General features: G+C 44.1%; 1 protein-coding gene and 1 long non-coding RNA gene across 2 annotated transcripts; one reads left to right on the forward strand and one right to left on the reverse strand.

Moving 5' to 3' along the window:
* Positions 1–39,584: 39,584 nt before the first annotated feature.
* Positions 39,585–234,863, reverse strand: CFAP20DC (CFAP20 domain containing). Its single transcript, XM_048487317.1, has 15 exons — positions 234,798–234,863; positions 233,907–233,996; positions 230,183–230,276; positions 221,043–221,115; positions 191,114–191,228; positions 178,261–178,417; positions 167,490–167,630; positions 150,373–150,512; positions 148,341–148,521; positions 147,930–148,045; positions 119,619–120,017; positions 106,373–106,576; positions 92,201–92,262; positions 54,491–54,582; positions 39,585–41,276 (listed from the first exon to the last, which is right to left on the reverse strand). The coding sequence occupies exons 1-15, from the start codon at positions 234,861–234,863 to the stop codon at positions 41,170–41,172; spliced, it is 2,037 nt and encodes a 678-aa protein (XP_048343274.1). The 3' UTR covers positions 39,585–41,169.
* On the forward strand, positions 185,740–190,641 carry LOC125430259. The gene is made up of 3 exons (XR_007244118.1): positions 185,740–185,750; positions 189,623–189,629; positions 190,518–190,641. It is a non-coding gene; the product is annotated as an uncharacterized LOC125430259 (long non-coding RNA).
* Positions 234,864–288,358: the final 53,495 nt, after the last annotated feature.

Consider the following 288,358-nt stretch of genomic DNA (forward strand, 5'->3'; position numbering starts at 1 on the left):
CCACTCTTAATTTCTACACCATGCCAGCTCTCTGTGCTTCCCTACATTTATTAATGCACTGTTAATTTGGATGGGGCACAGATATCATGCGATATCTATTTGTTTTGGTTCAAACAGGGCTGTCTATAGGATGAGCATAGGGCTAAAGGGTTTTAAGTGGAGATATGTTCTAGAAAGGGTGTCTTTCATTTAAAGGGAAGGAACCTCTCACAGAACTTGAAGGAAAGAGGGGTGGCAAGTCAGGACAGATTATCATACAGGTTGTTCAACTGAGTTTTGGAAGCAGTAAATACACCTAAACTGAGGAGCAACTCAAAACCAGGGGTATAGTTGTTCAATTGTAGGGAAAAGATGTGGGAGACCTGGATTCAAATCTTCACTCAGCCCTGAAGCTCAAGGGGTTACCTTAGGCCTGCTGGACTCTCTCTGTTTCTCTTAAGAAAGTCATTATGAGATAAAATGGAAGAGGGGAAACCCAGAGAAGGAGCGGTGGCTTACTGGTGGAGTATCTGCTTACAAGGATCAGGAAAAGGGTGGTGAAAAAGATCCTCACCTGACATTCTGGAGAGCAACTGCCATTTGGTGTATACAATTAGACAATACTGATCTTGATAAAGCAAGAGTCTAACTCAGTGTTTCCCAACCTTTTTGAGGTCAGGGTACCCTTGACCTCACTCTTCATATCTCACGGTACCCCTGCTGCCACCCTCCACCTTCCCCTCCCAGGGTGAAGGGAAGCACTGGGGGTGGTGGTGGCTGCTGACCTTGTGGCAGGCCCTGCCCCATGGGCCAGCTCCATGTCCTTGCTGGCGCTGGTGGGAGACACCACAAAAATGAGGGGTGGTGGTGGTAGTGTTGCCGCAGTACCCCTGGGACATGCTCACGGCACCCCTGGGACATACCACAGTACCCTGGTTGAAAATGGCTGGTCTAACTTAATGTAAGCCAGCTTCACATGTTCACATGTGGGTTCTTGAGCTCCACAGAGGAAGGGTGAGACAGATATATGACAGAGAGAGAGAGACAAAGAGATCATATACGACTCACTTTCAGACCTGCATTTCAGCAAAAAAAGGTCAACAGACACCATTATTCAAGTTCTACTTCTCAGAACTGTCATAAAAATAATGCAGCTTTGCAAGTCTAATTTTTAAAAGCAACAACCCCCTTCCACAATATCTCTCTGAATACAAAACACCTACAAGTAGAACAGCATCTTTTAAATCAATTAAAAAATATTCAGATGAGCTCTGAACAATTCAGCTGAAGCTCCATAGCACCTTGCTACAAATATGACTTCTGTCTGGCACAGACCACTTATGAAGGGATGCCAGAACTTAACAGAACCTCTTCTGCCTTGAGATTCCTTGGAGATCCATGTTAAGATAGTGACATTTCATCCTTTTCGCCACCCACACAAATCCTTCTTATTGTTTGCGCCTCTGTTTAGCATGTGATGTTACTTTGAGTGCAAGAACCCATATGTTTACAACTGAGATCCAGGAAAGAAAGAAACAAGGTAAGTAATTTGTGAAGGGGAAACTGCTTCAGCTGGGATCCTTCATCAGTGATGTTGCCAGGATCCTTTTTTGTAAAATGTTGTTGCGTTCTGAAAGGGGTTTCTTGCCCTACTCTCCCAAAAGAGCACATGAACGTCTCCATCCTGCTTTTAAAATGTTTTGCACCTCCCATATTTAAATAACTGATCAATCCATTGGAGGGGAAAAGTGAGATAATTTTTTCTTTTTCTGCACCTTCCCCAAATCAGTCTTAAAAGCTAGAACTCCCATTCCACACAGTAACTATTTCTTCCCGAAGTTGTTTGTGAATGAGAAATACATTCTCTTAAAGGGATAATGTCATTTCAGACTGGGGTTACTATTCCAGGGTTCTACTGTTTCTTGTCCTTTTAGCCATGACTTGCTTCTGTTTCTTAGAGATGAACAAAGAAGACTCTAAATTTCTTCAAGAAAGAACCAAGTTGATTGGACTTGTCGCCAATACACAATGTCCAGTGTTCTATTTACAGTACCACACTGACTCTCTGGGCCTTTCCCCACTCTCTTTGATCCCCTATGCAGCTGCTCTCGGCATCCCTGAGGCGCCGAATGGTGTCCCCCCGCGATCTGCGTGGGGTCCTCAAAAGGAAGAAGAGCGCCAGGGATGCTGCACACTGAGAGGGCGTGACAGCAAGCAAGTGCCAGGGGACCCTGCACTACTCTCCTCAAGTAGCGCGGGGTTTAAGGTAAGTGGGGAAAGGCCCTCTAATGCTATGCTTCTCTTTTGACATTGTTTATAACATGAATACTATGAAGCCCAACCGTTACAGAGATGCAAATCCATATTTATGACTAAAGAAGTATGCAAAGGGTTACCAGTCATGGAGGACACCCATGTCTAAGCTTAGCAGGTGTGGTATAATAATCAAAATAGCCATTTGTACTCTTAGAATATGCTGTAATGATGATTAGCTACTCAGATCTTATCGATTCCAACAACAGTGATTTGATCAGATGCTTCATTTGGCTATCGGACTCAATGGGACTGAAAGGTGTTTGTCTCTGGACTGTACCCCCCCTCCCCCCCCGTGTTTTTTGCGAGATTGAAAATTTAAGAAGAAACTCTATTAGGGAACAACTTCCTTTACTTGTCTATCTATTAAACTATGTTCCATTACTATTTTGTTGGTATCTGCTCTGAATTTATCACCAGAGGAAATCAGCCCAGACCAGAGTTGCAAGTAATCCTTATTAAGATGGAGGATTCTGATGCTCGGCTGCGATGCAGAGTAAATTACTTTGCGGAGTGTACTTGGCAAGCATTAAACTCTAGCGCTATCACAGCATTATCTGAGGTTACATAACACAGCCATTTGTAGGAGATTTATGGAGTAACAGGTAGAATTTTATACTTCAGTGAGTCCGAGGTTGAATTTTGACATTTCCTCCACTTGTTTAGACAAGTTCATTATAGCCAAGGCTTGGGTTTACAGATAAATAGGCTAAGAGATGCCATATTATCAAAACAGGAAAATAAAGCTGTACTTTAAACCCTGTTCAAAGGAACCATTCCTATTAATCTGGAAATCCTTAAACAATCTGCTTCACCTTACATTACCATTTTATCTTGCCTTTCCTCCAGGTAAGAAATGTGCATGGTTTTTCCTTCTCTGTTATATTAACCTTGCAGCAATCTTTTTATGGTGAGAGGAAGGGGCTGGTCCAAAGTGGCCCATGAGCTCCATAATCACATGGGGGCTTGAACCCCAGTCTTTCCAGATGTTAATTTCATTTAGTATTTTATCCAGCAGCATAATTACGCGTTGTACCCTGCCACAGAGCTTTGAAATAGGGTAGATCAGAGATACGATCATCCACGGGCATCAGAAGAAGAGAAGAAGAAGAGTTTGGATTTATATCCCCCCTTTCTCTCCTGCAGGAGACTCAAAGGGGCTTACAATCTCCTTGCCCTTCCCCCCTCACAACAAACACCCTGTAAGGTGGGTGGGGCTGAGAGAGCTCAGAAGAGCTGTGGCTAGCCCAAGGTCACCCAGCTGGTGTGTGTGGGAGTGTACAGGATAATCTGAATTCCCCAGATAAGCCTCCGCAGCTCAGGCGGCAGAGCGGGGAAATCAAACCCGGTTCCTCCAGATTAGATACATGAGCTCTTAACCTCCTACGCCACTGCTGCTCCTCTTGAATGGGTGAAAGACAGGTAAGACTGAGAAGTTGCCAAGGAAGTAACATACTTATTAAAGAAGCAGGAGACAGTACTGTTCCCAAGAATGGGATGGAAAGTAATATGTCTGTGATAAAAGCATAGACTCCTTTTCTTTTTGCAGAAATCCTCCCCCCTCCCCCACAAGTGGTATTATTATTTTCAGATGTTGACTCTTCCCTTCTTATAAATGAGCTCAGGGTGGCATGCATTGGGTTACTTCGTTTTATCATTACAAGACGCTTATGAAATAGATTGAGGAATAATAGCTTGTCCCAATCCTCAGAATATTTATGACTGAGCAGGTATTTGGGTTTCCCATTCCAAAATCAACATTCTAAACTAAGATCTCACATACTGGCTTTTCCACCGTACTGTACATGTCCGCCAGGAAGTCCATGTAATAACCATATAAATCATTGGTAAATACTGGAGGCACTTCAGGGCTAACAACTTCTTTCTCAACTCTCTTGAGTTCCTGCAACTGTGCTGACATGGAATTATAAAAACAAGAACTGTCATGATGGAAATAATAGTGGAACTCGCAATCCTGAGAGTAGACCATGGGACATGACCATTGTGTATTTAAAAGGATCATCTCAGCTCTTTTTCACTGAACTACAATGGCTACTCTCAGTTGTACTTAGCTCCTCCCCCAGTTACGGGTCATAAACAGAGGTGGGATCCAACCAGTTCTCACCACTTCTCTAGAAGTGGTTACTAATTTTTTCTGAGTGCCAAGAAGGGGTTACTAAAGCAACCTCCCTGCCCAAATGGTGGCGCCACTGTTTGAATCCCACCACCATCGGAACCTGTTATTAAAATTTTTGGATCCTACCACTGGTCATAAACCTCCAATGTGCTCATGAATATTTTCTACTAATAGGAGGAAGTAATTTTTGTGGATTCCTTTGCCTGCGTCAGACCTCTGATTCCCCCCCTTTAGTGCTTCTCCCAGAGGTCCCTGGTTTCCTAGGTGCAGCATTTTGGGAATTTTTTGTGGCAGGATGGTAGATAAGTAAGTCCTACCATCTGACAGCAATCCCATCTTTCGGTGTAGATTTATTGTGGGATTCATATGCATGTATAGTTTAGCTCTGGAAGGAGATTTGATACAGAATTTTCTCATCTAAGTAAAAATCTGATTTTTCCTATGAAATTTTGAAAATGGCTATGGAAACAGTGAAGAGAAGCCCCTCGATTTGATTCCCCCACGGTTTGAAAACTAAAACAGTTCTTAGGCTTTTTGTCTTGAATTTAGACCCACTGGGAACAATGTCTTTTTTGTAACCTGTCTGAAAATGTCTTTGACATGTCACTTTGTTTACAAGGGAGGCTCTGGGGAATCACGAAAGGGTTTTGAACTTCGAAGCTTTTAATCGGTACACACGAGAACCAAAGCATGGATTAGGGGTATGAAAATTTATATTGATGAAGAAAAAGCTGGAGGGGGAATCAATACAGGTTGATAAAACATACCATTGCTATCTCTTACTAGGATAAATGGCAAATCTGCAACATGCTTTTGTCATTCTATTGAGGGGTATAATTCACACAAAGGCATCTGGGCCTTTACAACTTCACTACAGGGTCTAAAGCAAGGTTATTTATGTGGCTGAGTCTCCCTATTATCAGAAGTTAGAGCAGCTACCTGCCCCCTGTGATTCAGGATCAGTTTAACGTCAGGGGCAACCTTTATCATTATGCACCAGGATTCTGAGACATCTTTCGCACCTCTCATTTTAGAAAGTCAGGTGTTGTATCAGCTGTGCAAGAATCCCTGAATGGAAATTTGCCAACTTGTATGTTGGATCATCTCTACACAATGATATACTGCACCTACTTCTTTAGATCTTTACTTCTAGGGTCATCAACTCTGGTCTGAGAAATGTTTGACATTGTCACAAAGAGAAAACAGGTAAGCTTCAAAATTAGGCAGTTATTTACAGAGCGATGAGATAGAGATCCTCACCTTTTCAACTTACTGAGGCAGGCTAACCATATTCTAACCAGGCTTGTCAGATTTCCCACCCCTTCTTCAGGGACTTCTTCAGCAGCTATAGATGGTAGTGAGTAGTGATTTAAAAGCAATATTGTTCAGCCCTGTAACTGTCTCAGAAGACAAAAGGAGTCTGTTATTTTAAACTTTTGGCAAACTCCTTCTCAAGGCGTACAAAATAATACAGATTCAGATTCAGACAACATAATTAAAATGTATTAACTGAGAAGATGGGACTAGGAGATAACTTGGATGAAAGAAAAATAAAGCAGGAGCAATATATACACAAGAGCTTAGATATTCAGATTTTGATTTTAGGCACAGGTACTGGCACAGGCTTATTTAATTTCAGTTGCAGTAGCTTAGATGGTATGTTGATGGTACAGTTACTTAAGATGGTAAAGGTTTAAGAATTATTAGACAGGGTTGTATCATAGGCTGGTACTTTACACAGTACCTTCACAAACAGTCTTCCCTCAGTCAGAAATCCTAAACTTAAGCATAGATCACTCTCTTGAGAAAAATAAAGCAAAACCCAATACTAACTGGTCCCACAAATTCTTCTTCTTTTCCTAGAGGATCTATTTATATGTCCCCCTCTGGAAAGACTCTTGTCCTCCACCTCAGCTTTGGCCCTCCAATAAATCACCAGTTCTCTAATCTGGATATAATATTGCTTGCAGCTCAGGCTGACACCAGTATAAACAGTCCAAGTCACATACACTGACTTCAGTACTCCTCAGAGAAGATATGTTTAGCTCAGTGAAAAGTAGTTAGCTGTTCACACTTAGGAGTCCAAATCCAAAAACTCCTTAAACTTTCCTTGTCAGAGTTATCCTCCTCCCTCTCTGTGTCATCAAGTTGCTAAACCAATCAGAGTTTAGGATCTGTGCATCCAATCAGGTTGCTTTCCCTATTCCTAGGCATTTATTCCCCACTCTGAATGTAAACAACCTGGCCTTCAGACAGACCTGCACTTTTTAAACTTTTCAATTTCTGTACAGTCCACCCTGATGTTCATAGCCTGAGAACACCTACCCTTTTTTGACCTCCTCAAATACAAAGGAAAGATGTAAAAGCAGTCTTCCTGTTATGCATCATTTATGCAAAGATAAGCAAAGCATTCGCCAAACATTGCCCTTCCCCCCCAAAAAGGAGGGGGACCATTGGCAAGGAAATATAATTTAAGATGTAAGAAGCTAATATTGTGGGGAATAAATTCAGTCATTACTTTCCCCCTACTAAGGGGTCGCATGAAGGCACAGGGACCAAAGACTGGCATAAAAGCTAGACACTGCTCTGCACAAGATGGATACCTCACAGAAGGTTTGGGGATCTGTTTTGTGTGTCAACCCTGGGCAGGAAGGTGGTTGATCATTGAATTTTTCCTCTGGCCCTAAGGAGTGCCTGGGTGGACAATGGAGATAGCTTATCCCCATTGTGCCACCCAAAGGTGATTTAATCAGCACTCTGAGCAGATCATTATTTACCTTATCTGCACCAGTCCCAGCAATCAATCAGTATTCAAGAGAATAGCCCAGGCATTCTCTTGGGACCTTATGGACTCAAAAGCCTCTCCAATCGTTTTGTTCAAAACCCTAGAAAAGCAATCAATTCCTTGTCTCTGTCTTTCCTGCCAGCTGACCTCATACGGCATCAGGATCCATTTGGGGGGAAAATATTGGTTCTTTGGCCATTCATAGGCTCATTCCGCACACGCAGAATAATGCACTTTCAAACTGCTTTCAGTGCTCTTTGAAGCTGTGCGGAATAGCAAAATCCACTTGCAAACAGTTGTGGAAGTGGTTTGAAAATGCATTATTTTGCATGTGCGGAAGGGGCCATAGTGTGTGTGTGCACGCGCTCTGGATCTGTGCATGCCCTCCCACTTGCATGTAGACTTTTCCCTTGGCTCCTGGTAATACTGGTCATTTTCCTCTTCAGTGCTGCTTTCCCCGGGCAGCCTTCAAAACTTGCAACTATCACCCATCCCTGAAATCCTATCCACTTTTCTCCCTTTTCTCTTGGCAAATTCGTGTATGCTTCGTGTGCATATGTTATTTGATTAAAATAGATTTCTTGTTTCACTATTTTTTTATTCTTTCACGACACTATATTTTAATTATACGCCGCCTGCTCATTTGAGAGTTTTCACCCAGAGCTATCCTGGCACACGTCGGTTATCGGTCCCCGTTACCCCCTCAGTTACTCATTGTCTCCAACTAATCCCCCCAGCCAAAGTGGGGATTTCCTATTTAGGGTAGCAACAGGGGGATGTTCACGGTGGCCAAGATGACCCCCTGTCCATACATCATCAGCTGTATCCTGACAATATTGATTGAGTTAACTACTGCAGGTGAGTGATGAGATGTCCATTATATTTGATAAAATCGAGCCAAGTTGCCTTCAAATAATAGGAAAATAGTTCTCCAAAGCAGACACCATATCCGCTACCTTGATAGAAATTAATGAACACTGTGGCTTATTAACTCGAATCTTAGGATCTTTGGTGGCTTACTGTCGATAATAATGTGGGTAATGAAAATCATTAGTAATATAATTTTCCTGTTCTGTTTCCTCCGATAACTCAGCCACCTTGTCAGCATCTTTGGGCAATAGAACATCTCCTACTCTATTATTTCAGTTGATTTATGAATATTAGCTTCATCTTTTTTTGATCACTTTCTAGACTATTTGCTTGGATTCTTTTGCCTCTTCCGTTTGAGACTTTTGGAAAAGATGGATAAAAAGTCAACCAGCTGTTTATCTGGATCTAGCCATGTAGTCGTCTGTTCACTGATGAGCAGGGTTCTTCCAGACATTTAAAAATTATGACCAGTGGAGCTCCATATTTGAGAAAACTGTGCTTTGGGATGCTATAGATTGTGCAATGCACATGTCATACCTCATTTGATTGTGGCGATCAAAGGTGAGCTGATCACCGGGTCACTTTGGTATGGCATTGAATAGCTGCTGACCATGATTGCCTTGGGTTTTCATAGAACTGCACAGGTGCAAAAACACTGTTGACCCAGATACACAGCCATTAACACCACTGATGATTACTTGGATAATCACTGACTAGTAGCTTTTTTTTAAAAAAAATACTGCATTTATTTATGACTACATGAATTGTGATTAACTATTTAACTGTTGTATGCTAAGCAGAGCAGTGGCGTGGCAAGGATAGGGTGTAGGAACTCACATGAGTAAAAAACGAATGCGCCATACTGTACTGTAAAGAAGGGATAGCTCATGCTGCCTGCCAAATAGCCACAAATGGGTCCAAGAAAAGATGAACAGTCCGTCAAAAACAAACAAGCTGGTGACTGGGGTGTTGTATGGTTTCCGGGCTGTATGGCTGTGTTCTAGTATGTTCTAGCCATACAGCCCGGAAACCACACAACACCCCAGTGATTCTGGCCGTGAAAGCCTTCGACAATAAGCTTGTGACTGATTAACACTGGTGTGTATTTGAGATTCCATATCTGTTGTCAAAAGTCCCCCCTATGTGGGGATAGGTACTGCACATCTTAGAATCTTAGGCCCCTTCCGCACACGCAAAATAATGCGTTTTCAAACCACTTTCACAACTGTTTGCAAGTGGATTTTGCTATTCCGCACAGCTTCAAAGAGCACTGAAAGCAGTTTGAAAGTGCGTTATTCTGCATGTGCGGAATGAGCCATAGATTTGGAAGAGACTCCAGGGCCATCCAGTCCAACCCCTGCCATGCAGGAACGCACAATCAAAGCACTCTTGACCGATGGTCATTGAGCCTCTCTTTAAAACCTCCAAAGATGAGATCTTTAAAGGGATCTTTAAAAGTGAGGAAGGAGAAGGAAGATGAAGATATAAAGGGAGTAAGGATGTAGTTAATGGGTTATCTACTGAGGTCAATCCATTTGTGCAGAGATATAAAATGTGTGGATCCAATGATTCCCTTATACCAACTTGGATCCAGTCACTTCCTATCATTAATTTGTCCCTCAAAGACAAAAGCCTTTCTCTGCCAGACCTCTTGTATCAGCAGATTTTTTTTCATACACTGCAGTCTTCACATCCTGGAAAGTGGAGAAAAAGCAAATGGAAGATGAATGTGAAGATGGATTGCAACCTCAACATGGCATACATTTGTTTACCAAGCCACTGTTACTCGATCCCCAGAAAAACCTTTTCATGTTCTCTTACCCATACATTCTGGGCAATGTTAAGCACATATAAGAAGGTGCCAGTTTTATGTTATATCGTTTTGTACTGAGTTATGGACAGTGTTGAGAGCAAGATAACCATTCTGATGTCTATCGAGATAACTTTACTTGAAGCAAGACACAAAGCTATTAATTACTTTGCTCAGCCTATTCTTTTCCTGTATCTCACATCTTGGTTTCAGTAATATTATCTCAAAAGATGTCTGAATGACATTTCTTTTTATCCTCAGCACAATTTAGAAGTCACTATAAAGGGATGAAATGTATACTTTGTATATCCGCTTAGATATCCTTACTAAGAACCAGGGAATAGAAAGCTGGCACTTCGTCATAGTGAGAACCGATCCTTTATTTTGTCCTGAATTGACCCAGCAACAGTGTTTTGCACCTGCTAATAAAGGGACGTCCCAAATACCTGGTTGATCCCTAATGGTACCATGATCATTCTGTCCTGCTTTCTCTTGCCTGGCTCCCCAGATCCTTGATATCCCCCAACCTTTTCATGCTTTTTCTTTCTTCCCTTTGACTAATCGATATAATTAATCCAATTTGTTTTGTTTGTGACTAGTCTTTCATTATTTATACTACCAGTCAGTTATTGATACCAGTAATTTTATCAAGCGAACAAACAAATGGGCACGCCAAGAGCGGAAGAAGGTCAGCTAACTATGCCTTGACTCCAGGCAAAGAAATGAGTCAATTAACTAGGACTTATATATTTTTTTCAAGATGGTGCTGATCAGAGGTCATTTCTTTTGCCATTATGAAATTGGGAGGCTGATATCTTGGTGCCCTTTTCAGTGACCACACTCACCCCCCGAATCACCACCTTTATGTACAACCACAAAGATCACCTATGAAAAGTATGAGAGCTTGTAAATATTTTATTCTTTTGTGACTACTAAATATCACCAGGTTTGCTACGAGGTTATAACTTTGCACTTGAAATCGGTGCATGACACCGGAGTGCATGACAAAAGGTCATGAAGTTCAAGTTTTGCTCACCGGTAGGAAATTGGCTAAACTGATCTATGTTTCCAAGTTTCTTTTCCAATTACAAGGTGGGGGAGTAGTTTTGGAGAGTCATTGATGTGTAGAGGAAATGGCATAGCAGACTAGATAGCTCTGAAGCCTGATTCCAAAGAGCAGACAAAGTGCTTTTTTACTTTTCAGACTAGAGGAAGGCTTCCAGTATTGGCAGTAGCATGGTAGGATTCAGGTCAATAGCAACACACTCATTCTTGATCGTGATTAGCCAGTCCATTGGTGGTTGAAACGTCTGTCAGATTGTAGCTGACTAATGGTGACCCTGTACAGAAGACAAACAGACGTGGTTGGGCACTGCCTGCCTTTGTGTAGCAATCCGGGAATTCTGAGGTGATCTGCTGTTCAAGGCCTAACCAGGGTTGACCTTGTTTAGCTTCCAAGTTCTGGTCAGAAAAGGTCAACCTGAGCCATCCAGGTCAAGGCAGACAGTTCTTTACACTGCAGACGTTTGTTAAAGTAGAACCATGTTTTCTTCAGTTACTTCTCCCCTCTTTCTTATTAGCTCTTAGCAGTCTAATTTCCTTTCTGACAGGAACATCAGCCTGAATGGATGTTTCCTTCAAAATACCCACTGGAGCCTCCAGCTAATTTAGAGACCAACATCCTGCACCTATAATAAAGCGTTATTTGCTTCTGTTGTCCTTTGCACTGATCCACGCGGCGTTTTAGTCGCCTACTCTCTCACTTCTGGTCTTTTAAATCTCTGAGCAGTCTACAGTGTATAGAATCTTGCGCCATCTGAAAATTTTGCTATTCTGCTATGCGGCCCAGGTAAGTGAAGCAATTCAAAGCTTGGCACAAATCCTTGGGCAAACTGCTGGTTTAATTCCTCAGTTTTGAGAATTAATCTGGGATCAATAACCTATGTAACCTATGTAACTGGGATCAATAACCTATGTAAACCAGGATAGTCCTGGGGGGAAATTCTCAAATGAGCATACAAGAGCTGACTAAGAGAAAAGGGAGGAAGAGTCAGACCCTGGGTCTAGCAAAATCAGTATTGTCTAGTATGGTTGGAAACAGGTCCTAGGGTCTCAGAACTTGGTGATCTTCCACTTTGCCAAGTTCCTAATCCTTTCAACTTGAAATCTTGGAGACCAAACCTGAGGCATTCTGTATGCAAAGCAGATGGTTTGTCACTGAGCCATAGCCCCAGTCATAAATTGGCCCCTTGGGCACAACCAGTACTGGATCAGATCAAGGTCTGTGAGAAAATGATGGAATAGTTCCAGTCTTCACTTTGGTTGGGGAATCAGCTTGAAACAACTTTGAAATGGAGAGCTATTAAAATCTTGTAATGCAGTCTCTAAGCCTGGTTTTAGAGCTAAGCGAGGTCATGTAAGGAGACGTCTGCAATGTAACAAATCGTTATCACTATAAAATGTAAGGGAATGCCTCTATGTTGTAAAATAATCACTACATTCCCAATTATGGATCCATCTTGTCCCTCAAGCCAAGTAGCTTGGCTGGGCTTCCCTACCTGGGGTTGACTTTGTCAGGTAACTCCCTGTTGTCCGTGCCCATCCAGAGGCTAGACTTACCATCTGCCTGCTCGGGGCAGGCATGCTCCTGCCTCTGCTCTCCATTGGTTGCACTCAAACAGAAAAGCTGTGGAAGAGAAAAAGATGTGTGTGTGTGTGTGTGTGTGTGTGTGTTGGGAGGAGACAATGGTTGGGAGGAGACAATGGTGTGGGCATCACTTCTAGTGTCTTCTAAGTAGGCAGTCTTCACTTTGGTTGGGATATCAGCTGGAAAGGGGAGGGGAGTAACTGGAATCAATAACCTATGTAAACCAGGATAGTCCTGGGGGGAAATTCTCAAATGAGCATACAAGAGAAAAGGGAGGAAGTTGGAGAGGATTTGAGGAATAAGTGATAGTTACCAGTCTTGAATGGATGTCCAGGGAAAGCAGCGCTGAAGAGGAAAATGACCAGCATTTCCAGGAGCAAAGAGCCATATGGAAGTGGGGATGTACACAAGGATCCAGAATAAACACACACTATAAATGGCCAAAGGACCAAGATTTATACACCAAAATGGATCCTGAGGCAGTATGAGGTAAGTTGGCAAGAAAGCCAGAGAGAAGGGATTGATTGCTTTTTCCATGTTCCAACAAAAAGTCAGTAGAGGCTTGATGAGTTGTCAGAACCTGGATTCTTCTCCTAATTACTGATTGATTGCTGATATGGGTACAGATGAGGTAAGGTAATGGTTTTTTCAGTGGGCTGATTGAATCATCTTAGGGTGATCCAATGGTGTTTTGCTGTCCCATATGTCCAACAAGGCACATCTTAGGGCCAGGGGAAAAGTTCAGCTGCCAACCCCTTCCTGCCCAGACTTGACACACAAGATAATCTCAAAACTCTCTGAAAGGCATCCATTTTTAGGGAATCAGTGACTTACTTTTATGCCAGCATTTGGTCCCTGTGCCATAGTGCCATTCCTTAGGGGAAGAGAGGGTCTGACTGCTTACAATTGATCATCACCCAGAAGGGAAGTCACGGTGTCTACGATGAGCTAGGATTTCTCTCAATCTCCGTGGACTTTACCATAAGCAATGGAGGAATTTGGGGAGTGTTTGGGGGAGGGGGTACTGTGACATCACTTCCAGGTGATCTCCTAGAAGTGATGTCACTGTATCTTTGATGTTCCCCCTCTCCAAGCCTGCTCCCAAAAGCTCTTGAGATTTCCAAATTCAGGTATTGCAACTCTGCTGGAGGACCATTGCCAACCCATGTACCCCCTAGCTATTTTTTTTCTTTTAATGGCTACTGCTGTCTCATTCAGGTAGGTAGCCATGTTGGTCTGAAGCAGCAGGGAAAACTTGGAAGTCTGGTGGCACCTTTAAGACCACTTAGGTTTTATTCTAAGTATCAGCTTTCATGGGCATTCATGAATTTTCATCCGAAGGAGTGTGCAGGCCCATGAAGGCTTACACCAAGAATAAAACTTTGCTTGTCTTAGAGGTGCCATTAGTCTCTGAGTGATCAAAAAGGAGCAAGTAGAAGCATCAGCTGTTGCTGTTCATCCCCCTCTGGCTCAGGTAGCAAAAGAATGAGGCGGAGGCATGGGCTTGTTAATGAAGAGAGTCCTCGTGAGGGCATCTAGCCCAAGGGCTTTGTCAAGCCAGTATTGGATGTCTCCCCCAAGTAGTAATGTCTAACCTATTGCCTGATCCCCCAGGTTGATGCTGGGCCTCCTAAAGCATGATCTTGCCATTAAAATGAAGGGATTTATGCACTGGAAAGTTCATTCCAAATGGTTTCCCAGCTGTAATGGCCTGAGGCAGTGGGGTTCTAAGTGTGGAACTGAGCCCAGGAGATTTGGTGTTTACATTACAAAGCTTCCTTGATGTATGTTCGCATACCACATTGTGTCCCAATTAAGCTGAATGCAATAGTGGAAACATTTTCATACTGTTAAAGTTAACGGCCCGTTGCTTAAGTAGAAGAAGCACGTTTATGGCTCATTTTATCATTTTATTTCCTTTTCAGAACTGTAGTGAAGGAGCCTCCAAAGCTGTGCTCACAATGCCTCAAAATTAAATCTTTGAAAGGGGGATTGTGGAACAGAAGGTCAGGAGGGCCCTCCAGCAATTCTAAAACTGTGGCACCCCATGGCAGAGGTAGGGGGCAGGGCTCAAGGACTCCTCAGAGGGCTCAATAGAAAATTCCAAGTTATTTCTTTTTCCTCACTTCACCTGCAGTTCCTCAGAGGCAGACATGGATGTATATGGCCCAAGCTACCAGCCTAGGCAAAGTCTCATGATGGGACTCTGCAGATCACAGAGTTCAGGACACCAATGGATAATAATTCCAGATGGGTAGTCAAGTTAGTCCACGGCAGCAAAATCAAACAGAAGCCCAGTCGATCCTAAAAGACTAACAATGTTTATTCCAGTGTAAAATTGTGTGAATCAGAGGTCAGTTCCCCAGATGCGTGAAGTGTATCCAGCACACTTATTTATTCTTCAAGTTAAAATAAGCAGAAAATCTGATGTTTAGTGAAATTTGTTCTGCCCATCTTTAGAATTTAGGCGAGGCCCTCATCCATTTTGAACAGACCGATTTTTCTTTTAATTGGTCGTTGTTTCAAACTGGCCTCTGTTTGTGAGGCCTCCCAGCTTCCACAATATAAGATGGTTAAGGTTAGAATGTTTCTTCTTTGAGTTTAGAGATATGTAAATCTAGCTGGAAGTCCTTCCTTCCTTCCTTCCTTCATGTTTGTTTGTTTGTTTGTTTGTTTGTTTCTTTCTTTCTCTTTCTTTTCTCTTGGGATCTCTTGTTTAATTGCTTATAAATGATTGTATTATGAATTGTATGATAATGAACTACCAATAAACTTTAAATCATTTTGAAAAAATAAGAAAAAAAAATAAACTTCTAGACACAATTCCTTGTTTGTTTCCAAAATGCAACTCTCAGGCTGAGTTCCTGCTTCTTCTCTTTGTCTTACTTCATGACAACAGTGTAGCCAGAACATTAAACATTCTCCCTGTCAAGTAGTGTAACTTCTCTGAAATTAAAATTTCTCATGTTCTCTTTACCCAGCTTCAGCTCATTTCTTTGTGGACAAACAGAAAGCTCATCTCAGCCATCAGGTTCTGTTTTGCCAGAACTAACCCATTTGGTTTGTCATGGCTTATATTTGTCCATTGGACTATCTTCTTTGAGTTTTGTCTAATCCCTAAAACAATTAAGTACTGCCCTGTGACCACATGCATTGGATTTGAATCCCAGTGGTTAATTCTGTATTGTGTGAAGAAGGCCTTCATTTGTTTTTCTGTCCCGATTTCTGTCAACTTCATTCAAAAAAAATAATACACAAGCAGGCTACTGCAGTGACAGCGTTAAGGAGCTTAAAAAATACAAAAAAACCCCTAGTACCGGGAATAAATGCATTTATATAGATAGCTAATTGGTTTTGTACTGGCCAAAGGCCCTAGCAAATAAAATAGTACAAATGTACAGAGATTGCATTTTGAAAGCAAACAGCATAGCAGCGCAGAAATGGGATTGTGATTGATGAAGCATCAACAGGAAATTAGCTACATACAATCTACTGTCCAGTGTATGTGTTGCATTTGTTTTCTTCACTTTCTCTCGTTCATCCCCTGCAATTCTTCCTAAACTGTTCAGTATATTCTTCTCTGGATGGCTTCTACCTGTTCATATTTACCACAATATGCTATTTTGGCATACCTTCCTTGGTAAACTCTGTTCCATACTTCATCCCCTGGGCAGGTTTTGCTAACATTTCTTAGTGCGGATTTCTAGCATTGTCCTTCTTCAGACTTTAGCTTCCTCCCCAGTTCCTAGAGGTTAATGGTGCCATCTTAAGCATTTGTAGACTTTTAAACTCATGGGCTAAATCCATAGGCTTAGAATCATATCATTATTGTTAGGACTGTAGTGTACATTGCAGACTTGTAGCCAATACATCTTTAGTGTTCCTACGCTTTGAACATGGATCAAGTATATAGTCAGGGGCCATTCCAGGTTTTGGCAGCTGTGAGCAGAGTGCCCAGGTCTCCTCATCTGCCTGCCACCATGTACCGTCACTCACTTGCACCTTCCTTCCTGCTCAACTACCCATCCATATGATCCCTATCTGCATGTGTTGCCCCTGGGGCCTGGCAGCTGCTCCACCTCAGAATCCTTGGTGTATCTTGGGGTGGGGAGGCTGCAGGGAGGTCATCTGACCCAGGTGCCATTCACCTGAGTCACTTTGGGGGTAAATTTTGGTCACCTGTCTCACTTCTGAGTCCTCCCTCTCCCTTTGCAGGCCAGGAAGGCCTGCCTGCCCCAGCCCGGCATTGCCGCCACCGTCTTTGCCCACACACCTTCCCAAGCTGCACAGCCTTTTGGGCTGCTGCTGACACTGCTGGCCGGCCTCCAGTCTCCCTCAGTCTTGAAGGCACCTTGCCAGGGGCTGGACATGCTGCGCACAGGTGAGGCAGTGAATTGAGTTGCCACTGTAGGGCTTGAGGCAGGTGGGGGAGGGGGGAAGGCATGGCCCCTGTGTGTAGGTGGCTGCAGGTGGCTTCTTCCCCCTGTGTGTAGGATCACTGCCTGCCTGCAGGTGGCTTCTTCCCCCTTCCTCTGCCTCTCCCTGGCTGGTCACCATGCTCCAAACCGGGCCATGAGCTGCTCCTCGCTTACCACTGCCAAGTGAGTCCCTTATTTCTCTCACTCTGCCCCCATCTCAGCTCTTCTGGGCCCTAGGAGCCTTGGGGATGGGCCAGGCAGAGGATGTCAGCAGTGTTAATGGCTGTGCTGTGTTCCTTTGAAAAAAGCTCCTCTTCTGTGACCCCTAATTTAATAATTTAACAACTGATTCTGGTGGTGGGATTCAAATAATAGGTTGTCTACAAGCACCATTTTAACAACCGGTTCTGCCGAAGTGGTGTGAACCTGCTGAATCCCACCACCGCTTACTCCTGACCCCACCCTCCAGAAGCCTACCTGACCCTCTGTATTCCCCCCCCCCCCACAAGGTCCGGGGTTATCTAAACCAGGGGGGCTCAATTTGAGAGCTTGCCGCCAGGTACCATTTTCTGTAGAAACACGGAATATGTTTCTACGCTCAAGATATGTTGAAGCTGAACATGCTAAAGTATACAGCTTGCCACTAAAGAGACTGTAGGCAGTAAAGTATGTTGTTTATAATTTTCCTCTCTTCAAGGGGCTGTGCTATTCATCCATTCTACCTTCACAAAATCTTATGAGGTAGTTTAGGTTTGAACCCAGGTCTCTGACACTATAATCACTACACCACCTTGAATTTTTGATCGCTTATCTAAAGATCATCATGTTTCTCTTAAATCTGTTTCAGAAGAACAAACATTCTGTCTCCTAAATCTCTGGCTACTGTCTCAAGCTAATCTACCTCAGAGGAAAAACAGAGGAGGGGGTGTACAACACATGGCAATCTGAGGTTGTTACAGGAAGAGCAGGATTAGAGTGTGATAGGTAGACAGGCAGGTAGACAAAGAAGATATGATAGATAGACCTTTGGACTGATCCAGCAGGGCTCTTTTTAGATGCACCTTTCATCATTACTATGAAAAAGTAGAATATACATTAAAATATTACCAGATAATTTTAATGGCCAAGAAGTATTTTTCACTCAATGAGAAATTACATTTTGGATGTAATTATGGTCACTAGCAGAAGTGATTATCATTAGTGTAGATGGCTTTTAAAGAAGAAGAAGAGTTTGGATTTATACCCCCCTTTCTCTCCTATAGGAGATTCAAAGGGGCTTACAAACTCCTTTCCCTTCCCCCCTCACAACAAACACCCTGTGAGGTAGGTGATGCTGAGAGAGCTCAGAAGAACTGTGATTAGCCCAAGGTCATCCAGTTGGCGTGTGTGGGAGTGCCCAGGCTAATCTGAATTCCCCAGATAAGCCTCCACAGCTCAGGTGGCAGAGCAGGGAATCAAACCCAGTTCCTCCAGATTAGAGTACACCTGCTCTTAACCACTATGCCACTGCTGCTCCTAAAGGGGATATTATAGATTTCTGGAGGAGAGGTCTATCAATAGGTACTCACCATGCGAAGCAAAGGGAACCTCCATTTACAGAGGCAAATCTCTGAATGCATCAGGTGAATTCAGCAACAACAGGTGAAGGACTTGACTTCTTTGGCCTGCATGTAGCCCTCCATCTAGGACAAATGGCTGGCCACTGTGAGAAACAGGATGCTGGACTAGAGGGACTTGTGGTCTGATCCAGCAGGGCTCCTCATACATTCCTGTGGTGCTTAGTTTAGGGCAGTGATGGAGAACCTTTTTGAGACTGAGTGCCCAAACTGCAACCCAAAAACAACTTATTTATTGCAAAGTGCCAACCCAGCAATTTAACCTGAATACTGAGGTTTTAGTTTAGAAAAAATGGTTGGCTCCAAGGCATGCGTTACTCAGGAGTAAGCTTGGTGGTAGTCGGTGGCTTTGCTTTGAAGCAACCATGCATCTCTTCCAATGGGTGAATCACGATCCTAGGAGGGTTTACTCAGAAGCAAGCCCCATTGCCAGCAACCGACCTTACTTCCAGGTAAAAGGATCGCGCTTTTGTTCTTTGCATGAAAATCAGTGGGGTTTAACAGTGCTTAACAGGGTTACCTACACTGCTTCCCCAAACTCAGTCTTAGGTTTACTGCTAATAATCGAGCCCAGCGACCCAGGCCAGCCTAGATGGGGGTGGGGACTCTGTTTGCGTGTGCCCACAGAGAGGGCTCTGAGTGCCGCCTCTGGCACTCATGCCATAGGTTCACCACCACTGTTTTAGGGAATGTTTCTTTCCTCTATTGCCTCTGCTCTTCCCCCCTTTATTTATAAAAATACATGCATACTTCTATTCTTCTTGCTAATTGCTTTCTGCCCACATTCTGACAATGGTCTTTTTGTGTGTCACCTCAGTGAAATCCACATGTGACCAAGGCTAAGTGCCTTTAGTTGCTATGAATGTTGCAGGGCATTTTCTCCTCCATTCAAGGGTCACAGGCTATCATGTAAATCTTTCATTCATGCTTTATGGACCATACTGCTTCAGTATAAATATTTAGTACCCATTGGTCTTGTGTGGGCACTGAGCCATCTGCTACAAATCTTTCTATAAAAATTTCATAAGTCTGTTATTTCTAAATTAGAAAAAAAGAAAACAGCAATTTCTTCTGAGGCAGGACTTAGCTGTTTTGATTTTATGTTTTTTAAAATGTATATGCCACTTTTCTGCCTCACTAGACAGTAAAGCCAGCTGATAATATATAAAACAGAAACAATATAACAATCACGATTAAAACTATACCTTGTTAAAACAACAGCACCATCCAGAACAATCAATACTGTATTTCTCTGTTAACATGCATTCTGCTTAAATGTCTTACAATATTTTTTAAAAAACAATAAAACAGAGAGACAAACAAAAGCATCAAAAAACAAACCAGGTTATCCTCTTTTTCTCTTCCTCTTCTGGCAGATTCTTCTCTCCACTCTTGGCTAACAGCCAAGGGGAAAGAGCTCTTTGCCTCAGACACCTTGGCATGGCTGGTACCTGGAATGGTGGGAGTGGGAAATTAGCAAGAGCAGACTCTTGGCTTAGCAAAATGTTGAGCAAGCTCGAGATTTTTGTTGCCTACATATACCAAGGTCAGCTTTTGCAAGAAATTCTGCAGGAGAGCAAAATAAAGTTTAATAATATTATTAAGGGATAATGGAGTACACAAGCACACAATAATGAAAGCAGCAGAACACATACACAGTCCTGGGGTATAAGCAGGGTTGAGGGGATAGGTTTGGAATAGATGAAGGAGTAAGGGTTCTAGTCACTTGATCTTGGAGCAGAAAGGTCTGATGATCAGAGCTGAGTGACCCACACTTAGCTTTGGTAGAAGAATGATCAATGCACTGGGGACAATATCAATCAACAGAGAGGTGTTCAGAGATATTGGACACTGGTCTACTCATAGGGAAAAAGGGACCCTCAGGGTTATGCAGAGTGGCACTTAATCTCCCAGGACAAAGGGGAGTGTTGTCTTTCCAGAGAAAGACAATCAACAGACATCAGCTTTAAGATTAGCTTGTGCACTCCAACACATGCCAGCTGGGTGGCCTTGGGCTAGTCACATTTCTTCTGAGCTCTACCTCACCTACCTCAGAGGGTGTTTGTTGTGAGGGGGGAAGGGAAAGGCTTTTGTAAGCCTCTTTGAGTCTCCTTACAGGAGAGAAAGGGGGGTATAAATCCAACTTCTTTTTATAGTCTACTTTTCTCTATGGAAAGGAATCTCAAAATTCCCTCCTCCCGCACCACCACAACAGACACCTTGTGAGGTATGTGGAACTCAGAGAGTTCTGAATGAACTGTGACTAGCCCAAGGTCACCCAGCAGGCTTCATGTGTAGGAGTGGGGAAACAATTCAGTTCACCAGACAACAGTCAGCTGCTGGTATGAAACAGTGGGGAATCAAACCCACTTCTCCAGATTAGAGTCCACCACTACACCATGGTGGCTCTCTTACTTTAAAGGCCAAAGTAGCCCTGGAAAGGGCCTTGCTTCCACTCTCTGTTTTTTCTGACAGAAACCAAGGCTTGAAGGCTGACAACAGTCTCCATGTGAAGGAGTGAGGAATCAAACCCAGCTCTCTAGATTAGTCTTTATAGAGTCAATCCATTTCATGGACTGGATCTCATGTTGGGTCTTCCTCTTTTCCTGCTGCTTTCATGCTTTCTTAACTTTATTGTCTTTCCCAAAGATTCTTGTCTTCTCATAATGTGACCAAAGTAAGACAGCCTCAGCCCCCAACCTTGGGCACTTCTAAACCCAGCAGCTCTGATTTGTCTCCTTTGCTCCATGTGTGTATTCTTCCTGTTTTACTGAAGCCCCTACCTTCACCTTTGTGCCCTCTCCCCACCCACCACCCAGCAAAACCCTGCATCAGTGAACACAGACTAATGCAGTGCTCACTGAGATACATAGGTCTTCTTGTCTCCAAGCTCTTGTCTCCTCCCTGTTTGCTCACCATCCCCTCTGCTCCCTGATAGCACAAGCAGGACATAGAATGGTGGATGAGCATCCAACAGTGTGGCTTCATTTTTCAAGGCCTGCTTCAGCTCTTCTTGTGGAACTTTCAGAGCTTCCTGAAGCAGAGACTGAAAGCTAGTTTATTATTACAGGGGATGCCCTGGAACCAGCAGAAAGGAGCAGCAGTGGACAAGGCAACTGGACCAGGAAGAGCAGAGTGACTCTGGTATTCATTTTGGAGGGTCTCTGGAACCAGCGGCAATTTCTTTCTTTTCTTTTTTTAAAAATAAATTAATTAATTAATAAGGACATTTCTTGAGGGATAGTAGGTACAGATAGCTCCAAGGGGCACTGACTAAAAGTTTAATATCTAAATATCTAAACAAAAGCAGATATGAAGGCAGGAAGCCAGCAGGGGGATGGGGGCTTTCCAGTGTTTTGTGCTGAGTGTCACATGTATGACTATCTGCCACTAGGCCAGAAGTCGTGGGTGTGCCCTCGCTGCAATGAGCTCCTGGCACTCAAGGAACGTGTCCATTCTCTTGAAGCCAAGGTGGCAGACCTGGAGAAGCTGAGAGAGGCAGAGAGGGCAACAAACAAGGCTTTCAGGGACCTAGCAGCCGGGTCCCACTCCTAAGGTGACATCTCTTCCAGATGTCATGGAGAATGAGAGTCTAGGTGACAGAGGGGTGCCAGTCTGAGGTGGGGGAAGATGTTCCCACTTAGATGGGACCCCTTCCTTAGCTTCAGTGGTCAGACCATCACTCTCGCACTGAGGGATTGCCTTGGGGAGGTGGGAAGCTCCTTGGCCAGTGGGTGATTTGATCACCAGGAATATAGAGAGTTGGGTTTGTGACAGGCGTGATGACCGCATGGTGACTTGCCTACCTGGTCATGAGGTTCGCGGATGTCACGCTACGTCTAGATAGGCTGTTAAGACAGTGCTGGGGTGGAGTCAGCAGTTGTGGTCCACATTAGCACCAATGACATTGGGAAATGTAGAAGGAGGGTTCTGGAAGCTAAATTTAGGCTGCTAGGGAAAAGGTTAAAAAATCCAGGACCCCCCAAGATTGTGGCATTCTCTCTGAAATGCACACCTGTTCCACGCACTTGAAGTGAGCTAGGCAGCCGGAGTTACAGGAATATAATGTGTGGATGAGAAGGTGGTGTAAGGCAGAGGGTTTCAAGATTTGTGTGGAACTGGGGAACCTTTTGGGATAAGGCAGGCCTGGCGCTACAAAAGGGCCGGGCTTCATCTTAACCAAAAGAGGAACCAAGGCTGCTAATCCCAACATTAAAAAGGTGGTAGAACGAAAAAAGCTTTTAAAGCTGAGTCCCTAGGGGAAAGCAGAGCAGGAGCTGAGGTGACTTGAGTTCGGAATACCACAGAGTCCATGGGGATGCAGACAGAGAAGGAGGGTTTTTAAATCAACCACATACAAGTAGGGAACATAGCAATGTGATAAGTGATGAGTGTCTACAAAAGGCTAGAGGACAAAACACATAAATCCCAGGTTAGGGACAGAGACAGAGTATACAGATGTCTCTATGCTAATAGTAGAAGCATTAGAGCCTAAAATGGGGGAGCTGGAGTACAGAGTTTTGAAGGAGGGACATTGATATAGTGGGCATCACAGAGACATGTAGTTGGAATGAGGAGAACCAGTGGGATGCTATTATCCCAGGTTACAGAGCTCTACAGGAAAGAATGCAGGACCCAGGGCGTATTGGGGGTGGGGTGGCCCTCTACATTCAAAGAGAGCATAGTGTCACATAAAATAGACAATGATACGGGGAGCTGATTCCTCTACAGAAGCACTGTGGATATCAATACCAGGGGTGAAACATAGTTTAACATTAGGAATATGTATAAGTCCCCCTGGCCAAAGTGCACAAGAGGATTCTGAGATGGAAAAAAGAAATTAGAGAGGCCAGCAAAAGCAAAAATGTACATTTAGTAATGAGCGATGTTAACTATGCCATATAAACTGGAAAAATGCGTAATTTCCGGGTCATGGTAAGGAGAGAACATTCCCTGGATATGCTAAATGACTGTGGCTTAGAGCAGATGGTTGTAGAACCAACCAGGGGAGATGTGATCCTAGATCTAATTCTATGTGGGACCCAGGACCACAGATGTGGGGGAAGTCAGTGTTGTTGAGCCGATAGGGATTAAGCGACCACAATGCTGTCAGATTCAGATATCTCTACATGCAGACAAGTGACAACTACTAATGCGTTGTTTGCCTTCAGAAAGGGAAATTTCTCAAAAGATGAGAGGGATAGTGCACAGAGGGAGCTGAAAGGGAAAATCAAGAGAGTAAAAAAAATGTCCAAGATGCTTGGAGGTTATTTAAAAACACAGTCTTAAAAGCTCAGCTGGAATGTGTTCCACAGGTTAGAAAAGGCAGCACGCAGTCAAAAAGAAAGCCACCATGGTTAACAAGGGGCGTTGAAGAAATTATTAGGAAAAAAAAAAGATGTCTTTTAGAAAATGGAAGTCCAAATTGGCTTGTTGAGAATACCAGAGAAAACACAAATGGTGTAAGAGAAGCAAGTTAGCTGTAGGGGGAGGCAAAAAAGGATTATGAGGAACGCATGGCTGTGAACATCAAAACCAGCAACAAACAGTTCTTCAAATTTTTTTATCAAAAGCAGGAAAACCAGCAAAGGGAAGTGAGTAGGCCCGTTAGATGACAAAGGAACAAAGGGTGTGCTAAAAGATGACAGGGAGATTGCAGAAAAACTGAATGAATTCTTTGCATCTGTCTTCACCCAAGAGGAGGTGAGGAAAATTCCTGCACCTGAACCAAGCTTCTTAGGAGGCGAATCCGAGGAACTAACAGAAGATAGTGAGTAGACAAGGAAGAAGTTCACAGCAGCCATTGTTAAACTATAATGCTGCAAATCCCCTGGCCTAGATTGCATTCATCCAAGAGTTCTTAAAGAGCTCAAACATGAAATTGCAAATGTTCTCACTTTAATATGAAACTTATCCTTGAAATCAGGCTCCATCCCACAAAGACTGGAAGATGGCCAATGTCACACACCAATCTTTAAGAAAGGATCTAGAGGGGACCAGGGGAAATTACAGACCCAGTCAGTTTGACATCTGTTCCTATGAGTAAATTAGTAGAATCTGTCATTAAAGATAAAATTATTAAACATGTAGAAAAGCAAGACCTGCTGAGAAAGAGTCAAACATGGCTTTTTTGCAGAGGCAAATCCTGTCTTACAAACTTACTAGAGTTCTTTGAGGGATGTAAATAGGCATGTGGATAAGAGGGAACCAGTGGACATTGTCTACTTGGATTTCCAAAAGGCTTTGTAATAAAGTTCCTCACTAGAGAGACTATTGAGAAAGGCACAGCAATGAAGGAATAAGAGGGGAAGTCCTCCTATGGATTAAAAACTGGTTGAGAAACAGGAAACAAAGGGAGTGGGTGTAAATGGGAAATTCTCACAATGGAGATGTGTGGGGAGTGGTGGCTTCCCCCAAGGATCCCGTGTGGGACCAATTCTTTCTAACCTATTCTTAAATGACCTGGAAGTAGGGGTGGGTAAGCATTAATTTGTGGCCAAGTTTGCAGATGATACCAAATTATGTAGGGTGGTGAGAACACAAAGGATTGCGAGGAGCTCCAAGCGGGCCTTGATAAATTAGGTGAGTGGGCTAAGAAATGGCAAATGCAGTTCAATGTAGCAAAATTTAAAGTGATGCACATAGGGGCAAAAAATCCAAACTTCACATACACGCTACAGGGGTCAGTGCTATCAGTCACTGAACCAGGAAAGGGATTTGGGCGTCTTAGTTGATAGTTCCATGGGAATGTCAACTCAATGTATGGCAGTTGTAAAAAAAGGCAAACTCTATGCTGGGGATAATTAGGAAAGGAATTGATAATAAAACTGCAAAGATTGTCATGCCCTTATATAAAGCCGTGAATGCGTGCCATACTTTGGAGTACTGTGTTCAGTTCTGAGGTCACCCACATCTCAAAAAGGATATTGAAAGAGATTGAAAAAGTGCAGAGAAGGGCAACCTTGAGGATGATTGAGGGGACTGGAGCACCTTCCTTATGAGGAGAGGCTGCAGCGTTTGGGACTTTTTAGTTTGGAGAGGAGACGTCTGAGGGGGGACATGATTGAAGTCTATAAAATTATGCATGGGGTAGAAAATGTTGACAGAGAGAAATTTTTCTCTCTTTCTCACAATACTAAAACCAGGGGGCATTCATTAAAAATGCTGGGGGGAAGAATTAGAACTAATAAAAGGAAACACTTCTTCACTCAACGTGTGATTGGTGTTTGGAATATGCTGCCACAGGAGGTGGTGATGGCCACTAACCTGGATAGCTTTAAAAGGGGCTTGGACAGATTTATGGAGGAGAAGTCGATTTATGGCTATAATCTTGATCCTCTTTGATCTGAGATTGCAAATGCCTTAACAGACCAGGTGCTTTCGGGAGCAACAGCCGCATGAAGGCCATTGCTTTCACATCCCACTGCATGTGGGCACAAAAAAAAGGCACCACAGGTGGGCCACTGCGAGTAGCAGAGAGCTGGACTAGATGGACTCTGGTCTGATCCAGCTGGCTTGTTCTTATGTTCTTATGTTCTTAACAGGCTCCATGTGGAGGAGTGAGGAATCAAACCCAGTTCTCTAGATTAGTCTTTATAGAGTCAATCTGTTTAATGGACTGGATCTCATGTTGGGTCTTCCTCTTTTCCTGCTGCTTTCACACTTTTTTAACTTTATTGTCTTTCCCAAAGATTCTTGTCTTCTCACAATGTGACCAAAGTAAGACAGCCTCAGCCCCCAACCTTGGGCACTTCTAAACCCAGCAGCTCTGATTTGTCTCCTTTGCTCCATGTGTAGTATTCTTCCCTGTTTTGCACTGAAGCCCCTACCTTCCTGCACTGCTTTGTGCCCTCTCCCCACCACCACCCATGCAAAACCCACCATCCAGTGAACACAGACTAATGCAGTGCTCACTGAGATACATAGGTCTTCTTGTCTCCAAGCTTTTGTCTCCTCCTTGTTTGCTCACCATCCCCTCTGCTCCCTGATAGCACAAGCAGGACATAGAATGGTGGATGAGCATCCAACAGTGTGGCTTCATTTTTCAAGGCCTGCTTCAGCTCTTCTTGTGGAACTTTCAGAGATTCCTGAAGCAGAGACTGAAAGCTAGTTTATTATTACAGGGGATGCCAATGCTCCTTCCCTGTGTTAATATAGCCAACTGCAAAAAAGATCATTTTTTTTAGCATTTAAACCATAATTTGCTGTAGCTCAGGGAACACAATGGCCCCTCCCATCTCCCCGAATTAGCACTGTGGAGGATTAGTTTGTGTTTTATATGGAAGTAGGACAGAAGCCCACACAACAGGCACTGGTGGCCGCATCGTATCACTTTCAGCTCCGCGGGGAAAAAAAGTCTCCCCAGGCTCCAAGCCTTGATTACTCGCTGCCAGTATAAATGCACAAAACGCGTTGCTTTTTCCTCCCTTTTCTTGTCTTTCACATCAGGTGGTATAACTGTAGCCATGAATAAATGACCCGTAGTAAGGATTGTGCCTCTAATGCCATGGAAGCAGATTGCTTAATAAATATGCCGGGTTTGTAAAAGCCACTTTTGCTGTTTCAAAAAGAGACAGGGTTTTTTTGTTTTGTTTTTTTTGCTCTCTCTTGTTCAGGCTAACCACAACATGCGAACCTCCTTGTTTGCTGGTGTTTGCATGGGCAGAACAGTTAAGAGTTGCAAAGGGAATTGGCCCATTTTTGTACTATTTTCCAGGAGGCAGAGTCCTTTCAAGATGATTTGACAATGACTATTATGCCTGGGGTATGTTTACAGTATGGACGCAATTTTAGATTAGCCATGAGTGGAAGTATTTCTTGCTGCACCATTTACCAGGTCAGGACCAAATACGATTCCCTCTGGTTAAAATAAGGAGTCTTCATTTCCACTGTTCCCCCCACCCCCATAATTATTATGGGTAATGGCTAAGAGCAGTGGACTGAAATCTGAAAAACCAGGTTTGGTTCCCCACTCCTCCACTTGAAGAAGAAGAAGAAGAAGAAGAAGAAGAAGAAGAAGAAGAAGAAGAAGAAGAAGAAGAAGAAGAAGAAGAAGAAGAAGAAGAAGAAGAAGAAGAAGAAGAAGAGAAGAAGAGAAGAGAAGAGAAGAAAAGAAGAAGAGAAGAAGAAGAAGAAGAAGAGAAGAAGAGAAGAGAAGAGAAGAAAAGAAGAAGAGAAGAAGAAGAAGAAGAAGAAGAAGAAGAAGAAGAAGAAGAAGAAGAAGAGGAGTTTGGATTTAGATCCCCCCTTTCTCTCCTGCAGGAGACTCAAAGGGACTTACAATCTCCTTGCCCTTCCCCCCTCACAACAAACACCCTGTGAGGTGGGTGGGGCTGAGAGAGCTCTGAGAAGCTGTGACTAGCCCAAGGTCACCCAGCTGGCGTGTGTGGGAGTGTACAGGATAATCTGAATTCCCCAGATAAGCCTCCACAGCTCAGGCGGCAGAGCTGGGAATCAAACCCAGTTCCTCCAGATTAGATACATGAGCTCTTAACCTCCTACGCCACTGCTGCGCCACTGCACTGAGTTGCGGCTTCTTACCTGGAGAACTGAATTTGTTTCCCCACTCCTCCACATGAAGTCTGCTGGGTGACCTTTGCTTAGTCACCATTTTCTCAGAACTCCCTCAGCCCCACCTACATCATAAGGTGTCTGTTTTGGGGAGAGGAAGGGAAGGAGTTTGTAAGATGCTTTGAGACTCCTTACGGTTGAGAAAAGCGGGGTATAAATCCAACTCTTCATCTTCTTCTTCTTAATTCAATTTACATACTGCCCTTGCCTTCACGGGCTCAACCCAAACTGTGGCCAAAGACAGGAGATGAGCGCAATGCAGCCTGTATAATGACACAGCTTGCTTCTCAGCTTGTTGCTGGAAGCAGGGGTACAAACATACACAGCTGATTTACACCAAGGCATATCTTTTTTGTCTCATGCAGGGAAAGGTCTGCTCCTTTAAATCTTCAAAGAACTTCTCCCAGTGCCGTCATGTGCAAAAAAGATGCTCTGCCACTGAACCACAGCTGGATATCTGCCGTGCCATTTTTCCAGTTTATGTTCCATCTGGATGCGGCCGTAAACGCAATGGATTCATCCTTTCCTTGAATGCCTCCAGAGAAGATCCTTCTACAGAGTGTTTCAAGGATTTAGGGGGTTAAAAATGATAAGGGTATTGGCTGTTGGGGGTTCTTCAGGTTGTGGCCTGGTAAATTTAGCTCCTAAAGTTTTGCTCACACCCATGGTTGGCATCTTAGGAGGCAAGTCACAGTAATATGCAGGTGAAACGTCAACCAGCAGACCACGGCCACGCAACCTGGAAAACCAACAACAGCCAGTTGATTCCAGCTGCGAAAGGCTTCAATGATATAATAAGGGTGTGGAGAAAGGCTTAGTGTCTAACAATCCGTTGACGTCTGTGGAACCTGCAGATTGCATGATGGGAGAAATTTTTAAAAGAATGAACATTCCGCCAGCAGCAGTTAAGGCAGTTGGGGCAGTTAAGCTAAGCCCTCAGACTGAGCAGGTGGAAAAAGAGAAGTCTCTCTATATACCTGCTTGTATTTAGTTCAGTGGGGGTTGTTCACTGTTTAGTCAGAACTTGAATGTGAAACAAATTAACTGAAACTAAAAGAGTCATTTCATTTGATGCATATTGTAAACAACATAAGCTTCACATACAGCATTTTGATTTTTATTGTTTCTTGAGGAATATTTTTTACCTCACAATAAATGGAATTTTTTTAAAGATGGCTCCTGGAGTTGCTTTACATTAACCAAGATCCAAGAATCGGCAGCGCGGTAGCTTGAGAGTTCCTCTTGCTCTACAAAGAGTATTATTAAAATTGAGATTATAGGATCTGATGGCAGCTGAAGCTCCCTTTCTCTTAAACTCTTCTTTGATTAGAAAAAAACCCCAGATTTTTTGGGGGGGGTGCTCAGAGGGGGTTCACGCCATGTTCAAGCCTTTTGCTACATTGGATATGTTTAGACCTGTTAGAAAGCCGGAAGCAGGGAGCCCAAAACACCTCCACTCCTGCTATTCACACAGATAATAAGCGGGTTAAACTGGCAACGAGACACCACAGGCACCTTAGCACTTTCACTAGCTGGGTTATTGAGATGTAAAAAGCGTCAGTACCGTGGGGGGTACTGATTGGAAATAGCTTTTTTAGCACTACCGAAAAGGTGACTCTGGAAGATGCTGCTTCTGTGAAATACTGGGGGAGAGTGGAAATTAGCAGCAGGCCCTGTTGCCGAAAGAAAAGCCCTTACAGTTTAAACACATAAAGTCCTGTTGATATTTTCTTCAAAAAAGACAACGCACACCTGTGATTCAATAAGCCAGCAAAAGGAAAGGTGTTCTCTTTTTTTTTGGTTCTGTGAGGCCTCTGGTGTCTTTCTGGAACTGTGAAAACCTCAGTTCAGCAGAAGCTTGTAAACATTACGGCCGGCAACAGTTATATACTAAAGGTTCAGAAAAGAATCATAGAATCATAGAGGTGTAGGGGGTCATCTAGTCCAACCCCCTGCTCAATGCAGAAGCATCCCTGAGAAGTGTTTGTCCAGCCGCTGCTTGAATACTGCTTGTGTGTGTGTGTGTGTGTGTGTGTGTAGCTCATCATTTCCCTAGGTAGCTGATTACACTGTTGAACAACTCTCACTCCCCTCCCCTTAATATCCAGACTGCCTGTAATATAACCCCATAATATAACCCAATTATTGCAAGTCTGCTGCCAATAGGACCAGCTCTCTGCCCCCTCTAAGCAACAGCTATTCGTATACTTAGACCAATCATGTTCCTCCTCAGCTTCCTCTTCTCCAGATTTAGCATTCCCAGGTCTCTCAGCCTTTCTTCATAGGACTTGGTCTCCAGGCTCCTGATTAACTTTGTCACTCTCTTCTGCACCTGCTCCATTCTCTTTATATTCTTTTTGAAGTAAGGCTTCCAGAACTGCACACAGTACTCCAGGTACGGGTTGACCAATGCAGTGTACAGTGCGAATATGACACCTGGATGTTATTTTGTTGCTTAGTCCAGTCAGAAGGCTCACACCATCAAGACTGAATTCAGCATGAATAAAAACAATACGTTATGGAAATAGTGAGCCCAAAACATAATGGGCAAGTTTGAATAACCATACCGATGAAGTGGATTGGTCAGAACAAATCGGACGTTTACCAGGGGATCCATCTCTGACGTTATATGGACTTGTGAAACATGTGCTTTGAAAGTACATTCTCACACATGCCATTGCTGTTCTGATGTTATAGGGACTTCGGAAACATGCGCTTTGAATGTGGATTCTCACCCATGCTATTGTTGCTTGTATGTGCCTTTATGTGAAATACATGATTGTTATCATATATACCAGTGATGGCGAACCTTTTCGAGACCAAGTGCCCAAATTGCAACCCAAACCCCACTTATTTATCGCAAAGTGCCAACCCGGCAATTTAACCTGAATGCTGAGGTTTTAGTTTAGAAAAAACTGGTTGGCTCCCTCTTCCTCCGCCCCACCTGCTCAAGCAGGGGCCAGCCTGCTGTAGCCTCCAGCAAGTCTCACATGCACCGCTCTGTGCCTCTTTAGCATCCTCTGTGACCCCCCCCCCCCTCGGGCAGCAGCCACTCGGAGCACAGGCACCAGGCCATCCAAGTCCTCCCTGCTCACCGCAGTGCTTGCACATCATGTTCAGTGGTCCAGGGCAGCCTAGATGTGTGTGTGGGGTGTGTGTGTGTGTGTGTGTGATTTTCTGCCCCCCCACATGATGAACTCTGTGTGTGCGTGCCCACAGAGAGGGCTCCAAGTGCCACCTCTGGCACCCGTGCCATAGGTTCGCCATCACTGGTATATGCATTACAATTCATTAAACAAGCATGCTTTGGATTTATAAGCATCATACTTTGCAGCTGAGATATAGGAGGGTCTTCTGTGATTGTGTTTAGCTGATTCCACTACATGCGTGGTTCTTGCCAAACAATCCATGTAAACAGCTCTAAAAGTCTTGAGACCAGCCCCGAAACCAGCAATCAACAAAAGCCCGAGGAAATTAAATAAAGCTTTAATCTACTCCTGAACAGCTAAATAATTTGGTTTAACTAAAAAGTGTCAGTTTATTTGTTGTGAATTATAATTATTCTAAGATAGTTGCTCTAGATGTGCTGTTATCGCTAGAGATCCTTCACTGGAGATTTCATCCGCAGCATTTTATTGAAATTCATTAAGTCTTTGTTCCTAACTCCACCTCTCATTGAGTTTGAATGCTTTGATAAGTGCTGTACACGGAGAAATTGCTTTGTTCAAAATGAGAAAGGAGTTTAGGTGCTGATTGTTGGGCATTGCCTTCTTTCCAGAATTAAGGGGCTTTGGAAATAATTTAATGTTCAGAGAGGCAAATCACCCCCCACCGCTCTTCATCTGACAAACATGAGCTCTTGCATTTGAATCTGAAGATTCCCAGTCGTCACTAAACATTAAAATATTTTGTGACTTTCTCAATTTCAGTCAGAGGGCCATGCTGGTAGGGTTTGCAGATTTTCACAGCCACTGGCGAAACTCCCAGTATCACAAGAGTGTATCCTTCTCCATTAGAGGATGTTGAGAAATTTTCATGTGATACATGTGACACAATCCTCTTAACTCCTGAAATCAGTGAGTGAAGAGATAAACCAAGAAATGAGAACAAATTAGACAAGAGGAACAGCGCAATCCTAAGGAGAGTTATTCTGGTCTAAGCCCATTCATTTCAAAGGGCCTAGATTGGAGTAACTCTCCTTAGGAGTGTCCTGAAAGCCTATTTTATGTTGAAGTTTTTTAAACAGAAGACCTATACATGAATTTAAAGAAATATGGGAATCCTATGTGTATATTATTATTCTCTTTTCCATATTCTTTCCCACCCCCTAATCCCTGCTGTTATGTTATGTTTTATTAAAAAAATAATTTTTTTTTTTAAAAAAGAGGCAATGAAAAGATAGCTACCAATGCATTTTGCTAGTTCTGGAAAATGTACAGCTCAATGTGTTCATCACCAGAAGAGTGAAAACTAGGTTTTCCGGCCCTCTGCTTGTTTCTAATGCCTTAGCATTGTCTAAGGTGGTACCTTTTTCTTAAATTATCCTCCCAGAACACCACTGCAAGTAGTGTGTATGAACCTGTTTGGACAGCAAACTCTAGAATCGACCAACAGGTGATTCTAATTTACAAAAGCATCTTATGTGAATCAGCACTGCAGACAACTGGCTCTCTGACAGACCCGTGAATGGCAAAACTTTGGGCAATCTTTGGTGGATCACGCGTGCTTCAGTGAGCAAGTATGACTCTGGCTCCTTCCGCACATGCAGAATAATGCACTTTCAATCCACTTTCCCGATTGTTTGCAAGTGGATTTTGCTATTCTGCGCAGTAAAATCCAGCTGCAAAGTGCATTGAAAGTGGATTGAAAGTGCATTATTCTGCATGTGCAGAGGAGACCTCTTTCACACAAGACATCTGTGCAAATGAAGAAAGAGGAGTGACTGAGGAATTTCATTGGCTGCAAATATATAAAATAACTCACCAAGGAACTGAGTTGTTCATTCTCGGGGTGGGGGTGGGGGGTTTCCCCTGTTACATGAATTTGGTAAAAAAAGAGGAAAAAGATTCTGCACACATACAAGTTTTTACAAAACATGCTACATGGAACAGACTCCTGAGACTCTCTGATTTTATTAAAAAGCAATTTCCTAGTACCCTGTGAACTGAAAGAACCCCAATGTTCATCAGGTGCAAGTTCAGCATGTATACTGTCCATATGGCCTCTAATCATATCCTCCCCACTTCTCTACAATTTTACTATTTCTGATTTAATTATTTGTCTACCTCTGTGTTTGAAGCTCTTGGCCCAAAAGACAAAACCTTGCTCAGGTGGAAAGCCACTTATAAGTGGCAGACGAAATATGCCTAGGCCAGTGACCCCAGAGGACAGGGTCAGAATTCAACATGACCTGGGCTGATTAGAGAGCTGGGCCAAAACCAACAAAATGGATTTCAACAGAGATAAATGTAAGATACTACATTTAGGCAGAAGAAATGAAATGCACAGATATAGGATGGGGGACACCTGGCTTGACAACAGTACATGCGGAAGGGATCTGGGAGTCTTGGTAGACCACAAACTGAACATGAGTCAGCAGCGTGATATGACAGCCAAGAAAGCCAATGCAATTCTGGGATGAATCAATAAGAGTATAGTGTTGAGATCGAGGGAAGTAATTGTACCACTCTACTCCGCATTGGGCATACCTCACCTGAAATACTGTGTCCAGTTCTGGACACTGCAGTTCAAGAAGGATTTTGACAGGTCCAGAGGAGGGCGACCAAAATGGGAAAAGGTCTGGCTTCCATACGCGATGAGGACTGCCTTAGGGAGCTAAGAATGTTTAGACTGGAGAAGAGAAGGTTAAGGGGTGACATGATAGCCATGTTTAAACATTTGAAAGGATATCATGTTGAAGACGGAACAAGCCTGTTTTCTGTTGCTCCAGAGAACAAGACAAGGAGTAATGGATTCAAGGTAAAGGGGAAAAAAAGATTCCATCTAAACATTAGGAAGAACTTCCTGACAGTAAGGGCTGTTAGACAGTGGAATATACTGCCTCAGAGTGTGGTGGAGTCTTCTTCTTTGGAAGTTTTTAAACAGGCTGAATGGCCATTTGTCAGAAGTACTTTGGATTATGTGTTCCTGCACGGCAGGGATTGGACTTGATGGCCCTTGTGGTCTCTTCCAACTCTATGATTCAGTGGTACTCTCTTGTGGGTTGTGGAGATTCACATTTCACAATGACTATCAACCAAAAGAGTCACATCCCTAATTTGAGGTTTGTTTCTCAAGGGGTGGGGCTTGCAGCATTTTAAAGATTTCTCCAGAGGCAGCTGTTTCAAGGTGGGAATCCATTATCAACCACAGTCCCCACCTCACAAAGGACTACTTTTCTTGAAACTTATGGTAGGTACCGCATTGGGGGATGATGCTTAGAAGAGCCACAGGTAGCATGTGGAAGAGCCATGTTTGGCTCCTGAGCTGCTATCACCAGCCTGAACTGATTTGATCTTTAATTGTTGTGGTTGACTAGGAATGCCTACGGATAAAGGTAGTTCCCAGTGCAAGCACTGCGTCATTACTAACCCATGGGGTGATGCATATCACAATGTTTTCTAGGCAGCCTATATTAACAGGGTGGTTTGCCGTTGCCAGATGGTTGTTCATTTTACTGATCTCAGAAGGATGGAAGGCTGAGTCAACCTTGAGCGGGCTATCTGAAAACGTCTTGAGCTGAGCTTTGACTCAGTACTTCAGCTTCCTGCTCTTTCAATCAGTGGCATCTCCTATGGCCATGGTGGTGAACCTTTGGCACTCCAGATGTTATGGACTACAATTCCCATCAGCCCCTGCCAGCATGGTCAATTGGCAGGGGCTGATGGGAATTGTAGTCCATAACATCTGGAGTGCCAAAGGTTCGCCACCACTGTCCTATGGTAATCTTCCCCCCAAAGAAATCTAATTGGCCTAATCTCAGTCATAAATAATGGCTCTGGGAGCGGCAGAAACGCAGTTATTGCCATCAAGTGACAACTTCAATAATCACCTGAATTAACCTGCTTAGCCACTCTTCTTTGGGGAAACTGTCTCTTGCACAACAAACATACATTAAGCTTGCATCAGGAGACCTGACGTTTGGAGAGGTTTACAGATGACAATCTTTTGAGGACCATGCCTTGAGGTAAACAGATTTACGCATGATTTCAAGAAGAGTGGAACAGGCAGTTGGGGACGACTGAAGGATTGTTTCAATTAGGCAAGCCACCTGCATCAGGCAGGGAAGGAAAGCAGACAAATGCACAGCTCTGCAATAGGACTGAATCGAGATCCTTCTGCGTAGGGGATGGGAAAGAAGCAAAGCTGTTAGGATGCCTGTGGGCTGAAGGGAGATTTGCCAAGTTGTGCAGTTGGAAATGACTGGAGGAGCCCATCACTCCTGACATACAAAGGATATGCAAAATAAACCCAACGCCTTGATTGATGACCTTCTGTCAAGATCTGCTGACTTCAGGCAGCACTTTCCTGAGCGCGTTCTAATTCCTGCTGCTCTGCAGCACATCCGCGGTGCATTAATGAGGCCTTATGAAAATGGATTGCATTTCAAAACTCCAGTGTGATTACGGGCCTGGCTTTCTATAAGCTCAGCTGAGGTCTTTTCACAGTTCCATTGTGGTGAACAGAATACTAATAGTGCTTAATATTTATGTAGCACCATTCCTCAAGTCGCTGGCAGCTAAGTAGACCTCCTAGAAAGCTATTTTGAGCCAGGTGGTTAAAGGTGGGGACCCAAGACTTTGACTTCTATATTTCAAGAGTAGCCTACTGCCAGGTGTTGGTCTACATATACCACTCCTGCATTGCGTCCGGGTTGACAATTGTGGAGCAAGATAGGCTGGATTTGGCTCAGAGGCCTTCATTTGCTAACCCTTATTTATTTATTCAGAGAATGTTTATGCTGCCTCTCCTAGGAAACCAGCTTAAGTTAGCTTGTTATATAAACCTACCCATCAAGGACGCAGTTTGTGCTATATGTCAGTAATGTTTATAAGACTACACACAATATTTTCTGCAGTATATTACAGAAGACAGATTGATGGTAGATTGAACACACAAAGCAGCCTTCCATCAAGTCAGACCATGGGTCTATTGTGTTCAGTACTGTCTAGTCACACTGGGACTCTCATAGAGCTCTTTCACACTAAAGGTAAAGTTTCCCCTTCAGTTGTGTTCGACCCTGGGGTACCACTGCAAGCAGTGATTTCATAGGCAAGCCGTTTTTGGGGGGTAGTTTGCCATTGCTTTCCCCGGCTATTCTTTACCCCCCCTAGCTGTGTGCTAGGTACTCATTTACCAATCAAGGAATGGATGGCTGAGCTGACCATGAGCCAGCTGCCAGGATATCTGACCCACAGGGGGCTCAAACTCCTGACCGTGTGAGTGGCAGTGCAAGCACTTAACCACTACGCCACACGACTCCTTTCACACTAACTGCTGCTTTTATCTAGTGATGCTGGGGATTGAACCTGGGACCTTCTGTATGCAAAGTGGATGCTCGACCACTCAACTATAGCCCCCTCACAAAAGATTGTGGCTTGCCTGTTGCCACCAGGGGAATTCATGCCTGGCACCTGAACGGTGAGCTCTGTCCACATTCTTAACCTCTCCTGAATGAGTAACACCCACACACCCACCCCGGTTATTTCCTCCTTTCTAGGATCAAAATTGTATAAATAGCATCCCCTCCCCCCCCCCCCCACTGGCAATTGCTAGCCAGAAGATTGCAACTCGCCGGTCCAGGGGTGAAGCTGCACATTTCTCGAGTACTTGCTCTTTTCCGCACAAAACGCTGACACTGATACATTGGCTAGAGAAAAGAATCAATATCCCGCTTCACCTTGGTAATGCTTTACACTTCGAGGTTCACTGAGTGATGATGATGAAGAGGAATGTTGACAAGGGACGGCAGGCTGCTTGGTGGGGCCTTGTTTGCTTTCCCTTGGGAGAGCAGCAGTACAGAGGAGAGGGGGGGAAACTTGGTCGGGGTGGACTCAGAAGTGCCGAGGTATGACACGAGATCCCAGGCTTTTAACCCTCTCCTCCAGAACTGTATCTTGGCGCCTTAACATGGTTGGGAAATCTGGTTCTTTGCTCTGATAAGATCCAGAGATGGCAGGCAGGTAAGGGGATATTTAAAAAACACCAAGTTGGGGGCCTTAGAGGAATTGCAAGGAGGGACATAATTTGGAAATCCCACAACATCCTGCAGAATCTTCCCCTCCAGGATTTTCTAAATTTAAAAGTGGCAGTTTACCGCTCCTCATTCATTGATCTGACACTCAACTGCTGTGGAGTACCCATGGGCCCAGAGTATATTCTAATCAGGCTGGGGTTTTTTTTGCGGGGGCGGTGGTGGTGGTGGCGTTTCCCTCTTTTCCTAATTAACAAAACTATTTTTGTGCATAATTTGGAAGCTCCCTGAGAATGTAAAGACTTTGATCTCATGTGGATATATTCGTGTTATTTACACTATTGTCAGCATCTTCAGTGATAATAAGGATTCTATATTAAATCAGGGATTGAGTTATAACTCTGCTGTGGACAGAGTTATAGCCTTTTGAAGAAGATCACGTTTTGAAGGATGCTATCGATCACAACCTACCCACTTTTCCATTTGCCCTATTTTCACTCATTACAGTTGTGTCATGTGGATTTTTGTCCATACAGACCACGTGATCCTTAGCTTACTATCTTTGGGATTCAGTTGGGGCCCCCCCTCTTCCTCTTGTACTTTTTGGAATGCTGGTAGGATCCAAGCCTATTGGATCTGTGGTCAGGAGACAGATTTGGGACCACATCCATGGAGACACCTTTGAAGACCATTGTTCAGACCACAATTCTTGGGCCAGAAACATGCTCACTGGCTCCAAGGAACTGGGGCGCAAGATATATGTCAACCTACAGGACCTTTGATCTGATGCAATGGGGTCTTCTGAGGATCTCCTTGTTGCATGGAGCACAGCAAGAGGAAGATGAATGCCAATCTTAATTCGAGGGCTTTAATATGAAGAGGGCTTGCTTGACATCGTGCTTGACATGACAACAGTCTTCTCCCTCCCAAATGAAGTACGCATGGCTTCAGAAAATGCCTTTTCTGAAGGCTCAGTCACTTGAATCTGGATACAACAACTCAACCTTGAGAAGGTGTACCTGGCTCTGACCTGACAAAAAACCCGCAAACACCCACAACCTGATTTCATCAGCAAACTGGCTAGATCACCCTGCACCCTTTCCTCCCAAATGTTAATTTTATCTTAAACTTCCTGTCCAGCTATTAAAGGCCATCAACCTTTTGGAGTTTCTTTAATATTCCAAGCTCATCCAGATTTTGAATGCCCTTGGTCTTAATTTCATCAGCACAGCCCAAACCTCATCGAGTTGGTGCTCACAGGTTATAATCTAATCAAGACTTTCCCTGCAGTACTGTCTGTTCATGGGAACAGAATTTTGTTTTGTTTCAGCAAACTGCCCCTCCTATCATAGCTAGGAGGTTAATTTCCCCTATAATTAGACCCTCAGGACCCCGAGAAATCGCTCTTGGATCTCTCTCTTTGTGCCTGATGTCATTTCCTATGAGCAATGCTAGTCACTTTCTCTCACTTCCTTGGACCTCTTTTGGACTGGTAAATATCACCCTTCCCTCAACACCCTCTCCTATTCCTGCTACTGATCCTCTCTCTATATATCCTAGGCTCCCCAAACTCTGCATATGCTGCAACGTGCATGTATGCTTTTATTATTTTAAATCCCTTAATAAAATTGTAACCCCTTCTCTTTCAATTCTGGTTTTTGAACGGATTTCTTTGGGGATTTCCTCTGTATAAATTGGTGTAGATCTCATTACTCGCCTCTCACATTGCAGGTCTGTTCCCAGCTAATTCCCCCAACTGAGCGGGAACAGACCAGACTAATTCTGGTAACAACCTGAACATGCTGAGAGGACCCTCAAAAGACTAGTTGGGCAGGAAGGTCTGGAGGCGCAGTTTGCATGTGAAATGAATTTTCTGTGCAGCAACTGTCTGTGCCCACACAATGCCAGATCAACTCGCAGATCATCTGCTCATTGTCAATCTCAATGTATGCTTAGTACCTAACAATGTGTTTTGGATTGAATTTCAAATGAATCATATTTGTTATTTCTTGAAGCTATTATTAAAAAGTGTAAAACATCGTCTGGAGCAAAACGCTGCAATTTTTCAAAAGCCTGATTAGTTAAAAACAAAGCCATTAAAGAAAAACTGAGCAACTTTCATTGAGATAAAAGGAATAGTTTACCTTCTCTCCCCCCCCCCCCCAGTATAATACCCCACCCTCCCTGGCTGGTGTCATCTCAATGATACATCTGAATATTTCTATAAATCGTTCTCCTCCGCCTGTAATCCAACATACAACCAAGGTGTGTCTTTTTTTTCAGGTAAGAAATTCCTATCAAAATTCTAAAATCCTTCCGTTTTGAAAACCACCTCTTGGAATCACCAAACATTTATGAACATCAGAGCTTGTGGTAACCACTTTAGTATCATACGCTGTTTTACAAACGAAATAGTTAATCTGAAAAACCCTCATCGTTAATGGCATTCTAACTCCTTCTAGGTATTCATACATAGGGACTTCATTACCATTCCGTCTTTTCTGTCTCCAAAATACATTATTGACAACTCCAGGTATATCTGCATACGATTTTTTGTCAATTCTCTTCTCTTCCCTTTTTATTGTCTGTGACCTTGTGTTCTCTGTGAGAAAGCTTGTCAGGTGACACATTTGCATTTCTGCTTTCAAGAAGTGTCCTCAAAGTGGAGGAAGTAGGCCGAGCAAAATCTGAAGTCTATTGTCACAAACCACCAGTTCCCAGGATGTTTGTGCACGCAAAGGCCATGTCAGAATCCCTCCTGTCATTTTTCATATGCCACACGCTAACTGAGCCATGGAGCACAGTGACCAGACACAGCTGGTGTGACATCCTGTAAGTGACACTGTCACCGAGTTTGACGCTTTGTCAAATGAGATCTCCTGTTCGGCAACAGCATCCACACTTGCTGTGTTTGGGAAACTGGCAGCAAGGTAAGACTGTATTTGTTGTGACAGATGCAGTCTGTTCAAATACTGTAGCCAAAAGAAGCTTTGAGTGCAAAGGTTCCACTTGTGGAAAATAGAGCATGTTTAATGTCAGCTCAACTGAGTATAGAAAGGCTCTCGGAATTTGAAAATGGCCAAACTCAGACCTGAACCTTACCCTCTTTAGTCACTAGTCAAGTTACCTTCCATATTCCAAGCCTCAAATTGCCCACAAGTTTGAAGTCATCTTTGACTCCTCCATATTTTTCCTCTAACATCCAAGTAACTGCCAAATTTTTCCTTGGCAGATTCTCTAAGATTTGATTCTTCTTCCTTCTGCCACCTGTTAAAATCCTTGCCATACTCCAGTTCCTTCTAGCAATCTCCTGGCTGCATTTTCCCTTTCTCATATGAGGCTGAGGTATGCTGAGGATTATGAGGTTTTTATTTTTAAAAAACGTGCCCTACCGTTTGAGAACTCAAAAAAAGAAAGAAAAGGAAATATCCAATAACAAAGGGACAATAGACAGTTCAAGAACTTTCCTTCGAATATCAGATAGCATCTTCTGAAGCACAAAGGTGCAAGGTGTCTACGTAAATGATCCAAGATGAAAGGAAAAAAAACAGTGAAAAGATTATGATACCATCATTTAGAAATGAACCTTACAAGACGTTTCAGCATTTTATATGAAGTCAGCTGGCCAACCAAAGCTTCTGAAGCAATTCAATTAAAATAGCACAAAATCTATGAAAAGATGTTTTGTATTATTTACAAACATTTTGTTTTGTCTACAGCTAGCAAACAATATAAAGTTTTGGACTATGGGACAGAAAAGAAGATGTGACTAAGGCCTGCAAGTTGGAACAGGCCTAATCCGGAGTTAATGTTCCACAGCCTGGGCCATGGCTATGCCAGTTCATAATATTTCCCCGTTTCGGGATCGAAATAGTAGTTTAGGCATGGGTCATACAAGAGAGTCAGAACTTCATCTTCCTCAGCCACGTCGTCTTCGCCTATGAGGAAATGAAGTGTCAATTAGTTTCCATTTGTATTTGACAGAGTAGATGAGGAGATTAATTTATTTTTAAAGACAAGACCTTCAAGTTGCACTTTCATTTGTTAGCCTGTCAGAATATCCATTTCAGGACAGAGGGAAATAAAAGTTTATGGATTCATACAGGTTAACTCACAATAATCTCACAGTTTGCTGATAAATCATGCTTCTGGAGCCCTTCGAAAGGGTACCTTGTGGTATTAAACCTAAATTCTATTTAAGCTAGGGTTGCTGACCTCCAAGTGGAGTTCTGGAATTACAATCAGTTCCATACTATGTATACTGGTTCCCTTGGGGGGAAAAGGCAGGTCTGTAGGTTGGACTCTATGGTATCACAGCTCTGCTGAGCTCCTCACCAAACTCTGCTGCCCTCAATTGACAGGATTTTCCCATGGTGGAGTGGCAACACTAATCTAGCCTAGTGTCCCGTCTCCAAAGGTGGCCAGGAGATGTTTCCGGGAAGCCCACAAGCAGGGCAGCCCTTCCCTGGCAGCAGCCCTTCCCTGGTTTTGTCTCTCATCTTCAGAGGTACATAGCATCTACACCTGAAGATCTAATTCTTAGCCATTGTAGCTAAGAGGTAATGTCATCACTTCATAAGTCAAAAATACACAGCTTATAATGTCTACCAACTTTATTATTGCTGAAGAACCAGTACGATAAAACAAATCAATCTTTGTTATAATCACAGATCAGTCATGATTGACACCCAGAGAGTTATCACCCAGAGCCAGTGTGGTGTAGTGGTTCAGTGGTGGACTCCGATCTGAAGGACTGGGTTTGATTTCCCATTCCTTCCCATGGGTGGTGGACTCTTATTTTGTGAACTGGATTTGCTTCCCCACTCCTACCCGTGAACCCTGCTGGGTGACCTTGAGCTAGTCACCGTTCTCTCAGAACTTTCTCAGCCCCACCTACCGCACAAGATGTGTTTTGTGAAAGGGATGGAGTTTGTAAGCCACTTTGAGACTCCTTACAAGACAGAAAAGGGGGTATAAATCCAAAGTCGTCATCTTCATCTACATGTGAGATATAATGGCTAGAGGGTTGGCCTAGGACCGTGGTGGCAAACCGTTGGCACTCCAGATGTTATGGACTACAATTCCCATCAGCCCCTGCCAGCATGGCCAATTGGCTGATGGGAATTGTAGTCCATAACATCTGGAGTGCCAAAGGTTCGCCACCACTGGCCTAGGATTTGAGACACCTGAGTTCAATGCCCCACCCCTCCATGAAACTTGCTGGGTGACCTTGGGCTGATTTATCCTAACCTACCTCTCAGGATTGTTATCAGGGTAAATGATGGGATGGGAGAACAAGCTGTACTGTCCTAAGCTCCAAGGAAGAAGAACAGGGCGAAAATGTACAATTTCCTATGGGCAAGACCTTGGTAATAATCTCATTACCAAAGGTCTGCCTAACATCATCATCACCATCACATTAATTTTGTGTGTGCACATTCAACATATTTACATACACAGAAACTCCAACAGTAGATTGTAATGAAGCTGCAAAAGTTGTATCTGGATCACGTCAGTAGCATTAATGGTCACACGACTGCTCTCTGGCTACTTAAAAGGCACCAGTTTGAACAGCTAAGCATGGTGTCAAGGCAGTAGGGTGTTGCTGGTGCCATTTGTCAATGGCAGAACAGTTTTAGCTCTCCTGTTGTACGGCAGTGCTGAGAGAATGTTTACTCACAACAATCTGATCCTTAATTAATCCCTTTTTGAAAACAATGTGATGATCAATATGCCTAGCAGTTCTCTAGTCTAAGCATATCAACTACGTTTCTGCTTTTGTAGCAAAGGTTCTTCATGTTATAATGCTTATGTAATTTCTAGCATTTTTAAATCGTTCCCTAACTTGAATGCTCGGGGTGGTTTAACAACAGCCAACTGTATAAACATAAATTCTCCAAAACAAGGCCCTGTAACTATTCTGATAGGTTTCCTTCCAGATCCCACAAACTTGGGCCCTTTCCACACATGCACGGAAACAAGCCTCCACCGGCATAATTTATGCTGGTGGAGGCTTGGGGACGCTAGCGTGCGAACGGCCCCTGTTCCCCCCCCCCAGCCAGAGAGGCAGCTCCGCACAGAGCCGCCTCTCGGTCAGCCCCCTCCACTGATCTTCATGTTTAGCATTGCTCTGGAGGGCTGCAGGGACCCGTCCATGCTGCCCTCCAATTTCCAGGGGTTGGAGGGCAGTGTGGGTGGGTCTCTGTAGCCCTCCAGAGCAATGTTGGACATGACGGCCAGTGGAGGCGACGGAGAAAGCGGCGTCTTCCCAGCGGTGCAGTTCACACTGCGCCAATGGAAAGACGCCACTTTGCATAAACCTCGCTCGTTGAGCAAGGTTAAAAGCGGCAGCTTCACGCCGCTCCTGTGTGAACAGAGCCCAGGGATGGTGTTTTTGCCGTCCCTGGGCCGCTGTATATCGCCTGTGCGGAAAAGGCCTAAGATACCTATAAGTTGCCCAAATTTTGATTAGAAAACAACAGAAAAATATAATATGGAATTTGCTAACAAAACAAAACAACTACACAAACTGGTTGTGGGTTAATATTGGAGGCAACATAATGTTCTGTGAAATCACCAAATTACAAAATGTTCAGGAAATGTTAATTGAAAATTACTTCTACATATGCAATTATTTTCCTGTCTTTCTTTTTTTCCTTGACACCACAGTGGTAACTGCTGGAAAACATTAGCATACTTTAACAGACCAATTATGAAGCCAACTTAATCCAAACAGATTAAGGGGGAGTTGGCATATTTATTCATTTACATGTATACCCTGTCCATCCTGGGTCAAGACCGGACTCCAGGTGGCTTACAGTCAAATTAAACACACATCGACTGGGCAATGGCAGAAAACCCTTACACATGCAAGGCTCCCTGATCAGCTCTTTAGATCCACACCCATATTCCTATTGCAATAGCGAATGCATACATGAGCTCTGCTGTATTTGTTTACATGTTGCTCCAAAGAGAACACAAGGGCCATATCGGCAGAGGTCTTATGATACCTGTCTGACCCTGCATGCACAGTTGGAATTCTGACACAGGATGGTGGGCGCAACCACAAAATGGCAGCCATGAGAAGCGGGCCAACCCTGAAATATCAGGGAATAGATAACGCATAACTCTAACAGTAACTCTTCAACATTTCAGGCAGAAGCTCTGTTTAATAGGGTGCCTTTTAAACTCTATTGCTTAAGAATATTTTCTTGCATATGCTTTCAGTTGCACTGAGAAAACCCCTGTGCTGTGGCAGCTGCTAACAAGCAACTTAAAAAAATGTGAATCGTCAATGAAATCTCCAACGACCAAAGTGAAAAGCCCTGCTTGGCCTTACCCATTTCTAAAAACACTGAGTTGGCACCAGGAAAGGTGCTGGTGGGCACTATGGCACCCATGAGCATCTTGTTGGGGGCACACGTCAAAAAGTAATGTAGAGAACATTTTTGCAGCAGCATTGATAACTAGAATTCAGTGGTGGGGCTACCAGGGGACGGGGACGGGGGGGAGGTGTGCCATGCACCGGGCGCACGGCTTTGGATCACATGAGGGGCAGAAAATTCCCCACTCCCCCCTGTAAACAGAGATCCTAAGATAAAGGTTCTGTTCCTCAACCACTGGGCTGCCAATAACAGCCAACAAGGCAGCATCAAGAAGCAGGGCATGAAGAGTTCTTACCTTGCTATTTACTTCAGCACCTGATTTTCAGAAGGGCATTGGAGAATTCACTTACGTACCATGGCACAGAAACACTGATCAGATCCATCCTCCGTTGAAATTCTAAAACCATCTACTCTACTCTAAAAACCATTTAATTAGTGGCCAAAGAGAACTTGTGCCAAATAATTCCTCTACTAAGTGTTGATGCTCATTTGCTTGTACAGTTGCATATTTGAATCTGCAGTGGCAGCAGGCCCATAAAATGGAGATCCACTGAGTCAAATGGTGACCCATCAAGCCAAGGGCTAAATGAATTTGCTCCTTGCTTGATTATGACTACAGCAGTACAAAAATACAGGTGCTAGCACCACATTAAATAGTTGGAGAGTTCCATTTAGTTTGAAGGCTAACGAGTTCCACACACTTGATCTATAAGATTGCCTGTACTACTGAGGAATGAGAATCCATGCAAATGTTCTGCAGCAAACTGAATCAAAATGATTATGAAAACAGCTGATTGATACATTAACTACCCTCCTTGCATCAATTAAAGATGCAGGGAGAGGAGACACACTTGATGATGGCACAGCACTCCACATCTTGTGATGCATTAATCTACTGTTAATCTTACATACAACCAATGAGTTGGAAGGGCCATCTAGCCCAACCTGTGGCCCAGTACTGGAAGCCAAAGCTACAGCATCCCTGACAGGTTGCTGTCTAGTCTTCTGTTTGAAGCCTCTAGGGTGGATGGACCATTCTTCACCAACTACAGTGTAAAACAAGCCATCTAATGAAGCAGAAAACCTTCTATTTCTTCAAGAGATGGAAAATGTCCAGTTACAGCTGGTCCCTTGGTGTTTTATACTAGCAAGATAACTAAGCTCTATGACCTTGGTGGCAAACCTTTGGCACTCCAAATGTTATGGACTACAATTCCCATCAGACCCTGCCAGCATGGTCAATTGGTCATGATGGCAGGGGCTGATGGGGATTGTAGTCCATCACATCTGAAGTGCCAAAGGTTCGCCACCACTGCTCTATGACATGGGGAATCACAGCTCTAGTGGAAAACAGAGAACAGTAATAAGTGGAGATGGTTAATTGTAATGTGGACACTAAAAGCTGTTGAACACTCTGGCAGAACCCCCAACTTGGTTAGCTGCTGCTGTTGTAGGAAGGTCCAGGGGATTGGGGAGCCTCTTGAAACATAACTCATAAATACAGGAATGAAGATAGCATGATTTGTTTGTATTCTCTCTTGTTCGTGTTCAACTATCTTGTATGTTTTCTCATCTGATGTTTTGTAATTCATGACCAGGTTCCTTACTGGCCAGGTTCCTTCCTCCACGCCCTTGGCCGAAGAAGAGAGGAGCCCTCAAGTAGATGCCATCTGTTTGCTTTGGCTGCAGACACGTTTGTGAACTATTCTAAAAAAAGAAACCTAGCTCTTAGGCCCCTTCCGCACATGCAGAATAATGCACTTTCAATCCACTTTCACAACTGTTTGCAAGTGGATTTTGCTATTCTGCACAGTAAAAAAGTGCACTGGAAGTGGATTGAAAGTGCATTATTCTGCATGTGCGGAAGGGGCCCTCTGTTTAACAGTATGCAACTACCTGCATATTGGTAATCAACTGCCCTTCTTCTCTGGGACTTGTAATGGTCCCAAGGCACACATAGACAAGGGATTGAGGAGCAGTTGGCGAGAAATCTGAACCTCTTTTAGCAACGTTCAGCATTTTCTTTAGCCCATCTCATTAAAAAAAATTGCAAAGCTATGAGTCTGTTTCCCAAGAAATCCTTTTTTAAGACCTAAAAGTAAGGTATATGATGGATAATAACCTGATAGCAAATAATAATTCACAGTTGAATGCAGCCTGTACTCCACATTTCATCTTAAGTGTTTACCTCTTTCTTAGAGTGACAGTACAAAGTAACTACTCTGTATGCTTTGCTGACTCAAAGTAATGGCCTGTTATGCCAACAGAAGCAGCTTCACAATGTTAAGGATCTATTTACCGTTTGGGAGCACGCAAGAAGATTCATGCGATGCTCAGCGGAAGGTACAGGTTGCGCACAAATACTCCTGATCTCGCAGTCTAGTGCGACTTTTTCTTACAGGAGGGAATTTCATGCTTTGCTCCCCAGCTTTTAAAAAAAACATTTGGAACAATGCAATAATCAAGGTGGCAATGGCTGTATTGGTGAATGATGCATTTGATCTTAAAGTTCAAAAACTGAATGGCTGGAGTCTGTTCTTGGGAAGGAGAGGCCAACGAAAGAGGGAGGAGCTTCAGATGATTGGCATCTGCACTGCTCATGCTGAGGGCTCCACTTGAATTCTACCCAAAGGATTTCCATGAAGGCTTTTGAGGGGCTAGAGCAGCAAAAACATGGACTCAGGAATGAGCATTTTCAGTTCAGGCACCGGGCCCGCAGTGGAATAGCTGGCATCAATGGAGGAGAATGCGTAAAGAATACCAATCCTCCTGCCACCCCTTTTTATACCATAAAAACAGTAGAACAATCCCCCCTGCCCAAACCTTGTTCTAAAAGTTCAATGGACAGATCAGGAATCTATGATGGGGGCCATCTTGGACACAGTCGCAGTGTAAAGATCTAGTGAAATCAGTCTGTACTGCAGATGTCTGTGTTCTTTCATTTTTGCTTGGTCTGATGTATGTTTTAAATAAAAACCAAACAGGAGAAAAACAAAAAAAGATGTATTGTCGAAGGGTTTCATGGCCGGATTCAGCTGGTTCTGGTGGGTTTCCCGGGCTGTGTGGCCGTGGTCTGGTGGATCTTGTTCCTTCCTTACTGGCCAGGTAACAGACTTCCCTCTGTGATACACCTTTGAAGATGCCAGCCACAGATGCAGGCGAAATGTTAGGAACAAGCTCCACCAGAACACAGCCACACAGCCCGGGAAACCCACCAGAACCAAAAGAAATATGTTTTCTGAAGTGTTACCTATTCAGACAGAAAGGGGTGGCTGAATGTTTAACAATCCCTCCCTCAATAAACAAAACTCCATGTGTACAGAAAACGAGACTACTACCATGAAGGGTTCAAACTGGTCTTCTCCCTAATATGCTGTTGAGATGAATGTAGAGGATATTTTTGTTTTGTTTTGTGGGGAACATAAAACATGTTGCCCCTCTTACCTACAGGTTGAAATGGCACCAGCTGGGAGTGTTTTACCACTGGATTCTGCTGAATGAATAAGCATGGCCCTGGACTCATTGGGGGCCTTTGGCCATTCATTACCTTTCAGATTCACTTCAACCTCAGTCACAGGGAAACAAAGACTGGTTGCAGGGCAGGTGCATGAATGAAATCTGTACAAAATTCTGCACTTCTTTAAAAAGTGCTATACATGGAGAAAGATTAGTGGGTGAGTTGATTCTGGAAGGTCACTGTGACTCAGTGACTTTTGTATTTTTCAAAACAGCTTTAAGGTCCTCTGGAAGCAAGGGCTACATGGGATTTTGCAAACATATCTGAGTTATCGGCTTGTACTTTGTTACTTAGCTTATGCTTGGCCCTTTGTCATATAATCTGTGCTTAATGACAGCGGTTTGAGTTTCTGGACGTTAATCTGCTTAGCCAACCTGAACTCAGTTTTGTAAGCTGGATATTTTAAAAATAAAAGCATGACGGACATTTTGGAACAATGGTTCACAACGCGCAAACCTGTTTAGGGAAGCATTTTCTACTTATCTGTCCTTGCTGGGCAACTTGGGCTGAATTCATGTTTATTATTGCAACTCTGACCAGGAAAACAGAATGACACCAGAATATCATAGGAAAATAAGGTTTTGCTATGAGTTTTCTAACCTCCACCAGCAAATCTAACTTTGAAAGGGTCTGCTCGGTCAGTATTATAGCTATAATTCTAAGCAATGAGACTGGAAATTGGGCTTTTCAGGGTAGAGGCACCAAATCTGTACTTTTCAAGGTAGAGGCATCAAACGTTTAGTGGAGCTGCAGGTGCCCCTCCTTACAAGAATCCCTGAGTTTGGTGAAGATTGGGTCTAATTTTGTGGGTCTTCAAATTTTCCCCCATTGGTTCCAATGGAGGATAGATGGGGACACCCTTTTGGACCTCCTGACCCAATTGGACCACCTGATGCAATCTTCGTCAAACTTGGTGATTCTTGTAAGGAGAGTTGCCTGCCACTATGCTGAAAATCTGGTGGCTCTACCTCAAAAAACTGCCCTCCCCCAAGACCCTACAATGATTTCCGATAAGGGTTAAAAGACCTCCAAAAATTTGGATAGTTGGAAAAAGTCCCCCAACCTCCCTCCTCCTCCCCACCAGGGATTCAGCTTTTTTTTAAAAAAAAATTCTGGGGATTTTCAGGTTTACTATGTCCAAATTTAAAAAATACTGACCAAATTGGTACATACCCTTAGTGTGAGGCCCACCATTAGATCACATCACATTTCAGCACAAAAGGTAACTGAGACTAGACTGCCTCTGGAACTGGAAGTTCTAAATGGAGCAACCAGAGGCAGAGTGTACATCTGAATGACACATGCCCAGAAAGAAGGGGGGTGGCCATTAGCTTCAAACCCAACTGGCTAGGGCCAAGAAGCATTTGATAGATCAACAGAATTCTGGGCTCAATTCAAGGCACGTCTTCCAAAAAGAAGGAAATAGAACAAGGACGGCAATCTTGATGAAGAGGGGATTTTTAAAAAAGAAAGTCATAACCAGTGTTGTCTGCCTGGGCCATCCCTGCAAACCCACAGGTCCAATGGTTAAGTAAAAATATATTCTTGTGAAACAAACGCTCGAGAAACAGGGGGCTGTAAAACGGAGGGGAAAAGCACCTTTACATGCATTTGCTATGAGTTATACCTGAAATAAAGGATATGATAGAGATCTTTTATTAGGATGAACAACAAAATTGATTTCTCATTGTTTTAGGGTATCATTAGAGATGCATATAAAACTTGACAAGGGTATTCTGCACCAGCAGTAAATAACCACAGGTTTTCTGGGCTGATAACTTGATTTTGTTATCTTCGAGCTTTTGTGTGTCAGTGATTTAGGAGGCAGCACTCCCCCATGGCTGACAGCTGCTTTTTGTATTGTCGTTTCCACTCGGTCTGTAATCCACAGAACAAGGATGCCGGAGATCTTCGGCTGACAGTGCCACAAGGCATGAACCTACAGGATGCTACACTGAGGAGTAAACAACACTTGGGGATAACCACACCTCAATCCCACGGCTGATACAACAGGAGCAGCCAGCCACGTTCAGTAGTGAAATGAGATTAGAAGGAATGCTTTTTTAAAAAAACACACACTTAGAAACAATTTATCTCTAGGGAATGTACAACCTAGCTTAAAATTCCAGGTTACGATCTAAGGAACTGCCCGAACAGTTTCAATTGATAAAGAGGGCTTCTGTTTTTAAAGCAGAAACCTCCCAGGTCGGATCCCAGACTGCTTTAGGGACTGAGTAGCATTTGACAATGCAGTCCACTGGGGAAGGGGGCAGGGAGAAGGGAAGCAAAAGTGTTGGGGAAGTGGCATGACCTTAGTGCTGGTGTCACTGCCAGTCCATGCTGGGTGTGTGGCACTTCCACTGTTGTGGGGCCACTTCCGCTGATGCCAGGGAGCCGTGTGGCTCCGCATCACCTGGACGCCATTGCAGCCGCTGTGCCAGCACTTTTCCACCACAGGAACCTGTGCTGGTGCCAATGGTGGCGTTCCCAGAGAGGGAGATGGCTTTAGTTGGCTTTCATTCTGGGAATGCTCCCTATAGATGACACCAACATACTAGCTAAAAGTGTGGTGCAATCCATCAGGCTGCATAGCAGAATTTCAGGGTAGCTGGGGCTATTTCCCTATTTTCTCACCAGGAACCTCTTTGGAGGTGGTGGGGCAGCGCCATCCTCAGTCACTACAAAACTACTCCCTGTTGTGGAATGGGCTGCCTGGAGTATAGCAGCAGTTGTCATGGCATGGAGGCTGCAACGTTCATAGGAGCAAAGTCAGCAATCTCACTGAGTATGTTGCACGCAGGCTTCGGTAGTTTGCTTGAACAGGCTTGTGGATCAGGGTGGCCATAGGTGGAACATTTACATTAAAGTAAAACACTGGCTTGGTTCCACCGGAGCACTTCTGCAGACCGAAGGATTTCTGAATGTTAAGTGTGACTTCCTTGCCTCTACCTGACGCCCAAGCCGTCCCCTAAAGTGCTGCAAATTTTGACCATGAAGCATGACTTTCACAGTCCTGTGCAGAGTTAATGTAAACGTGTCGTGATCAATAGACTGAGACTCTGCCTCGTATTGAACAGCCCCTCTTCTTGGGCAAACAGAAGCACTCCTATTTTTCATTAATATTTCCAGCCATGCTTTACACCCAACTGCCTTACTGGCAACAGTCACATAAAAGTGGCTATGAGTTTCTCGATATATTTATGCGTTGCTTGTTCCCTCGTTTCACACTAGATGCTCCGTACTGTAAAAATTCTACAGTGAAACATCCCTCTTAAAAAACCCCACTATGTATAATTATCCCATTCAAGTATTTCAACTTAGTCTGAAGTGCTTTATTATTCTCAAGGCAGGTGCTTTAAATAAGAGTTCTGCAGGTCACACTCAGTACTTTCCAAAGTCCAACACTTCACTTGTTTGCTTCGCAGGAATTGTAGCAGGGCGACATCAGCTGCTGGGATTTCTATATTAAGAATTTTCTCAGGTCTCTGAAATATATATCCAATGTGGCTCTCCACTTGAAGATTACGATCCCATTCTCTTTGGAGTGTTTAGGGCCCTTAACATAAAGTATGGCCGTATTCTTCAAAGCAAGGTCCTGCCTTGACAGCCGGATTCTATTCCGCTGTCATATGCAATTACAAATTTACACGCCCATGAAACGATTCCCAATTTGAGGGGCATTGTCTGCACCGAACAACAAATCACTGCGATGGCTTCATTACGGAGGGTAGCCAAAGTACAAAGCTTGAGATATATGAGATAACATTCTGAATCACCTGCACACGGAGGAAAAAGGTAAGAGCCTATTATAATCCAGACACACAGCAGAAAGCAAGACCAGGGAGCTGGGAGAAAGTGGACTAGGAGAGTTTATCTGAATGCAGCTGGCTCATGCCTATACTCCTAACATGATTGCTTTATAAACTAAAGGATTTTTTCTCACAAAATCAGCAATCTGGTCCTTCAGGTACCTTGATATAACTTAGGCTCTAGTGCAAGCTGGTCACCATTTTATTATTTGGTCGGTTTAAGCTAAAACACCATTTGGGGGCATTTATAAAGAAACACCATGACATTTATTGGAAGTATGTAGGTGGGCTGTTGGCAGGGGTTTGTCGGTACGGGCTTGAAAGCATCGCAAGCTTTAAAAAAAGCATCTGTCAATTTTAGGCTGGATAGATGTCCTGGCATCTATAATCTCAGAGAACTGGATGGAAGCTTCCTATTCAGAGGCATTATATCCTTGAATATCTGGGAACAAATCCCAGAGCCATCCTGTTTCCTTTATGCCTTGCTGTGAGTGTCTGGAGGCATGTGGCTTGTCAAAACAGCTTGATGAAATGGGTCAGGGGTCTGCAACCTGCGGCTCTCCAGATGTTCATGGACTACAAATTCCATCAGCCCCTGCCAATTGCCCATGCTGGCAGGGGCTGATGGAATTTGTAGTCCATGAACATCTGGAGAGCCGCAGGTTGCAGACCCCTGAAACAGATGGACCAATGGTCTGATTCAGGAAGGGAATGCTGATATTAGGGCTTTGGCTTGCCACTCTGCCTCTGTAATTTACATCTCTCTTGTGCAGGGTGTTGCACATACCACCTTGTCAGCACAGCTGTCTTGCCCTGAGTTACTGTACCAGACCAACATCTGGGTGCTGTGTGGTTTCCGGGCTGTATGGCCGTGTTCTAGCAGCATTCTCTCCTGACGTTTCGCCTGCATCTGTGGCTGGCATCTTCAGAGAACAAATCTCTGAAGATGCCAGCCACAGCAACCTATCGGAAGAAGCATCTGCTAAGGCTGACCCTTAACGAGCTGTCCAATACTAACACCTGTGACCCGTGAAAGCCTTCGACAATACACAGACCAACATCGTTGACATTGCTGCAGCATAACGCACAAGAGTGCTCTTGTTCAATCGTGTCCACTGCTGGCCTATCAGATCATACAGTCAGACTGCTGGGCTATGCTTGGACACATGCAAATGTTTCCCTCTCCCCTGTGAAGAACTGGTTCTGTTGGGGCTATTGGAACTACTGGTTGATTCTCCAGGCGTAGCTAAAATCAGTCAGCTTTGACAGAGTACTGCCAGTGAGGTACCAAATGGTAGAGTACACAGCTGGCAATCCTGTGAGCATGGGGGCAGAGGTGCAGTTGCCTTGGAAAACATTTCCTGTTCTGAAACCATAGAGGTTTCTGAAATTCCTAGAAAGTCATAATAGTTCTGTTCTGACTTCCATGTGCTATACTCACCATTTTCCCTTTGTTGCTCCATGGAACAAAGGTGGGAGACAGCAAGCATCACTTGGAGGTTTGCCGCCATTACCAGGTGAATGGAAATTTGACCAAGAGGTCACATTCTTGCTGGGCCAACGGAACATAACTAGTCATGGCATGACTTTGGCACTCTGGGGATTAATTTGAGCCAGAGACCACTAGGGCTTGGCCCATGTTTGCTCTGATGTTGAACCTATATTCTTGTGAGTGGAAACATCAGACATGTCAGTTGTCATTTTTGGGTCACAAAGGGAGTAGTTCTGTAGAGGTTAGATGAGATATGGGAGACCCAGGTTTGAAGTTGCTATGGAAGCTTGCTGGATGACCTTGGGCCAGCCATATCCAATATCACAACGTTGTTGTTATGAGGATAAAACAGAAAAGAGAAGAATGATGTAAGCCTCTTTGGGTCACCATGGGAGAGAAAGGTGGGGTATAAATGAAGTAAATGCGCACATCAATAAACCTACTTCATCAATAGAACACCCGCTGTTGTGAGGGGATGTTTCACAACCCCAAAAGTTATAGAAACAGGAGCAGCAACAATGACAAGAAAGAGAGGTGAGTGGTGGGGAGGGAAAGCCCAAACATGGCTGGGGGAGGGGGATGCCCAAGAACAATATGGGAGTGAGGGCAGGACAAAAGATACATGGTGGGAAAATCAGGTGGGCGAGAAAGCAGGAAAGGGGGGGGGAGTGAGTCTGTAGAAGGAGAGACAGAAATTGAGAGAAAGAGGACAGGGCTGAGAGTGCCTGTCCTCTCTGCATACTTGTGGTTTCCCCTCTTGTGATGTCACAATAAAGGAATGGCCAAAGGAGTACCTATCCCTTGACTGGGAATAAGCAGGCCATCCACAACGTGCACAAGAAATCAATAGGTGCAGGCTTTCATAGAGCCCCTTTCATTTTCTTTAAAACATTTGTATCCCACTGTTCCACCCAGGAAGGCCTGTGCTTTCCACACATGCTGTTCTTACCTTGAGGGGTCAAATTAGCGGCCACTTCAGCATGTCCCTCCAGCTGTTGACTTGGAGGAATGATAGGAGGGCTGAACACATTTAGCCAGTCCCTTAGGGGGGAAAAAAGGACACAATTTAAGCAATCAAAGTTCTGAAAAAAAATGGCTTTTTGAAACAGAAAATGCAGTTCTGTCTCATAGGTGGCGGTTAAACATCCAACAACAACCTCTTTCTCACTTTCTTCCCAGGTCTAAATTTGCCAGGGGAGGAACAAGACGGACTAACAAAAATGAGTGGGACAGTGAGAGAGAGGCACAGAGAGGGAACAGATATCAGAGAAAACCAGATGGATATGGAGAAGCATTCTTGCAAAATGGCTTCAGTGGTCTCCAAGAACTCTATGGCTCATTCCGCAGATGCAGAATAATGCACTTTCAAACTGCTTTCAGTGCTCTTTGAAGCTGTGCGGAATAGCAAAATCCACTTGCAAACAGTTGTGAAAGTGGTTTGAAAACGCATTATTTTGCGTGTGCGGAAGGGGCCTATAATAGATCACTTTCTGTCTGCTTCACTTTCATGATTGGTCAAGGACAGCCCTTTTTGTAAGCACTGCTCTTTATCCAATGGGACTAGGAACCACAAATCTTGCCAAGTGAGGCACTTCGCCATCAGAGGGACCTGTCAGACACAAATCCTTGAGTATTTTATTTATTTATTATTACATTTGTATCCCGCCCCACTCGACCAAGTTGGGCTCAGGGCAGCACTTAAACATTTTAAAAACTGATAAATGACCATCATTAAAACTCAAGAATATAAAAATATTAGCCTATTAAAAACCTGCCCAGCCCAACTTGTTCAGCATTTAGAAGGATGACAGAAGGCAAGACACACAAGTACATGTCTACAGATGATTTCTGGATCATGCCAATCCAATGCACAACCTCTTCAAAGGGAGTTGCAATGTGACATTTTCACAACTTTGTTTATATCCTAACAGTGAAACAACAGAGAGGGAGGAATGGAATTCAGGGTGTATCGGTGGATATCAAGTAGAGAAGCTCTTTGAATAGGCTAAGAAACTCTAATGGTTCTGGTGGGTTTTCCGGGCTGTGCAGCCGTAGTCTCGTGGATTTTGTTCCTAACGTATCGCTTGCATCTGTGGAAAGAAACTCTAAATTTCTAAACCCCAGAAAAAGCCTAGATTTGACGTTTTAGAGTAGACAGTGCCTTATAGTGCAATCCTAAACAGGTTCAGTTGGAAGTAAGTCCAGAGGCGTAGCTACCAGGGTGCAGTGTTTTTGGGCTAGCAGTTTAGTGTTTTTTCAGTTTTGGACCTGCAGGGGGTGCAGTTTTTGGGCTAGCAGCACCAGAATTTTAGGGACTTTTTGGGAGACTCTCCTGATGATATCCACACAAGTTAGGTAAGGTTTGGTTCAGGGAGTCCAAAGTTATGGGGTGCCCCATCCCCCTTTGTTTCCAATGGGAGATAATAGGAGATGGGGGCTACACCTTTTGAGGGTCCCATGCTTTGGCCCCTGAACAAGCTTCTAAGCACTGGGTGGTATCATAAGGAGAGTCTCCTGAAGATACCCTGAAATGTTGATACAGTTAGCATAACAATTACACCCACTTGGCAGGCTTTCTAAGCTCCCCAGGTCTCCTTTTAAATCCACCCCTTGGCATGGATTTAAAGGGAGAATCTGAGTCTAAGTTAAACATTGAGAATGTGATGCTGTTTCAGGTGGGGATAATCCACCCCCCAAAGTAGCATCACTTTCAATATTGTTTAGTAATAGAGTAGATTCTCCTTTAAGCTCCAAGTGGACTTTGATAAATTAGGTGAGTGGGCTAAGAAATGGCAAATGCAGTTCAATGTAGCAAAATGCAAAGCGATGCACATAGGGCAAAAAATCCAAACTTCACATACAGCATACAGGGGTCAGTCCTATCAGTCACAGCAGACCAGGGAAAGAGATTTGAAGTCTTAGTTGATAGTTCCATGGGAATGTGAACTCAATGCATGGCAGCTGTGAAAAAGGCAGAAAGCTCTATGCTACAGGGGATAATTAGGAAGGAGTTGATAATAAAACTGCAAGGATTGTCATGCCCATATATAAAAGCCGTGAGATCGCGGTAGCCCGCGCCGGAGTACTGTGTTCAGTTCTGGGTAGCCACATCTCAAAAAGGATATCGAAGAGATAGAAAAAGTGCAGAGAAGGGCAACCAGGATGATTGAAGGATTGGAGCACCTTCCTTATGAGGAGAGGCTGCGGCGTTTGGGACTCTTTAGTTTGGAGAGGAGACGTCTGAGGGGGGGATATGATTGAAGTCTATACTAAAAGTTATGCATGAATTTAGAAAATGTTGACAGAGAATTTTCTCTCTCTTTCTCCCTACAATACTAGAGCCGATTCTCATTGAAAATGCTGGGGAAAAGAATTAGGACTAATAAAGGAAACACTTCTTCCGCGCCAACATGTGATTGGTGTTTGGAATATGTACTGCCACAGGAGGTGGTGATGGCCACTAACCTGGATAGCTTTAAAAAGGGCTTGGACAGATTTATGGAGGAGAAGTCGATCTATGGCTACCAATCTTGATCCTCCTTGATCTGAGATTGCAAATGCTTTAATAGACCAGGTGCTCAGGAGCAGCAGCAGCAGAAGGCCATTGCTTTCACATCCTGCATAGTGAGATCCCAAAGGCACCTGGTGGGCCACTGCGAGTAGCAGAGAGCTGGACTAGATGGACTCTGGTCTGATCCAGCAGGCTAGTTCTTATGTTCTTAAGGTGAATTTAAAAGGAGAATCTGGGCTCCCTAGTTTAAACACCACTGAAAGTGATGCAGTTTGGGGGTGGATTCCAGCATCACAGCGGCAGCCCATGCGGGCTCCCCCCGCAAACCTCAGATTTTGCACCGGGCTCCATTTCCCCTAGCTATGCCTCTGAGTAAGTCCCATGCCATTCAGTGGGTTTGATATCTGGGAACATACCTGTTACCATACCACATTTTAAAAGCAGTCTGCTCTAAGCCAATTTCCCCACTATATTGAGAGACTGAGTCTCCACCTTGGGTAACATACCCTTAGGATTGAAGCCTGAATGTTGAAGTTTTTCTTTGCAGCAATGAGGGCTAGAAACTCATGTTAAAAATACAATCAGACTAGTCTCTGGAAAGCAAAGTCCAATTCACCAGAGAAACATGGTGCACTAGCATCCCTGCCTGGGGGATTCAGTAAAACAGTCTTACAAGAAAAACACACATTTTAAAGCAATGTCTGGCCCAGTCCATCTGGAAATGCAATTCTGAGAAAATGCTTCTTTGACAAAACGCTCACCTCTGAAAATAATTTAATACTGACACTGCTGCAATACAGTCTGGTGGCAAGACTATTTAGAGCTGATCCTGCAAAATTTAGGGGCCAGAGGGTTTCAGAATTTAATCATGGAACATCAGTTATGAACCAGGTCCCTTAGTAATAATAATACATATATATATTTAAAATCATGAATAGTCCTTGTAAGTCGATTCCTGTTGTTAGCATGAAAAAGTGACAGGAACCCTTCCTCTCCCTGCCTCCCCCCAAATCTAACCTCCCTTCTAGAGAACAGGGGGTAAGAAAGGCTAGAGCAGGCAATTCTTATTTCAGAAAAACGAAGGAAGTAAGAAAAAGGTCTTATTTTCTGCAGGGGTCCATTTGAAGCGACATCGTCTCTGGTGAAATACTTTTGGGTTTTGTGGTAGTTCCAAAAGACATAAAAACCTTTCTGTCTCAATATGATAGCTTCAAACCGTCTCCAGCTAAAAAGTGTGAACGAAAGAAGAGCACATTCCTTCCTTCCTTCCTTCCTTCCTTCCTTCCTTCCTTCCTTTTTCTTTCTTTCTTTCTTTTCTTCTTTTCCTTCCTTCCTTCCTTCCTTCCTTCCTTCCTTCCTTCCTTCCTTCCTTCCTTCCAGGATAGGATAAAACAACAACCAGACTAACGATAGCAACAATAAAAGGTTATTAGGTGATCAACAGGAGTGCACAGTGGTTGATAAAGCTGTTGCCAAAAACTTTGCCACGTCTGCAGTTCTTTTAGTGCAGCAGTCATTCAAAAGCAGACGTAGCTTGTCTTGGTCAGAAGAGGCAAGACAGAAGAGCACACGCATGAGTTCACATGTCCCCTGGTATAGCAAAACAGGCAATTAAAATTGTTGATACAGTCCCTGGATTTTTCAATAAAATGTCTCATCACTTCTGTCTCAGACAGGCATAGATGCCAAAAGATTTAACACTTGCTACACCTTTACTGACAGTCACCTGCCTGGTTTTTTTTTAAAACACCTTATTTGTTCATCCACACTTCTCTAGTGGTCAGGCAGCCCAATCCTAAAACCTGTGACCCCAGCATATCATTGATGCCCACAGGATGCCGGAGTAGCAAGTTCAGATGCACCCTAGTTTAGGGAAAATATATATTCAGAAAGAGTCAGCCCAAGAAACTGAGAGCACAGCAACTGTATTGGACACCATACTGATACTACCAGCACCCACCAATCACAGACAAGTATGCAGACAATGCCATGTCAATTGCAAATGGACTATCACACTTTTCTCCCGACATAACCCCTGCAAATATAATCAGACAAATCAGCAACAAAAAGAAAACTTAGTATGACTCCTTCCTGCCCTCCTTGAACTACCTCATAGACTGGTCATTTCCCCTGGAAATTAAATACAGTCATTGGCTAACACACAGTGGTGGGATCCAAACATTTTAGTAACAGGTTCCCATGGTGGTGGGATTCAAACTGTGCCGTAGCGCCAATGGGGCTGGGCGGGGCATTCCTGGGTGAGGGGCATTCCTGCAAGAGGCGGGGGCTGTGGCAAGGAGGCGGCAGCAGCAGCTGGTGCAGTCGCTTGAGGCAGGGAAATGAATGCCTTGAAGCGCCAGGCTGCCATGCCCGGTGCACCTCCTGCTAGACTGCTTCCAAGTTCCTGCGTACAGCTACTGCTGAGGAGGAGGGCGCATTAACTTAAGGGCACAAAAATCACGTGGCAAAATCACCAATTAGTAACCCCCTCTCGGCACACACAATTAATTAGTAACCTACTCTTGGGAACCTGTGAGAACCTGCTGGATCCCATCTCTGGCTAACAGTGTGATTCTAAGCAAAGTTACACCCGTCTAAGCAAAAAGATTTAGAAGGGCATAACTCTGTTTAGGACTGTACTGAAAGTCATCTAAAAGCCGGTACTTGCTGGTTTATTTACTTCTTACCATCTTCTCTTTCTTCTCTTTTGTGTACTCTATTGTGGACAATTAAAAACTGTACATGCATTAAGTAAATACATATACTTTATTTAGACACACTGTGTAACAGACTTCTCTCTGTGATACACCTCTGAAGATGCCAGCCACAGATGCAGGCGAAACGTCAGGAACAGGATCTACCAGACCATGGCCACAAAGCCCGGAAAACCCACCACAACCAACACTTTATTGAATTTCCTTCTCAGAATGAACTTATGTGATGTGAACTTATGCAGAGGAGCCATTGCCAGAGATTGTGGAGTATCACTATTCTCCTTTATGGGGGATTCTCTGGTGAGTTTTTAAAAACTTTTTGCACTTTACTGGATTCCGCACTTTACTGGAATCGAAACTTTGTTAGACTTCCCCATGCTTTCTTGAGGGAAAAGCTTTTGGAGAGGGTGAGGGATGCTGTCAGCTGCTTTGATTGGTAGGTTCGGACCAGATGATTTCCCTCTCCCACAGAGCTCCTGGAGGCAAAATGTCGATGCCTTTGTTGTAATAATTTGTTGTTATAGAACCATTCAAAAATAATATTTGATGGGACTGGCATCCATATTCAACCTGTCCTCCCAGGGACTCCCTTCAGCTGAGTGTCAAGTGTCCAAACAGTATATGAAATTCAACTCTGCTCGCTCCACTTCTTCAGTCTCCTCAATTCCCCATTCCACATCTGCTAGACCGCTCAAGACTCTAGCACAGGGGTAGGGAACCTGTGGCTCTCCAGATGTTCAGGAACTACAATTCCCATCAGCCCCTACCAGCATGGCCAATTGGCCATGCTGGTAGGGCCAAGAAGCTTTGATGAGAAATATGGTCTGAGCCTCTGGAAAACTCCTGGAGATTCTACTCTAGCATGTTCCTCCTTAATAATCTGTTTTCTAAACTGAAAAGTCCCAGATTCTTCAACCTTTCCTCAACAGGAAATGTGCTCCAGTCCCTTAATCATCTTCATTGCCCTCTTCTGGTCTTTTCTCAGCTGAGCAATATCATTTTTGAGACACTGTGACCAAAACTGCACACGCTGTTCCAAAAGGTCTCTCTCACTTTCCCCACAAATGAGATTGCCCATAAATTGTTCATAAGCTGGGATCCATAACCAGTTCGTAGCAATCCACAATTTAACTTGCAAATACATACAGGCGGTTAACTTATATGACATTTTCAACTGTTCACACCTTTCAGGTTGGAAAAGACTTTGGTTTAAGTGGACATCTAAGGTGTCCTTACAGGAAGACATTAGAAGGGACAACGGTGTGACTCAAAGTAAAGAAGTTCCATATGTCCACCACCCTGATATCCTTTACAGGGACTGAAAGATAGGGCAATTCCGCACATGAGTAAAATAGGTTCGATCCAGTTCCCTGAGAAGGGTACTGACCTAGGTCGAAGCCATTTTTGTTCCCCACTGCAACCAGCTTGATCCCAGCTCGGAGGGCGGAATCATCCTGTGCCTCTTTGCCACTCCGTTCCGATTGGCTACTGTTCTATGGCCATGTTCCGTCTATTCCCACACACGTTATAAAAAAAAACTGCCACAGGAATGGAGGGACGAAGGTGGCGTTTTTTGATTGGCCAGCTGTACGCATGCCCGAAACACTCAGCTGTGATTGGCTGAATGGGGGACTCCTGGCACCAGAGATTCCGCACTTTACTGGAATCGGCGAGCTGAGGTTTGGCGTGGTCCCCTGACAAAGTACTACTTCCCAACTGAAGTCGGAAATTTGCCCGTTACGAGGCGAAGCTGAGTACAAAACCACGTCGATCCCAGTGGTTTGTCGCGGGAAGCACTTGATTGGTCAGTACAGCTTCGAACCTTAGGGTTGATAACGCAAGTGCGGAATCGACCATAGAGAACTTATTCTGATGCTGGTGAATATATGTTGTTTCCAGATAAGATCAGTTCCCCACAGAAAATCTTGGCAGGAACTGAGGAATGTTGTGACAGATAAAACCTGCCTTTGGCTTTCCCTCTCTCTGTTGGCTCTTCTGCTGCTGGTACACATGATGCTCCTTCCATATCATCTGCTGCTGGTGTGTACACACAATCTGGGGTGAATCGAGGGACAAACACCTGCTCATTCTCAGCCAAGACAAAGGGAAAACAAACCTTCTAATTTTCTGCCTCGTCAAACAGAACTGACGATGCAGAAATCCCGCACAGTTCCATGGTGGATTTGGGGAGAGATGTTTATTGAATTTTTCATCATTTCAATGTGAACTAAAATAAATCCGAACATGCTCTTTTCTCCGTTACTATACCCAAACCCACAGTAAAAACGGAAAATTAACTGTGAAGATCAGAATTTGATGTTTAGATGCCAATGTAATTTATGCCTCAAAATAATAAATAACGTACAGACCAACAGTTTGAAAAGACACTGCAGGATGATTGGTACCCTATAACTAGAAATAATGTAAGGAAGTAAAAATGAGTTTTTAAAGTCTACTGGAAGCTATGTATATGTGCTGGATTCTACATTTTGTGCCTTGGCTGTGGGCTTTCTGAATTTAAGCCTACTTTGATTACTGTTAACTGTAGGCCTCCAATCCCAATTGGTTGACCTACTGGCTACATTCATATGATGGAAGTCCCTTATTCTGAGGCACTGTTTGAAGGAATGGAGTTCCAACACAATTGGGTGGCAGTACCTGTCCTATAGGAGCCGTGTGGCGTAGTGGTTAAGTGCTTGCACTGCCACTCACACGGTCAGGAGTTCGAGCCCCCTGTGGGTCAGATATCCTGGCAGCTGGCTCATGGTCAACTCAGCCATCTATCCATTCCTTGGTCAGTAAATGAGTACCTAGCACACAGCTAGGGGGTAAAGAATAGCTGGGGAAAGCAATGGCAAACTACCCCACAAAAACGGCTTGCCTATGAAAACACTGCTTGCAGTGGTACCCCAGGGTCGGACACGACTGAAGGGGAAACTTTACCTTTTTACCTGCATTAAAAACAGTACAGCACACTAAAACAATCCAAAGGGTGAGGATGTAAAACAGAAACAAAAATATATAACTTTTGTTAAAGGCCTGGGACAAAAAGAGAAACATCTTCAATTGACACCTGAAGGACAAAAAAGTAGGTGCCAGGTGAAAAAACACAAGGACAAAGTTCCACAAATGGTTTAAAATTAATTTTTTTTTAAAAAAAGATTAAACAGATTTTTAAAAATTTAAAACCTATCTGTCTTTGAAGCAAGAAGGTTGGAAACCAGAAACAAGCAGCCCAGTTTCTGGATGCTTCGCTTCTGATGGCCTAAAATTCTATCAAGTTTTTAAAGGGCTGGCTCATACACTTGACATTTGAGAGAAAGAAATGCTAAACAATAGTGTGGTAGAATAAATGAAATGTATCATCAAGCATAGTCTGGCATCTAACCATATTTGTGGAAAAGAAATCCCATCATCTCACTTACAAATACATAAAAATATGTCCCAAGATAAGGTCATTCAACAGATGACAGTTTTGTGATACAATCTTCAGTGATGTACCTGCTACATACCCCTGCTTTAAAGGCTTACAGCAGAACTCCCCAGGAATTTCTCCTGAGTGAAACCCCACTGAAACTAACCAAATAAGCAAAACTAAACCAATCGCACGCAAAACGCATCTTCAGACCCACAACTCCCACCTGATAGGCTTTCAAAAGCAGCCCCTCTCTCCAAAACAGGTCAACAAAAACCGCTTTAGTGCTGAGATCCTGTCTGCCGGTTTTCAGCAAAGATTTGCAGGCAACGGGCAAACCTTTTAAAAAGCCGGTTTGCAATGGAAACACTGACAGATGCTGTTTTCTAGTAGCCAAGGCAAGCGTTAGGCACGGTTAGGCATGCTGCCTCTTAGGTTGCAACAGCTTTGCAGCAACTGCTTTGGGGAGTGAGATAGCGGAAAGGATAGGTGCACATATCTTTTGAAAATGTCTGATCTTTTTTTTCCAGAATCACTCCCCCCTGCCCCTCCCCATGGAAAACAAAGAACTCAGCGAGGTGGTACCTAAGATGTCAAATTGCAGCACGAGGTGGAGCGCAACCGATCTTATTTAATTCCTTGGCCTGCATCAAATGTGACGAAATTCTGATGTGGAAAGAGCATTTTCACATACGAATCTGTGTACAGCCTGCGTGAGCAGTCACAGCCTAGGAGACTCTACAGGTGGGTTGCATTGGACCATTGGAAATACTTTGCGTGGGTAGACATCTTTAAACAGGAGATAAAACTATCTCCTCGAAGCAGCAAGGGGAAAAGAATAATCAAGGATTTTGCTTAATTAGACATACTCTCATTAGGTTATCAGAGCCTCGAGCTGAATCAATACAATCAACATGCAAGGAGCTATCTATGGGTTTCCTGATAACAAAACTTAAATTCAGTGTCTTTTTGACATTGGGACTGACTTTGCCTAAAGAGCAGTAGGAGCAGTTTAACGCTGAGTCAATGTTAGGAGCACCAAAGGATACTTGTGCTGTTAGACAACCTCAAGTGCGGAGGGTGGGGTGGGGTGACCACAACGATGACACAGGGCTCAAACCAACGGGTTCTTCTTACAAGGTCATCAATATATGTGCATGTCAGACAGACTCATCATGTTGCTGGAAGATTCCAGGATCCAAAAGCCTCACCAGTAGAGTCCACTGGTACTGCTTCACTTAGGGCTATCTATTATCAAAATACAGTTTCAAACAAATGTTCGAAAACATATCTTTTAAGTGGGTGGGCAAGGTCCAGCCCCCTGTCTTGGTTTCAATGGGCAAGGGCCAACTTTCCATTCTCTCATTCCAATGATTTTTCATTGTCTTTTCTTAGGCTACCTGCTTCTTCTAGCCCTTCCCCCAGTGACCATGATCTTGCCTCTGTCTATTGGCTCATATTGGTCATTTCCCCACTTACCATCTGCTGCGCGCTACTCTCGCCAAGTAGCGCAGGGTCCCGCGGCACTCCCCACTACAGGGGCGGCGACAACGCAGCCGCCCCGACGCTGCCGCTTTCGCGCCCCCTCAGCGCGCATCATTCCTGGTGCTTCTCAAAACGAGCAGCACTTTACCCGGTGGTAAAACTTCGGGAGTGCGCCAGAAATGACGTGCGCTGAGAATAGCGCGCAGCAAAGGGTGGTCGATGGTAAGTGGGGAAATGACCAATGACACATTTACCAAAGCCCTTGTTCTTTTCACCCACCTTTTCTAGATTCATCCACACTTCCTGGCTGCATTTTTCTATTCCTTGGTTCCTGTTTCCTTCCCAGCCTGTTCCGTCATCATTCTGAGGCTCTTTTAATTTATTTTATGAAAATATTTTGCCCTTTTTGGTATAAAATAAACTTAAAGTAGTTTATATTTACCTTACAATGGTCTTCTACCTTATGCTTGTCTGTGATCGAAATAAAGATTGACTAAGGTCCTTTCCCACTTACCTTAAGCCCTGCGCTACTCTCCTCAAGTAGCGCGGGGTCCCCAGGCACTCCCCATGACAGGGGCAGCAACAGCGCAGCCGCCCCGACACTGCTGCTGTTGCGCCCCCTCAGCACGCGGCATCCCTGGCGCTGGAGAAAACGGCGCCTTTTGATGTCGTGGGGATGCCCAGGTGCGCGCCAGGGATGTCGCGCGCTGAGAGCAGTGCGTGGCATAGGGGGGATCATGGAGAGTGGGGAAACGCCCTAAGTTTACTACACAATAATATACAGTTACACTCAGTGGTGAGATTCAGCAGGTTTGCACCACTTCGGCAAAACCAGTTGTGAAAATGGTGCTTGTTAAACAACCAGTTGGTAAATGATTTGAATCCCACCACCGGAGCCGGTTGTTAATTTATTTGAATCTCACCACTGGTTACAATACGAAATTAAAATGTTGAGTCACATATCATGTAAACATTGCCCATTGCCTATGACTGTCACTCTCCCTTGTTTTAGATCCTGTTCCCTTTCTTTCTCTGCCCTTAGTAAGCTATAGTCCATTTTTAGAGGGTTTCTGGTCAACATGAAAAATGGCATGGATAGAGAAAGGACAAGACAATTGACAGTTCATGTCGTAAAAGATGATCAAACCTTTACATTCAACAGATGTTTGGTATTTGCCCCTCACAACAGTTTCAAAAGAGAAACTTTTTTTAAAAAAGTATTAAGTAACAGGATATAGCTTTTACAAACAGCCCAACGACAGACAGACTTATGGACATGGGAGATCAGGTACAAAGTGATAGCAGTCCATAGTCACCGGAACATTAATTGATTCTGGAGCAACTCATCATACAAGGTTAATATACATAATAGAATCTGTAGTGTCAAGTTCAACATTTATATGCAGCTGTTAAGACATGATAAAGAACTATGAAGCTGCGCACCTGCTTGTATATTCTAATTGCAGTACATTAACATTGATCAACTTGCTACCATATATAAATCAATACAAGGTGACCTCACTGTTATAAAAACACAGTTTCAAAAGGCGCTTTGGAGCATATGAAAAATGAAACATTTAAAGTTGTCTCTTTTTAAAAACAAAACAAAAACCCAGCAACCTTCTTTTGATTTGCTGACAGCCTTCATAAGTTGTAATATGTTTACAGAACTGTGTCACCTTCTTCTTTGCAAGCACTGGAAATGTTAAATCAGTTTACTTAGGGTGTAAGCCCGTGGTGGCGAACCTTTGGCACTCCAGATGTTATGGACTACAATTCCCATCATCCCCTGCCAGCATGGCCAATTGGCAGGGGCTGATGGGAATTGTAGTCCATAACATCTGGAGTGCTAAAGGTTCGCCACCACTGGTGTAAGCCATATCCCATTGGATTTAGTGGAAATTTGATTGATCTCAAAAATCTGTCTGTCTGTCTGTCTGTCTGTCTGTCTGTCTGTCTGTCTGTCTGTCTGACCTCTTTTTGTGATCCTGGGCAGGTGCTGCCAGACAGCGTAGGCATAATTGACCAATAGTCTGACTCAGTATAAGGCAGCTTCATGTGTAGGGATGCTGGGAATTTCTCCACAAATGCATCCGAAAATCACACTTGCCATGTTTGAAGGTCTGATCAGATCTGGCGTGATCACCAAAACTATGAGGTTCATGCCAAATAGGCTTGCATTAGGTTTCTGCAAAACTTTGCATAGGCAGAAAGGCAGCCGATTCCAACTGATCAGTAGGACTTAACACACGATGTTTATTTATGGCCAATTTATATGATTTGTGAATGATTTATGGTCTATTTAAACAATTGCCCACTGAGTGGAGCAGTTACACAGCAAGGACAGGAGGGTTGGTATAACTCAATTGGGCTGTGTGAGAATGTGTATGTGTGTGTGTGTGTGTGTGAAAAAAAGCCACATGAACTGGATGGTTAAGAAGGGATCCTTGAATCAGCCTGCCGAATAGCCCAAACAGGTTCCTGTTTGATGCCGGTGAACAGCATGTGCACTGAACTGGTTGGTTGTTCACATGGCCCTATTTGTGTGTTCACGTATTCAGTTCAAAGGAAGGTACGAATATCACAAGCACATTCTTTTTGTGTGCGCTGAGCGTACACCACCATTGAAGCAGGTTGTGCAAGAACTTCGTAAATAAACTAGCTTAGGAATGTGGCATTAGTAAGTGCGTAAACAAACATATTGGAAACTATATCAGCCATTCTCAACCAGGGTTTCCTGGTACCCTGGGGTGCTGTGAGCATGTCCCAGGGGTACCGCAGCAACACTACGGCCCCCCTCATTTTTGTGGTGTCTCCCACCGGCGCCAGCAAGGACATGGAGCTGGCCCATGGGGCAGGGCCTGCCACAAGGTCAGCAGCCACCCCCCACTCAGTGCTACCCTTCACCCTGGGAGGGGAAGGTGGGGTGTGTGGCAAGCAGGGGCAATGGGAGGGGAAGGTGGAGGGTGGCGGCAGGGGTACCGTGAGATATGAAGAGTGAGGTCAAGGGTACCCTGACCTCAAAAAGGATGGGAAACACTGCTCTATATCCTAAGCCGCAGTTTAGCCCTGTTGAGTTTTTTCTAGAAACTGGCAGCAGTGTGTGCGGGGGAACCTTGAGTGTAATCTCTGGAAAAAAATAAAAGAAATCAACTTAAGAGGATGATACTGGCCCACAAGTTGGGAAAACAAACTCCTTTTATAGTAAATCTCGGCAACATATTGACATGCTCATTCCAAGTCTCTCCCCGTAGTCATAAGGGATAGGAACTTTCTTTAAAAAAATAATACTGAAATGTTCTCTGAATGAATTATCAAGTTTAGTTTTCTTCTATAATATTCTCTTAATGTCAAATAGGACATAAAACTAAAACAAACTGAATAGTGCTTATAATAAGTCCCTAATTCAGGTGGCCAGATAATTGCGCTCAGCCCCAGGTCAAAACAAACGGAAAGGAACTCTGTAATGGATAATAAATAGTCAACTCGGAAATTGAAAATGATAAAAATGCACTGCCCGCCTGCATGAAAATCAGCACATTCGCACAAACAAAATCCAGGAAAGAGGGACAGCGGGACAACTTTAATATATTTCTCAGAGTTTTAAAACGCAGTAGAAGTTTGCACTTTTTATTGTTTAAAAAGGCACAAAAATTATTTTAAGGTCAAAACAGGCAATGGGTTGATGATTTAAAAATGTAAGGCGAGAGCGACGTTATATTACTCTTCTAGAGTGTTATTGTAGTGTTAAAATATCATTAAATCAGCACAAACCAACACTTATCATTTCCTGCACATTTTTCACAGTAAGCCGCGTTCTGACTATGAGTAATCTGTTAATCTGTTCTTTGCCTCACAATCCGTCAAAGTGACAGATTCATTCCATCCCTAATACATAATATCTTCATTTACAGTATATGCGCCTTACTGGAAACTTTTCTCTTTTTGCTAGTACAGAGATTTAGAAAATCACAAGCAAATACACACGGTGTCACAGTCTCTTTCCCGTGCCTCTTTCCATGCCACTTCGGAAAGTCCAGCCAACTAAATTTCAAGTGCTCTTAATCTAAACAAAGACTTCCTTCCGACGTTGAGGATATTTAATTGCTTGAAACCACAATCATCCACCCACTTAGCTCTTAAATCCTTTTGATTTCAGAAGGGCTGCTCTGTAGTTTTGAAGGACTTTGATGAATACAATATGAATGACTAAAGAGGCCGCACAATATTCTGTATAGACAAATTAAGGTTGGGCATGTAGAACATCCTTGGTTGTAATCGAAGAATGATAAACACAGAGCGATTAACCGCATATGCCAAACAGCCACCCCAGACGAAACTTTCATATTAGCCAACATCAGCGCATAACTCAATTGGAGACAAAGGCTTTAATCATTTTAATTGGCAGATTAGTCAAATAGATCCTCTGTTGATTAATCGGTAGGAAGCCATTTTGTAGGGCTGCAAGCAAAGGAAGGACTTCTTGAAATTTTCAGGTTCTTTTTTTATTTTGGCATGTTAAAAATGCTGTGGTTGTAAGGGCTGCTAGGCATGAGGAATTTCCCAATCTTATGAAAGTACTCTCCTTCCAGGGGCTGGGGGTGGGCGGGCATGATGATCCATACTGTGGCCTTTAGTGCTCAGTGGTCACCCCCCCCCCACCAAGGAACCCATTGCTACTTGTAAACAGCAAAGTGAAATGCGAGTTGCAGATCACTAATGTCAGTGATGCAATCCTACACATGATTACATCCATCTAAATCCACTGACATCCATGGCTTTAAAAGGGTGCAACTTGCCTTAGGTGTGCACTACAAATTAAGCACTGTGGATATTTGGAGAACTCTGCGCTCTGGGTTATTTGGTGCCTATACTTCAGGCAACAGGAGTGTACATTGCAATAAAAAAATGGAAGGGCTATTTCACAAGCTTGTAGCCAATAAGTTCTGCCTGTGGCCATGCTGGCAGGGGCTTGATGGGAATTGTAGTCCATGAACATCTAGAGTGCCATAGGTTCGCCACCACGGGCCTATGGTGATGTAATGCCATCAGTGCGGTATGGACATATGAAATTATCTTGTACTGGGTCGGACAACTATCCTGTCTTACTCCATATTATAGACTCTGACTAGTTGTGCCTCTTCCAGCAGAGAATGCTCTTTCCCAACATTTGGTTCCTGAGATTCTCCAAGTGGAGATCCTAGAGATTGAATTGGAAATTTTTCTCTATGCAAACCAGAGTCCCCCAAGCATAAGTTGCCCTATCTTTCCTGCATGCTGGAGTTGCTCTTGATTTTCTTGGGCACTGATCCACAAGCATTGGAATCAGTTTGGAAAGGATTCTTCCACAAGTCTGCCCTCCCTGTGTATTCACTGTCCTCTGAAACGTGTCTTAAATAATGAGGATTTCCAAGAGGGAGCTGTGGTCATTGGTGCTATCAGTGGCATCATAGTACCCCACTCTTTTAAAAACAGCCCTAAAATATCAATATAATGCTGTAGTATTGTCATGTTAGTTTTGGCAGGTTCTCCAAATACCCAGCTTTCATAGAAAACAGAAGTAAGTCTCTAGCTCCTTTCTCGTGGAGATCTGTCTTTTTCCTTATATCTCCATGAAGGAAGAAGTTAGAGACCTACTCCTTCTTTTAAAATAACAGCTGGGAATTCACAGAACCTGTTTAAACTATCATTACAACACTACAGCATTATGTTGGTATTTTAGGCCCTTTAAAAATTTGAAATCACTGTCTTGGGAGTGAGGGATAGGGAGTAGTTTAATGATGATGTCAGTTTAATCATTGACAAGTGGTCTAGAGGAGGGTGCAACAATCCTTAGGATTACACAGTCCTCAGGATAACACAGGCAGTGTAGCGTATTTTCCAAGGGCTGAATCCTATTTTAATGAGTTATTAAAAACAGACATTTATCCCTTTTCACTGTGCCCCTGTAGAGGCATGGCAATCAGAATTTGCAGAGAGACAGACAGAGAACGAATGCACATATTTCTATGTGGCTATGCAAGAAAGAATTCATTCTCTGCATGAATGCAAAATTCTCATTGTGTTGCGCTCAGTAGTTACTAAGGGCATACCTACACTACTGGTTCAGAGGACAATTCTGTAGGGTGGGGTGGGATGGAACGAAGGCCTAACAGCTACAGCATCCTCAGTATGCTGCAATTCCTTGGGAAGGGGGTAGGGGAGTAGTAAAAAGTTCTACAAGTGCATCCTAGATCTTCAGTGAGAAATGCACAAGTGACTCTTTAGCACTGGCTAGAAGAAAAAAGAACCCGCTTGTCTCCTAGAGCCCTTTCTGTCACAACACACCACGTTCATTGGGCAGGCTTTGCATTGTGGCCTATAAATGTAACGTTCCCCAGTCTCTGCTTTATAACAACTGTACCGCAGCAGTGGTTTAGCGGCGTTATAAATGGCGCCAAAGGAGGAAAAAGCAGCCCAATGTTTTATTACCTAATTTAACTACAACACAAACCTCTCCCGTCCTGTCATTTTTTTCCCCCTGCTAACTTTGATTCATGTGTTTGTCAGCCTATTAGCTGTATAAAAATTGCATTAAGGGACTTACACAAGGGAAAAGCAGATCCTCGGCAGGATCCCTGCATATTCTCGTTTCATCTCAGTCAAACAGGCGATAATGAAGCATATCCGTTACGAGCTGTCAGGGTTTGGATTTGCTCGTCTGCTGCTTGGAATGCCCGGGCATTTAACAAAGTGTCAATTAGCTGTTTTTCTTCTCTCTTTTGTTTGAATATATATATATATGAAAAGCCAAAAAACCCCCGAACGCGAGCAAACCATTCATTTTGGGAATTACGTTTTAATGCTTCAGCGATTCATAAAACACCTGAAGCTGACTCCTAATAACCAGCCATCTCGTGCTTAATAACACATGCTTTTTCTCGGCGCGACTCACACCCCAAAGCCTTCTGCTGCCTTGTGACTGTAGATTGCCACCCCTTCGTTCTTAATGGATGACCACACAACGAGGGGCTTTAGAAAACAAAAATCAATGGGCAACGGCGTCAATAGAACAATATCTGAAATGTTAGCATAATCAGATCAGCAGTAGGCTGCACAGATGAGAACACCGCTTGAGAAAGAGTTGCATCTTCAGTACAGCAATGGTCATTTTTTAAACCAGCCACGGAAGAAATTGAGGAATCGTTTTAATTATGCAGCAAATATACTATTTTGATAACAATGCATCACACAAAGAAGCTTACTGGAATTATGCTATGATAGACGAGCATTTTTCAAACTGTATTCCAGGGAATACTTAGTGAGAATATCAGTAAAGTACAACAAAATTTACATAGGTAAAGATTTGGTACACAACTTTCACATGGGAAGACTTTACAGGGGAAGACAGGCAATTTCAGGGTGACCTGACTATCACTATAGAGCTCATCACTAAATTATGCAAAATAAGCTTCTAATAACTTCTGGGTTCTCTAGTACGCTGTCTAGCACCACCTACAGGAAGGGGTCCACTGGGATAAGGTTTTCTTTCTCAAGAAATTCATCTCTGTAATTCTCTGTACACTCTCTCTATATATATACATAGTACACTATAAACACACAAACACACACAATATCCATCCATCCATCCATCCATCCATCCATCCATCCATCCATCCATCCATCCATCCATCCATCCATCCATCCATCCATCCATCCATCCATCCATCCATCCATCCATCCATCCATCCATCCATCCATCCATCCATCCATCCATCCATCCATCCACCCATCCACCCATCCACCCACCCACACAAACGCATACACACATACACATACATACATACATACATACACGCACTACATACACACACACTCTGTCTGTCTGTCTGTCTGTCTGTCTGTGACAATGATGTTTTTTGGAGATCTGCTCAGAGGCGGAGCAAAGGGGAAATGCATCTGGGGCGTGCGCCCCCTGTGCCCCTGCCGTGGCGCTGTCTGCCCCCACCCCAGAACGCAGTGCCACACCCTCTCCTCAGCCAGGCCACGCCCCCTCCGCTGCTTCACCTGGGGTGTTGCACCCCACCCGGCCCCATTGGCGCTATGCCACTGGATCTGCTGCTAGTTCCTTTCTCAGCGTGTAATTGCCCTTTTCATATATATTTTCCAGCTCAATTTTCTTTCGTTTTAAAACATGGCTTGAGAAACTTGTAGTTGCTAGCCAAGAGTCCAGTGGCTGATAATGTTAAAGAAAGCAGGGGAAACCATGTCATCTTGGGAAGGGCTGACCTTTATGGGGATGAACTGGAGTTGATTAAGACAGCTCTGCCGGGCAAACCCCACTACTCCCAGATCAATATGTTTTCACATCCTGTGGGGAGAATAACAAATCCCTCTGATGTAACACCTGAATTTTGGCTGATGCATTCCACTGATCTCCAGTAGCCAGAGCTTCAGAACCCATATTAACTGGGACCTTCAACACACAGGAGGGGAATACTGAAAATGAACTGTTCTTTCTCTGTTAGTTTATATGCCAACTAAAACATATTATCTCTGTGCCAAAGAAAATGTACTACCATTTGCCAGATAACTAGTTTTCCAAGTCAGGCTGAAATCCTTCTCTATTTTGTTTTCTTTCTTAGAATCTGCACCTTTCTGTGGCACATATACTTTATGGAGAGGTTGATAGTGGAATAAAGCTGTACTGTTAATGCACGAAGAGGCTGCCTCAATTCATACCTGTGACCCCTGCAGTGCCCACGTTACCGATCAGCCCTCATTACTGATGGCGCACGGATCAAAATAGCGAGAGGGGTGAGTTTCCAAGAGGTGGTGCTGGCTACCAAAGGGTAGACTTCCTCAATTTTTGAAGAGAGTTGGGGATCAAGGTGGGATCTTCACAGGGAAGGCTGAATTCCCCCAGGATGAAATAAATCTTCCTCCTCCCCCACCTCTGGGCAGGGTTGCGCCTCACTCACGTGTTTGCTGGCAGGTCACGCAAGCCAGAAAAGAGGGTAACCTGACAGATGCCAGGATGGGAAACATTACAAGGAATTTGGGTGCTGTGTGGTTTCCGGGCTGTATGGCCGTGTTCTAGCAGCATTTTCTCCTGACGTTTCGCCTGCATCTCTGGCTGGCAAGATGCCAGCCAGAGATGCGAAGCGGCATCGGCGAGAATGCTATCGCTACAACCGAAGCTGGCAAGCCACACAGCTATCAAGTGATTCCGGCCGTGAAAGCCTTCGACATTACAAGGAATGCCACAGTGCACATGCAAAGGCTGCCAAATATTCCACGAAATGGAATCTTTGTACATTAGCTCTTCCCTCCCCCCCCCGTTTTGTACCAAATCATGTTGAATTTGAACAACAGTAAGTACAAATTCAAAATGTTTTCATAAGTGAGGCTAAAGTGTCTTTTTGTCTGACTCCTTTGAACCTGGGAATCAATAATATGGCACTCAACACAGGAAATATTCATTTTAAAAAATCAGGCTGGCTTTGTAATTCAAATGACCTGAATGGTGAATAGGAAAAATCCTCAGTAATCAGCCGGTGACTGATGTGTATGTGTGTGAGTGGGGGAGGGAACAAAATCACAGTATTTGTGCTGCTTCCCCCAGGAAGTATTGTTTCCCACACTGGAATGTGATAAGCAAAAGGCATGAAAATGTTAACATCTGAAAATACACAAATGTTGGAGACAGAGAGAAAAATGTGGAAACTTCTTCAAATGTCCCTTGAAGCAGCATCTTAGGGTGTCAAAAAGCTGCAAGTTGCAGCTGACAAAAGCTGAACAAACCACCTAACGTTGGAGAGAACCACGACAAAGAGAGAGAACCACACAAAGTTCTTGCATTCCGGTTAGGTTCACCAGGAACACTTTCAATTAGATGTGTGCTGTGAGCTCTGTGATTGGAGCTCAATTTGTAGCCATGCTCTGCAAGCGGAGAGCCGCAGTTACAAGGAGTCCATAAAGAGAAGCAACCTAGCCAGCGGGTTAAGTATCTGTACAAGGTCCACGTAAGTCTTAATCTTTACGTATAATATAATATAGTTTAAGTGAAGGGCTGTGCTCTCTAGAAGGCAAGGGTGGGGTAAGAATCCTATGGCAATTTACCCGTATATACTCGTGTATGAATTGACTTTTTTAATATAGAAAAAAACCCCTTCGGCTTACATTCGGGTCTTATGCTCAAGTATATACAGTATTTATATACAACTGTATGTGCTATAGCTGAAGATCTGTTTGTGTAACCCAGGGTCCATTAGGGGGAGCTAAAGAGTTCAGATTTTCCATATAAGGAAGAAAAGGCTCCATTTCCTCACAATTGTTAAGAGGCCTTTAGCTGCATCAACAGTGCCATAGGACACAGCTAGAGAGAACTGTAAAGGACTGAGACCCTGCTAGTCTGTTTTGCATAGCAGGACAGAACTATTATATGTTGATTATTGTTTCTGTATTGGTTTGCCATATTTCATTGTTATACTGCACACTATTGTTTATGAAACAGAAAACAGATTTAAAATTTCTTTTCTTGTAAGTCTGGTGAATGTTAAGGGTCACAAGATGGAATCACACTATCAAAGATTTGAACTCCTTTTCCATTTCTGATAATATCCCTCTTAAAATCTAAGTTGAGTTACATTTGGACATACAGATGTTGATGAGGAATCCAGTTTTGAAGGATTTTAACTCTTGTGTTTTAACTTGGTTGCTGATTGAGCTAGGGTTTTTGTACTTCTAAAGTGATTGTTGATACTATATTGTTTTTGTTGACCTTTTTCACTTACAGAGCTAGTTTACTGTTTTTCTTTGAAATAAATATTCAAAAAACATTTAACCTACTGATGCCTCAATTAATGTAATTTTATTGGTATCTATTTTTATTTTTGAAATTTATCAGAAGCTGCTGCATTTCCCACCCTAGGCTTATACTCAAGTCAACAAGTTTTCCAAGTTTTTTGTGGTAAAATTAGGTGCCTCGGCTTATATTCGGGTCATCTTATACTCGAGTATATACAGTACATCTTATTAGCATTGTTGTGGTTATTAAGGCAATACAGGAACGTCTAAGCAAAGCTGTGTTTTAAGGGTTGTAAAGGGCAGTAAATCAATAGGTTATTAGAGGTAATCAGGGCAGAGTGGATCCCTGTGCCCTGCAGGTATGTTCTCCACCCACCCATCTGTAATTAACATCCATTGTTCAGGTCAGTGAATAGGTGACTCACACTTACTTAGACTTAGTTCCGCCTGTGCAACTGGGCACATTGGGCAACAAGCATTCTCCAATGATTTCGGTTGGCTGCGATGAGTTCAACTTCACCTCATGAGATGTGAGCCTTGTTTAGGTCTTCTTTGAAGGTTTGGCACCTTGTCTTCTGTGGTCTACCTTGCCTTCGCTTTCCTCCAGATGGTACCCATCACATTGCGGTCTTCAGGTGATAGTGACCTGGTAGACGTAGGATGTGCCCAGCAAGATGCAACTGTCACTCTGTCACAATGTCCTGCAGCCTCCGTATACCACTTCTGCACAAAATTTTCTTGTTGTAATGTGGTCACGGTAAGTGACTCCTCCTGTGAAGGCACCACTGCTGGAACTACGATCAGCTTTTGGGCTATTCTTGCAGTGGTCTTCCATGTTTCACTGACTCACACACTCTGCTTTAATAAGTATGCCCTGCCACGGTGATTGGCTAAAGCAGAAGGCTGCCTGCTGGATAAAAGGCATGGATGTGTGCTCAGTGCAAGGAGCTCCTCACCTCCAAGAAGCGAGTTCATTTCCTTGAGATCACCTGGAGGAGCTGAAGTTATCAATGACTTGGATGATGAAATAGAGGGCATACTAATCAAATTTGCAGACGACACCAAATTAGGAGGGGTAGCTAATACCCCACAGGACAGAGGCAGAATTCAAAATGACCTGGACAGATTAGAGAGCTGGGCCAAAACAAACAAAATGAATTTCAACAAGAGATGAATGTAAGATACTACACTTAGGCAGTAAAAATGAAATGGACAGATATAGGATGGGTGACACCTGGCTTCACAACACTACATGCGAAAGGGATCTGGGAGTCCTAGTAGACCATAAACATGAGTCAGCAGTGTGATGCGGTAGCCAAGAAAGCCAATGTGATTTTGGGCTGTATCAATTGGAGTATAGTGTCAAGATCAAGGGATGTAATTATACCTCTCTATTCAGCACTATTACCTCTATTCCAGGTAATACTGCATACAGTTCTGGGCACCGCAATTCAAGAAGGTTTTTGACAAGCTGGAATCAGTCCAGAGGAGGGCAACAAAAATGGTAAAAGGTCTGGAGTCCATGCCCTATGAAGAGAGGCTTAGGAAGCTTGGATGTTTAGTCTGGAGAAGCGTAGCTAAGGGGGGGACTTGATAGCTATGTTTAACTATTTGAAAGGATGCAAAATCGAAGAGGGAGAAAGCTTGTTTTCTGCTGCCGGACGTGGAGTAATGGATTCAAGGTGCAGGAAAAGAGATTCCACCTAAACATTAGGAAGAACTTCCTGACTGTCAGGGCTGTTCAACAGTGGAATTCACTGCCTCAGAAAGTTGTGGAGTCTCCTTCTTTGGAGGTTTCTAAACAGAGGCTGGATGAACATATGTTGGGAGTACTTTGATTTTGTGTTCCTGCATTGCAGGGGGTTGGACTTGATGGCCTTTCTGGTCTCTTTCAACTCCATGATTCTGTCTGACAGGCAAAGAGAGTGGTGGGCAAGGGATGCAAGAGTCATATCACCGGCCCTGCCAGTCACAGATGATGGAGCCCTTGATGAAGGAAGTCATCTCTCTGGGTAATGGGATGTGAAATCTTAGAAGGGACCCTTTCCTTGGTGGATGAACAGATATCCTCCCGTACTGAGAATACGCATCTGAAGGGAGGGGGGGCTTCTTGTAATGGGAGATTCAATCTTTAGAAATGTAGGTAGCTCAGTTTGTGGCGGGCACCGCATGGCGTGAAGGTTGCAGACATTACCCATCATGGGGTAGAAAATGTTGACACAGAGACATTTTTCTCTCTTTCTCACAATACTAGAACCAGGGGGCATACATTGAAAATGCTGGGGGGAAGAATTAGGACTAATAAAAGGAAACACTTCTTCACGCAACGTGTGATTGGTGTTTGGAATATGCTGCCACAGGAGGTGGTGATGGCCACTAACCTGGATGGCTTTAAGAGGGGCTTGGACAGATTTATGGAGGAGAAGTCGATTTATGGCTACCAATCTTGATCCTCTTTGATCTGAGATTGCAAATGCCTTAACAGTCCAGGTGCTCGGGAGCAACAGCCGCAAAGGCCATTGCTTTCACCTCCTGCATGTGAGCTCCCAAAGGCACCTGGTGGGCCACTGTGAGTAGCAGAGAGCTGGACTAGATGAACTCTGGTCTGATCCAGCTGGCTTGTTCTTATGTTCTTATCATTTAGACAGCTCGATAGTACTGGGGAAGAGCCAGTGGTCATTGTGAAATATAATTCCCAGGGTCCTTGGAGGAAGAAGTTATTGTTAAAGAAGTCTTAAGACTGTAGTGTGGACATGCTTTGTGGATGTGCAATCTCTCACTTCAGTTAATGCTGAACAGGGTTTTTAGTTCATGCTTAGTGTTTATAAATATATAATATTACTGAACAATGGGCTGAATTTCATGGCCATTTTGCACATGATCTTCAGGCAAACCCATTTGTCATCAATCCTCCCAGACCTTCCTTCTCTAGCAAAGCTTGTCCTTCCTCACAACATACCTGTGAGAGAACTGTGACTCACATACACCTTGAGAACCACTATTCTAAGGCATCATCTTTCCCCCCTCGTCATACAAATTACTTAGGTAATGAAGTCTCCAAAGCCTTAAACAGTTTGATCCACTATCTTCTTTATTCTCCTATTCCCTTTGATGCATTAGCTGGGCTGACAAATATGGTGGAATAGAACTAATTCAGATTAACGACCATGAAGGCCCACTGCAAATTACTGGATTCTGTGAATTAGCGAACAAGCCCCATATAAAAAGCAAAGTACATTCTGTGATACATCATCACTGCTCGCTTATTTTGGCATTTGCAGGATAGTTCTATGATACTTCATAATGTCGCACGGTCTGTTGTGTATGATTAATGAAGTTATATGACCTCACTCATCTAATGAATCACAAAAATTAATATGCCTTTTTTTGGTACAGTTGAATTCAATTTTTTTAAATGTGCATTTTCAACCTTGAGCTATTTTTTTTGCTATTAAATCTTCACAGCAAAGATTTAATTCTTCGCCACATTTTTGTGTGGCTGATTTCTAATTTCGGTACGCTGATCGGATCTGAGGCACTACAAATAGAGACCTATATAAGATAGGTAGGCATAATAACACTTAGTTTTAAAGCACGATATTTTAGTGGGCCTTAGTTTGGAGGTTTCTCACAGTAACAAAGTGAGTGTTCACAAGGGACAGGTTCCTTTGGTCTTCTGGACATGACAGAAATCAGTACTTGAAAAGAGAGACGGTCCATGTAACATTTAACAGAATGCAGGACAGACATGGTGTCAGGGAGGATCAAGGCTGAACCTTGGAAGGGCAGGCATCTGCTACAAATTTCAGACAGTGTGATGAGTGTAAATCAGAACACAGTGGTCCCTTCTGTACAGGCAACACAAACAGGTTAAATGGACCAGTGTTGCCTGATTCGTCGTTTGCACGGTGGGCGCAGGGGCCATCCGGGGTTGCTGGGATCTCAGCGACAAGATGCGGGATGTTTCGCACAGGAAATGCATCTGAGAATCCTGCCACAAACGGACCAGCATAAAATAGCGACCGCCTAGAGCACAGGTGTCAAACTCGCAGCCCTCCAGATGTCATGGACTACAGTTCCTTGCCAGCATTATGCTGGCAGGGAATGATGGGAACTGTAGTCCATAACATCTGGAGGGCCACGAGTTTGACACCTATGGCCTAGAGAATCCGCTCTAATGGTGGCTGCCTACAGAATCCACCATAATGATGAATGGAAGAGCGGTGGAAATAGAATGCTTCCTGCTTGCCGTAGTCCACACAGGCAAGAAAGAAGCATGTGAAACCTGGGTTAAAGGATAAAAGTTGCCAATTTAGCGGCTTTCATTTAGCCTGGGTTCGGCAACATAAAACAAGTCAGAAACATTGGGGGGGGGGGGAACTTCTGTGGGAACTTATCCCCCATAATGCTTTTTCACACCCTTTAACCTGTTATATTTTGTCTACGTGGAATTACCATATAACAAGGATAGGATAGGATAGGATAGGATAGGATATTTAATTTATATACCGCCCTCCCCCGGAGGGCTCAGGGCGGTGTACAACATAGTAGGAATAACAATAACATGATAATACAAAGCCATAAGGCTACATATAATGACAATATCAATTTCAGTGGATCCACAAATTAACAATTCAAGATCAAAATAATGCTATCGGGTTAACAGCTCAGAGCAAGTTTGCTATCCAACTAACTATCCTAGAGTTCCAGCTAACCTATCAGAACATCCTGTGGGACCCTGAAATCAAGGTAAACATTGCTATTGGCATTCCCACAATTCAGTAAGCTCCTCACTCGGTCAAAGAAGAAAACAAGGTTGGTTTTGGAAGTGGAAGGGTGGCTAACCTATGGTGCTCCAGATGTTAATGGACTACAATTCCCATCGGCCCCTGCCAGAATGGCCAATTGACCATGCTGGCAGGGGCTGATGGGGATTGAAGTCCATTAACATCTGGAGAGCCATAGGTTGGCCACCCCTGCCATATAAGGTTTTCAACCCTTTTCCCCATTCCTGGAAGTGCTGGAAATGCTTTGCCCTGAGCTCGAATGACCACTCTTGATATTTATATAGCAGGCACTCTGATACCAATGTTTTTACAGTGTAATCCTATGCAGAGTTATTCCCATTGATTCTTCTATTAGATTAAAAACACAGGCAGAAGCACATGGCCCCAGAGTGGTCAGCCACCAAACCCCACAGTTGCTCTCCCACCAAATGGTATTCAGCTCCATGTTGCTTCTAAACATGGGAGTTTCATTTAGACATCATGGCTAACTGCTGTTGATAGACTTACTTTTCATGGATTTTTCTAATCCTATTTTTAACCATTAGCAAAACTAGAAGAAGAATAAGAGTTTGGATTTATATCCCCCCCTTTCTCTCCTGTAGGAGACTCAAAGGGGCTTACAATCTTTTTGCCCTTCCCCCCTCACAACAAACACCCTGTGAGGTAGGTGGGGCTGAGAGCGCGCCGAAAAGCCGTGAGTAGCCCAAGGTCACCCAGCTGGCACATGTTGGAGTGCACAGGAAAATCTGAATTCCCCAGATAAGCCTCCACAGCTCAAGCGGCAGAGCAGGGAATCAAGCTCGGTTCCCCCAGATTAGAATGTACCTGCTCTTAACCACTACGCCACTGCTGCTCCTAGCGACCATTATTACACTAGTTAGCAATTAATGATGCAATGGGTGAAGATAAATCTCCTTGAGCTTGCCTAGATTCCATCCTGGAAATGCATCCACTATGGATTGTGTGTACTGCAAATTATGTTGTCAGCAGGTGTAGGGCTGGTGGATGCCACCATCACTGACCATGATGGGATCAGGTGTCAAAGCAGACTTAAGAAGAAAGTCATCCATCCCTTGAACTGACACCCAGAAGATTTTCTGCTTGCTTGATGTATACTGGCTTGTTTAGTACGTTTACACCCTGCCTTACGTCCATGGAACACAAAGCAGCAAAATTGTACTCAGCAAGGTCTAGTCAACACCTGTAAGGAAACCATCTGGGAGAATTGTGTTTGCTGCCTTGAGTACCAATGAAAAAAAGGAGAAGTATATATAAAAACAGTGGTGGTTTGAGAGACTCTTCACTATGGTTCAATTAAAACAAGCCCATGTTCAGGTAGGGTGCACTATTCTTAACTGAAGACAGAAAAAGAAAGAGCCATAGACATGCTTATCCTGACAAGCCCTAGGGGAATTTGGACATCCTTGTTAACTATAAAGGGGTCAAAAAGCCAGGACTAGATTTATGTACCTTGTAGGACTTGATTTTACCCAACTGGCACATAAGTGATCAATTCTTCTACCAGGGAAACAATTAAAATCATTGTTTTTGTAATGGTTATTGATGCTGGTTGCCAGAAGCTTCTACTCAAGATTTCATAATTGAATTATACTTTAGCACAAAAGGAAGTGGTGGGATCCAAAAATTTTAGTAACAGGTTCCCATGGTGGTGGGATTCAAACTGTGGAGTAGCGCTAATGGGGCTGGGCGGGGCATTCCGGGGGTGGGGCATTCCTGGGCAGGGCTGTGGCAAGGACACAGCCGCTACACTGGTCCTTGGGCGGGAAACGAATGCACGCAGGCGCAGGCTGCCACACACGCCGGTGTACCTCCTGCTAGACTGCTTCAAGTTCTGCGCGCTACTGCTGAGAGGAGGGGCGTAACTAAGGCAAAAATCACGTGGCAAAATCACCAATTAGTAAGCCCCTCTCGGCACACACAAATAGTTAGTAACCTACTCTCGGGAACCTGTGAGAACCTGCTGGATCCCACCTCTGGAAGGCAAGATTGTACACTGGAAATCCCCCCTGGTTCTTTCCCAACCATAACCAGTCTCTTTTCTCCCAGCAGCCTGAATCTAAGCCTAGTCTTCTGGGTGGGTTGGTATGTCACCTCTCCATTAGCTTATCTGTGAGGAGGAGGTGGGAAAATAATATGAGGGCAATGTAAGATTGTAAATGCAAGGCTGGACTGATTTACTGTACTGTGGGCAAAGCAAGGATTCTTCAAGATCAGAATATGTCTATTAACTAATTCATATCATCTGTTCACAAGACAATGGACCCAGCCAAATCTTGACATCAGTACATTTAGCAACATTGCTGGAAACAGCATTATCGGTTTTCAAAGAAGCTAAGAGAAGCAGGTTTGGAATAACACACAGAAAAGCATTTCTTCATAACCACATTTTGCATTTCAGTCAAATTCCATCCCATCATGCCTAAAATTGTTAATATGCAGGCCTGCTCATCAAGGGTTTTGTGATCCGCAGTTTTATGTACTCTGTCCCTACAATGCACTGACAGAGGTGGGGCTACCAGGAAGCGGGGGGTGCACCACATGCGGGGCGCAAAATCCCCCCTCTCCCTTCCCCCCTCCCCCACCTCTGGAACTACAGTTCCCAGGAGATCTCAGGCCGTTTTTAGCCTGAACTGTAAATAAGCCTTTTTTTCAGCCTGAAAAAGTTCTAGGAAAAGGAAAGGAATCAAGGTAAGTGTGGGAAGGGGGAGGGCGCTGGGGCGTTGTGGGGGGGCGGGCGGCGGAAAATATAGACTGTGCACTGGGCGCAGTTTGGCCCAGCTACGCCTCTGCACTGACAGGACCCTGTTCTTTTCAAATCAGTAAGGTATGTCTTTATTATTCCTACTTTCCCTCAGAAGAAATGTAAGCAAGCAAATAAATGGGGCTATAGAAAGACAGGCAAATTAGAATTTGGATGAAAATATCCAGCAATATAAACCTGTATTAGCAATTTATTTACTAACTTTATACTCCACTTTTGTGTTCCTATCTGTCAGGTCTTACCAAGAGGCTTACAATCACTACCACATCAGAGTCCCAGCGCAAGTCATAAGCAAGCTGATAGCACACCCAGAAGGGACAAAATATCAGAGTGAACCTTATTTTCTTGTGTGCCTTAAACCATGCAACACTTTTGATATTCTTCCAGTGATCAAAAAGCCGGTTGCTTATGTCGGGATAAAATATAAAGGACGAAAAGGGAAGAGCTGAGCAGATGAAAATAAACTCGGAAAGGTTTTATTTATTTTTATTTATGATGATGACCGTCCTCCTGTCGAGCACATAAACAAGAGGGCAGCTATTCACTGTGTACCTGTGCAGGATGGTTTCATTCAGCATTGGGGGGAAAGTTCCTTGGCTGTGTTGCCTGCAATTCCTCAGCAGGAGGCTGAGCGTCACCTCTTTTCTGTTGACATGATCTTTTGTCAAGGTCTTTGAAATCAACTTAAAATTTTCATTTTGGTTGGGAATTCAGGAGGCCCTTTGACACTGATCAGCAAAGCAGAACTGCAAAGCTAATGGAGCCTGAATAGACGAAGGCCACTATCTCAGGCTCATTCCGCACATGCAGAATAATGCACTTTCAAACTGCTTTCAGTGCTCTTTGAAGCTGTGCGGAATAGCAAAATCCACTTGCAAACAGTTGTGAAAGTGGTTTGAAAATGCATTATTTTGCGTGTGTGGAAGGGGCCTCAAACTATGACACAGAGATAACAGCCCTTGCCAACAGAAAGAATTTGAGCTGCGGTGACAGCTGGATGCTCATCGAATACCTTCCATTCCCATTTAGGTACATCATCAGATAGATTGCCTCCTTTTTAGTTCTGCTGGGTTTGAGTGCATTGCTTGTATCTCCCTGAACTGATTATGCACCTTGTCCTGAGGCTGAGGCCAGATCAAAACATTTATCAACTTTCTGAAGACTACAGTTCAAATGATGGCATTTCCCTCTACTCTTTAGTGGATCTCAGAAGTCCTTCGGCTGGTAGTTTCTTCTTTTGTGCGTGTGGGGGTGTGTCCCATCAAGTCACAGCTGATTTACACTGACCCTGTAAGGTTTTCAACACTAGAGAACATTTGGAGGTGATTTGCCATTGCCTGCCTCCACATGGGCTGAGAGAGTTCTGAAAGAACTGACTGGGCCAAGGTCACCCAGCACGCTTCATGTGGAAGAGTGAACCAGTTCTTCAGATTACAGTCTACTACTCTTTACCACTCAATCATGCTGGCTCTTAATAATCAAGTGTTTCTGCATATGAGTGTATACAGATTTATAGGCTCGGTTTGATTAGAAATGTGATAATTTACTTCACATGGGAAATTAGTGAAGTAAAATGATTATCCTTTGATAGAAAGCCCAAAAATGAAATATTAATGTATCACCTGAACTTCTTTTATGTAGTTACTTTGAAAAAAAAACCACACACACAGCTATTTGATTTTTGGATCTTTGAATTTCAGGTGGTGACTTAGGAAGCACCTGGAATGACACTGACTCAATTTTAGGACATCTGGAGAGAAGGAGGCAGAGCCAAGGTTTATAAAAATGCTTTCCTAAATAGAAAGTGACAGCACATTACTTTGTTTTCATAAACATTTTCTGAAAATGCTGAGTTTACTTCTCTTCTCAAATGCTTAACTAACCATGTTTTCAAAACTGCAAGAAAAAGCACTGGGCCAAACATCCACAATAGTGGGAATAGTTCTTTACCTGCAACCATGTGTCATCCATTTTCTCAGAGAAGAATGTTGATCCCTTAAATGGAACATCCTCCATCCTCTGTTGTGCATTAAGCCATAGTGTTGTTGCCCACAGCCATGCATGGGTACCCAATACTGTTGACACAGCCATGGCTTTGGAAGATGTATCCACAGCATTTATTTGTTGTTTTGATAATCTTATGGCTTCTAATTGTAGTAGCTTTGGAAGGAATTTTTTTGGCCCTGACATCTGGGCCAATTGTCATGTTAGACTCGCCATTCCTCCCTTTTGGAGGGGGAGGGAATTTTTAGAATTGGAACGTTGGACGCCACTGCTCCTCCCTTTTGAGGGAGAGGTGGGAGTTATAGTAGTAGACTGTTGAACGCCATTTATTTTATTGTCCCTTATTATATTTATTAGATATGTTTTATGGTTTCGCTGCTTTTAAATGTTTTAATTGATTATGTTGTTCTTTTGTGTTGTACACTGCCTGGAGCCCTTCGGGGATGGGGCGGTATAAAAATCAAAAAAATAAATAAAATAAATAAATAAATAATTTTTTTGTCCTCATGGAACAAATCTAAACAACGGTTCATTCCCACCCCCCACACACAAGGAATAACTGCTAACTGGCCACAATAGCCTGATAATTAAAAATCTGCAGGTTGAGTGCAGAAGAATAAATCTTCCTCCCCAAGGTGTCCAACTTTCTCCTTCCCACTAGTGCAGCATGATAACTCTGCATGATAACTCTCCATTGGCCTCGGATCCAGGGATAGCTTCTTTGATCATGGACTCCATGTAAGAGGCTGCTGATGGTGCAGCACCTGTTGATGAAGCTGAAAGTCTCTATGGGTGAGGTGGGGAGGTAGAGGTTGGATCGGTCCTTGGAACTGATCTAACCAGCTTCCTATTTTTGTAAGTATGCTGGAGATATAAAATAAGGATAAGGCTGCCAAGGCATAGAGGGGAACCTTGGAGCGGACAAGACAAAGGAGAGGTGTCTGGTCAGCACTGCCTCAGGTTCGGTGGTTGGTCTGGATTCAGTAGTTAGACTGGATCCTGGTCCACTTCTTCAGAGAACAGATGGGGTAGAGATGGGGACTGAATGGATGGCGTCCTTGGATGTGGAAGAGGTGAATCCTACAATTCAGGTAGTGGTTCCAGGTCCAGAACTGAATGAGATCAGTGATGCTTTGGATTGGACTTGAGTCATGATTTGGACTTCGTGTGTGTCTGAAGACAAAAGAGTTTTCTCCTAGAAGGCAGCTTTTAATTTAGGTGCCCTGTTCGACGAACCTTCTGTGTAAACTGTTGACAAGCTTTACACACTGTGACATTGTGCCCTTCTCCCAAGCAAAGTAAATAGAGGCGATGAGCATTAAGTTTGAGTTACTTTAGCTTCACACTGGGAGCTTTTCTTAAAGACACCTTTCCGGGTCATTTTATAGAGTCAGAACTGGTCATCTGCCTCAGGGTGGGAGGGGGACTAAGCCATTCAGGAACAAATGAGGTGGCTGATAAGAAAAACACAGTTCTTACAAGTTGGTTGACCAGCTCTAAAATTCACTGCCATTACCGAGTAGAATAAGAAGCAGCTCTGAAAAAAAAATACGTTGAATGAAGACCAACCGATGCTAGGGTGAACTTGCTCGATCAGCAGTGAAGAAGAAACTTTCTTAGACCACATGGTTATTGGGTTGGGATAGTGGTTGCACTGGCTCCAGGGGAGGGTTGAGCTTGCCCTAGTAGAATTTTAAAGTAGGACAAAATCTCACCACAGTAGATCTGCTCATGCATTTTCCTAATGTGGTACTAAATAAAAGCGGAACTGAAAAAAAAAGGGACTGAATAAGATGAATAAAAAGTAAACAGAACACAAAATCATAATAATGTTTAGTTTTCCCTCTGCTATTTAATCTCATGTGTATTCAAGAACAGGATTGTGAACTGTTCTCAAAACCCCCTACTGAAATCTGAAATGGTTTCCCATCCTTACGCTATTTATCTAAACAAACCTTTTTTTTTTTTGGTATGTTTCACTACAATTAGATTACTGTAATATACCCTGCTGATCCATACAAACCATAATCATTTTCAAATATAATCTTACCTTGTCCTCTACATGAAGTTTTGTTTATAGGATTTATTTCCCAAATGTTCAATCTCTTCCATACTGGAAGAAATCTGGTAAATAGATGTGAGAGACACAAATGTGAAGAACAAATATTTCCTCTCACATTCTCTTGAACACCAACATCTATCCAAGAGCAGCAGCTCAGCACTCTATTTTAAAGAGACTAACAATGAGGAACAAGTCTTTTCAGGCTATATATTATTTCTTTACTGTATACATCTCCTCCAGTTTTTATATCATGATGTAATCTGACCTCATAATTGTGTCAACCTCTATATTTACAGCCCAGTAACACCATTCTAGCCGTTCACAAGGGCCACTGAATTTATGGTGGCGGTAGCATGTCAGGTACTTTACAGTCTGTCAGTGTATCTCAGAAATAAAAAAAACCCAATACTATAAAGTAGGATGGAAGACAATGTTTGCATTTTTAGATTCTCTCCCTTCATTTTTTTAGGATAAACATACATATCATCCTTCAATTTAGTTATAAGTGGAGTGTTTTGGAGTATTACCATTTTAGTTCAGTGACTTCAAGGGGAATAAATGAACTTCTCCCTACAAGCTGGGTTGAAGATTGTGCCCTATATTGTGGAATAAATAGAACAGGTTTGATGTAATGGATAAAGGGCCTGGGAGATACAGATTTAGATTTCCCCCACTCTCTATTCCCTACAGGGATACTATTGCTCTTTAGCCGTCTTGGAGCCCTCTTTGGGTCGAAAGAAGAAATATACATTTTGTAAGTAAAAGAAATAAAATAAAAATAAATGTAAGGATCAGTTTTCCTTCTGCAAAATGGAGATGGTTAACCAGTGTCAGCAAGCGTGAAGAGTATTCAGAACTGGCCAAAGGATGAACGAGGGCTGAGAGCTCCTTCTCCTTCTATCCCTGCAAGAATTCTATCAAAGGCCCCTTCCGCACATGCAAAATAATGCATTTTCAAACCATTTTCACAACTGTTTGCAAGTGGATTTTGCTATTCTGCACAGCTTCAAAGAGCACTGAAAGCAGTTTGAAAGTGCATTATTCTGCATGTGCGGAATGAGCCAAAGTCAGCTGCTGTCTTGTGGAAGAGATCTGTTCTGGATTGCAGACCCGACTTCCTTGTTTTAAGGTCAGACAACAGCCCTCTTTCAAAATCGGCACAATGTATGTTGTGAGCTATAAAGGGAATAAATGACTTGCCATAGCTACCATTATATAGGAATTGCAGAACTACCTAAGCCTTTACCCGGTTTAGGTACCACCACTTCCAGCTGCCAAGACTGGCCATTTTTCCAGAGCAGGAATAAGAAACAGAATTAATATCTACAAACAATGTAAGTCAGCGGTTCTCAACCTGTGGGTCGCGACCCCCTTGGGGGTCGACCTTTCACAGGGGTCGACTAAGACCACCAGAAAACACATATTTCTGATGGTCTTAGGAACCGAGACACAAATAATTTTATGGTTGGGGGTCACCGCAACACGAAGAACTGTATTAAAGGGTCGTGGCATTAGGAAGGTTGAGAACCACTGATGTAAGTGGATCTGGGCTCTACTAATTATTCCCACATCCCTGCACCTATTTAGCCTTATACATAACTCTAAGCACAACAATTTTCATTTTTTCAAATTATATACTACAATTGCTCTCCTATGCCTTGGGTAAACACATGCAAAATTATCCTCTATGCTCTAAAATCCAGCAGATTTGAGCAGAGCTGGATCAGTGGATGGGATCAATTTCAGGCCTTATCAGTGAGATAAAAGATATTGTCTGAAACTAACATCAGTAAATGCCAGGGAATGAGTGATCTCTCCTACAAGATAAAAGTCGATGGAACATATCTCAAAAGGCCATCAAAAGACAAGCAAGAGCAAGAGAGTTACTTGAAAAAATATGGTTGACACACTGAAAAAGGTAATTAAGGAGCACATGACCAACTCTACCAAAAGATGGATCTGGGCCAATATTAACATTCCCAAAATAATCAATAGGAATGCATGTGCTTATTTGTGGCCTAATATCTCACACTGCCTTTTAAGGTTTATAACAAAAAGAATGCCCACACAAAGAAAGCCCAGGGATAGAGCACAGGCCTTGCCCTCAGAAGGTCCCAGGTTCTACTCCCAGCATCTCCAGTTAAAAGGACTAGTTTGCGGATGACTCAAGAGGCACTGCCAGATAAAGTAGATATGGATAATGGCGAACCTTTGGCACTCCAGATGTTATGGACTACAATTCCCATCAGCCCCTGCCAGCATGGCCAATTGGTCATGCTGGCAGGGAGACCTGATAAAGTCTGAGTCCTCTGGAGATATAAAATTCTGCGAGATAGACCAATGGCCTCATTCACAATAAAGCATGCTTCATGTGACTCAAAGAGCATGTCACCAGCCTCTAAGTTCCGGAATTCAGCTATTATACCAACGAGGACACATCACCAGGGAGGACAGAGAGGAGGAAAGGACATTTTCATAAACGATATTAGCTCCTCTATTACAGTCCCACTATCTAGAATGAAAATGTTATTTAAAAATATCTTTCTCCCATTTTCTATCTCTGATTTCACACAACGTTCACGCAAACAGAGAGTGGTGCCAATATTTATTTCGTGTCATACTTATCTTGCAGAGGGCCATGCCTTTCCCTGGGACTCTGCTTATGTTTCATGTCTTCTGCATCTGTTGTAGTCTGATTTGTGACATCCACACCAGCATATTCTGCTACGGAAGGCTGTTTTCCACGACCACCTGAACACTCGTCCCCATGTTCTTTTCCCGCCGGACATCCTTATGTTTTCCCTCAGGACATCCTTATATAAGGATGTTCCCTCGGGATATCCTTTTCCCTCAGGACATGCTTATATAAATTAAATATCAAATCAAAAATCAAATTAAAACATGTTCACTGTGGGAAGACAGCCTTGCACTTCCTGTCTGGCGTGTGCCCTGGCAACAGGGTAGAAGTGCTGTTCCCACGTACATCGCAGTAGGCTGTGTGTGTAGAAACCTTCTGTGTTCTGTTCTGAGTGGAGATGCTCCTTCCTTCCCAACACAATCACAAACTGTCAAAATGCTTCCTTGATACGTTTTCTCTAGGCCCGGTGCTTTTCAAACTGTTACAGGGAAGTCGGAGGTTTCTTCAAAACCTCTCTGAGTCCTATAATGAGAAGATCAGTAAGAGGGGACAAACTTGCCTGGAAGACAGTTGGTTCCCTATTACTGATTTGTCTCAATCATGGGCAGTTACAGGAGTCTGGGTTATGTTTGAGGTATACTCTCAGTTCAGACAGGCAATAAGCGGGTCCAGTACTGTGCACGAACTGACTGGGTCTCTAGAACATCCTCCAGGTTTTGTGAAAACACTGCTCCCTGTGGCAATGTCCCTTGAAGTAAAAAAAACTTGAAAATGCTGCTTTAGACTAAATACAGTGGAACCTCGGTTTTCGTTGGTAATCCGTCCGAAAAGAATTGATGAAAACCAAAACCGATGAAAACCGAGGCAAATTTTTCCATAGGAATCAATGTAAATCCAATTAATCCGTTCTAGGCACTCCCCAAAACATACCAAAACACATTTTTGGTGAATAAACATAGCGTTTAATGCTGAAAACAGTAACAAACAATAACACTAGGATCAGCTTCAGAGCCAGTGGACCAATGTTGCACCAGAAAGCTGTCCAAAGAGGTCTGTTTCTGACGCCTCTTTAAGATTTGTCTGAAATGGGGCAAGACATTGTCATTAAACAAGTTGCAGACACGGCCTGCAACAGCTTTGTCCGGGTGATTTTTCTCCACAAACCCCTTGCACCTTACTGCAAATCGATGAAAACCGAGGCAAACTGATGAAAACCGAGACAAATTTCTCACTGAAAAAATTGATGAAAACCAAAACCGATGAAAACCGAAGGCAATGAAAACCGAGGTTCCACTGTCTACATACTGTACACTCAAGTTAGCTGAATGTTCTCTTGAGAATTTTTGGGAGGTAGGCTTGAGGTGGAACTTTTCAAGAAAGCTCTCTTTCCCCTTTGAGTTTCTTTTCTGCCGGTCTGTGATCGTGGTGCCAGTTGTGATCATGCTCCCTGCAACGGCTTGGCATCTCATTTTTGTCCCAAAGTGAGGCCAGGAAGCATTGCCCACATTCGCATTTTCCAGGTATAGCATAACCATGAAGCTAAATTAGTGAGGCCAGCGCTTCTTGCTTTTACACAAGCATCGTGAGGGAATGGGAAAGGCGGAAAATATAAGCACCAATGGGAAATGGGACCGACGCTTTGTCCTTGTTTGTAGGGTCTCCCTGAAGAACTGATGAGGAGCTCCATCTTTTCTGGACTGTGTGGCCGTGGTCTGGTGGATCTTGTTCCTAACGTTTCGCCCGCATCTGTGGCTGGCATCTTCAGAGGTGTATCACAGAGGGAAGTCTGTTACACACTGTGTAACAGTGCCAGCCACAGATGCAGGCGAAATGTTAGGAACAAGATCCACCAGACCACGGCCACACAGCCCAGAAAACCCACCACAACCAGTTGAATCCGACTGTGAAAGCCTTCAACAATAGAGCTCCATCTTTGCACAGGAGGGTTGGAAAGGGTGGTGGGGGCGATGGAGATTTCAGCTTAAGCTTTAGTGTCAGATTTTAACTGTATGACTAACTTTACAGACATTTACATGATTGTCGAAGGCTTTCACGGCCGGAATCACTTGGGTGCTGTGTGGTTTCCGGGCTGTATGGCCGTGTTCTAGCAGCATTCTCTCCTGACGTTTCGCCTGCATCTGACTCCTCTGAAGATGCCAGCCACAGATGCAGGCGAAACGTTAGGAGAGAATGCTGCTAGAACACGGCCATACAGCCCGGAAACCACACAGCACCAAAATTTACATGATTCTTGCAGGTGTAAACTACACATACACACTCCATCTTCATGTGCATGCATGCTTACAGCTGCAAAACTGTATGCAGTCAGAGTGGGGCTGAACGGCATTTCTTTCTCAGACTCAACAGCTCAAAATACGATTTCAGAGTCAACCGGAGAAAAAGTCACATTTATCGGTCTGATAGGAAGACTGTTCTAAGAACATCCTCATTGCCAGGTCTTCAAACAGCTTACCGTGGGTTGGAGTGAGAGAGGGGATTCATCTCTTTCTGATAGTGACACCCTTGATTGACTGGCTGCGGAAGACAAGAGCGGTTGGAGAAAGTTATTTTGCCAAACTTCTTTCATTTGCGTCAAAATCTGAATCAAAGCATTATTTTTATCTACATGCAGAGGTGGGATCCAGCAGGTTCTCACAGGTTCCCGAGAGTAGGTTACTAATTATTTGTGTGTGCCGAGAGGGGGTTACTAATTGGTGATTTTGCCACGTGATTTTGGCCTTAGTTACGCCCCTCCTCTCAGCAGTAGCACACAGAACTTGAAGCAGTCTAGCAGGAGGTGCACTGGCATGCGTGGCAGCCTGCGCCTACATGCATTCGTTTCCCGCCCAAGGACCGGCGCAGTGGCTGCGTCCTTGCCACAGCCCCGCCCAGGAATGCCCCGCCCCCGGAATGCCCAGGCCGTGCCCCCGGAATGCCCAGGCCATGCCCCCGTCATGCCCTGCCCAGCCCCATTGGCGCTATGCCACAGTTTGAATCCCACCACCATGGGAACCTGTTACTAAAATTTTTGGATCCCACCACTGTCTACATGGTGTCATCAAGATTTGTCTAAGCAAATACGGTCAACCCTTGTAGTCTGAATTTCCGGCAGGGGAGAATTCAACTGTGCAAGACTGATCAGAGCTGCCTCCTCAAAGGCAGCATGTTGTTTTCCTTTGAATGTCAGGAAAATAATACCAATTTGGCCTGACAGATGAGGGCAAAGGTTTAACTACAATCATTTATGGAAAGAAGCACCAGTGATAATTTTTTTGCATTTTTTTTCTCAGCTTCCATTACACATATGACAACTGACAAGGCTTTTTCTTTCCCTATGGAGTTCACTGAGGTTGGAATACTATATAAACAACTCGGAAGATTTACTGATTGGTTTTAAAGATACGAACCAGCAGTAAAGATCTCCAGGTAAACAAAGTATAAACCTGGCCGAGGCACAAAAATTTAAACTGGTTATGACTTCAGAGAGTGTTAGATGTTTCTACAATGCTTTTAGGCCCAAACAGGCTTCTGCGGACCAGCCATTAGGTTGGATACTCTCACACACACAGGATTCCACCCACACCAGCCTGCCCTTTCCCCAGTCAGTCTAAATTGCACAAGATCTGCTCATCAGCCAAAACAGGCCTAACAATCGAGGACTCTCATCTTCTCCCAGAGATAGAGCTAAACCATTGTGCCATGCTGCCGGGAAGAGCCACCTTTCACTCTCTCTGCTCTCTCCTCTAGAGTTCCCTCCAACATCTCATCCCTCTTCTTGACGGTGATTGGATGCTGAAGCGGCCCTCCTATGGGCTTACCTGAGTGGCTGATTTTCCCACCCCCAACATGGATCTTCAATAGATCTTCCAGTGGCTTTCCAAAATGGGAAGGAGGGCTTAGATGGGAAGGAGGACTTAGATCAGCACTGGTGTGTGTGTGTGTGTGTGTGTGTGTGTGTGTGTGTGTGTGTGTGTGTGTGCGCGTGGAGGGCTTAATCCTTTGTCATTTGCCAAAAACCAGCTGGCCCTTGTTTGCTGCTTTTTTTCGGGGGGGGGGGGGGGGGGGGGAGATAGTACACACATACTTGCACCATATGAGCCTAGGAAAATGTAGCAGGGGCTACTGTTAATTCCCTCCGCCAGACTCAGGACTCTGTACCAAACTTAAAGGCCCCCTACCCTGTTAAAAAAAACTGCAGAAGATTCATGCATAGATCTCTCAATGTCAATCTAGTTTGGCACCTCACACATTTAAACCCCGTGCAGATTCCAGTGTCTTCAGCAGTGGACCAAATGCACAGAAATGTGGCATAAAATTGATTTGGAATACAATGGTCTAATTCCTTTTCAAAAGAAATATTCACCATTTTTTAAAATAAAATGCCCCCCCCCCCCCACAGAATAAGAAAGTGGGCAATTTTTTAATTTTAGGACAATTTATATGTCACCTGAAAGAAATTACTGCAGTCTGACATCGAGACAAGAGTAATGTACAGTTCTCAAAGCAATTGTATTCTTTTTGGACTGACAGTCTGGAGCTGCTGCTAAACAATTTATATTTCAAATATTTCTCCCTGACAGCCTAGTTATTAAGCTTCCATTCTTAGTAAACTATCATTGGCCATAAAATACAGTTTTTAGTGCATCACTTTTAATGCTTGCGTGTGGGCATCTGTTCACACATTTGCCTGCATTTTTAGCTATATAGGATTCTGGATTTTTGAAAATCAAAGGAGAGTTTTTTCCTCACTTCCAACACAATGAAAGGTACAAATAACACAGACATGTCATAATCATCATACCTCAGACCAAAGATTCCAAACCTAAAAGTGGACTCAAAATCCCAAGTCCAAAGGAACAAATTCAATGGGGAAAAATGCCGCTTCCATGCAATAATGAGAGTATTTTTTTTTTTTACTCAAGCATCTAGGAAACAAAACCGACCACGAAAATAAATACAAGCACATAAACTGCCTTGTGGTGGTGCTGTTGTCACAAATTAGACGAAGGAACAAAGAAGTTACGTAAAATTAGCCAATATTTAGGAGGGGGAAAGCATTGCTTTTTGAGGAGGAGATGCCCATAATCTATACGGAAAAAAAATCAGCAGAGATTTGATGAGAAAGTAACACTGGGAAGAAATATGATTAGTTTGAAAGATAAAAGATTTTTATCTCCCACACAAGAGAAGAACACACAAAATACGGTTTTCTATGAACCGTCACGGCAAGGGAAACTTTAATCCCCCCCACCCCATTTTTTTGTGTTTAATTTTTTAAACACAAGAATGAGGACAAGGATACTTATTCAGAAGCAGAAATGATGCTGGGACATGTCTTAACTGTGCTTGTCAACATAATTGTTACACAAGATACCATTCCAGTAGCCAGGAAGTTGTAAGTGGTAAAACAATTCTGAAAGTCAAGTGGCAAAACGAGTAAACAATGGACCTTTACGTGTAGCAATTTTGGCAGCTCGGCAAATAGCAGAAAAATCTGCAGTGCATCCATTCTAGAGGGAAAAATGTTTTGTATTTTACATGTAATGGGAGGCCTTCAGGTGCCTTCTGTTAGATGAAGATGAGGACTCTGAATTCTTAGATTGTTTCTTGGCTTGTAGTGTCAAGAAAATTAGAAAGTATGACACTGTGGCCATTTCTGCATGGGCCAACAACAGAGCCTCAGGGACGGTAAAAACACCATCCCTGCAGCGCTGTTCACATGGCTGCTCTCAGTGGCCCACCAGGTGCCTTTGGGAGCTCCCATGCTTTCACATCCTGCATGTGAGCTCCCAAAGGCACCTGGTGGGCCACTGCGAGTAGAAGAGAGCTGGACTAGATGGATTCTGGTCTGATCCAGCTGGCTTGTTCTTATGTTCTTATGCTGCTGCTGCAGCTCAGCAACACCATGCTCCCCCCCCCCCCACAAATGGCAGGAAAACACTACTTTCTTGACTTGCTCAATGAGTGAGTCTTTTGGAAAGCGGCGTCTTCCCGCTGGAGCCGTGTGAAGCACGCTGGTGTGAGGGCGCCGCTTTTAGGCACTGCCGGTTTGCTTTGTTTACCTACCTTTTCTCCCTGTGAAGCTCTGGAGGGCAGGAGGGACACACCCATGCTGCCCTTTGACCCAGGTTGGAGGGCAGCATGGGTATGTCCCTTCCTCCGTCCAGAGCTTCGCAGGGAGAAAAGGTAGGTAAACAAAACAAACCAGAGGCAGCTCCATGTGGAGCTGCCCCGAGGCGGCTTCAGGACCACCCACATGGAACCATGCAAGCGGTCCCGAGGCTCCACCAGCATAAATTATGCCAGTGGCCAGCCACTTCTTCAGCCCATGTAGAAATGGCCTGTGATAAATTTACTGCATTTTCAAGTCTTATGATTTTTGGGGGTGGGGGGGGCAGCTGCCAGCCTATATAGTTGAACAGGTGTGGTCTACTGATTTTGAACATCAGGAATTAGGAAAATGAAGCCTCATAATCGCTTACAAGTAACAGGCAAGAAAGAGCTTGTACGCTTTCACAGGAATCATTTTCCCAACATTTATAAAAAGGGCTCCTACTTTGGTTGCAAGCTTTCCCTGCCTTGATCCAGTGAAGAAGAAGAAGAGGAGGAGGAGGAGGAGGAGGAAAAGGAGGAGGAATTTGGATTAATATCGCCCCTTTCTCTCCTTTAAGAAGACTCAAAGGGGCTTACAATCTCCTTTCCCTTCCCCCCTCACAACAAACACCCTGTGGGGTAGGTGGAGCTGAAAGAGCTATAAAGAACTGTGACTAGCCCAAGGTCACCCACCTGGCATGTGTTGGAGTGCACAAGCTAATCTGGTTCACCAGACATGCCTCCACAGCTCAGGCAGCAGAGCGAGGAATCAAACCTGGTTCTCCAGATTAGAGTCCACCTGCTCTTAACCACTACACCACACTGGGTCTCTAAGAAGTTTTATATATGCAAACAAACTTCCGCGCACATATTTACCAGTCTCAAAGCACTACATTTCCATCCTGTTCCCTTCATTATCCTTTATCTTTCCAAAGCCGATTAATCATTTTTTTTTAAAAAAGCTTGTAATGTGGCTGCAAGTTAAATTCTTTTTTTTTTTGGTGAACTGACTAGTGCAACTGAATCATCTTTTGCAAAAGTGTGGGCCGGCGAGATGGCAGATGACAGGGTATAATTCCACCTACCCACGTTGTAGCCTTTGTTCTCCCTATTTTTTCCCTGCCTTGTCCACTCCTTTGCAAACAATTAAACTATTGTGTGCCAAAGATCTGCTCGGCACACATGCAGAGCAGCAAGAACAGAGGGAGCGGGAAAGAGAATTCGCAGGAAAAGAACCTTATGTTCTTTTCCTCTCTTGCTTCAGCCCAGCAACGGGACTCTGGCAGCTACACCACAGTTACCGCCTCTCACCTGAGGGCTGTCTTGACTGCCATCTTTCCCTTCCTTGCCTTCAGAACTGCAAGCACCGATCACCTTAAACATGGTGGGAAAAGACCACGGCTCAGGGGCAGAGCATCTCTTTTGCACATTCAGGGGCCCAAGTCCAAGCTCCGGCATCTTCAGCTAAAAGGATCAGGTGGTCGGTGATCTCTCCCCTGAGACATTGGAGAACTGCCAATAGCCAAAGTAGACTAGGGGCAGGAGACCCTTGGCATATGTGCTCTGTAGCAGCACACGAGACCATTTCACTGGGTGCCCATGGCCAGACCTCTGCCAAGCACTGGCAGCACTGCTAAGCCAGCAGTACAGGAAAAAGCAACTGGGGAGACCTATGCCTCCTATCACTGCCTAGACCTGTACAGCCACTAACTGAGTCCAAGGCAGACCACTTTGAGGCAGTCGGCTTTCTCCAGTTATATCTCCTCTTCAGTGGCGGAGCCACAAGGGGATGGGGGGTACGCCGTGCACCAGGCGCATGCCCCCAGGCCCCGCCCCTTTCCCCCTGCCCTCCCGCGGCGCCCCTCCTTCCCACACTTACCTTAGTTCCTTTCCTTTTTCAGAACTTTTTCAGGCTGCAAAAGGCCTGTTCGGAGTAAAAACGGCCTGAGAAACTACAGTTCCCAGGAGACCTTGGGGGTCACAAGGTCTCCTGGGAAGTATAGTTCCCATCAGGTCTTCTGCATCATTTATTATTATCCAGATACTACAGATAGGGGGAGAGGCTGTGGCTTGGTAGTAGAATATCTCCTTGGCCTGCAGAAGGTCTCAGGTACAATCCCTGCCATCGCTGGCTAAAAGGAACAGGTGATGTGAAAGTCCTCCATTAGAAATCAGGGAGAGCAGCTGCCAGTCTGAGTAGGCAAGGCGGGGGGGGGCTCATGTGAATGGTGATCTAGTTCAGTGCAAGGCAGTTTTGTGTGTTCGTGTGAATTTAGGGCCTTCTGCATGCAAAGCAGGTGATCTGCCACTAAGCCATGGACAGGCTGACCAGACGTCCCGCTTTTGGCGGGACAGTCCTGCCTTCAAACAATTTGTCCCGCGTCCCGCGGGTTATTGCAATTGTCCCGAGTTTTGGGAGGCTGCTGCACTGCATTCCGGGGCGCAAGGCAGTGCGGCAGCCTCCCGCGCTCCTGCGGCTGCGTGCGCATGTGACCACCTACCCCACGTCCCGGTTCACAAAGGTGACCATCTGGTCACCTTAGCCATGGACCCTACCCTTAGAAATGTTAGCTGCCAAAAGGCCCTGCAATGAAAGAAAGGCAGCATACACATATGCTAAACAAACACACAAATAAGCAAAACAAAAGCTGAATGAACTACTGCATTTTATGATCCTAAAACGACTCAGGCGAACAAAGGCCGAGGCGCTTATCTGGTGATGAAATAAAAGTCTCCCTCACTGTCCAGAGTCTCTTTCAGTGGCTTTCTACTTCGTGTTTAGCCTTTGGCCACAAAAAGAAAACAGGTGTCAAACTCGCGGCCCTACAGATGTTATGGACTACAGTTCCCATCATCCCCTGCCAGCATGCTGGCAGGGGATGATGGGAACTGCAGTCCATAACATCTGGAGGGCCACATCTGTAGTCTATAACATTTGGAGGACCATGAGTTTGACATGTAATGGATTTGAAGCTGAGATTTCAGTTAAATATCTTTTCACCAGTTCTGTGAATAAAGTCGGGGGGAACTTGTGAGTTAGCACTCTGTAAAGACTGGTCCTCCACTGGCATTTATACTGGCTTCTCAGGAAAAGACAACAACAGTGGAGTCAAGATCCTGGAGGAACCTTTTTCATTATTTCCACTGAACAAAAAGCTGAAGCACGTTGGGAAGGACAGCTTAAGGAAGCTTGCCTCTCAGCTTTGCTTTCTGCAGTGGCTTCGTGAACAAGCAAAGAATGTCAATTGCTGGCGATGTCAACCTGACATCGCATAAAACTTTCTTTCCTTCCTTCTTCCTAAACTAAAGTAAAGCAACTTTCTAAACTAAAATAAAACAACTTTGAAGGCCCAGCATCTAGGTCACAGGGCATAAAGGCGATCAGCCCACTGAATGATTACTTGGCTTTTACATGGCTGATTAGTTCGGCAAAATGTTTTCAAATAAATTTGATGTTGGGTTAAGCATTTGACGGGAACCAACTCCTAATTAAAATGACTTCCATACAGGTCTAGAGAGAGGGGACTACTAAATACTCATGAATAGTAATGGGTGAACTCCCCTTGGCTCAGTTCAATTTATATTGTTCTGATCCTTCCTTATAAGTACAGAAGAGAATCCCAAGTATTCTCCAGCATTCACAATGGAAAAGTGCTAATAGTGAGAGCCAATGTGGCGTAGTGGAGCAGCAGCCTCTTAACATGGAGAACCAGGTTGTTTCCTTGCTCCTACACATGAAGCCAGCTGGGTGAACTGGGGCTAGTCACAGTTTTGTCAGAACCTTCTGAGCCCCATCTACCTCACAAGAAGTCTGTTGTGAAAAGAGGAAGGGAAAGAGTTTGTGAGCCCCATTGAGAGTCCTTATGGTTGAGAAAAGCGGGGTATAAAATCCAAACTCTTCTCCCAATACTCATATCCCTCGCCTCCCTGTCATCCTTCGCCTTTGTTCTAAAATATTCATGGCAGCAAATTTTCCTCAGTCTTCCTCTCTCCCACAAAGTGCCAACAGTAGCATAACCGCAGAGACCTAAGGTCAGGGAGATCCTTAGTCCAGGGATGCAAGGACTATGTCCGTGGTGGTGAACCTTTGGCATCCCAGAAGTTATGGACTACAATTCCCATCAGCCCTTTCCAGCATGGCCCTTTCCAGCAATGTCCATAACATCTGGAGTGCCAAAGGTTCACTACCACTGGACTATGTGGACCAGCAGCAGAAACTGGGCTTTTGAGGGCAATATGTGGACAAGCAACAAGGTTAGGATGAATACCCATACATTGCCAGTGTCTCCATGGTCATGGCAGTAAGGAGAAATTAGCTAATGGCTGATTGGGCCATTAGTGAGCCATTAATTTCATCAAGGCAAGTAGGGGGACAGATCCTTTTAACATCAGGCAAAATATCTGTGGTCTATCTTGGGTTCCTAACAGATGCATCGACACTCTCCGAAGTCAAGGCTACTACAGCTGCCTATGCTATAATAAGTAATAATCATTAAAGAAATTGTCTAGAATTTGAAAGGATCACCTAGCCAGCACTTAACTGTGAAGTGCCTTGGGTATTCCTTCATCTCACATAAAGGTCAGGTTCAAGTGTCTCTGTCCCTGCTTTGCTGCCATAAGACTGTCAGTGAACACACTTTCAGGAGAGTAGCCATGCTGGTCTGTGGGAGAAGAACTAGATATCTGACAAAGGGAGCTTTGTTCCTTGAAAGCTTATATCCTGAACATCTTGTTGGTCTGTAAAGTGCTATTGGGTATTGACCTTTAAGGCCTTAAGTGGGTATTGACCTTTAAGGCCTTACGCGGCCTGGGACCCTCGTACCTTCCGGACCACATTACCCCATATGTCCCTACTCGGCCTCTGCGTTCAGCAGAGGCCAATTTGCTGGTGGTTCCTGGCCCCTCAATGATGCGGCTGGCCTCCACTTGGACCAGGGCCTTTTCAGCCTTGGCCCCTGCCTGGTGGAACACTCTTCCTCCAGGTGTCCGGGCCCTGCGGGATCTTGGTGAATTCCGCAGGGCCTGTAAGACTGAGTTGTTCCACCGGACTTTTGGAGTGTCCAGTCGCTGACTGAGGTGCCCCTTCCATTCCTCCCGTTTCGGAGTCCCCTTTGCCATCTAGGGGACCCACTTTTTGTTCTGTTTCCCCCTTCTTGGCAGGGTTTAATTGGGGTTATTGCTGATGCCATTTTTATTGAATCTACTGTGTTTTAATGGGGTTTTGTCTGTATATACTATATGTAGAAATTGTGTTGTGTACCGCCCAGAGCCCTTCAAGAGTAGGGCGGTATAAAAAACCCATAAACAAACAAACAAACAAACAAACACTGGACTCTAATTTAGTGAATATAATGAAAGACTGTCGGCTTCTATAACGACTCTTGAAAAAGTTTGGTCATATCCCATCATTCAAAGGTTAACATTTTGTGTTTTTGCACATTCATTCCTCTTTGGTGAACGCTGACCTTTCCTTAAAACTGCACTTGAGACACCTTCCTTTCTCTAGATTAGGCAGCATAACAAAAACCAATCTCATACCAAAGGGCTGTCATTCAAGTGAGTTGGTGACATCAGAATGACTTGCAAAGCCTGAGGACACATTGGCGGTTTGGGAAGAAAACATGTCACAAAGTACTTCTAGAGAGAGAGCTACCAGGTCGGGAACTATAGGGTTGGGGGAAAGAGCTTGCTCCCTCTATCAGTATCCCATTCATGCTTTCAAATCCACATTGTCTTACCTGCCTGGATCAGTAGAACTTTACCTCTAATGAGAATCATCTTAAGATCACTGTCTGTATAGTGCCTAACGTATTACTTGGATGGAGGCTTGACAGTTGAAGGCTGGGGTAAAGCTCAGGCTGAAAAAAAAAAGGCCTATTCGCAGTTCAGGCTTAAAAACGGCCTGATGGGAACTATACTTCCCAGGAGACCTTGTGAGCCCCAAGGTCTCCTGGGAACTGTAGTTCCTCAGGCTGTTTTTAGCCTGTACTGTGAATAGACCTTTTTTTCAGCCTGAAAAAGTTCTAGGAAAAGGAAAGGAACTAAGGGAAATGTGGGAAGGGGTGTGCGAGGGCGCTGCAAGGGGGTGCCTTGGGAGGGCGGGGGGGGGGGCGATTTTCCATGCCTCCCAGGTGCTCCTGGTGCACAGCGCACCTCCACCCCCTCGTAGCTCAGCCACTGGGTTCTACCATCACGAGCCAAAGCTTGTAATTGATGAGATTCCACCAAGCTTTTTCACTATGATGCTGTTACCCAAAGTGGCCTGGTCTGTTCTTTTAAGGGTTGGGGAATTAGATAGATACAGCCCAACGATACGAGAGGCAGAGAAGAAAACTCCACCAAAGTATACAGAGGTCCACTGTCTTAGAAACCCACTCAAAATCAGAACTAAGGCAAAAGGTACAATTTCATTAAAGGATCAAAAATAATAAAAATAGTGCACTGTGCTTTGTAATGCATTGTGCTTTGATAGGTTTCAACATTTTTTTGGCTGTTGCTGTTGTATGTATTTGTGTGTGTTTTTTATGTGAGAAAATAGAAAGTATTATAAAAGAATTACAAGATCAAAAGACAAGACAAAAATTAAATAAATGAAAAACAAATAAATAATGAAAAACAAAATTTAACAATAATAATTATAATAGTCTCACTGGCCATTAAGGAGCTGCATTCTCCCCCCACCTATCCCGGTAAGCTGACAAAGCATTGCCTCCTTCCCAGCTTTCATAGGGACCCACAAACAAATGTCAGGTAAGCCTGGAGCCCCTCAACTTTCCTTCACATGCTTTTATCTTTAATTCTTTGTGAGCTGTTCTGTGGACTGCATCTTATAAGGAACAGAACCTCAGCTCCCTGCCGAGCCAGAATAGCTGGAGGTGGTTTTTCACAGAACAATCCTGAGCAAAGTTACACATTTCGAAATCTGTTGGAGCAACATGATCTGAGTGGAATCTCTTTACATCTGGTTTGTGTCTATTCATGTGTAATATTCCTTGCAGGATTGGTCTTTTCATTAACAGACTTTTTGTTAGATATAGATAAAATGCTTTAAAAAAAAGCTCACTCAAGAAAACAAAAGAAATCCCTAAGGATGGCCTAAACATTTTAATGTTCCTATATAAAAACAAAAGACTAAAATACCTTCTTGCTCCTCTCTACTAAGAACAAAGGCTTTCCTGTAAGGCTCCCCTTCTCAAAAATGTGGCCCCTTCTGTACACACAAAATAATGCATTTTCAAACCACTTTCACAACTGTTTGCAAGTGGATTTTGCCATTCCGCACAGCTTCAAAGAGCACTGAAAGCAGTTTGAAAGTGATTTATTCTGCATGTGCGGAATGAGCCTAAGGCCCTTTCCGCACATGCAGAATAATGCGTTTTCAAACCACTTTCACAACTGTTTGCAAGTGGATTTTGCTATTCCGCACAGCTTCAAAGAGCATTGAAAGCAGTTTGAAAGTGCGTTATTCTGCATGTGCGGAAGGAGCCTAAGTTGCTTGACTTGACCTTTTTACATTTCAAAGAGCCCATTGGACTCAGTGGATGGATACTGCTCATGCTCATAACACTCCTCCCCAATCATCTCTGTGGCCCACACTCTGTTTCCCCTCCCCAGCTGGTATTGGTGGACATGCAGTGAGGCATTCCACTTCTCCACATAGCACTGAAGATGCTTTTTCTTTCAGGAAAATATTGGAATGTAGGAAATTTGATATACACGTTCATGGAATTGCTTGTACATTTGAAATTCAGATATGAACTTGAACCTCATTACCCATTTTCAAAGCAGGAAGGAAAATGCAAAAAATATAATGCAACCAACGCAACATTCCCTTGCAGAATAAGAAATAAGAATTAAAGTTGCTTTGGAGGTCAGGATGACATTTTGCATTTGATGTATGAATTGCCCTTGTTTGCAAGGGGGCACAAGAAAGATGTGTTCTGATGTAGTATCGGTCTTGAACACCGAGATATCAACCCTCAGCCCGGACATCACTGTATGCTACACATATGAACCACAAACTTTTTTCTACTGCTCCAGTCTTTTGGGGAAAGGGGAATGTAAAACACAGTATAATGCGGGATATACAGCTTCAAGACTGAATTAATTTTTGCAATGTGCTTTCACAAGGGAATTATCTATTTGAAGACCACCTTGATCTTACACCTGTTTTCATGAGGAGAGGAATGAAAAAAAAGATACAAGAAAGACTGTAAAACACAATCAGCACATTAATTATTGTACAAGTTCATCAATTTTATTAGTTCATGTTTATCAGAGCTCCACATTGCAGAACCATGTTTTTCTGGTCAATGTAATGTAGAGATGTGATGCCCATTTTCCTAAAAGACTACTTTTTATTGATTGATTGAAGACACTTTAGCTCTCTTTTCTCCTAAACAGGACTCAACACAAGTTAGAAAGATTACTAATGGAATAAAACAAAGCAAGCAATTAAAATCTAATGTGGAGATGCTAAGGTGACAAGGTGCATGCATGTATGGAGGGGTAACAGATACTGCAATAAATACGCACTGACAAGAACACATGTTTGGATTAGTCCCATACATTTAACTAGGGTTTAACTCAGTGTCATTACAAAAATGGCTTTGCACGTTATCTAGGATATATATTGCCAAACCTACGTTAAAGTGCACCTCCTACTGTCTGCACCATCACAATCTTTGTGTGAGCCAGCAAGGAAGGCCTTGGGCATCCCAATCCAGAGCACTTGGTGACTGGGGTTGGCGCCACTATGCCACCACCTCCAAAGGGCTATCAGCAGTGCGGGGAGGCAAAATAAAAAAAAATCCCCTCCCCACAGCCAAAAAGCCCTCCATTGTACTCAATGAACTCATGCCACTCAAAAGGGTGGCATAAATCCATGGCCCGGGGCCGCTGCATATCCACAGGCAATGGTGAGGCAGAAGATGACTGAGGTTGGATGAACCCCAGCCATGCCTCCCAAATGCACCTACTATGCCGGCAAGGGTGCAGGAGTGTTGACGCAATGGTCTGTACTGGGTCCAGGCATCTTAGTGGGCTTCAGTGGCCACTGGCCAGCAGATGTACCCAGTGGTGGGATCCAAAAATTTTAGTAACAGGTTCCCATGGTGGTGGGATTCAAACTGTGGCGTAGCGCCAATGGGGTGGGGCGGGGCACGACGGGGGAGTGACCAGGCATTCTGGGGGTGGGGCATTCCTGGGTGGGGCTGTGGCAAGGACGCAGCCGCTGCGCCGGTCCTTGGGCGGGAAACCAATGCATGTAGGCGCAGGCTGCCACGCATGCCGGTGCACCTCCTGCTAGACTGCTTCAAGTTCTGTGTGCTACTGCTGAGAGGAGGGGCGTAACTAAGGCCAAAATCACGTGGCAAAATCACCAATTAGTAACCCCCTCTCGGCACACACAAATAATTAGTAACCTACTCTCGGGAACCTGTGAGAACCTGCTGGATCCCACCTCTGGATGTACCGCTCTGCAGGCTAAGTGCCCCAGGGAGAGCCTTTCTGCCAGCATTGGGTCACTTCACCTCCCGATGGCGATCCCCCCCCACCCCCACCCCCAGATTTGGCCATAAGACAACCAGCTATGAATGCCTTTCACTCAGTCAGTATACAGAGGGAGGCATAGTCCATGGCTGCCCAATTACAGAACTCCCTCTCCTCGCAGATTCACCAAGTCAAGCATCAGTACCGTCCCATCTTCTTCAGACTCGATTAAATCAAAGGAGAGTGGGGGGGAAAAGCGGGGTCCACATATTTCAGTAAATGATGGGTGTGGTTGCTTTTAAACTTTTTTATTACCACGTGACCATCATACTACTATGTCAGCGAACACAAGCAGAATACAACCTGCTGGGATTTCTAATTTTATTTATTTATTTATTTATTGACTGATTGATTGTGTGAGTGGCAATGCGTGAACTTAGCAACCTTTTCGGCAGTTAGAAATGAATGGTGACGAGAAGGAATCCCGAACTGCATGACTGGATTATATTCCCCGCAGGAGAGTCGTCAAGCACGCTCGGAGTCCTCCTGATGCCCCAAAATGCCCCTGTTTGAAACTGTATTCATTATGGGCTGGACCACCTGACCCATCTGGGACTGACCACGTTTGGAAATTATTTGCAAGGGGAGTCCTGAATGGACACCAACTACAAACAAAACGTTGTAGCAAAGTTAGTATTTGCACCTCTCTGGCCCTGTAGTGTGTATAAACATTGAGATTAAAAATATGGCAGACTATGCAAAACTTTAAATGAGGTATCGCCGAAGGCTTTCACGGCCGGAACCACTGGGGTGCTGTGTGGTTTCCGGGCTGTGTGGCCCGTGTTCTAGCAGCATTCTCTCCTGACGTTTCGCCTGCATCTGGATCAGATCCTCTGAAGACGCCAGCCACAGATGCAGGCGAAACGCCAGGAGAGAATGCTGCTAGAACACGGGCCACACAGCCCGGAAACCACACAGCACCCCACTTTAAATGAGGGTTGGGACATCTCGGAATTCCACTGGGAAACTATTTCAACAACATGCAAGTTACATGCCAGCTTACCGCTGGGAGACACGAGTTCCAAGTTGTTGTGTCGTCGCTGCTGGCGCTGATGCTGATATTGCAATTGTCAATTTGAGATGCGCTCAGCCCGTGTGAAGGTCCGCTATTTTCCAGCTCTTCGTTCTGTTGCCTCTTCATACTTGCCAACATCTGCAGTTCAGAAGCACTCAGGCTGTCCGGCTGGTAGTTCCTCCAGTTGTATTCCTATGAATAATATTGAAATGAAAACATGGGACTGGAACAAGATGGGATAGTAAGGAAATGTACGACTGCAACAGATCCCCAGAGCGATACATAAGAAGACTAATGTAGAAAACGAGCCCTCATGTTTCTTACAGGGCAAGGGGAATAAATACACTCTCCTGCTTCAACCATGGATAGGAGTTACTTCTATACATTTTCAGAACAGAAGCGGAATGTATGGTAGCTTCTATAATGGGCACTTGGTTAATTTGCTCTGTGTTCTGTCATTTTTTTAAAATCCCTTCAGTAAACTTCCAATATTCTGTACAAAAGAAGAAGAGACATTCAAACTCACTCTCAGAATTATGTCCCTTATTGGAAAAGAGTGCTACCACATGGAGTACCCATGGCCTAGTACAGTGTTTCCCAACCTTTTCGAGGTCAGGGTACCCTTGACCTCGCTCTTCATATCTCACGGTACCCCTGCCGCCACCCTCCACCTTCCCCTCCCATTGCCCCTGCCTGCCACACCCCCCACCTTCCCCTTCCAGGGTGAAGGGTAGCACTGGGGGTGGTGGTGGCTGCTGACCTTGTGGCAGGCCCTGCCCCATGGGCCAGCTCCATGTCCTTGTTGGCGCCGGTGGGAGACACCACAAAAAGGAGGGGTGGTGGTGGTAGTGTTGCCGCGGTACCCCTGGGACATGCTCACGGCACCTCAGGGTACCACGGAACCCTGGTTGAGAATGGCTGGCCTAGTATATAGTACATGAAGCAAGACTGGGAAAGACCTCTGACAGAGCCATAAGAAAATCAGATCCAAACACTAAGTACAATCCTAAACAGGGTTAGAAGCTTCTGATATCAATTGTCTTGGAAAGATGCAACTGTTCAGGATTGCATTGACAGAAAAGAATACTGCACTATGTGGACCACTGGTCTCATTCAGTAGGGCAGCTTTGTACGTTTACATACAAAACAGGGGTGGGGGAACCCTTACCCTTTTATTTCCCTCCTGTTAGTCTTGGACCAACGATCAATAAGCGTGCTCTGGATACAGGATCAGTCGTTTTATTGGGTTGGCATCAAGAACTCAGCTTCAGAAAGCCAGTTCTAATTATTCTGGCTTTTATAGTTGTTCTGCGCCCGGGGCGTGGTCCCCGCTGGGACTCCTGTTGCCAACCCACCTTCCCCTGACCGGATGCTAGAACTCCTCCTCCGCGCTCCCTTCCTCCTCCCGTAGTCAGCCCAACAGGGCTCAGCTGGTCTCGCTCGCCCGGTTCACCCCTTCTCCGGCTGCTGTGGCGACGGGACTCCTCGGCGCCTTGTTCCTCTGTTGAAGGAACAACGCGTCTTTCCCCGCAGCTGGAGCCCTCGCCCGTCACGCCGGCCGAGGGGAGAGCGGGACGCCGGTTGGGTCTGTGGCATCCAGCGTTGCTGGGGCACTGCCCGTCGGCCGCGGGCTGGGGAGCAAGACCGGGGAGGGGGTCAGGGCTACCCCCACTCCCGGACAATAGTCATATTTATTCCCCTTTGACTCCCCTAGATTCCCCCCTCCCATCTTCCCATAGAATGTGAGAAAACGAGGTGTGAAAGGCTTTGTTTTTGAAGACAAGTATCCCAAGGCCAGAACAGCGATAGTCTCCTCCTGCGCCCGCGGCCTCTACTCCTCCCAACCGGAGTACAGAACAAACGCCCATTAACATATGACAGGAACACAGAAGGGTAAATAGAAGGTCAGCACTTGCACCCCCACCCCATCGGAACTGATTTCCTTAGCCCAGGTGTGCACCTTGACGCCTCTTTGTCTGAGGGCAGGAGGGGCAGGTGACACCCCTGACACTTCCAATACAATGTAAAACAAGGTAACAGCTTGGATCCTGACTAGTTTTCCATGGGCGTAAGGGAGAGCAACTTTCACTGATCCATTCCCTCCTGTGGGAGACTTCTGATCCCTGAGGATCAGCATTTCGGGGAGAGGCATTTTGGGCTGCTTTGGAAGACGGCTACTGGTGAAAACTGCTCCCGTCCACCTGTGTAAATCTAGGCAGGATCCTACCCAGCATTCCCTGAACAAGTCCTTTTCTTGGCCCTGCCCTGCCATAAACATATAGAATTGATAAATTAAATAAGTTTGGTTATATCACAGATTTTATAAGCATTCGTTGGAGGAATAATTGAGTGTGCAATGTGCTGTCAAGTAGCAGCCAACTTATAGTGACATCTGGTGAAGTTCTCAAGGCAAATGATCGAACCGAGGTAGTTTGCCATTGGCTTCCTCTGCAGAATCTTCCCTGGGAGTCTCCCAAGTACAAAACTTTCATAGCTTCCGAGATCTGATGAGACTAGGCTATACCATGCTGCCTTCCCTCCAGCAGCGGGGCTACCAGGGGGCAGGATGTGTGTGCCACACACTGGGCCCACAGCTTTGGGTCACGTGGGGGCAGAAAATTCCTCCTTCCCTCGTGGCACCCCCCACACTTGCTTTAGCAAACAGAGCAGGCTGGAGAACAGGCCTACTTGTTCCCTTCCAGGATGCAAACGACCTGGTGGGAACTACATTTCCCAGGAGACCCTGGGAAATGTAGTTCCCACCAGGTCGTTTGCAGCCTGGAAGGGAACACAGGCAGGTCTGTTCTCCAGTCTGCTTGGTTTTCTAAAACAAGTGTGTGTGTGGGGGGCACGGGGGGGGGGGAAGCCATAGTGTGCACTGGGCACACTCTGGCCCAGCTACGCCTATGCTTCCCTCCCAAAGGAAAGATTATTCTTCAAACAATTGCCATCTTGGCGATGCTTTAGAGACTTAGGATTCAGTGTTCAAAAATATATGGATACCTTTTTTTTTTTTTTGGAGATGATCAGGTCATCCAGAAACGTCATAATCATATTTATTATTTCACTGACTTGTACCCATTTTTTCAATGTTTAAACTACCGCACAGGAAAGTAATTTCCCAGCATTGCTGTAACCTCTTCAACATTATCAATCTAATTTAACCCTAATTTAAACCATTGTTAATGGTGTCTAATGAAAATGAAACATTAGACCGAAATCACTTCTGTACACGCTTATGTAAGGAGAGAATTCGCGAGAGCTTGCCCAGCGCACTCCGTTCCATATTTCTTCTCTGACAGTAATTCCCAAATCTACTTAAGCTTTCAATACGTTTTAGTCAAAAACATCAAGGCACATAAAGAGAGAAACTGACATATCAAAAAGGAAGTTACCCCTCCAGTTTATTACAAAGGCCACAAATAAAACACATGCCAGAACAGAAGCTAAAAACAAACTAACCTTCAACCATGTTATGAGACATTTATTTATTTATTTATTTATATTTTAGATTTATAGGCCGCCTCTTCCCCGAAGGGCTCGATGAAAGATGAACATTGATGAAAGAGAACAGAATGTCAGAAACTTAATGTCTACTTTACATTCTGTAAAGAAGCTCAGGGACCGGTTTCAGTTGGGTAGCCATGTTAGTCTGAAGTTGTATTAAAAAAACTGTGTTCAGTAGCCCTTTGAAGACCAACAAAACTTTCCAGGACATAAGCTTGCGTGAGTCAAAGTTCACTTCATCATAGGCTTCCTGCATAATTCATGCAAATGTATATAAAATTAACCTGTACACTCCCACAAACGCCAGCTGGGTGACCTTGGGCTAGTCACAGCTTCTCGGAGCTCTCTCAGCCCCACCTACCTCACAGGGTGTTTGTTGTGAGGGGGGAAGGGCAAGGAGATTGTAAGCCCCTTTGAGTCTCCTACAGGAGAGAAAGGGGGGATATAAATCCAAACTCCTCCTCCTCCTCCTCCTCCTCCTCCTTCTTCTAAAATAGCTCAACCATCCCCCTTTTTGGCCAGCGGACTCCCACTCCAAGACCGTTACACGGTCTATCTCTTCCATGGGGGTGAACTCTTTGGGAAGTCCCTAGAGAAGATTTTGGTGGAGGGCAACAATGAAACCAAATCCATGCCCAAATCCTTATCCCGCTCTGATAGGCGATCTTCAGGCCCCATAGTTTCCGATGCTCTTTCCATATGTTGCAGCATTTTTGCCAAGACAACAAGACAGGAGGAGGGCATCAGCCCAGACAGCAGTTCCATGGAGAACAGAACATGGAGAAATTCTCCTCCAAGTCTGATCAACCTGACCATGACAACAAGAAAGGAAAAGCATGACTCAGTTCCTATGGGCGGGGCATCTAGCATCCTTTAGGCAACCTAAGTTACTCCTGATGTTACAACACCCTTGTAATGTTTGTTCCTGTTATCTTCTTCTTCCTGTTGACTCTTGTTCTAAATTTCGCCCTTCATGTTACTTGCATGGTTTCTCAGTTAACATCTCTTAGCAGTTGTGTGTTCAGATAAGCATTAGTTAGAAGCTTTCAGAGAATGTTGAACCGAGGAGCCAAGGGGTGTTCCCACCAAACAGGAAGAGGAAAGAAAGTATTTCCTGTCTGCCCAGTTGGGTGATGGGAATCACCCACAAGATGTCTTCCTGTCACTCTGAGGAAAAGGGCCTCTCACAGGTGATTAACCAAAGGTTTTTTTCCCCACCCAGAACATCATGGCAATTGTTATTTCCTGGCAGCTCAATCTTGAAAAAGACTTTTAAAATAAACTTCCTGCCCCCTCACCTGTTTGAACAACAACCCCTCAATCAATGAGCTGTGGTTTATGCCAGGGTTATTTTTATAATCTTTATGACTCGGATTTCAGTAGTACTTATAATATTCTAGACCTGAAATAGTACCTGTAATATTCCACACAGTCAGAAAGACAAAATATTCAAGCCTCCCTTTGTGTACCCTTGAAAAACATGCGTTTAATTTTGAGGAGATTGGTTATGTAATTTTTGTTTTTTTGTGGGTGTATAAATAGTTCCTCATTTTTTACTGATGTGTACTTGACAGCACAAATAAGTCAAGTCCATTTACACAACTTGACTGCCAATTATGTACATTCTTTCCATACAAGTCCCCGTTCTGCCTTTGGCTCAACCAAGCTCACCATCCCACACTTGTGTTGGACCATTGCAGTCTTTGATTCATACATGTTTACAACTGATAATTAATGTTCCTTTAGACTGTGAAAGGCGCAGGAGGAAAGAATGAGGGGGGAGGCACAGATGAACATAGAAATTAAATTTTCATGTTCCATAAGAGTTCAGAAGTTTCGCTCCTACTGTGAGCCTCTTTGATCGTAAAGAGCAATGTGCACTCAAGACTTTAATCATAATATTGAAATTTAAACAATGGTGGGAATACAATCCTCAGTAAAGGGGGGAAATGAATGCCTGCAGAAAAGTTGGTCAAGGTTGAGTCTAGCGTGATTTGAAGTGGCCAAGAATAGAACATAATGTTGGTTTGCAAGAATAAGAAGAGGAATCAGTCGTTTCTAACACATCTGCATCTTGGTGGATCGTTCAGCTGCGCTATAGACTTTTGGACACTTTTCTAAATATCACATAGGCCATGCCTTTATACTGAATTGGTTTCAGAATGTTTGTTCTATGACCTTGATCTGAAAGAAATCAGACTGCTTTTTCTTAAAACACAGCAACGAATTTGATCCGCTTAAAGTTCAATTTTGTTCTTCGCCGCAATCATATCGTTTTGCATATTTTGTGCATTCAACGCTTCTGCGTAATGAAGCAGATGTCAAAGCAACTAATTCCTCCCAAAATTTGGAGTTGCAACAGTCAATTTATTCAGCCTGTGAGATTAGCTACATTCTTACTGGTCAAGTTTATTAGCCCCCACCCGTTATCCAATCCCAAATAATCTACAGGTGCCCCTCCCATTAGAAAATGAGAAGTCACAGCGCCAGGAACAACCTCTCATTTTCGGATGGGAGGGCTGCCTGCCAGCTTAAAACAACTAGTTTCTGCTTCCTACAGCAAATTTGCCTGAGAATGCTTCGGCAGGTAAAAATCTATAACAAAACGTATTTTCTCTGGTTTCTGCATCATCACTTCTGAGACAATCATTCTTGTTTGGCGAGATTCAGTGCCCACAAAAAGGTGCAAAATGAGCAACCCCATAGAGGGAGCAGCAAGGAGCAACCCTATTTCTACGAACCAAAGCAGAGATCCCAAAAGAGAGTCCAATGTAAATCAGCCTCAATCAAATGCAGCGGCTTGTCTTCTCACGGGGGTCTCAGTCAGAGATCACATCACCCCCGTGTTGTGCCGCCTGCATTGGCTCCCAGTGGAATTCCGGATCGTCTTCAAGGTGCTGGTTCTGACCTTTAAGGCCCTTTACGGCCTGGGGCCCTCATACCTACGAGACCGTCTCACCCCTTACGTCCCAAGTCGTGCCCTCCGCTCTGCAGAGGCGAATTTACTGGTGGTCCCCGGCCCCTCCATGATGCGGCTGGCCTCCACATGGGCCAGGGCGTTTACTGCCCTGGCCCCTGCCTGGTGGAACGCCCTTCCTCCAGCAGTTAGGGCCCTGTGGGACCTTGAAGAGTTCCGCAGGGCCTGCAAAACGGTGCTGTTCCACCGGGCTTTTGAGGGAGCCGGCCACTGAGCCCGCCCCTCGTGTTGTCCTGCACACTGGCTATCTATTGGACCATCTGCCAATCCCCTCCCTTCCCAGGGTTTGATCACTGGGGTTGGGTGCCAGACGTCTTCTATTATTAATCAAATTATTTATTGAAGGCTACTACTGCTGCCGTAGTTTTATAGTTTTAAGGCTTTGTATTTTAACTGGGGTTATTCGATTTGTTTATTGTATTGTTGTTTGTTGTGCACCGCCCTGAGCCCTTTGGGGGTAGAGCGGTTTACCAAATCGAATAAATAAATAAATAAATGCTTCAAATTACTTCAAAGCAAGGGAACCCAGTGGGGGGGGGGCGCTTTGGGGGAGGCTTGGAAGTGGGGCCTTGCCCCTGAGCTCCACTTTTATAAGCACGTAGCTGGAGGCGGGCAACTGCTCTCCCCAGGCTCTGGGGAGACCAGCAACCGAGCTGCAAGGAGCCCAGTGGGGGTGGGGGCAGGGCTTGGGGAGACTTGGGGACAGGGCCCAGCCCCTGAGCTTTGCCCGCTGCCTCCGTACTTTAAAAGCATGTAGCTGGAGGCCGGCAACTGCTCTCTCCAGGATCTGGAGAGAGCAGCAGCCGAGCCACAGGAAGCCGGGGGCAGGCACCTGGAGACCGAACTGTCTGCGGGCGCCATTTTCCCTCTGTACGCCTCTGGTGACATGCCTCTGAAGATGCCTGTCAAAGATGTGGGGAAAATGTTTGGAGTAAAAACTACCAGTCCATGGCCACACAGTCTGGAAAACCCACAACAGCCGGTTTGCATTTAATCTTTCTCCTAGAAAAGTGCAATTGCTTTTAGAAAGGTGTAGTCAACAGTACAGATGAAAGCTGGCAATCAGGCTGCAGTCAAAGAGCAACCGCAACTCTAATGTGTTCATACATGAAAAGAAGATGAATGTTTTTTATCTAGATTCCCCTTGGGCTCTGAGCTGCAATCGGACGCAGCCTTCAGAATCAGGGTGGACTGGCTCTTAGAACGAGTGTAACAATTCTGGGCATATCACTCAACTACCTGCTGCTCAGCCATTCTTTCTTGCATTGAAATGCAAGGTGGTCGATGGTTTATAACCGTAGGCCTTTAGTGATTTCCATACAGAGATCTCCAAAAGTGTAATTCCAATTGAAGATCACTTTTATTTTCAAAGGGATTTTTGATGTAAAAACTAATTCTGCATGGCTCCAAAGGTTTTTCTAAATGCAACACTTCAATTGGCAATTAAAAGCTTATCTTGTCTTTTTGTATATCCTCTCCTTATGATAAGAAGCATTTTTATTAAGCTCTTTAACATGCGCTGGATTGACAAAACCTGTTACAAAAGATTTTTCCCCCCCAGTTTAGAGATGCACGTAATGACATTTGCATTCTCTTAGGTTCAAATGATTTATTCACAATTGTTTGAATTTAGTTATATGTGTGGAAAAGTTTAATTACCAGCTATCTTCTTGCTTGCAATATTACCCAGAGGGATGCACTTCTTTCTTAATTAAAAATATTTGAACTTAATAATAGAGAACTCTATTAAAACATGAATAAAACATTGCAAGTGTGCATGTCCTCAAAGTTTACTAAAGAGTTAGCAAATCAATTTCATTAAGAGTTGCTTGAGTATTTTACCAGTCATGTACATGGAACAATTAGCAGGGACTTCTTCACTCAAAATTCCTCCTCCAAAAGTCCTCTGACAATGAAACCCTCTGTGATAGGTAGTACCTGCAGTTCTTAGAAAGGAAGAAGTAGGAGGAAGGGGTTCTAGCAGCCTTGCGAACAGCAGTTTGCCTTGTCTCCAAATGAAAAAAAAGAGGGATGTTTTTACAGATTTTGTTTTCTTTTAAATTTTGATTTATTTCTTGCTGCTATTTAATGCTGCCGTTTTTACTGTTAAGGTGACTTTATATGGGTTTTGCTTTTCCCTTGGAACAAAAAGACAACACAAACAATACATTAAATATATCAGCAGTGCCATCCTTAGCCGAGTCACACCACCTATGTTTTTTCGTGAAGTAACATCCCCCTTTTAACTATCCTTTAATATTTCATATACATCTACAAGTACAACATAACCTTGAGACTTTTTCAAGTACCTTCTCCTTGAGTATTTTTAATTTAAATCTGTACAGAAATTGACACTGCATCTTGTCTTCTGGTTCTGGAACACGATGCAGCATGTAGGTTTGAGCACAACTAGTCCTGTGAATTAAATACCTTAGGAATTTCCTTGTTGCTCTACAGGCACATGGGACTTGTGAGAAGGGGGTCATGATGGATCAAGGACAGTATTGGCAATCACAATGCAGAATATTCCTTTGGGATACCATCCGTAAGAGATGATGGATCAGGAAATCACAAGGTAACCAAATTGTATGGTCCACACACAGAGGTGGGATCCAGCAGGTTCTCACAGGTTCCTGAGAGTAGGCTACTAATTATTTGTGTGTGCCGAGAAGGGATTACTAATTGGTGATTTTGCCATGTGATGTTTGCCTTAGTTACGCCCCTCCTCTCATCAATAGCGCGCAGAACTTGAAGCAGTCTAGCAGGAGGTGCACCGGTATGCATGGCAGCCTGCGCCTGCATGCATTTGTTTCCCACCCAAGGACTGGCGCAGCGGCTGCGTCCTTGCCACAGCCCCGCCCAGGAATGCTCCACCCCTGGAATGTCCGGCCACGCCCCATTGTGCCCCGCCCAGCCCCACTGGTGCTACGCCACAGTTTAAATCCCACCACCATGGGAACCTGTTACTAAAATTTTTGGATCCCACCACTGTCCACACAGCAAAACAACAACTGCCCCCAAAGCATCATAACAACATGACAGCTCAAAATGGCTACCCCTAGACTATTATCTATTCTATTCTACCCCCAAACTAGTCTCTATTCTAAGACTGTACACATTTTCTCCATATAGCAAACTCTTTAATGTACACTATAAAGAAAAAAAAATCTTAACTGTTAAGTATGGTTCAAGAGAGTCGCCTCATTTGCGGTGGACTAATCTGTTCTTAAATAATGAACTGTTGCTTTAATGAGAACGTAGCAGGGGTCGGGGAAGAGAAAAATCATGCAAGGGAGAACAGACATTTTGATGGTCATGAGTAAAGACCCCAAAATAGCCTGGGGATTTGGGACATGACACTGCCTTACTGTTAGCCTTCAATCATACCATTTGTTATTTTTCTGGATGGCTGCAACGACTCTCTGAAGTGTAGAGACTAATGATCTAAAGGTTTCGCCTAGAGACTACCATTGAAAGCCTGTCAATTTTCTTTCTCTGGCATTTCGGTGCTTCAAATTGAACCTGCCTTTGGTACTATACAGACTTCAAAAGTGTGTCTGCGGGATTATAATGAAACTTGCCCTCTTTCAGCTTGGATGTCTGAGTCACCACCATTCAGAACGAAGCTACAAATTCATAACACAGTTTTCAAAGAAATCCCTTCTAATGGGAATTCCATTAAATGGAAAAGTACAGCTAATTAAAAGGAAAAAAACTTAAGAGCAGCGATGCACTGTGCATGCCAGCACAACGCCCTCTGTACATGCTCGCTACAAGATGAAGCCCATTGTAGGCAAACTAGCAGGAGGACTGACATGAATGTAGGTTACTATTTTTTTTTAAAAAAAATCTGTCCTTTTTTCTCTCCTCTCCTTATCATATAGCATGTGAAAAAGAAAACACCCTTGTAAGCTGATAGACATTTTCCATCAAGTATGATGGGCGGTTGAGTGTGTTGTCCACTCTTCATAATATTCCAAAAATGAATACAGTGGAACCTCGGTTTTTGTTGGTAATCCGTCCGAAAAGAATCAATGAAAGCTGAAACCGATGAAAACCGAGGCAAGCTTTTCCATAGGAATCAATGTAAATCCAATTAATCCGTTCTAGGTACTCCAAAAAACATACCAAAAACACATTTTTGGTGAATAAACGTAATGTTTAATGCTGAAAACAGTAACAAACAATAACACTAGGACCAGCTTCAGAGCCAGTGGACCAATGTCGCACCAGAAAGCTGTCCAAAGAGGTCTGTTTCTGACGCCTCTTTAAGATTTGTCTGAAATGGGGCAAGACATTTGTCATTAAACAAGTTGCAGACACGGCCTGCAACAGCTTTGTCCGGGTGATTTTTCTCCACAAACCCCCTGTACCTTACTGCAAATCGATGAAAACCGAGGCAAATCGATGAAAACCGAGACAATTTTTTCGCTGAAAAAATCGATGAAAACTGAAACCGATGAAAACCGAGGGCAATGAAAACCAAGGTTCCACTGCATTCCGAAAATGAATAAATACAAACCATATTTAGCACTGCTGGCCACATAAGAAAAACCACCACGAGTAAGAACCTGTACTAATATTCATATATTCATCCTAAGCATGCACTGGATCAGAAGATCGTCTGGTCTAAACCTGCTGAAGCTCATCTCATATACATGGTCATACTAATTCCCAACCCACGCCCCAAACTGCATTACCGAAAGGTCACAGCAAAGCAAACAGAAGTGATTGGCTCAGGCAAGTGAACCAAGTCATGGACTGAAGAAGCCAGCAAATATCCTAACTAAACTACTAAGCTATTTAATGTGAAGGGGGGGAAAAAAACTCCTTCATGACCGAGGCTTGGCTCCTTAGCAGAGTGAATGGAGTCACACTAGGGGAAGGAAACTTCACTGCTTTTCCCCTCTCTCTGCAGCCTTCTTTACCTGTTGAAATTATGTTCCTGCAGGTGAGTGAGATTTATGGAGGAGAAGTCGATCTCTGGCTACCAATCTTGATCCTCTTTGATCTGAGATTGCAAATGCCTTAACAGACCAGGTGATCGGGAGCAACAGCCGCAGAAGGCCATTGCTTTCATATCCTGCATGTGAGCTCCCAAAGGCACCTGGTGGGCCACTGCGAGTAGCAGAGAGCTGGACTAGATGGACTCTGGTCTGATCCAGCTGGCATGTTCTTATGTTCTTATGAGTGGACACCCCATGAATAGTGTGGAGGTCATACAGGAGTCTGCAGTGGGCAGAGGAAGACTGGCAGAAATTTTTCTTCCCTACGCATTGCCAACAGAAATGCTGTTTAGTCGGCGGAACTACTGTTACACTAACACAGTTCAGGACAGGAAGAGGAGGAAAAGAAGAAGAGTTGGTTTTTATACCCCACTTTTCTCTCCTGTAAGGAGTCTTAAAGCGACCAGCAATTGACTTCCCCTACCCCACACTTTGTGAGGTAGGCAGAGTTGAGAGAGTTTGAAGAAAACTGTGAGCAGGGAAAACAAACCCAGTTCACTACACAACTGTCGGCTGCTCATGTGGGGAATCAAACTCGGTCCTCCAGATTAGGGTCTGCCACTCTTAATCACTATACCAAGCTGGACACAAGACCACAAATCAGATTGTAAGTATGAATGAAAAACCATTCACCCATAATACCCTTCTAAGTAACTATCCCCTTCTAATTGTCAGACCTTGGGTCCGAAAAAAAGACTTTAGATTTGTTCTAAAGTCTTTATTTCAATACGAAAGGACAACATGAAGCAAAGACGAATCTGAGGATTCCCACTCAAACCTTTTGCCTATATTTCACACAGTTCCCCTCCCTCCATAGCCAAATGGCTCCCATGTTTCTCAGTACAAAGCACTACAAGCCTGGGAACAGTTCACACTCCCTTCCAGATTAGATCAGGTCTTCCGGGATGCCAAGGCCATCTTGGGAAGGTGGGAGAGAGCACTGGACATCTGCAGTGTGCAAAGCAATAATAAACCATCCCCCTTTGTAATGTCTGCCCCCCAACAACTGACAGGTTCAGGCCTGACATAGTAGGCTACAACTCTGGTCAGGATGACGCTATAAGCCTCTTACAGCCTCCTGTTAATTTTCAACCTATTTATTTGCCAAGTGTTATTTATTAGCACTGCCCACATTCTTCTTCCATTGTCTCACTTTGACAGATGTCAAACTACAATCGGACACACTAAGCTTATTCAGCATTTTAAATGTTTTTATTGTGAATTGATTCTATATGTGCTTTGTATAATTTTATGTTGTGCACCGCCCTGAGCCCTTTGGGGGAGGGTGGTCTAGAAAGGGAAAATATAAAATAAATAAATAAACAACACCATTTGGATTATCTCAAACGTTCTAAATTTGCATCAGCCCTTGACAAATCTTGAAGTATGGGCTGACAAACTACAACACTTGAAAAACATACTTTCAAAAAATATTGTCTCTGTAATTTGAACCTTTGGCATTTTTTGTTTTAATAGCTTCAAACTCACTTCGGCAACTTTAACAACTCATTAATTTAAATTTAATTCCACCCCAGCCGTATGGGATTTACAATGCCTTTGGGACAACATACAGATTACACAGCTACCTGTTCTTGAACTACTGATGATCCCATCTTCTGTGGACCAGCCTTCCCTTTGTTTGATTGGCCATTACCCATCCTGTGGTCATACAGGCATACACAACCTGCTGTTTCTCAAACAAGATAATTTGATTAATATTCCATACACCCTGCCAAACACTTACGTGACTTTGCATTTCCCGATTTGAATTGTCACTTGGGATCTCTTTGAGGGACTTTCTACTTATGGAAGTTCTTAAAGGATAGCTTGAAATACCCGCATCATCAGATGTTCCTTTGAAGGGTTTAGATATGCTTCTACTTGGGCACAAGCAGAAAGCAGGGGAAAAACTTCTTTGACCATTATCTGCCTTTTCAGTCATCGCCACCACATTTTCTGGCTTTGGTGGTGAGTCTTTGTCACTGCTGTGCATGAAATACCCTTTATTTTTCCAATGTTCGGGGCTCACTGATGTCATTTTCAGTGGAATTTCTTTCGTAATGACTGGTTCTGATGACCTTGATATGAAGTGTCTTGTCTGAAGATCTGAAGCTTCTTGCACACCTTCACTGTAGCTATCATCCTACAAATTAGAGAAAGAATACAAAACAAAAGGTTACCTAATGGACCAACTCCCATCAAGGACGTAGGTAAGGGGGGGTTCCTCTGATTCAAACCCCCCATTCATGCCCGAAGCTCCGCCCCCGTTTGTGGGTTTTTAAAACATTTTTAGTGTTTTTTTTGTTTTTGGCCTGCAGGGGGCGCATTGTTTAGGCTAGCAGCACCAAACTTTCAGGGATTGTTTGGGGGACTCTTCTGATGACACTACCCAGGTTTGGTGAGGTTTGGTTCAGGGGGTCCAAAGTTATGGACTCCCAAAGGGGGTGCCCCCATCCTCCATTGTTTCCAATGGGAGCTAATAGAAGATGGGGGCAACATCTTTGAGGGTCCATAACCTTGGACACCCTGAACCAAACTTCACCAAACCTGGGAGGTATCATCAGGAGAGTCTCTTACTGATCCCACCCAGGTTTTGTTAAGTTTGGTCCATGGGGTCCAAAGCTATGAACTCCCAAATGGGGTGCCCCCTTCCTGCATTGTTTCCAATGGGAGCTAATAGAAGATGGGGGCTACACCTTTGAGGGTTCATGACTTTGGACCCCCTTAGCCAAACTTCACCAAACCTGGGAGGTATCATCCGGAGAGTCTCTTAATGATACCACCCATGTGTTGTGAAGTTTGGCTAAGGGGGTCCAAAGTTATGAACCCTGCTTTTATAAGTGCTAGGCCGGGGGTGGGGCTTGGGGAGGCGTGGCCATGCCCTAGGGGCGGGTGGGGGTGTGGCCCCGCCCCCAACCCCCCTAAAAATCTATACCTATGTCCCTGACTCCCACCCACCAGCACCGTGAGTTCTTCAGACTCCTTGGAAATGCTTAATGCAGGTTCACGTGTCTTTAAATTTTGTGTGCCTGATAGCAAACGTTCAAAGATTTTGAACATTTTCCTATCTGATAAGAGACACAGAGTTAATGGGCATCAAATGTGCCTGGTATCAAGGAGCGCATGTCACAGCAAGGACTGATTTACAATTTCATTTATTCTGGGACATAAACTCATTTCAGTGGCACTGAGTTTGGGATGAAAGATTTCCCCTGAATATGAAGCATTCTAAAAGAGAAGGACAGTGTCTTTTGGCAATTAGGAACTAATAATTAATTAGCAGGTAAGTCGCAAGAACAAAAGCACCGCAGCAACGAAGTTTATCCGTTTCCTGAGGCAATTTGATATTTCAGACTCCCAGGCAAGGATGGCATCACTTATCTTTATTTTTAATCTGAAAAGCAAACATCTGGGAACCAAAGGGGAAGTGATAACATTATTTATTGAAAGTTCTCTGTTGCTGTACATTTACATGGCACTTTACGAACAGATTAGCTGTAAATATAGATACATGAGGAGAAAAAAAATAAACATTACAGCTGGAAAATATATTGAGACGTTTTGAGTTGTATGGTTGTCTTTTGATCTCCTTTGATCATAAACAAATAAAAAAAATGTGACTGGAAAATGTTCCATTTCACACAACTCTTTCAGTAAAAGGTTGTGTCCCATCAGTTTTCCAGCCTCTCTATGGTTTAGCACAGTGATCTCTGCCATGGAACCAACTGATGTGTTTTGAAGTTGCTTGTTGAATAATTGGCCTCTGCATGGACAGGAAAAAAATAGCAGCTCTGGAGACTCCCTGCCAGACACACACACATTTTACACTGTTACACCAAGGCTTAAAGTGGGCCTACCACAGCTATGCCAGCACAGTCAAAAGGTCTGTGAGTAACTCCTGTTTCCAAAGCTCTGAGTAATATAGACTTAGTCACATATTTTGTTAGAGGAAAGTTACATCATCACTGTTGCTACCTGGTGCAGCTTGGATTTTTTTTCTCAAGCGTTGACACAATGTAGAGGATCCAGTCCATATGTGTCTCATATGTGACCTTACATCTTGGGACAAGCACAATTAAGGAAGAGGCCAGAGTTTGGACATTAGTAGTGGTGGGATTCGGCCTATTCGCACCATTTTGGTAGAATTAGTAGCTAATCCCACCACTGAGTCCAACCACCAGTTGTAATCCCACCGCTGAGTCCTACCACCGGAAGTTCGGAACCGGTTGTTAAATTATTTGAATTCCACCACTGGACATTAGTGTTTATTTACTGGCTAAGGCCCTTTCCGCACCGCAACAGTGCAGGGGTGCGTTCGCATGGACGGTCCCGGGAGGGCGGCGTGCGGCATCGCAGCCTTCGCACAGGCTGCGCCGTCGCTGAAAACCTACCTTGTCTCCTGCTTCCAGCTCATTGCAGAAGCCAGGGGACACGCCCCCGCACCCTGGAGCGACGGGTCTGGAATCGCAGGCCAGGGGGATGTGTCCCCTGGCCTCTGCGACAAGCTGGAAGCCAGGAGACAAGGTAGGCGTTCAGGAAGGGGGGGGGGGAAATGGAGCGGTTGGAAGCCGCTATTTCCAAAATACCTCGCTCCCTCGGAAACAACGGCTTTGCGCCGCTCAGGGGTTGTGAGGCCGCCGCCGCATGCGAACCCCTCCCCAGGGACGCTGTTTTTAGCGTCCCTGGGACGCTATATTCCGCCCGTGCGGAAACAGCCTTCGTCTGGTCTTTTTCCCTTGTTCTTTTAATATTATAGGACAGTTCTGCATTGCCATGGATGAGAGCCATAAGTTCTAAATTACAAACGATGGTCTTGCCCAACAGCTGGTTCTATCAATGGGCCATGATCATGCTGGGACTAGGTCATTCCTTCATGCACACTTGATGTGGAGTGTCAAAAAAATTTAAGCATGACAACTAAGTTATTCCACATTGCAAGTATAAAGCATCAGGTAATTCTGATGGCTTACATTGTACAAAGGAGCCTTTGGTAAAGTGCTTTTTCAAAAGCCTTTTGCAAGTCAAGTATATGAAGTCTACTGGATCACCTTTATCCACATACTTGTTAGCTGCCCAGGTGTCCCCAAAGGTGGGGTGAATAAGTAAAATTTGCTACCTATATTTAATATTGAAGATACAAAACTAACTGTGCTTTCTAGATATAACAAGGCTTAAGGAGTAAATATTTCATATGCAATCTTATTTCATTTTCATCACTGCATGAGTAAAGATAAACTTTCAGGAAATTATAAAATCGTAAGAACAGGACTGGTTCCAATCATTTTGGGAGCTAAAGCAGAAAATGCAAACAGAATCTCTCACACAAATTCTTAGCATTTGTCATCCTTGAATAGCCCCAAACTGCCATTTAAAGCAGCCACCTCACTATTTCAATAATGCACTTTCAAACTGCTTTCAGTGCTCTTTGAAGCTGTGCGGAATAGCAAAATCCACTTGCAAACAGTTGTGAAAGTGGTTTGAAAACGCATTATTTTGCGTGTGCGGAAGGGGCCTGGGGGATGATGCAGAACTTTAGCAAATGTTTAGAGTTAACATTTACTTACTAGAGTTCTTTGAGGGTGTAAACAGACATGTGGATAAGGGGGAACCAGTGGACATTGTCTACTTGGATTTCCAAAAGGCTTTTGACAAAGTTCCTCACCAGAGACTGTTGAGAAAACTGAGCAATGAAGGAATAAGAGGGGAAGTCCTCCTATGGATTAAAAACTGGTTGAGGAACAGGAAACAAAGGGTGGGTATAAATGGGAAGTTCTCACAATGGAGAGATGTAAGGAGTGGTGTCCCCGAAGGATCCGTTTTGGGACCAGTGCTCTTTAACTTATTCATAAATGACCTGGAAGTAGGGGTGGGTAGTGTGGTGGCTAAGTTTGCAGATGATACCAAATTATGTAGGGTGGTAAGAACCACAAAGGATTTCATGGAAGAGCTCCAAGTGGACCTTGATAAATTAGGTGAGTGGGCTAAGAAATGGCAATGCAGTTCAATGTAGCTAAATGTAAAGTGATGCACATAGGGGCAAAAAATCCAAACTTCACATACACGCTACAGGGGTCAGTGCTATCAGTCACAGACCAGGAAAGGGATTTGGGCGTCTTAGTTGATAGTTCCATGGGAATGTCAACTCAATGCATGGCAGCTGTGAAAAAGGCAAACTCTATGCTGGGAATCATTAGGAAAGGAGTTGATAATAAAACTGCAAGGATTGTCATGCCCTTATATAAAGCAGTGGTGCGACCGCACTTGGAGTACTGTGTTCAGTTCTGGTCGCCACATCTCAAAAAGGATATCGAAGAGATAGAAAAAGTGCAGAGAAGGGCAACGAGGATGATTGAGGGATTGGAGCACCTTCCTTATGAGGAGAGGCTGCAGCGTTTGGGACTCTTTAGTTTGGAGAGGAGGCGGCTAAGGGGGGATATGATTGAAGTCTATAGAATTATGCATGGGGTAGAAAATGTTGACAGAGAGAAATTTTTCTCTCTTCTCACAATACTAGAACCAGGGGGCATTCATTGAAAATGCTGGGGGGAAGAATTAGGACTAATAAAAGGAAACACTTCTTCACGCAACGTGTGATTGGTGTTTGGAATATGCTGCCACAGGAGGTGGTGATGGCCACTAACCTGGATAGCTTTAAAAAGGGCTTGGACAGATTTATGGAGGAGAAGTTAATTTATGGCTACCAATCTTGATCCTCCTTGATCTCAGATTGCAAATGCCTTAGCAGACCAGGTGCTCAGGAGCAGCAGCAGCAGCAGCAGGCCATTGCTTTCACATCCTGCATGTGAGCTCCCAAAGGCACCTGGTGGGCCACTGCGAGTAGCAGAATGCTGGACTAGATGGACTCTGGTCTGATCCAGCAGGCTAGTTCTTATGTTCTTATGTTCTTAACCCCCTTCCTTGAAAACAATGGAAAAGTGTGCAGTCCTGAGTTACTTGTTAAAGGCAATATTTTCAAAATAGTAAAAACATTTAACAGAACTACTAAACAGTTGTAATCATCAATGTTGCGGTGAACAAAAAGGGCACTCATTTATTTAGATTAATAAATAAATAACCTAATAATTCTCAGACTCTGGCACATACGTAGTGTGAGCAGTGGTGGGATTCAGCCGGTTCGCACCACTTCGGCAGAACCGGTTGTTAAAATGGTGCTCGTAAACAACCAGTTGTTAAATTATTTGAATCCCACCACTGAGTGTGAGGGATTTCCACAACTGGCAAGGGGAGAAACCTCAGTGCATGCTGAGAATGTACCAGTTGTATTATCTGGCCTTTAAAATGCCACATAGATCTTAACATTATATCAGAGGACAGAGAAGAATACATATTACTGAGGAGGGAAAGCTTAGAAATTTAGTATTTTATTGATTTAAAAAGTTCATTTCAAACACACACCCCCCTCCATCTTTCCATACTAGAATTTAAAAACCTCTGACTCTGTCCCTCTCTACGTGACCTTCCATGACGCATTCATCATGGAAAATAGCGTTTCTTCATTCCTCTCAGTAATTATTTCATTCAGTTCCACATCCGTATTATCCGTCGACACACAACTTTGACTTACTGCACAGCTTCAAATGGTATGTTGTGAATTAATACTAATATAATTAGACCAATATACATTGGCAGATTGCTAAAAATATTTTAACACCACATTGAAACCGACCTCTACCCTACATCTTCGCGCTGCACAGTAACGCATATTTCAATTTCTACATAACTTTGGTGTTTCAATTTTCCCCCCCCCAACTACTCAATCATGCAACAGGGCCAAGAACTTCAATATAATATGTCTGATTAACTGTAGCATGGCATATGTACACTGAAGAGACTGATTTCCCCAAGGAGACGGCTCCTCTATTGCTGTACCACATTCCTTGAAAGAGCATGCAGATGGATATTTGGACAATAATTTGCGAGTACAGAAAACGGATGGCTCTTGCCGAGTTGTAATTTTAAAAAGATCATTCTTGAGAGGTAGCTATCTTGGAGCAGATGGGACTTAGCCCTTTTGTATCCAGATCTTTAATGTTGAGATGCCAGAGTTAACCTGCTTTGTAAAGAGAATGTGGCCTTATTCATTTCAATGTGAATGAGAAGAGGGCATGGATAACTCTCTAGACTAGGCAGCCCCATGAGCTTAAGTCCTAGAGATTTTAATTACATTTATGCAGCAACTACAGCCGAGCAGTGCAGTGAAAATGCAGACAGTATCAAACAAATAGCTCTACTATCAAAAGGGCCATATCTGGCTCCTTTGAATTTGAGGATGGGGAACAAGTCAGCCAAAAAAAGTTGTCCTGATTGCTCAAAACTGGCAAGCGAAGCCTCAACTAAAGTTTTTATACAGATCAAACTGTATCACCCAATCCTCTCTGACTTCCTGACTTAAAGAGGAGTTGTTGTCTCCCTTTACCTCTGGCCACAGTTGGGCGACAATGCTGAATCACCACTCCCTTTCTCACCCAAATGTCCTTAAGGTCACCAATTCAAGATCTCCCGCAGGACTGAGTCCTAATAAAAACAAACATTGGAGATGGGTTGTCACTGCCACTAAGGGCGTTTCCCCACGCACCCTGATCCCCCAGGCGCGCGCCTGGGCGTCCCCACAACCCCACGCTTTGCGCGGGGGTCATCAAAAGGTGGTGTTAAGAAGAGCGCCTGGGATGCCGCGCGCTGAGGGGGCGCGACAGCGGCAGCGTCGGGGCGGCTGCGCTGTTGCCGCCCCTGTCGTGGGGAGTGCCGGGGGACCCCGCACTACTCTCCTCAAGTAGCGCGGGGCTTAAGGTAAGTGGGTCAAGGCCCTAACTCACTAATGGGACAGAATAATCCATTACACTGTTTGGTCCCAGAAGCAACTTGTCCTTGGTGCTAGACGAGAAGTTTACATTCATGCTACTCTAATGATGAGCTACCATTATAGGCACACGGATCACTGTGGCATTGTGTGAAGTTGTTGCAGAAAACAGCAAGTTAAAACCAGAAGGGGCTCAGATCTGAACAAAAGGAAATCATTTGGCCCTGAATGGAGAAATCTAAATCAGCAAATGCTGGTTTTAAGTAGTTTGATTACACTGCTATTAGAAGTGACATACACCACACCATGATAGATCTGTTGCCGATGCAGTAGGATGGACCTGTAGCTGCCTGTTTATTAAATATGTAAATGTCTGGGATACAGGCCAGCTGAAGTAGCTGGGAATCTAGAGAAGGGGTCAAAGAGAGATCCAATGCATTTTGGTCTTCATAACAATATGATATAGTCTTTCTTATCCATTAAGAGATGCTGGGCAGAGACTGGATAAACACTGAGTCTTGCTCCCACAGACAACCAAAGAAGGGTAGACTTGTGGAATGATATGATTCCATTCTATTCCAGCTGTGCTTTGAGTTCTGTTCCAATAAATGTTCATAATATTTCATTCATTGTCCATATTCAGTAGTGTTTGGTCCTTTCTTCTCTGAGATGGGGAGGGGGGGAAATGCGGGTGATGCTGAGTGTACAATTAAGTGATCCTGTGATGGACAGGTTAAAGAACACTGAACACTGGTGGCTTTACATTCACCAAAAAAGCAAAGCATTTAGAACACTAGTGAAAGTTCCACAGAATTCCAGTTCTTGAAAGCTACCTGTTGGAGGCGGCCAATCAAAATCCAGGATGAAATCGAACAGAAGAAGATGTTGTGAACAACTGTAGTTCCTGTGAGAGTATCACTGCCTGCTGGACCATGGCCCTTGAGCACACAATCCCCAATGTACAAGCCATCCTATGGTCGAGGTATCTGTGGATGTCTATTTTTAGAGCTTGAAAGGACACGTGGATCATTGTGAGGATGCAACCCGAGCCAACAAAAACCTCGGCAGTCCTATTGTTTTCAGGGGTCAATCAATGCTGAACAGAAGTGACTGCTTTCAGGAACCACCGCCGGCAGAAAAGCATTCTCAACCTAGTATTAACACCTGAAAGCTTTTGGAACAAAAAGGAAGGCTGTTTTGAGCCCTGTTGTAAGATATGGAATATAATGTGCAAAAATTATTTTTTTCCATTCTTGAATTTCACTAACTCCTTCCAGCTGGTTCCAAGAGACTATGAACTTGATGTCCTTATGTATTGATAGCTGTCTCTAATTATTTACTGTGCTGGTCTTTAACTCTTCTCATTACCACTGTTTATGCTGTGTTACAACTGTTCCTATAATTGTTTCCCAAGTCTTCTTGTGTCAGCTCCAAAGGCTGATTATGTTCCTTGCCTGACTTGCCCCCGTGTGCCATGCGGGTGACTGATTATCCACCAGACTTTGCATCCAATCTCAGATTTGCTTCTACCGCTTACTTGGGTCTGTAACTCTCTCCACTGGACAGAAGTCACTTTCCCTGATGAACCCATAAAGCACTCTTTCACAACTCCAGCTTCTCAAAATTTGTCACAATGTAAGAAGGACTGTCAGTTTTCTACTCCCAGATCAGAACACAAATGAAACACCAAGTTGAATGCACAACAAATAATGCAGACTAATCGTGCTAATTGCAGCCTTTGAGGGCTCATGAAAACAAGAATGGGTTTGTAAAAGAAAAGAAAGAAAAGAGGTTGGGGAAAAGGGAAGCTGGGCAAAGGATAAGGAACGCAACAGAGGACAAAAACACCATCCCATAATCAATAGAAGGACCAATAAGAGTCTCTGTTGTGGCAGACTGGAACTTTATGACAATGAGAAAGGAACAAGAAATGCTCCAAGGACAGTGGTATCTGAATCAATAAATTAGACCTTGCTTGTCTCCCACACCAGGGAAATATGCTGTAGTATAGGGGCACACAAGGCAACCAGGAGGAACATGCACACATTGTTTCACTGGAGGGAACATATAACAATGAATGTGGAAGGTATGCAAAGGTGTTACAGGAGTTTATTCAGTCCATGAGCTAGCCCACCAGGAACATGCCTGGGAATCGCCCCAGACTGAGTTGTATAACCTTAAACTTCTCTGACCCTGGTTTAGATAGCTTTCCCCAGAGAAGAGAAAGCTCAGACCGAATTCATTTATGTACTCTGTGAAAATCACCCTTCCTACCCCGAGAAGTGGAATTCTTTGCATAGCAGTGATTAGTGCACAGCATCTGGACTAAATAATTTTTGAACTCATTCTTACACAAAAACACTGGTTTGTGCTGAATATCGACTGGAGAGAAGTGAAAAGTTCGACACATGGAGCCTTACAATCTGAGCTGGGGGACAACTTTTCAGGAAAATGACAGTTGACATTCAACCATCGTCTGAGATGATGTCATTATGACCTTCAGTTACATCACTGAAGTAAATGCACATCCATTCAGACTTACTTTTCCGACATTAAATGCTGAAAGGGAAAGAACGACAAATCTTTACAAGTAAATTCATTGTTATGATGCAGTCCTTAATGCGGGTTCCCTATTTTACTGTCAGTCAGTAGCTGGGATTATTTTTCAGAAGTATAACTAACTGTTGATGGGTGAACAGTTTCAAAACAGACGCCATCTGGTAGCAATGACCAAGATTGTTCAGGGTTCATTATTTCAACTTTAATTGGTTTAACCCTGAAATCTTGGGACTGTAATAAAAATAATGAGACCTGAGAGGTCTAAGGTGAAAAAATGAACAAGCGAATGCTTTCTCACTGTTGTTGGTTATATTTAGGAACCACAGTGCAATTTCCTCATGGAAACGGGGCAATATTTTTTAAAAAGTTTCATTTTTTCTGACTGTAATGTAACTACTACATTTCTAAGGCAATGGAAAGAGATTTAAATGATAAGAAATTGCTTTCGTAATTAAAAGGGAAAGAGCTTGGAATTATAATAAAGGCAGAGGCACTTAGTGGTTACTATAGCAACCTGATGCAACTGTTTATTGATGCGACAATTTGCAGAATTTTTATAATTACAGCAGCAGCAAATGTTTTCAGTAAAGTTAGTGGTTGTTACTCAATCATTTTAGAGCTCAATATTTTTTTTCGAATTGTAACAGAATAAAAACCTCTAATCACATTCATGCAGGTGCTATCCATGTTATTTTTAAGGGATGAAAGTTTAGCCTGACTGGCTTCTTTTGAAAACTGTTATCTTTTTGGACAACATCCATGACAAGAAAACAAATCATGTACTCCACACGTTTTCTGTGCTGTTCCATTTCATATGTAAAATATTATTCAAGCCCAAAATAGCAGGCATGAATTAGGTGAAATTAGGCCCCTCGTTAAAGGTCTAAAACAGGGCTGTGCCAATTGACAAGCTAAAAAACACACACGAAAGAAGTAAATCACAAAAGGGGTAAAATCTTTTATATGTGCAGAGCTGTGGACAATGTATTCCAAGCTTCTGCTCAACCCATTCTTTTCAAAAGACTCCTGTGGTGTTAATAACTTTCATTCTTTGGTACTGAATAAGACTTGCAACCTTTTAAATAGGCAACTAGAAGGCCTGAAAAGGGGGTGGCCATTCAAGGGAGGTGCTTCCTAAGAGGGGATAAGCTTCAACAGGCAACAATACGTTTTTGGAAGCACTCACTCACAAAATTAGTACTGAGACATTTGGCAACTGTATTAAGTATGCCACGCAGCAGCCCATGTTAGCCACAATCCTTTGTACCATTTGTATTGGCATGAGCAAATCCTGGGTACATTCACTCCCTGTTTGAAGAGGCCAAGATAGCAATAATGCTGTACAGATGCACACACTTTCAAAGCAGGAGTAGATGGAACTTGCTTCCAAGGTGACTGTTTAGCTAAATAACAAGTTACTCTTACTTGAATATTTCTATATGAATTGTCACAGCCCAGACATCAGCCATTGGCTCCAGCGTTACAGAGTCCAGGATGCTGGGCCAGATGAACCATTGGTCTGACCCAGCAGGCATGTTCTTATGCAAAAAGGAAGACGCATTACTCTAGATGTCACTCATCTACAGGGCTTAGCCACAGCAAATTCTGATGGGCGTCAACCGGAACAAGCAAACCTGCCAAAGGCCAGTGATGTATGTTACTGTAATAAATCCTACGTATGTCAACTGCCCTTGGCTTCCATTCTCCTCTTGTTATGAATGGCAGGTGGTGCCCCTCGCCTGTACAGTGGCAGGGTTCAAAACTCTGCTTTGTGATCCAACTATTCTTAACTCTTCTCACCTGCCCCAAATCCAACCTCTCAACCAAGACCCTCATTAAACTTTCCTACCTTAACACAGATAATGTGAAAGTGACATTATTATTTATTTATGCTGCCCTTTTCCTTGTGGACTTAAGGTGACCTGTCCAAGATCAGTGTGGTGTGGTGTAGTAGTTAAGAGCAGGTGGATTCTAATCTAGAGAACTGGGTTTGATTCCCCACTCCTCCACCTGGGTGACATGCTTATCTGGTAAACCAGATGTGTTTCCACACTCCGACATTCCTGCTGGGTGACCTTGGGCTTGTCACGGTTCTCTCCAAACTCTCTCAGCCCCACCTACTTTACAAGGTGTCTGTTGTGGGGAGAGGAAGGGAAAGGAGCTTGTAAGCCACCTTGAGTCTCCTTACAGGAGAGAAAGGTGAAGGATAAATCCAAACTCTTCTTCTTCATCAAACATTAAGTCTGTGGCATTCCCCCACTCCTTTCTACAGCACCATGTAGTGAATTGCTATTTAGTTTCCTAGGAGAGAGAGTCATGGCTAAGAGAAAAGGGTTTGGTCAAGGGAGACAAAAGACTTGGTGGGCTCCTAGCGCAATACCAGGGATCACTCCACTGCGTTAAACAGTATTCAGAAGGAACTAGTGTGATAGATGCTGATTTATTCACCATTTTGCTGAAGGGCTTTGTTCTGGAAATGTGAATATAGCAAAGAGTGTCTCTGGATGCCTGTAGAATATGCTTCCCTCACCAAGTAACCACTATCAGAATCCCTTTAATCTGAGATTAGGCATGACAGGGTATGCAGAGTGACGCGTACAACTTATAACCCTTTTAAAGATCTTACCGTATACACTCATGTATAAGTCAACCTGCATATAAGTCGAGGCACTTAATTTTACCACAAAAACCTGGGAAAACTTATTGACTATCGTATAAGTCCAGGGGGGGGGGGGGGGAATGCAGCAGCTACTGGTAAATTTCAAAAATAAAAATAGATACCAATAAAATTACATTAATTGAGGCATCAGTAGGTTAAATTCCCCCCACCCCCCCCCCCCCCCACCCCCCCCCCCCCCCACCCCCCCCCCCCCCCACCCCCCCCCCCCCCCACCCCCCCCCCCCCCCACCCCCCCCCCCCCCCACCCCCCCCCCCCCCCACCCCCCCCCCCCCCCACCCCCCCCCCCCCCCACCCCCCCCCCCCCCCACCCCCCCCCCCCCCCACCCCCCCCCCCCCCCACCCCCCCCCCCCCCCACCCCCCCCCCCCCCCACCCCCCCCCCCCCCCACCCCCCCCCCCCCCCACCCCCCCCCCCCCCCACCCCCCCCCCCCCCCACCCCCCCCCCCCCCCACCCCCCCCCCCCCCCACCCCCCCCCCCCCCCACCCCCCCCCCCCCCCACCCCCCCCCCCCCCCACCCCCCCCCCCCCCCACCCCCCCCCCCCCCCACCCCCCCCCCCCCCCACCCCCCCCCCCCCCCACCCCCCCCCCCCCCCACCCCCCCCCCCCCCCACCCCCCCCCCCCCCCACCCCCCCCCCCCCCCACCCCCCCCCCCCCCCACCCCCCCCCCCCCCCACCCCCCCCCCCCCCCACCCCCCCCCCCCCCCACCCCCCCCCCCCCCCACCCCCCCCCCCCCCCACCCCCCCCCCCCCCCACCCCCCCCCCCCCCCACCCCCCCCCCCCCCCACCCCCCCCCCCCCCCACCCCCCCCCCCCCCCACCCCCCCCCCCCCCCACCCCCCCCCCCCCCCACCCCCCCCCCCCCCCACCCCCCCCCCCCCCCACCCCCCCCCCCCCCCACCCCCCCCCCCCCCCACCCCCCCCCCCCCCCACCCCCCCCCCCCCCCACCCCCCCCCCCCCCCACCCCCCCCCCCCCCCACCCCCCCCCCCCCCCACCCCCCCCCCCCCCCACCCCCCCCCCCCCCCACCCCCCCCCCCCCCCACCCCCCCCCCCCCCCACCCCCCCCCCCCCCCACCCCCCCCCCCCCCCACCCCCCCCCCCCCCCACCCCCCCCCCCCCCCACCCCCCCCCCCCCCCACCCCCCCCCCCCCCCACCCCCCCCCCCCCCCACCCCCCCCCCCCCCCACCCCCCCCCCCCCCCACCCCCCCCCCCCCCCACCCCCCCCCCCCCCCACCCCCCCCCCCCCCCACCCCCCCCCCCCCCCACCCCCCCCCCCCCCCACCCCCCCCCCCCCCCACCCCCCCCCCCCCCCACCCCCCCCCCCCCCCACCCCCCCCCCCCCCCACCCCCCCCCCCCCCCACCCCCCCCCCCCCCCACCCCCCCCCCCCCCCACCCCCCCCCCCCCCCACCCCCCCCCCCCCCCACCCCCCCCCCCCCCCACCCCCCCCCCCCCCCACCCCCCCCCCCCCCCACCCCCCCCCCCCCCCACCCCCCCCCCCCCCCACCCCCCCCCCCCCCCACCCCCCCCCCCCCCCACCCCCCCCCCCCCCCACCCCCCCCCCCCCCCACCCCCCCCCCCCCCCACCCCCCCCCCCCCCCACCCCCCCCCCCCCCCACCCCCCCCCCCCCCCACCCCCCCCCCCCCCCACCCCCCCCCCCCCCCACCCCCCCCCCCCCCCACCCCCCCCCCCCCCCACCCCCCCCCCCCCCCACCCCCCCCCCCCCCCACCCCCCCCCCCCCCCACCCCCCCCCCCCCCCACCCCCCCCCCCCCCCACCCCCCCCCCCCCCCACCCCCCCCCCCCCCCACCCCCCCCCCCCCCCACCCCCCCCCCCCCCCACCCCCCCCCCCCCCCACCCCCCCCCCCCCCCACCCCCCCCCCCCCCCACCCCCCCCCCCCCCCACCCCCCCCCCCCCCCACCCCCCCCCCCCCCCACCCCCCCCCCCCCCCACCCCCCCCCCCCCCCACCCCCCCCCCCCCCCACCCCCCCCCCCCCCCACCCCCCCCCCCCCCCACCCCCCCCCCCCCCCACCCCCCCCCCCCCCCACCCCCCCCCCCCCCCACCCCCCCCCCCCCCCACCCCCCCCCCCCCCCACCCCCCCCCCCCCCCACCCCCCCCCCCCCCCACCCCCCCCCCCCCCCACCCCCCCCCCCCCCCACCCCCCCCCCCCCCCACCCCCCCCCCCCCCCACCCCCCCCCCCCCCCACCCCCCCCCCCCCCCACCCCCCCCCCCCCCCACCCCCCCCCCCCCCCACCCCCCCCCCCCCCCACCCCCCCCCCCCCCCACCCCCCCCCCCCCCCACCCCCCCCCCCCCCCACCCCCCCCCCCCCCCACCCCCCCCCCCCCCCACCCCCCCCCCCCCCCACCCCCCCCCCCCCCCACCCCCCCCCCCCCCCACCCCCCCCCCCCCCCACCCCCCCCCCCCCCCACCCCCCCCCCCCCCCACCCCCCCCCCCCCCCACCCCCCCCCCCCCCCACCCCCCCCCCCCCCCACCCCCCCCCCCCCCCACCCCCCCCCCCCCCCACCCCCCCCCCCCCCCACCCCCCCCCCCCCCCACCCCCCCCCCCCCCCACCCCCCCCCCCCCCCACCCCCCCCCCCCCCCACCCCCCCCCCCCCCCACCCCCCCCCCCCCCCACCCCCCCCCCCCCCCACCCCCCCCCCCCCCCACCCCCCCCCCCCCCCACCCCCCCCCCCCCCCACCCCCCCCCCCCCCCACCCCCCCCCCCCCCCACCCCCCCCCCCCCCCACCCCCCCCCCCCCCCACCCCCCCCCCCCCCCACCCCCCCCCCCCCCCACCCCCCCCCCCCCCCACCCCCCCCCCCCCCCACCCCCCCCCCCCCCCACCCCCCCCCCCCCCCACCCCCCCCCCCCCCCACCCCCCCCCCCCCCCACCCCCCCCCCCCCCCACCCCCCCCCCCCCCCACCCCCCCCCCCCCCCACCCCCCCCCCCCCCCACCCCCCCCCCCCCCCACCCCCCCCCCCCCCCACCCCCCCCCCCCCCCACCCCCCCCCCCCCCCACCCCCCCCCCCCCCCACCCCCCCCCCCCCCCACCCCCCCCCCCCCCCACCCCCCCCCCCCCCCACCCCCCCCCCCCCCCACCCCCCCCCCCCCCCACCCCCCCCCCCCCCCACCCCCCCCCCCCCCCACCCCCCCCCCCCCCCACCCCCCCCCCCCCCCACCCCCCCCCCCCCCCACCCCCCCCCCCCCCCACCCCCCCCCCCCCCCACCCCCCCCCCCCCCCACCCCCCCCCCCCCCCACCCCCCCCCCCCCCCACCCCCCCCCCCCCCCACCCCCCCCCCCCCCCACCCCCCCCCCCCCCCACCCCCCCCCCCCCCCACCCCCCCCCCCCCCCACCCCCCCCCCCCCCCACCCCCCCCCCCCCCCACCCCCCCCCCCCCCCACCCCCCCCCCCCCCCACCCCCCCCCCCCCCCACCCCCCCCCCCCCCCACCCCCCCCCCCCCCCACCCCCCCCCCCCCCCACCCCCCCCCCCCCCCACCCCCCCCCCCCCCCACCCCCCCCCCCCCCCACCCCCCCCCCCCCCCACCCCCCCCCCCCCCCACCCCCCCCCCCCCCCACCCCCCCCCCCCCCCACCCCCCCCCCCCCCCACCCCCCCCCCCCCCCACCCCCCCCCCCCCCCACCCCCCCCCCCCCCCACCCCCCCCCCCCCCCACCCCCCCCCCCCCCCACCCCCCCCCCCCCCCACCCCCCCCCCCCCCCACCCCCCCCCCCCCCCACCCCCCCCCCCCCCCACCCCCCCCCCCCCCCACCCCCCCCCCCCCCCACCCCCCCCCCCCCCCACCCCCCCCCCCCCCCACCCCCCCCCCCCCCCACCCCCCCCCCCCCCCACCCCCCCCCCCCCCCACCCCCCCCCCCCCCCACCCCCCCCCCCCCCCACCCCCCCCCCCCCCCACCCCCCCCCCCCCCCACCCCCCCCCCCCCCCACCCCCCCCCCCCCCCACCCCCCCCCCCCCCCACCCCCCCCCCCCCCCACCCCCCCCCCCCCCCACCCCCCCCCCCCCCCACCCCCCCCCCCCCCCACCCCCCCCCCCCCCCACCCCCCCCCCCCCCCACCCCCCCCCCCCCCCACCCCCCCCCCCCCCCACCCCCCCCCCCCCCCACCCCCCCCCCCCCCCACCCCCCCCCCCCCCCACCCCCCCCCCCCCCCACCCCCCCCCCCCCCCACCCCCCCCCCCCCCCACCCCCCCCCCCCCCCACCCCCCCCCCCCCCCACCCCCCCCCCCCCCCACCCCCCCCCCCCCCCACCCCCCCCCCCCCCCACCCCCCCCCCCCCCCACCCCCCCCCCCCCCCACCCCCCCCCCCCCCCACCCCCCCCCCCCCCCACCCCCCCCCCCCCCCACCCCCCCCCCCCCCCACCCCCCCCCCCCCCCACCCCCCCCCCCCCCCACCCCCCCCCCCCCCCACCCCCCCCCCCCCCCACCCCCCCCCCCCCCCACCCCCCCCCCCCCCCACCCCCCCCCCCCCCCACCCCCCCCCCCCCCCACCCCCCCCCCCCCCCACCCCCCCCCCCCCCCACCCCCCCCCCCCCCCACCCCCCCCCCCCCCCACCCCCCCCCCCCCCCACCCCCCCCCCCCCCCACCCCCCCCCCCCCCCACCCCCCCCCCCCCCCACCCCCCCCCCCCCCCACCCCCCCCCCCCCCCACCCCCCCCCCCCCCCACCCCCCCCCCCCCCCACCCCCCCCCCCCCCCACCCCCCCCCCCCCCCACCCCCCCCCCCCCCCACCCCCCCCCCCCCCCACCCCCCCCCCCCCCCACCCCCCCCCCCCCCCACCCCCCCCCCCCCCCACCCCCCCCCCCCCCCACCCCCCCCCCCCCCCACCCCCCCCCCCCCCCACCCCCCCCCCCCCCCACCCCCCCCCCCCCCCACCCCCCCCCCCCCCCACCCCCCCCCCCCCCCACCCCCCCCCCCCCCCACCCCCCCCCCCCCCCACCCCCCCCCCCCCCCATCCCCCCCACCTCCCACCCACCCCCTCCCACCACCCCCCCCCCCCCCCACGCCCCCCCCCCCCCCACCCCCCCCCCCCCCCCCCCCCCCCCCCCCCCCCCCCCCCCCCCCCCCCCCCCCCCCCCCCCCGCCCCCCCCCCCCCAAACCCCCCCCCCCCCCCAACAGGGGCTGATGGGAATTGTAGTTCATGAACATCTGGAGAGCTGCAGGTTGCAGACCCCTGATGTAGTCCATCTGTCTCTTCCTCCCACCCCACCTATATTACCCCTTTTCTAACCTGCCTTCAGGATTACAAATTTTTCACCCTCTCTCCTGAAATATTTCTGGCTAAATTACATTAGTAGGGTTGTTAAATACTTAAATTTGGACCGACTTAACAAAGCAGCTGATTAAAGGACATATGCTTCTCATACAAATGATATTTTAAAGGAATGTGAAGTACGGCTTCCCTTTTATAGCCTGATAATTTGGTTATCTTCTGGCCCGGTAGAGCTATGATTTAAAATAAGAATATATTTTTTCACTAGTATAATGTTCACCATCATTTTGGTAAAGTGAGCTCCATAGGATTATTTGTATATTGTCAGGACTCTAAGGGAAAGGTGATTAGTATCTGCATACTTTATTAACAGAGATACACTGTCTGAGTTTTTTATTAGTGTTGTTAGGTCGGTTATTTTATTTGACATTGTGCTTTTTATAGACATTGCCATTGTAAAGCACCATGAACTTTTTGGAGGAGAAATGGGGGATATACATTTTTCTTAAATAAACAAATCTTGGCAGTGAGTGGGCGGGTAACAGGGCTTTCTACTCACTGCAACATTATGTCAAAATGCACAATTTTTTATTTCCTCTTTAGAATAAACAATAGGCATTCACGTATATGGTACTAAAAGGATGATGGTTAAATCTATTCCCTACCCTGATGACTCCTTATATAAACATAAAGCATCAAGACTTCTATCTGCATAGCTCTGGCCCTTCATCAGCACAGCCCCATAATATATTGTTTCTTGGTCACACTGGAATGGAATGTGTTGGAAAACATGGGTGAATTGCAATGGATGACATTTCTTACTATATCACCATAAAGTCATCAAAGAGGACTTAATTCTCAAAACGTGTCCGACTCAGTTTCCAGCCCCCGTATCTGATTTATATTCGAATCTCAGAACTACTGTACTGAAAAAGGTGCGACATGAAAAAATGCACCATTTCATCGGATTCCCTTGTGAGCAGGCAGTGCTAATCTTCTTGTTTTAAAACAAACATAAAGCCGCTGAATGGATTTAAAGATTGACGGTGCCAGATAAACATGGAAGGAGCTTTTATTTCACCCATGCAATGTTAAATTATACTTCACTGTTTGAAATTACATTAGGAAAAAAGTGTCACTGTGATTGATTCAAGGGGATCTCAAATAACACCAAGGGAAAAGGAGAACTGTTCAGGTATGCATCACTTCCTTATCCTCATTAGATGTAGCATCGTGTGGCTTGGCTGCCATAGCTTGGAACTCCCAAGCTCCATAAACCAATATTACCATCAACAACCTATACAGAAAAAAGAAGTCTCAGCAGTAAAGAATTAAAACAAAGTTTGGACTGTAAGAGCAGCATAGCTGCCTTTAATGGTAAGGAATGAAAAAGCTAAAAAGCATCAAACTGTTAGGAAATAACTACATGTTACAGGAAATGTGATGGATTCCATTAAAAACATGTCTGCTTTGAACGTACCCTCATAACAGGCAGAAGCACTTAGGTCCATGTTATAATCTTGAATATCTGTAACCTCTGTAGTGAGATAAGAATCCTTCGCCCCTATTCAGCCCCAAGGGATCCATTGATCTGAATCTGTGAATGAACCAAGTTCAGTAATTTCATGTTGTAAACCTCCCATTGAAGCTTCTCAGTTTGAGAATTGCCACTTTTAGGTCAGCAATGGAATGTCCTGGAAAATTAAAATGTTGTTCCACTGGTTTCTGAGAACTGTGATTTTTTTTAATGTCAGACTTTTTGCCCATTTATTGTTTTGCATAGTGACTGACCTGTTTGTTCGACGTAGAGAGTGGAAGGGAATGACCGACACTTGATGGCATATATAACATTGGAAGATGAACAACAGAATGAACCTGAAACTATTTGGGTGCTGCTGCTCCTGGAACCAGTGATATTGTTCTCAGAGTATATGTGGGGTCAAGATTCTTACCACACTACAGAAGTTAATTTTCTGCCCCTAAAGATTTCTCTCCAGGTCTAATAAAATGATTACATTTGGCATGGTACCTCTGTATCCCAACTCCTTTTGCTGCAGCACCTACTGCCACCTATATACTGGGATATAAAGACTTGGGAATCTCCATTCCTACTTTGTACTTGAGTCTAGCTCAGTAGTTCTCAACCTTCCTAATGCCGTGACCCCTTAATAGAGTTCCTCATGTTGTGGTGACCCCCCAACCCTAGCATTTATCCATTTTACAGATGGAGAACACTGATGCAGAGAGTCTTAGGCGACCCCTGTGAAAGGGTCATTCGACCCCCAAAGGGGTCCCGAGCCCCAGGTTGAGAACCACTGATCTAGCTCTTCTGTGCCTCCTGCAATGTCCACCTTTGTTGTGATATTCCATCTAAAATATAAAACTAATTCATGTCGGATCTGTTAGTCTGTCTTTCCTCTCTCTCTCATCACATTTAAACCTTACACTTCCCCACAGAAACTCTGGATGGTATATATAATTTGACGAACACATTTGATATCTGATAGAGATAATGAAAGGCTTTGCCCCCCAATTCTGTTGAACCAACATCTCATATGGACACGACAGGATTGAGAATTTGCTCTTTCCATATGCACCCACTCCCCTCCAGTTTACTTCGCAACACATATTCTCTTCTATCCAACATTAAGAAACACAAATGGGTAGGAAAGAAGGGATTATGTTATCTCCCTTTTTAGGTTGGCACTTTAACAGAAACAGACATACTCTATGGCATTACAAAGTGGAAGAAGGAGATAGCATAGAAACCTGTGGCATGATATTTCATACCCATTACACAATTCAACATTTCCTGTGACCTGTAGCCAATGTAGCATTGATGCCTGTTTACAGGTAAATGAGACGAGTGTTTTAAACCAAACTAAATCCTATTATCTCTCAACCGTAAATTATACTGGAATTCTTCCATTAAAAAAAAATCAAATGTTTCCTTTGTTATGAATAATTTGGTTATCTTCTTATGAAAAATATGTAAATTACTGTATAATCACAATATTGCAGCAAACAAGATAAATACAAGAATGATCACCTAAATGTCTAATTAGTTTCTCTGCAGAGTCAGATTTATACTGGAGCCTCTAATTGCAGCCTAACGTTTTAATGAAGGTTTCAACATGGTATAAATAAGACTAACAAACAATAAACAATATCCATTCATTCTATTTCTTCCCTTGCCCAAGAACAATTTCCTTTTTGTAGCAGTATTGCACACCTGCTAGGGGAAGATATGTTTATGGACTTTCTGTCACATACATATCTGAATAATTTCAGTTCAAAATTGGGAATGACCCAGGACAGTAGGGATAATCTCTGCATTATGGGTCAATCCAGGATGAAAATCCTAACAGTCCCTTTTATAGCCTGGAACGTATTAAAAGAGACTGTGAGGTTTGGGGTAAAGAGGTAACGGACCTGCGGGCGTAGGTTGTGATTTCATCACATCTTCCTGTCAAAGGCCTTGGCTTAGGAAAAGAGAGAAGAAAAATGGATATAAATGACTGGTTATGCAGAGGGTGACATCAGGAAAGGCTTGGTAATCTTGGACCATGGCCTATGCTTTCAAGTTGAAGCATTTCTGTCAGGAGATGGTTTACATCTCATAAGGGTAGGAAAAAATGCACTTGGCAAGAGCCTCACAAAGCTGATAAGAGCTTTAAACTAATTTTTTTGTGGGGGAGGGAGACAAAATTTGAAAGCTAGTCTGAAGCAAATTACTGGAGATAAGAATGCTAAAGGAGGGGAGGGGCACATACGCAACGGTCCATTAATTTTCAGGTAAGAACAGAAATAAAGTACTCACATCACATCAGTCATAGATTCCGATGTCTCTGCACTAATGTGCAGAATATAGAATACAAACAGGGGGAACTTGAAGCCTTAATGCAGGAAAAGAACTGACCTGGTAGGCATTACTGAAATTTGATGGGATAATACTCACTATTGGAATGTTAGAACTGAGGGGTACAACTTATTTAAAAGGAATAGACAAATAAAGAAGGGGGGCAGTAGCATTATATTGCAAGTATATATATACTTCTGAGGAAACATTTGAGCATGGAAGCTCAGCTGAAAGTCTCTGGGTAAAAATAAAAGGAGTAAGAAATAACAGTGACATTAAGTTGAGTTGTTATAGGCCGTTTCCACATGGTCAAACTATCCCGGGGTGAGCAAGAAAAATATCCCAGTTCAGCCGTGAGTTCCGCATGGCTCCCGGTGCTAACGTGAGCCTGCTCCAATACTGCCCCGCGATATTTTTCTTGCCTCACAATATTCAAAAATCACCAGTTTGGCGGTTCTTTTAAAAGATCCCGGGGTGACCCCGCTGCTGTGCAAACACCATAGGAGCAGACCCGGTATATTTTCCCCACCTTGCCACTTTCCCGCTGTGGTGGGGGACAGCCATTCCCACTGCCTTTGGAGCTAGTGAGGCGTGGATCATGAAGGAAGGGGAAAGCTGGCGGGGGGGGGGGAGGGGGGAGCCGGTCCTTCTGTCTTTTGTCAACGGGGTAAATATAAAAGACCCAGGCCATGCAGAACAAACTGGAGTATTATCTCCCGGTCCTGCCTCGGCTCATGGAAAGGAGCGGGGAACCATGTAGATTCACAGGCTCGCTCCATGCCCCAGGCTCCTCCTCCCCTGAACAGATCAGTCCTCATGCGCAACCCGCCAGGCTGTGACAGATGAAATGCAAATAATAACAACAATAACCGTAACCAGAATGCCAACAACAAAAAACTCAGACCCCCAAGGGACAGTGGGAGAAGCCATGGGCGCTCGGGCAAGAAGAGGCGCAGGAAGGCCCAGCCTGCTCATATAAGGCCCCGGCCTCGCCTCCTCCAAGCACATCTCTTGCTCACGCCGGCAGTTGGGTAGCGCAGCCCCATGCTGGGTTCCCCTCTCTCTGTCCCACCCCTGGGCAGCAACAGCAGCCAAGGTACAATTCAGCCACTCTTTGCCACCTGAGGAGGGAAGTGGTCTGAGAGTGCAGAAGGAGACACAGAAAGCACCATTTTGTGGGTAATATTTGGCCACAGCTGTTATATTGGAAGCAGAAGCGCTCCTGGGAACCTGCTCACCATATCCATACCCCAGCTTTGGTTCACCAGTTTCACAGGACATACCCCTGGAAGCCCTGTCCTCTTGTCCAGAGGGGTGATAGGGGAGGGGATAGTGTTAATGCTCAGCCTGGTCTGGCTGGGGACCTCTGGGAGGAAGACTCGGATGGAGAAGAGGGGACAGTTTTGGTTCCAGATTGCCAGGCACTGCCTGTAAACGCAGAGCCCGAGGAGTCAGTAGTTCCTGCAGCACCCAGTCCAGAGGCTCAGGCAGAGAATTCAGGCTGGGATCCACAGTCAAGTCCAAGGTCTGAGATTTCCCAGCCAGGATCTAGCTCTGAGCCTCTTGAGCCTCTTGATACTAAGCCAGAGGGGACCCTGCCAGCTCTGACACAACCCCCACCCCCCCATCCCCATCTCCAGAGTCCACGGAGCAACATAGGAGGAGACTACATGATAGTTTACAGCAAAGCAGACACAATAGCAGGGTAGCAGCTATGGGGCGAGCTGGATTGGATGCCAAGTTTTTGCAGGAGCCAGACTAAAGTAACCCAGCTGCAAGAGGTTATGGCAGTAGTGAATGGGAGGATGGTTATAACAGAGAGGTTGCAGCTGGACTAGCTTGTGGTAGCAACGTTGTGGTTCAGTCTGCAGGCTACTGTTTCTAGCCTTGTCTTGCTTCCAGGCTCTGTGTACTCATTAAACGACTGAACCTGCTAAGAACTGTGTCTGGACTATCTTTTGTTCTTGAGGGCCTGTCTATGACAGTCACAGCCTGAATGTTAGACCTATTCTGAAAAGTCTTCACTGGCTGTTTTTCGGTTTGTCCAATTCAAAGTGCCTAGGGCTCATAGATGTGCTTCTCAGTGGCAGCCCCTCTCTGTGGATCAAGTGCTATTTAGTAAGCAGATGAGGCCAGTCCATGATACAGCATTTTCAGTAATAGCTCCTGACTGTGGGACAGCTTCCCAAGCCTGTCAGAAGTTTGGTGGGGTTTCCAGGGCTCTATATCCCCAATATTTTTTTATTGTGTATCTTAATGACAGATAGAATACCCTTGGAGCTGAGGTTTTGGACTGGGGCCTGACTGCTAGGTTTTATGGTGAGATAATGCTGTTTGTTGTAATGAATAATGTAACTTATCCCGAATCCTTAATAGCAGCAATGGCAAGATAAAAATAAATAAATAAACAGGCAGAACAGAACTTAGGCATTATCAGATGGTTTCCTACTAAAGTCTGTAAGAGTTATCTGATGTTGGAGCAGAAAGAATTTACAGAAATGAGATGGAACCTTGGCAGCTATAGCTTTCAAGCCTTAAACGTAGGGTTGCATTGAAAGCGAGAAACTTCTTACATATGATCTCTCCTCCTTAAACTAGACTTGAATCTAGCAGTCACTGTGTGTTTTAAGTGACGTCAAGTTACTGACTCAGTTTAATAATTTTAGCTTCTAGGGAGAGTTCAGATTTGATTTGATCAGAACCCACTGGCATGTCTTTTGGGGGTCCACCATATCTTTAAAACTCTCATTCAACAACATACTTCAAAGGAATCTACTTTCTTCCTGTCTGCTCGCTTCGTTATCCGACTTTCACACCCGTACATAGTAATGGGAAATACTATGGTATGAATCATCTTGATTGCTAGCAACACATCCTTACGTTTAAGTATCTTTTCTAGCTCTTTCAGGGCTGCCTTTCCCAGTCTCAATCGCCTTCTGATTTCTAGGTTGCAGTCTCCCTTTTGCTTGATGATAGAGCCAAAGCATAGAAAATCTTGAACAATTTGAATTTCTTCATCTTCTGCCTCGAAATTGTGTAATTCCCGTAGCCATTATTTGTCTCTTCTTCATGTTCAGCTGTAATCTTGCCTGGGCATTTTCTGCTTTCATCAGTAGTTGTTTCAAGTTTTCACTATTTCCTGGCAGCAGTATAGAGTCATCTACATCTCAAACTGTTCATATTCTTTCTACCAATTTCTTCATCTAAATCTAATCCAACTTTCCTTATGGTATGTTCTGCATACAGATGGAAGAGAAAGGGAGATGACATATAAACTTGAAGCTAAACTCCAAGGATGACCAGACTTGCATACCTTTATCAATTGGTATGGCTCTGGAAGGGGAAGGGAGCTAGGGAGCTACGCCTTCCCCTTGGGAACGGCAACAGCGGCAAGAGGTGACCGCCCCTGTCGAACCGGGCCGAAGAGGAACATCTCTGGCCAGGAGCGTCCGCCCGGCAGAGCCCCGCAATGGAACGAAGCTCGGGACGAGGCATCCGCCCTGCTGAGCTGTCGCACCTCACCCGTATGACCAGACCCAGACCCATGCTTAGCCTCACGTTTCTGTTCGATAAAATGGCTACGGCCAATTTATTACCCCAGCAATTGAGTAGTGTGTATTATTGGTAAAGGGACTTGCACAAAAAGAGATCCACCCTCGGACAGCAAACTCCAATGATGACCAGACTTGCATACCTTTTGTCAATTGTCAGGAAGCTGAATGCATCTGAAAAACTGTAGTGAAATCTCTCTTGGGGACTGAGGTTGAACTGGCAAAGACTTGGGGGATTTAATGTTACGTTCTTATCAATTTGATAGTCGAGAGTGGTTAAGAATGGTGGGTTCTAATCTGGTAAAACAGGTTTGTCTTCCCCATTCTTACACATGAAGTTTGCTGGATGACCTTAGGCTAGTCACAGATCTCTCTCAGTTCTGCCTACCTCCCACGGTGTCTGTTGTGAGAAGGGGAATATACAAGGGATAGAAAGGCAAGAACGTGTCACCAGAAGGGAAATCAATGGTGGCCAGTCTTGCCTATTTCTGCCCACCCTGTGGAGTTCCTACTGCAGGTGCCTTAGCTGAGTTATGTCTTTCAAAGGCTGATAAGATTGCCTGGGAGCTAACTATGAGTTGGTAGAGGCTTGATTGGGTAAGTACAGGAGAGCAACTATTCATTAAGTAGCTGTCTCGGTGTCCAGAAGACAAACTGCACAGCAAGCTAACAATTTTGGCTTTTTTGTTTTTTAAAAGAAACCTGCTCCACAGAGATACAGTATGTAATAGTATGAAAGGCAGATGTTAGAAACTGGGACAAGTAAAAAAAAGTTTCAGTATTCTTGATGATTGGGTTCTTTTGGTGCTTAAATTTAATAAGGGCTTACAAGAATAATTTATTTTTAGCTCTCTCTCTCTCTCTTTAATCATGAAAGCATGGAAGTTCTTTATTTATATGCACTGCTATGGTAGTCTTTGTTTAATCCTGCAAATCTTTATCAATGCTCTGAAGCAAACTCCGTTGCAGGGTGTTTGATTTCCATAATCCCTGCAGTGCAGACATTTTATATTTTATGTGAATTACTTCAGAATCCTTTGAAACACAGAGATTTATTCTCTTGCTTTGGAAGAGCAGAGATGTTAAAGAATGTAAAATTTGTGCCATAACATTTGCTATTTCTGTGTCCTTTCGGTCATCTGCAACAATTCGCATTTGCAGAAGGGTGTGGTTGCACAGTGAAGAGATAATTACAAAGACCTATTCTCAAGCTGCGAGTCAGTAAGCAAACTTCTTTGGAAGCAATATGAACCGAAAGCAGTGGGATTGGTGCTTCTGAAGTTTGCAACACTGGTTTTAAACGACCTTCAAGCTCACTCATATGTGCATGTTTATTACTTCATAGCTGCAACATCCAAGATGGCTTGCACCCCAGATCTAAGGCTTTCGCTCATGATATCTCCAACGTAATACTTCCTGGAGGAGTCGGTTCCCACAATGCAGCTGCTTCTGATCAAGTGCACAAAGAATCCAGGACAATTCCATGAACATGTGGACTAGCCTTAGAATTCCATTCTTGGGTAGCAATATAGAGTTCCCAAACTTCTTTAAAAACCAGTATAATGAATAGTGTATCCAGCTTCAATCCCATCACTATCTCTTACAGCCCAATCCAGATTTTTTGGGGGGGAGATGTGTTGTGGGAGCAGTGCAAGTTTGTGCTGATGCATCTGCCCACCCCACCAGCAGAAGTGGCACCTACACCGCCAGAGAGAGCACACAGAGTGGCAGGTAAGCACCGCAGAGCTCTGAGGTGCCCAACCCAGAAGACGTTTCTGCCCCCAGAGTTGCACTGGTGTAAAGGAGGACACCAGCACAACTGGGGGTCGGCTAAGGGCCTTCCCAGAGGTGGAGCCAACAGTAGTCAGCTTCCACCAGGCTTTCAGCCCAGGACTGCTCTGGTGCAGGCCTGTAACTTGCGCCACAAAAACATGTGGTGGAGGTCCCTTTTTTCCATTGAGTTTTTCTGGTGGCAGTGTTTTCCCCCTCCCTCCGCCAACTGCGCTGCCTGAAGCTCCACTGGAGGCAGCATGGCGCTCTCTCTCCTGCACCACCTCCAGGCACGGTGGAGCACCTCCCCCCATCTGGATTGGGCTGTTAGGGAGCAGCAGTGGCATAGTGGCTAAGAGCAGTGGCTAAGAGCAGGTGCACTCTGATCTGGAGGAACCAGGTTTGATTCCCAGCTCTGCCACTTGAGTTGTGGAGGCTTATCTGGGGAATTCAGATTAGCCTGTACACTCTCACACACACCAGCTGGGTGACCTTGGGCTAGTCACAGCTTCTCGGAGCTCTCTCAGCCCCACCTACCTCACAGGGTGTTTGTTGTGAGGGGGGAAGGGCAAGGAGATTGTAAGCCCCTTTGAGTCTCCTGCAGGAGAGAAAGGGGGGATATAAATCCAAACTCTTCTTCTTCTTAGTGTCTCTCTGACAAGGTTTTTATGAGCATGAAAATGAGATCACTTCCTAAATGTTGCCCGGAGCTTCATGAGCAAGGGCAGGACAGAGCTGTGACCAGTTAATCAATCTCACAGCACTTATACTACTGGACAAGTATAATCAACCTGTAATACTGAGATAGTAAGAAAGAATGTTATATTTTCACTGCATGAAACCAAGTGAAACCCCGCCAGACAAAAAGGGAAGAAAAGATGCAGTAAGACCTATTCACCCTGCCATTTTCTTCCCCAGTTGACAAGGGAATCACAGAAGGAAGCTTATTATGCAATCAGATCACTTTCAACTTTGACAGCAACAGAACAACAATTGTTTACCATAATTATTCTATCGGACAAAATGTGTTCTACACCAGTACATTTCCCATCCAAACTAAGCAACATGAGCAATTGGTCTCCATGGCCGTTTCCGCACATACAAAAAGACAGTTGTGAAGTCGTCAGTAATAGCAGCGCATCCCCAGCGGAGCGTTCGCATGGCCAGGCGAAGCTGCGTGAGCAAACGGCCCCGCAGAACCGCAATGGTTCGCACAGAAGCGCTGCGGAAGCAGCGTCCTGCTGCACCCTGTCGTGCCTGTGCACTGGCGAAGCTGCGTCGGCTAAACGTCATGGGCGTTCAGCAGCGCGATTGGCCAAGGCGCCTGCCCTGATGCTTTGTCCGCCCCCCTATCTGTCATCAGCTTTTCTCCCATCTATTGTCTGTCCCTGTTCATTTGGCCAGTGCCACCAGAGACTGTGCGGGCAGCTGCCATCTGCATAGATGATATGGATCTGGGAGAGGTGCTCGAGCAGGCAGTGATCGAAGGCACGCGGTTGCACATCTGCAGGTGTGTGTGACTCTTAAATGCCACACAGGTGGCCTCGAAGCAGAGCGCTTTAAAACTGCCGCTGCTGACCTCACCACCATGGCTGCCAAAATAGGTCTCCCTCCCCAACATGGCTGCCACCAGTGTGGGCTGGCGTTTGGCAGTCGCCATTTTTGGCACCGACTCCGTGGCGGCGGTTTGCACGACTGCAGCCTCGGAGCGCTGTATTTGAAAAACCTCCATCCTGAGTGACTTTTGAATACTGCGGCTTCGCGCCGGTTGATCGTTTTCGCGATGGCGCAGCTGCACACCTCTGCTGCTGTGCGTGCGAACGCTTTCACTGTGATGCTCTTTTTGCCATTTCCATGACGTCGTAGTTTGTCCATGCGGAAAGCGCCTATGCCTTGTGCTGGCTCTCCATAGTAACTGACTCTGTGAGACAGAAAGCTAAACTAGATGGACCACTAATCTGATCCAGCAGGGTTCTTCTTATGTTCTTACCCTTGTCCAATGAAGTTTGAGCTGTGCGATGAAGATTCTCTTTGTTTCCTTGGACCACAGCCTCAATGGAGGGTGAAGAAGATTGTTCAAACCCGCCACTGTCTTTCACTGGATCCCTTCCCTTTTCCAAAGCTGAGGGTTGGCATGACCTGTTGGTTCTGATGGTCCCAGATTTTGTTACCTTTAAGGGGAAGAAAACCCCAGTTATTATCCGTTGAAAGTTCAAACAGTGCTTTCTCAATCAATTGAAAGTTTTTAGAAAGCATGAGAAAATGTTTAAAATAGTAATAACTATCAAATGAGAGACAGGGATGGTTCTTTTTAGCAGCCTGAACAAATAACATGTCACCTTGCATTTAAGACATTTTATAACAATTTAGTAAACATAGAATGCATTAGGAATTTAGAGAAGTGCACTTTCAATATACCAACCTACTTCTGTGCTGCACGAAACAACTTTTTCTGTTTAAAAAACAAACGCCACATTTTCTTATACTCCTCCTCGCATCTACTGTCATTATTGTTTGGCTGTTCTTTTTAAAATTATTATTAGGTATACAGTCACAAAAGCAAAATAAGCCCCAGGGAAAAATCTCATATATCCATCGTATATTTATTTATTATTTATTTTTTTAAACATATATGCTACCTCTCCAGAGAGCTGCTAAAGGTGGCTCACAATTAAAACAATAAAACCAAACCAAACAAGCCATAAAAAGATTTGTTTCCTTCCCCATTGTGAGAGTTAGGAACGATCCTAGTCTAGGAATGTGGCTATCAGAACCAAAGGCTCACAGCACAAAGTGCACGGCTTCTCCTTATTTTCTCTCTTCTCCTTTGAACTCTTTGCCCCTAAACCTGACATTCTTTTAACGCATCTTACAATAATGTTTATTTTTATTTATAATTTTATTTATAGATCTCTCTTTTCCTGGCAGACTCTGGGCAACTTGTAATGTTTACAATAAATCAACACAATCAGACAGATTTCCACAATAAAATACCTCCAGCAGTGCCATAGTCAGTTCTACAAGGGGGAGAGGTGGGGGAATAAAAGGGACGCTGGGTCTAGGCGTATGTTAAAATATCCATGGTACTCACCAAATAGCTCCCAGAATTCCCCTCTACCTATTTTGGCAATTTCGTTGCTCAACCAGTTCTATTATCCATCTCATGCCATAGGATGAAAGGGTAGATTATGATGGTTGGCGTGTAAGAGTGGGGCGAGTGGGACTGAAGTTCAAACCCACATATTGTTACAAAAGTTATCTTGGCCCAATCATCCATTCAGTCAGGCCTACTTCACGGGTTTTTACTAAGATAAAATGGAGGAGGGAGAAACCATGTATGCTGCCCTGTGCTCTTCAGAGATTTTCAGCACGTCTGTGTCAGGGGGATGCTACCTAGGTGGTTGAGATACATTCCCAGAACCATGCAACTGCTTAAAATAACAAATTACTGCTGCTAGAAAGATATATGTGACCAGACATGTATTCACTGCCATCTGTGCATTCTTTCTTTGATCTTTACTTTATGGCTTCACATGCTTTGTAGACAACTAGGCTTCCCCTGGTACCTCTGTCCCATGAGAATTGTATTACATCTGTTATCTTGTAGGGCAGGAAGGCAGGTGGCTTTCTCTTGCTATCTGCCACAGACCTTGGGGCATCTTAGCTCCAAATATTGTTTTTCACAAACTCCCGGGAAAATGGGGGGAGGGGTGTCCCTCTACAGGGGTGCTTCAATTATGAATGCCAGCTTCATCAGAATTGGCTTTGCCAAGTATGGTGCTTCGATGCCTAGTCAATAAACACTATCGATCAATACTTCAGAGTCCGTTTGTTGGCTTAAGGTTGCGAGACCTAACAGTCTACAACATGCACCTTAATGCAGTACTAGAATTTGATACATACAGGCTTCTTCGTCTAATTTAAATAATCTCTTTTTCAACAATCATTTATCTTAGTTTCTGTCTCTCATTAATGTAAAGGCTCGACATTTGTTCCTACAGCAATTACATTTGTATTCCTACCTCTCCAGACGCCCTTGTGCCGAACCTTCGGCCTGAAGGTGGAGGTGGCCCAAGGACCTTAGATCCAAACGCAATGTGAGACACATCTTGACTTTTAGTGTTCCGTGCAGTCGTTGATCCTCGGTTTGTTATATGAGTTACTGAAGAGTGAGATAAACTATTACAAACCTGGTATTTGAAATACTGTACAGTGGACTTCAGTACACGCAGATTGCCACTATTTCCCCTCAACTCCATTTCTTTTCAACTCTGGTAGTAAGACCTTCATTACCTGTCCCATTCCACCGGGTGAAAGGGTAATTATGAGGGTTGGCATGTAAGAGTAGGCCAATTGGGACTCAAGTTCAAACCCAAATATTCTTTCAAAGTAATCTTGGCCCAATCATCCATTCAGTCAGGCCTACTGCTCAGGTTTTTGTTAAGATAAAATGGAAAAGGGAGAAACCATGTATGCTGCCCTGTGTTCATTATATGAGCTACTAAAGAGTGAGATAAACTATTTCAAACCTGGTATTTGAAATACTGTACAGTGCACTTCAATATAGAAAACTTGAATTGCTAGACTGCCACTATTTCCCTTCAACTCCATTTCCTTTCAACTCTGGTAGTAAGATCTTCATTTCAATTGATATGACATCACTACTTATACACTACTTAAGCCTTGCTTTTCTTCCCAATCCTTTCCCATCACCATGCTGTGAGAAAGGAGTGAGAATTTGGTAGCAAGAGTATAATTCAGCCAAATGTTTCTAGTGGGTCAGTTTCCAATGAAAAGAACAATAAACATCACCAAAAATGATCCTTTGTTATTCATAAATAATAAGTAATAGCAAAAAAGCACCCCCCCCAAAAAAAAATTATAAAATTGGCCAGTACCAAAATTGCCAGTAGACAGGTGACTGGGTTATTCAGTTTATTGCTTGATTAAATTATAGCTATTTCTCTATAAATTATAGCTATTTCTCTATATGGCAAAATTTCTGAAAATCCACAAATCCAGATTGAATCCATGAACAGACAAGGCAGACCTTCCTACAAACTTGAAAAAAAAGCCCCAGGTTTGTAGAAAAAAAAATGAAATCTTTAAAATGAAACAAAACTGGGGCCTTAAACCCTGCCTCCAAAAAAGAAGCAGCACCTGTTCTTTTTATGAAATGAATGCCCTCTGCAGTAGAGGCTGTGGAAGTTGCCAGGCAACCACAACAGTATTCCTAACCTTTGAGTCTTGGTTTTTGTCAGTAAAAGATGGGAGGGGGCAGAGTCCATCGCAGTTCTGTTTTGGCCCAGGGGGGTGAAATCAAAGGGGCTGGACCCAGCAGAAACCAATAGCTGACCATCCCATCTGACTTCTATGATTTACCTGTGCCCAGTTGCTTGCTATTTTACAACAGCTGAACTATGGCCATTTCCGCATGGCTACGATGGGGGTTGGGTCGGTGTACACGACACTGACCCAACCCCCCTGGGACCGTTCAGACGAACGGTCCCAGAAACCACCGGGAAGACGGCGCAGCTGAGTGCCATCGCCGGTCAACCTACTGTCTCTGCGGCCGTCTGGCATGTCGCCGAGGCCTGGGGACACGCCCCCCCCCCGCCCTGCGCGACAGCTCTGGTGTCGCAGGGCAGGGGGGCATGTCCCCAGGCCTCGGCGACGCACTGGACGGCTGCAGAGATGGTAGGTCGACCGGTCAGAGGGGGGAGGGATGGCGCTTCACGCCGCTCGGGAGGCGCAAGGGTGGCGCAGCTGCACAGCAGCTGCGCCCCCTGTGCGAACAGCTCCCTGCGGACGGCGTTTTTGCTCAGGGCACTGTTTATGGCCCGTGTGGAAAGGGCCTATGAAAGTCAGTGTGTTGCAGTGGTTAGAGTTTCAGACTAGGATCTGGGAGAACCAGGTTTGAATTATCATTCTGCCCCATAAAAGCTCACTGGATAACACTGAGTCAGTCGCACATTCTTAGCCTAAATTACCTCACAGGATTATTATAACAGTAAAACAGAGAAGAGGAGAATGGTTGCCGGATACTCATTGTGGAGAAAGGCAGGGTATAAATACAGCTGAAGGTGGGAACAGATAAAAGATAGGTTGGTTGGTGGGTAGGAAGGAGAGAAGGAAGCAGGGAAAGGTTGCCAGGAAAATATAGAGAGGAAATAGTGTGGAAAAGATGATGAAGGGGTAAGTGGGGTGCAGGCTCCCCACAGCATAGCTGGCCCCAGTTGCTGGCACTGCAGAACAGGGCTGTAGTTTTCCTGAGCAGAAGCTTCCAGGGGTTGGAAGGAAGGAAAACTGACAATAGAAAGATAAAGATAGGTTGGCTGGCTGGTGTGAAGGAAAGAAAGAAGCAGGAAAATGGGGGGAGGCTGTGGGGGCTTTTATGGAAGGGAAAGGAAACAGTGGGAGAGGGAGAAATGAGATGCCCTCAGCAAATCCTTGATCCCCTGCACGACATTCCTTATTTTCCATTTGCATTTTTTTCAACTCCATGAGATTTTTAAAAACACTGTGCCGGTTGTGTTTGTCGTATAGCAATTACGAGCACTGCACACTCTATACCCCTTTGCCTTTTGTCTGCATGTTGTGCCACACTCTGTTTTGTTTTTCATCAATGTCATTCTTCTACTTTAAAGGTCATGTTAACTTTATTTTTAAGGGCAATTAGTTAATCTTTTTATACCCCATAAATGATTTGAATGTCACCCAGTCCAACTTTAAACCATTTATATTGTAGCACAGGATCCAAAACTGAGCAGTTCACATTTATCAGACATAAATTCAAGGTTATATTCTAACCCTCCAGGTCCTGTTGAATCCCCAGCAGAACTCCGGTCAAGAAATCAGAGGGCTTTACTCAATATCAGCCCCTCCAAATTTAAAAAGTATCTCTCTCAAACGGTTATCACAATTGGGTTAGCTGCAGAATATTTTGAACACTAAGAATGGAAAACGTTTTACATTCTGAGGTGGGCTAAATATAGTGTTTATAAAATGGTGCATTTTGATCTATCTCTTATAAGGAACAAAAAAATGCATTTTGAATTGACCATGTCTGGCTGTTACCAATTACTTTGTCACAGTAATCAATCATAATTATGTATTTAATTGTAAAAAGGAAAAATAACAGATAAACAATTGAAGAACTTCTTGAACATGCTTTTGATGTCTTACTGACTGATCAGTTGTCTACTGATCAATTATTTAAAGTAAATACACTCAAAAGAAATGGAAATACTGAACTTTAGCTCTGGAATAGTTTCATTCATTTTATTACGTAGAAGCAAGTTGGCCATAAGTTTTTCTTAGGAATTACTGAAACAGGAAATGTGCTACACTTGCTACACAATCCAATCAACCAACCAAAATCAAATAATCTCTTAGCTTCTTATTAGTTATCGAGTGATAGAGGCAGAGTAGGCTACTATTATCAAACAAATTCAGACATTTCTGCATGTGGTAAAGGTGAATTAATTTTGCACTGGAGTGTTGTGGGGTTCTGGGCTGTATGGCCGTGTTCTAGTAGCATTTTCTCCTGACATTTCACCTGCATCTGTGGCTGGCATCTTCAGAGGATCTGAATTTTGCATTCTTGCCCATGCAAGGGGTTCACAAATTCTAAGGAATGATGGAACAACTCCAATAGACTGGGTAATCTGTTTAATTGTAATATCAATTTCTTCAGTGTTATGACTACTTTGTGATGTTCTCTGCCCCATAGCAATTTTTAAAAATCCATGAACACTCTCCATTTATAATCACATTAATTGACTGCAATTAATTGTCTCCATCAACACATACAAGTAATCCGCTACCCTGAACAACTACGTGTAGTTGAAAGCAGACTGAGAAGTAATTTGGGCTTTTGATTAGTATTAAAACAACAACATAAAAAAATAAAGTTTAATATATAAAAGAAGAAGTTTCTAATTAAGCCTAAGCTTAAACTTATCAAAGTATTCATTTCCATGAAGGTCTGATTTTGGGACTTTGATAGAAAAGGAACAGCAGTAGAACTTATTTCTTTTTCACAATGGAAGGTTAAAAATAAAGATTACAATAAACCATGAAGCTCAGGGTATCTCGTGGTCTGAAGTTAACAAAAATGAACTTGGCATAGGTCAAGAATGGAACCAGTAATTATTGTACTTTTTTCACCAAGGGCTACATGCCTTTGTAGCTGGATGGCAAAACCTAAAGGCACACTGTCTAATTGCCTTTTAAAAAAAACAACAGTCATTTTTCATTAAACTGTCACCAGTCTCATTACCGAAGGCATTTCGTTAGCATTTCTCCTTTCACTATAATATTTGTGAAATTATTGTACGCAGTTCTTTCTGGATTAGTAATAAAATGGTTGTATTTATAGATTTCTTTCAGCTACCTGCCTTGAGTTTAGAAAATAGGGGGGGAAATTAAACAGATAAGTAAAATTTGGGTTTTTTATTTATCTCCCCCAATAGTCCTGTTTATAGACTCCCTTGTCATGACAATTAGATCATGGTGATCATATCCTATACAGCAGAGGTATGAGTCAGCAAGAAAGGAATGATCTGACAGCTAACAAACCGGTTCTAACCTGTTTGAAGTGACCTTTACAATGATTGGTAGAACCATGTATATAAGCAACTGTATTGTACTGTGTCTGTGTTCCTTAGGGAAACAAGTGCATGGCGAAGCACTTTGTTGGACTGCTTAATATTCCTGTTTATTCTACGTTGTACATAGTTTCTTGTACATAGAGCAACTCAATGGGAAAAGTCTTGTTTTGAATGAAACAGCTGTGTGGAGTTTTTCTTCATGAAGGTGGGGGTTTGCTGTACAAGACCACTTGTTCTACTCTGAGCAGCACCGCTCAATTCTGCTATCATCCCTTTTACTGTGTAAGAGTAAAAACAATCAACAGGAAGCTTTAAAAACTGGCTTCACAATCTTTTAAGCAACGAGGATTGTTTTTGCTTTAAACATGAACATTATTTCTCAATGAAATTGACACTGACTTTCAGGTACATTACATGAATACAGTCTTCATCATCGCCATTTGCTTGGTAGACTCGTGATGATGAAAATTAGGTAGCCAATCAGAGAACATCTAGGTAGCCAATCAGAGAAACTTCAAAACTGCAAACTGGAAAAGATTTTTTTTTCTTTGCCTCCTAGGCTACTGTTACTTCAGTCACGACTAACAGTTAAGGGTGAGTTAAAGAGGTTTATTCCCAAAGCTTAATTAAAACTGATCAAAATTCAAAATCAGACTCGAACTACAAGCTCTAGGTAACTGATTTTTCTCTAAAAAAAATCAAATAACAATAACAATTTTCAGAATGATTCGATCAAGATGGGGAGCAATGTTCCCATTTTAGTGAATCATCTTAGTACACATATTACAGAAATCACGGGAACTGCCAACCTCAAGAGAGAACCAAAGCAAACTGCAGCTATGTGTGCCCATGCTACCATTCCACCTTGACGACCACATCCCATTTGGATGTTTTGCCAGACAGAACGGGGACACGAATCCTGAAATGTGAGGTGCTAAAAAAGTCAAAACATTGGCTCCTTCCGCACATGCAGAATAATGCACTTTCAAGCTGCTTTCAATGCTCTTTGAAGCTGTGCGGAATAGCAAAATCCACTTGCAAACAGTTGTGAAAGTGGGGTGCTGTGTGGTTTCCGGGCTGTATGGCCGTGTTCTAGCAGCATTCTCTCCTGACGTTTCGCCTGCATCTGTGGCTGGCATCTTCAGAGGATCTGATAGTAGGAATGGAAAGCAAGTGGAGTATATATACTGTGAGGTCAAAAGGTGAGGCCATCTGAATAGAGTAGCCTGGCATGTGAGTCACAGAGAAGTCTGTAGCAAGGGAGTAACAATGAAGATAGCAAGGTCAATAAGTGAATGCATCTGAATAGAAGTATCCTGGTCTTTGTTCCCTTTGATTGCTATTGTCTATAGTTGTCCTGTGTTTGTGTGGAGCTGAATTCTGAATCAAGACACTGTGATTCTGAATCAAGACACTGAATCAAGACAGTGACTAATCAGCTCCACACAAACACAGGACAACTATAGACAATAGCAATCAAAGGGAACAAAGGGCCCTCTGCAGGCCAAAAAACAAAAAAACACTAAAAATGTTTTTAAAACCCACAAACGGAGGGGCGGAGATTTGGACATGAAGGGGGGGGGGTTTGAACCCGAGAACCCCCCCCTTACCTACGTCCTTGGAATTTTATAATTTTATAGTTCTTATTAAGAATCTTATAAGAATTTTATAGTTCTTAACCTTGCTGTCCACTTGTTGTCTCCTGAAGGGTCGTCTGTTCATTCATTTTTTGCACACTAGACATTGCCAGTTTCAACAATCATAACAGTTCAAGGCAGGGGCATAAACTTGCTAATTTCCCAGGGGCTGGTGCTGAGCCAACGACCTTGTGACATCATAGGGAGGAGCCAGTGACATCACAGGGAGGGGTCTTCATTGCCACTATTTATGGATAGGATCATGGGGGATTTGGGGAGGGGCAATGTACAGAGTTTGAAACATTAGCTATCTTCTAACTTAAAACTCATATCCTTTAAGTCAGTTCAAGCACATTTTGAGGCAATTCAGAACAGTGCCTATCGTCATGACTCAGAGGAAAACACAAAGTTATGCCACCTAGGATTTTATATACCTAGCTTTCTTAGCACACTGCTTAAAATCTCCACCTTAAAAACACAGACATTCAGAACAAACTATTCTTAAAATCACATAAATCAGTGTATGGGAAATGACTGCATTCCTGTGCATAGTTAACTTTTACTCTTTAAGTTCAACTTAGAAAATATGGCTTCAACATATGATCGTCAGATAGCTGAAGCCCAACTTTAGCTTTTAATTAACAACACAAACTGTTTCTTTAGTCACATTTTATAAAAATTAGAACAAGTCTGGCTAATTCTGGTATTAGCTTTTCCTTGTGCTCCACTGAACCGATCAATTACACCATGAAGAGCGAAAAGTTTAACTTTCTGCTCCTTTGCAATATCTAAAAACATGTCCCAATGAAACTGTAGTCAGGCAGCCTCTAAGTCAGTTTTATAAAAGTTTAGAATGTATGCACCATCCCACTCTCCTATAGCAAACTTTTCAATTTTGTGCCTGTGTTCGGAGACATCCAAGGAAAAGTGGCTGTGTCAACTGCTGTAGATAATATCAGTGCTTTCATAAAAGATTTTCCTGTAGAAATCCTCAGGAGCTGGAAACATCCAGCATCAACACACTGTGCAGGCTTTCTGCACCTAGGAACAGTAGGACCCTCTAAATCTAAGTCTTTTGCTGTCACGACTGTCTAGGACCAGAACTGTTCAATGTTGCTCCTCAGTTTCTTTGTATTCTCCTTTCCAGAAGGAAGAAGTTCTGCTGGATGGAACCATAGATTACTTTTTTTGCAGAGCTGTGCTTAGTGTGTCCACATGACCAAACACAAGCAGCAATAACTGCAGCATGAAGTAAGAAGCAAATCTCAACAAGTGTTGTGCAAATCCATCTGCTTTCGCCCTAGATCTCCTCAGAGAATTCTCAAAGAACTGAATGAGTTCCCCACAATTTGATTCCACTGACTGTTGGGAAGCTGATCTAACAGTTCACCTAGTGGGGCAAAATTGAGTCAGATTTATGTTCTCTGCCTACTGGAAGTGATTTAACAAAGCAAGACGTTTGGGTGAAATTTTCAGAAAGGTGATCATGTCAGATTACTTACTCAGAAAATTTCTACACACAGTTAACATTTTCCGACACATCTTGTACCACTAAGTTCACAACATCTGCAAAACAATGAACATATAGTGCCCTTGGCTCCTCAGCCTTTACAAGAGCCTGTGCTCCACTAAGATGTCCAGCAGCATTCAATGCGCCATCATAGCACTGGCCCCGACATCTGTCAGGAGAAAGATCAAAGCAACAGAGTACATCTTTCAAAATAGAACAGAGAGTTCTAGCAGTGGTGGATTCAGTTTCATAAAACCCAACAAATAATTCCTCCACAAACATATCCTCTGTAGCAATGCAGAAGCAAAATGAAACCTGCTCTTGTGTGTGATATCTGTGGTCTCATCGATAATTACACTGGAATAAACAGCTTCTTTAATCTCTCTCACTGCTTTGCACAGAACATTGTGACACACGATCTCAAGCATTTAATTCACAATGGTAGGTGAAATCCATTTGTAGTTTGTACAATTCAATCATGACTTCAGCTGTGGAATATCTTCAGCATGTAGCAGCAAAAGCTGTTTCGGGTTTGACTCTTCCTCATCATGGCAGCGTATTGCACTGCCCTGACAGGCAAGGTACCTTCCTGATGACAACATTGTTAGCAGTGCCTTTCTAGCATCTTGCATTTGCTTCTGCTGGCCTTCTGAAAACATGCTGTGTTCATTTACTCCTGCTTTAATAGATCCTATAGTTTGGACAGCTGTACGATGCAAGTTGGAATTCTGAAGGCTGTGAAATCACAATAGTGCCTTCTTCCTGTTTGAGAAACCATTTTCAACAAGAGTTTCATGTAAATCCTTGTCTCTTGATGTCTTTGGAAGAGTCATGTCATTTACTGCGAACCGACAGATGCCACAATATGCTTCATCTGCTGCTGCATCATGAGAGAGCCACCCATAGGTTCTTTTCCGGATATCTTGGTACTGTCATCTTGACCTTTGCTTCACATTAGAAGCTTTCTTCTCTGAAGAGTCTCCCTCTCCTTTGGCTACATTTCTTGTCAAGGAAGATGTGGTGGAGATTCCTCCAGGTCTCTCATTCAGATCTATACTACAGAGTGCTGTAGGTGAACAAGAGGAATCTTCATCGTCAGAAATCTTTCCTCTTTCTAATTACAAATTCATCCATGGCAAATTGAATGGAACGATGGACTGAAAACATTTAGAAAGAAAATATCAGAATTCTGAAGGGGAAGAAATGCCCCTTTGTACCACACCATCTTTGGTAACAGCTAAGTGAAGAGCATGAACATGTACAGAGTGCACATTCCTTGTCAAATGTTCTCTCTGGGCTGCACACAGAGTGCCATAGGTTCGCCACCACTGACCTAGAGTATGCATATGTATGGACAACCGTTGCCTCAACTGGTAAATGATGAATACAATCTCCAGCACGACGACCAGCCAAACCAGCACCCTCGCCATGTGTTACCAAAGAACTGACTGCCGTGCCAAATTAATGTCTCTGGGGACTAGGGTGCACTTTTACAAATCAAATCAATAAGTGAAACAAAGAACTCCCCATACAAATGTGCATGCTTATACTTAGAAGCTAGAAGGGGGGAAGAAATCTAGCATTATTGCTGTTGTGGAAACAACAGAACTCCCGCAAAGAGAGTGCTAATTTTTAAGTAAATTACCAGTTTTGATTTGTGTTTAGTGGACCAATACATCCTGTCATTAGTAAGCTGAACTGCTCAGTTTAAGCAACCAGACTTGATTCTGTGTTCTATTAAACCAAGGTCCCATTAAGGGGAAAAAATTACTTCCTACAGCTCCACATTGACTAACAGTCAGTACTTAATCTAGCCCGGGAATTGAAGGAATTAACAGTGCAAATTTTTAGTCAAATTACACACATAATAATTAACTGGATGCAGGCTGGTTTTATTAATTTTGTTGAAAGCATTCAAAACACCGAATTGTTCTTCAACAGCATATAATTATATCTGTGATTCAGGGAAATTAGTTGTACACGATGAATTAGGAACTGCAGCCCAGCGAGCATGTTTTGCATGGGGGGGGGGGGGGGGGGGGGGGGGGGAGGGAATGGAAAACCTGTTTGAAAAGAAGCATCTATATGTGTGTGTGCATGTGTACAAAGGTAAGGGAAATACATCTTGCCAGTTATTTGTCGAAACAGGATGCAGCCTTACGAAGGACAGAAAGAAGTCTTGGATGTGTGAGAGCAGAGTAGGAACTCGAGGGGCAATAGCTACAAACAAACAAATTTTGCATTTGCTTTGGTATCCCCCTGCAGTCCTGTACTTGGAAAACTGACCAAAGGCTTCATCGGGTGACAGACATAGAGGGTACTTGTGACAAGAATAGATTTTTGATTCTCTGCAGTATGTTATCAATGCTGCACATCCACCAAGTAAAACCAAGTCAAATGACCAAAATGTTGCTTTGGACATTTCTTGTGCAGTCGTGTTATCCCTCACTGCAGCCATGGGCAGGACTGTTTCATAACTATTGAGCTCAGGAATGTGGCATTAAGACACAACTTGCACAAGTGAACAGATCTATAGAGCTTCTATACCATTTTCAATTTTATCTATATGCACATTTACTGGACATAACTTGGGCCCTTTCTGCACGGGCCATTTACAGCGGCCCAGGGACAGCAAAAACACTGTCCCTGGGCAGCCGTTCGCACAGGCACCACTGCTGAAATGCAGCAGTACTGTTCTGTGCGGCCCCGAGCGGCGTGAAGGCGGCGCTTTCCACCTCCCTTCCTGAGGGAGGTTTTTGGAAAGCGCCGCCTTCCCATCGGGTATGGGTAAGGACCGTGACCTGGGGCCAAAGCCACTTTCCTGTCTCACTCTCATTTCCATTCCTCCAGCGTGCCGGGTCTGGAGGGCTGTTGAGACCTGTTCATGCTGCTCCTCCTCACCCCTGGAGGTCGGAGGAGGCAGTATGGGCAAGGGTCTACAGCCCCCCCCCCCTGCAGTCTCCAGAGACGGGACGCTGGAGGGATGAGGTGAGTGGGGACGCAGAAGAGGCGGCTGTGTGCAGAGCCGCCTCTTCTGTGCTGGCCTCTGCGGGGGCCACTTGCACGCTCCCATGCGAATGGCCCCCTCCCCTCCTCTGGCATATTTTCTGCCAGTGGAGCAGCGCCCTTTCCGCTGTGCGGAAAGGACCAGAAATAAAGTTATATGTATATGAGTATGAACAAGAATTGAGTTCCTGGTCTTGACCTAATAACCTTACAGCCCAGGACTAAGGTCAGTTATACCCTACTGGCAGACCAATCTGGCAGCCAGGGACTGTTGCGCCACCTTCAGAAGAATTTCAGGGGGTGAAAAGAGGCAGCAAAAACAAAAGAACTCCTGATCACCTGGAAAACCCCCCAAAAGGCAGAACAGTTGCATCACTCTTTTGGGTGGAGTAACCCCACCCACAGCACTATACTTTCAACCACATCTTTGCATAGCAAGTTCCACCCAAACGCTTACTGATTGGTACCCCAAATTTGGACATGGACACATATAAATTTACTCAAACATTCCCTTCTCAATTGGACAAATGTAATAGACTTCTCTGTGATACACCTCTGAAGATGCTAAATACAGATGAAGGCGAAACGTTAGGAACAAGATCCACCAGACCACGGCCACACAGCCCGGAAAACCCACCAGAACCAGTTGAATCCGGCAGTGAAAGCCTTCCACAATACATTATAAGTTTTATTCAATGTGTCCATGTGTTGAGAGGTAAACTTCTCAGTATGTATTTCTTCTATGTACTCTTCTGGTGAATCTTTTTGTATAATTCCAAAAGGAAGAGAGTAGACCATTCCTGTATCTCCTTTTCAACATGAGTAATTCAATCTCTTTTTCTTCACTCCCGTTATTGTTCTTTTTTCAGTCTCTTTCTTTAAATAATGTGCCAGGTATCTTTTAGGGTTTTTTGCATGTTCAAAATGCTTCTGCCTTAAAAATCTGAATTTCCTCCGTATCTCCTCAGTTTCCCATGTATCTAATTGGTTTCTTAATTGCTTAACCTTAATCAAAATCACTTTATTGAGGCAGTTTTTATGCTGCTCCTCCAGTATTTGTATTCTGTCCATTAATTTTTTTAGTTCTGATTTTTCTTTCTTTTTTAAATTGAAGCTATGGCTATTAGGTTTTCTCTCACAACAACCTTGCAGGTTTCCCAAATCACTGCAATTGCTATTACATGTTGTTTATTCTTTCTAATAGAACTCCAGGTTTCCAGATGTTCAGGAATTGTTAATTTCCATCAGTTTTCACTCAGCATGTGGCCAATGGCTCTCCAATTGGCCATGCTGACAGAGGCTGATGGGAATTGTAGTTCCTGAACATCTGGAGAGCCGCAGGTTCCCTACCCCTGCTCTATAACAAAAATCTTCTCTATTTAAATATATTTTACATTTTTTTGTAATAAAAGACCACCACCTTCATCTTTTGCTTCTGTTTTGTTGCCAAGCTATTGCTAAAGGATTATTATCTGTAAAGATCTTTGGTTTTATTTTCACACTCTCTAGATTGATAACTAGGGGTTTTGATATCCAGTACATATCAACGCTTCAATATGTTTGGTGCCTGTTCAAAAAGAAACTAGTCTCTAGTGTTCAGATTCTTGATCCTTCAAGCTTCTTCTAACTGTAACATATACATGTAATTAAACACATTTTTGGCAAGTTTGCCTCTTTTGGGATTTGACTTTATTATTATTATGCATTACCCTGTTCATATCTCCAAAGATCATTGTCTCTCCTCCTTGAAAATTTTATATGAATTGGAATTTTTTTTTCATATCATTTTTCTCTTGCATTACTCAGGGCTTATAATGTTGCCAGAATGTAGATCTTGCCTTCTGGGAACCTGATTTTCAAAATAGTATATCTTCTTTCCACATTGGTTAGTCCTTCTAATACATTTATATAAACTGCAACTCTTTTATTGTTCACTGACACCACATACACTTTGTCCAGCTTCTTATTTACAATACATTCAGCGTTTTCCTTATATGAGTTTTTTGCCTTCATAGTATATCTGTTTTGTTTTTTCAACTGATTGAAATTTTTTGTTCACTTGGAAGGTGAATTTAAGCCATTGATGTTAATTGATAACAATCTTCATTTTATCTATTTTATTCTAATGCTGTAATCTGATTTAATTTATCTTCTTTAAGTGGTGCTCCTTTATTTTTTCCCCTTTCCTTCTTGTTTTAGGTGAATTTTCTTTTGAGTTAGCGGGAACCCTTCTACTGTGGGTTCTTTAAAATTATTTTGAGTGATCTCACACGGAAGATGCTTAGTTTGTTCAAGTGTGGTAATTATTCTTTTGCCCATGGGTATAGAAAATGGAATTCTCCAATGATATTTTATTTCTTTCCTTGGTGGAATTAGTCTTAAGGAATCAAAGTCCCTCTTTTTCCTCAACAAGCTAGTAGGTAAATTCTGAAAAATCTGCACTTCCTTCCCTTCCATTTCATGTGGAGCTTCTCTTTGTTCAATATAGTCTTTTGTGTTTTTATTATGCATGAACCTGACCTGTATATTCTGTAGCAATTCATTTTTAAATGCAAAACTTGAATTTACTCTGAATACATGGTCAGTATCTGGAAGTCTCCTTGAATTTTCAAGTAGACTTACAATAACTCGTGCAGATGGAACTTGTTTGGATGATGAATTCTGCTGGGCAGATAGCATTCATCTGTCAGAAGGGAAAAGATGGCTTGAAGATGGACTTGATGGAACATCCTGGTTTTAACTGGTTCTGGTGGGTTTTCCGGGCTGGGTGGCCGTGGTCTGTTGGATCCTGGAAAATCCACCGGAACCAGTTGAATCTGGCCGTGAAAGCCTTCGACAATACATCCTGGTTTTGCTTTGGTGGTGTTTTACTTCGGACAGTGTTTCTGCCTTTTAGAAGGCATCATTCCCTGATGCAACAGCCAATACAACAGATATAGTACAGCAACATTTACAGCTTTGCTGCATGATCCTCATCATCTTGGTAAATCTGGATTCTCTAGATCTTGAAATTCATTCAGAATTGTCCTTCCTTCGGTGTGCTTTAAACAAGGAAGAATTTCTTTCAATCAAACATCTGATTGCTCTGAATATGTTATATATCATTTAACATACTAGGGTTGATGAAATTTTATTGCATTATTTCACACAGTTTATGAAATAACCACTATCCCATAGGAGTCCTGTTTTTTTGTTCTTTGTGGACTCAAAGTAAGGCATATTCACTTAATGAAGGACAGGTTCGACTTGAATAATCAGGAAAGATAGTTTCTATTTCCATGCATAAAAATTAATAGCTTTACTAAGAAAGCTCCCACGAATCAATCCAATGCACTCCATTCCGCATTTTATGTCATGCATCATAGTGTCCTTGAACTTTAAAATAGGACATTGAAATTCTTGGGTGTAGTCTTGAACTTTTATTTAAACACATAATTAAACGCCTTGTGAAATTAAAAAGTAGAACAGGATGTCATACAAAGGATGAAATAAAAATAAAAAATAATTATACTCCTAAGTGCTTATCCAAAATTAAATGAACTCTATTATCTTTTTTTGTTTTCATTATATTAGGCACTAGAGTAGTGACATGGTATTCTAAATTAAATTACTCACCTTTCTTATTTTGTTGCATTCCACATTAATAAAGATTGTTTCTCATTATGGAATTTAATAGAAGGGTTTGTTCTTTTGGAGAAATATGTTTACATATTAAGATTCTCTCTTTTAAAAAGATGACAGGTTTGCAAACATTTCTTGCTTTAAATGGAAGTTTTTAGCAAAATTTGGTGCTGCTTAGACTCTAGATGTTTGGGAAACCATGCCTTTCTCTAAGGATGCATGTACAACAAGTTGGCCTTGATGACTCTTGTGATCTCTTCCCACTCTATGATTCTGTGATCCTAGGCACAGTTTGTCATCTGTCTAAAAGCTTTTCTATGAAAAAGAAGAAGAAGAGTTTGGATTTACATCCCCCCTTTCTCTCCTGCAGGAGACTCAAAGGGCTTCTACAAGCAATCTCTCCTTGCCCTTCCCCCCACACAACAAACACCCTGTGAGGTGGGTGGGGTTGAGAGAGCTCCGAGAAGCTGTGACTAGCCCAAGGTCACACTAGATAAGAAAACTATATTGGAACTCCTTACATGCTGCCAGTATAATAAAAATACTCTGATAGGTCAATTTTTTCAGCACATTTTGTGTTGAAAAGCCCCCCGCCGACTTTACACAAGAGGTGGTATTTCCAAAAAATATTTTAGGATTTTTACTTTGTTGGACACCAGGGGCTGCAGTTTTGTGGGGCTAGTGGCACCAAAATTAGGGGGTATCATCAGGTGACACCTCCTGATGATACCAGCCAGACTTGGTGAAGTTTGGTCTGTGGGGTCCAAAGTTATGGGACCCCCAAATGAGTAAGTCTCTATCCCCCCCATTGTTTCCAATGGGAGGCTACTAGTAGATGGGCTAATATTTGAGGGTTCATAACTTGATTCCATGGAACTAACATCACTTGAAACCTGGGTGGTATCATCAGGATAATCTCTCTTCATGATAATTAGCCAGGTTTGGTGATGTTTGTCTAGGGTCCAAAGTTATGGATCCTTAACGTAGTTCCCATCCCCATTGTTTCCAGAACAGTTAATAGTAGACGGGCTTCCCTTTGAGGGTCCATAACTTTGGAGCCCTGAACCAAATCCTCAATTAAACCTTGCAGTGGTACTCTTCATTAGGAGGGTCTCCTAAAGATACCTCTTTGAAATGTTGGTACCATAACATAAACATCTCCTTCCCTGACAGGCACCTCAGCCTTTTCTTAGATTCTCCCTTTAAATCACCCCCCCCCCTTCTGAGTGGATTTAAAGGGAGAATCAGGGCTTACAGAGCTAGTTTACTGTTTTTCTTTGAAATAAATATTCAAAAACATTTAACCTACTGATGCCTCAATTAATGTAATTTTATTGGTATCTACTTTTATTTTTGAAATTTACCAGTAGCTGCTGCATTCCCCACCCCCGACTTACACGCGAGTCAATACGTTTTCCCAGTTTTTTGTGGTAAAATTAGGTGCCTCAACTTATATGCGGGTTGACTTATACACGAGTATACACGGTAACTGCATTTGGGGCTGGAATTAAGGATACACCGTAACAGTGTCCAAAATTGCCCTCTATAAGCACAATCTAGGTAATAAGAGCTTTGGAGGAAAAGGACTGTCCCTTGCCTCATTAAGGGGAAGGAAAAATCTTACCTCAGGGATGACCCCAGTTACAAGGAAGTCCCTGTATATGCATGTGCAAGGAGTACTTATGATACACTAAACCTTCCCTCCAAACGTCTCCTATCATAATGACAAGCATGTTGATAATCATTTTTGTCATGTGTGCTTCACATCAGCCTCCCATTTTACAATATTGTCAATCTGCTGCTGACAAGGTAACAGCCTGAAATATCTGCAGTTGAAGGAACGATTAGCTGTGGCAGCAGCCCATTCCCTAAACTGTAAGTCTGCCCCCTTTTCCCTTCTTAACAAAAGATGGGACTTTATGAAATGTAAATGGAGTAAGTTCACAGAAAGGACCCCTCCCTCTTCCATGTCTGTTGCCCCTGGAAAGCTATAACCGAGGGTCAGGGGATTACTGGAAACAAAAAGGCATGCTGCTCAGGAGATGGCAAGAAGATGGAGGTGTGATTAAAAATTGCCTCACATTCTCCTGTCCCAACTTCCTACATTTTTCCCAACAGTAAAGAGAAAGAGAAGGAGTTGACAACTCCTCGTGCATGCTTTCTTCCCACTATTCCATCTGTATCTATCTTAATGGGTATATAAAGGGGGTATATAAAGGGGGAGGGAGGGGCTGAAGCCATCTGGAGTCTTGTTATTTTATGTATTTATATAAATTATACATGATGTTTTAAGCTGTTTTACTATTGATGGACACCGCCCTGAGCCTTTGGGGAGGGCGGTATATAAATATAAATAAATAAATAAATAAATAAATAAATAAATAAATACATACATACATACATACATACATACATACATACATACATACATACATACATACATACATACATAAATAATGAAAGAGAAACTGCAGCGACAAAGGACCGGTTCTGTGCAATCCATTAAGAGAAGAACTTTCTCCCAACGGGGATCCAAAGCGGCTTACATCATTCCCCTCTCCTCCATTTTATCCTCACAACAACCCAGTGAGGTAAGTTAGGTTGTGTATGTGCGACTGGCCCAACAGGTTTCCATGGCAGACTGGGGGTCTGAACCTGGGTCTCCCAGTATCTACTCTGACCACTATATCACACTGCCTTTTATCAGGAGACCACAATGTCTTACAAGTGCAGATTCATATTTTACAGCTTACCTGATTCTGTTGAGGTAAAGGGCCGACTGCTACATTTTTGATCCAATAGGCGCAGCTTACTCATGTTCAGCAACTGTGTAATTTGCGGCACATCTGAATTTAACTGACAGGCTCGAGGAATTGTATCTGTTGGTCCATCAACTGTGAATGACACAGCAAAACAAGCGTGAGTAAAGAGGCAAAGATGTGTCTTTTCTACCATTGCGAGCAGAAACAAGGTAGCCTACAAAGTAATTCCCTGCATCTCACAGGCACTCTCTGTACATACAACCGAACGCATGCCCAAAAAACACTCAACGTGAAATCCACGTTCATATTTTTCAAAGCTTCTAGCCCCCATGATTACAAAGTATAAATGAAAAAAAATCATGTTATCTCAAAATCTATAAAATGTAAGGTTTGGGAGAAAAGACTGACTTCTCACAACATTACATGGCAAGATCTTGACTGCCAGTTCACAGAAGGGAGGAGCAGCTGTCTGACATATGAGCCCAAAGGAGGAGAAACAGCTGGGGGGCGAGAAGCATGAGCTGTCTCCCCTATTGTGCCACTACAATGCAGGCAGGTGAGCCAAGCAGGACAGAGTGTGAGCCACCACTACTCCCTCCCACTGTTGCTGCATGGGTGAGCCATGAGGGAGTGGGAGACACCACTGCCCCATCCCTCCAGCTGGTGGGCAATAAGGGAGAAGAAGAAGAGTTTAGATCAGGGGTTGGGAACCCGCGGCTCGCGAGCCGCATGCGGCTCTTCCGCCACTGTTCTGCGGCTCCATGAGCCGAGCAGCCGGGCCCATCTTCACCTACCCTGCAAGCAGCAGGGTGGGCGCAGGCCGTGCCGCGGGCTTTGCCTGCTGCCCGCCTCACTCATTGCAAGGGGGCGCTTTTCCGGCGGCTGGCCAGGCCGAGCCGCCGGACCCATCTTCGTTTGCCCTGCAGGCGCGGGGGTGTGTGTGAGCGGGCGGGGGCGCGAGCGAGCAAGTGGGGGGGGGAGTGGGGGGGGCGTACGACCGAGTGGGAGGGGGTGAGCGGGGGAGGGTGAGCCAAATGGCTCTTTGAGGGGAAAAGGTTCCCGACCCCGGTTTAGATTTATATCCCCCCTTTCTCTCCTGCAGGAGACTCAAAGGGGCTTACAATCTCCTTGCCCTTCCTCCCTCACAACAAACACGCTGTGAGGCAGGTGGGGCTGAGAGAGCTCCAAAAAGCGGTGACTAGCCCAAGGTCACCCAGCTGGCGTCTGTGGGAGTGCACAGGCTAAGCTGAATTCCCCAGATAAGCCTCCACAGCTCAGGCGGCAGAGCAGGGAATCAAACCCGGTTCCTCCAGATTAGAATGCACCTGCTCTGAACCGCTACGCCACTGCTGCTCCAGAAGAGGGAAAGGAGGTGCCCCAATCCAGCAAGTGAGCAAGCTAGGAGTAGGGGAGGATCAGATTCCACACCCCTCCCACAGTTACCCATTTTGTCCACTATATTTCCAAAATTTATGATTCTTAGTTCAATATCATGATTTTTTTCAAGGTGAAGATTCATTATTTTAAAATCAGGAGCTAGCAGTAATAGGGGAATTTTTATAATTTCATGGGGACCCACAAAAATATCCCTCTGTCCCTGCTGGACCAGACAAACAATTCATCAGAAGGTCTTGCATTTCCAAGAAACACACCAGAGTTTCCAGGACTCTAGAAACATCTGTCTGATATTGAATAATGCCACAAGGACTCAAGCTAGGCATTCACTGCTTCATTGTATAAGAAAACTATTACCATGAATACCCTTGAAATCTGTATAACTCGCATCAGTCAACTGATGCTTCTCTGGCATCTTAGCAAACACCTTTCCCATTCAGCAGCACCCTAAGAAGAGTACACAGGATTTGTTTGTTTGTTTGCATTTATTCCCTGCCCTTTATCAGTCACAGGATGACACCGGGGGGGGGGGGGGGCAGAGACTGGTAAGTCCAAGGAAAAGGATCCTTGAGTAAAGGGAGCTAACAAACACCAGATATGGGCTGCAGCTGAATTACTACCATGTTTCCCCAAATATAAGACATTAATTTTTGCTCCCAAAGATGCACTATGACTTATTTTCAGGGGATGTCTTATTTTTCTGCGTTCTGTTCGTCGGGCATGCTTCCAAACAAAAACTTTGCTATGTCTTACTTTCGGGGGATGCCTTAATATTTCGCACTTCAGCAAAACCTCTACTATGTCTTATTTTTCGGGGATGTCTTATATTAGGGGAAACAGGGTACTTGTTCTAGCAATCTGGGCATCCTTGACGAAAGTTTTCAAATGAGTGGTGCATGGAAAGTCTCTTATTCTAGAGGTGGTTGAATAAGATGATACCTGACTTCTTGTCCTATCAATATAGAACTGTAATCACGTGCACTTACATCTTCTGTAGGAAGCATAATTGCAAATGGATGATTCCGGTTAACAGTAACTAACTGTTAAAGTAATCTGCATGTGGGGATGAGAATTAATTAGATTTCAGGGAGGAGGGGCGTTGCAATTAAAATACACTCAACAGTTAACTACTTTCAAAATTTTGATCACGGAGACTTCTCTTAAGCAACATTGTATCTTGGATTCCATTTCTAAGTTGTTATACTTAAGAGAACACTATAGAATTTGAAACTTCGGTCCAGTTCTTATGTTGCTGAAGCAATAGTTGAGGTTCTCTCCACACCAATATCAACCCAAAACCAACAGAGGACGGAGCTAGAGTATGAGAGCCTCTCACATGGCCCAGGGTGCCTCATGTCACATGGGGGGTGAAGTTCCCACACCATCCTACCAATGTGACTTCTGTGTCCCTCACATTTGCAAATTTCAACTAATCCAAGTGGTGTAATTGTGGGTTAGATTGTTTTTAATGTTGGGGGAGGGGGGAGCGTATCTTGATACTGCAAATCCAGCCATCCATAAATGCCTTTCATGTTATCTGACAAACCCAGTTTCCAGGGTAATACCGATATCAACAATAGAGAAGCAAACAGTTGCACAAAACAAAACTCAGTTAGACAACATTGTTCTACATAATCAGATGTAGAGCAAGAAAAACAAAACCACCTCCCAATTGGAAAGTAGGAGAGAGAGACCAGGGGGTGCATGGCTGGGGTACTCAGACATATTTTTGTTTTGCTATTAGGCCATATCAACTTCCTAGTTTAATAAGAAATGAAAAGGCTGAAACAAAATGTGAAGACACAGCTCTGCCTCTAGAGTAATATCCAAAGAGCTTTGCAGAAAGAAATCTACTTATCTACCTGATACCCAATTCCATGGATCTCCCCTAAAGGCTCAGCTTCACCGCTCTAATCCAGATTAAAGTGAATAGGAGGTTTCCAAATTCAGCGTGAGATAATTAGCCTACATTGTTTCACAAATATGACCAATTTCTGTTGGCTTCTTTTGTAAAAGTGTCCGCCGATAAACAGCTTTTTCCTGTATTTCCATTTATGAACAGATATTCAGGAAGTCTCAGGATCGGATCCTTGGTAAGCCCTATTGAACTATGCAAATATTATAGGCCTTTCATTTTGTATCAATGCATTTTTTTGTATTGTCGAAGGCTTTCACAGCTGGAATCACTGGGGTGTTGTGTGGTTTCCGGCCTGTATGGCTGTGTTCTAGTAGCATTTTCTCCTAACGTTTCACCTGCATCTGTGGCTGGCATCTTCAGAGGATCTGATGGTAGGAAAGCAAGTGGAGTATATATACCTGTGGAATGTCCAGGGTGGGAGAAAGAACCATTTGCTTGTCAACAAGTGTAAAGGGTGCAATTAGCAACCTTGATTTGCATGTGTTGGGTGAGATCCACCCATTTAGCATGTGAGTAACATGAAGATAGCATAATCAGTTAGTGAGGGCATCTGCATTGTAGGAGTCTGGCCTTTTGATTCCTTTGATTCCTTATTGCCTAGAGTGGTGGGTGGTGTTCTGGGTTTTTGACTGCTTACTGCCTGGAGACATCCTTTGTCTGGGTGGTGTTCATTAGTCACTGTCTTTTCTAGTGTTTTTCAGTACTGGTAGCCAAATTTCCTCCTTCCTGTTGAAATTGTCCATGTGCTTGTGGATTTCAGTGGCTTCGCTGCGTCGTCTGACATAGTGGTTGTCAGAGTGGTCCAGAATTTCTGTGTTTTCATATAATATTCTGTGCTCAGGTTGGTTTATCATGTATTCTCCTATTGCTGATTTTTCCAGCTGAATTTTTCTTTTCCTAGTATATTAAAATACTAGCTGTTGTGGGTTTTCCGGGCTGTGTGTCTGTGGCCTGGTAGTTTTCGCTCCTAACTTTTCACCCGCATCTATGGCTGGCATCTTCAGAGGCATGTCACGGTTAGATGTTTTCATGACAGAGTGACAATACTAAACAACTTCTCTGTCACCTCATGCCCCGCCCAACATTTCCACCCTAGTAATATGGGCCCAGTTTAGTTGGAAAGGCTGTAATGCAAACACCACCGAAATATTCACAAAGGTTACTTGTAAATTGTGTTCTTTGCCTAATCAAGTCAAATAACTCCACAGCTCCTGCCTGGACTATGCTCATTTAGTCCAGACATCATCATGAAGCAGCAGCAGCAGCAGCAGCAGCAGCAGCAGCAGCAGCAGCAGCAGCAGCAGCAGCAGCAGCAGCAGCAGCAGCAGCAGGAGGGAATCAAGCCCAGTTCCTCCAGTTTAGAATGCACCTGCTCTTAACCACTACGCCACTGCTGCTCCTTTCCATATGAAAGGAAGAAAAAGCAAGTTGCTCTGCTCCAGTATGTATGCAGCATCTAACTCAAAGGAAAAATGTAAACCTTGAAAATAAACATGAGCAAATTTGTAATGTGATGTGTGATAGGTTAACAAAAACTAAACATCAGGTAACTGTGAAATTTCTCCATAGATTATTCCTTATCATTAGTGAATGAAAACCAAAGCACCGGCAGGGCAAGTTGTTTCTTCCCATCATTAACACCTTACCAAAATTTTAACTACAGCTTCCTATGTAACCTGCTGCTTAGTTCACTCTCAAAACACTAGAATGTTATTATCTCGTTTAAATCAGCGATCTTCAGCTCACAGACGAAGGCCTCAGGTGGACTGCAGACCCCCATCGGGGTCTACTGCTAGATTGTTTGTATAAACTGCACAGGCAACAGACATTCCTTTTTTTTTTAAAAAAAAAATACACTCTACATTAAAATACATTACCTGGTGCCCAGTTTGTGCTTCCTATTCCTGTGTCTCCAAGTCTGCTGCTACCAGTTCAAGTTTTAACATGGGTGGTCATAATTCTGGCTCCTCTTCTCCCAGTCACATGTACACAGGCCTACAGTGAATCAGGCCATTGGTCCACCCAAGTCATAACTGTTTACTTGGGCTTGCAAAAGCTCTCTAGCAAACTCAAGTAGAGTTCATCTCATCTGCCACCTGATCTATTTAGCTGGGAACTATCTGCATACAAAGAAAGTGCTCTGCAATTGAACTGGGAACTATCTGCATACAAAGAAAGTGCTCTGCAATTGAACCAAAGCGCCCCCCCGCCCCACCCACCCATGGGTTTACATGCCCTGTTAGTCCTATGCTGCTTCCTGAGTTAAAGGTGGATCTTCCTGTTGCCACAGGAGGTGGTGATGGCCACTAACCTGGACAGCTTTAAAAAGGGCTTGGACAGATTTATGGAGGAGAAGTCGATCTATGGCTACCAATCTTGATCCTCCTTGATCAGCAGGGAGCAGCAGTGGCGTAGGAGGTTAAGAGCTCATGTATCTAATCTCGAGGAACAGGGTTTGATTCCCAGCTCTGCTGTCTGAGCTGTGGAGGCTTATCTGGGGAATTCAGATTAGCCTGTACACTCCCACACATGTCAGCTGGGTGACCTTGGGCTAGTCACTACTTCTCGGAGCTCTCTCAGCCCCACCTACTTCACAGGGTGTTTGTTGTGAGGGGGGAAGGGCAAGGAGATTGTAAGACCCTTTGAGTCTCCTGCAGGAGAGAAAGGGGGGATATAAATCCAAACTCTTCTCTTCTTCTTCTTAATCTGAGATTGCAAATGCCTTAGCAGACCAGGTGCTCGGGAGCAGCAGCAGAAGGTCATTGCTTTCACATCCTGCATGTGAGCTCCCAAAGGCACCTGGTGGGCCACCTGGTGGACTAGATGGACTCTGGTCTGATCCAGCAGGCTCGTACTTATGTTCTTATATGTTCTTATGATCCTGGGCCTGAAAACACTGAAGAACACAGACTCAGGCCATCTCTGCACACAAGTGTTTGTGTGTATTTTTAAAGCTTAGAAGGAGTTTGTAGTAAAACCTTTCCAGTGAGATTTCTGCAGGTATATCAAATGGCCTGTCAACTTTACACCCTAATGAAAATGGAGAGGAGGAAAATGCACATACACTACTTTGACTTCTTTTGGAGAAAGGACAATTTCATTGCTAACTGTCACTGTTATTAATCGCTGCTATAAACATCTTATCAACTAATACTGCATTGCCCTCTAATGTATTTAAAGCATATGTAGTGTCCTTCTATTTGTTTCTAGGCGAGGTATTTGTATATGTATAAAAAACAGGGATTCCCTCACAATTCTGCAAGGATGGATAGCTTGAAACAATCCCATATATGACCCCCCCCCCTCCATGCCAGGAATGGAGCCCTGCTCCTGTGCCTTGGCTGTGTGAAGCTCCGTTAGCAACTGTAAGAAGCAGGGGTTTTAAATGATGAAGGGTGTTGTCTTGTTTCTCCCTTTTTTGCCTTCCAGCAGGAAGTAAAACCTTTCTCTTTTGGAACCTGACACTCTGTACTGTTAAAAGACTGACCCATGGTGGGTTGGTGGAGGGCTGTCTCTACCCATCCTGCCAATCCTTGGGGAGTTCAGCAGTGCCATACCAAAGTGCCACTTTCTACATTGGTTCAGTATTACTCACAAGGACAGGAAAAACCTGTCCAGATTTGCCCTCACCTACTCTTGCAAAATACCTGCCTCACCCCTTCCTAAAAGGAGTGAAGGCAAACCAATGCCTTCAGCTGGGAAAACCCATTCCCATCTGCAGCTCTGGTCTAACTGCCTCAGTGAAACAATGGATATGTGAACATATGCCATCAAGGAGTTCTTGCCAGCCATCCTCCAAGGATGCTAATCTCATTTTTCTAATTTCTACTAACTTCTCCCCAAGTCTACCTTCATTAGCATCACCTGTGTCTGGAAGTTGTGATTGAATCAATTTCCTCCCACTTTCAGGCACTCCCAGGCTTAGAATATTAAGACAAGTGCCACAGCCATTAGTTTAACTATCCAAATACTTAAGTATAATGTTCCTCTTTGTCTTCCCTAGGAAGATTGTTCAGGATCTCTTAGCATGGGTGGAAGGTCCAATCTTCCCTATAAAATAGCCAATCTTCCCTATAAAATAGCCATCCCTATAAAATAGCCTTCCCTATAAAATAGCCATCCTGCAGCGAGTGCCCAGTACTTCTGAGCCAAATTTTGGTTCAGTTGCACTGTGTGCCATCTGCTTTCTACTCAGCTTCCTTGGATCCCAGTGTGGGCACTGGACTTTGCTTTTCTAGACTCCCTCTTCAGGAACAGGGAATTATAACCTTCCTTCCAAAATTCCTCACTTTTCCAAACCTCTCTGCTCAACACTATCTCCTAGTACTGTGTGATTTCTCTGTGTGCTTTAGCCATTTGTGTGCTTGTGTTTTTATTATTTTACTTTTCTCAATAGAACTTGTTAAACTTTTACAAGTTCACCTGCAGATTTCTTATGGAAACCCATCTCCATAAAAGATGGCAACAAAGATCTCGAGCCTACCCAGCCTCTCATTAAGCAAGGTCTGCCCTTGCTAATTACCTTGCTCTAAAAGGGGAGGACCCCAGCATTTTGGGTAACAGTTGCTTTTAAAATTGATTGCCTTCCACTTTTTAAAAATTGTGTGCCTTCTAGATTAGTGACCTGTTGCAATTTTGTGAAGCAAAAGAAGTGATGAGCGGTTGGGAGCAAGTGATAGGTGGGTGAGGAGGCACCGGCTGTGCTCCACTTGATTGGGCGTGGGGGAGGGGGATGTGGGGGGCACCATTCTACAATGGCACACCCATGTTTGTTCGTATTGTCAGAGTCTTCCCATGATTCATTGTTGGGGGTTGTTAAGAGCCTCTTCTCTCAGGGAGGGAGGGGAGGGTGGCATGCAAGGGAGGGGAGGGGGCCCAGCATCAGGACATGCTCCACCCACCCTAGCGGAGGGAGGGGGAGGGGAGGCATGCAAGGGAAGGGGAAGGAGGGAGGGGCCCCGGTATCTGGACATGGCCCTCCCAACCTAGCGGCAGGAGGGGGGAGGGAGGGGTGACATGCAATGTAGGTGAGGAAGGGGAGGGAGTGGGAAAGGGCCAGCATCTGGACATGGCCCACCTACCCTAGCAGAGGGAGGGGAAGGGTGGCATGCAAGGGAAGAGGGAGGAGGGAAGGGGAGGGGAGGGAGGGAAGGGTGGCATGCAAGGGAATAGGATGGGGCCTGACATCTGGATATGGCCCCCCACCCTAGCAGGAGGGGGAGGGGAGGGAGGGGTGACATGCAAGGGAGGGGAGGGAGAGATGCTCACTTTTAAATTTCATGTGTGCCTCCTTGAGCTGTGTACAGATAAGATAGAACTTTAAAAAATAACATTTTGAGGAGCTCGGAAAACAAAAAGTAGGAAACATGCAAAATAAGTATCAGGATCTCAGAAAGTTACTGAGCATGGTAAAAGGGAAGGGATACTCTTCATGACCACAACTGAAAAACCAGTTAGTATTCTATACTTTTTCTCTCTAGCCTAACAAAAGATATTGCAATTTTAACTGCTATATTCTGGACAGCACAAATAAACTGGAGGACTCCGCCATCCTGTCAGTCTAAGTAGAAAGCAGTGCCAATTCTCTGTTGCCTTCAGCTGGTACAGCCCCCTGCTCAGCTGTCACCCTCCTGAAAGTCATTCAATAAACATTTCAATATGACAGACTTCTTTCCAGACTGACACATAACAAATCAACTAGCTAATGGATGGTGAAAGGCTGCCTGCACAGATGGCACAGCTCTGCTAAACAAAATGCTGGTCCTTGAAAACCCAAAGGCTTACAAATTCAAATCACCTGGAGAGAATAAATGCAAAATTAAAATGCCATCTCCAAGGTGCTGTTTTAGAAACAACCGCCACCACTACCATACACTGGGATCAAAACTGAAGGACTTTAGTCCAAAGCTGAAAAAAACACATTCTGCTTAAATCAAAACACCCCAAACAAACCCTAACTCCTAACCCCAAACTAACCACCTGCTTCAAAGAAAAAAGTAGCTGCAAGCAATCAATATTCAAAAGGCCACACTTTCCCATGGTTGGCCCCTGTCAGTGACCGTTGCTCTCTGACCGTTGCTCCCTGCTCCACTCCATACCTGAGCAGGTAAACAAAAACAAAGCATTTGGAGACATTCAGTGCCATTTGCCTTCTTCAACACCCGAGCCACGGCTATTCTTCTGGAGTGGAACAATTTTCTCTCGCTCAAGAAATGCCTGCCTATTTGAACATCTTCACTGGGATCCATTATCACAAACAGGGCCAATGTATCTGAAGCAAGGGCACAAATGTGGAAAACAGTTCTGTAAAATTTTTGAAAGATGAGCCACAAATTAGGTGCACAATGGGATTCGGGTTCATGGAAGGTAGAGCAAGGAGGAGAGAAAAGCAACCTAAATGTGTGCCTCCAGGAGGTACCAAAGACCCACCTTAACGGTCTCCCATCAGGGAACCTCTACAATAAGACTCAGAAGAAGAGAGAAACAACAACAAAAAAGATCCAGATGACTAAGGTGAAAGAGCAGCAACAAAGGAACAGAAGGCCAAGCAGAATCAGAGGTTAGGCAAATTAGCAGGATGGTGGAACAACTCACATTACAAACGAAACCTCTGTAATGAATGACTACCTGCCAGTAGCCTCTTACTACTTCCTTTTCCACGGGAGCTGAGAGTCAGGGGGGAAAGGGGAGGTAGTCTAGAATCTGCTAGGTGGATTTAAAGCCTAGGTGTCAAACTTGTGGCCCTCCAGATGTTGTGGACTACAGTTCCCATCATCCCCTGCCAGCATCATGCTGGCAGGGGATTATGGGAACTGTAGTCCATGACATCTGGAGGGCCGCGAGTTTGACACCTGTGATTTAAAGGAAAGGCATGACCCCTCTTACTTAAAATGTAATATAGCCTTCTGTTGTTCATATGTGATGGATGAACAATAGAACTTTTACTAACATAATGCAAAATGCTGGAAAGACCATGTCCAGTTTCTAAAATAAACTAAAGGTTATATTGAATGTGGCTCATCTTAACAGTTCTGAGTGTTTAGAAGACACCTTGAGGAAATGACACCTCTTAGCTGAAGAGCCTGCTGATAATTAAATAACAAGCTCTCTTTCAAATTGGTTAATGAAATACTTACCTGAAGGTAACTTGCCAGATTATTAGAAGCTTTGTATGCTAATTCAAAGATGGAACCTTTTCCGCCATCATTTTAATGAAGATGGTACTTTATGAAAACGTTAAGTGCTTACCTGTATTGTAACCACATACAGGCAATGTCATTCGCAGTTTATGAGCAAGTGATGGGCATGACCCGTGTTTGTGTTAATTGCCATGAAATCATATAAATTCCCAAATGATTAATCACAGAAATCTGATAGACAAGCGTAGAAATGTACTGTGGAACACGAACAGTGACATCTAAGTGTCAGGACATCCAGCTTTCAACACACCGTCTTCATCAGCTGCATCCAGCGGCTTGGACTTCAGCGTGAAAATCTTTCGCAGCTTACAGTTAGCTGAGACAATAATTCCATCCAAGGACTGGAAAACAGCTCCTTTGAATATCTCACTGGTGAACGCTACCAGGTCAATGCACAGATTGCACCACTAAGAAAAGAGCAGAACAGGATTAGTGATATCTTTGCACAAGGTACTGAACTTGAAGAGACCAATTACCCAGTTTCTCGTGAAACATAGTAGCAGGGCCATCCTCCTAGCTGCCACTAGGAGTATATGCTGACAACACACAAACAGTAGTCTTTTCTGCACACGTGACTTACAACATTTCCAGAACGTTTTCAATCTCCACCCCCTTTACTAAGATGTTTGTCTGCACTCATCTCCTTCAAACATTGGCTGCTGAGACAGACAGACAGACAGACAGACAGACAGACACACACACACACACACACACACACCCCGCACCTTCCACGATCACCCAAGCAGGGAAACCACTCACTGACAAGGCTTGTCAGATTTTTCCTGCTTATTTCCTGTAAGGAGTTATCAGACTTACCCATGGTGGGTGGGGGCTCTGTTTTGAGAACTGTGACTGGCCCAAAGTCACCCAGCAAGCTGCACATGGAGGAGGGAGGACTCAACCCTGGATCTCCAGATTAGAGTCCACCACTCTTAGCCCTTACACTGGCTCTTTCCAGCCTAAATTAAACTCCTATGGCTTTCATTGAAAACCCCCCAATATTTATTAGTAGTTGTCATTATTCTATTAGAGCAGTGGTGGCAAACCTATGGCACGGGTGCCAGAGGTGGCACTCAGAGCCCTCTCTGTGGACATGCGCAGAGTCCCCCCCCCCCCCCACATCTAGGCTGGCCTGGGCCACTGGGCTCAATTATTAGCATTAAACCTAAGGCCTCGTTTTGGGGAAGCAGTGTAGGTAACCCTGTTAAGTGCTGTTAAACCCCACTGATTTTCATGCGAAGAACTAAAATGTGATCCTTTACCTGGGAGTAAGCTCAGTTGCTGGCTATGGGGCTTGCTTCTGAGTAAACCCTCCTAGGGTCGTGATTCATCTGTTGGAAGAGTTGCACGGGGGCTTCAAAGCCACCAACTACCACCAAGCTTACTCCTGAGTAACGCACAGCTCAAAGCCAACTGGTTTTTCTAAACTAAAACCTCAGTATTCAGGTTAAATTGCCGTGTTGGCACTTTGCAATAAATAAGTGGGTTATGGGTTGCAGTTTGCGCACTCGGTCTCGAAAAGGTTCGCCATCACTGTATTAGAGTGAATTCTCTTCCTCACAGCTCCCGAATGGAATGTGATTGGAGCCGAACCCACTCAATACACATCCCATGGATCTTCTACATGCAATTTATGCACATTTGTATGCACTTATACATGTACATGCACTCTCATTCTGCACCTTTTCAGTGCCTGCCAGAGACCACAGAAACCAGTTTTTTTTTCTTTTTAGTTCCATAAGAACACATTGTGAAACACCCAGTGTAGAAGCACATCTACTTATTTACTAGGGTTCTTCTCTGTCTGCCTGTACAGACCCTGAACAGGGAATACTTTGGGGCCGGTGAGCACACATTTCTACTGTTCAGGGTTCATTTGAAAAACACACTGAAAATTTCAGTAAGATTCTCAAATATGCTATAGTCAGATTCACTGACATGAAATATTTTTAGCAGCTCATGGGAAGGACATATACATTAACTTTGTAACATTCGACTAAAAATGCACCCTAGTAGAGTATTCAGCTGTATTACATCACAGACTCTTAATTGAAGATCTTTGCACACTTTTCCTATGGTCGTTGAATCACTGAAACATATATTGATTCCTTTATTTTCTTGATTTATTTTATTTTTAGACTACTCTCACTCACTTATAAATCATAGTGGCAGACGTAAATCCACACAAGGAATGTCCTTGGAATTGAGCAAAAATGGGACAAGAATGGGAAAAAAATCTGCTAATCCATTTGGAATTTCACTTCAGACAAACTCTAGCTGGCACCAACAAAGGTCTATCACTTTGGGTTAAGCAACTCTAGCAGGAATAGCAACTTATAGTCACAAGTACAAATTTATCAACATTCCGGACAGAAAATGACCTAGATTAGGCCTGTCAGTCTTGTGGCACATTAGCCAAGTAGTGTGCTTGATAAAGTCTTCTGTGTTTGCGCCCCAAGCAAGCAGCAAAAAAAATAGGCGCTTATCAAGCCAGCCGCAGCACATGTCTGGTGGGTTGCGTGCTATCTGAGAGCCGCAGTCTTGACAGGTCTGCCACAGGTGATATGGAAGACAAGGCCATACAAAAAGCACAAGTTTTATTTCAGTGCTGCCAGACGCTGGCCTGAATAATTCAGAACGTTGTGCAATAGAGATGTATTGGGAGAGGAGCATCGTAACTGCACAGAGGGTTCTGCTGCTACTTCAGCCTGCAAAGGTCATCTTCTAGAGGGCAGAAGGGCTTCGTTGGATGGCAGCCTCAATGAAACAGGCTCTGCAAGTGGCCTCTGACTGCCCTCGCCCAAACTTTTGACAAGTATTTCACATTGAAAAGTTCTCACTTGCAGCCTAATTGTCTTCAGTGGCTTTTTGCTCTGCCATCCCAGACCTGGTTGCGAGGCAGCAAACCACTCCGGAGGCGGCTAAGCTGTGCCGTTGCTGCGCTGTCCCCGGCACAGCTACCCTACCCTCTGGATTGCGCCGTCAGCTTGACAGACACAGGGAAGGGTTGTCCATCTCCATCTGTTGCTGGCAGTCAGCCAAGTCATGGCAGCTTGTCAAGGGCTGTAGCTCTTGGAAATATTGACGCAACAACCTCAACCTGGAAGTTATGCGGGACTTCAAGCAGATTTATCAGACATGTGAAGCTTACTATGTTAATATCTGAGGGTGGGCTGGAAGTGTCCAAGGACAACAGTTTTCTGAATCTTGGCTCCACTTAGAAGAATATTAGCAGAGAGGAGAAAGAACTGGCTAGCTTGGAAAACTCCTTCCCTTCCAATTTTGAGGCCAGAAGGCTGGCAGGCAGCAAGGACTCCTACACTTACAGGGACGCCCAGAGGCACACATTAGAGAAGGCAGTCTCACAAGAAGAAGAAGAAGAAGAAGAAGAAGAAGAAGAAGAAGAAGAAGAAGAAGAAGAAGGAGGAGGAGGAGGAGGAGGAGGAGGAGGGGGAGGGGGAGGAGGGGGAGGGGGGGGGGAGGAGGAGGAGGAGGAGGAGGAGGAGGAGGAGAAGAAGAAGAAGAAGAAGAAGAAGAGGAGGAGGAGGAGGAGGAAGAGGAGTTTGGATTTATATCCCCCTTTGTCTCCTGTAGGAGACTCAAAGGGGCTTACAATCTCCTTGCCCTTCCCCCCTCACAGCAAACACCCTGTGAGGTAGGTGGGGCTGAGAGAGCTCCGAAAAGCTGCGACTAGCCCAAGGTCACCCAGCTGGTGTGTGTGGGAGTGCACAGGCTAACCTGAATTCCCCAGATAAGCCTCCACAGCTCAAGCAGCAGAGCGGGGAATCAAACCTGGTTCCTCCAGATTAGAATGCCCCTGCTCTTAACCACTATGCTACTGCTTCTCTAGTTGCGCTATCTGTGCAATATTATAAAATGTATGGGTGGAGGAACATTCCCCTCGTACAGAAATCCAGGCATAATCATCAGAATAGTTTGGCTACTTGCAGGCAACATGAGGGGATGACCAGAACTGCATACCTCTTGCAATTTTAAGCAAAAACCAAAAAGGGTCAAAGTTTGGTACAGGGCATCAAATTCAGAATCATGAGAATCTCAAGTTTTCCTTTTTGAGCAAGCATATTTCCAGCCTTTCATGACCACAGGCCAAAGTACATGGATAATCTGGTAACATCGCCAAAGCCATAACCTTTCAAGTTGCTCAGAGGGTTTTAGTGCCCTAATAATTCTTTCGGCAGAACAGAGCTTATCCATAATAAAGCACATATGAAAATTGCTTCATTCATCTGTTTTATTCAGGCTGCACAATCAAGCATTTCTTGGCACAGAATCTGGATTTCCTTGTGATTTACTCACTTGCCCCCTTGTAATGCGGAGTACACACTGTACTAAGAAGATGAAATGCTCCTTAGAACAATACAGGGTTGTTTATGAGATGGAAGGTAATAAAAATCCTGAAGCCCGTCCAGGAGGCGAAAGTGACAAATATGGTTTGGCAAACAGTCTGGGAACCGAATAGACGGTGAATCCCATATTCTCCGTTGGCTCAGCTGTCCGAGAAGCCAAGATGACATGTTTTAATTCCCTATCGTGGCACCCTAAAACTCTTCTTTCGCATTATGGAGGTGACTGGCCAAAAGCAGGCTTGAAGGGAAATTTTGGGCCTGCCCAACCCATACTTAACTGGGTTAACAAGGATCCTCCCAGGCTTCAGCAAAATTGATAAAAATTTCACCTTGGACTGGAGTTTTGTGTCAGGACGCTGATAGCTATGGTAAGCCCAGCAAGGCTGTGCCAGGATACTCTGTCATGAACTCATTTCCCGGAGAAGAATATGGAGATTTATCTGTTATAAATATGGAATTAGCATGACATCACTTAGTTCTTTTGCCTAGTGTTTTGCCTTTCGAGATCTGTCTTCTGATTGTTTCCCAATTACCTGTGTCTTATTAGGATTTATGCTTTGCTATTAAAGACCAAGTCACTACATGATATTGCATCTAAGAAATTCCTCAGAATCTCACACAGCCCAGCCGTTTCCCCATACAAATAGCATTTTGCCAGGTGTTGAAGGGTTAGTGCCAGCTGAGCAACAAAGAACTGAAGGGGGGGAGGGGTTACCCACCTTATGCTGTCATTTTCTCTCATGTACACATAGAGAAACCCAATCCTCCTGATGCCCAAGTGTGTGGGGGAGGGGACCAGAAAGGGGGAAGGGTTTCTCTTGGTGATGGCAACTACTACTGAAACATTAAGATTTCAGACCAGAAGTGTTGGGGGAAAACTCTTATCAGGTGTTTGGGTTTTATTTCAAAGAACATATACCATACTGTCTTGGTCAGTCCTGTTGTGTGACAGCAGAGAGGCAAAGAGGAAGGTTTATGACACACGCAATACTACTGGCAACAGTTACAGGGTAAAAGCCCAAGTACAGTGAAAACTAATGGGGGAAACACCTGCAATTGGTGCTTCCCCCTCAAATCATATTCAAGGATGATAGAGCGATGGCCATAAAATACCTACAGTGGTGGCGAACCTTTGGCACTCCGGATGTTATGGATTACAATTCCCATCAGCCCCTTGGCCATGCTGGCAGGGGCTGATGGGAACTGTAGTCCACAACATCTGGAGCGCTAAAGGTTCGCCACCACGGACCTAGAAGGAGCATAGAAGGAGCAAATGAATTCAGACCAGATAACAAGTAGGACAGGCTGTTGAACTAAAGATTTTAGTGGCATCACAGGCAAAACAACAACAAAAGTACGCAGCAGAATGTCAGAGCTCATTTCTTCTCTCATTTTTTTGTCTTTTGATCTGGGCTGACATAGAAATAACATTGGGTATCTGATGTCAGTTTAAAGCAGGGGTAGGGAACCTTTAACACTCAAAGAGCCATTTGGACCCTTTTTCCATGGGAAAAGAAAACACTTGGAGCCGCAAATAATTTTTGACATTTAAAATAAAGATAACACTGTATATATTGGGGGTTTTTACCTTTTACTCCACTCATTCTGAGAAGCACATGGATGCGCCCGCCCTGCTGCCTGCAGGGCGGGCAAGGATGGGACCAGCTCAGCTCATGGAGCCACAGTGCAAGGGCAGAAGAGCCATATGTGGCTCTCGAGCCGCAGGTTCCCGACCCCTGGTTTAAAGACACAAATATCTCAGCCTTTCAGTCCACAACTCAGAGCAATAAGACTTGTGCCACACAGCCATTACTCTGCACTGAAGAGCCACATGTGCAAACCAATCCAGTACTGAAACAAGGATAAAGATTCTCCGTCCACTGTGATGGAAACATTGTGACACAGTTGTTACGCTAAACATGATGCCCGACATATCATCCACAAATGCCCGCTTAACGTCACTCTTTACAGAGGATGAAAGCCAATCAATGGGCTGATTTGGGAAGGGAACAGAGATGCTTTCCATAAGAACTGCTTGCATCTAAACCTCTGTGGTTTTCAGAACCAGGTGCTCAGGAGCAGCAGCAGCAGGTCATTGCTTTCACGTCCTGCATGAGAGCTCCCAAAGGCACCTGGTGGGCCACTGTGAGTAGCTGAGTGCTGGACTAAATGGACTCTGGTCTGATCCAGCAGGCTTGTTCTTATGTTCTAACTAACCCATTAGCAAAAGTGGTAGGAAAACAGAGACAGCAAAGCTTCTGCAGTTTCTTCACCCGTTCAAAGGCAATGGGTAGAAAAAAAGAAGTTTCCCTATCCCCTGTAACTCAGGGAGTTGTTACAATAAAGGTAAATGGTGGCAGCAATGCTGTTCATTTCCCAGGTTTATGTCTTTACTCTAAAAAGTCTTCAAATAAACATTTCCCTATGCCCCACTGTGATGCCTGGGATCAAAATGGGAGCATCTTCTTGACAGGGTGGTTCCTGGCCTTCAATGATGCAGCTGGCCTCCACACGGGCCAGGACCTTTACGGCCCTGGCCCCGGCCTGGTGGAACACTCTTCCTCCAGCTGTCCGGGCCCTGCGGGACCTTGGTGAGTTCCGCAGGGCCTGCAAGACTGAGTTGTTCCGCTGGGCCTTTGGAGTGTCCAGTCACTGAAGTGTGCGCCCCCCCCAACGCATTTATTTTACCATCTTGCGCTACCCTCTTAGAGGGGAGTCCAGCCGTTCCCCCTCTTTTAGAGAGGCCTTTAAATAAATTGGGTTTTGGACGCCTGATATTTTTGCACTGACCGCTGTTTTTAATGGATTTTATTGGTTTTAGTAAATGTACTGATTGTTATGATATATTCTACACATGTGGATATTGTTGTGCACCGCCCAGAGCCCTTCGGGGATGGGGCGGTCTACAAATCCAATCAATCAATCAATCAATCAATCAATCAATCAATCAATCAATCAATCAATCAATAATAGACATGGACTAGGTTTGGATAGAAGAGGAGGGGAATTATCAGTTAATGATCCACAGTCGTGGGACTGCAAACCAAAAATGGATTCTCTTCTGGCAATCTGTTCATTAATATAGTAATGGGGTTCCACCTCACCACTCATACACCCTTCTGTGCAAAGAGCTAAATTATCACTGGGGGGAAAATCCATGATAAAAAATCAACAGGAAAAATACTTTAATACTGCTAAACTCACCTCTAAGCTCATTACTAATATTGCTAAGCTCATAACTATCTGCAGTAGAACATAAGCCACTTCCTAAAACAGATGTACGGGAAAGCCTGAAAATATCAGCCACCCTCCATCTGAATCCAACAGCAGAGTCATTTTGAAACAGCATCAAATTATACTTGGAAAATATGCTGTTAAACATAAAGAATCAAAGCACAAGAAAAACAGTGTACTCATTGAAACTGAGAAATGCCGATAAGGCATTGTCGAAGGCTTTCATGGCTGGAATCACTGGGATGTTGTGTGGTTTCCGGGCTACATGCCCATGTTCTAGTAGCATTTTCACCTGACGTTTCGCCTGCATCTGTGGCTGGCATCTTCAGAGGATCAATGAGGATCCTCTGAAGATGCCAGCCACAGATGCAGGTGAAACGTCAGGAGAAAATGCTACTAGAACATGGCCATACAGTCCGGAAACCACACAACACCCCAAGGCCGATAATGTTATAACGTAGACCAGGGGTAGGGAACCTGCGGCTCTCCAGATGTTCAGGAACTACAATTCCCATCAGCCCCTACCAGCATGGCCAATTGGCCATGCTGACAGAGGCTGATGGGAATTGTAGTTCCTGAACATCTGGAGAGCCGCAGGTTCCCTACCCCTGACGTAGACTAATGTCAATATTGACGGGAAGTCAAAGGAGAAGCAGCAATTACTGTTATTAACCATTAATTTATTATCAAGAAAGATAAAGTGGGTCATTTGTTGGACCTTGCCTCTCCTCTGCAGAGCTGTCAACCACTGCTGACCCAGTTCTAAGCAATCTGAGTGCCCCCTCCTCTTCCTCTTCTTCACTCCTGGGTCTCTTACCACCTATGGGACCCGCTTCTCCGCCCTTTCGGGAGGGTTTTAATGAGGGTTATTGCGGACATTGTTTGTTACTGATGGCTGCGTTTTAAATTGTTTTAATGTATTTAAGGGTTATTGTAGATATGTGATTTATGTTGTTCACCGCCCAGAGCCCTTCGGGGGTAGGGCGGTATACAAAACCCAATAATAAATAAAAATAAAATAAATAATTTGACCCACCCAACACACGCAAGAGTATTTCCAACCAATTTATAATTTTTTTTCATGACAGAGAAGCTTTCCTAAAATTCCTTAAATCTTCGCAGACATTGAAAAATGGATACATTTGTATGTAATTAAGCAATTAAAACTTAAGTGGTTACAACGAGGTACTAAAATAGTTTATTTAGAAACACTGGGGAAGAGGAGGTGCAGGGAGTGGAGGCAACAGGCCAGAGCTAGGTGCCCCAGGAGGCCCACAGGTCAGTAGCAGAACAGATGTTTTGAACACAGTATGCACTAGGTCCAGACACATACATCTTTGCTTAAAATAAGGACTGAGTAAGGCCCCTGCTTGAAGTCTGCTAGACAGAGTTGACAATGATCAAGCAGAACTCAGGAAAACAAAAGTTGGCTCTTACCCGTGAAAGGTCCTTTGAGCAGCGGAGGACATCTTTCTGGGTGTTTCCCACCATTCACAAGGGAGGCAGTGTTTCCTACAACTTGTGGTAATTACCCAGAACACCTCACTTTCGGGACTCCCAACACTCACATGTAACGCCAAGATAAACATGAACATTAACCATAAGCCTCATATAAAATAGATTTCAAAAGGAACAAACGGGAAACAGATCAATTAAACAAGACGTCTGCAGTAGGTATATTAAGCAAAATGCAAGTTGGCCGTCTTATGTTAACAATGACATAGAGATGGCAAGATGTCCTCTGAGCAGAAGGACTTTTCACAGGCAAGAACCAACGGTCGTTCTCTCTTTGAGCTGGAGGACATCTTTCTGGGATCTCACGGAGGCAAAAAAGGTTGAAGGTTTGCTGTCGGTTTGTTTTGCAAACTAGGCTTCACCGTGGGTTTGTTGCAAGTCTCCATCGAAAACACGGTCAAGCACTTCTCCAAATAGCTTTTCTCCTTGGAAAGGGTAAGTCAATATGGCCGCTTTTGACTTAAAGTCAGTCTGCCACGCCTCAGCCAATGCAGCCTGCTAGTGGCTGCCTTCAAAGCTAAGCTCCTGCCTGCAAACAGCATCATGTCCATGGCATCCATCATGAAAGCCACTGCTTTAGGCAGTCTCCTTCTTGCAAAAGCCTGTCATCCCCAGGCAGCAATTGGATGAGGGTGCATACCCAGACAATGGCTGCATGTGACACCAAGGAGGCAGTAGCAGAAGTCCTTATGACAATGGCAATATACTCATGATGTTCTCAGTACACTGCTCTGTTTTTTGGTGCAGCCCATGCCTGGGACGTGCCCACCGGTTCTCCTCGCCTGAAGCACCCGCAGCCACTTGACTGTCCTCCTTAGCCTCTGACAGGAAAGAGATGTTGCTGCCTTCTTTTTCCATATCCTCATTGAATAACAGCTTTTAATGCAGCTCTTAGGAGGGAACAAGAATAGCCTACAACCAGGCTGGACCTTCACCAATGATCCCAATGAGGAAAAGGAGCAGGAGTTGATAAGGAAGAAAAACCAAACTCAACAGAGAAGGGCAAGGAGAATGAAACAGCACAAAAAGAAAAAGGAAGAAAATACAAAGAGAAAAGTGAAGGCAAAAGATCTATTTTTCTCTGTAGCCCAGTCAACTAGCTACTGCTCTCCACTGAGGCAGGAAAAGAATGGGTGTTTTCTGGGTAAACTTACAGAGTTTACCCAGACACAAAGATCTTGTTCCTGCCTACCTTGTCAATCATGGAAAATACCCAGAAAGATGTCTTCCAGTTCAGAGGAAGAAGTGGCAGATTAATTCTTAAATACATTAAATTCTCTCGGCTATAGGGATCAGTAGTTCGACTCTATTTAAGGCAACTTCAGATATTCATATGACAACAATGGCAGTTGGTCTCAAATCTGTTTCTGGAGCTCACCTCAAGTTTGGTCTCAGGAGCAGAAGAATGATTAAATCTACCTTTTAATTAAAAAAAAGTACCTAAAATGCTAAAGATTCCCACTGTTCCACTAGACCAGAATAGGTCCAAGAAATAATTTCGCCTCTAAATAGAGCCTGAAGATCATATTTGGCTGAATTTAATTTATGAGACATTAAGGAATGCTTTAATCGTGAAACATTGGTGTTAACTCGACACTATAAACAACTAAAAAATGAAGCAAAATAATTCATTGCAATGTTCTTGATTTAACCGCCACTCCAGTGGTATGGCTGTCTGAAGTAAATTAATTTTTTTAAGCCGCACTTACCAGAAAGCAGGAAATTAAAATCAAGTTGTAAGATTAACATAATTGCTGCCTGACAACTTGCAAGAAAGCCCCGGAAAACTTTATAGGTCTCTCTGAAAAAGCTCTGGTAAGTAACATGCAAGTTATGCATGTTGCATGAAATCCCAGGACTATTTTCTTTGCGTTATCCTGAAAGATTCTTATTTGAATATGAAGTCAATGGCCAAACCAATTGTAGTCATGCTGGAAAAGATACTGCACATTACTAGGAGCGTGATTTGGGGGGGCAGGGGAAGAGTGGAAATGGAGCATTCTAATTTGAATAGTAATACAGAAAGCCAAACAAATCCCCACTAAAAAACACAATATGTAGACAGAAATGTGCATGAGACACCTACCAATATTCCATCTGAATACAAGGAAAGCCTGCTGTGTATGCAGGTGCCTCTTTTTAGACTGTTGCATATATCTCTTTATAATGGTTATTTCATTTCTAGGAGTACCCGCAGTCTCACCTGGAACCTCTTTTGAACTGTAGCAGTAAAGTTATTTTGCATTTTAATATGAAGGACTAACATACCTTGTTATATCATCCATATGAATATGGTGAATGCCACAACTGAAAAACTTTCTCTAGGGTATTTTAATTTCATTCATTAAAATCTTCAACACCTTTTCTCCTCCAAACAATCCCAAGAACTGTCTGATATCTTACATTTATTTCCAGATACAACCCTGCCCCCCCCCTCAAAAAACCCCTAATGGTTATTCCATGAATCTGGATCAAACAGTGGCGTAGGAGGTTAAGAGCTCATGTAGCTAATCTGGAGGAACCGGGTTTGATTTCCAGCTCTGCCGCCTGAGCTGTGGAGGCTTATCTGGGGAATTCAGATTAGCCTGTACACTCCCATGCACGCCAGCTGGGTGACCTTGGGCTAGTCACAGCTTCTCGGAGCTCTCTCAGCCCCACTCACCTCACAGGGAGTTTGTTGTGAGGGGGGAAGGGCAAGGAGATTGTAAGCCTCTTTGAGTCTCCTGCAGGAGAGAAAGGGGGGATATAAATCTAAACTCTCTTCTTCTTCCTCCTCTTCTGAACAGGGGCTCACCTGTTGCCAAGTCTGCAATATCTTAGATGCCTGAAGAGAATTCTTATTTTTTTCAGAACCTTGTGATAATTGTTCACTGACGAGAATTTTTTTTCAAAGCTAAAATTCTCCATCTCTATTGATTTTGTACCGGTTTTTACTAAACACAGTTCTACTTTCATGGGCCATTTTTACCAATGTACTTATTTTCCCACGCAACTTTTAACTTTTTATTTACCAGACTTATTTTATGGCTTGTGTTTGATTTTGTATGTTTATCTGCCGATACTGCTTTTAATCTGTTCTGCACTTTTCTTACAGTCCTGGCTCCCTTGTATGGGTTTATTGCTTTTATTGAAAGCTTACGCCAGTTTCATGTGGAAAGTGAAGGGTATAAGTATTTTCAATATGTTAAGTGATGCAACATTTCTGCAGGTTTTGATGCACCATTTCTGTTACCTACATCCGTGTAGGTAACATTCCCCTAGGAAGGATGATTCTGTGCTTCTCTTGGTTCTGGAGGTAGCATGGGATAGCTCAGGCAAAGCAGAATGGCAGAGCCCTTGACAAGAACTTGTGTTGTATGATTCACTTTCTCCAAGTGATGCCCATATTCAGAGCACACAAACTGTTGGAGGGCATGAGTGCCTGGGAAATGCTCGAGTATGGGGGCACACCACCGGAAAAGGGTCTCTCACACTCCCCCGACTGACCTCTCCTTCCAAAGTGTGGATTCGGAGAAACTGCTGAGGTTGCAAGACCTCCTGGCTCCAATGTGTACATGCAATTGCCAAATCCTCTGCCCAAATCCCCCTGCGCCCTTTTGCCCTGTCCATTGTATTGTGTTTCCCCTGCCTGCCTGCCTTGTTTGTTTTTCCTCTTGTGAATTGTCAATAAAAGGGCTTGGGGAGAAACGGGACGGCAGAGTTGCCCCCTGCATCTCTCACTTGCCGAAACTTCATGCGGTCTCCGTTGCTGTAAGACAACACAAACAATAGGCAGAAAATACTGAGACTGACAGTAACAATCTCTCTCACATGACACAGCTTACTCACACACGCATGCACAGAAGTATTCCAGATCGCCACTCTGAAACAGCCAGAAAGTTGACTACTTATATTCAAGGGTAACAGGGCCTTGAAGAAAAGCGTTGTAACAAAAAATAAAAAGTAACTATACACTGATATTTTAAGCAAGGAAGGAAGGATACCTACAATTTTGCGCTTGATCATAAAGAGAGGAATTTTTGCATGTAGAGGAGTTACAGACAATTCCTTGTGGACCGTTGATAAATACAATCTTCTTTTAATGTTTCCTAAATCAGCTATCCTGTAAAAGAGAAAGGTAAGAGTGGGAAGGAATAGAAATAGATCTCCATCAATTCAATAACCACTATCTTAAGGCAACCACAGAAAACTCTCATTCATACGCAGAACCTTTATATCAAGGACAGCAAATGGAGAATTTAAGTATTACCCCCTTTACAAGATAAGTAATGAGATTTCTCTCTGAAATTCAAAGTTAGTGGCTACAAGACTGAATATATAAAAATCACTTTACATGCTAATTTTATTGCAACGCTCTGTTCTCTTCAGTAGATTTCCATAGCACTTCAACCTAAGAAAGAATTCCATTTGTATGAACTGAGAAGCCACTAGCCTTTAATAATCATGCTTCTTTCAGCCCTTTAAGCTTGTATTATCTTGGGACACACTGTCAACCTGCTAAATAGGAAACCATTATAGGCTTTCTTTGTCTAAAAATGCACCTGCCATTTCATATAGGCCCTTTGTCCACTCAAAGATAGGCACAAAACTTTGTATGTCAGCTCTACTTCCTGAGCACGTATCTCCAAACCTGAATTAATAATACACAAGTTTATTGCTAACTATTCAGGTTGTTCCTCAGGTGACACCAAGGACATTGGATTTGAGCATTACTAATAGATTTAGACCATATCCATGATCAGCTTTGGTTCGGACTGATAAAGAGGCTCTTTTGTATGTTCCGCTTCCTTGTGATTTTCAAGAATGTTCAAACTGGCTTAATTCCTCTCCAGGTTTCTCCCAATAGAAAACAGCTTACTACCATGAAAAATTGTATTTTTAGACCTGGAAATTGATTCAGCTGCTGTTTTATTGATCTATTTCAAGCAGACTGATAATACCTACCGCTCACTTTCCTCTCCTGGAGGAGAAACTGTGAATATGTTTTTACAAACAATGTCAAACTGGCGCTAAAAAAATGTGGGAAACCTCCAGTTTTATCAACAGTAATTTTGTTCCAATAGGAGATCAGGCACGGGAGCAAAGGAACACAAATATGAATTAACTCCTTCCGCTAAAATGAATGGGAAGCTGTTGCAAGCAGGGAATTTGTGCAGGCAGTTTACACTGTTCTCTCTCCCCCCGCCCCATTATTTTTGAAAAAATTAAATTGGGACAAATTATTGCACTATACTTGCAATTAACAATATGAGTTTTTAGGTTCTCTGCTGGAATGATAGAAACTGTCCAATTGGTATACCCATGTAATATCACTTGGACTTCGAATAATCTTTCATAAGCAGACTTGATCATTCGCTAAATAAACTGTCCATTTGGAGATCCTTGGGTCTGAAAGATGGGATAGGATATTAAATAAATCAATCTCAGGCAGCTATCTAGCCACAATTACACATTTCAAACCATGACCATGTTAGGTATTTCAAATATTACCATATTTATGTAATCAGAAGGATCAATCTTCTAAGTGTGTCCATTTGCTTACTTCACTTCTACCGTCTTTCTCCCCAACATCGAGATCATAGACGTATCCACTGTTCTCTTTCCCCTTCATTCTATCCTCACAACAGCAAGGTAGGTTAGGATAAGAGTAAGTGACTAGCTCAAGATCACCCAGCAAGTTTCTAGGACACAGTGGGGATTAGAAAATGCCCCCCCCCCGATTCTTACTTCAACACTCTAACCACTATACCAAACCTGTTCAATCAATTGTGAATATCAGGAGAGCAATTCCCATGTTTTATTTCATTATTTATTTCAAATACATGCCCACAGAGAGATGTGATCAAGCAGATTTAAAACAATACAAATCAGTTAAAAAAAAAACCTGATCTGCCAAGTTCACGTAAGGTATTATCCATGTTGACACTGAACTAAAAATACCACCAACGCCACAGTAACAATTAAAAAGTAAACCCACAGACAACCAACTGATCATGAAATACATAGAATCGTAGAGTTGGAAGAGACCACAAGGGCCATCAAGTCCAACACTCTGGCGTGCAAGAATACACAATCATAGAATCATACAGTTGGAAAGGACCACAAGGGCCATCAAGTCCAACCCACTGCAATGCAGGAACACACAATCAAAGCACTCTTGAAATTTGCTCATCCAGCCTTTGTTTAAAAACCTCCAAAGAAGGAGACTCCACCACTCTCCAAGGCGGTGAATTCCACTGTCGAACAGCCTTGACGGTCAGGACCCACTTTGGGGGTCGAACGACCCTTTCACAGGGGTCGCCTAAGACTCTTTGCATCAGTGTTCTCCATGTGTAAAATGGATAAATGTTAGGGTTGGGGGGTCACCACAACGTGAGGAACTGTATTAAAGGGTCGTAGCATTAGGAAGGTTAAGAACCACTTCTTTAGAGCATGGAATAAAAGCTGTGACCTGTGAGGGTATGGACCCTTTATTGTATGAATGGCGCTTGATGGAAATCCATCCTTGTTTTTTTTGCACAGAAAAAAAAATCATGACCCCCTATTTTAAATTTTTCAAAACACAAAACGACGACACCGCTCCTCACATATCAGGAAACAGTTGAAAAGCTCCACGGGAGTTAATGTATTTTTATTATGTTTATGCTGGAGTCTTCATATCGAAGGGGTCAGACATGTGATGGAAAAATAATGAGACTACGTTGAAAAAGAATGAGGCAGTCAACAGGAAAAATCAACCTCATTTATAATAATACTCTTCTGATCAGCAGGTGCAAAACTTCCAGCTATGGTCATTAGCAGCATTCATTTCACACTTAACATCTACATCTGCAAAACATTTTTGCCCCAAAATTACTTTTCAGTACCATTTTCAATTCAACGTTCAATTCTATTTCATAGCTTCAGCCCTGATTGACTATTTTCCTCGTGATAACTACTGCAACAAGAACAAGAGTTAAAATGGCAGCATGAAGCTAGAAGTACAGACACAGTCATTGACTCAGATTACCTATTCACGTTGCTTTTTATATGTATGACAATTTGCAGCACTTCTAAGCTAAAAGTGAACTCAGTCTTTAAAAAGCAGCAATGTCGGGAGTGAATTAACAGTTTATTGGGCTTCCAGGTTCTTCAAAACTATTTCCCTTCCTTTGTAAAATATGCAGCATGTTGACTGGCCATAAGGCAGAAGACTGCCTTTTGCTAATGCTGCTGAGGCCTCGTATGAAGTATTGGAAGCCTGCTACAACATGTTTTTGTACACATCAAAGAGCAGGAAAAAACACACCTGAATGCAACAAGAAGAGTTTGAATTTATACTGCGCTGTTCTCAACCTTAAGGTCCCGAAGCAGCCTACAAACTCCTTCCCTTCCTCTCCCCACAGCAGACCTCTAGTGAGGTAGATGGGGCTGAAAGAGTTCTGAGAGAACTGTGACTAGTCCAAGATCTCCCAGTAGGCTTCATGTGTGGGAGTGGGGAAACTAACCTGGTTCGCCAAATTAGGGTCCTCGCTCATGTGGAGAAGTGGGGAATCAACCCTGTTCTCCAGATTAGAGACCCCCCACACTTAACCTCTACACCACACTGGCACAGGAGAGTCTGGAAAGCATATGCTTCAGATGACCACAGACAACAGATTCTGGGTTGGAGTCCAAAAATCCCAAGAACAGAAAAGCAGCTGCTGATGAGCTTGTGCAGCTGCTACAGGGCGGAAATGTGCAAGTGTTATAAAGTTCTCACTCTTGTGCATATGGATAAACATCTTTGGGTTTCCTTTCATTTTTCTCTAAAACGATAAATCTATAATAATTATTAATACATCAAATTAATGTCATAAAATAAATGTTACAATAATTATATACAGTAATTTATAATTATACAATAATTTACCCAGCTGAAATAAAATGACGAAAAATAAAATAATAAATAACATAATTAAATTTACAGTCCTCACGGTTTTAACCAAATATTTGCAAAGGCAATAGAGTTGGGGGCTGTCTTCCCACATTAACACCCCCACCCACCCAGTATATGTTGGGGACTGGATATCAGAACTCACTATCCTTGGAGGCCTATGTTCTCCCCATTGGCATCCCAAGTGTTTTATGCCCTTTGAAAAAGCTCTGCCACACTGATTCTTTTTAAGACAGGAAACATTGCAAAGTCTTCCCTGTTAGCAAAACAACACAGTGCAATTTTCTTAGTGATACCGTATTTATGTTGTTTCATCTGTCCAATTTTAAGGATAGCCTAGAGTGTTGTTGTTTTTAAAAAAGCTATTATGCTAATATATGTTAATATGTTACACTGCTGAAACTATATCCTCTTCTTTGGTAAACCACCTTGAGCGTTTTGATAAAATGAATTATAAATCAAATAAGCGAAATTAGTGCTTTCAGTGCAGATGCAGAACTTTCATGCAAGCAGGCTTCCTCACAAACTACAGTGGCAGGGACAGCTGAGTGCTTAAGGGGAGGCATACCTGCAGTTGTCAATATCATTCAAGCCAATGGTGACTGTGCCTCAGCACACAAAGGAACTCGGTGCGCACGGCTGACCTCCATGATCATAAAGAGCCTCTGCATCAAGGTGACAGTCAACATATCAGGCCCTGCTGGGTTTCCAGTGGTCAAGAAGGTACATCCTTCATTCATGCCCTGCCTTTCTCTCCGGGGACTTCAAAGAAGCTAACATAATTCTCCTCTCAATCGTTTATCCTCACAACACTGTGATAAGGGTGAGAACGTATGGCAATGCCACAAGGTCACTCAGCAAGCCACCGTGGCAGAGTGTGGATTGAAACCTGGGTCTCCCAGATCCAAATCCAGCTCCCTAACCACTGCACTACACTGTTTCTCAGTAACATCTAAGAGTAAAAATCCTACTAGGCTTAACAATTTTTTTCTTCCGCCCTGCGGCATTCTGTAAACTCTAGTTCTCTTTTCTTTCTCCGTAACAAAATTCAATCCACGACACTCATTCAAAATTCTGAAAGTAGGGAAAAAAAGCCACCCCAGTGCCTTACATTTTTTGTCAATTGTGTGACAGTATGAGACGAGTAAAGATTCACTCCAGCCTCAGAAATTGTGTCTTCTTGCTGAAAGCATCTAAAACCTATTTTATTGTTTAAAGCAATCTACAGTATGATTAAGAACTGTCAACTTTTGCTAATACATTACTATATACTTACCGTGTTTCCCCGAATATAAGACAGTGTCTTATATTAATTTTTGCTCCCAAAGATGCGCTATGTCTTATTTTCAGGGGATGTCTTATTTTTCTGTGTTCTGTTCGTCGGGCATGCTTCCAAACAAAACTTTGCTACGTCTTACTTTTGGGGAATGCCTTATATTTCACACTTCAGCAAAACCTCTACTACATCTAATTTTCAGGGGATGTCTTCTATGCAGGGAAATGGGTAAATGTCAACTTAATCCCAACAATAGGTCACCTAGGGATCGGAGGTGAGTGATTCTTTTTAATCTGGGGGGATTTGCAGAACAATGTGAAAACTGGGGTGAAATGTGTGCTTGGGGAGAGTTAAAACACTCATGAGTTTTTTTTTTTTTAAAAAGGATGATATTTGTATGCTGTGGCAACTAGGAATGTGGGCCCACAGAAAATAAGGAGGCCAGCTGGGAATGGGAAAAGGGAGAGGGCCCGGGGGCTGAATGGGGATGGGCAAGAAGACTGAGGCCCAAGCTATCCCCATTCAGTGGGCTGGCAGGTTTTTCAGGGGTCTCTTGGCACTCAAAGCACATCCTGTGTCCAAACTAGTTCACCATCATGATCTTCTGGAATTGCTCTGGAGGCCTTCAGAATGGTGGCTTGGAATCACAATGGAACTTCGGATTACTCTAACCTTATTTAAAGACGATCAGGAATCCCAGAAGCTCAGATAGCCTCAGACCAGCACCCTATCAGTTCTTATCAGCATGGCCAATTGGCCATGCTGGTAGGGGCTGATGGGAATTGTAGTTCCTGAACATCTGGAGAGCCGCAGGTTCCCTACCCCTGACCTAGATAGCTGAAGATCCAAGAATATGAAAAAAAATATGTGTATCTAATAAAACTTTGGTTCTGAAACTTTAATACAAATCATCGCATTGCACTTCCTTTGCCATTTACTTAATCCAGATTGGTGGAATGATGATTTGTGAAGCCAAGTTTGGGGTATCAGTGCCAGATGATTTACAAAAATGTAATTCTGAAAAATAGCTTTTAATTTGTTCAGTATAGGCAAGGTCCTATAATGAGTATAAATGGGCAAAGTGTTCAACTAATGAATCTCTTCCAGAACCCAGCTTATTTATAATGAAGCACCTATTTATGCTTCTAATTAATTTTGCTGGCTTCTCTTCAGTTTATTGGCAGCTATCCATTCCATTTTGTTCTTATTTCCATAAGGTTACCTACTTCAGAAGGACAATCTGTCTCTTCAAGACTGCAAGAATGAGACAGCCACAAAGTTTAGCCAATAGTCATATTTTTCCTGAGTTAGTAAAATAGAAAGCAACTCAATTGGTTTTTGTGGAGGAATTAAAAAAGTTATACCAGTTTTCTAAAAATCATAAGGTCCCCACAGAGGTAATGTACAAATCTTAAAAAGGGACTCATAAATTTGGGAGGTGGGGAAGGAACTGGGACTTTAGACAGCCTCATCTTTCCACCTGTAATGGTGTCAGGCAGTCAGAAGAGGAGAACAGTTTTATACCACTCACTCTGGGATGAGGCTTGTAGGGATGAGCCGCTGACCCAGCAGCGCCGTAGGCAGAGCGCTGGCATGCCGGCCCAACTACGGCCTTCTGGTCGCACCCGCTCCCCCATCCCCCACCCCCTGGTGAGTCACAGGTCATGAACTACCTGGCTCACAACCACCGGGTGTCCCAGACAAAGGGACAATGGAGCCTTCGCCCCCAGGTGTGGATTAGACCCAGACGCTGACACTTCCTCCTGCACGTAGCAGCCAGATGAGATCATACATCACATGATGATCTCCCGGTCTCCCACTCTCCCACCGATCCACCCCTTTACACGCCCCCGCAAGAACCCTAATAAAAGGTGCCAGGAACTAGCACGCGGCAGAGTTGCCAGGATCACGGACCCCGCGCTCCCGCTGCTGGCTCTCTCCACCAGATGATATCTCCGCGTCTCGTCTCGTTCTTACGGTGACTCCGCGGGCACGACTACAAGGCTAAATCCCAGATCCTTAATTTCTCTCAGGTTCTGAAATGTGGCACACAGCAAATAGGAATCTAACAAAAAGGACTCAATGAACGTATGTCTGAGATCTATATATCATATGTATAGATCTTCAATATAGCCTTTTCTGTGCTGCTGTTTAAATTTTCCAGTTATGAGTTTGTTCTCTACCTTCACGCAACCCCCCCCCCCCAACAACTTCAATTGGAACAGATTTAAATGCATATGCCAATTCTGAAGAAAATCATCTGTTCTGTGTGATAAAGAGGCACCTCAAGGACACTGAAAGATAGGCAATAGATTTGGATGGACAAAAAACTTGCTCACCTCATTATCATGGGCTGATACACTTACTGGGACCTATGGCTCACTATTTTACATCTTTAACGATTCCAGCCTCTCCACCCCCCCACCCCCCACCCCCCAATGAGCCTTTATGCATGTGAGACTGAATATTTTCCCCTCTGCAATGGCAACTGGCAGATACAGGCAAGTTCCACGTGAAGACAGAATATGTCCACGTCAGGTAAGGGTACCCAAAACCATAACACTTATTCATTCATTCATTCATTCATTCATTCATTCATTCATTCATTCATTCATTCATTCATTCATTCATTCATTCATTCATTCATTCATTCATTCATTCATTCATTCATTCATTCATTCATTCATTCATTCATTCATTCAACTTTTATACCGCCCACCCCCAGAGGGCTCTGGGCGGTGTACAACAATATAATCTAAAATAACAAGAAGAGCACATTCAATAAATACATACAATATAATAAAATTAGGGCTCTAAATCTCACATTAAAACCTTTTAAAACAGCACACAAAACATCGTGTCCGGCAATCTAAAGGTCCCTCTGAGGAGGGAACGAAAAGGCCCAAGATGTAAAAGGCCGCAGAAGATAAAAAGGGAAGGAGGGGGCGCCATCAGCAGCCGGCTTCTCCAAAGGCCCGGTGGAACAGCTTGGTCTTACAGGCCCTGCGGAACTCTCCAAAGTCCTGCAGGGTCTGGACTGTTGGCGGAAGAGCGTTCCACCAGGCAGGGGCCAGGGCTGTAAAGCCCCCTAGTGGAGGCCAATGTACTATTATATTGATGAAGATATGGTGGAAGACGAGTCCAACAAATTTTCCCACTGTTACAAGGAATGCACTGGCCAAATAAAAGCAAAATAAAATTTCTTCTATCAGATAAGAACCCTGAAATTACAGTGAAAGTGGCTGAGTTTTTAGCATATTTTGCTGTATGAAGGAACTTGAATTAGTGTGCAGGGTTCCTTTTGTATTGGTTACTGTTTTTACACGTTTCTCTTCTGTGCCATTAAAAGTATTTGTTGTTCTTGTTGTTTTACCTTCATGACCTTTTCCCCATGGAGTCCTCCCTTCAAGCTGTGCAATCAGCTACAGGTCGGGCCATTCTGGGGTCTTTTGTTTGTTTCTGTTGGCAGATCTAGCCTTACGTATCAGCACAGATGAGATTGAGTTTTGATCAGCAAAACAAAACAGTTTCTGAAAACAAAAAAACCGATTTCTTAACAAGGCATTTTTCAGCATTTAATCTGATAACTTGAAGGAAAATAATGAAATTATTGCCCAATCCAGGGCCCTGAGTGGGCTGGGATGGCACTGCCACTGCACTGCCTCCAGAGGACTTTTTGGTGATACAAGGAAGAAATAAATAAACAAAACCTCCCCTCCGCCAGAAAGCCCTCCATTAGGCTACATCAGGGGTCTGCAACCTGTGGCTCTCCAGATGTTCATGGACTACAATTACCATCAGCCCCTGCCAGCATGGCCAATTGGCCATCCCGGCAGGGGCTGATGGGAATTTTAGTCCATGAACATCTGGAAAGCCACAGGTTACAGACCCCTGAATGAACTTACACCCGGGCCACAGAACAACTGGAGGCAATGCTGGGGTGGAAGCTGACTAAGACTGGCTCCACTCCCAGCCACACCTGAACGCCCTCACTATGCCGGCACGACCAGCAGAAGCGCAACATGACATGGCACCCAGTGATACACTTGGGTGTTTTGGAGGACTGCGGGGGCTGCCTGCCAACATATTGGCCTCTCTGCTGGGGTAAGCGCCCCGGGGAAGACAAATCCACCAGCGCAGCCCTGCAACACCTCCAACAGTTGCTTCAGCCCCCCGCTATCTGGATTGGGCTGTTATTGACTCTTTGAATACCTATTGGCTACAGTACTTTCACTGCAATCCGAAGCAGACTTGCACCCTTCTAAACTAATTGGCTTCAATGGACTGAGAGGGCAATTCTGCTGTGGCTTTTATATTGGCATACACAATATAAAGGGTAAGCGATGATACCTTTCACTAGCAGCGCTTATATGAGTTGGCTCCCCTCGGACATAAAAGCGCTAAGAGATTTATGGTGCTTTTGTAGTTGGTTGCTTCAACATACCTATCAGTGGACAATCTTCTAGCAATTACCTCCAGTGTGAAATATTCACTTTTTAAAAAAACTTAGGACTAGAATCCAGCACCTTTAGTGCTGCTGCATAAGGACACATACAATGGAAGAGGTAATGTTACAGCTCAAAATCTCTCATAATGATTAGAAATATTGCTGCTTGCATGAAAAAAAGTGAAAAAGAAGAAGAGAGGGGGGAGGGAGGGAGAAAAAGGGGAAAATGTATAGTTTGGAGAAGAAGAGTTTGGATTTATATCCCCCCTTTCTCTCCTTCAGGAGACTCAAAGGGGCTTACAATCTCCTTTCCCTTCCCCCCTCACAACAAACACCCTGTGAGATGGGTGGGGCTGAGAGAGCTCCAAGAAGCTGTGACTAGTCCAAGGTCACCCAGCTGGCATGTGTGGGAGTGCACAGGCTAATCTGAATTCCCCAGATAAGCCTCCACAGCTCAAGCAGCAGAGCTGGGAATCAAACCCAGTTCCTCCAGATTAGATACACGAGCTCTTAACCTCCTACACCACTGCTGCTCCTGATTAGTCTGATTAAAAGCATAGCATGTTTCTGTTACATAATTATACTATACAATAAAAATGTAAAACAACATAACCATTAGAAATAATATCTTTTTGTAAATAAAACTGGACAAAAGTGTCTTTATTAAAGTTTGGGAAGGCACTTAGGAGCCAAGTGAAGTTACTTTAAGACTGTCCATTAGCCATCCCTACTGTAAAGTGTAAATTCTATTAACTAAGTTAGAGACTAGACACAGTGTATATCAAACTTCTCTCTGTGATACACCTCTGAAGATGCCAGTCACAGATGCAGGCGAAAAGTTAGGAACGAGATCTGCCAGACCACGGCCACACAGCCCGGAAAACCCACCACAACCAGTTGGAGATAACCCTTCACCAAACCAAACGGACGTTGGTCCCATTGCTTCAGTTCTAGCCTTGCATTGACAACAGTTTTTTGTTGCTTTTGATCACTCAAACCCTGACACACATATAGCACACGCAGTTTAATTACAGCATCTGTTTGGTCACAGCTTCCCCCCCCCCCCAACTGCATGAATACCCCAAAATACAGAAGACAAAGATGAAGAACATATGTCAAGAATATCTGAAAAGTTAATGAGAAGACTTCGCAACTGCGTCTCTGTCCAGGAGTTTCTTCATTACACAAAAACAAATGTGCATTTAATTGGTTACAGAAGCTGCATTGACTGTTTGTTCCAATACACAAAGACCTCCAGAAGCTGAGTGGGCTTTGGGTTGTGGGCTGCTGTTCTAAGCATGCAATTACAATTTTCACCCTTTCCAAATAGCGACTGCTTGTAATTACATGTCCAAATCGAGTTCACACATTTGCAAATATCATTTACTGTGATTTCTTTTCCAGTCCTCTTTTTTTGCAGATCTTCATGTTCCACCCCTATGCACCAAAGCGCTGACAAGCAGTCTTGATTGCAGTTTTGTTTTCATGTCACTTTGGTGTTAAAATGACAAAAGGGGAGAACAGCAAAAATGAAACTGTACCAATGAGGTAGCCAATAACTGCAAATACATTCCCTCATTAATGATCTGCCATAAGCCTTCTCTCACAGTCTGAACATGCCACTGCTAGTTAACCCTTTCATTTCCTAACTTTGCTACTGCCTTATCAAGTTCACTTATCAAGGGAAGCACCCAAGCGTGGTCACTTTTAATGTCAAGATTTCTTGTCAGGGACAATCACACGCTCATGCTAGAAAAAGCATCTCACACAGTGCAATACAAAATGTTAAACAACAGTAGTAAAGGTAAAGTTTCCCCTCCAGTTGTGTTCAACCCTGGGGTACCACTGCAAGCAGCGATTTCATAGGCAAGCCGTTTTTGTGGGGTAGTTTGCCCTTGCTTTCCCCAGCTATTCTTTACCCCCTAGCTATGAGCTAGGTACTCATTTACCAACCAAGGAATGGATGGATGGCTGAGTTGACCATGAGCCAGCTGCCAGGATATCTGACCTATAGGGGGCTCGAACTCCTGACTGTGTGAGTGGCAGTGCAAGCACTTAACCACTACGCCACGTGGCTCCTTCCTAAACAACAGTAGTAATAAGCTTTATTTCATAGTAAAGAAGGTGCACAAAGAAATTGTTGTAGGAATCTAATTAAAAGCTTTGTTTTTGGTCCATGTGCTAATCATGAGTTCCCTTTACTAGATAACATCAATCAAAATTAACTTGAGGAAAAAATGGCGATGACTATAACCACCCGGAAAACCCACAACATCCTATTTTGCAATAGTTGCCGACCAACATCTTTCACAGCACTGAGATACCATGGGGAGATACTGTTTGTCAACAACCTGTGAGAATTACTAGCCACCAAACTGAAGGAGACATTTGCATCAAACAAACAGGATAATTTTGCATCAAACAAATGAAAAGAATCAAGCATACTCATCCAAGCATGGCAGAAAGCCAGCAGAGACAGTTAAACAGAACATGGAGGTGTGTCAAGGCTACTAAAATTCCAGTGTTTGGTCCAACAGCAAATGCAATTGTTGATATAGATCTGACCACAGTCACTTATGTTTTGGCAACATCCAGACATGACTACTGCAGGTTACTCTATGTGGGATACTTTTGATAAAGGTCCAGAAGCTTTAACTGGTGCATAATACAGAGGCCAGGATGGGGACCACATTATCATGAACATTAAGGTTCATACCCTGGCTTGCAGTGTGTTCACAGGTGCAGTTCAAAATGCTGGCTCTGACCTTTAAAGCCCTTTGCATTCATAGCAGCTCAAAGTCCACATCTATCCACTGTTTAAAAGATGTGCTTTGGCCTGGAACTTTAAAGAAAGTTAAGTAGGCATCATGTAAGACTCAAAGCGGGGGGGGGGGGGGGGGGTATCCCAAAGGTCAGGTACTACCACAGGCCAGGTACTACCACAGGTACTACCAAAGGTCAGGTACTACCACAGAAAGTGCCCCATCTCCCATTGTTACCTGGCTCACCTCGGAAGATGGACAAAAAGAGAGCAGGGCTTGAAAGACAGATCTTAATTGGCAGGCTAGACAGTATGTGAGGAGACTCTCCAAGTACCTTTACAGGTACCCATGCAGACCTTCCTCTCCACAGAGCTGCTCTATTTTGCTCTATTTTAGTCTTCTGGCGAAATTTAAGGATTTGACTGTTCTAGGTGGTCATTAAGACTGCTGTTATGTGGCTGCCCGAGATGTTAGACATTTAGGGTGCAAATGTTCTTGCAGCTGTTCCATCACTGTTTAATCTGACTGTGTTGTTTTAATTGACTATGAGGAGTATCAGTCTTCCAAATTAATAAATTAAATCAATGGTTTTATGCCTTGTATCAAATATATTTCCTGTCTCAATTCTGATCTGCCTCTCCATGAACTGCCTACTTGGAGCAAACACGACTGATTCCCAAAATATTTCCTACCATCTGTGAGATTTCATCCTTCTGGACTGCCTACTCTGCAGACCTTGGTTTTGAAGAGACCATATAATTTCTAACCTAACGGGTAGGAAAACTGCCACTGAATCCTGACCCAGGACAACACTTCTGAAGAGGCACTCTTTTTAGCTCCTTCCCAATTAGAGAAGTTATGCATGGGGGGACATACCAAGAAAAGAAATACCACTTCTAATTTTCTCACCTGGAAGATTTTCTAACCCAGAGGAGGAAAGAGAAGTACAAATAAAGTCTTTGTGCTGATAAGATGAAAAGAGCTCAAAAGACATGACAAAAGTGTATCCATCGATTCCTTTGTACCTGGTCTCAAGTGACAACTCTTTCCCTTTTGTGTTTGTTGGAAGGCAGTATCGCAATATTATTTGTTGAACAATGGGGGGAAGGGACACTTAACATCTAACCTTTCGAGTTTCAATCTCCTTTTCTTTTGCTTGCTTTTAAGAAGTATTTTCTTTCTTTTCCCTTCTCAAAACTTAACATACCACCTATGCTATTTTACCATGGCAACTAGTAAAAATCACTACCTTTTGCCCCAAATTTTCGCCTAATTAGAGAGGGCTTTCCAAGAGGCCATTCAATGATTTCTTCAGCCATACTGTGTAACCTTCTCTCACCTGCTCCAGAAGTTAGCAAAAGGACCCTGCTGACAAGAAGAAGAAAACAAGTAACAAGATTTTTCTAAGGTGCTATCCGAGTCACGCTGTTCTCTAAAGACTATCTGTGAGCCAATTCCAAGAGGATTCTAGGATCCAGTTCACCATTTCAAATACATGCATTAACAGAAGAATGACAGAAGTTATTTTACAGGTTTCATCATGAAGATAAGAACCAGTATTTACTGAGGAGAAATTGTACAAATTGCTGTCTATTAAGTGCTTGTACATGGGACATGTCATGCCCCCCACAGAGGCTTTTGTTATTTCCCCATTAAGCTTTAGTTTCCCCATAGTTAGCATGGTTTTAGTTCTTTGTTAAGTCTTCTATGGGAAGATATTTCAGTTAGCCCCTGTCCCTTTAAGATATTTCCCAATAGGCAGTTTCCTTTCTTTACCCAACAATCCCCTGTTTTAGTTCTAGCCAGTCAGTCAGAGTGAGGTGCTAAGGGTAGTTGGAAACCGGAATATTTGTGACGTTCATATTATTATATGGTGGTCCTTAGAGTACAAGTCAAGTTTAGCAGCAGTTAGAACTAGACAAAGACTGAAAGAACTGAAAGGAAGCAAGACACAGTGGACTTTCTTGAAAGCAGCCAAGAGAAGACACAGTCTACAGCTTCAAACCTGCTCAAGACAAGGAAGTACTCTGACTTAGATAGACACAAGGGAGGAGTTAGGGTCTTGTTTCTCTCAAGGAATAAACCCATTGTAAGAACCGTTGAACCTGGCTTATGTCTCCCCCATTCTGTCCTAGCCAAGTACAGGGCACCTCAAACAGATTCACTTGGGGGGCAGAACAGGACACATTTCAAGGCTCTTCCAGACTACTGGTTATTCACAGTTGCTTGCTTTCCTGCCTTCCCAAGGGTGATGATCAGTTTTTAAAATCATAAAAAGCAAAAAAGCCAGCCACACTCCCCCTCAGCTGTGTGCTTTTTGGATCTGCAAAGATTGTCATGCCCTTATATAAAGCAGTGGTGCGACCGCACTTGGAGTACTGTGTTCAGTTCTGGTCGCCACATCTCAAAAAGGATATTGAAGAGATAGAAAAAGTGCAGAGAAGGGCAACGAGGATGATTGAAGGATTGGAGCACCTTCCTTATGAGGAGAGGCTACAGCGTTTGGGACTCTTTAGTTTGGAGAGGAGACATCTGAGGGGGGATATGATTGAAGTCTATAAAATTATGCATGGGATAGAAAATGTTGACAGAGAGACATTTTTCTCTCTTTCTCACAATACTAGAACCAGGGGGCATTCATTGAAAATGCTGGGGGGAAGAATTAGGACTAATAAAAGGAAACACTTCTTCACACAACATGTGATTGGTGTTTGGAATATGCTGCCACAGGAGGTGGTGATGGCCACTAACCTGGATAGCTTTAAAAGGGGCTTGGACAGATTTATGAAGTCGATTTATGGCTACCAATCTTGATCCTCTTTGATCTGAGATTGCAAATGCCTTAACAGACCAGGTGCTCGGGAGCAGCAGCAGCAGAAGGCCATTGCTTTCACATCCTGCATGTGAGCTCCCAAAGGCACCTGGTGGGCCACTGCGAGTAGCAGAGAGCTGGACTAGACGGACTCTGGTCTGATCCAGCTGGCTTCTTCTTATGTTCTTATGATCTCCTCCTGGTCTATAGGTGTTCATGGCCAGAGGCTTCCGGGGAAAGGGTGAGGCACTGTTATTGGGGAGCGGTTTGCTCGCTTCACACCATCTCTGCTGTAATGTTTCCCCTCTTTTCTGTTTCCAGGTGTAAGGGCCAGAGGCCAGAGGCACGATCCCTTAGCCCACAGCCTGTGCCTTCAAATGAGCCAGCCTCTGCATCCTGAACCAGGCCGAGACTCAAATATAGTCTGTCATTTTCTTTGTGCCTTTCTTGTTATAGGCCACTTGAGATCCTTTCAGAGAGGAAAGGAGGATGTAAATATTCCAGTGAAACAAAACAAAATAATAAAAAGTAGTAATAAACGCTAATATCATTAAATAAAGTGGAATCAGCAGCAGCAGCAGCAGCAAGAGACGGCCACAGGGCCCACAGCCTTTCAGGTACTGCACCTTCACTGGGAAGCTGCAAGAAGGGAATATTTTTCAACCACACTGGGGAGGGAACAGCATAGCTTCACAGCAAGTGAGGCAAAAGTCTCAGTCCTTCCCTCAGATATCCTCACCTCATGCATACAAATCAGAAACTGCCCAGGGAACAGACACTGCAGCTGGGCTCATAATAAGAAAGAAAGAGGTTGGAGTGTTCAAAGTTCAAAAGATGTAAAGATAAGAACCAGCCTCTTGGATTGAGCCCTCAGGCTAATTACAGTCAGGGCTGTAATCTGAATATGTGCCCCCCGCAACATCTGCCAACAGATGGGCAGAGACATCAGCATTAGTCAAAGGTTTCAAGGCAGTTTCAACCAGGAAAACACATTACAGAGCTCAGTCGTAGAGATTATGAGTCAAGCAAAATTACCCTTCTCCTGAAAAAGGCATAGCAGCTTATCCAGCAAATTAAGCTGGTAAAAGGTGTTTCTTGTCACTACTGCCACTTGTCTACCACTGACTAAGCCCAAGTCCATAAAACATTCATCAGATCCTAACCTGACCAAATAGGAAAACTACCAGCTCACGTATCACAGGAAGGCTATGCACTACAGACATTTGCGATTCCTTATTAGGAAACATGGGCACACGCAAAATAATGCGTTTTTAAACCACTTTCACAACTGTTTGCAAGTGGATTTTGCCATTTCGCACAGCTTCAAAGAGCACTGAAAGCAGTTTGAAAGTGCATTATTCTGCATGTGCGGAATGAGCCATGGTGTCCTCAGCTAGCTTACTTTGGCCTCTAACTAGTTGACCCTGCAGTGTGTGCAACTGCAATACTAACATCAAACATTTGTAAGCCGACTTTCTATAAAAAGGGTTCGCAAGGTAACTTTAAAGCCTAAAAAAGTATTCAAGTTACACATTAGCAATTAAAAAATATTTAATACAAAAAACCCACAAATCAGCCACAAATCCACAAATTCTGTCAGTAAGTTTTGAAACAGTCCTTCAACTGCTAAAAGACTGTCTGAATCATGGACTCCATATATCATTGTATATAATTTTCTAAATGGTAACCAGGCCACACAACACCATACAGATTCTTTCAACTTATTCTAAAGCCTCAGGGCCACTCCTGAAAGGGCCCCAATCTCCCTCAAGGATGATACTTTGAGAACAGCCTTAGCCACTTAATTTAATTGATGAGAAACACCAACAGGGCATGTTATGCTTACCTGCCAACTGACACAGGTTCTCCCATGTCACATACCTGCATTTTTGAAACTCCTTTTCCTCTTTCAAGGCTAAACTAAGGGCAGGCAACACCTTACAGACATACCAGAAATAATCACAATCAGAAGAGTGAAATTGTTTTTAATTTACCAATACCACTAAAATTTTAACACATTCAAACTGAAAAGCCTGAAAAGGGGCCAAATTAGAAGAATAAAGTTTGCAGAAATCCAACAAAGTCCATCCAAGTAGTAGAGATAGGTAAAGAGAAAACATTAAAAGTGTGTTCTAACGGAAGAAAGCCTGACTTTTCAGCAAAGTCCGAGCTACTGCTGTTAATTTAGCAATAAATTATATCACACTTGCCAAGCAAGAGAACCTATATGAGTTCATTTGGCATGGTCACTGTACAGTTTGGTACTTAAGCGAAAGGCTTTGGGTTCCCTGCCAACTCAGGATATCACTATTTACATTTCCATCTCAAGTCAGATAAGATTCTGCTAGTCAGTCCAATCTATCCTCAACTACTGACAGCCTGCTTAGAAAAGACTTTTACTGTAGTCTACAGGAAAAGGACCTGAGAACTGCATAAAGACCAATAAGCTAGCAGTACAGCCCTGGGCTGGCAGATGACTGTTCCTTTGGAAATTAACAGCCTAGACTAATAGTGTTGCATTTCAAAGCAGTAGCTTGCTTGTCCACTAAAAAAGATCTTTGTCAAACAAAGCTTCCGGTAATTACTTTTGAAAAAAAAATCTCAGAGTTGATGTTCTAATTAAATCAAATCCAGTCGTAAAATCAAATATAAAGATTGTAAAGACCATCAATGCAATACTTTACAGGCACAACAGCTACAATGTTTGCAATAGCCTGTGTCAAAGTCCCAGCGGTTGAAAAATGATCCACTGTCTCTTGTAAGGAAAGCAGGCGACTGTGTATCAAGGAAAAGAGAAGGCCTGCAGATATGTAGTATGGCTAATTTTTGTTACCAAAGCATTTGCACGACTTATATGTTAATCTCTGTTTAGCTGACAGAGCACACTAACAAAAGTAAAAGTAAAAAAATTTACCTCACAACACCAGAACATGGAAGTAAAGATCATTTACCTCACAACACCAGAAGTAAAGATGAAAGGATGATTAGCATTAATGGGTCAATAAACATGAACCCTTCCCATTTTGTCAACCCCCAAACCCCTGAAGCCCCTGCATTTGCATTTACCCCACAGCTAGGACAAACCATTCAAAAAAATCAGTTGTGGGTTCACTTTCACACAGATAGATTTGTCTAGTAACTACACTGTTTCCAAAAGCTGCGTGAAACAACTGAGCGTTCTATTTCCAAGACAGCCATAGTCACAATGACTGCCTCGCTACTGCTTGTGCGGAAGGCAAGCTTGTACAAAGTTACACATTCGATTGCTGCCACTGTGCTTCTACTTCTGAAACATTTGAAAACGTTTGAAAATGTTCCCCTTAACCATGGTGGTATTTTAAGTATTTTCCAGCCAGATCAGTGCACTGATAACAAGATGTGTCAATATGGAACACCATTACCCCAACTCAGCCAGGCATTTCTATGCCTGCTTGAAGGATCCCTGTGCATTTGCAGGGTTCCGCTTACCGTAGATAACAGCAAAATTGCCAAGCAACCTCTCAGCTTCTATTTCCACGAAAACCACAGAAAGAATATCTCATTCAAACAAGTTGTGAATTCTTTATTTATGACGGGGATCTTGCATGACCTGAGGCTGATAGCAGCAAATTAGAAGACTTAAGCTCAGCTACTGTGGGGATGGGGAATGATGGATGGCCCAGAAGTATTCCTTGTTGGTTGATCCAATCAAGCACAGAACTGAATGTGAAAAGCGGGAGCCACTTCGCAACACACTTCCATTTGTATGCAAGGAGAAAAAAAATAACTTCGCTTTTATCTGCAAGAGGAAGAAATGACCCATAAAAAATATGAGTCATTACTTTAAAAAAAATCGCCAAGGATTCTTTGTGCAATGTTAATCTGAATACAAAGTGGGTAATGGCATGATTGAGACATTATCATCATTATGCCAACAATAACAGGGAGATAAAGGAAGGTTTTTTCATACCACCCTGAAGTGTTACTTAATGGCACATATTAATGCAGCTTAGGTCTTACTAGAGCACTGCAGTGCCTGACAAAATGCTGAAAACCAGAATTTTTGCCTTTGATGAGATATGCAGTACCGGCGCTGGAAATCTGATTTAAAAGGCTGGCTGCACCATATCTAGTTCAAGGAGAATGATTAAACACCGCCTTCCTGAACCAGGGCATAGATGTGAATCAAAAGGACTGAGCCACTGCAGAAATGGGTGCTTCAAAAAGTTTCTTGCAACCAGTGATGTCATAACCATAAGAACATAAGAACATAAGAACTAGCCTGCTGGATCAGACCAGAGTCCATCTAGTCCAGCACTCTGCTACTCGCAGTGGCCCACCAGGTGCCTTTGGGAGCTCACAGGCAGGAAGTGAAAGCAACGGCCTGCTGCTGCTGCTGCTCCTGAGCACCTGGTCTGCTAAGGCATTTGCAATCTCAGATCAAGGAGGATCAAGATTGGTAGCCAGAGATCGACTTCTCCTCCATAAATCTGTCCAAGCCCCTTTTAAAGCTATCCAGGTTAGTGGCCACCACCACCTCCTGTGGCAGCATATTCCAAACACCAATCACACGTTGTGTGAAGAAGTGTTTCCTTTTATTAGTCCTAATTCTTCCCCCCAGCATTTTCAATGTATGCCCCCCTGGTTCTAGTATTGTGAGAAAGAGAGAAAAATTTCTCTCTGTCAACATTTTCTACCCCATGCATAATTTTATAGACTTCAATCATATCCCCCCTCAGACGTCTCCTCTCCAAACTAAAGAATCCCAAACGCTGCAGCCTCTCCTCATAAGGAAGGTGCTCCAATCCTTCAATCATCCTCGTTGCCCTTCTCTGTACTTTTTCTATCTCTTCGATATCCTTTTTGAGATGTGGCGACCAGAACTGAACACAGTACTCCAAGTGCGGTCGCACCACGGCTTTATATAAGGGCATGACAATCCTTGCAGTTTTATTATCAACTCCTTTCCTAATTATCTCCAGCATTGAGTTTGCCTTTTTCACAGCTGCCATGCGTTGAGTTGACATTCCCATGGAACTATCAACTAAGATGCCCAAACCCCTTACAATGTGACAGTTTATGACACAGATGCAAGAGAGTCTCCGTCAAAATGGCAATAGCAGCTGACAGGGAGAGGAGGAGAGGTGAACTTCATCTGCCTTATCAACACTGGGCTCTCTTCAGTAGATGCACACCCTGCATTCAAGGTACATAGCCCTCTTCCCAGAAGGTAACATCTGAACACTCCTCTGGACATGACCAAAGAATGTTTTGTACTGCAGCAATGACTAGGCAGCAGAGGTTACTAGGTAGGATGGAAAGATTACTTGACCCCAAACGTGGAATCTTTGCAAAACCTTTCTATGCGAAGAATTCCAGTATTACCCAAAGGTACTCCTGCAGCCCAGATGCAGGCAGAACTTGAACTGCCTTCAATCAAGGCTTGTATTTCTGCCACTATACAAAAATACTGCAAAAAACAAAGCAGTTTTAACTCATTTAGTAATGTATGTTTTAAAGCGATATGTCAAAACTATGAGTCCTGAGCAGTATATTACTCAAATATCCTTTCTTGCTATTCAATAACAACTGATGGCTTGTCAGATGCTCTAGCAGCCGATTTCAACCTATGTGACTGGATATTCAAGTGTGATGCCATGTTTGATAGACAAACAATACTTCAGTCTAAATTCTCCCCTCGGTTCAAATTAATCAGGAACAATCATGTTAGGTCTCCTTATTTGATCAATATCACATTGAGAACAACTGCTCTGATTGACATTTACTTCCTCGTGTTTCAGACAATGCCATTAGCATTTCTACCAGGACATTTCTCTCAGGTCCCAATAGCCATGCATCTCTGCATATGCACTGCACCTGTCTCAGAAGACCTATTCCTCTATGTTTTATTCTGTCTTTTATATGAGAAGCCCAGTGTTAAATTTCTTGCCAATATATTATCAAGCTTAACCTCCCGGTCTGATCTAGAGAAGCTCTCATTTTGTTATCAGATTCTGACCCATTTTTCTCTGCTAGGATAGTACTTTTTCTCTTTGGCAGCTGGAAAGCCATGAGCTAAATATGAAATCAAAACGTGAAGTATGTATCTAGACAAAGTAACCATCTTGTAAATTAGTATCTTTTGATGGTCAGGGAACTCACAGGTCTTAATGACTCTAAGCTGTGGAAAAGATACTAAGGGAGCTCAAAAAGGGCCATAGGGCAAGAGAGTCTGGGCTAGCTCAAGGCTTTTCAAAGTACCAGCAAAAGGAGAAGGGCAAATGCTCAGCAGATCTTTCCCAGATGACCCAGATTCTCCCATTTCTTCCCCTAATCCAAATACACTTCAATCTGTTGAATATATGAATTGGGTGGAAGAAAAGCCTGCATGAGAAACAGCCTTATTTAGGCGGATTCCACATGGGTCAAAAACCAGCCGTGTGAAAACGGTGTAAAATGGTTTAAAACTATGTAAAAGGGTTGACACCGTTTTCACACGGCTGTTTTTGGCCCAAGCGGAATCCGCCTTATTTTAATACCTCACAAGTCCTTGCTCAGCTCAAAGACTTAGTACAGTTCCCTGAGAACAACCTGGAACAAAGTTCACTAAAATGAATTGGGGGGGAGGGGGGAGAGGGTTGAGTTGGCAATGACCTGTTGCTCCCATCATTTGTTTAAGAACACAAACCACAGTCTCATATAAGCCAGAGATACACAGGGAAACTTAAAGGTCCAGTCATACTACTCCATACGAAGAGAGAGAGAGAAAGAAAGAGAGAGATTCATTAGTTATCTGAACATCAGGAGGCCCCAAGGCTGGAAGGCAAACTGTTCTGTAATATTTTCAATGTCTTGAAGGAGTTCTAGATACACCAATTAATCAGAGTTGACTTTTTAATTTCCTATGACATATTGTAATAAATAAGAATATTAAAGGGAGTATAATCCATCTGGTGTGCAGGGGTCATGATTTAATTAGGGTTTATAAATATCAGAAATTAAAGTGGGAGCGCAAGAAATGCCTGAAAGTAGCCGAAAACTTTGATTAGATTCTTACTTCTGTTAATAATGCCTTGTTTCCTCTCCTCCTTTCCCCCAATGTTTTGATAACATAATTATCCCAGAGAAAAACCAGAACCAGACGTGGTTTGTCTCTTTCAATTTCTAGCTTGTCCTAGTGCTAAAGTTCAAGACGGGCTTAAAAGCTTTCGTATAAACAGCCAGTTAAAACCAGATTATCAATCTGATCCTCTATAAAGGTAACCAGCCCATGGGTTTGGCACATCTGTCTCATTCGCCCTGCTGGCAGCCCAGAGAGGAGAAGTGATCTGGTCAGGACCACCTGCTGGCGGGAGGGTGCCCCAATGCTCTCTTATTGTTATTATTTACATGTGTGTGAGGGCTCAGGGTGGCTTCCATCAAATAAAACACAAATAAAAATTTTAAAACCATTAAAAAAAACCCTAGCTGTAAAACAGATGGCAACTAAAATCTCATTTTAACTACAGCCTCATTTTAACTACAGCCATTGCTTTCACCTCCTGCCTGTGATTTCCCAAAGGCACCTGGTGGGCCTCTGCAAGTAGCAGAGAGATTGGCTAGATGGACTCTGGTCTGATCCAGCTGGCTTGTTCTTATGTTCTTATGTTCTTACTTTTATTATTTATAACAATATAACATTAGAGGAGAGAGAGGGAGGCAAAACTGATGAAAAACCATGGCTAAACCATTGCTGCCTCAACCGTAAGCCTGGTGGAACAGCTCTGTCTTACAGGCTGGGCAGAATCGCGGCACTCCTCAGACAGGGTGTTCTAGGTTGGGGGCAGGGCTGAAAATGCCTTGGCTTTGGTTGAGGCAAGCTAGACATCATTCAGGCCAGGGATCATCAGAAGACTGCTGTTCGCTAAACACAACGCTCTATGAGGGATGTACTGGGAGAGGCAGTCCTGTAGATATGGTGACCCTGGACGTTTAGGGTTATAAAGGAAAGCACCAGGATCTCCAACCTAATTTGGTATTCCACCTGGAGCCAATGTAGTTGGTGGATGGAACTGGTTGGATGTGGCATTTGCCACAGGGTCCCAGCAAGGACCGGCACTGCTGCATGCTGCATCAGCCGGAGTTTCCTGAATAGACCCAAGGGTAGAGCTGTGTACAGAGAGTTGCAGTACCCATGGATTACAAAACTGTAGTAATGGGAAACAAACCTTGAGCCACTGGCTGGAAAATTTCATACAGTAAGAAAAATAGAAAGGCAATGCAACAAAGAAAATAGACTAAAAATTAACATAACTAATCACTAGGAATATTTCCTGTCAAGGCAAACGGTCTAAACGGCAACAGAATGACTGACGGCATTCATACAAGCACTAGTCCACAGCCATAAGAAATGTCCCACTGTAGCTACCCCTTACTGCCGCATTCCAATGACGAGAAAACATCAAGAGGAAGCCTCAGAGTGTTGTTCCCTCTATAGTCAAACATGAAGAAGGAATTTAACCCACAGAAATCTCACAAAGGAGATGAGTGTGGGCAATTGGCATTAAACATTGCTTTCATAAGTTCTACACTTAACATCGTTTTATCTAGAGATAATGACTCAACATTAAGCTGTCTGCTCCCACGGACAAGATTCTCAGAACACTCAAGAAGAGACCAGTACCAGCACGCCTTGGTGTCTAAGCTATATAAACAAAAAACTTAAGAAGCTATGCCATGATTATAGGCTGCAGCGAGATCCTTGACCTTTAGAGAGCTGCTGAAAAGGTCTAACTCATCCTGTCGCACTTGTGGTCTGGAAATGATTTAAAGCACTTAAAACCTGACAATGTGACATGCATTTTAACCAAGTACTTCATTAAGAACCCGGTGCTGAATCTCATAAGAATGACTACAAAGCTTCGGCACCGTCTTTCATGGCAAAGCTAGAAAACTTACTTTCCCACCGGACGCAGCAGATGGGATTAGCATCTGGTCTTTCCTCAGTAAAGAGAGCCCAAGAGATAATGGCCAGCTAGGAGCAAATTGTACTCATTCCCCAGACAGCAATCAAAGCATCTTTGGTTCCAGAGATCCTGGTAGGCACAACACTAAGGAGACATTTTGAATTAAAGTCAGATCAACAGTTTGGAAGGGAGCCCAGAAAGCAGGTCTTTCTGAAGGAAGACCAAGAGCAGTCTTACCCATTTGTGCATATTCTCACGTCACCTCCCATTTAAAACAGAACCAGCAATCGGTCCCAAAATAAAAGAGTGTGAACTATTTAAAATGAGATTACTCAAGAGAAGAAGGCAGGTGGTGATCCAACATTTCATTTAGCAGATGGGAAAGCTCACATCAAGGCACGAGGGCCAGTGGCAGTTTTCAAACTTGGTATCTTCAGGGAACTTTCTTTCCCAGCACTTTTCTCTCACTTAATAGGATAATGATCTGAGCGGTCATCCTCATGGTAAACCTACTGCATCTAGCAAACTCTTAAGGAAACCATTTTTAAAAGGGGGAAGTTGATAATTTCCACCTGGTTTTCAAATGTTTTTCACTCATATACACAATGGTGCAGTTATGCATGAGACCCAGGATGGCCACCTGGAATGTTAAAGAACTTCAGCAAACACAAATGGTACTATCATAAACTAGAAAAATCAAGTAACCTGCATTTCAGAAAATTCCTGAGAGGATAGGTTAGTCAGAAGGAGAGAGACTTCACTTACTCACTGTTCAAGATTTCTTTACTAAGCTGGTAAGAAAGGTTCACAATGAAGATTTTGCCTTCATGCTACTGTAACAGTCTAGCTGTAACAGATTATAGCTCCTGCCATAATAACCATGATGAAAACTAGAGGATGTGGGAATTATAAAGCAGTTAAGACCTTCTGAAAAGACCAAAAGCTTTCATACTTCTGATGCTTTTCATTTAGCAAACAATGCTTTTCATTTAACAAACAATGCTTTTCATTTAACAAACAATGAAAAGTCGAGTATAAGCCGACTTTTTCAGCACATTTCAGCACGTACTCGGCTTATACTCGAGTATATACGGTAATTCCAAGATGGCAGCCGGACCTGGGACTGCTGTGAGAATCCGGTAAGCATGTTGCTGCTTTTTTTTTCTAACTCACCAGAGAGCCGTAAAAACAAGCTGTAAGGACAGCCTGCATAGCATTACAACTAGGTTTTGTGTGTGTGTGTGTGTGTGTGTGTGTGTGTGTGTGTGTGTGTGTGTGTGTGTGTGTGTGTGCGTGCGCTAAAAGAAACTGAGGCATTTCTCTCCTAAGGGTTATTGGAGCGCTGCATTCTAGATGAATACAATTCTCCCTGCAGTAGTTTACTGCCAAATACTGATATTGCTGAAGACAAAGACTTTCTTTGGAGCAAAGTTTAGGCTGGCATGGCTATGAATCCCAGAATTATTCCACATTTGGAGGAAAACAGTGGTTCATTTGTGTTCCTAGAGTGCTGGAAAGCTGCTCATCCCTAATGCAAACTCTATTAAGCAACTCTGTCTCATCTTGCTCCCAAATCTTCTGTTTTTAGCTGCTACTGAGTCAAGTTCGAAGGCTTATACGCGAGTCAATAAGTTTCCCAGTTTTTTTGTGGTAAAATTAGGTGCCTCTGGTTATATTCGGGTCGACTTATACTTGAGTATATATGCTAATGTTTTCCTATCAGTACTGACTCAAACAAAAAGGTAATTCAGTGCACAGAAGTCTAAAACTGTTCCTGCCCCATCCACTGCAGAGGAGACATGGGTGTGTGACTGAGTGTAGGGCAACACAGGTTCCTACTGCCAATTTGCAAGAACCACATCATATTTTTACCCACTAAGCTCTGCCAAACTGCTTCCTGGAAGCTGTGCAAACTTATTTGTTACCTTTCTGTTATAGACATTTCACCATATATGAATGGAGGAATGCATCATTCACGTGTGCCACATGTCACACAGGCTGCCCCCAGACCTGGAGAAAACTGTCCTGATCCTTTAGCAGAGGCTTAAATGGGCAGAAATGGGCAGCTGAAGCTTTTTGTGGCATGGTAAACAACATCCCATTAAACCTCTAATAATGGCACAGGACATTTTCTTCCCTGGGCAGCTGGCAACCCTAAATCTTAACAGGGTTTAATGAACATAAAATCTTTTTTTATATTGTGTGTAAATCCAAGGAAAAATCGTGCCAACTCTGTGCATGTTGAAAATTATACACACCGACGCGGTGTCACACAAGCAAAAATCTGCATGTACATAGAGCAGTGATGGCGAACCTTTTTGAGACCGAGTGCCCAAATTGCAACCAAAACCCCACTTATTTATCGCAAAGTGCCAACCCGGCAATTTAACCTGAATGCTGAGGTTTTAGTTTAGAAAAAACTGGTTGGCTCCCTCTTCCTCCGCCCCACCTGCTCGAGCAGGGGCCAGCCTGCTGTAGCCTCCAGTAAGTCCCGTGCACACTGCTCGGTGCCTCTCTAGCATCTTTGCCTCCTCTGCCCCACCCCCCAGCAGCAGCCACCCAGAGCACAGGCACCATGCCCGCCAGCCAAGTCCTCCCTACTCACTGCAATGCGTGCACATCGTGCTCAGTGGCCCAGGCCAGCCTAGATTTGTGTGCGTGTGTGGGGGGAGGTGATTTTCCACCCCCCACATGACAAAAACTGTGTGTGCGTGCCCACAGAGAGGGCTCTGAGTGCCACCTCTGGCACCCGTGCCATAGGTTCGCCATCACTGACATAGAGTATTTCTCCCTCTATTCACGCGCACACAATGTACACCACCACATTACTGTGCTTGCTGCCGCAAGTGACTGAAGACATTTTTTCTCTCATTTGGTATTTCCACATTGATCTCTCCTTCATGACAATGTTTTAATTGTTGTTTTTATGTTTTGTGTATATGTCTTCTGTTTTTAATTGTTTTTATGATGCATGTTTTGGGGGTTGGTTTTTTAATATACTTTTATGATGTAATGATCCATGCTATGATCACCTCCAGACTAGGCTACCGTTAACTCAATCTACAGAGGGCTACCTTTAAAGTTGCTCTGGAAGCTACAACTGGTCCAGAATATGGCAGTGTGTCCTTACAAGGATCCCTTGGAGAGCGCAGCTCCATCAGCTGCCCTGGCTCCAAACTGAGTTCCAAGTTAAGTTCAAGGTTCTAGTATTGACTTTTAATGCCCTTACAAGTCTTGAACCTTCGAATAGGCGGGACCATTTTTTCCAATATATACCTTAAAAGTTCTGTGCTCAACCGGAAACAATGTACTGGTGGCCGAAGACTCAGCTGTCCTTGACAAGAACCATGGCTTTCTCGGCACAGGCCCTGGCCTGGTAGAACTCTCTGTTAAATTAGACCTGGGCCCTACAGGAATTGGCTCAGTTCCACCAGGCCTGTGGCTGACAGCTGCAATGGCATTTACAGCAATTGACCATTTTTAAATAGCGGAGGTGAATTAGGTTTTATCAACACATGTGGGTTATGATTACATTATTAATGATCCATGTATGTATTTACTGTATTGATGTTAGCCACACCTGACTTGGATGGGGAAAGAAGGACAGAAATTAACTATAATTATTGTTATTTTTATTGTTATTGAATTGTTAGCCATCTCTGTGGCCCTTGTGAGGGCAGGAGGCCGGGATATAAATGTTGTGAATTAATAAATAATAAAGTGCTGTAGCTGCATTCAGTCTACATTTCTCTGTGAACTATGCCTAGAGCTTGTCCTACATTTTTCTGTGAACTACTATGCCTCTCCCCATATTGCCCCAGTAGGCCCCTCTGCTCCTCAGAGGAGGACCTGCTCGTGATCCCTGGCCCAAAAATGATCAGGCTGGCCTCGACGAGGGGCAGGGCCTTTTCAGCCCTGGCCCCTACCTGGTGGAACAGGCTCCCTAGGGAGATCAGGGCCCTGTGGGACTTACAGAGTTTCCGCAGGGCCTGCAAGATGGACCTGTTCCGCCAGGCGTTTGGCCAGCCTGGTTAAAAATACATCTACTGTGTCATCTGGCCTCCTGTGGGCACAAGGGGGAGAGGGGGTAGCCAGACGCCGTCCACATTTTTGAATGGGTTCTGTTTTTATGGAATTGGTATTAACCTGTTGTGAACTGCCCTGAGCCCTCAGGGGAGGGCGGTATATAAAACTAATAATAAATAAAAATAAATTAAAAAAGAGCTGTCCTGAGCTTGCTAGATGATCATATCCAATTCATCTATGGAACTTGAACTCAAAACCACAAAATCAACTAAATAAAACTGATGTTGTTCTAACACACAAGAATACTTAATACAAGCAAGAACTTCAGTCAAAATAAAAGATCTTTGTTCTTTTGAAGTAACAAAATTAACTTGTGTTAAACATTTCCTTTTTTTCTTGCTGAACAGAAACTACAGTTATCCCTCCTACATCACTAAGGTTAGGGGCGTGCCCCCACCCGTCCACCACAATCTGGAATTCCGCATAATATTTTTGGCCCCTCCTTTTGTACCAGAAAATAAGTCTGTTTTTTTTTCTTTCATTTTAAATTTCAAAAATAAATTGTGTATGGGGTGCTGTGTGGTTTCCAGGCTGTATGGCCGTGTTCTAGCAGCATTCTCTCCTGACGTTTCGCCTGCATCTGTGGCTGGCATCTTCAGAGGATCCATACAGCCCGGAAACCACACAGCACCCCAGTGATTCCGGCCGTGAAAGCCTTTGACAATAAACTGTGTATATTTGCTGGTGGTCCCTTGTCCCGCTATGATGCGGCTAGTCTCCACCCGGACCAGGGCTTTTACGACCCTGGCCCCTGCCTGGTGGAATGCTCTTCCTCCAGCTGTTAGGGCCCTGAGGGACCTTGGGAAGTTCCGCAGGGCCTGTAAAACTGAGCTGTTCCACCGGGCTTTTGGGGAGGCTGGCCGCTGAGCCCCATGTGTCATCGGCTTATCTGAAAATCTGCCAGTCCCCTCCCGGGGTTTAGTACTGGACGTCATCTATCTAATTAATTAATTATGGAAAAGTTATTGCTGCTACTATTTTTACTCTATTTATTGTTTTAATTGGGATTATTCGATTGTTTTAATTGTAATGTATTGTGCATAGTTGCCTATAAACTGCCCTGAGCCCTTCAAGGGTAGGGCGGTCTAATAAATCAAATAAATAATAAAATAATAATAATATTTATGGTAATAAAGTATAAAATGTGTTGATATTGTACAATACTATACATATATTTTATACTATACATATAAAACGTGTTGATATTACACAATACTATACATATGCGTTTATCAGATCCTAAACTTTTTCTGTGCTGTCTGCTGGTCTTCATGTTTCATCTGTGGCTTCTGCAAAACTTCCAAAAAAATCCCATTTAATTTCTTATGCTGACCCACGATATATCAAAACTGGGATGGGGAAAGTCATGATGTGGAATGGATAACTGTAATTTCACGTGTTAGTGACATTTCAAATTGCACAAGATAATCAAGTCATCACCACAGAGTTTCACCATTAAAACATACTTAAGTTACATTTCACACTGTTTGCCAATGCTCAGTGAAAAACAACATTTAAAACAGGATCTAAAAAATACCGATCAAATTAGCTTAATTACTCCGTGTCAACTTGATAAGTTGCTGCTCCCTAATGCAAAAAGCTGCCACGTACAATTAATAGAAGTTGGTACTGGTTAAATTGATCAAGTGTCTACAGTGCCCAGAAACATGGTAGGAAGTTCTGTATTATCTTACAGCAATTCAGTAGAGAAGTCTTGTCCCAAGGGCACATAAATCTGAAGTACCAGAAACTGCTGGATCAGTCCAACTAGAAAGAGACAAAGAAACACATTAAGAACTCATCCCAAATAAACAAGTCTTTAGAATTTATGATCTATTGATACTTGCAGTATTTCCCATTGTTCATGCAACGTATGAAAAGAGGGACGAAAAACAACAGAAGGAAATCAAATCAAACAGTAATAAACAGTGGTACTTTTCCAAATACCTAATTGGTGGGTGGAGCTGGTGGAAGCCTTAGCAGAAAGAAAGGAAAAAATAACCTAATTATTTTATTTATAGTTTTTCATGATGTTGACAGTGCACACAAAAAAGTGTATTCTACAAAGACCAATACAAATAAATCTAAAGAATCACAGGCATGTTCCTGCAAAAGCACATATTAATTGCTCACACAGATGACAAATTTAAACTTTATTAGATGCTCTCACGAAATTCATCACACAACAGAATCCAGATTGGGGCAGCTACAGACAACGGAGGCTTTGATCCAATCAGAACGTTTAAAACACAAATGGTAGTTTAGAGAAGTGGAGACCAAATCTTTTGCAAAATTAGTGTTCCGCATAGAAAAGCCAGAGTGTTTTGAGGAATCATGGCAACAGAAAGTATTTTAGTGTAACATACCAGACCAAAATAAACCTGTCTGACCACCATCCTGGGATTGCTAATTTAAAAAGATTACAGACTGATCATTTACAAGTCATCCTTGTAAATGCCAGATGACTATTGGCATGAAACCTCTCAGCCTCATATAAATACCCTGCATTTGTACACTCCATTTCTTTCAAGTAATGAAAGCTTCCTGCTGTACTATTGCTTCCACCATTCCCTTTTTGACTTGTGCCCCCCTCTTCTAATAATCTAGCCTGTGTTCTTTTATTTTCTTACTAGACCCTGGATCCCATTTTCTTGCTAGTCTCTGGATCCCAGGCACTATCATCCTCAAAGTTTTAGTCAGGAGGCAGAGGCATAGCTGGGCCAAACTGCGCCCGGCGCAGATTTTATATATTCCCCCCCCCTCGTGAGCACCCTCCCCTCATAGAGCACTCCCCCACGAAAAATAAGCCCCCCTTCCACACATCTATTCTCTTTTAGTTCCTTTCCTTTTTGAGAACTTTTTTCAGGCTGCAAAAGGCCTGTTCTCCGTAAAAACGGCCTGATGGGAACTATACTTCCCAGGAGACCTTGTGAGCCCCAAGGTCTCCTGGGAATTGTAGTTCCTCAGAACATTTTTACTGTGAACAGGCCTTTTGCAGCCTGAAAAAGTTAAAAAGGAAAAGAACTAAGGTAAGTGTGGGAAGCAGGAAAGGGGGGCACCGTGGGGGGCACGGAGGGGGAGGGGGAAATGGGAAAGGGGGAGGGGCCTGGGGGCAATTTTCCGTGCCCCCCAGGTGTGCGCCTGGTGCACACACCCCCGGCCCCTTGGAGCTTCGCCACTGTCAGGAGAAATCACAAGCTCTAATATTACTTCAGCTCAATCCTATCTCACTTAGCAAGCATCTCTCCAAAGGTTCAGTGGAGAACCAAATCTTAAACCATTTTGGAGATTCAAGGGGATATGATAGAACATGTTCAAGTATGTCAATGGCTGGAAATTTTTCCAGAAGAAATCCTACAAAACAGCTAAAGGATGGAGCCTATGAACTATGAATGCAAGCAGATCATCTTCCCTGCCTTCCCTTTCTCTCAACAGTAACTTGAATTCTCCCCTCTTGAAAGTCACAGAAGCCTTGTCAAAAAGCTGTGAAAGGTTGGGGAGCAAGTAACAGAAGAGATCAGGTGAAGCTGAGGCTATTTTGCTCAATTCCCCCACTTTGCTGCAGTCCCTGTGCCCCATAAAATTTTGTCCATAACATTTCACCAGGTGTGGAGAGGTCACAAGACCTGCTGGAGGATTTAAGAAGGATATAGAAGGATAGGATATATCTCATTTTGCTATTACAGATACAGAGCAAGATACAATGCATGTTCTCTAAGACAACTGAAATCAATGGAATCCAGCTCTTGGTACGCATACTTCAAAGAAAGTGCAACCTGATATCCATCCATCCATCCATCCATCCATCCATCCATCCATCCATCCATCCATCCATCCATCCATCCATCCATCCATCCATCCATCCATCCATCCATCCATCCATCCATCCATCCATCATCGATCTATCTCATCAATCCATCCATCCATCCATCCATCCATCCATCCATCCATCCATCCATCCATCCATCCATCCATCCATCCATCCATCCATCCATCCATCCATCATCCATCCATCCATCCATCCATCCATCCATCCATCCATCCATCCATCCATCCACCCACCCACCCACCCACCCACCCACCCACCCACCCACCCACCCATCCATCCATCCATCTATCTATCTAGATGGCAGTCAACTTAAGTCACACCAAGAATCATCTTGCATAAGCAGTAAATGGAGTCAAAGGACTGCCTCATATGTTTCATACAACTTTAATGAACTTTCTTCAATATATTTATAAAAGTATTAACGTTTATTTTTATATTTTGGTTTAAAATATGCAAGAACCAGCACACAAGATAAAGATGTAATACTAAAAGTCAGAACATCTCTACAATTCATGGCAAATGAAGAGAAATGGTAATTCAAATTAAGCAGCTTCTAACACAGCAACTCCAATGAGGCCTTAGCAATTAAGAGTCCTTAAATTAAGCCGAAGCACTTTATTTCAATCCTGCAAACATCTGAGTTCCATTTCTCATAAAAGATGAATTAAATATTTAGAGTTCTGAAAATTATGTTACAGAAATTTAAAATTCATCAATTCCACAAGCATTAGTGCTGTGGCACACTTTAAAATGCATCATTTCTCATATTGGCAACGTTTGGAAAGTTGATTTGTAATTAAAAACACTGCCGAAGAAATACTGGAACATTCCCTTTAACCAAACATATCATACAGCAATCAAACAACAAGGCTGATAACATATAAGTGCAAAATATATTTTGAGTGACGTCCAGCTTTTCCAGTATTTACAACTGAGAGCTTTAATTAAAGTAATTCTACGTCCCCACTGAAGGAATGGGGGAACCAGAGCACAGCCCTAAGAAAATTCCACAGAGCCATCATTACAATTGTAAGTTCGGCATGACTCTCCCCCCCCTACAAAACAAGCCCAGAAGTGCAAGGGTTAAAATGTGACTGGAAGGAGAACACAATTTTAACCTTCACATTTTGGGGCTGCAAACTTGAAAATGAACTTGAACATTTCTGGGTTTAAATAAGTTTCTGCAGAGACAGCAGGGAACAGCTATGTGGGGTCGCTTCCACATGACACGTTTATTCTGGAACAGACATAGGCCTATCATGCAGGGAGCAGCAGTGGTGTAGTGGCTAAGAGCAGGTGCACTCTGATCTGGAGGAACCGGGTTTGATTTCCCGCTCTTCTGCCTGAGCTGTGGAGGCTTATCTGGGGAATTCGGATTAGCCTGTACACTCCCACACACGCCAGCTGGGTGACCTTGGGCTAGTCACAGCTTTTCTGAGCTCTCTCAGCCCCACCCACCTCACAGGATGTTTGTTGTGAGGGGGGAAGGGCAAGGAGATTGTAAGCCCCTTTGAGTCTCCTCGCAGGAGAGAAAGGGAGGATATAAATCCAAACTCTTCTTCCTGGGCAAATATGTACTGAAAAGTGCTATTCAAACTTCCCTGGGTTTTTTGTCCCTTTAAGTTTTTTTTCCTCAGCAGTCTTAATGCAATTTCTACTTTTCAGCCTAAAATAATACATCTTTTTCACTCAAACTCCTGAAAGGATCCTCAATCAGTTCTTTTCTGGGGTGGGGGTGGGGATGGAGCTTTAACTACTTGTTTTCCAGTAAAAGCAGTCATGAAACAGCAGCAATTAAGCCCCTCCCCCTTGTAAGTTATTTACTTTCAGTGAAACACAATACTGTGATTTTACCTATGGGGATGATGGACATTGCTACGTTTTATGAAGAATTCAGTGTTATGTTACCTGCTGCCTGGAGCCACCCTTTGAACTCTACTTGCACAAGCAAATGAATTGCAGCTAGAAACCCAGAAATTTTCAAGTTTTTTTTTTAATTTACAGCTCCTACCCCAAGAATTACAAAAGAATTGCAACCTGCACTCAATGGGCAGCCCCAATGGTTGTATAACCTAGTGCAGTGATGGCGAACCTTTTCAAGACCGAGTGCCCAAAGTGCAACCCAAAACTCACTTATTTATCGCAAAGTGCCAACACGGCAATTTAACCTGAATACTGACGTTTTAGTCTTGTGGGCACCCCAAGTCCCGCGCACACCACTCTGCACCTCTCTAGCATCTCCGCTTCCTCTGCCCCCCACTCGGGCATCAGCCACCCAGAGCACAGGCACCAAGCCCGCCAGCCCTCCCTGCTCGCTGCGGGGTATTGTGCCCAGTGTCCCAGGCCAGCCTAGATGTGTGTGTGGGGGGGGGGGGTGAGGGTGCTGAACTCTGTGCGCGTGCCCACAGAGAGGGCTCTGAGTGCCACCTCTGGCACTCAGGCTGTAGGTTCGCCACCACTGATCTAGTGTTTCACAGAAAGCTTGCACAAATCATATTTATCATATTAAAAGACAATATGAGAGTGCTAACTTTCCCTTATCAGCTTACAGTGCGTTTCTTCAGTGCTGAAAAGTAGCTTATTATTTCCGTTAAAAAGATAAGAATTTTGTACCCAGTTTTTACTTACAAAGGCCTCCACTGGTTTGGTGGCCAAGGAAAACAAAAGCTAACTTTGTATTCGGACGGGTGTCTTTTCGCTGAAGCAAACATAAAGCCGGGCGGTCTGCAGTGCTTAGAGGCAGACTGATAGCACCACAGTGGCAGAAACGGGGGCTAAGCCCTCTCGCTTGAGAGAATGGCACTTAACATTTGGCTGCCTTCCAGTTATCTCTCCAATTATTATCCCTCTGGTTCCAAAACACAGCCAACATTCCTAAATTATGTTAAATGGCTCATTTTCCAAATCTTTGTTTAAAAAACAAAAACAAAAAACAAAAGATAACTGCGCTCTAGAAATCGTAAACACAAGCTGTGAAACTGTTTTTAAAAGAACATTCTGAATACAGGAAAATGACATTATTTATTGGAGACTATTTCCTTACGAAGCTTTGCTGTAACTCACTGCTACAACCCCATTTGTTACTGCGACTCCCACTGAAAATATTTAGTGGCACAATAAGCAGATGTGATATGACTAACAGATAGGATCGTACTTCTTCCGTCTCAATTTCCAAAATTTCCATCCCGCCTTCTAATCTCAGGCAGGATGTTGATGCTCAACATTAGCCTTTATTTCAGGACATACCTTGGGCACATTTTCACAGCTGTTGTCAGAGTTTAGTTGTAAAAAAGAAAGGTTCTAGAGGTAATAGGGTTTGTCTGCTTCTTTCCGTCCTGCCTCCCAACTCTAGATATCGGGAAAGGCTGACTCAACTAATTTCAAGGGCCAAGGAAAGTTAGACTGTACTTTTTCAGAGGCATTTTCTTTCTCAGATACAGAAAACCAGAATTCCAGACAGTTTGGGCTTTGGATCACTACAAACCAGGGCTTGGTACCAGTATCTGAAAAAGGCTCAAAGTCAAGCTCTAGTGAAGCTACAAATACAGAGAGACTGGCTACTTTGTTCATTCAGCCTCAGCCCTTCGCATGTACCTGGGGCTAAATTAGCGTAGAATAATCTCAACAGTTCTACCGTGTTTCCCCGAAAATAAGACAGTGTCTTATATTAATTTTTGCTCCCAAAGATGCGCTATGTCTTATTTTCAGGGGATGTCTTATATTTATGTGTTCTGTTCGTCGGGCATGCTTCCAAACAAAAACTTTGCTACGTCTTACTTTTGGGGAATGCCTTATATTTTGCACTTCAGCAAAACCTCTACTATGTCTTATTTTCCAGGGATGTCTTATATTCGGGGAAACAGGGTTGCTGTGACAATGGTCTGCTGAATAAACATAACTAGATGGTGTGTTATATTCTTTGAATGGGGAATTTCCTGTAGGAATACTCTATCCTACAGGTTATTGTCAATCTTCCTAGTCTTCCTTTTCCTCGGGAGAAAAAAGTCAAAACATGATGTGCCCTCTATATAAGAGACAGGAAAGGCCTAGCTCAAGGAAGCAATAGTTCACATGGAAATTTATTTACTCTGAATCGGAAGGAACCACAAGGGTCTTCCAGTTCAACACTCTGCCAGTACAGGAATTACAATGATAATATCATTGAATAGGTATTAGTAACCTCCAGAATAGGTAATAGTAACCTCCAACAATGAAAAATCCGCCACCTCCTGAGGGAGACTGTGCGCAGTGTCAAATATACCTCACCAACAGGAAATCCTTTCTCGGATTTAGATGAACCCTCCTTTGCTGTCTAGTTTATATCCATTAGTCCAAGTCTGGTCATCCAACATGATTGAAGAAGAAGAAATGGATTTATATCCCCGCTTTCTCTCCTGCAAGGAGACTCAAAGGGGCTTACAAACTCCTTTCCCTTCCCCCCTCACAACAAACACCCTGCGAGGTAGGTGGGGCTGACAGAGCTCTGAAGAACTGTGACTAGCCCAAGGTCACCCAGCTGGCGTGTGTGGGAGTGCACAGACTAATCTAGTTCACCAGATAAGCTTCACCCAGCTGGCGTGTGTGGGAGTGCACAGGCTAATCTAGTTCACCAGATAAGCTTCCACAGCTAAAGTGGCAAAGCAGGGAATCAAACCCGGTTCTCCTGCTCTTAACCACACTATGCTGGCTCCCCAAAAAACAATTACCTGATCTGTACGGCATCCCTTTAGATCACAGGTGTCAAACTCACAGCCCTCCAGATGTAATGGACTACAGTTCCCATCATCCCCTGACAGCATCATGCTGGTAGGGGATGATGGGACTGTAGTCCATAACATCTGGAGGGCTGCGAGTTTGACACCTATGCTTTAGGTATCGGAAGGTGGCAATTATATAATCTCACAAGCGTCTCCTCTTCAATGTTTTCCAACCCCTTTAACTGCTCATCATAGGACAGTGATGGTGAACCTTTTCAAGACCGAGTGCCCAAACTGCAACCCAAAACCCACTTATTTATCGCTAACAATGCTAACACGGCAATTTAACCTGAATACCAAGGTTTTAGTTTAGAAAAACAGTTGGCTCTAAGGCGTGCATTACTTGGGAGTAAGCTTGGTGGTAGTCAGTGGCTTTGCTTTGAAGCAATCGTGCAACGCTTCGAATGGGTGAATCACAACTCTAGGAGGGTTTAGAAGCAAGCCCCATTGCCAGCAATTGAGCTTACTCCCAGGTAAAGGATTGTGCTTTAATTCTCCCTACATGAAAAAAATCAGTGGGCTCTTTAAATTGTTAATTTAACAGGCGTTACTTCCTACATGTCGCGGCTCCAACGGCTCATAGGCCAGCCTAGGATGCAGGTAAAAGGTGGGGCGACTTCTCTCCACATACGATGAACTCTGTGCACGCCATGCCTACCAGAGAAGGCTCCCCGAGTGCCACCTGGCCTCTGGCACCTTCCGCGGCTATAGGTTCAAGCACCACCAGCTGTCATGTATGACAGCGGGTCTCCAAACCCATCACCCGCTTCTCTGCCCCACCCTGAATTCATTCTTGCTTATCAACATCCTTCCTAAACTGTGGCACCCAAAACTAAACTGATTACTCTGAACACAAAACTAAACTGATTATTCCAATATCAGATATATCATTTTCATTTGGTTGGCTCAGGAAGGAAAATATATTTACTCCACAAATATACATATTTGTATATGAGTGGTAAGAAACTAGCATCACTGCAACATAAGTATTTTCCTGGAGGGAACATGCCTAGGCCGCAAACAACAAATGAACACCATCAATCAATCTGTTGTACCCTAGGAGGGCATTCGGCGAAGGCTGATCCTTGGCAGCCCTTTTGTACAAATCAAGCTGTGATACAATAACTGAAATTTTCTGAGGGGAAAAAAAAGGCATGAACAGCTTTCATCAAAATGGATCAGAATAATGCTTTGTTAACCTTCACAGCTGGCCACAGTGATTTGTCAAAATTCAGATCTCGCCTGTCACTCTGTTAAGTTTGGCAACAGGGTAGAAAAACATTTGGCTCTCCAGAAGTCAAATACTTTGTAAAGGGGAGTACCGTATATACTCACGGATAAGTCGAGTTTTTCAGTCCTTTTTTAAGGCTGAAAAATGCCCCCCTCGACTTATACATGTCAGTGATCCCCCCCCCACCGTGACGCCCCCCCCCACACACACACTTACTTTGACAAATGCAGCAGGCTTGAGAAGAGGCCTTGCCTGTGTTCCCTTCCAGGCTGAAACTGATTGGGGACTGGGGACTACAGGAGACCCTGGGAAATATAGTTCCCACCAAGTCCAAACGACTTCCTGGACCTCCCCCTCTGTGGGCCATTACTTTCGTGCTGGTATACTGCAAGGCTCAAAACCCTTAAAATGGGAGAAGAAACTCTGGGGGTCCCTTTCTCCCAGAGCAGGAAAAGGAGAACAAAGGACAGGGCAGCCACGTTCCTTCCACCTCCCCACCTTCAGCCCAATTCATTTCAAGCCATCTTTGGCATGGCAGTGGTAGTGTAAGTTTAAAAGTGAGTCTTGCTTCATAAGGTTTGAGAATGACAATACGGATGAAGTTGGATGCCATATGAATAGCTACAGGAACAGTTTTCTTTCAGGCAGAGCTTGTAAAACTGAAGACAATATTGTAGATTCTTCTGTACATTCAATAGGAAAAGGAGCCAATCAGGGCACATGTATTATCAGTCAAGCAGTAAGTGTTGCTCATCTGGCCTCACCAGGCAAAAGATTGGGCAAAATGGAAGCAATCTTTACTTACTTTTACTTGGTAGGTTTATATGCAACTAAACCATTTGAGCAAATATAATTCTAAATGGGAAAGATTATAGGTTCTTCCAGCAACAGATGAAAAACTAGCTTGACACAAGATAAACCTATGTTTGCGGCACAGTATTAGTTTAACAATCAATACCTAACAATGTTTTCAGTATTATTACACACTGTGTATACACATAATAACTGTATACTTACGTGTTTGCTTTATTTCCTTGGGAAGCTGCATCTTGTTGGTTTGACTGCTTCCTTCCAGAACAAATACAAAGCCTTTCACTTCCTTATCGAACTCCTGTGATCGGCACAATGAGCCAAATAAAGAGCATGTCATTATCACCAAAATCAAGGCACCTAATGCTGTTCAACAAAAGACCGACTTCACCGCAAATACATGACTTTTGTAAGGCAGCCAGCCTAGCACAGGCAAACAATAAAAGAAAAGACAGGCAGCTTCTGTTAAAGTTATGAAAATAGGGTGTTTGGTTTAGATCAGTGATGGCGAACCTTTTCGAGACTGAGTGCACAAATTGCAACCCAAAACCCATGTATTTATTGCAAAGTGGCAACACGACAATTTAACCTGAATACTGAGGTTTTAGTTTAGAAAAAACAGTTGGCTCCAAGGTGCGCGTTACTCAGGAGTAAGCTTGGTGAAGCAACTGTGCAACGCTTCAAATGGGTGAATCATGACCCTATGAGGGTTTACTCAGAAGCAAGCCCCACTGCCAGCAACCGAGCTTACTCCCAGGTAAAGGATTCTGCCCAGGCCAGCCTAGATGTGTGTGTGTATGGGGGTGATTTTTCTGGGGGCCCCCACATGAACTCTGTGCATGCGTGCCCACAGAGAGGACTCCAAGTGCCCCCTCTGGCACCCGTGCCATAGGTTCGCCACCACTGGTTTAGATCAAGAAGTAGAAGTTTAGCAGCTGTTTTCTTCTGAGAGATGCCTGGCACAACTAGTAAATCCTGAGCAGCAAAGTCAAGCGTCATGGCTTTGTAAAATGTTACTTTACAAATGTAAAATAAGTGTCAAGGCCTTGCACTCTCGATTAAAAGATAGTGAACCAGTAACTCTGAAAATGCAAATTTTAATATGATAGAACTGCACTAAAACCTAACCTCACCAGCAAAAAGTCATGGCAACCGGAAAGAAGATTCCAGGATACAATCTCCCATTTCATCAAAAATGTTGGTTTCCTGTCCTGATCCAGTTCCTTCAACAGCAGCCTAACAGGCAGACATTTCCTGAGCATTACCTGAAGGACCGCCTATTCCCATATAAATCTGCCAGTTTACCAAGGTCATCTGGGGTGGGCTCTCTCTCCATCCCATCAGTCCATCTGGTAGGGACCCAGGAGAGAGTCATCTCAGTGGTGGCCCCCAAATTTTCGAATGTTCTTCCTATGGAAGCCTAGTGTGCTTTCTTCCTTGCTCTCCTTCCATCGTCAGTTGAAGACGTTTTTATTTTGAACAGCTTCTTGCATTTAGATTTTAGTAAGCAGTGATTTAGGTTGTATAGGTGCATTTTATGGTAAGCTTGATTTTTTTATGGTATGGTATGATTTTATTGGGTTTTATTGTTGCTGGTTTTACTATTGTATATGCTGCTGTATTATATTGCATTTTACTTTGTTTTGTAAGCCACCTTGAATACAACCATAGAAAGGTGAGATAGAAATACTTTGAATAAATAAATACCAGTAGGAAGTATATTAGCTTGTCTAAGCGCAGAACTTCTGTACTGAACATTGTTATTCATAATAACTTTCCCCCTGAGTAGGAAATTACCATGCTGAGAGGAGGAAGGACTCAGAAAGTCAGATTTGACCTACAAGGCCACTATAAGGACATTAACATTTGCCAAAGTACATTTCTAAATTGAGCCCAACTTTTGAAGCTAATGTACTCTACTAAAGGCATGGCTACAATCAAAGCTTTCCAGAAAAGATTTTTCTCTCAAAACAAGGGGAAAAAATTAACTATTTAACCTAAGAGATATTCATTCTTTCAGAAGTATAATTTCTATCCAACTAAGGCAATCAGATTTAGAGAAGAATATCTTTTTACTATTGTAGAGTGGGGGAAAATAATCTAGAAATACTGGCACTGGCTGGAATACCATACCCCCTCCTTGGGGGGTATGTCCTGATCCAGTTCATTCAACAGCAGCCTAACAGGCAGACATTTCCTGTTCCCCCTCCTTGGGAGGATTTTTTAATGAGGGTTTTAAATGTGGACGCAGATAAATTTGTATTGAATGCTGTATTTTAAATGGGTTTTAGTGTTATGGCTAACGGAGCCTATACAGTGGTACCTCGGTTTTCGCTTGGACTCTCTGTGGGTTTCGCCTGCCCTTCGGGTTTCTCGCTCTCTTTTCTGGGTAAAAATTTGTCTCCTGGTTTTCGCCGGGATTGGTTCCTTTGCTTCGCTTTTCGGTTTCGTGATGGTCCCTGCCATGATCCTCGGCAAGTTGTTCCTGCCTAGCCATTTCCTGTGTGTGACTTCCTGCTCAGTGGCTTATTCTGTGAGCATCCAGAGCCTGCCTGTGATCTTCCAGAGTGTGGAATCCATTCAGAGGCTTATATTTTCAAAGTCCCTGCAAGTTGGGGTTTTATGCGTCATTGGCTTTGGTGCTATTGCGTGTGCTTGGAAGCTCTCTTAAAGTTGGCTTTGCTTTCGAAGTGCCTTTGGCTTCGCAAAGCGGGCTCTTTCCGCAGTGCTTTCTGCACTCTTTGCAAAGGGACTCGCTTTGTATTGTTTACACTGGAACTATTTGTTAAGGGTTTGCAATCCCTTTCATTTTAGACCAAGAATGGAAGAATCCTAAAGGTCCTTCAAAACAGAACAAAAAATGTACCACAAATGGACATTAAATGTTCCTGTTGCATGCTCAGATGTTGATTTACTGTGCACAGAATAATGATTATCCACTTAATGTTACAGTTTGCCATTGTTTCCAGTATTAAACAGTCTGTTTATTCATGAAAACCATGTTTTTGCACGTTTTTTAGAGTGTCAGAACGGATTAATTGAAATTATATTGATTCCTATGGGAAAGCTTGCCTCTGTTTTCGTCGATTTCGGTTTTCGTTGATCCTATTCGGACAAATTATCGACAAAAACCGAGGTACCACTGTATTGTTTAATTTATAATTTGTATTTTGTCTGTGTGCTCCTACTGGTGTTGCTATATTTGTGTTGTGCACCGCCCAGAGCCCTTCAGGGAAGGGGCGGTATATAAAATTAATTATAAATAAATAAATGAGATACCAAGACTTTATGAGTGACAAAACAGAAGTCGGCAAACACAGCAGAACCACAAATGACAAAGATCATAGCTATGCTCAGAAGTCAGTGAAGCCACTTAAAGAACAAAATAAGTGCCATGTGAGGAACAAGCACAAGTGATAGCAGTATTGTCCCAAGCAGGTCTCCTTAGTATCCTACTCAGGGTTATTCAACACCGGGCCTTACTCCCAGGAAAGGGGACGGCATTGTAGATACGGTCAACATTCCCCAGTTCTAAGAATCGTGTTGTCTTCGATATGTGAGACTACTGGCTGCAGCATCAGCTGTCAACGACTTTTAAAAATATAAGTGCTCTATACAGATGTGTGAGCAGCACAAGATCGACTGGCCCTGGGCTTGACCCAATGGTAACCGGAAAAGCAAAGCTATTCTAAGCTTCCTCATATTGTATTAGAAATTCCTGGCTGTAAAACTATAGCTGTGACAAATCTCATTTGCAAGTAGGCATGAAGCGCTAACTCATGTGGTCGTTTATTCTGTCATGGTAATGGAAGTGAATGTGACAACTTTTCAACAGGCAGGTCACAGCCCTCATTAATTTCTAATTTTAAGCTCCATGTACATTTGCTATGGTTTATATTCCAAGGTCTTACAATTTCCCCATAAAACATACTTTTCCAACTACTGATGGACTGCCAAAAATCTTCCATTTTGCTCCAGGATTCTTGCCTTGAGCGCTGAAGATTTCAACAAATGGTCCACCCTGCAATAAAACAGATAAAAGACCTGACCAACTCCAGTATGTTGTGAAAACAGTGCGCTCATTCTCCCTCTCACCAAAAGATATAATACTCTGATCACCAAGTATATCATTTGAAACGCTTTTCACCATTAGCATTCCACTCTTAATGCTAATTTCTCAATACATTAGTCCATACTTTTAATACCAAGGACATAGGTAAGGGGGGGAGGGTTACGGGTTCAATCCCCCTCCCATTACATGTCCGAAGCTCCTGCCCCCTGCCCATGCCTCCCAAGCCCCACCCCCCCTCCCCGGGCTCAGTGCTTATAAAAAAAACTCTCTGAGGCCAGGGACTGCAATCTCTTCTCCCCGGAGTGGAGGGAAGAAGGGGATGATGGCTGAGCTCCCAGCCGGGGGGGGAGGGCAGGAGGCAGGGGGCAGGGCAGGGCAGGGGGGGGAGACTGCCATCCCCTGCCTCGGAGTACTGAGGTGGGGGCAGAGCTTGGGGAGGTGGCACACCACCCCCAGTGGAGTGGGTGGGGCACGTGGGTCACCACCCCGAACTCCACCCCTTGATTGTAAAAAAATCTATAGCTACGTTCAATTGCTGTTTAATACTAACAAATATGGTTTATTGTGGAAATGCCAATTTCTAAGGCTCCAGATTCTAATCAAGTGATTCCACCAGGGACTCTTAACATGTGTTTCAGGGAACCATCTGATGATACAATTAGGAAGAGTAGGAGAGCTTCCCTGAGAACTACTGCAATGAACAACTATGGTGGAATATTAGATGTGTTCTAGAGTCCTGCTGAGATTTACTTTACTACTTTTTGCCCAGTTTTCCAGTCTGTCAAGATCATCTTGTATCCTGATTCTGTCCACCATCTTTGCTACCCCTCCCAGCTTAGTATCATCTGCAAATTTAATATGCCTCCCCTCTATTCCTTCATCCAAATCATTTATAAAGATGTTGAACAGCACTGGGGCCAGGACCAGTCCCTGATCATATCCACCTTAATATGGCTCAAGGGTTCAGAGCTCAATTTGTCCTGGAGATCAGTGGAAATATTTTAGTTATTTCCTTAGATGTTTATTTATCTAATACAGTGTCAAGCATTTAGTTCCACATATGCTTCTGACAGACACTATGAACTACTTTTTGGTGCCCAAATACAAAGCAATATGAAAGACTTTCCCCCCTTTCTTATATCTTTTGTGAATTCCAAAGGACTCAGAAGAGATGCTGAGTTGATGCTGACCACAAAACTGCTAGCTACCATGGCCATCCAAAGGGAGTGGACCACGCGTCAAGCCTCAGAGGACACGAAAATATTAGAACACAGAAACATGTGTCCCCCCAGGTCCCCCCTGCTTTAATAATTAACTCCCCCTTATGGCTGCATTAAAAGTTCACAGGGTTAACTGGTTCCCTAACCATTTCTCTCTTGCTTTCCCTTTGTCATTTTTTTACAAAATGATGCTCGCTTTGAAGCTAATCCGCTGTAGGAACATTTTCTTTACTCTTTTTAATTCCTGATATTCATTTTTGAACATCCTGGCTGATAGTCCACAGCAGGGAATGCGATTTCTGTACCCCAGAAAGCACTAGAAATGTAAAAGAAATGTTTCTGACATTATATGAGAGTCCACAAAAAGCTCCTCTACAAATCAAACAAGATTGGTTTTAAGCACTAATTAGCTCTGCTCCATAACAGAATCTGAAGCTGACAGAAGTTTGCTTTACACTGGACCATATTTCTAGTTGGCAGTGACTACTGGCCAGTAAAGCTCCCTCTGCTTCCAGGACAAGTCCCCAGTCTCAGACATCATTCAATTCTGGAAGGGTTTAGAAATATAATGAATTTAATAAATGGCACAGTGGACGATCTTGCTGCCTCTCCTTAGCAGCCCCTGAGGCCATGACGCTGTATGTGAGGCAGGACGAGCTGATGGCAGCACAGTAGGAAGAACAAACTACCACCCACCCAGTGGTGGGATCCAAAAATTTTAGTAACAGGTTCCCATGGTGGTGGGATTCAAACTGTGGCGTAGCGCCAATGGGGCTGGGCGGGGCACGACGGGGGTGTGGTCGGGCATTCCGGGGGCGGGGCATTCCTGGGGCGGGGCTGTGGCAAGGACGCAGTCGCTGCGCTGGTCCTTGGGCGGGAAATGAATGCACGCAGGCGCAGGCTGCCACACACTGCCGGTGCACCTCCTGCTAGACTGCTTCAAGTTCTGCGCGCTACTGCTGAGAGGAGGGGCGTAACCAAGGCAAAAATCACGTGGCAAAATCACCCATTAGTAACCCCCTCTCGGCACACACAAATAATTAGTAAACTACTCTCGGGAACCTGTGAGAACCTGCTGGATCCCACCTCTGCACCCACCACCTGCCAGAAGGGAGATGTCCCCTGCCACAGGACCTGCCCTTGCCTCTCACTGCAGCACCCACCACGTTCCCACTTCCACAGTTCTTTCCAGGGCTGTCCTGGTCTTTAAAGTAGGACTTATTGAGACCAGGCCGGCAGCAACCGCCAAGTGATTTGGTACCAACTGATCTGCATGACTTCCCCAGGCATAGCTGTTCAACAACAGCCGCCCTGCAAAAGCCAGCATGGTGTAGCAGTTAGAGCTTCAAAGTACAGCAGGGATGGCCAAACTATGACTCAGGAGCCACATGGGGCTCAGTGCCACATAATGTGAGGCTTTTGGGTCACCCCCTCCCAAGAATGTGCCTCTGTTTTCTTTTTCTTCTCCTCCTTTCTTTTTTGAAAATAAAGATATATTTCTTTCTTTAAGATTGGAGGGGACACCTTGACCTGTTCAACAGCTGAGGAGCCTGTCTGGGGCAAGCACACCTGTGAGCGGGTCTCTTCCAGGGACTTGGCCTGGTTTCTTAAGGAGTGCAGCCGACTCCAGAGCAGGGGAGGAGGCAAGGAAAGGGAGAAGAGAAGAATAGGAAGGCAGGGCACTGGCCTGGTGGGGAGTTCTAACCAAGCAGCCATGGCAATGAGCCTGGGTTGGCCTGCACAGTAAACCGATGTTTGTACCTTGCCTCCCCAGTAAACTTTCCCAAGGGATGCAAAGGGAAGATTGTGGGGCATCTCCAGCTGAAGAACTGAGTGGGAGGTCAGGATTGGCTCCGCTCAACCTCACTGGTCACTGCCACTCCAGCCTGAGAAGGTGGAGGAGGTGCCCCCCCCCCAGTCAACTCTCAGTGGCAAAGGGTGGGGACAGTGTTAATGGATCCCCCAAGAGAGGCATAAGGAACCTCCCAACAGTGTTCTTGAGAGCAGACTGACAGAGGAATTTTCAGTCACTGATTCTCTATCTGTTCTCGCTCAGGCCTGTTTCAGCCTGGAAAAGAGGTCTCCCTTGACTTTTCCCCTCAGCTGTTGTTGTTGCTGAGTTCCACATTCAGTTTTCAACCTCCTAAATTTTATCAGAATAATCCTCAACTTCCTCTCCTCCTCTTTTTTTCTTCAGGCACAGTCCCCTGGATTTCCTCTCTGGTGGAGGTGATGAAGAGTGGGGCGCATGCTCCCTTCTGGTGTCCCCCTGTGTTTCCTCAGTGTTCCCTTCTTGTGATCATGTCCTTGGGTGTTTATCCTAGTCTGGGATAAAGGTTCAAAAGCTGAAGCTCTTGAGAGACCTTCCGGAAATTTCTATTTTTGCACGAAGGTAGATCATATGGATTACAACATACTGCTGTGAATCACTGTATTCCATAATGAAGTTTGTGAAGTTGAAGCATTGTGCAGTCCTTACAAATCAACACCTGATGGAGCTAATTCATACAACCTTGACAACACATCAGCTGGATTTTAAATGGCTCACAGCAAAGATGAAGACTCACAATATTTCTATTAGCAGTAATAGCCACTGACCCTCTCTAATTTAACTATTTTTCTTCATGCTTTGACCAGATATTTAGGGACTTAGATGAAGAAATATGATCAGCAATAGCTGTTTTTACCTATTTTTATTTTTTGGCATTACTTAATGTTAATAAAAATTACACATATGAGTAATTATTACTGTCTGTGTATTCCTTAATATTTATATAAAGGTTTGTAACAGAATGTGCATCCAAGGATAAAAGCATGCACGTAATATTTATTCATGTCTTATGGCTCTCAAACATCTGAACTTTATTCTGTGTGGCTCTTAGGTTAAGCAAGTTTGGTCACTTCTAGACTAGAGTCTGGGAGACGCAGGTTCAAATCCCCTCCCTCCCTCCCTCCCTCCCTCCCTCCCTCCCTCTATCTATCTATCTATCTATCTATCTATCTATCTATCTATCTATCTATCTATCTATCTATCTATCTATCTATCTATCTATCTATCTATCTATCTATCTATCTATCTATCTATCTATCTATCTATCTATCTATCTATCATGGATGGATGGATGGATGGATGGATGGATGGATGGATGGATGGATGGATGGATGGATGGATGGATGGATGGATGGATGGATGGATGGATTTTTACCCTGTCCTTTCCCCATCAAGGTAGGGCAGCTCACAACATACAGGTAATACTATCCAGTAATCTAATATATACTGAAAATATTTACTGACCCCTCGCATCCTGGACATAAACTGTTTCAACTCTTACCCTCTAAACGTCGCTACAGAGCACTGCACACCAAGACAACTAGACATAAGAACAGTTTTTTCCCGAATGCCATCACTCTGTTAAACAAATAATTCCCTCGATAATGTTAAACTATTTATTATATACTTATTATATAATTACTGCACTACTTTTTTCATCATTCCTATTACCCATCTCCTCCCACTTATGACTGTATGACTATAGCCTGTGCTGACATTTTATTTTATTTTATTTTATGATTTTACATTTTATGTTTTCATTACTACTGATTGTTTCCTGATTGCTTACTAGACCTATATGACAATCATTAAGTGCTGTACCTTATGATTAAGTGCTGTACCTTATGATTCTTGACAAATGTATTTTTCTTTTATGTACACTGAGAGCATATGCACCGGAGACAAATTCCTTGTGTGTCCAATCACACTTGGCCAATAAAGATTCTATTCTATTCTATTCTATATACAATAAAATGTACACAAAATGTACACAATAAAAAAAGTTCCATAAAGTAAAATCCTATCTAATAGAGTGATGGCACCATTTATATACAATGTCTCCCTGTGGCAGTAATTAAAATACAACATTTCTCAGAAACAGCAAGGTATCAACTGAAACATAAAACTTATCCCCGAGGTAGTAGCGGGGCAACTGGCAGTGAGACCAAAGAGAAAGTAGAAGGAATGTGAGAATGGGTTCAGTCACAAACACAGCCTAATCTGTTTCACGATGCTGTTGAGGATGAAACGGAGGAGAGGAGAACATTATAAACTGCTTTCTGTGTCAGATGAAATATAAATGAAATATTTTTTAAAAAGCTGAAGATGGGCAACAGGTAAAGGTAGGTTGGTTGGTAGGTTGGTATGAAAATGGGCAGGAAGCATGGAAAGGAGAGCAAATGTGGGTTGCTAGGAGGAGGGAACAAGCAATGGCATGTAGAAGGGGGCACAGGGGTACGCAAGACTTTGCAGGTTTGTCATGCCCCCACAGAGGCTTTTGTTATTTCCCCATTAAGCTTCAGTTTCCTCATAGTTAGCATGGTTTTAGTTCATTGGAAAGTCTTCTAAGGGAGGGAATTTCAGTTAGCCCTTGTCCCCTTGTGACATTCCCAATAGGCAGTTTCCTTTCTTTACCCAGCAATCCCGTTTTAGTTCTAGCCGTCAGTCAGAGTGAAGTGCCAAGGGTAGCTGGAGACTGCAATATTGGTGACATATATGGTGGTCCATAGAGCACAAGTTAAGGTTAACAGCAATTAGTGCCAGACAAAGACTGAAAGAACTAAAAGCAAAACACAGTGGACTTTCTTGAAAGCAGCCAAGAGAAGACACAGTCTACAGCTTCAAATCTGCTCAAGACAAGCAAGTACTCTGATTTAGATAGACCCAAGGGAGGAGTTAGGGTCTTGATTCTCCTAAGTAATAAACCTATTGTTGAACTGTTGAACCTGGCTTGTGTCTCCCCCACTCTGTCCTAGCCAAGTACAGGGCACCAAAAACAGATTCACTTGGGGGGCAGAACAAGGTTCCTCATCATGCAACTGAACCCCAGCCCAGTGGCCACTATTGCACAACTCTGACTTATCAGGGATGGGTTGCCAGTAGTAGAGAAGGGAATGAAGATGAGGCTGGGGGTGGTGGGGGGGTGGAGAGAGAGAGAGAGAGAGAGAGAGAGAGAGAGAGAGAGAGAGAGAGAGAGAGAGAGAGAGAGAATAGCAGGTTAGCTGGTGGTAGGAAGGAGAGCAGGCAGGAAAACAGCAGAGGCTACAGAGGAAGAAGAAATAATCGGAGATGAGACAATGCGATGCCCCCGGCAAGTCCTTGCAGGTTTCTCTTTGTAATGTATAATATATTATGTTCCTGATTCACTAACGTCTATTAAGAGGACTTTGAAGAATATTCGATTCTATATGTTACCTAAATTAGATTTCACTGTTTCAAAAGTTTAAGTGCATCTATTTAAGAAACAAATGCATTATCTAGTAATTACTCCAAATTACTTGACTAAATTGATACTATGAGTAAGTCACTGTAGACATTTGAACAGTACTGTAAAATGTCTTTGTACTGCAAAAAAAAAATGGTGCAGCAGCACCTAAAATTTAAAATAGGACACTCCTGTGATTAGTGAAGTAAAATGAACATTTTTCACAGTCCTCACTCCAAGTTTTAAGGGTACAACTCTTCCTTACAGGATGATTCCCATCTACACTACACAGATGCAAGACACAGAATCATAGATTTGGAAGAAACCACAAGGGCAAACCAGCTCAGCCCCTGCTGTGCAGGAACACACAACCAAAGCACTCCTGACAGATGGCCATCCAGCCTTTACTTAAAAACCTCCAAAGAAGGGGAGGTTTTTGTGAGATCAAAATACAGAGGTGAGACCAGTAACACTTGGATAAACACATGGTTGGGTCTCTCAGCTGGTCACAGGGACCTTCTGCCAAGATGTGATCTCCTGTGTAGATGCACTTTTCTGCTGCCTTTAGGAAGGACTTGCTCTGTAGACAGCAGGGTGCCAAGCCTTACAAGAGCAGGAAAACAGCAAGGCAAAGCCACACAGTGATGAAAAGGATGCCTCATGTCTCTGACCCTTAGTTAGTTCCTCACTATCGTGCCTGGCTTGTGTTCCTACCCCCAGCTCTTCTGGTCTATTCTTGTGGTCCTGGCCTTGACATGGTGAGGTCACAGCTTTGCATCCCTTTCTTCCTATCTTGTGAATTTGATGTCTTAAGACCTCCTGATGTGTTCTTGCGTCTAAAGAGGTCCCAAAACTTGGTCACTGATCTATACAGTTGAATTCCTGCAAGGGAAACAGAGTGCCTTAGACGTAAAGGTACGTGCTTTTTCCATGAAAGCTTCCCATGTTCTGAGTTATGAGCTACAGTACCCAATGAAGAAGGGAAAATCTGATGACATCAAATGCATTCAACAGTCCATTAGCCACTCTTATTTTGCACTCAGAAGGAGCATTTCTCAGGCTTAGTTCAAACAGGCCTGACTAAAAACCCAACCACAATAGAACTTTCTCAAGAGATACTAACAATTACTTTTAGCTTGGGGAGCCCCTGGCTTTGAATGTTGCTAAGGGAGATGATAGATTTTAATTTATTCCGGACCCAGGAATAACAAACAACATTAAGCATTTAGACCCAGGAATGACAAAAAAGCACTTAAATGTCTGTGACAAGGAGCACTAACTGCTTTTACAGATCCCAATGATGACCTCACTCTGATATTATGCTACTGCTAAAGCGCCATTCAAGAAAAAAAATACTTTCAAATGTTTCCTAAAGGGCAATAGCTCTTTCTGCATCGCTGTGGCACCTAGACTGCATTATTTCGTAGAACAGATTTGCATAGTATAAGCATTTCTTATGAGGGAAGACGTTCATCTTCCCTTCTGGAAGCCCAGAAGACTGGACTAGATAAGCAGGGGAGGGGAAAGAAAATTACTACCAGAACTATAGTTGAGAAGATGGACTAGTAAAAATATTTACGGGCTAGTAAAAATATTAGTGGATGAATCATTTGTATATACTTATTTGCAGTACACATGTACTGCTCAATAATGAAGGGGGCATTTTCCAGGTGCTTTTCATGGTTAATTTTGCATTTGTTTTCATTCAAAGCTGCCTCACCTTCTAACACCTGCTTTGAAGTTCCCTTCTGCTTATATCTTTCACAAAACCATGATGCACCTAGGCGAGCAAATTTTATTTCCTTCCCAACCAGCAACATGAGCATGGCTAACATTATCTAAATCATTTATCAGATTAAAATCCACAATTTTTCATGCACCACAAACTTCACTGCCATTAACAACCAATGGGCCATGTTTTTAATTTATTAGCAGGGAGACTTGTGTTGGTTTGTTCTCTTGCAGTGCTCTGAAATGATCATTTTTACTTTGCATCGGTATTGAAACATTGATAGTCTTGGCAGGATGTATTAATGTTCTTTATTGGCCATCTATTATGTTAACTTGTGTTTTCAAAGGAATATATGGCATTGAGATGTACTTGCTTTTAAATATTCAGCATGTAAAATTCATTTGTCTCAAAGATGCTGCAACCCTTCATGTGTGATTAACTGCTGTCTCTGTTGCCTCGGCTTCTCGTAAATCAACACAATTTTAAAGGTTGTGATGCTGAGTTTATCTGCAAGTGGGAGGTGTGACCGGGCCCCCCAAGTGAGCTGTTTGGGGAGCTGTACACTGATGTTCTTGCCTTCCGGCACCACAGAGATAGAAAACCTTGAACTGGCTGGACAACAACAGTAGCAGAGAAATTCATTATTTGGGGAAAGGCAGGTAACACAGGTTTTACAAGAAAGCTGTTTTCTTCTGGAAAAGAGCCTAATACTTTCATTTCATTGGTAAAGGGAATGAAGTAGCAATGAATCAAATCAGAAAAGGCTACAAGCTCAGGTTGACTCTCTAGCATTTTCAGTTTAAAAGGCTTCAGGTAACTGGGATGTACAAAACTCCACCCACAGATCTTGGAGGATCGCTGCAAGGTGGGCAGTGACCTGGAGAGGAAAAATTTTCATCCCCAAAGATTGTTTCGTACAATTAGCAACAATGAATGCCAGATCAAAATTATGCAATCTTGGCAGATTATCAAATTGAAATGAATGCTTTTTAGGTAATAATCTATAGGAATTGTGTGAGAGACAAATGCATGTATGGTTTACTGATTCACAAAATGGGTAAGTGAGAGATAAAACATCAAATACAAACTTTGGAGGTAAGCATTTTATTCTGGAGGTGTGGACTGTACAAAACATTGTCTTGAGTTTTAAAATGTTTTTCTCTCTCTCTTAGTAGACAACAGGCTGGGACAGGGCTGGGGATGAGGGGTCAATCCTCACCCAGCCAGGCTTTAGAAATGCTAAGAGGCAACTAGAAGACAATACTCTGGCTATAAGCTAATACCTTGCAGGGGAGAGACATTTGGTAGGCCTGAGATAGAAGGAATCTTCTTGCAGACTTCGAGAAAAGCTTCTTTGACACACAGGGTGTGTGCAAGCAGACATAATAACACTCTTGGGACAGAGGATGGGGTCTTTTTGGCTGATTCTATCTAGGGCATGTCTATTTATTTAATTAATTTACAAGTAGTGAAACCCATTGCGGGGGAGATGCAATGGGCCCTAGCAAAGGGTGGAAGAGGAAGCATTTCCCCCCGCAATGGGCTTTACTGGGGCTGTAGAGCCCACCCCCTCCGCTCCTGGCACAACACTCGCCTCTACCTGGTTCTGGGTCTGTGGCTTGGGGGTGGGAGAGGTTGGACTAGTGTGGCCACTTGAACATGTTGTTTAAAATGGGCATCAAGAGGGGAGGTCAACTGGCAAGCTGCTAAGCCAGCATGTGACTGGCCTTAAAGCAGCTACACAGGAGAGGGAAGCTGGAGCCCTGGTTCTCTCAGTGGGTGATCCCTACAAAGGCCAGGTTGTGGCAATGGATATACCGGAAGAGGGAGACCAAAGCCATCCAAGTGTTGAAAAAGCTGGGGGAGCAGCCCAATGCCAGACAGAAACTTGGATGGCCACTGGAGCCCAAATGCCTCAGAGGGCGAGATGAAACGGGGCCTGCAAGTCAGTGGGACCATTTTGCATCACGTACAAACAAAAAGAAAAAAATTATATAAAACTTGCCATCTTACATTTTTTTCAATTATTGTAATGGTTCTTACTACTAAAGAACATCATTAGGATTTTAACTGTTGCAGCAGAAGCAAATCAATCAGGGTTCAGATCAGCTTTTTTACTAAATCGGGGAATTTTAAATCTTTTCCTTTAAGCCTCTTCTCTCAACCATCATATTGTTTCAGAAGACTAGATAAGGAAAACGAATCACTCAATGGTCTGAATCACACTCTGTCCTCCCTGCATCTGAGTGTTTCCCATCTATGGCAAGTAAGTCTTCTTTCAACCTGCTCTTCGGGAGACTTAAGTAGTTGCAGATATTTTCTAGAAGTCAAAGATATAGACCAGAAGGGATAATTTCTAGAACGTATCTGCAACTACTTAAGTTCTCCTTAAGAATATAAATAATTCCTTGCCTAAAAAAAAAGAGAGCACTGAACTCTTTGAAGACTACAAGATGTATAATGCCATACAATACTGAAGACTAAAGCCCACTTCACCAGATGCATGTGCCCCATATTGGCACATACACAAAAACCATGTAAACAGTGGGGTCAAAGACAGCAAAATGCAAAAAGTACAACCTAATGCAAGTGGCACAGCACAATCAGAGAGCTGAAATAAGGAATACTTTGAAGATACAATGGGGCAATTTACTTGTGGCATAGAACTGATATTACCTGTTAAATCTTAGTTGCATATCAATAAATCATGGATGAAATGGCAAATTTACTAGGAAGGATAAAAGCAAATATTTTCTTTAATTTTTTTTAAAACAAGGTTTGCAATAAAAGTTACAAGAATGTATTACAATTTGATATTTCGTCTCAGAAGCATTATGGAGTCGATAATCAAAACGTGAACAGATTAATTGAACTATGAATCGTAGCTGCAGATGGGTGTCACATTTCAGAAGGCAAAAATATACTTTAGCAGGACATCTATTTTGCCATTCTGTTCCATTAATCAGAGATTCTCTGAAGCATTTGCAGATCCTGGATCCCCAGCTCAGCTGATGCACCTTACTACAAGTTCGTGCTTTCAGGGTGTGGGGGTCCACCTTCCTGGGGCCGCTGAGGGGGTCTAAAGCCGTCCCACCTATCCCTTCCCAAGTGATGGAACTCTTGTCTTTACGCTTGGCTGTTGTAGGGTGCTGTAAATTGGCCAGCTTTTGGAGCCACAGCTTGGTAATGGGCTTGCTTCCTTCCACCAGCTGTCCCTGGGAAGCCCGCCCTCTGGCCAGTTCCGAGTCTCGAAGGGCCACCTAAGGCACCCCCTCCCTTGCAACCCAGTCGTTCTTCCTCCCCTCCTCCTTCACTCTGTCATTTAAATTATGTTGTGTTTCAGTATGCCAAAAAGGCCTCTATACTGAGGTTTTGGTAACAAGCAACTTCGTTTACATATTACTAATTAGTTACGTTCAGGCAGATGATTAGTTAAGTAAAATTCTTTACAGTTTATTGATGGCCCTAGTTTGAATATTTTTAAATAATGGAATTATTTCCTTCTGAGTTTTAAAGATGTGTAAACGCTATATGCAGTATTTAACCTGCACTATGGAAATGAATCTGAAAATATGCAAGTTATGTAGTGATATTTAGAGTCTTACAAATGCCTCATTTGGTATTATCACAACTTATAGCACAAACATAATACAAATAACAAATTAATATAGCTTTTCTGCCATCACTACCAATCCTCATAGAGAAAATGGAGTCATCTATTACTCTTCTGCATTAACTTACTACAAATACTCAAAAGATTACAAGTAAGCCATATATAAAGGACAAATTTGGCCATAATGGTGGCCTCTGTGTATTAATCTGTGGAGGAGGGGGAACTACCCTTTCATTCACACATTTACAGCAATCTTTTATCTCCATGAAGCATCACACAATACAGAACAGCTAATATCTACTCTCAGGAAAGCGTGCCTAGGACTGGATAGAACATGGCACTATGTCATTTTTAAGAAAACATTCTTTTGATTTTCTTTAGTAAACTTTAAAAAATGCAACAACCCAGAAAGCTCAATCTGCCATGGAAGCTCGCTGGCTAACTTTGGGCTAGGTGTCAAACTCTCCAGATGTTATGGACTACAGTTCCCATCATCCCCTGCCAGAATGATGATGGCAGCGGATGATGGGAACTGTAGTCCATAACATCTGGAGGGCTGCGTGTTTGACACCTGTGCTTGTCTCACAATTAGATCTGAGTCCAGTAGCATCTTAGAGACTAACAAGATTTGGGGGATATAAGCTTCTCAGAGTCAAAGCTCCCTTCGTCAGGTATTTGTTGGTCTCGAAGGTGCTACTGGACACAAATCTAGATATTGTACTGTAGATTAGAATGGCTACTATCTGAAACATATTTCACAATGTTGCTGCTTTGAAGATAAAATGGAGGGCAAAAGAACAGCGTGAGCCAATCTGGGTCCATATTCGGGAGAAAAGAAGCATGAAAAGCGATTGTGGAAAATATCTTTTATTTTATAAAGGAAAGGAGGTTTAAGAACATCTCTGACTATCAGAGTCTATGTGGTATAAGTGGTTGGAGTGTTGGATTAGGATCAAAAACATCTACATTCAACATCCCACTCCGCCACTGACAGCTTTTGGATCCCTTCAAGGGTATTGTGAGAATAAAATGCAGGAAAGAACAATGTAAGCCACTTTGAACCAGCGTGGTGTAGTTGTTAAGAGCAGTGGACTCTAATCTGGAGAAGTGGATTTCATTCCCCTCTCCTTCATATAAGTAGTGGAGTCTTATCCGGTGAACCAGATTTGTTTCCCCACTCCTACAATCCTGCTGGATGACCTTGGACTACTCACAGTTCTCTCAGAATTCTCTCAGCCCCACCTACCTCTCAAGGGGTCTGTAGTGAGGAGAGGAAAGGGGTTTGTAAGCCTCTTTGAGTTTCTTTAGAGGAGAAAGAGGGGAGGCAAAAATGCAGACTTTTCTTGCTCGAGTCCACATTAGGAAAAAGGCAGGATATGGTATTTGTTACAAATTTAATTCTGAGTACAGTATGCCAAAAAGGATGAGTGCTCTTGCTTCTTCATTCAGGATCATTGCTGCTCCTTTGACAGAACTGCTCAGTATCACTGTTGAATATAACTACGTAGAGCCATAGGGTTGCCGAACAGAACAAGAAAGGAAGAGGAGAGTTGGTTTTTATACCCCAATTTTTCTGCACCTTTAAAGAATGCCGAAGTGGCTTACAATCGCCTTGCCTTCTCCTCCCCACAAGAGGTCCCTTGTGAGGTAGGTGGGGCTGAGAGTGTGTGGACAGAACGATCACTGGCCCAAGGTCACCCAACAGGCTTCAAGTGGAGAAATGGGGAAACAAATTCAGTTCACCAGATCTCTGCCACTCATGTGGAGCAGTGGGGAATCAAACCCAGTTCTCCAGATTAGAATCTACCGCTCTTAACCACTGCACCATGCTGGTTCTCACAAGTCAATCACACACCAAGTAAATAAATAGTAACATACAGTCAAAACAACTACAAACCAGTCCCTCCCCATTACTGATTCCAGGTGCGGGGAGGACTTTTAACTGGACCTATAGCCAAAAGCCAGGCTGCCTTGCTTCCCAAGCTACCAGAAACCAGATGTCTTCCATGTATTCAGTAACAAACTGGTAAAATTGCTGTAGTTTAGTTTTTGTCAGCAACAAACTAAGGATTCATGAATCTACCTTGAGCATCAATGTTTTTGATCCCAAATAGACTCCAAAGAACCTGAATTCTCCATCAGAAGCTGGTAACATCTTGGGAACAAACTTCATAGTAAGCTAGAAATACAGGATTTTAATTAAATAGCTAACCTGCTAGAATCAAAAATCATACCACAAGAAGTAGTGCTTTGTGGCATACTATATTCTAATGATCTTAACTGATTTAAAAGATGCATAATATCAACAAATGTCTTCTGCAGGTTCAAACTGGTATTACAACTCGCTTTTAGAAACAATAATTTAGCATCAAAACATTATGCCAATTTTCTACCCCTTTAAAATTTTCATGTGTACTAAACTGTTCTAGATTACTTACAGTGCCTCCATGCAAGCACAATTATTCACCTCAGATATTGCTGATGATTGTTCACATCTATAGGTACTGATTAGTTGTTTGTTTTCAACACATTTTCTAGGGTGAAAAACCCACTGGAATGAACATGCACAGAAGAGATCCTCAGGAGAAAAGGAGAACCATCACTTCTTGTACAACTTCTCCCCTCAATCTGACATCCGGTGCAGATATTGAAAACATGAGCTATAGGTAAGGCGAAGGAAAAAGACCTAATGCAATGTGTACATTCCATTCCTAGATAATACTAAAGGATTCAAAATGAAACAGAAAGGCTGGTTTGAATTTCTAAAAATCCAGAAAAAAAATCCAGAAGTTCTGCTATTTTAAACTGCAGTTAAGAAATTGTTTCAATTCCATTTTTATTTTGTGTACTTTCCCACCTAAAGCCATACGCTTATATCCAATAAAGCAATGACAACTTTACGCTGCAGAGATAGCACGGTGGAGATGAGGATGACAACTTTACAGCACATCATGGGGCCACAATGCAGAACAAGAGAATATGCAGCGCGCAGAAGTGACATTTTAATATTGAAGCCCCATTGGTTTTTATTATGATGAAGCTGCTTGAAGACACCAGCTCACAACGGAAAAAATCCTCTTCATATCGGCAGCCGCATTAAGTAATAACTAAGGCTGACATCTTAAGCACACTTTACTATGAAGAAGGTTTTACTGAGATCAGTGAATGTATTTCCAAGTAAATAGACTTCGGATTAGGGCACAAGGCCAGCAAGTCAGAAGGTGCTTACTCCAAAAGTCCCCATGGGTCTACTACAAAATTAAGTGACTTCTACATAACAACCTGAACGTAAACAGAGTTAAACATGTGGAAACCCAATGAACTCCACAGGCCTGAAGAAACTTAACCATGCACATGAGTATCTGAAGAAGTGCTCATGGTCTCAAAAGCTTATACTAAGAATAAAACTCTGATAGTCTTAGGCCCCTTCCGCACATGCAGAATAATGCACTTTCAATCCACTTTCACAATTGTTTGCAAGTGGATTTTGCTATTGCGCACAGTAAAATCTAGCTGCAAAGTGCATTGAAAGTGCATGATTCTGCATGTGCAGAAGCGGTCTTAAAGGTGCCACTGGAGAATGTATGTATAATTATACTAAGTTTTTTTTTAATGTACAAAATTAAGTGATCTAACGTTGTAATGTATTTTAATTTTATTAATAAAAGTGAATTATATATTAAAAAAAGGCGCCACTGGCTCAACCTTTTTTCTGCTGCTTCAGACCAACACAGCTAACCACCTGAATCCATGCACAAAATTGTGGCTTTCTTTATCATATTTTTATCTTACCTGTCCTCCAAAGAACACAAACCAGGGTACGCTGTTCTCTTCCTCTCCCTTTTGCCCTCACAACAACCCTGTGTGATAGGGTAGGCTAAGGGACAGCGTCTGGCCCAAAGTCCCTCAATGAGTATTATGACCAAGTTTCCCAATGCTACCGGAAACTCTATGCTCTCAACACCACAAAGCCTCGGCTTAAATCTTCACTCCTCTGCATATTTACTTCCAAGTAAACCTTAACAGGATTGGGATATAAAAGAACAATTCATGCATTTATTTAACCAGAAATAAAGTTTCCAGCTTTTTAAAGAGCCCCTGCACTCCTGTGCCTTTAAAAGCGCTTTGATCCTCAGACATCAGCAGGCCCCCTTTGCTGATTTTTTGATGCTAAAATTGCTGTTACAGACACAAAAGCAAATTCAGCTCCCCCCTCCCTTGGCAAATCATTTGGAAATCTTACTTGGGACTGAAGCCAACTAAATCCAATTAATGGGATTTTACTGATCTTAACTTTTATCAAATCCTATGCACAGCAGGAGGACGGGGGGGGGGAGTAACTGAACACAACTGGATTTAACTGCAAATACTGTAAATACGGAATTAGGCCATAAAACTACAATCGTTCACATGAAGGATACTTAAATTCCACAGAAGCCAAAGGGATTTTTATGCGACCTGACTATACACAAAACTGGACACTAAATCAGCTTCTTCTTCTTTGTAATCAGAGTCAAAGACACCAGCCCTATTCGGTTGACCAATTTTGTAGTCAATGAATTGGAAGAGGGGTCAAGATCACACCCACTGGTTCATTCCCCCCCTCCCCTGCCCCTTCGGTTCATTTGATCTTCTGCGTAGAGCCTACAATCATACAAGTCATAAATACATGTGCACATTCTGTACCCTGCAAAAATAAGGTATACGAAGTTTGCACATGTACAGTTGTTATGTATGCGATTTCTGTTCAGGAGATCAGATAATTTCTGAGGTCAAGGCCAGCGGCAGGATGAATACTGCATGGGTATCAATACTAGCCGAAAGGTGGATATAGATATGTTCCAAATAAATAAATAGATTATCCTAGCCCCCTTCCATCATATATTCATTGACAGAACAGTATTAGATACAGCTGAAAAAAGTCTTCAGCTTAAATATCTATCAGGTCAGGTTCATGAACTTATTTTGGCCTTTGCCTCTCCAATTAACCACCCCAAGATACACAACTGCACGAATATGGTATATTATTCTGCTGCTTAACAATCCCAGTTTTATTATTCTGCTGCCACAATCCCAATTTTAAGGACTACACATATGATGATTAATAGTGCACTATCATGGTGGTTTATGCAGAATCAAAAACTGTGTCTGCTAGTATTTACACATATATACACACACAAATTATATATATGTCCCTTTAATAGAGGCTTTATCTGTGGCATTGGGATTCTGGGACAGGACACTTGTGAAGGAGGATATAGAAGGAGATATATGTACTGTATTATTATGTTAGTTTTTTATTATGTTGTGCACCGCCCTGAGCCCTCTGGGGGAGGGCAGTATATAAATTATCTCTCTCTCTCTCTCTCTCTCTCTCTCTCTCTCTCAGGGATCTTCAAACTATGGCCCTCCAGATGTTCGTAAACTACAATTCCCATCAGCCCCTGCCAGCATGGCCAAGTGGTAGGGCTCATGGGAATTGTAGTCTCTGAACATTTGGAGGGCCATAATTTGAAGACCCCTGATCTGTATCTTCACAAGTATGAGATGTTGTGTGTGTGTGTATATATATATATACACACACACGTTTCATAACTTCTCAAAATGAAAGTCGACTAGTTATATACACACACACACATATATGTACACACAGATCTGTATATATATGGGATTGCATAGTGTGTTCTTTGGATTTGAGGTTTACATCATACTTGCAGCCGCAGAAGGCCATTGCTTTCACATCCTACATGTGAACTCCCAAAGGCACCTGGTGGGCCACTGCGAGTAGCAGAGAGCTGGACTAGATGGACTCTGGTCTGATCCAGCTGGCTTGTTCTTATGTTCTTGCAAAGTCACCCCTTTGTGGCAACTGTTAACCAGGAGTACGGAAGTTATGGAAGAGGTCCATCCTTTCACCATCTTGGATGGAAGCAGAGCACAGTGGTTAAGGCACCATTCCTATTTAAACTGACCTTTGCATGAGCCCCATTGACTATAGAAGAATTCTAAGTAAGCAGACACAGGTTTGGTTGTGGCGGGTTTTCTGGGCTGTGTGACCGTGGTCTGGTCGTGGTCTGAAAATGCCAGCCACAGATGCAGGCAAAACGTTAGGAACAAGATCCACCAGACCACGGCCACACAGCTTGGAAAACCCACCAGAACCAGCTGAATCCGGCTGTGAAAGCCTTGTTCCTAACGTTTCGCCTGACTTCCCTCTGTGTAACAGACTTTCCGCTGTGATACACCTCTGAAGATGCCAGTCACAGATGCCGTTCGATTTAGGGAACAAGATCCACTTCGACCACGGCCGCACAGTCCGGAAAACATGATCACAAATCAGTTGAATCCGGCCGCGAAAGTTCTCAACACCATAGATACAGGATCGTTCCCCATGATTACCGTCATTAATTTGGGAAGATGCGATTTTAAAAAATAGCTGGTTTTAACCCCACAACATCTCTGACCCCCATTTTATCTTTTCAACACCCCTGCAAGGTCTTTCTGCTCTTTTACTGAGAATGTTCGCAGATCACCATTCTGCTGCGGCAGCCCTTGGTACAGGTTATTATCTCGAAGATTCACCTGAAGATGAAATAGTAAATTTTGCAGCAATTAGTGGGGAGAAGCAATTGTATATCGTATTTTCCTGGATCCACTATACTATTCCAACCAGTTTGGGGAGTTTGAACTGTATCAACAATAAACTCCCTCCACCGGTCCTGCACCGTCTCATACTGAACCTCCCAAAACGGAAAGCCCATCAATTTCTACCTGCCAGGCGATTATAAGACAAGTTTGAAACTGATGCAAAAGGAAAACGAGGAGGACTTTTTAAAAGGCTAAAGCTACGAAACGTCCAGCAGAAAGCGACAGCGAACCCAGGCAGAGAAGGGAGGAATCCGCTCTTGCCATTGAGCCTCCCCCTTCAGCCCAAGCGAAGAGGGGGCGCGCGCTAAGAGGGATCCCGCCCGGCGCCAGTGCGAGATGAAGTTTCGAGGCCTGCGCCGTTACGGGTTGGCCATGGCAAGGGCCGCCCCCGCTTGGCGCCCCGCAGCGGCTCTGAATGGGTGGCACGCGCAGAAGGAGCCCGGCGGGAAAGAATCCGCGGCCCTCTTTTCACAGTCCTCCCATAGCGGAGGAACACCTGAGCAGGGACAAGCGTCAGTTTCCCATCCAGCCAGACGCCGGCGGACCTCGAGCGTCCCTGTGTAAGCAGCCACGTGCGGGGCTCAGTGTTTGGGTTGCTATGGCAACAGTGGCGCGAGGCTGTGGAGGGAACGCTGGCCGCGCTTGGGAAGGGTGAGGGAAAATAGACCGTCCTTTTAATAGAGGCTTAAGCTGTGGCACTGGGACGCTGGGACAGGACGCTTGTGAATGTACACACACACACACACACACACACGTTGCTTTCTCCAAGGTGTGGGCCACACACTGAGGTGGTCTTAAAAAGCTGGGAATGAGGCGCATCTATGGAGTGGTGGCTGTTGATGATGACTAAATGAGCTGCATGTTCATAGGGCTGCCAGCCTCCCAGTAGCGTGTTGAGAGCTCCTGAGATTACAATTGATCTCCAGGCAATAGAGATCAATTCCCTTGGCTGAAATGGCTGTTTCGGTGGGTGATTATGTCTCACAAAGTCTACCCCCCAATCTCCAGGTCTTGCCCAAGTGGGAGTTGGCATCCCTAGTTAAAGGTAAAGTTTCCCCTTCAGTGGTGTCCAACCCTGGGGTACCACTGCGAGCAGTAATTTCATAGGCAAGCCGTTTTTGTGGGGTAGTTTGCCATTGCTTTCCCCAGCTATTCTTTACCCCCTAGCTATGAGCGGTACTCATTTACCAACCAAGGAATGCCATCCCTACAATCAGTGAATTTAATGGAGGTCCCTCGGCGTTCTTTGCAACTTTGATGAAACGGAACCTCGGCTGGTTCGCTGGTAGTATATCTTGCCAAATTATCTGGATAGTAATAACAAAGGGAGGCTTTAGCCTCTGTCCTACTGCTTGTAGGCCTTCTTGGGCATTTACTGGGAAGTGGCACAGATGGCACAGTGGTAGAAATTTTTCTGCTTCTTTGAGCGGTTAGAAATCCTTTTCTAACCATTCATTTTTAATAGTAATGAATGGTTGCAACTGCCAGTACAACAGTGAACAAGTTTAGCAGTTTCAGTTTATTTAAAATATTTATGTGCTCCTCTTTCTCCCAGGCATCCGGGATCCAAGGTGGGTAACAACAATGTAAGCACAATACAAAACAATCAAATAAAGTAAACATTAAAACAATTAGGGCATAATTGGCATTTTCTTGGTGATTATCACTAGTATGAGAACGCAAAATGGGAGAGAAGGCAACATATTATAGCCCAGGCTCATTCCGTACATGCAGAATAATGCACTTTCAAACTGCTTTCAGTGCTCTTTGAAGCTGTGCGGAATAGCAAAATCCACTTGCAAACAGTTGTGAAAGTGGTTTGAAAACGCATTATTTTGCGTGTGTGGAAGGGCCCCCAGTCTCATCAGATCTCAGAAGCTAAGCAGGGTTAGTACTTGGAAGGGAGAGCATCAAGGAAGGCTCTGTGAGTGAAGGCAATGAAAAACCACCTTTGCTTCTCACTTGCCTTGAAATCTCCTTGCTTGGGTTTCCATAAGTCAGTTGGGACTTTACACCACTTTACACACACATCAACAGATTACACCCTCCCAAATCCAGTGGGTTTAGAAGAGTGCTTCTGTGTTTAAGATTAGACTGTGTGCATGAATATTTTATTAATTCATAAAATGGGGGGATGATAAACCAAAAATACATCTAACGATCCAAATAAAAGCCAGGCTATGAATTCATGGCTCTGGATATGCAAGTCAAATAAAAAACAAAGGGTGTTGTTTATCTTATTTATGTGAGTTTCTCACATGGTGGAAGGGACATTGGAATCACCCATCAGATATGGAATTTGTGAATGATGCTGCGGAGAGTGACAGCAAAACTGATTTGCTACAATGACCCCTGTAATAGTGTTAAATTCTGTTGAAGTAGATGAGCAGACACAGTTCTTTGTGCCAGTTGTGTCAACAGACTTCACTGCTATCGTTTCCCCCTTTAAACTGTAACAGTGGAAGGGAAGTAAGTATACACTATACCATCATTAAATTTTATAGGATTTTGATACAATCATTTCCGCATAAAGCTTTGAATTTGAATATAACAGTTAAAGCAAACACGGTTCATGTTTTTTTCCTCATCAGATATTGCAGCTCAAGACATAAAATTAGCATGAGCACTTTTACAGTGATATTCACTACATATAAGTGGGCGGTTTAGCAAATCGAATTGATAAATAAAATAAATAAATGTACTAAATCAAATTGGACAGCACTTGGGCATTGGAGGAGTTTCTGATTTACAATTTTCTGGACAACCCATGTCACAGGATACTGGATCTGATTAACTATTTGTATGATCCAGCAGGAACCTTCTCTTTTCGTTATACACTGTGATCAAATTAGATTCAGAGGGGCTAACAAAACAATAATGTTGCAGACAAATAAGACAATTATAAGCTCTTCCATTCTTACAGTTAAGTCTTAGTGTTGGAATATGTAAGTGAACTGATACTTTCTGGCAACCTAGGACAAAAGAGCAAGTCTTTTCTAGTCTTTCAGAGTCTTGGCAGAGGAAACAGAGGCTCATTCCGCACATGCATAATAATGCACTTTCAAACTGGTTTCAGTGTTCTTTGAAGCTGTGCGGAATAGCAAAATCCACTTGCAAACAGTTGTGAAAGTGGTTTGAAAACGCATTATTTTGCGTGTGCGGAAGGGGCCAGAGATTCAGATCAACAATATTAGAGATATATGGGTATGACCAGTCCAGAGGTAATTACTACTATTAATTATAGGATCTGGAATATAATCCAAATATACATGATGCAGCGACCTTGCCAAACCAAATCAGCTCAGTGCTTGGGTGAGAGTCCCCCATGGGGAACTCAGCCTACACCCGTTTGAGTTCCATGGAAAGAAGATGGGAAAGCAGTGTGTACATGTGGGTGCGTAAAGTGCTTCCAAGTTGCAAGTGACATGGTGACCCAATAGGGTTTTCAAGGCAAGCAATTAGGCAGAGGTAATTTACCATTGCCTATTTTTGCAAAATCTTCCTCCATGTTATCCCATCCAACTACTGACCCTGCTTAGCTTCTGAGATATGACAATCTATACCACAGGTATCAAACTTGCAGACCTCCAGATGTTATGGACTGCAGTTCCCATCATCCCCTGCCAGCATCTGGCAGGGGATGATGGGAACTGTAGTCCATAACATCTGGAGGGCCGTGAGTTTGACATCTATGATCTATACTATTTTTAAAATAATTTTTATTGTATCATTTGAATTTTACAGTTTATAGTAATTTCCTTCTTCATACATTTTCAAACAATACTTTTTCCCCCTTTTCTCCCTCCCCCCATTTCCTCTTCTTCATAGTTTTGTCACACAAACAGCAATAAGTTCATTCTCTGTAGTCTCTTCTCCCATATTTCTTCATTGACTCGAGCTTCTTTCATCCAGTCCACGTATATTATCCATATCTTCAAAATTTCATTCTGTTTATCTTGCCACGTCTTATTTTTGGTTAATATATCGAAAATATCTATTATCTATAATATACCATTCCACATCCCAGGAAGTAATATAGCAAATTATCATTAGCATAGTGGACAGGGTGTGAGTTTTTGTGACACATAAGGAATTAAGGATCATTGAGTGGATCAATTTCACCCCATCTTTGGCAGAGGAGAAAAAGGAAATTAAGAGAAAATGTAAAGTCTTTTCCTTGTATATAAAGGCTCTTCTGCTCCCTTCTTTTTTATATTGGTACAATTGTATAAACTATACATGATGAATCAGAGTTGAGAAGGGAATTGTTTACACTGTGCTTCAGAAATTAGTGTCTGAAGACAGAATATTACTAAAGAGGATTCCATCAATAAGTAGCCCCCTGACAATATGGGTGCAATTACAATGCCGCCATTGTAAGGATGATTAGGAAATCTCTCTATATAAAAATCTATCAGTGCGTTTTTCTGCTGACAGGTAATCTCCCAAACTACTGGACCAATTGCTTTGAAATTTTCACACAACGTTGCATTTGCTTTAGGCCAGGTTTCCATACTGTTTCCACACCTCCTGTTGTGTACATGTCACAACTGTGCCAGTTCTTGTGTACATGCCACACCTGTGACAGTTGGAACCACAGTTCTGTTCCGCAACAGTGCCATCTGCTGGCCGTCAAAGCAACACCCTCTGATACAAGAGAAATAACCATGCCTTCCTTGAAAACCGCTGCCACCTGGAGTGAAAGGGATGGGGTCCACCATCTGACATGGCTCCACCCAATCTTAGCGGAGGAAGGGGAAGGTGAGGAAGGGTCCTAGGGGTTTGCTGGGACCAAACACTCTGAAATTTGAACATAACGTAGCTCATGCCTCCCAGGTTGTTTTAAGCTAGGTAATTCGCCTGCAAGGGAAGGGTGTGAAAGGGACAGGGTCCGCCACCTGGACATGGCCCACCCACCCTAGCAGATGAAGGGAAATGTTAGGGAGGGACGGGGTGGGGTGCCATGCAAGGGAATGGGAGAGAGGGAGGGGAGCAAGGGGCCCCTTGTCCCTCCCCTCCCTTGCAAATATTGTTCAATGACACATGTTCTAACCGTTTGCTTCCCCTTTTCTTTCTTTTCCACTTCACCTGAGTGAGCCACAGCAACGCATGGCCAGGCCTGCTAGTAGAATATAAAAATAAGAGAAATATAATGTGTGTACATTAATCACTCTTGATGTCTACAGCACTGCTTTCTAAGTGGATATTATAGCCACAGTGGAAATTAATTGATATGATAGTTTGAAAGCAAAGACAAAGTAGTAGTAGTAGTAGTAGTAGTAGTAGTAGTAGTAGTAGTAGTAGTAGTAGTAGTATAGTGGTGGTGTTTGGATTTATACCATGCTTTTCTCAACTGTAAGGAGTCTTAAAGCAGCTTACAAACCCCTTCCCTTCCCCTCCCTGCAACAGACACCTTGTGAGGTAGATGGGGCTGAGAGATTTCTGAGAGAACGGTGACTAGCCTGGGGTCACCCATCAGGTATCATGTAAAGGAGTGAGAAACAAACCCAGCTCACCAGATTAGTGTCTACCCACTCATATGGAACAGTGGGGAATCAAACCCGGTTCTCCAGGTTAGAGTCCGCCACTCTCAACCCCGATACCACAATAAATGAGGAGAACTGTGATAGCACAAGGAAGGCAAGGCATCTGGGCAAAGAGGTGGCAGGAGGAGGACCTTGTGGTAGATTTGCTTAGATTGGGGTAGGTGAGTGGGTGGGACAAAGTATGAAGAGCAGCAGGCAAGCCAGGGGATGCAAATTGCAAGGCAGAATTCAGCATAGCAGGGCAGGCATTGGAAGGAGACTGGAAGGCAAAGTTCTGTGACATATCCTTCAGGATTGGAATACCATATACACATATGTAATCCTAGTGACTGTCCTTGTAAATCAAGAAAATCCAGACCCTTGTTGGCTGCCTACTAAAGCTGTGCTGCCAGTGGTACAGGAGGGATGAATAAAAACAAGGTACTAGTTTCTAGTTTAAGTTATAAAGTAAATATATGTTGCCTTTTCATAGAAACAAATGATTTGTCATGGCCCATTTATGCTCAGCTGAGCCCCGGAATTCAAAGGACTCTTCAGATAAAGAGATAGATCGTGGCACAGTGCTCCACTTTCTACCAGCAACAGTGGACCACAGGAGGGATGGCCCCTGTGCGGTCAGACCCGGCCACGGAGGCTGTGGGATCCAACCTAGAGCCATAACCAGCACAGAAGGTCCTCAGCCTCCCAGTACCAAGTTGGCTGCAGGCAGCTCAGCCTGCTCTCCTTCTGCATCTCTTGAACCTCATGAGTAGCACAGGAGAAGGCAGTGTAGCAACCTGCAGGGCAGGAGACATAGCCCGCACTCGGCAGCCCTGCATCACCCCAGCCTCAACAGCAAAGAGGAGAGCTTGCAAGATGGCCTGGGGCAGGCTATCTCCAGCTGCTTGTGCAGCAGACTGTTTGAAAAGGCAGGGAAATAGGAGGCTGTGTGGAAGTGTTGGCCCCATGGGTCATTAAATACGTTTGCGTGGTGTGGCTTCTAATCCAATAAGCCACACCAAGACTAAAAAGGTATTATATTTCTTGAAAGCTAGAAGGAAATAGGCTCGGGTGGGGGGGGGGGGTGTTCATATAAAATTCAAATGGTTACATAAATTTAAATTGCTTTACCTTAAAGGGGCAGCTGCCATCACCTATCCATTCACATTGAACAATTATTTCATTTGACCTTCCTGTTCTCTCCCTGAAGGACTTCAGAATCCTCCCCAAAGACTCCTGCCCTGAAGATAATGTATTCCTCCCCCTCATTTCATGTGCATTTAAATTAGAGGAAGCATTGTGCAGAAGCAATGAGTCAGCTTGCCGCTACCCTAGGTGTGTTTGTGTGTATTGTCTACTTTGTTCTGGCTTTGACCTGGACTCCTGTCAGTTGTGTTACCCTTTTGATTTGATGGCTGTGAATGAGAACTATCCATGCTGACTCTGGGACTGGACTTTGACTATTGAGTTCTGTCTGTCTGTCTGTCTGTCTGTCTGTCTGTCTGTCTGTCTGTCTGTCTGTCTGTCTGTCTGTAACATGGACACATACCAACAGGAAGTGTGTGCTTTCACTGTAACGTGAAGAGGGCTAATGTGTGCTCTATGCTCTTATGAGGAAAATGGTGGTCACCATGTACAAGTGAAACCAGTGAGAGAGTCAGAGAAAGAGAGAAGAAAGAAAGAAAGAAACCACAGTAAAGAAAAGTATGGTTTTTTTAATTATAGGCTCTATAAATGGGAAATTTGTTTCATTTTCACATAAATTATGAAGTACCCAGTTTTTGTAATTGTTTTAATGACTATCTAAAAAAATGTGGAAAACTGCTTTCCAAATAGAACCGAAATCACTGTAAAATGATGCCTCCCACTCCTAGTCCTGAAAGGCCATCCAGAAGCAGCAGTGGCGTAGTGGTTAAGAGCAGATGTACTCTAATCTGGAGGAACCGGGTTTGATTCTCCGCTCAGCCCCTGCCAGCATGGCCAATTGGAGTGCCAAAGGTTTGCCACCACTGCTCTAAGCCAAACCAACCCCAACCCCTATCTCACCTCAAACAGTGGTGCTGCCACCAGTTAGGAGAAATACAGTGTATTTTGAGCTTATCTTTCTCCTAGCCTATACGTGCAATCACCTCCTGGGTCTATTCGAAACCACTCCATAAACTGCATATAAACTGAGCTCCTATAGTAGTCATCAAGTGTTGGAGGGACAAAATTCCTTGAAGCTGCCCCTGGATTAAGAGTCTGAGATCTGTTTCTCATCTCTTTTGTTTCATGTAAATGCCCGAAGCAGCTGCATTTTCCCAGCACAACCAGCCAGCCTCCCCAGCTCTAGTTAGGGGAAAAACAGGCACCCTTCATTCCAGTGTAAAGAAATCAGGAGCCCGCAAGCAAGGAGAGTCCCTTGCCATACCATATTTGGGTGCTTGAAGCATTTTTTCCCTGTCCGTGTCTGACTCAAAAAGTCATTTGGCCTGGAAAATGGGGAGTGCTGCCATCCCTGACAAAATTCTTGCCCGTTAATGGGAAATATGCCATGGCTCCACACAGCATTTTCCCTTCTGAGTATTTCATTACAGTATGTGACAGTAATGAGAACATCCAGGAAAACAGACAGAGCATCATAGTTTACTGCTCTGCTGGGGCAACCTGTGCTTAGGTTTAGCAGCTAAATTAAAAGCTCTGACATTTTCCTGTGTCGCTGCTAAGCAGCTGTTACTGCACTCCTGGTCCCTTCAGACACCCTATAACTATGTGGAGGAATGTGTTGTTCTGTTTCAGTTCTGTTCATAAAAAGATGTCCCTTTTCTTTACATTCCGGTAGAGTAGAAACCCCTTAAGAAGTTGCCATGTGAGCTTTCTGCCATTGGTTTGAATATTTTAAAAAAAACATGTTCAAATGTTTTAAAGAGATATGGTAAATACCACGCAGTCTCCCCATTCCCAGCCCGGTTAACATTTATTTCAGTTCTGCTGCTTGCCTTCAATGTTTCTTTTTTATTTTGAGTCAACTGGATTTGCTATGGTTCTTCCCCGACATCCAGCATCCTGTGGATTCAGGACAGCCATCTCATTAGCACTGTCCCCAAACAGTTCACCATCTAATTGCTAAATAATGATGCCTTGAGGAAACAAAAAAAAGGGGCAATGAGTCTGTAAGGATAAGAAGGCATCAAAATGTTCTAAATAGATAAATAAAGCTGACCTTTCTCTTCACCAAGGAACCAGTATCAGTGGTCGGCCCAGCTGGGCATCTGTCAGGGGCCACACTGGGAGGGTGTCCACTTGTTACCAGAATGACCCATGGTGAGACCAGGGCCTGTTCTCAGGAAACAGTTCTCTACCAGTCCTTCATAAAGTTGCTCTGCCAAGGCAGTTTGAGAAGGATGCCACCTCCAGCCCTGTACTGTGTTGCCTGTAGGAAAAAATATCTTTCTGGACAAGTCCCTCAGCCCCTTATTTCATACACATACCAGCCAGGTATGTCCTTCTTGCAGCTATTTGGAAAACAATGGACTTTTCCTGAGAAACAGCCATAGCCAAGCACACCTGGTTTCTTGTTCACAAAGCATATGCTAGTGCCAGTCAAGCCTAATGCAATCTTTCAGCCATTGTTTACCTCATTAATTCCATCACTCCTTTCCTGCCTTACATCTGGTAACTGCCACCTCTTTGAATTGGAATAGCTCTGAAATTGTGATTTCATCAGTTCCGCACTAAATCTAGCCATCCACTGGATGCTCCCCAGCTTGAGTCATTAAGCCAAGCATCCGCCCTTTGTCCTGCCCCAAAGAACAAGGACTTTCTTTGAGGAAGATTAACACTGTTAACATTGCTAGAGGGTTAAAAAAAATTAACTTGCCTGCTCACCCTGTGGTCCGTGTTCAGTGTTTTCTGGGCTTTACTGTCTCTAGTTGCTCCGTTCCAAGCACTCGTTTCACTCCATATTTAAAATCCAACACGGACCATATGACTCTGTCTCTGGCCCCCTTCTTCTTGCAATGCCCTGCTCTATTTCTGGCCTATTCCCCTCAACTCTATTTCTATCCTAGGATTGTTTGAATACTTTGTGTGCTTCTGTTTCATCATTGCTGTGCTTGTAAGTTTATTGCTTTTTTCTTTCTCAGTGAAAATTGTTAAACTTTTCCTTCCTTGACTCCTGTGGATTTCTTGTGAAGGAGAAGAGGTTTTGCGCCTGCGTCGCCATCGTGGGCAAGGGCCGCCCCCTTTGTAAACTCCGTTGGGAAAGATCTGTGGTTACCCCCTCTTACAAAGCAAGGTCTGTTCCGCTAATTCCTCATCCTAAAAGGGACTGACCCTACCATTTTGGGTAACATTCTCACCCAGTCAGTACTGTCCCTATCTCCCACTGACCCTCTTGTTTCAGCTCAGCACTTCCCTTTTGCTCAGTGCTTAAGTGTGCACACAAACCTCCCCAGTCATCAACAACAGCCATCAGGCCCCTTTCTCTCTCATTTGGTCTACCAGGTGGCAGCTGTGGGGAGGAAGAATGACAGTTGCTACTGAAATCTGAGCCTCAGGTAAATAAGTGGTCGCTGACCATGACTGATCAGTGGGCTCACCGGTACTATGGGTGATTCGCTTAGGTGGGAGGGCTCCACAGAGACTAACCCTGAACTCCCCATCTATTTTGTCACTTGGGTCAGAGGCCCATTTCAAACACTAGCGGGTCCCCCATTTCCCCTAGCCCCATTCCTTTATCAGCAGCATTATACTAAGAAGGGGAAAAAAATAGCAGAGTCCAAGATTCAAGCACAACATGTTGAAGCCGCAGATGTATATGTATCTATGCACAATAGCTCAGGTATCCCAGTACATTCAGCAGGACATCTTTGTCAAGGCAAAACAAACAAAAAGCCATTTAATCCCGGGCAGCTGAGCTCCGTTTCACTACATGTGATAGAGTTACACTTGCATTTTCTTCCATTTGTTCGGCTCTGCTCCCCCACCAACCCTTTAACTGCTGCGTGATACACCAACGTTAAGTAGGGCAGCAGTGCAATTTTTCTGAGGAACAGGCTGCCAATTAAAGGTAACACTGCAGGGCCAGGAATCAAAAGGCATTGCCCCTGGTTGACATTTGACCCATAAAGCCATGCTCCATCAATGCGTTAGAGAAAGCAGTGCAAACGGGCACGTGCTTGCACACTGTGACCTGCATGGCTTTAATTGCTGAGCTATGCGAGCAAAGCTTGGAGAGACAGAAATGGTAACTATGATGGCCACTTTAGAACAAATGAGTTCTGTGCCTTCAGCACTCCACACCTGGTATCGATGAATGATTATCCTCAGAGGAGACACAGCTGTTACGGGCCTACTTTGCCAGGCTCAGTCTCATACTACCTGCATCTCTTCTTAACATGGATTGCTTGATTGACTGGAGGTGAAAGAAGCAGACTCTTCCCTAAAGAATACGTTCGTGCAAAGCAATAACCATCATATTTGTTGACATAAAGAACCTTGAGTGAATGGACAGTCGCCGGCCTCTGACCTGGTGATCATGTTAATGTTTTTCACAGAACCAAGGAAAGGAGATGATTTGCTGGTGCAGCTCTTGCTTCTGCTTCAATAGCCCGGATTCCTCAGCAGCAGCCTGGGTTCTCCTTCTGGTCTTCTGTCTCTTCCAGCAACCACAAAAATGAACTGCCATCTTGCAACTCCTACAAGATTGAATTTTAGCACAAGCTGGAGCTATTTCTTTGGGTATATGAGGTGGATCCTCCCCATGCCTCCCCATGCCTCTGTCCAGAATTGTTCATGCTAGTATTTTTTTTAAAGTTTAAAGTTAGTCCTAACCCTAACCCCTTCCGCACATGCAGAATAATGCATTTTCAATCCACTTTCACAATCGTTTACAAGTGGATTTTGCTATTCCACACAGCTGCAAAGTGGATTGAAAGTGCATTATTCTGCATGTGTGAAAGGGGCCCAAGGGTGCAACAAGATTCCTGTTTAATTTTGCAGTGAATTTTGCTGTTTTGTTTTTGCTCTAATTTTGAATCTCCGGAGAGGGGCTGTTTTGCCACTTGAAAGGACATGCATGGGAGGGCACAAGATCATCTGGTCTCACTGCATTGTGACTGATGGCATTTTCAAATGGTTGCATCTTTCCCTAAAATCCTTTTCTCCTTCACCCCTCCCGATGGGCTTCTACTTGGGAAAATTATGAGACAGGTCCCAGAAACTTTGGTGATGAGCAGGCAATAAACATACAAATAAATAAATAAATAAATGTTGCTGCCAGTTGGGCTGGGCCCAATTGTGGTTGCCTACTGCTGGGCTAGGCTCAGTTGCATAGTTGGAAACCCACAAGGATTCACTTTCACCTGCACCCCCTTCCCCACACTATTGCTACTTCACTCTCTCATGGCAGCCTCAATTTTCTCACATTTCCCTGCTGTCTTCTCTTCCTTCCCGCTCACTAACCACTCGCTACCTTTTATCTGCCCATGTTCAACTATATTCATTATTTATTTAATGAATATAAAGCTGCAGGCATTGCTTCTATTACTTGGGGGAATTTTTGGCACCCTGTATAGTTTTTTTTAATTTATTTCAAATTTCTCTGTAAACCTGGAGCTTTTCCCAGCTTCTGTATTGTCTGTTCATGGTTCCAGTTTTTGGATTTAAGTATCCATAAGAACTAGCCTGCTGGATCAGACCAGAGTCCATCTAGTCCAGCACTCTGCTACTCACAGTGGCCCACCAGGTGCCTTTGGGAGCTCACGTGCAGGATGTGAAAGCAATGGCCTTCTGCTGCTGCTGCTCCTGAGCACCTGGTCTGCTAAGGCATTTGCAATCTCAGATCAAGGAGCATCAAGATTGGTAGCCATAGCCACAGAGATGGCCTTGTTACTGAATTAGATATGTTTGTGTTGAGTGATAAGAACAAGAATTTCTTATTGTTATTTCACACCAATGTTTCAAAAGCAATAATAAAGGGAACAGAAACATAACACCAACACTAGAAGCATTACATAAATGTGTATATTAGTTTGCCTTTTTCTTTTGTCAGTGAAGGAAAGTTGGGAGAATCCTAGAATATTCAGAGCAAAAAGGGTTGTGGGGAATTGTACATACTTTACAGTTCAATCTCTGAACACCCTTCTTGGTTCATTGAGGTCAATAGGCTTGTAGGTGTATAACTCTGCTTTGGAATATATCATTAGAACATTGATTTAAAATGTATTTCTTCTTTTGTTTCTCCCTTTTATCTTTGGCCACTCCATGGGTCAATTTGAAATAGTAACTGGGCCACTCTAAGCAAAGAGAAATGATTCAGCATTGCTGTAATGTTCCCTTTTTGAGTGTGTAATTTTGTACTGGCATGCCAGAGGTTCAGCACTGGGGCGAGGGACAGCGCCATCATCTTGTTAAGTCATCACACTCTGGCGTGATGAAGCCATCCACTTCTGGAGACAATCATGAGAAAGAAAGCTGGTATGGCAGAACAAGCCTGCCAGATCTCGTAGTGCGAATCTCTATTTGCTTGTGTGCTGAAAACAGGTTTCACTGACTCTGACCTGTGCTGCTTACTTTGACCTACTTATTCATTGGCATCACTCAGAGTTTGTCTCTAATTTGCACCCAGGCTTATTGTCCCAGTTCAGGGACAAATCACTTTCTGCACAGTTCCCTGGGTAACAGATTACCTTTACCATATCCCTGTCAGATTAACTGAGTTGTTTTGTTTAATTCCATCTCTCTGAGTCCTTTAGTGCAGTTTCTTGTTTTCTTACACATTGGTTCAGGCTTCAGGCCTACAATAGAAAAGTTTAAAATAACTGTGGTTGCTTGAACTCCAACAAGCTGTGATCTTTTGCAACTAAGATAAGATCCCAGGTGCTGTAAGGAGGCAGTTTCTATCCTGAATTGCCTCTAGTCTCCAAGGGAGAGAACAGGGGAACCACATTCCATCCAGAAAGGAGCAGCAGTGGCGTAGGAGGTTAAGAGCTCATGTATCTAATCGGGAAGAACTGGGTTTGATTCCCAGCTCTGCCGCCTGAGCTGTGGAGGCTTGCCTGGGGAATTCAGATTAGCCTGTACACTCCCGCACACGCCAGCTGGGTGACCTTGGGCTAGTCATAGCTTCTCGGAGCTCTCTCAGCCCCACCTACCTCACAGGGTGTTTGTTGTGAGGGGGGAAGGGCAAGGAGATTGTCAGCCCCTTTGAGTCTCCTGCAGGAGAGAAAGGGGGGATATAAATCCAAACTCTTCTTCTCTTCTTCAGTTAGTGAAGACAAAATCATGAACTTCAACACCTGTGAAAACTGATAGGGCTTAGTTGCAGATAAGTCCCCACTGCTCCATCTCACTTTGACACCCCCCTCTTTCCAGGTCATCTAGTTAATTGACATCACCACTCACAGCTCTGATAGATCAAATGAGCTCAGATCAACTCAGATCCTTGGCCATAAAGTTTAATATATTCAGTCTAGTTTTGCTCTTGGTCCTTTATTCATGGCTACTTGATCCAATCTTGGATCTTTTGATTTTGTACCTGTTTTATGATCAGATAGGCTGTATAGCCATGCTTGCTCTGGGTTAAGAGTGTGTCCAGGGCCCAGGCCTCTGGACTTCCCCAACCCCCGAGCAACCCTGCCCCAAGCCACTTACCTTCAGGACTTGGCAAGCCGCAGCAACCCAAGGAGGTGGGAGAGCCTGGCAGGCCACCAAATGCAGGGCTTGCCTCAGAGCCCTGCCCATCAGGAAGCCAGCCCAGCAGCAGAAACAGCCCTTTCCTACCAGGAGCCATACAGCAGAGGAAAGGCCACCAGAGCTTTAAAGGTGGAGGCCTAGGAAGGGTCTGACCAAAGGGCCAGGCTTAGGGATGGAGCTTTAGGGAAGAAGGAAGCTGTAAAAGCCTCAGGAAGCCAGAAGGTTGAGGAAAAGGCTTGGGGGCTGCCTGCTGTAAAACCAGTCAGCCACTAGCAGCGGCTCACTGGAGTTCTATCCAGGTTGAGCATACCTGAGATTCAAGGAAAGTCCCTTAGGTGGTGGGGGCACTGTGGCTGAGGTGACAGGGAGCCCTGGTCATGACACAGTGGACTTTGAATGCTAGAGGATTTCATCTGGAAGGGTTCCATTTGGTAATCTGAACTAATGCTATTACTGTGTAGTTAGTCCTTGTTATTTTATTCCTCACAGTTCTTTTTAGAACCATTCCTGCACAATTTTAATAAATAATTTTAATTAGAGATCTGACTAGCCTGCCTCAACCAGAATGAGAGCATTTTCCATCCTGGCCCCAGTCTGGTGGAATGTTCCCTCCTGTGAGACCAGAGCCCTGAGCAACTTACTGTAATTCTACAGAGCCTGTAAGACAGAGTTGTTCTGCTAGGCATATGACCAAGACAACTACAGTTTTTCATCTTTTGGTCTCCCTCTTTTCCACCCAACTTTACTTCCCTCTTGAATTTTAATTAGTATGATTTAATCACACGTGATTTAGATTATGTTTTTAACTATTTTAATTGCTTACTGTATTTATAAACTGTTGTGAACCAACCTGAGTCTGCAAGGGGAAGGGCAGGATATAAAACTAATAATTAAATTATATACATATTAAATTAGACAGACAGACAGAAAGACAGATAGATAGATGTTTTGTCTTCAGGAAACTTCAATCTAATTCCAGTACCTAGGCCTATGTAGCTACATCTACCAGCTTGTTTTGTGAAATTCATGCTGCAAGTGGCCTACTTTGCAGGGGAGACTTTCTTGACTTTAATCCCAAGAAGGTAGGAAGCTTACTCCTTGGCTTCTGGCTGTTTGGATAGTGAAAAATGGCTGGTGGCAGCCACTGAAGTTTGAGGACTCGTATCCCAGAGTCTTGCAATTTTGTGTGTTGCTGGTCCACCTTGAGAATCCCTAGGGGTTCTTGGCAGCACAAATTTTTGATACTCTAATATCTCCCCACCTGTCATTCCTTCAGTGTTATCCTGAAACCACCTCCTCTGTTTCTCCACTTAGCATGAATGGCCCCATGTTGTTTCCTTTATCCCACTGTCATTTCTGATCAAGCAAGCCTTTTAAAGACATTCCAAGACTTTACAAAAGCTCTTTCCCAGAGGCTATAGTGAAATGAATGTGTACACCATGGACAGTGTTTTTGCTATCATGCCAGCTTCAACTTCCCACACCCAGCCCTCCTACCAAACTCCCCCTCATTCCCCCCTTGCCAAACTCCCTGCCCCCAACTCGAATGAATCTTCAGCGCTTGCAGGTGAACAGTCTTATTGTAGGAAGCAATGGCGAGGCACTAGAAGCAGCAGCAAGACAGCAGAAGCAGCGGTGAGGAGGCAGAAGTGGCAACGAGGTTGCAGAAGTGGCAGGAGGCAGCAAATTGAGATCCTATTGTTTTATAATGTTTATTTTGTAAATTTCCTCAGGCAGGTTCTATGGAGTGGTGACATAAAAATTACTGAATTCATAAATTAATAAATAGAAGCACACACACCCCCTTTTGTTTGATGGGCATACTTTCAGGATGTGTTTTGCAGCATAGACTCCTGTTCCAGCTTCCTAGAACTGGTCCAGAAGACAAGCCACCAGTTTCAAAAACTTGATGGTCTATTAAAATTCAGTAATAATAGTAATATTACACAGTGTTGCCAGAATAACAGCAGTGGTTTCTAGGTAAAACTCCTTTTATGCACCTTTTCAGGAGCTGCACAATCCAATGCAGATTTAGGCATTCTTGCATACATAAGTGCTGTCAAGTTACAACCAATGTATGGTGACGTCAAGCAAGGGACTTTCAAGACAAGTAAAAGCAAAGGTGGTTTGCCACTGTGTTCCTCTGTAGAACCTTCCTCAGTGATCTGCTATCCAGGTGCTGATCCTGCTTAGCTTTTGAGAATTGATGAGGATCAGGACCTATACTTCCTGCTCTCCAGATGTTCAGGAACTACAATTCCCATCAGCCTCTGTCAGCATGGCCAATTGGCCATGCTGGTAGGGGCTGATGGGAATTGTAGTTCCTGAACATCTGGAGAGCCGCAGGTTCCCTACCCCTGGACTATACCATGACACTGTCTCTCCCATAGATATTCTTATGCTCCTTTACATCAGAGGCCTTAGGTAAACCTCCCTTAGTTTTGAATCACATTAATGAGACCATTTCTTGACCTGGATGCCCAAGGCTATCTTGATCACATCAGATCTTGGAAGCTAAGTAAGGTCGATCCTGGTTAATATTTAAATGGTAGACCACCAAGGGGTGCTATGCAGAGGAAGGCAATGGTAATCCACTTCTATTAGACTCTTGCCTTGAAAACCCTTGAAGGGTTGCCATTAGTGGGCTGCAACTTGGCGGCACTTGACACACACACACAATGAGACTATTATGAAGGTGGATGAAAGGGAGACATTTGCACACTAATCAGTCAATTTAAGGCTGCTTCTGTTTCAGAAATTAATTGACCTGTCAGATGGATGCACACCAATCCACTAGAACTCTAAAGTGCCTTTCAGGGCCCTGAAACTATTTGTCTCAATTGAAAACCCAACAATGCACTGGATTGTACATTGGGAGAGATCCTTTCCACCCTTATCATATAATTGCTTCTTAACTCTACTGTCTTCCTTATGGCTACCAGTGGCTGCACTGTGGATGACGATTGCTTTTCAAAGATGCTCCATTCATAATTAAAAAGTGTTTTTCAATTGGAAGGGTACCATGAGTTCTCTTTTTTTGTATTTCTCAAATGTCCTGAAATGTCTCATTTAGTTAGCAACTCCAACCTCCTTTTGCTTTTTTGGCAGGGCAGCACAAGGCACTTTGCCACGCAGATCTCCTTTTCATTGGAAAGGTCAGCCTTCATACGTCACTCTTTCATGCTTGGCTCACTTAAAGCTATAGGCTATTTTATACTAGCTTTGCAAGCTATTAAAGCATTAGAGCACATAAGATTTTCAGACTTTCTTCTCCATCCCCTTCTCCCCATCCTTTCTGGACATCCCTTGTCTTAGTATTGTCAGGTCCCCAAGCCTGAGTTCTGCAGATGACATCCTGATTTGTTCCAAACTGCATTTCATTATTTGTGTTGTTGCTGCATTAATTCCTTGGCTTTGGGCCAGCACACTGACCTTTGGTGAGGTGTACAGATGATGTTGTTTATAGCTAGCTCTTGCTTGATGGATTTGTACACCCTATTCATTTGCACATGGGTTTGCTTCAGTAGATGTGAAGCTTAGAAGCTAGCAGATTTTCCCCCCTTGTGGATTATAATCAGGTAGCAAAATTCATTATCTAGGTGACTTGGCTTTAGCAAATCTGTTCTGCTCTCCGGTGATGTATCGACACATTTGTTCCCCTTGCAGTTTGTTTTGGAAGTCCCTTAAGGTTATCTGTTTGACTAGCATAATTCTACAATAATGATAGTGCTAGGTGAGACTTTGTTTTCCCTTGACCATTAGTTGTCTTTTGAGAGGCTCGTGGGCTATTGGTGGCTTATAGGTGGCATCTGGCCAAACTGGAACTGTGAGCTAGTTCTGCAAGTAAATGTGTGTGTTATGTATGTGCGGATGTGTGTGTATGATTGTTCAAGATTTTAGCTACCTCACCCAGCTTGACCAGGAACAACAACAAGAATAACAACAACAATCATTATCATTATTTATATGTTGCCCTTCCCCTGCCAAAGCAGGGCTCAGGATGGTTTACAACAGGATCTTATGCTTCACGGTTGTGAAATCAGCTTTAGTGAACATACATTTCTAAATAATTTCGGGTATCCTGTTCTTGCAAAAGGTTGCAACTCCAGAATCGCCAAAGCTCAACGTTTCTAAACCAAGAGGGGGTTTATTTTGCCAGAAGGGGAAGCTGGAGTGCTTGGTGTTCAGTGACAAATTAGATATAGTAGGGATCACAGAAACATTGTGGGATGGGGAAAATGTATAGGATACAGTCATATCTGAGTATAATCTCTATAGGCAGGGCAGGGGTGGGCAGATCAGTGGAGGTGTTGCATTGTACATCAAAGAGGGCATAAAATTAAATAAATCAGAAAACATAAGAGGAACAAACTCCCTAATAGAAGCAATATGGGTGGAAATAGTGGGTCCTAAGGATTACAAATAAAGGGTGTGCATTATCACTCACCTGATCAAACCCTTGAAGTTGATTTTAAGATTGAGAAGGAAATAAGAGAGATGACTAGAATAGATAATATTATGATATGGAGAGATTTCAACTATTCTAACATTGACTGGGTAAACATGTGGTCGTCATGCTGTAGAAATGAGATTCCTAGACATCATAAATGACTGTGCCCACAGAGCCAACCAGAGGGATAGTGATCTTGGATTTAATTTTGGAGGGGGCACAAGACCTGTTGAGAGATGCAGAGGTTGCTGCAGCAACTGGAAACAGTGACCACAATGCAGCATTCATGTCAGTGCAAAGTCACCCCTGAAGTCCAAAAAAATGTAACAATTGGTTTCTAAAGGCAGAATTTTACGAAAATGAGGGGAATAGTTAAAAGGAAGCTGAAAGGAAAATACAAGAGAGTAAATCCTTAGAGGATGCTTGGAAGCTGTTTAAAACCCCACTATTTGAAGCCTAGATAAAATGCATTCCGAGGTTAGAAAATACACTTCAAAGTATATCAGAATGCCTAATTTTTGGAAAGAGAAGTCTTTAGAGTAATGAGTAATGAAGTATACGATATCAGTCTTCCAATTGGGGAAGAAATGATTTTAATTGTGTATACTAATCACTGTAAATTGTTTCCTGTTCGGATTTATTATATATATATATATTTACAAGATCAAGTAGATATGTACATATACTACACAATGTACAGAGAATGAAACAAAATCTTTGTAGTATACAACTATTTACTTTAATAAACAAATTATTAAAAAAAGAATGCCTGCATGGTTAACAATACAAGTCAAAGTAGCTGTAAAAAGAAAAGAGGTTTCTTTTTAAAAAGGGAAGGTCTGCTCCAATGAATTGAACAGAAGGAACCACAGACTCTGGCAAAAGCAATGTAAGAATAATTAGGCATGCAAAAAGAGAATTTGAGGAGCAGATTGCTAAAAGCATCAAGAGAAGCAATAAATATTTCTTCAAGTATATCAGGAGCAGGAAACCAGCCAGAGAAGCAGTTGGGTCTTTGGGTAACCAAGAAATAAAGGGATGCTAAAGTAAGATGGGGAGATGGCAGGAAAGCTCAATGAATGTTTTGCTTTTGTGTTCATTGTGAGAGGTATGGGGCATGTGCCCATGCTGTAGCCACTATCAGCTCAGCAAAACCCAGTTACTTCCATCCAAGATAGCCCCCAGAGCAGACTGGTAGTTCAGAGCTTTGGCAATTTATAATTTTTTAAGACCTTAGAAGGTTTAGGTGGACATTATTTTCACTACTTTATAGTTTATTAGTATTTTAGCATCCTATTTTAATTTTCTGTAGTATTAGAGTTATAATTTGTAGTTTTAGAATTATAATGGGACTGGGTGGCAATGGACCAACTTACTCTGTGCGAAAGGCAACAACTCGTGCTCGTGAGCCACACTGATAAACTGCAAAGGTATTGAGGGACAGAAGAGCTGCATTTACTGGCAAAAGTGAATAATTAGCATCAAGAAATAGCTTGTGTCATTCGCTGATATGTAATAACAAGAGTGACAAGCAACACTCTGCCTGTGATATTGGAAAGGTGCTAGACCCCCAAAGTTCTTCAGAGTCATTAGCATTGCATATTTAAAAAATAAGGGAAAAACCTGGAGCTCTTAACACTGCAAAAGGTTTCAGCACTGTTTTATTCATCATCACTCTAATTTTACTATGCTACTATTAAATAACAAGTTAAAAACAGGAATATTCATTTCTCCTGACTCTTTTCGCTGAAACCAAAATGAAAATAAGCACGAAGATGGAAAAGGACAGTCATTTTCATTGCACTCAGAGCTCTCTGCAAACCAAAAAGGACCTGGAAAGTGATGGTGGGAAAGGTGAGCAAAGGAACAGGCATTTTTCTAGACCTGGAAAATTATGGTGGAGAAACTGATCAAAGAAAAAGGAATGTTCTGGAAACACATTCTTTACTGCCTCCATTGTGTGGCAACTGTGCCAACCTGTTTTTCAAGCAGCAAGTACAGACTATGAGTTCCTCAAACTCTTAACTTTCTCTGAACTTCTTTCCTCTCTCTGTCTGCTTCCTGGGATACCAGGAGTCCTGTGGCTCACTTCTGGCCTCCTAGAACCAAAGACCAAAACTAACAACAGACACACATACTTATCAATACCTCTGACAATTTGATTATTAGCGTCATTCGATTTTAAGCTAACTGAATCCTATTTGTAAGCTGAGCTGTTCCAGTAGTCTTATACATTATCATAAGAGACAGTCAACTGCTGCTTGTCTTTGTTGTAAGATCTTGTTCAGACCAATTTTTCAGCAATGTTAAAACTGCTGCAGTCCTCACACAAAGATTTATCTTCCAAGATTCTTTTTAACCTCATCAAGAGAAGACCTTCTTGGCATGTGGGTTCAGAAGATGAAATGTGGAGAAAGTGGGCGCAACTTCCTTTTGAGCGGCACATCTGAGGGCAGAATTGATTTTTTCCCCTTCCCCCCCAGTTCCAAAGATCACATCCCTTCTTAGTTCTTCAAGCAAGTGCATCCTTTCACCACAGGCCTCCACATAACAAAAAGGCTTAGATAACAGAGGAACAAAGCTTCTGCCAAGTTATAACGGGCAACATTTTTTCCTTGCCAGAGCACTTTTTTTACTTCAATGATATCCTGCCTGCAAAATGTATGTCAGGGAGATAGCACTGTCATTTTTAAAGACGTGGGAAATCTATAATTGGTAGGGATGTGTGTAGACATCTTGAGATCAACTCATTCTATTTGTTATTTCCCCCATTTGTGTTCTTCAGCTTAATTATTTTGACTATTCAGGGTGGTTATTGTATCCAGGTGATATTTGTCTTGGTTTCAATGGGAAATATATTCTCTCTTGCAAATTTCCCAACTGGCTTAAAGGTCTCAGATATTGAATCCTTAGGGATCTTCTCATCCAGATGTTGAGTACTTAAAAGAAAGATTTCCTGTATTAGAGGCCATCAAAGCTCCCCCTTGACGAATGAACATATAGAGAGGCCTAGTGATAAGGGTTTCCCTCCATCTGTTCTGAGTGATCCTAACAGCCAGTCGGTAGAGGGAGAGTGTGAAGGTGAGAGCCAGGTAGAGACAGCTATGGGCAAAATCTTGCATGCGTGCTTATGCTAAGGTGAATGAGGTCAGGGGATGATTTGGAAGGGAATTTCCCAACCCTGTTGCTAACTACAGATTGGGGAATTCCTGGAAATTTAGCGGGTGAGTGAGGAGGGCAGGGTTTGGGAAGAAGAGGGACCTTAGTGCCATAGAGTCCACCATCCAAAGCAGCCAATTCATCCAGAGGAATTGATCTCTGTGGCCAGTAGATGAGTTGTAATTTTGCAAGATTTCTAGGCCCCACCTGGAGGGAGAAGTTGCACCAAGAGAGAAGTTGCACCAGGACTAAGAGGGCTTTATTGTGCTTCTCTCTCAAGCTCCATTTTTGTTTTAAATTGTTCACCCATTTCCATCCTCACTTTACACAGGGACAGGGAGACTAAGGTTTAATTGGGTTTACCCAGGTTTGTGTTTGGAGAGAGATCCTTCCAATATCTTGCTCTCTCTCTCTCATTACACTAGCCTTTCTCAACCTTCTGACCTTGGATAAATGCTTAAAATATTTATCAGGCCTTGAGGAACCACTGCATATTCAGACTCAAATATAGGCCAGAAATTACAAAAGTATCATATTTGCTCCATATGTAGGCGTGTATATGAATTAACAGTGTTCTCTCAAATTAAAAATAAAGAATAAAATTGCTTCTTTAATGTGAAGCATGTGCTTGTTGGTTTTCCTGCATAAATAGTCAATTCTGGGCCAAATCTGAGATAGGCATACATGAATTTCATCACAAACTGAAACAAGACAATTTCTGTCTTCGCTTTGGATGCTTGTTAAAGAAGAAAAAGCTTGCTCACAGATGTAAGAAGTTGAAAACTGCACCAACATGAACAATGCCTTCCTATGAATGGCAGGATATTCTTCTTTCATTGAAATCTAGAACTTGTCCATGGGCAGAATAGTGAGTCTCATCTTGAGGGTACAATTAGACTACAGTTTATAATGTCCTCCTTCTGCCTTCAATGTGAAGTTCTCAGGATGAGCAGAAGATGCAGAGAAAGGATGCTTCACCCAGTCACACAGTTGCGTTCAAAGCTAAGGAAAGTACTGATAAATTTTGCAGTACTTCCAGGTGGTTTTCAACTAGACTTGAGACTTTCGAGTATTGTTCCGCACTTTCAAACAGCAGTGGAAAAAATTCAGTATATCCTTGCACAACCTGATTTTTCCAAACTTTCAGTTTCTTTTAAATCGAAGAATCTTGTCACTTGAAGTCAAAACATTTTGTCCAGTGCCTTGCCCAGATTTGTTCAGTCAGTTCATGTGAGGACAGATGTCTGCTAAGTATGCTAGTTTCTACAACCATTCACACCTTCAAAGCATTCAGCACAATGTGGAATACTATTTTCTGGAAAATAATTTTGCATTTCTCACTTCAACTCCTACACCCTGTTGAGAACTCTTTCTCTGCAGAAGACCATATTTCTTATGTGATCTCATGTGCAGCTTGTCATAGTGTTTTAAACATTCATGAGTGAATTGGTCTTTTTAAAAATAAAGTTAACCAGTTTTGTAGCATCATCTGGAACTTTTTTCATTTCAGATCCAAGTGTCTTTGACACCAACATCTCTCTGTAAAGAAAGCAGTGTGATGTAGCAATACCAAGATTTTCTTTTCTTCCAAGTGAAATAAAACTTCTCATGGATCTGACCACTGATGGAGAACCATCAGTACAGAAGCCAACACAATTCCTCAAAGACAGACCTTTTGTTTCTAGATATTAAAACAAAACATAAAATACATCTTGGCCTTTACAAGTTTCATGTAGTTCTTTACAGCAGAAAAAAGTTTTCTTGAATTTCACCATCATTATTTACAAATCTTACAAATGCCATAACATAACTTCTGTTGACTCATCAACTTGGATAGAAAAGCTGTTGTCCTTCAGTTTATCACACAAACCCTCTTTGGCATCTTGTGACATGTTTAATTCACTAACTTATTGTACTGTTCAACATGGAACTTTTCAATTTATTGTACTGCACCTGGACCTAGCATTTTCCCCACTATTACTTTGCATGATGCTGTTATTAGTTTCTCACCCAAAATGTGACTTTTTCTTTGCTGTGTCATAAGTTAACTTGCTTCTTTTAAATGAAAGAATTTTGTCATTTGAAGTCAAAACATTTTGTCCAGTGGAAATTTGCTCTTGGACTTTTGTACAAACTGACTTTTTTTTACTGTCATTTTATTAACAAAAGTTTTACTCTGTTCTGTGATTCAAATAGCCAATTAAAATAATCAAAACTTTTACTTGTGGATTGACCATTCACAAACACTAAATTAATTTTATTTAGGGATAATAGGTCATCATCATTCAATGTTGAGGGCAAGCTCTCTACCAACTGAATAAACAGAACGCATGCATACAGTTCTTTGTACAAAAGTTTCCAGCAAGAAAAATTATGCAATATTTTCAGAGATGACAGAAAGGGTCTCCTTAGCATGAAAAAGCAAATTCTTAATTTTAAAAAGCTTTTGCAACAATTGCTAGGCCCTGTCAGAATGGCTGAGAAAGGATGCTGCCACCCCATGTTCATTTCAATAGCCACATAGAAGGCTTTTAAAATTTTCCTTCAGCATCTGTTTGTCCTAAACTACCTTCTGAGTCTTTTTAAGAAGCTGAGTCTTAATGGAGAAGCTCTCGTTGTGTCTAACAATCCTCTGGTATACCACAGCTATAGAAATTGGGGTTTGCCCTTGCACCTGTGTAAAGACAAAATCCTTCAAGCTGTCAAAATTAATGTTTTGGCTGTTGGAGTAGTTCAGTGTGATCCCCTTCACTTTCAAGCTTACTTTCCCACGTGAAAGTCGGTAGCTATAGAACTTGGAATCAGCTGAAACAAACTTTGTAATATTCTGTCCTGCTGGCAAGTCACTTGTGAGATCACTTAAATAATCACCTGGGGCAGTTTCCACTCCCCTTCCTTACTCTGAAATATCACAGAGTCAATGTCATAGTGTAAACATCTGTCTCCAAGCCTGTCCAGAAGCTTCTACAGCTCTAAGCAAGAGTAAGCAATGGTAAAACAGGCTATATACAAGTTGGTGTTACCAGAGGTTGTGAGGCAACCTTTAGTGTGCTTCCAAGAGACACAGGAAGCATCATAATTGATAAAGCTGTAACAGGTGGGCTCGTAATTCTCTGAAAAGAACAGATCAAAATACCTGTTTGGGTTTCTCATAATTTCAGTTCTAGGCAAGTTGATTCTTTATGCAAATTTACCCCACAAAGAATTGAGAAACAGTTTAGCAATCTGTCTCTTTGTGGGAGTTGGTTTGATATGAGAGGGACACAGAACAATATCCCCCTTTTTATAAAAAAATCCACTATGTACTTGCCTTTGTCTTCATCAGGGGTTACCTGAAGCCTCTTGTCTGTATCTCAGATGATGCTTAATGTATTCTGAGAACAAGGCTGAAGATTTCTCTTCGTAATGTCAAACCTCAAAGATTCTCATCTCCTGGTACCCTTTCTCTATAGCCAACTCCATCTCACAAGTACACCACGTTCTCGCCAAGGCCTGGTCTTTATCGCTGTGAGCATAAAGTTCCTGCTGTTTAATCGCTGCACAGGTTCCACAGAGTGTAAAATGGAGCTTCCCATTAACCTTGGAAGGCAGAATGGGGGGGAGGGGCTCTGGGGATACCCTTTTACTTGAGCAAAACCAAAAGATTCTATGAGGGACTTGAAATTATCAGGAATAATTGTGAGGTGACCTAGTGGGTAAAGCTTCCTAGCATTTACAAACGGATACAAACGGGTGAAATCAACATAGTCAATTTCTTCCCCCTCCTCTGCTTTGTAAAAACTGTGACTGCATTGGTATGGCTTCCAAAGACAGCATCTCGAGGATTCAACGGCTCTGGGAACTGGGATGCTTTCAGGAAGGCATTCACATGTTTATCAGTAATTTTTAGGTTTTATCTTTCATGTTCCCAAATTTCCCTCACATGAAACCTCTGTTGTCTCAGTTCATCAGACCTTCATTTGGTTGCAGAGTACAGCTCTGCAAATGTTTTATTGGCAGCTTTATTGACTGATGGTAAGTCATAACATATGGGACAGCCATGCCAGAAGCATCTTAGAAATTCATACATGATTTTAGTTCTCATCCTGAACCACATAGCTGTCTAAAAATGATTTCCCTTCTTTAAATTCCACTCCCTTGAGAGTTTGCCTGATTTGAATGTTTTCTGACTCAACCACTGTATAGATACTGTAAAAAATCTTTTTGGTTGCCTGTGATACTTATCTAAGAGCAGTATGGTTATAGACAGGGAGCAAAGAAAATTAAATCTGTACATGGCTAGACATGATGTATTGCAAAGGGTCTATATAACAGAAGTCCCTAATGGTCATGTTTATGCTTTCTTCTCTGTACAGAGTGCAGGCCTGTTATAAAATCTCTACATCCTTCTGGCAATAGACAGTTTCTTCTGAAGGTCAAAAGTCATACCTTTGTTTTCCTTATACCATGATTGGAAAGCTGATCTTTCTTTAGCCGACATGTGATCTACAACAAAGTATTTAACATTAGACATTGGTTTGAAATACTCTTGATTTTCACATATATTAAAATAATTTGGAAAATACCCCTTGTTTTGTTCAACACCTGAGAGCTGAAAGGAGCTTTGCTAATGCAAGGGGCAGATGATTAAAAGAATCAATGAATTTTATATCATGTAACTTAATCATCACACACATGAGCTTCCCTCTCTGCTCCGCCACCAGTTCTGGGTCTAATATCTCCTCAATCAATTGCCAGACAATGAAATAACAATTGTAAGATGTAGAATTATGGGCTATGAAAGTGGTGTTTGTAAACTGTTTTTGTGTTGTGATAGTACTAATAAACTCCTAGACATTCTTCACCTTTAAACATCCAATATTTACCTAAAGCCTTCCATCCTGGGTTTCATCAAAAGCCTTTTCAAAAATGTAATTGGGGGGAGGATGCCTATCTCCTGCATACACTCAAAACCATAAAATACGTATCTTAAAGAAGTAGGTGGTTTATCAGTGGGTTGTAGATAACAGAGTATGTATGAGTCTTCACCTTGATCAAGCTGTCCTCCACTCTGTTTGCAGAATCTCCCCCTACACTCTATAAAAATGTGTTCTATGTTTTAGTAAGATTTACATTCTGTACACCATATTTGAGATGAGCATTCGATTTCTCCTCTGGCAGCCAGCTCTCTGAGCTTCCTGAAACAAAACTCACTGCTACAACACATGAGACAATTGGGGCGTTTTTCTAAGGGTCTCTAGGATGGATTTACACTATGTAGTGCCACACATTCTGCAAAAGATGACATACACATGTTTATGTTCATACAATATGTCAGAATAGGTACACATATTTCTAGAGCCCATTACCCCCGAAGATTCAAAATTGCATAATAGCGGTCTTGGTGCAAAAGTAGAGTATACAGTTTTGGGAAGTGGGGTGTGTTCATTTTAAAGATTGCTCTGTACACAAAACAACCCATATATTAACTTTTAAATTATTTCCCACAGCAGGTATATCATTCAGACTAACTTGTTTTTGAGTAGACCATCCCAATTGTAAGTGTAATTGCTTGCCTGCCTCTAACAATTCAGAATCTGTAAAATCAACACCTTCTCTTTACATCAGGATCATTAACCACCTAGCAAAACATAAATTGTGTTGATCGCTGTACAGATCTATTAAAATCTGTGTTTTAAAGCAATGATTGCACTGTAAGTGATGAATTTGAGTTTCCTACAAGCCCCTCCCCATGGTGAACTTGAAATGGTGACTATGAGTCTCAAAGTGTCTGTGCTTAAAGTCTGTCAGTTACTCTGCAACATACTTACTGCAAAATCTAAAAACTCTTGTTAATCTGATTTTTGTTTTTCTTAAAAGAATAGGTCAGATTTTGTAGACCCTCACCTAACAAATGCAATTATACAAAATCTCCCTCTTCAATTCTCCCTCTAATTTAATCTACAATACTTTGGACACTGCTAGAAAATACAGCTATAACATGGCTAAATGATGTCATTCTGTCTAAATTGACAACATTGAATTCTTCACTAATCACCACAGATCTGAATCTTTGGTAAGGCCTTTCCCACAATCTTACATGTTCAACATAGACTTCAGGCTGTTCCACAACCTGTGAGGCAGAGGCACTACTATACTGATCCTCTTCATTTGGGATACACACCCCATCTTCTCATTCCCTTCAAACTATGTAGATAATGCCAGGTGATGAAAACTCTCTGAAAGATCAACACAAGACACATTCCCTGGTAAGCCTCTCCCCACTTGTGTGGTGTGCATAGTACAATCTACATATGTGCTAGCTGATTCATTATTGTCGATGAGAGCTGCCATCATCTGAGTATATTAACTTTGAACAGCAATGAAGGATCCTTCCACTGTTTCTAACATTTGGCAGAGTTTTTCTAAATCCCACATCTCTGTCAGGATGGGATATACAGGATGGAATATACAGTTGCTCCAAACTCACTGTGGGTTAGGAACCACTCCACACACCTCAACATGTGCCTTTGGGGTTTTAGAGTAACAGAAGCTTGGGAATCAACCTTTGTTGTATTCCATCACTTCAAATTTGTAGGGCTTTTTCTATTGGGGGGGGGCAGCACCTGAACTAAAAAAATAAAAATAGACTCTCTTTAAAAATGGTGTTGTTGTACCAACAAATGGTGTTGTTGTACCTCTTGTTAGCACATTAACACACCATAGGAAACATTTTATAAACAATATATTCACCATTCTTTTGAAAACACGTATTTTTACAAGCACCAGAGTGCAATAATTCTGTCCCTTTCCCCCTCTCTCTTTCTCTTTTCTACACACAACCTAATCCTTTCACAAATGCTCTCTGTAACCCCCAAAATGACTTTGAAACAGAACTCTGCAACCCATGAGATGTCTTCTTGATAGTCTGTGGTGTATAACCTGAACTGGTGCTGGGGGTGCCGCTGTCTCTGTACTGTGGACTTTCAGCTCTATTTTCAATCATGGCATAGAATCATATAGTTGGAAGAGACCCCAAGGGCCATCAAGTCCAACACCCTGCCATGCAGGAACACATAATCAAAACACTCTTGACAGATGGCCATCCAGCCTCTGTTTAAAAACCTCCAAAGAACGAGACTGTACTACACTCCACTATCGAACAGCCCTTACTTTCAGGAAGTTTTTTCTAATGTTTAGGTGGAATCTCCTTTCCTTCACCTTGCACCCATTACTCCTGGTCTTAGTCTCTGGACCAGCAGAAAACAAGCTTGCTCCCTCACCAACATGACATCCCTTTTGTCAATACACATTAGATGTTAATAAAAATCCCATAACATTTCTGAAACACAGAGACATTTTCCCCATCTTCTCAGGGTCTAGATCTAGCAAGAAAAACAGCTCTGGTGAGCCATCTTTTGACCCTCTGACACACACACACACACACACACACACACACACACACACACACACACACACACAAATCCTGCATGAGATTAATATCTGTTTGAAAACACACATGAACATATTGCACATCCACAATTACTCACTTAGCTTTTCTTTGACAGTTTTCTGTGATGTGGATGGGGAAGAAACTTGAATTGCTAGACCAGATGGTTGATTGTTCGTGATAATCCCTAAAACACATGAAACAGATATTTAGACGCTGTCCAAATTCATTTATAATAAACAGAGCTTCGATTTATGCTTTGCCTTTCTCTCCTGCAAGGACACTCAATGAGGCTTACAAACTCTTTTTCTCTGAAGTCCATGCCTGGATGCAACTTATCAGTAAGTTTTTTGTTATCTAGCTAGCCTGCTCCACACTACCCTTTTTGTGCAGGTCCTAACCACAGGTCTGTTGCAACAGCCCTGTTAAAGCTTCAAACAGTTCCACCCCATTTCCTATTTTTATATTTTGATACAACTTATATTAATTTTATACTTTTCCAGATCTTACAGAATCACCAGCCCTTGTATATTATTTGTAGAAAGTTCATCCATTTTCACATACACAGAGATATTGGGACTTTTAGAATATTTCAAAAAAATATTGACTAGTGGTTATATCATTTCACAACGTCTAGCATGCATTTCCAGCTTTTCATTTCAACAGATGCACATGAATTAAAAAATAATAATTCAAGCAATTTTCAGCATCAACATCTTTTTGCAGTTTTTTTCCCCAGAGTAGCATAAAATTTATGACATATCTGAGACAACTTTCTCAAACGTTCAGGTCTACATGAATGGGCCACTTGGTAGATGGTTTTGCCTACAGAGATGATTCAGGATAAAACATTTTAATGAACAGCCTAGTATCATGATTATATACAAACCTGGCTGTATATTGAGATTTTCACAGACATGTTTTAAAATCTGCTCGTAAATTTCCTGCTCCAGTTCAGACAGTCATGACCCATCTGATTTCAAAGATCCAGAATGCACTTCTCACAGTCAGCATGACAAAGTTCATCAAAACAGCTCTGTTCCTGCTTGTATGACAAACATATTTTTGATTCTGGATAGCTGACAATCTGGAAATCTTGTTGGTCTCTGTTATAGGTCTCAAAACTGATGGACTTCTCCATGGCATCAGTTAAGTGATCCAGTGCTTTCACACATTGTTTGGTGATGACTTCATTGTCATGGTATGTGAAAAAAGAGAGTTCATCTCCAAGGCAGCAGATAGCTCTCAGCAAAAGAAGACCAGAGACAGAAAGTCTGGAGTAACTTGTGACAGTTGAACTTTAACGTGATTGGTGCAAGAGACTGTAACTCTGTTCCTATGGAAAGACTGTTGCTGGGCAAAGTACCCAGCTTGAACATTACAAAGCTGTGTATAGAACTCTGTATGTATCTTTTTATCTTACTGAACTTGCTGATCTGAACTAGTGTTTAGTGCTTACGCTGCTTATCCTGTGTAGCTAAGAACTTTGCATAGTGTACAATTTTGTGTTATGCTACAACTACCAAGTAAAGCCTTCCTGTGGAAAGAACATCTCGTGTGAAGTGTTTCTTATTCTAAGAAGATGGCAGGCTGCAGTGTATGCAGTTGGACTACTAGACCTACTTGTCTGCTCAAGGGTAGCTCCGCTCTATTCTGCTGATATTCATATCACACAGAGCCACCATTTAGGTTATGTTTATTTGGGTAAACAAATTGTTCGCTGATGCCTAATTCCAAGTCTGAAAGATAATGGGAGATCTCTCCTTCCCCCTTCCCAGCAGAAAACTAACAGTTGTCTGTCTGGACCTCATTATCACTCTAATTATGAGCCTTTCAGTTCTGTAAATAACAGATTTCATCTACTGGAAGAACTAAGAACAGAAATCCTTGAGACATTGAACAAGCCTCTACCTTGACCTTTTCATGCTCCAGCAACCCAAGCTTTGAAATTGGGTTAAAAAGCCAGACCTTTGCGGAAGCCACACGCCAACGTTGAGCAGCACAGACTTGGATAAGAATGAAATTGCCAAATAAATAACAAAACATAGAGAAAAGCAGTCCCCGTGGAAGTGTGGAAATTGGAGATGGCAGCAGCAATTGCTTTTAATAAATTGTTTAAGTGTATATTGTGTTACTTGCACTTTGCTTGAAATGGCTGTGCAGTGGGCCCAAGCCTGGAAAGTGTTCTCCCCCTTTTAAAATAAAAAACCTTCCCCCCAAACATGATGCATATTTTTGCTTTTGTTCACAGCAAACTGGCACAATTCTTTGATGTAAAATAGCCTGAAAATTTCTTATTGTACTGTATGCATCTACTATGACCTTTTGTTCCTCCCTTGTCATTCATGCTTGATATAAACCAAAACTGCACAGGGAGGGGGAAAAAATGAGAATCTCATACATTCTGCCTATAATTATCCTGTTGGCATGGCATGACCTGCTGATTCCATCCTTATTGAGATGAATATGAGTAGTTAGTGGAGCAAGGTTCTGTGAATGCATTAAATCTTGAGGCCTCAATCAATCACCCATTTTCCTCTGGCAGCATTGGAAAGGCAGGAAGCACGGCGAGTCATTGCAAAAGATTGCAGGCAACAAGTGGGAGAAAACTCTTGTCGCTTAAATGGCCCTCATTCCTTGTTAGAAGCACTCTGCCTTTGAATTTCATTTGCAGCGGTCTTGTCTTCCTTTATGAACTGAGGAACCAGGTAGTAACACTTCAACCCAACAGTGAGGACAGCTGAGCAGAAATAGCTTCTGTGTGCAGTTACCTTTGTTGTGTTAGAAATCCCTCATGCAGCAGTATTTCTATGCACACCCAGGAGGGTACCTTCAGGATCATAAATATTCAGATGCCACTCGTCTGATGCAGCCACCATAGGAGTGCAAGAGGCCATAGTTCAGTGGCTTCACATGCAGAAGGTTCCAGGTACTTGGGTTACATGTTAGTTAATTTAGCAAAGTTGCTAAAAGATTATCAAAGATTTTTGCTTGGATATTTTGCCCCTATGTGCATCATTTTACATTTTGCTACATTGAACTTAATTTCTTAGCCCACTCACCTAATTTATAAAGGTCCGCTTGGAGCTCTTCACAATCCTTTGTGGTTCTCACCACCCTACGTAATTAGGTATCATCCGCAAACGTGGCCACCATGCTACCCACCCAGGTCATTTATGAATAGGTTAAAGAGCACTGGTCCCAAAATGGATCCTTGGGGGACACCACCACCTACATCTCTCCATTGTGAGAACTTCCCATTTACACCCACCCTTTGCTTCCTGTTTCTCAACCAGTTTTTAATCCAAAGGAGGACTTCTTATTCCTTGAATTTTGGGGTGACCAAGTGGAAAAATCATGAGTATCCATGTTTTCCAAGCAGGTTTTTGCACCACTGCGGCACCACAGAGCGTGGGATGCATGATTGTTTTGGTGCTGGCTGTAGTTTCACGGTGCTCCATAGTTTCACCATGGTCTCGTTTCATTCCAATGCAAAAATCATATGAATTCATGAGGATCCATTCAAAATCAAATCCATTCAAAATCATCTGGATCCGCCTTTTAACCAGACCCATTACAATGTACAAAGTATAACAGTAAATAATAATGACAGAAAAAGGAATAAATAAGAACAAGAGAAAATAGAAAAAATACCGTAGAAAAAGAGAAAAAAGAAAAAAGAAAAAAAGAAAAGAAAAAAGAGATAAATTAAAGAGTATATCCACAGGTGCCACTGGAGGTTGGCAACCCCACCCATTAATGAACAAGGGCTACCTCTACATCTTTAGAGGTAGCCCTTCAGTAAGGCCAGATGGCTTTAGGGTGAACAGGAGACAAGAGAGATGACTAGGAAGGTCTCAAGGACTGGAAAAACACCTTCCTTTGGGCCCAACCCTCTGAGAATAAATAGAACTGCTTCTAAATAGTCCCACAAATAGCCAATGAGTGAAATCAATTACCAGTCTGCATGCTGGAGAAAATGAAACAGCATTCTTCTTGTGGGTGCACGGTATTTGGTGAAATCTTATATTCATTAATGGTGACTCTGGGCTTGCTTGGTATTCCTTTAAATAGGGATGTGACCAGTGTAGGGTTTAAACTGAGAACACTTTAAACTGAGGTTCCCTTCCAAAGATAGACTTGAGATTAACATTTGCATTGTGTGGAGTGTCCCAATAGGGGATCTGCCCTTTATATTGAAAAACATCAAGAACAACCTTAGTAGATAACAAGGACAGGCTCAGATCAGTCTCTCTGGATTTTACACTGCAACTATAGACATATGCAGGTTGAAAATCCCCGGATGAACACAGCATTGTGGTTATCACAAGCAGGCTGATTGGAGACAAGAGTTGCAGGATCATTAAGAACATCACTTTTGTGAATGAGAGACTTTGCTGGCTGATTGGACTTTGAAGAAATCATTAGAAATTGTGAAAACAAGTCTGTAAGGCTGTCAGTCTTACTGCTCATAGAGTCTATCTTCCCCATTACCATTTGCAGAGTTTTGGCAGTAAGTCAAGATTGGTCAGCCAGTTCAAAGAGCATCTTTGATAGAAAGTCATGGGGGGGGGGGGTTATGTTAGTTTCCTCTGATGTGAATACTGGGTTCTCTGAAGGCTCCAAATTTGTGTCACCCTGGGGTCTTGACTGTTAGAATTAGAGAGATTCACATTCACATTCAGTGAGTTAATCTCAACATCAGCCTCCTCCCTCTCCTCCAGAGAGTCAATGCCTTCCTGAGTGAGCACAGTGGGAGGAATTGTCTCATCTGATTGAGAAGTCATTGTTAGGGATAAAGGAGGCTATTTTGCATTGCTTTCGTTTGGGTTGATCTGAGGAAATTGGTGACTGGCTTTTTTTTCTTTTTTGATGCTTGAGTTTTGTTATGGTTGGCTATTTATAGATGCTAAATGGGAAGGTAGAATTGGCTACGTTGGAGCAGAAAAACTGGTGGGAATGCTGCTAACTAATGAGGCGTCCTGGTCAGACGTTGAGGCAATAAAACTGCCCTAAATTGAAAATCAGCACAATAAGTTATTATAAACAGGATGCTAATAAGATTAAAAGTTTGGAGGCTGAAGCAAAAACTTGATAAACAAGAGAACTTAGTTTAAAAAAAGTTTATAGCTCACGGCAGGTACTGGCAGTTCAAGGGAACACAGCCAGCAGCAAGGGCAGGAAACCGGAAGCCGACCTGATTTATTATAATGTTTCTAGACTGCCTTATCTATTTATTATGTAAGGAAGGAAGGTGATAAAGCTATGGACCCAACAAAGGTTTCCTCAAACAGAAGTGGAAGGGAATCAACACTACCCCTTGCACATTATTTTTTAAAAATGCTCCCAACTAATGTGGTTTCCTATCTGCAAGGGAGAAGGGAAACACCTATTGGTCAAGATTTATTCATAAAATTATATGACTTTGTGTGTCCCCCTCCCCAGATACTATGATACATCACTAAGCTGCACTAACGCAACCCACATTTTCCCCCTCTCTCCACTATGTCGTTTTAGCCTATCAATTATTCAAGACTAACGGAGCTAAAACTGTGTGTGCGCCTGCTTTCCATTCCTGTCTTAGAAAAGCTAGAAATTACTTAAAGACACCTCTTGTGAAGGGTTAGGATGACTAGCTGCAGTGACAAAAAAACCACAGGGGCCTACAGGAAAGAGTTACATGACTGGGGTACTGTGTGGTTTCCGGGCTGCATGGCCGTGTTCTAGCAGCATTCTCTTCTGACATTTCACCTGCATCTGTGGCTGGCATCTTCAGACCTCTGAAGATGCCAGCCACAGATGCAGGCGAAAAGTCAGGAGAGAATGCTGCTAGAACACGGCCATATAGCCCGGAAACCACACAGAACCCCAGTGATTCCGGCCGTGAAAGCCTTTGACAATACATAGTTACATGACTCTCAGGAGGAATGAGGAAAGAAGACACATGTAAACTCCTCTGAGCTTAACAAATAAACAGGTAGCACTAAGAAAAATGTGAAAAAGCAGAGTGTACTATGGGCCCAGAGAAGGCCTCCCTGCCAAGTGCATTTACTATAAGCAGATTTTGCATTCATTTAGAATGAACCTTCAGTTATTGCTTTTTAATGGAGCCAATGCACATTCAGCCAGCATGGATCCATCCTGCACAGATGTTTTTCCTCCATGACATTCCTCACCTATAAGATCCATCAGTGAAACCAATACAATCTACATGTCAGCCAGAATGATCTTGGTTCAACTATAAGTGCACATTCTGAAGCAGCAGTAACAGGTGCCATGCCTTCAAATCACTTCTACTGATTTGTTCTTCCAGCAAAGAGAGTGCTAACATGTGAGAGATTTCCAGTCACAAGGATCTAGAACCATGGTAGCTGAAAGGTGCCACTAAAGGTCTAATGCTCCTATTTTATCCTGGCAGTTGACTTGGAACTAGAAATCAGCCTCCAGCTGGTTTGCGGGTGTCACCTGCAAATGCTGTATGGACATTGGGAGAACATCAATGGATATATATATGAGTGTTTAATAGTTACACTATCACCTAGGAACCCGGAGACTCAGGCCATTTCCGCACGGCCCATATATGACGGCCTGGGGGCGCCAAAAA

The sequence above is a fragment of the Sphaerodactylus townsendi genome, linkage group LG03 (assembly GCF_021028975.2).
Source record: "Sphaerodactylus townsendi isolate TG3544 linkage group LG03, MPM_Stown_v2.3, whole genome shotgun sequence".
Lineage (NCBI taxonomy): Eukaryota > Metazoa > Chordata > Lepidosauria > Squamata > Sphaerodactylidae > Sphaerodactylus > Sphaerodactylus townsendi.

Bases quoted from the DNA above. Each gene is read 5' to 3' on its own strand.
- CFAP20DC (XM_048487317.1), bottom strand. From the start codon at position 234,863: ATGGTGGACAGAATCAGGATACAAGATGATCTTGACAGACTGGAAAAC. The intron at 148,046-148,340 runs GTAAGAACATAA...CCGAGGCTGCAG, and splicing joins TCAAACTTCATTGGACAAGG to TCGTGCAAACCGCCGCCACG. The intron at 41,277-54,490 runs GTAAGAACAGCA...ATTTCCTCATAG, and splicing joins CGCTAATTTGACCCCTCAAG to GCGAAGACGACGTGGCTGAG.